Raw genomic sequence first — 288358 nt, forward strand, 5'->3', positions numbered from 1 at the left:
CCCACTTTTCAGGATGCTAATAAGTCAGCAGGGAGACGTTTGGTGGAGTCCTGTCGGATTTGCTCACCGCGGTCCTACATCATCCCTCGGTCAGGCCTTTTAGCTGCTGATGGAGTCTCTTTTTTTCCAGGGTGATGAGGCGAGATGGGGGCGATGAAGTGGAGTTTCACAAAAGTCACCGTGCCGTCCTCTCTCTCTCTTTCCATTTTAAGACCGAACCTGAAATCGGATATTGGTTATGTATCGAGGCAGAGCGCTGCAGGCAGCAGCCACTAAACGGGCTGCAGTGTAATCGACCGGGGAAACTCCTCCATTGAACCTGCTGGTTTACGCCACGCTCAGGCTTTTTATTATAAGCGTCTGACAACCATTCAGAGAAATAAAACCTTTTCTCTTTACAATTTGCCTGATCCAGCTTAAGGATTCGTGTTTCAAAAGAAGCGAAACGTCGAGGTGGGAAGTTCAAGGACGTGTGCAACATACAATTCCAATCAAGCAGCAGGCAAAATTGTTATAGTCAGTTACAATTTACGTTGAAAAATAAACATTCAATTAAAAGTTCTGCAGGGAAGCAGTGAACCTCAGCTGCTTTAAAGCGTGTCTCTGAAAAAAACAAAAGCTTTTGTGGAGAAACTTCACAGCCTTAGTGAGAACCAGCTAGTCATGACAGATGTGTGCTCATCGGATTTTGCAGCTGGAACGTTTTGAGGTTTACGTTCATCTTAGTGAGGCCCGAAACCTCCGACCGGCACCGGGGGAAACAAAGTGCAGCCGACACACCGTATTTCCCATTACAGTGCAACGAATAGTAACGTATTAAGATACTCCGATACGAAGTAGTAATGCGTGTTTATACGCGGGAGTTTAAATATGTCCCTGTTAGGGGAGATTATGTTCTGCATCTCCAATGAGCGTATTTGCAAAGCCTGTCTGAATTATTATGGAAGTAGAAGTAATCTGTGACACAAATGCTGTGCGAGAACCACATGGCAAGTACAGGCGGCATATAATCAGAGTGAGCTTCACACAGTGGCAGGTGGTACATTGTCAGCTGTGAATGTGTGAACAAAAGCACAATTATAAATTTCCCCACATCACCTGCTCCAAATTAGTGAGGCTGAGGCTCAAATTCAGCCTCAGAGCTGGACACGGAGGTGAAACGACAGGTTGCAAATACTTGTTTTTTTCATAATGGGAAATAATTTAAGAACAGGTGTTTCTTCTTTTCGACAGGAAGAAAATCCACATTAATCACTACTTGCTTAACATTAACATAACTAATTATAAGTTCGACCTCGTCAGAAATAAATAAAAAAGGATGTGCTTTCTTGCCGACATTAAAAGGTTGAAACCACTCTCCCGTCTGTACAATAAACATGACAGTTAGTGTTGTCGCTGTCTGAGGGTGAGAAAGGACACCTACCAGCACCTCTTAACTAAAGTCAATGCCTTATTACACCTCGTAGATTCTACACAGACGGACACCAAAGAGTTTCACTGAGGATTATATGCAGAACATTTGCCATCTTCATGCCAAACTAACCTTGTTAGTTGGCAGTGGCTTCTTAAAAGGTGTAATTTTTTCTCATGTAACTCTCTGCATGAATATAAAATTAATGCATTTACAAAAATATTAAACTCCTCTTGTGATGCACGACACACTTGTACAACTCACAGTATAATGAGAGCCGTCTGGGCAGTGGGTCCACGAGCGGGAGGTCGCGGCTCTCAATCCCGACCTTCACAGAAATCGCCGTGCAAGGAACTGGGTGGCCTCTGCCGTCCGTTCCCATGGTGATAGACTCACCTCGTACCCCACGGAGTTGAAATCTCCAGACTCAACGAGTAGCAGCGCGCAATCAAAATGAACGACCATGAGTGTTTACTTTCTCGCAGAAAATGGGAGTACGAACCAAGCAGCGAGTTCCTCGTGAAGTCCCAGCAGAGCTGTGAGTCATTTGGAAAGGACTGAACATGGAGCACATTTTAGTGGTGGAGCATTACATAAAATGGAAATGGGTGCTAACAGATGCAAAATAACTCCACAAAATACGGATTAGAGCACTCAATATTCTTTTATCTCGTCTAATCTTTTTTTGTCATATCTTAATGTGAAAGGGATCACTCGCTAAACCAAAGCTAATCCCAGTGCACACTACCTAAAATGGGTGGAAAAAACAAAACACTCACCCTCCTTGTTTGTTGCATTTCAAAGTTTCACCCATACCCAACCCATAGCCGTACACAGTTGCGTACTTTGCCAAAAGGCAAAGATCTGGACAGTTACAGTACATGAGACTGTTTTCAATGAACACATACCGGAAAAACGGTGCGTAGATGCACTTTGCGTTATTGGCGAATGAATTAACCAGTGAAACACACATTCTCACGACTCATAGAAATAAAAAATAATCTTTGCGACTGTGCATCAACATGCACGTTAATGGAAAATATTATAGAGGCTTTCTCTGATTTCCAAACACTTAAGTAAACATGAAGTGTCTGCCAAAGCGACAAAAAGCTTCTCCAAGGACTTCACTTGTAAACACTGCACATGAAGAATCGACGGGGTGCTGGAGTCCCTGCAGTAACAAGTACAGATGCATCCAACGATTACACTCTTTTCGGGGTGGATGACGCTGTCATCTACCTGCAACACAGATGCCTCTCGTACCTGGGAAAGGTGGGAGGTCACTGTGCGGGTCATGTTTTTGGATTTCGCCAGTGCCTTCAACACCATCCAGCCTCTACTTCTGAAGGACAAGCTGGAGCAGTCCGTAGTGGACCACCACCTCACTGCATGGATCCAGGACTATCTCCCCAACCGTCCACAGTATGTGCGAATACGGTACTGTGAGGCCGACCGGGTGTTCTGCACCACAGGGGCTCCACAAGGAACTATCCTAGCTCCCTTCCTCTTCAACATATACACCTCTGACTTTAAATATAACTGTGCCAATTGCCACCTACAGAAGTTCTCTGGTGACTCTGTGATCGTCGGCCTCATTTCCGCTGGTGATGACAGGGAGTACAGAGAACTTAACCAGGACTTCTTAGGATGGTGCCAGCGGAACCGCCTCCTGATAAACTCTAGCAAAACCAAGGAGCTGGTGGTGGACTTCCATCGGGTTAAGCACTCTCATCCGGTACCAGTGAACATCCAGGGAACGGACATTGAGATCTTATAAGTACCAGGGTGTTCACTTGAACAACAAACTGGACTGGACAGATCACATCTGTGGACTCTACAAGAAGGGTCCGAGCAGAGTATATCTGCTGAGGAGACTGAGGTCCTTTGGAGTGCAGGGAGCACTCCTCAAAGACCTTCTTTGACGCTGCCGTGGCATCTGCCATTTTTTATGGAGTGGTCTGCTGGGGCAGCAGCATATCGGCGGCCGACGGGAAGAGACTCAACAAGCTCATCAATCAGGCCAGCAGTGTGCTAGGATGTCCACTGGACACGAAGGAGGTGGTGGGAGACAGGAGGTTGATGACTAAGCTATCATCCCTGATCAGCAACACCTCCCACCCCATGGTGGACGCCCTGGAAGATCTGTACAGCTCCTTCAACCAGCGGCTGATTCACCCCCTGGTGTGTGAAGCAGAGATACCGTAGGGCTGCACAACCAACTGTGCACCCAGGACAATATCCACTGAGGTATACTATGTCTACATATACTTATATTTATTTAGGTCCTAGTATATTCAGTTACTGTGGTCTTTACAATCCTTTTATTTTTATTTTGTCTATCATTATTATACATTTCTTTACCTACTTACTTATTACTGCTGGTCTTGTTGTTTTTACCATGTATCTTGTGTGCGCTGTCCACTTTGCTGCCGCGATCTTGTGAATTTCCCCGTTGTGGGACTAATAAAGGAATATATTGTCTTATCTCGTAAGAACAACCATTGTTGCTGAAACATCTCCATCCTGTAGTTCAGTAACCAAGCCGCTTTCGGGTATTTCTTCAAAGTTGGTAATTCTATAGTCACCTCAACCAGAAAGCAACGTTGTAATGAGTTAAATTCCTGGCTGTTCTATCAATGCATATCGTTTGCAAATCAACTCAGAAAGACCTCTTAAAAAGAGTCTGAAAGTGAGTCTGACAATAAACGCAATGAAACAATGTGTCAATATCGGTGAAGCATCAACGCCATCAGTTAACAAAAGGCTTAATTACCAGCAACACTTTCTCTCCATCATTGTATTCATGTATATTGAAGATTTGAAATGTGCAACAGCTTATTGTTATTTTTGCAGACTGCTTGGTACAACTCAAATCACAATAAGCAAAAAGGTTACTATGGAATTTTTGCCCTGTGACGCCAACAATACACTATCTGCCCTGGCTTTAAGGGCCAATAAAAGGCCACTGTGGAAAGGAAAAGGGTATCCATGTTTGCATTTATTCAAAAGCTCCACACAACTCATCATCCACAAACAGAACAGGATCGCTCAGCCATCAAATATGTTCTTTGCAGGTTTTGATAGAACAATTTCAGTACAAGCTGACGCAACCCTCAGGAGAATTATGAAAGAACGCTACGCTTCATCTGCTCAATGAACATTTCATCAGCGGGAGTCGGGCCAGGACGGGACACATCCGAACAGTGCTGGTGCAGCTCTCTTGTTGCACATTGTGTCGTGGAAGCAGATTACACAACGCTCAGTAGTGACAAAGAGGGGGGAACAGTGAAATTACATGAAAAGAGTTTGCTTTACCGGAGCCAGGCGAGCGACTAAACCCAACGTGAGGGTCAGTGTCTTAAATAATCCATCGACAAATGAACTGAAAATAATAAGAACAAGCCGGCTGTGAAAGGAACATGAAAGTCATAAAATACCTTTCAGTAGTGAGTTGAACTGCCTTTTTAATGTCGGACTATAACCTGAAAGGTTAACGGTATTGAAGATGGGATTTTTCAAATATTGCCTTCATCCATGAAAACGTCATTGAGTCAGAATGAGGGTTGACATTGAGCTGCAGACCTCGACTCATGTTGTCTTGCCAGCTTTGGGCTGCCGGTTTTCACTTCTGCACGGAGAACCGTGGCCTGGTAAAATATACATCACATACATACATCTGCACGCGTGTAGTGATGAAACCTTTCCATCTCACCCTGATTGTCCTCAGTAGGGTCAGAAACCCTTGGGGTCTTAGAATCCCCATTTCCCAACATTTTCATTTTGCAGAGCATTTATGTGGAAGAGCAGATTTTTAGTTTCCACTCCATAGTGTTACCTTGTCATTTAAAAGAGATTACGTGTGCTCAATTAAAGCTCCACTTTTTTTTCATAGCTCTCGGATTTCCATTTGAGTTTCACTGATGCTGACTGGGATACTTCAGTGTCCCCATTTACGCCCATTCATTTCTACATGCGGCTGCCATCTTTTTCGTACAATCGCCATACATTTTTAAGCAGTCAAATGTGACCTCTGTCTTTCCCCCACTCTCCGAAGACGGCCGGGGCTGCTGAAATATAAATGCACCCTTCTCTTGCCCTCTGTTTGCCTCTCATTTTAGCCGTCGGGATACGACAGCTTGGATTATGAGACTGTCGTCAGCGCGGTCGATGCGGTTGTTAGACAAACACACACACACACACACATGTTGCCCGTTGTCTTTTTCAGAGAGGTTAAAAGTCTGATATGTGCAGACTCAAGCAGATGTTTGGGAGAATGCTTATGCTAATGAGTACAGTTAAACTTAGAAACCAAGCTGGAGTTTAAAGTTCACTGTTTAGTGAGTGCGGGTAAGAATTATTCATTTCTGAGACAAGCAAAACACGCAGATGTCTGTAACGGTCTTATCCTAATCCCGGTTTTATAATCCTCTGCGCTACATATTTGCACAATAGCACACATATTCCTGTTCAAAAGCGGTATACTAATTACAGACAAGGAAAACCTGAATAAATAAGTGGAGGATATTATGGTAATAACATGCAGATGGTTTCAGATCAAGTCAATACAATCTTTTCCTCCAGTGATGAGGCATTTTCCAATGGCTCACTGAACAATGTAGATGGCGGGCTGTTGCTGTTAGAGTCGCCGGGTCCCAAACAAGTTCAACATAACACTTACAGCTGTTGGAATGGAAACACTTTGTTTTAAAAGTCTGCCGTCAAACATAACATGTTTTGTCTTTTCAATACGGGCAGAGCAGCACACGCTCAGGTGTTCTTTCATGCACGGCATTTGTACAGTTGTGGTCAAAAATATACATACAGCAACATGTATTAGCAATTTTGATGACTTAGAAAGTTGTGTCAATGCAATGAGCTTCATAGCGTGGCCTCTTGACTTCTTGTGAGTGATTATGAGTGACTAAATAATAACACCCACAAACGCTACAATGGGAAAGTCAAAGGAGCTCAGCATGGATCTGAAAAAGCGAATCATTGACTTGATTGAGCCATTTCAAAGCAGCTGCACGTCCCAAGAGCAACAGTGCAAACAATTGTTTGTAAGTATGAAGTGCATAGCACTGTTTTGTCACTGCCACGATCAGGAAGAAAACGCAAGCTATCACCTGCTGCTGAGAGAAAATTAGTCAGGAGGGTGAAGAGTCAGCCGAGAACCACCAAAAAGCAGATCTGTCAAGAATTAGAAGCTGCTGGAACGCAGGTGACAGTGTTTTGCATCTCCATGGACCGAGAGGCTGCCGTGCAAGAAGGAAGCCCTGGCTCCAAAAGCGGCACCTTAAGGCTCGACTGAAGTTTGCTGCTGATCACATGGACAAAGACCTCCTGGAGGAAAGTTCTGTGGTCAGACGCAACAAAAACAGAGCTGTTTGGCCACAACGCCCAGCAATATATTTGGAGGAGTAAAGGTGAGGCCTTTAACCCCAAGAACACCACGTCTACCCTGAAGCACGGTGGTGGTAGTGTTATGCTGTGGGGCTGTTTTGCTGCCAATGGAACTGGTGCTTTACAGAGTAAATGCGATAATGAAGAAGGAGGATTCCCTTCAAATTCTTCAAGATAGCCTAAAATCATCAGCCCGAAGGTTGGGTCTTGGGCGCAGTTGGGTGTTCCAACAGGACAATGACCCCAAACACACATCAAAAGTGGTAATTAAATGGCTGAATCAGGCTAGGATTAGGGTTTTAGAATGGCCTTCCCAAAGTCCTGAGTTAAATCCCATTGAGAACATGGGGGCAATGCTGAAGAAACAAGTCCATGTCAGAAAGCCATCAAATTTAACTGAACTGCACCAATTCTGTCAAAAGGAGTGGTCAAAGATTCAACGAGAAGCTTGCCAGAAGCTTGTGGGTGGCTCCCAAAAGCGCCTAATGGGAGTGAAAATGGCCAAGGGACATGTAACCAAATAGTAGCACTGCTGTATGTATATTTTTGACCTATTAGATTGTCACTTTTTCTGTTAACCCTTAATAAAGTCCTACAAGTACCAAACTTCATGAATGTTTTGTGACAAAGAAGTATATGTTCCAATCACTCTCAGAGAATGGAAACTCAAGAGAGCAATGACATTATGTTCTTTACAAGTGTATGTAATATTTTGACCACACCCGTATATATATCTTATGTGTCTGAATATAGAAACATTAACTGTTAGAAATGATTATGAAAAGCGTGCTTACTTTGCCACTTGGAAAGGTGATGGATCTGTGAAGGACTTTCAAGGCCCCAAATCATTGATCATCATCAACTGAATTGCATCTTTTTAATAAAACATTGTAATGCAGCCTCGAGGCCAAGTCAACAGCAAATATTTGCAAAAACTCTCAATCCCAGTCGCCTGCTTGGTCAGCGCGTCCCAAGCTTGACACTATGACGCTTTACGCTTTCATGACTCTTCAGTGTCCCTTATGCACGTTTCAATTTCAGTATGATACATGCGATGTGTCACCTGGCCACATATCTGCAGTTCGAACACAAACAGGAAGTGGAGGATTTTACTGTGTCAAAGTCCGGCTCGGGAGGCGCACCTTGCCCCGGTCCGGTGGCGGCTCCTCCCCGCTGCCTCCTGTCTGCTACGCAAAGCGGCGGCTCGGGCACAACTCTCCCCGCGCCTCTCTACGCACCGCACGGGCACGGGAGTCGAGCTGCACGCTTTGAATAAACGAGGAAACGACTCACGCCGCCCCCCCTCCATCCCCTCCCCTCTCTCCTTCTACCCGCCCCTCGTTGTGTCTGCTCTCAAATGACTCAGTTATGAGAGTGGCCGAGAGGAGAGAAGGACGCTTTTCCTCTATTTGGACCGGCAGTGCGCAAATGTGCGCTCCGTGGTCCGGCATCATCGGCACCATCCTCATCCGCCTCCTCTCCCTCCTGCGCTGCTCCTGAGATCAACCCGAACCCCGAGAGGCGCAACGAGACCCTCACCGAAACCCCCGTGCGAGGTAACCACATTTTCTTTCTTCTACTTTGTGTGAAACACACAGCGGCTCCGACGTAGAAACACGCGCGCGCGCGCGCTTCCGCGCAACACTTGATTCCCCGTGCGTCTTGACAAAAGGGTGTTTTATGCTTTTGAATTGAATTGCACACAGGATAAAGCCAGTGTCGCCTCGCAGCGAGCGGAATCTCTGGCATTTCACAACGTGCTTGCCTCGTCTTTTCCCCTGCAGATCACATTTAAATCCTCAGGAATAGATCATTGATTCAGCTAATTAATGTGAGGTAGAAGGAAAACAAATTAATGCTACATCCGATGAATTGAATTGAAATTAAAGCTTTATAAGCTCCTAAGAGTCATCTTTAATAGATCCTTTGCCACGCAAAATCAACTTCACATGCATTAAAAGTTCGGGCTGGAATCGAATAAGTTGAGTGCGTTTAAATTCGATTCAAATAACATCCCAGCGCCAGCAGACATAAGTTCTACCTCTCGTGCTGGAGGAAGGTGCCACCCTGTTTCTTGATAAATAAGTCAGAGAGCTGACAAATACAGCGAATGGTAATTGCCACATCCCCGCCGTTGGGCAAATGTATGGCCTTGGCGGTGTGATGCCCCCCCCCCCCTGAGCATCACACCGCCTACATCTGCTGTCAGACCTGTCTGGTGAAATTCTAGCAGCCGTGCACCAACGTCACAGCATGCAAATGACCACCGGCTATGCAATTCACCTTTAATTACGAGCAGGTGGGTGTTGGCTTGTGTGAGCTGCTGCCTCTAGCTGCAGCGTTTCCACAAAGCACCGAACAAATACATTTGAGAAATGTGTCCCCGGTGGATCCTTGTAATCACCAGTCACCAAACGTTACCAAAAGCAGGTAGAGAGCTGATGCCGGATGGTCCCTTCGATCGGTGAAGCGTCAAAAAGCAAGCTGGGTAAAGAGCTAATGTACAGAAAGTGTTTTTACAAAACCTGCTCGGCCGTGTGTCGGATGTGTGTGCATGAAGATACCAACATAGTGGATTTTGATGAGGGGCTTCAGGGATCAACCTAAATGCAGTTGCCCAAACCCTCCACCCACGTCTGACTGAAGATTTTTCGCCCTTGGGTGTTGAAGTTCTCTGATGAAATTCAAATGAAACGCGCCGTTTCTCAGCATCAGCCTCGTCCCGTCTTTCAAAGTGGGCTTTAATTAGCCTTTAGAAAAAGGATCCATCTTTTTGCAGTCTTTAGTCATAAGGGCGGTGATGTACATTATGGGTACGTGGAACCGTACTGGCTTTTTTCATCAGGCCACTTTAATCAATCAATCACTGAAAAAGAAAAGTCAGAATTTACAAGATATCAAATGTCTTGAAAATAAAAGATCTGTGCGAAACTAATTATTAACAACTGATCATTAGTCAAATTAACAGTGTGTCTTGTGTGGCAAAAACTAATACATGTAACACAATGGATGCAAACATAATCGTAACTGAAAGGCAACTGAAAATGAAATTGCTCGGACAGAAAGAAAGATGGCGAAGGGTCAACAGGAAAGATGGTCTCGTTATTTTCATCCCCGACTAGTCACCATGAATCGGTCCGCTGTTTGTGGGGAGCTGAACCGGGACGGATGTTTGGTTTATTGTCCCCTGTCCCGGAAAACAAATGTGTGAGCGACAGCGAAGCTGCACAGGAGGCAGGCGGCTGGACGGGAGACTTCCTGAAAGTGTTTGTGAGTCCGCTTGTAAAGACAATGGTGATCCAGGGAGGTGTTGCCATTACTAAATACACAAGGAGAGGCCGAGGTGTGTCAGTGATTTATGAGCGGACAAATGAACCCGAGCAGTGGACGTTACAGCCCGATGTCAGGAGGGTTTCATGAGGGAGGGAAGGAAGGAGGCAGAAGAGGTGGAGAGGGGTGGGGGGGTAAAATTTCCTGTTAATATGTTTTGTTGGAGGGGGTTGGAGGAGAAGAGCAACAAAATAAAAATGTGTTTTCTTTGTCCGTAAGCTTTACCGATGATGAGCAAGAGGAAGCACATAAGGAATGGAGTTTATGTTTGGTGAGGTTACGTTTTTGAATTACAGAATACCAACTATTAGCTCAAGCATGCAGGATTATTTATCAAAATGCAAATGAATGTACAACAAATGTACTTTTCCTTGTGGTTGTGGTTTATTGTCCCTTTAGAGATAAAAACAACTGCGGTTTTCTGCTGTAAAAAGTGATCATTGCTATCTCAACGCCTTCATTTCTCCAGTAAATTCCGACTGAAATTAAAATTGAGTTTTTCCAAGAGTAAATATCTTTGTTTGTTTTGACTAAAATGCTCATTTGGTCCAAATTACAATCCCTGAAAAGAAAAAGTGGAAATTTGTGTCGTACAGCGATAGCCTCCACTATAGTTATGTATCCAGAGGTTGCTGGTTTTTGGTTGGTGCTGTAATTTGATTGATGCCATATCTGTGTGAGTGGGCCTTACCTTTAGTTTGTAATATCTAATAACACACTGGCAGTTAACCAACTACAGATATCTGGAGTTTTGAAAGTCTGGTTGTTTATCATGTTCGGCATTTCATAACTTACAGAAAATGCTAGCTAGCGATGTTGCTTTGATTAATGTGTGATTGAGTGTTTGTGGAGCTGCCAACGACTCCGCAGGTGTCAAAATTGTATGAAATAGTTTGTTGCCAGTTTACACTTTGGGAGTGAGATACAAACTCAACAGCTCGATTAGTCTTCCCAAATGTTGAATCTTGTAAAAGGACGAACGCACTCTTCCAACTGGTGTTGGCCGATATGTAGAAATTTCCAACTTGCCACCCAACAACAGTCATTTACCAATATATCAAATTCAGTTTAATGAAAAAGAAACCTTTTAATCTAAAAATGTAGATGTGAGAATGTGCTGGCTCCAAACGCGTCTTTCCGCCGCTACTGGCCCGCCGAGCATTTTGTGAGGAGACATTTGCCAAAAGCCAACAAATATTCATCCATTCGCCAAATCCTGCTTCTCGCTTTGTGTTGTAATAGCTGAACAAAGTTGTATCTTAACTTCACTAGTACGGTATGTCGGGTTGCCGAGGGGCAAAAAATTTCTGGTAATTTACGGAAACTTTCCATCGGAGTTTCAGAAATTAGCGGAGAAATATGCAAATATTTGCAAGAGTGTCTGCTTATGACAACATTTTCTTTCGTCCTATATGGTAAATACAGTTAATCTAACACCAAATTTTCAATTTATTTCTGTTAATTCCAATTAATTTCTGTATATTCCCATTAATTCCCATGGAAAGTTTCCTACTTATATATATTATTACTTTTATAATTTTACTTATATAAATATTCTGGGCATTTTGCAACCCTAACTATGTGTGTACAAGAAGAAAAACAGAATAGTTTAGCTAGTTTTTAGCGCCTTTAGAAAATCAACACTGTCTCACAATAACGCTGCTTCTCAAATGCCAGACCGCTCAGAGCTCTGAAGTTTGGACCACTCTAATACAATGTCCAGATATTTGTTTCGAAAACTGATAGATTACCATTACACAATATACATACAACCACAATACAATTTTCTCCAGTTCAACTTCAGCAAATGTTCTCCTGTTTCAACCGAGCAGGGCTGCTGATTGAGGCACAGTTTGAAAAACTGGTTTGCTCCCGTTACCATAGTGACTGCGCGTACCAGAACAAGGTATCATCATTTCCGGGGGAACCTTGTTAAATAGAAGCTGTCAGCTGTCATGTGCGCGATGACGGACTCTGATCTGAGCTGACGGTCGCTCCGCCGGTCTCCGAGCGGCAGCAGGGATTCCTCGGCCTGAGCGGAATGAGCGTGCGAGTTCCAAGCCGAGCCGTTCGACCACCTCTCACCTCTGCAGGCTTTTTGATTGTGGATATTTACGCTGCTGTGATTAGGTCACCCCGGGTACAATCACTCATCCTGCATTATGATGGTAATGCCATACTCAGGCTGTGTAGCTGACTGGATCTCCTGTCATCCTTCCCTGCGGACGGCTCTCTGAACCGACTGGCTCTATCTGCCTTGTGGGGGGAAATTGGAGGATTAGCGACAACCTCATGCTCATTCCCCGACGTATCTCCCGGGCCTCAAAATCCTGTTGAAGCCATTGTTGTTTTAAGTAGCTTGGCAATCGAGCATGGGAGCAAGCCCTAATTCTCCCATGTCTTTGGAGATGTTGCAGGCATTTCGGAATCCCGCCCCTCCTCCCTCCTGCGATTCATGCTTTTTTCAGATTGTGAAAAAAGGACCTTAGAGAGGGGCCACGAAACTGCCGGCCGCCAGGACCTCTTCACTCCCGTCCTTGGTTCATACATAATAGATAAGTCACTGTAACTTACAGTACAGGGGAATAACTAGGCTAATGCCCACATTTGCATATTTGTGCCGAATTCCATAATTCATGAGTGTGCGGCAGGCAGCGCTCGGCGGTGCAACGAGCCGCCCCTCGGTCCATATGCCGCGTGCCACGTTTCCGGGAGCCGATACCCACCATGCGCACCAACGACGCCGTACTAAAAAGCAGCGTTGGAACAGTCAAGGCCGGCCACTGGGGAGCTGCGTCTTCATCATCAAAAGAGTCTGAAGTCATCCTTTGGGGAAAAGCCTTATTAGAGGAAGGCAGAATCAGATGGCAGAATCCCACAACAGGCTCTCCTCTGCTTAATTTACCGCCGTTCGAAATAATAGGGACGGGGTGGGAGGAGCGGGTGCAAAAGGAGCGACACCTTCCAGTGAAAACATTTCACGGGCCCTTTTTTCATCAAGAGGTTCAAGAAAGCCTGACGCAGCCGTCAGCGTCGGGCGCGAGGAAGTAGATTCATCATTCCAGCTTGACAAGGGGCCAAGTTATTTATTCATTACCTTTGTTTTCCTCCTACCTCACACGAGCAGGCGGCAAGTCAGCCACGTCCCTCATTACCGCGCGTCGCGCATCCATATGTTTTTTAGATCGCGCCCACGTCTTGTGATATTTGTGAGCTTAACGGTGTCTCTCGCTCGGAGGAATCGTGACCCCCGTCATGTGGTGTGAGATTTGTTTTGATTCTGGTGTCTCTGCGCCGCCATATGTACCAATTTATTTTGCGTGAGTTTATGTTTTTTTAATTTTTGTGACTAACAGATTTCAGCTGGTTTCTGTTTGTGAAATATTTAAATGTATTCCTCATTTGTGATGGCCCGAGAGCAGAATATTTAAGTGACATTTTAATGAATCGAGTTCACTGGAACAAGACCTTTTCTAATTTGCGTGGAGGCTGTAAGATAATCAGGGATAATAAAGGGCCACTTTATGAATGTTCTGCATATTGAAAGACCTCAGATCAACTGCAGGATCTTCATTAAAAGAAGATCAAGTGTTTGTCAGTCTTTAGGAAAGAACCACAGGTAGAGTAGCATTAATTCAGGTTTACTCCGAGGAGCCATCTCTGCTTTGTCTGCTCTCTTTTCTCTTTGCACATTACTGCTGGTAATTTTAAATGAGCAGATGAATACTCACGTGAACAAAATGTCAAGCATTGGGCGGTCGTCCACCAGAAGCAACGTTTGACATTTCTTCTAAAGGCGAAGATCTGGATTTGTCTAAATATGAAAGTGGATCTTTTAAGACATTTATTTGGGTTTATTGTGGGAAGGTCATGTACCCAACAAAAGCAGCGCAGAGAATCTGCTTTACAATTGATGACCTCAGTGCCCTTCAGATCACAACCGTTCAACACAAATAAGCTTTTGTTCACGTGGAAATCTGATTAGTAAAAGTTCCAAGCGGTCTTTCACAAATAGATGTTAACAGCAAGCAAGCATTTCACACTCTCGCTCTCACGCGGGTAAGTGGCCCCCGGAGATCTGACCAGCGTTAAGGATGTCGTGCTGGCTGCAGGAGGGTTTAGCGGCCATCTCTCTGGGCTGTGCAGGGAGCTGTCCACGGTGCTGAATGAGACTGTTCATCTTGGTTTCTGGGAGGGAGATCGCCCCGACGAGAGACGCTCTCTCTCCCGTTTCCCATCTCAGGGGAATGCAACTTATCTGGGACTAGAATTGATCTCTGAAATATGCTGTCTGGCTTTCTTCCTATTCATTTTGTGGGTGGGAGGGTGCTGCCGATTTGCGATTTACTAAACTATATCTACGTTCAAATTTGTAATAGATAACATTAACTTAATTTATTTTATACAAGGATTGTGTTGAAATAAAACTACAACTTTCTTAGGAAACGATCACACCAGCTGCGTTGCCAAATCAGGGGCATGAAGCTTGGGGGCCAATGGCCCCTTTTCCACTTTCTATCAAGTGCATTACTCATTTAATGCTTAAGCTCGACAACCTTGTTAGGGACCCCATTTCACACTGTATCCCCTTTAAAAAGAGTATACATGGTACTGTATCTCTCATAGGTGTTGCACTAAAGAGAGAATAAAATGTGATGAATCGCTGTTAGATTCACCCATTTCCACAAGCTCAATGACCCTTTTCCTCTTTAATAGTCATTCAGCAGACATCCATAGTTACACAAAGTCGACAGAAATAATACAGCGTAATACAGAACTAAAACTCTACAAACACCACCAAAGGTATATGATTGTACATTGAATATTTGTGTATTTTAAACTATTAGATGAGCAAAAAAAGGAACTCATCTTGGCTAACAAGAATACAAATAAATTTTCATGAATTATTACAAGCAAACATCTTCTGTTTCCAGCTGTGTGTGACGAGTGGAGCTTTTTCGTCGTCCTGATTGTAGGAAACAAAATCAAGCACTATGATGAGAAATTCCTTTATGTGCTATCATTCGGCAACACTTAGCCTAAACAATGACATGGCTATCTAAAAAGTCTGAAGATGAAATAAAGATTATTGTTAGCTGCAGCTCCAAAATGGCCCATCTAAACAGAGAGTTGATCTTAATGGGGGAACATGATTGTCTGTAACTGAACTGTTTGTCACAGTGTGTAGTATTGTTATCTGACAATCAGCTCGATCTTGTTAATGAAACCATAATTTAAATTGCTCTCACATATCGGGGACATCGGTACAGATTGGTTTCCAATTTTGATTCCTGCATGTTTTTTTTTTCAGTTTATTGCAGCATATTTGTTTGCTCACTCTTTACTCGTAATTACGTAGATAATTATGTTGTTTCCACAAATCTACAATATGAGTGTAGCAGATGTTCAGCACCTTCAACATTGAGTTTTTGCCAGTTGATAACTAATAACTTGGGTGTAAAAGGATAAAGAAGACTATTTTCCTGTTGGCCTTTAGCGTTCGTTTTTTTCACTTTGACTATTACTTTCTATAAAACAGCATTGTTTTCTCCTAATTGGGATTCTTTCAATTGGGACTGGCAGTAAATAATATCCAGCTTCAAACTGTTTAGAAATGATTTTTATTCAAAAAGCTTAAATGTTTTTTTTTTAAGTCGTTAGTGTTTTGTTAACCTCTGCTCCGGTGTTGATACTGTAAATAAAACACATTTGTGTGTCTTTGTGTCTGTCCACTGCTTCTCGGCTGGAGTCACCGTGGGAGATTAACCGCTTGCACCCTAAAAACACTCGTGATTGCAGTCTGGACGGGCTGCAGCGCTTCGATCCCACATTGCTGCCGTGGTCTTTGCAGGTACGCTTGGCCGAGTGTACCTGGTTGGAGAGCGGGGGGGGGGGGGGGGTGCTTTTTAGATCCTATCCGTATATTTGATACCATTTTTTTGTCGGTTTTTAAAGTGATTGTGTGATTAACAAAAACTGTCCCAGTTAAGAGGATGACTCGGTCCAATAAAACTCACTCACCTTCAGAATGATTTTTCATCACACACACGTTGCATCACATCCCTTTAATAAACTGCAGCAGGATTACAAGCTGTGGGCTGGAAGGCGCTCCAGAGGTATGGAGCATGGTGGGATTAGGCTGTATGGCATTTTATGGTAGCTTCCTAGCTTTAAAGAATAAAGAATAATACACCATCCTCATTTCACCAGTATATGTAAAAATTCAGCAGGTGAGTTCAGATACCCTGGATCAAAACTTTCTTGGAAAGTTAAGAGTAAAATGTAATAAACAAAAGCTCATATTCCTGTAAGACATTTAGTGCTGAAACAATTAGTTGATTAACTGATTAGTTGAAATGCATAAAGAACATTCAGTAAACATTTTGACTGCAGTCTATGAGTCTCAAAGTAGCATCAGACTGTGAGTTGTTGTTTTCAATCATAAATGACAAAAAAGATTTTCTGCGCTTCCATGGCAAATCTATTTGTAAAGCACATTCCAGCAACAAGGAAATTCAAAGCACTTTCCATAAAACATCAAAAAACCGAGGCATGAAGGGACATTTAAATACATTTATTTAAATGTCAATACAGCCATGACAAATCCAAGAAAATAGAAAAAAAAACCAACAAAGCTTGAGGAAAATAGGGAACCGAATAGAAGAATAACAGCTACAGTGTAAGACACGATTCCAAAAAAGTCTTCAGCTTTGATTAAAAGGAAGTCAGAGTTGCTGCCAACCTGCAGTTGGTTCCATATGTATGAAGCATGCAAGTAAATGTGCTTCACCATGTTTAGTAGATTTGACCTTTGATGGTAATACATGTAATATTCTTCAGCTGAAGCCGTTTTGACGGGCATTTTTCACTATATTCTCACAGTTAACAGATTCAATATTATGTAAATAGTAATCATATCACCTAAATAATAAGATGTACAGTAGTTCGTAGTGGTGGTAGTTTCCAGAGAGCCCATTGAAACGAATCCTGCTTGTGTTTGTTCAGTTTGGGGGGCCGTATATCTATGCCTTGATTTCATAGAGAAGCCGATACAGGTGCATTGGCTTGTGATTGAATGCAGGGAGCACCCCACATGGGAAAGCTCATTGCCCAGCAAATTAAAGCCGTCCCTCCCCAGTCGTACTTAAATACAGAGAAATTACTCATTTCTTGTGTGCTAGCTCCCCAAAGAATGGCAACCACTTGTTCCCACAAGTTTACACTCCCTTCTTGCGAGATAAGGCACTTGCTTGTCAGGGTCACGCAAAGTTTTATTACAAGATGCACGAAAAAATTAATCTGCTCGTATTCATTGTGAGATGGTTCTCAAGTCTGAAGAATCATCCGCGTTATTTGGCCGAGCACCGAGATGGAAAACGTCGCCTAGTTTGCTTTGCGAGCCTCAATTTTCCCTCGACGATAATGCGGCTCCCCTTTTTTTTGTGGCTGTGGTAAAGACAAGTAAGCCATTTTCAATATGCACCCAGGATTACAAAGGTTAATCGTCAATTTAAATCTAATCTTCGTTAAATGCCAATAGCGTGTGCTTCAGACAGACATAATCAGGCAAACCCCAAAACAATCCTCCATCTAAATGAAGTGAGAGATGGTTAATCTAGGCTTTACAGCAGGGTTGATTCGGGGGGATGGGGAGGGGGGCATCACACTTGTTGATTAACGCTCTGTTGTTCTGGATTTAGTTGTCGAATCTTTTTGGTTGACATCAGAAACGGTAACCGCTTGCTACATTTCTAACCAAAATTGTTTGTCCGGTAAAGTCGGTCCCAGCTTGCTTCTGCTTTAAGGGGGAAACTAATGCCGCTAACGTTGCTATCATACTTCCTCGCCTGCATATTAAACAACTCTTTTTCAGAAAACTACAGTAAGTAATTTACATTTTTGACATCTTATTATTACATGCAGCTTGGGACACAGTAGCCCTGTTATCATCTGGTCTGGTGAAACATGTTGCCAGGTTGATTAAACAGCATTTGAGCTCACGTCCATCGCACCTCGCTCCTATTTCTCCTGACACCAGAATAAATTGGTTCTGTTGCTTATAGAAGTATTATTATATTATATAATATTATTCTAAGAACACTATTGTTGACCATTCAAATAATCTCAGAACAAAACAGTGCATTTCTTATCATCCTAAGCCTCTAAATCGCCTGGGCAGGAATTTACAATCTGCCCGCCTTAATGGCGGAGGCAGTGATTCCTCTGGCAGGGTGCACTCCATTAATAAGCTCGTGAGACAATCAATAACCTGAACTCATTTTACAAAAGACTCCCTCTTTGAGACAAACACATTCACACCTAACCAAACAAGCCTTGCGAGCCCATTTGGTAAAAGGCTCTTTATCACTGACATTGCTGCAAGAAGAAACCGAGAGCGGTTTAGTCACGTCGTCACTATAAGACGGGACAGTGATGCGATCCAGCAGATGCCCTTTTGATGCCTATTTTTATTCCCCCATTAGGCCTCTGATACCGGGTCCACAAACTTCTCTAATTAAGAATTCGTCTTTAGCAAATCCAGCCGTAAACTGGCCCCTCGCTGCACACCGTGGGGTGATGAAAGCAGTTATTGGGCCTGAGACCTCCTTTGCCTCTTATCTCCCATAAACACTTTGGTTGTTTTTTTACAAGGCTGGGGAGGCAGCAGAAGGAGCAATAAGCCGAAGGGGAATAAGGGGGGACTGATGACTTATTCATGAAGTACGACGCAACACGAGGACACAGATGAAATTGACAGTGAGAAGCCCTAAGAATACAAGTTGCTTGGTACTGATGAGACTCGTCCTGCGCTTGAAGTTGATTTAACTTCAGGCTTCATTCGCAGCTTTTTTTTTTTAAGGATTAAAAGCAGTACTTGTTCTCTTTTTTTGGGGGGGGGGGTCGGGGGATAAAACGATGCTGCATTAGCCTCACCAGAGCTATCATTAGCTTCTTGGCTTCACACCGGCAGAGAAGAAGCTCCGCTCTGCTATGAAAGTCACCCCGCTGAAGTGACATGATGTTTTATTCCCTCTGCCTTTTTAACCTGATTCTGTCACGCCTGCAGAACTGCATGTGCAAGGATATAAGTCGCTATAATTTAAATGAGCCTGAATTCGCAGCATGCGTCTTGCCTAACAACTCAGTTTCTCTTTTTTCCTGTTCATTCAGTTCCGTTAAAGTCAGGAGAATTCAATGGACATTCAAAGCATGCAAGTGTTTCTGGTTTTGTATTCTAACCCCATTTCAGTTTGAGCATGCTGCTGTGATTTAAATCCTACCTCTGCCTTACAGGCGGAAACACAAGAAGTGAAGTGCAGGACTGCCCTCACCCTACCCTGCTAGGTTGCCACAAGGAACAAGAGTGGAAGTATAAAGTAGCCGACAGGGCCAATACTTGTGGTTAGCCTTCCCTGAAAAAGTGTGAACACGACCTCACCGGTGGTGGAGACTGGGCTTCAGATCCGCAAATCAGATGCGTAGACAAGCAGCCACAAAGGTTTGCATTTCCTCTGAGGGCAGAGTTGAAATGTTGCGCCGCGGTAACGCCGAATAGCTCCCCGGTGCTGCGCTGCGCAAAGGCAAACACTGTGAACAATGTCAGGACGGGGCTCTCCCTGCCAGAGAGGCAGAGACTCGCCAACAAGAAATGGAGCCTGAGATTGTTATTATAGATAAACTCGTCCCCCACCATCTAGTTTACCCTGCAACACTAAATAACAAGGTCCCTCAAAGTAGGGACAGAGGACTTGTATTTGCTTCAGGTGCTGGTTACACGTGTATACACAGTTATATTTTTGCAGAGCTGAAACACATTGATTAGATCACCAATTGGTATTACAATATAACCGACCGGTTAAGGATTTGAAGCTGCTTTGGGCTGTTTATGATAATTCACTCAACTTGATCCGGGCGGTCGGTTGGACAAAACAACCTCACCAGAAGCTGTTGAGCTTTTGCTGTTTTTTTAAAATAGGATAAACCTCTTTTGTGTCACTACATCCGAGGGAACGTTAGCTCGCCAACAGTGGCTAAAACAATTGTTTCCTGTTACCGTTGTGAAATCAAGGAGCACATTCGTATATAAAACGCAGGTTTTGTATATATTATGTCTGGAATGGATTCTATCCATCTAGCAGTACCTGCGGCCTCCTGACGCCTCGCAGCAGGTTCACAGTCTGGTGCCGATCCGGTTCCAAGTGTCCAGTGTCATTTACAGTCTTCACTGTGTCCTCACGATGTCATTGTGTTTCCCTCTGGAGCTGCGGTGGAATAATAGCTGCATCATTTTGCACTGAAATGCTCACCGTGGTAAGAACAAAAGGAATGATTGTTTACAGACAGACGCATCCAACACAGTTCATTAAACGGGCTGAGAGATGACTGAAGCTGCCTCCACCTGCCCCGCCCGATGCCTCTGATCAGGTAACAATCGATGATCCGCCACGTGAGGCCACAACTTGAATTACTCATGCACATGGGTTCGCTCGATACTGTGAAAGTTCCAGGTCAAGGTCATCTGTGAGCCTCCGGACAAGTGTGTCTGCCGCTCCGGCTTTCCATTTCTGCTCCCTGACTTCCTCCGAGGAGATCACAGCCTGTGCTATCTGTCCAGGTCACGCCACCCCCCTTGTGGGTTTTCCCCGTGTGTGTGTGTGTGCCGCGGCAGGCAACGCAGCAACCAGGGCTTCTCAGATGAACAATGCTGCGACCTCCCATTGTGTGCACGCGCGGGGCACACGCACTCTTTCCCCCGTGGGAGACGGCTTTAAGTTGGATGCGTTATTATCAGCTGGCGGGCCCGCGGGCCGATGTTGAATCGCTTCAGCGCTTGGCAGCCAACAGCACATCACAGAAGGTCCAGACACCAGAGCTCAAGTCCTGCCGTGCTGAACATATATTTGAGATGGCAGGAAAAAAAAAACTATGTGGCGAGCGCCTTCCAATACGGCGAGCTGCTGCGCTCCACGTTGAGTGAAGCTGCGCACACCAGCTGCAGCCTGGGGGAAATAACCAAGAGGAATCTGTATCGCATGCTTTGCAGTACACTTTTCGCTGTGGAGGATTCAATACTCTGCTAAGGTGGGATAACACTCAAAGTATTACTTAGGGCTGTTTATTTTGCAAGATTAATGCGGTTTAATAAACTATACACTACAAGATCGTAAAATTCTCGAATCGCTACGCGTTTTTCTTTGCGTTACTCATCGGGGGCTGTGACGTGTTTGTCAGCAGGCCCTCACACAACTATTCATCAGATAGGCCTCATCAAAGATTAAGAGCGTCCTCGCAGTTCATTTACAAGATGCCCTGCTTTTTATTTGATGAAGTAATTCATCCATAATGCATGTGCATATTGCAGTTCTTGCAGGATGCCTGCGAGACTTCGAGAGCGCCGTCGGCTTTCCAAAGGCTTACACCCAAGAAGAGGGGTTAAGGTTGGCGCGCTTGTTTTGATTAAGTCAGCATTTCGGGAGGGGGGGCGCGAAGTAATTACTTTACGTGGAGAAGATCAGGCTCATCGTGAGAACAAGGGAGAGGCTCGACGGGGCGGGCATGATGAGAATTACAGTAGCATTAAATTGGTGGAGCAGAAATTAGCTTTATCTCGGCGGCGGTGATGAGGAGGCCCCTGCAGGTCGCAGATGTCGGCGATGCGAAAAGCACCGGTGCCTTATCAGAAGTGGCAGGCTGAATGGGAATCACGCAGGCCGCGCTCCGATTGAATTCCTCCGCGTAGATCGTGGTTGCTTCTGACCAAACGGCGAACACTTGCCCGAGTGAGTCCGCTGCCCTGGGATTGGATGTCTACGCTCATCCGAGGGTGACGGGCCAGTCAGACCGTGGTAGATGCCTCCCTGGAATCCAAATCAGCTGGTGCTTGGAATAAATCTCAGGGCATGGACAGGTTTCCGAGTTAGACTGGAGGGAGCCACGTCCAGTTCGTGCTGCAGGGTCAGTGACACACGATGTATCCACTGTTTTGGGATTTGACATTGTGAGCATGAACATATATTGGGTTGGGTGGCTCGTGTTCCACTTCCACTTCCGCACAGATGGCGGTGGGCAGAAGGGTTGGTGATTGATAGAGACACTGAACCGCTCTGCTGCAGGGGAGAAGACAGTTGAAAACAGCGCTATGCTGTTAGAGTTTAACTCCTTAACTAAGTATAGAAGATCACAGATAAAACACTGTAATTAGTGCCAATGGCTACGAGCGTCTGGGTGTACTAGCAAATGACAGATTACAGAATCCGTAATGAATGCTTCTGCTGACAAGTGGGTGTGGATTAGGCTGTTGTGTTACTCATTTGCTCCAAAAATAGGCAACTATTGCTTACCCTTTGTGCTGTAGTGTTTTTCCCTTTTCTCTCTCAAATAAAGGAAATGTTGGTTCTTCATCCTGGTGTGGAATGCTGCTGAGGTCCCATTTGGAACCGTCTATTCCAATGTTAGATTACACCTGTCCTAATTATGGCACCGTGGACTTCTCAAGGTTAAAGGACTACTGCAGGCTCCCATTATTCGTCCAAATAATAATGAGTCGTTTGAGCTGGAAACAAAATGTGTCTCATTTCTTTAATTGTTGGGGTCTCCCCCAAAAAGTTTGTCAAGCACAGATAAAGACATGCACTGTTTGGGGAACTCAAATTCACTCAGTATTTTGCTGAAATGAATTTCTATATTTCTGGGCAATACAACAAGAGACGAGGAAGTCATGTAGAAGAACTTACTGCTGTCTGGAAGTGTGAATGAGCAGTTTTGATCCTGTGGAGGAGCCTCTGCCACGTGTGAATGTTGACTTTGAACGCACTCATTGACTATTTAAACGCGCCCTGTAATGCTTTTACATCTTGATGAGAAGATGCATTGACTGGAAATAGATGATGATGCTATAACATTGGTGCTGTGAAGTGCCTCCATATTGGGAAAGTAGTGTGAGAAACTTCTCCACCAGGTGGCCCCACAGGAGAGTGCTGCTGGGCAACGGGTTCCAGGGCGTTGATTTACACTCCGTTAATGCAGCCTAATACACCATCCAATGCAGCCTCCCTTCATGAGCCTTCATGAACGTCATATTGTTCCCACGAAAGCTGTGGCCAAAGGCATCATTTTCTTTGGTGGTTTGTCCATCCATCGCATTCTCGCGAACGCAAGACCTCTGGAGCCCCAGGAGGGACTTTTGTCCACATAAACACAAAGATGAATTGGTTAGTTCGTGGGGGGGGGGTCAAAGGTCACTGTGACCTCAAGCTGTCCCATTGTCGTGATGTCTCGGGATTGCCTTGAGTCAATTGTGCACTTGCGCTTCGGTCGAACTATTAGTATATAAATGTCAAAGGTCACAACATATGCGCATGCAACGGTTTGGATGATATACCACAAAAACTACCACAAAAAAACCCGAGATGGGTGTCCTCTTTTACTTATTACATGCTTACAGCCTTTTCAGAATAGCTTTCCGTCCACACGGGGAACTCTGAGAGGGTCAAGCCAACAAAACCACTTTGTTATGTTTGGGAATAGATTGTCATTTGGGTTCATGAATCTACAGATGTGCTGGTAGTGTAGTAGGAAGGTTGCCTGAAAGGAACCTCAACATTTACTTAGTTTGGAAACAAAATGTGGTCTTCTGGCTGAACTGGCTTTGTTGGACCCGTCAAGCTCCACAGCTTTCAAATGTTCAAAATATCTTTGTGGATATCAATTGCGGCGCATACTTCTTGTGTAGATATTGCAATGAATGTTGTTTGATATCAGTCTGTAATGTAAAGAAGGAATATATTCCTGATGATAATCTCCCATAAATGGGGTAAAACAATGATGTGATGATTGGACAGATATATGCTGTGGCATGAATATCAGCTGCGGGACACAACCGTGACGTTGGAATTATTCTAGAAAAGTGGTAACTCAATTTCCTATGATGTACTGGTGGTGATATCCTCGTCCTCTAAAATGCCAGGAACTGTAGGAATCGCCTGCAGCTTCAACAGATCTCTCTGCTCTTTTTTAGGTCCAGAGGAAGCTGACACATCTTTTATCACAATCACCGAATGGGTTAAAGAAGCAACCGAGGGCCAATCTGTTGAAGATTTCTACTGAGCATTACTCACGGACCGGCCTGGTGATTGAAAGTGGCAACTCGCTCTTACCTATTTAGCCGCAATGTAAAAGATTGAGACATCTCACTCAGTATTCCTTCACATAAAGCGAGCTTGGTGGGACGATTGAAATGCTCAGCGTTGCTCAAGGTGTCCTTTTAAAACCCATTGCATGCTGATTTCCTTTGGTGTTTTGAATACTTAACACATGGTTGGGAGTTCTGGATTGCACCGGTACGATTGCGGCGCTCAGCCCACGAACTAGACATGTGATTAGAGTTTGCATGAGACTTATTGTTGAACCTTACGTAAAGGTCAAGAGAGGAAGAAAAGTCCATCTTGGCCAAGTAGCTGAAGTCTTTCGCTCCTGTAGCAGAAATGATTAAACTGAGCCAGGATTCCTACAATGTATCCATAATTTAAAACCTGTCCTGAATGTGGGAGTGCAGCTCCAGAGTAACAGTTGGATGTGTGTGGGTGGGTAATACATTGTACGTGTTTGTTTTTTTGAGGGCCTGTTGGAGAGAAAGGCTGAGGAAAGGAAGAAGGCGCAAAGGGGAGTGTGCATAAAAAATAAAGATACTGAGTGCGCACGTGTGTCCCGAGTGATAGTGTTTTTTGGGAAGGGTCACTGCATCTTACAAGGGATCATCTAACAATATTGTGAAACAAAGATTTGGTAGGCCGAGGTACAGAAAAGGGAAAAACAGGAGAAAAGGAGGTTTGTCTCTGCACCCAATTCTATAGCAGGTTAAAATGTGCCCGTCCGACTGCACAAAACGCCAACCTTTGTAATCAAGCTTTCTTGCTGTCGTAACGATTGCGAACCAACGTGTCGGCCCCCGTCCTATTTGATGAACAGTGCTGAGCGGCCGTCTACTCAGACAGCAGGCAGCACTTTTTGCTCCGCTGAAGGACAAGTGGTTAATAATGGTGGGCGAGTGGAGCTCTCGTGTTCGGGGAGGCTTTGTGTCACGGGTTCAAGCAGGAATGTGGTACAGGTTTGATTTCTTTTTTCTAAGCGATGGGGATTTTGTCTGTGCTGAGGTCCATTTCCATATCCACTTACTCTTCATCGTGCGTCGAGCAGCAGATCCCGGCCTGCGAGGCGGGGAGACATCTGGAGCATAACAAGGAGCTAATACGCCTGGAAACTCTTTCAGTCAAAGCACAATCTAAATTAAATTCACTAACCATTGATTTAATTGACAAAAAGGGCAAGACCCCATTGCTATCTTTATCAAATTGATCCCCTTTCATTCCCAGACAAATTCAATTTAAACTGCAAAATACTAAAACTAAACTAAAAAGCCGTTCTGAGGGAGATGGTTGTATTAATTGATCATGAAAAGCATGAGGTTATACGACTATTGTCCTTAAAATACCTGCTGCGATTGTTGGTATGACGTCATTTTTTATTTTGGCTTACTTGAGACCAGATGTTGATTGATTGAATGAAAAAAAATAATCTATTAACATTGATATCTGATCGTTAAGCCTTGTGTCGGGCCCTGATACATATCTAGTGTGAGATAATGACACAGAGAGAGTATTTGATAAAATGGAGTCAAGCTCATCAACTTGCTCACATCCCTCACAAACTGGCATTTCCAGTTTTACTTATATTTCAACAAGGCTTAATTTCACATTGGCCAACAGGGATTTGGCTGCACCTCTGTGCTCACACCTTAAGGATTAAGGTGGTGTACCTCCAGAGTCCCTGAAGGGAATGCATTGAAGCATATGCAAAAGGTAAGCAGTGCTCACACTACATCCTCCTCCCAGGTCCCAGTGAGGCCGTAGGTGCTGGGGTGTAACCTTCCACCCCACGGCGCTCAGAGGAAATAGTCCTGGTTAACTTGGGCGTTACGTAGGCAGTAAGCTGCCACGTGCCTGAGTGAAAATCTGGAAAGAGGCACAATAAGGCCCAGTGGAATGTGAAACAATGGCTCCCTCCAGGTGGCGTTTAGCTGTGGGCGGAGTTGGTGGAGGGGGACTGGGGCGGGGGGGGGGTTGGATGAGACGGAAAGCTCGTCTGGCAGCCTGGCTGTTAGCATTGGACTTGGCAGCTCTCTGCCAGGGAAACGCTGACAGGCAGGCGCGCCTGTCAAAGCGCATGAGTGGCTCCCTGCAGAACGCTGGTCCCTGCGAGGCAGGTCAGCGCTCCTGTGCTCACGCGCCCAGCGCCACGCTCACGCCACGGGACGCTGGTGTGCAGCGGGGGCGTGTGTCACAGGCTTTATATGGTTGAGAGACTTTAAAAAGGTGAGACAAAGGCCACTGGTGTAGAAATGTGTTAAACTTTGCTTATTAAAGAGATTTATGTGATGTGTATTTGCAAGGAGAGACATAATAAATAAGTTATTCACCTGGCGTCCTCTTCATATTTGAATTGCAGTTGTTGTTGTTCTTCTTTTTACAATTGTAGATTATTTCGGAATTTATCCTGTTACATGATATTTTACTTTACTCACTGCTGATTAAGTAAGAATGAAATGTCAGAGGATGATCTTTCCAAAACAGCACAGAACATTTTTGATCAGTTAAACTGGAGGGAAAATGCAACAAAGAGAAGAAGAAGAAAAGCTTCCCTGCTGCAATAACAGCCATGAAATGCTACTTTTCCTGGTCAATTGACCCTTTTCCGTTTTCAACCCCATTAGTTTTAAGTACCTACATAAAATCGAACCAACAGAAAGCAGTGCAGGAATTGAGCATCTCACTGGTTGGGAGGATTTGCCCTCTGCAGGGCCGTGATCCCCTCACGGTGTGTCAAAGTGACCTAAAGACCCGTTTAGTAAATTTATTGAAATGATCCGTAACTCATTTTTAGCCGACGATATAAGTGACAAGTAATACGTGCTGCCGTGTGTATCCAGAAGAGCACTCGTCCCTGTGTGTGTCTGTGTGGGTGGTGTTTGTTCCCAGGCAGAGAATATATCTGTTTGTTGAGATTACCTTACTGTGGCCTTTGCTGTGGAAGCTCGGTGTTTGCATAGCCCGGCCCCGTTGTTTTGACTAGCATAACGCAAAGCAACAGCTCTCTCAGCTTGTTATCCTCGCGGACTTATCTGAAGACTTTGGTTGTTTTAATTAAGTCTGTGACATTTAAAAGAAAGCTCTGTTTCAGCTTGTGGCGTCTTGCTAAACGCCGCGGGAAGATTTTTACATCTGTCATTTCATGGTTTAAAGGAAGGCAAAGCATTTCACAAGAACATATTGGAGGAATAAAAAAAAAAAAGCAGGCATTATGGTAAAAGGACAAATAGGTCAAAAAGACAAGATGGCTAATTAGAATCTTCCCATGGCCGTGAAGTGCTCATCATCAGCATTATACATCTACTTTAATGCTTCAAATCCTTCTCCCTGCATTTGCTGTATTTCACCGGCCCTCGTATTGATCCTTCTTGACACGTATAGAAAATCAAAGTCACCTGGCAGTGAGAACTCATCTGATTTCCTGCAATAAATTTGCCTTTATAAGTCTCCAAATGCCTTGATTCCGATGCTCCGGTTGGTATCGACTTGAGTGGGGATTTTGACCCAATAAGGGAAGAAGGAGCGCCGGCCTTGCCTCCTTGCCTGCAGCCCTGCTTGCATATCTCACACGCATATATTCTAACGAGCTGCCTGGCTAAATGTTTTTCAGCAGGAGAAATTATACTTCCAATTGAAAGTGACTTTATAGAGTTAGAGGAGAAAGCCGATGGGGAGAGGAGGGGGGGGGGTGAAAAGATATTCAAAGAAAGATGAATTGAGATTGATACACTTATAACAGACAAGGATTGTATTCATGGCTGGATTGCTTTTTCTTGGGAATGAGGAAAGTGCCATTTCAGTATAATACAGACATTCAATCTGCTTTATAAGCCTGGAATCTTAAAACCTTTTCTTCTGTCTTCTGTCTTTGTTCGTCCCTACAGATGTGCTGTGGACTGCGGATGATTTCTCCTCCTCCCGCGGCTCAAATTCAATGGCAGACAAAGACTGCACTTCTCGCCGTTCTTCTTACCATTGAGCTCAGGAAGACGGATCAGGTCCACGGCTAAACCATTGTCTCCTACACGTGCTTCTGTCTTATGTCCATCCCTCCTACCATCACCATGGCTTGTTTCCTGGCATCCGCCATTCTCCTGGTTCTCCAGACAAACGCTGCCCCACCAGAGCTCGTCCAGGCAGGATTTGGCCTGGCACTGGACCCCATGGATCTTGACACTGGACTAGCACTCAACGTCTCTGAAGATGGACCCTCATCTCCGCCCCCAGGGACGAGTAAAAGAGCCCCACACAGTATCATTATCGGGGTGCGTAAGGGCGGCACGAGAGCGCTGTTGGAGATGCTGGACATTCACCCGGAGGTTGCCGCTGCTGCCACCGAGGTGCACTTCTTCGACTGGGATGAGAACTACGCCAAGGGCTTCGAGTGGTACCGCGAACTGATGCCGTACTCGTACCCGCACCAGATCACAGTGGAGAAAACTCCGGGCTACTTCACGTCACCCCTCGCGCCGGAACGCATCTGTGCCATGAACTCGTCCATAAAGCTGCTGCTGATCTTGCGAGACCCGGCCGAGCGCGTCATATCAGACTACACCCAGGTGTACTTCAACCGGCTGGAGAACCACAAGCCGGTGCAAGCCATCGAGAACCTGCTGGTGCGCAATGGGGCCTTGAACATCCGGTACAAGGCCATTCAGAGGAGCCTGTACGACGTCCACATGCGCAACTGGCTGCGCCACTTCCCCCTCGAACAGGTACACATCGTAGATGGGGACGCTCTGATTCGAGACCCCTTGCCAGAGCTTCAGAAGGTGGAGCGCTTCCTCGACTTGCCCCCAAGGATAGTATCCTCCAACTTCTACTTCAACCAGACCAAGGGGTTTTACTGCATCCGAAGCGATGGCCGAGAGCGCTGTCTGCACGAGTCCAAGGGGCGTCCGCACCCGGCTGTCAACAGCACCATCCTCCAGCAGCTCCGCTCCTTCCTACAGGAACACAACCGAACCTTCTTCAGGCTGGTGAAGCGCACCTTCAACTGGCAATGAGGCACCCAGATCAGACTCAAGGGAGCCCTGTCCTTGTCTTTGATGAGGGCAGACCGAGAGGGGGCATGAAGCACTTTACAGAACTGACATCTCAAAAAGCCCATTGAATAGCCACTTAATAACCACTGCTGTGATCTGTGGCTTCAGCACAGCAGTTGTATATCGACACGATAAGGCAAACAAAAAAAAGAATGAAAAACTGTAACTAGAGGCCTAAGATTAAACGAAAGAATCTCCAAGCTTAATAAGTCATTCTGTCTGTGCTGGAAGCGTTTAAGTGATCAAAATTGCTGTGAAAACACATTTATGGAACTTTTTTCCTTCTCGCTCTCTCTTGTTTGATATTCTTGTTCTTGATAATAAATTGTTCTGCTATCAAATGTACCAGAAAAGTGGCCTCTCCGTTTTATTCTGAAAATAAAAAGCCCCGGAGCCCTTTACCTGTGTTATTTAGAGACTATACTAAGATAGGCAGTGGCATTAGAATAAGTCTTTGATTTGCTGTGCGGAAGGCAGACATTAATGCAAGGAAATGGGTAGCCTGCAGCGGCGCTTTAGTAGTACAGGAATCACTAATGGCTTTGGACATTGAAGGTAGCCTTGCGCCTGCAGCTGAATCAGTCAAATCTCCATAGTCAGCAAGCAGAGATCCAGGCAGCTGCTGATGCATTTTGCCCTGTTCCACAATTTACTCAGGTGTTAAATGTAGTCATTAAATCATATGCTGCAAAACATTTACAAATCATACAGCTTCTGCGAATTTGTTTTTGTTTTTACCCTGGTATTATCTCTGTCCTGAATCGTATTTTGTACACAGTTTTCCCAGAAACATCTTGTCATCCCGTACGCAACAGATAGAGTCAGCTCATGTTTCTTTTATTGATTAGGCTCCAGACAGCAGCCAAAGCTACAGCTCCACTGGGATGTGCTTTTCATGTGATCTCCCCACTCTGCTGGAATAAGCACTATACCTCTCCAGGGGCCGACAGTCGCTGATGCTACGCTGGATCTATATCCAGAACAGAACAGGGGAGGGGGGCATATAGCCGAGGGCTATATGGAAATATGTTGAATATTTATATGAATCGTGTGATACAATGTCAACTTGTGGTTTGAAAATTATAAATAGAGGAAAATACATGTGCGTGCTCGAGTCCTTTGTGATGACAAAGGCGGTGTTAAATCCCTCATACCTGATCATGCTCAGACACTTTTCCTTGCTGCAGCTTACCGGGGGGACACTCGGACTCAAGGGAAAGTCTTTAGGGAGCAGTGTGAGGAAGCCTGTCTGGACGTGTTCTTTCTAGGATCCCCTGTTGTCGGTGCACACACAGGTCAGGGACCTTGGACAGTTACTTCCCGACCCTTTCGGATGCCTGTCGGCTCCAGCATGTGTCGACCGGCCACTCGTCTGGAAGAGAGCGGCCCCGCTCCACCTTCCGTAACACACACACACACACACACCAAAATATGTATATGCACACAAGCGTTACCATTCATTTCCAAGGTGTTACATTGTCGCAGCACACTGTTCCCATTAATCAAGTGGGCAGAAAGGACAGAAGGGCGTGTTTTGGTCACAATATCAGAGTACACATTGAACAAGTTCGCTTTACACATTTGTGTTCAATTTGATCGAGTATGTTTTCTGTTTTGCAGACACAGACCTAGATCCCACCGCCTGGTGCATCTGAGGATCTCTCATACTGCACTCAGCAATGGGTTATTTAAGGATTTAGCTTTTAAACAGCAAATCCCCTGAGGACATAGCATTGCAGCAAATGCAACAATCGTATAGTATTCACAGTATTCAAGCTTTCCTTGTAGGACAAGAGAAATTAGTTCATGGTATTTGTTGCTGACATTAAAGTGCTAAAATAATACTACCACAGAAATGTATTTTATTTTATTCTCTGTCTCTTTATCAACACCACAAGAGATATTCCGGCCTGTATTGTATTATCCTTGAACATGAGAGTATGGCTGCACTTTAACCCCAGAGGTGCTGCCGGAGCCACATGCTAACTTCAGCATGCTAGCGAGGCTAACACGCTAATTTGTTTAGCTTTCTTCACTGTTACCATGTTTAACGTTTTGATTTAGCATGCATTTAACATACACTACTTTCGCTGAAATGAACAACTTGGCGCTTCATTTCATGCATCCGAGGCCAATGGAAATGCCATTTGTTTGGCAGTTCGTATTAGACACATTTTTAGTTTTCCCTGATGGTTGTGCAAAATGGAAAATTAAGGGATGAGTAAATCTATCAAAAGACATGAGAATAATATTCCTGCACCAAATCTAATGGACCGTTGAGTAAAAAAAGTAAATGTCAACTCCACGGAGACACTCGATGAAAAGTCAGGCGATACTAAAATACTCCTACATTCCAAGACTATGGTGACGTAGCCTGTGAAAAGTAATAAAGTAGTCAGCCTCATTCATAGACCATCCTTACCAATGTAACACTACTCAGGAGCTACATTAGTCACGGTGGTTCTACACTGTTCACGTGTCGCAGATCTACAGTGGCCTTCAGGTAAGGCAACAAAGAAGAGGAGGCCCCATGGGGTCTTTTTCGTTCTGGGCTGCTGTGGAAACATGGCGAACTCTGGGCGGAGGACCGTTTCTCTATGTAGATATATCGAACCTATTCTAAACAAAAACATAGCGCTCCTTTAACGTGAGTATACAATACTGAGAGCACATTCAGAATATCATATTTAAATTCTGCTCACTGGCCCTTTAAGTGCATTCGATCCAGAAACCATGTGGTTACGCAATCTGCCACAAGTCTGAGGCCCAAAACCTCCACCCGCGGGGCAGACCCTGGATTTATCACACGGAGACCAACAACCATTCACACTCACATCCACACACATACGAGCAATTTAGAGCGACAAATCAACCCGATCCCCAGAGCACGTCTTAGGGCTGTGGGAGGAGGCCGGAGTATTGGGAGAGAACCCACGCAGACACGGGGAGGACATGCAGACTCCACGCAGAAAGCCCATTGGGTGGAGGCGAAACCACAATCCTCTTGCTGCGTGCCGCCCTGAGCCCAAAACTGAGCTCTCTTATTAAAAACTGTCGTGTGCGGCGCAGTTTGCTCAAGGATCTGTAGTATTTTGAGCACAAGCTTTTTTTCTTTTGTTATACTGAAAAAGCACATGTTGCTTTGGTTCTGACGTACTATGAAGCAAGGCAAGTCATCTTAATCCCTCAACACTAACACGTTGCTTTAACTGATGGCTACAGTGAGTCACTTATCACTGCACGTCTTTCATAACTGCCAACCTCGGGCGTAATTAAAGGTTTTCGGGGTGGTCTGGAGCAATCTGCTGTAGATGTTTTGGCTTCTCTTGTCATCCTAGACGCCTCTAATGATCTGTCTGGGATTGTGATTGATGAAGCACTTAGCGTCGAATCAAAGCACAAGGAACGCTTGCTGCTTGCTAAGCTGCTGGCGAACTGCTGTAGCCACTGTATTTGCACGATACAAGTCTATTACGGCCGTGTCCTTGATGTGAATTAACGACCTTGGTGTCAACATTGGAAGCAGAACCGAGCGCACATTAGGAGTTGACTGGCGTGGCTCAGCAAAAATACAAAAGCTGTAAACACCACGGGTCAGTGATGCGTCAATAACGCAAAGGAGTTGGCTTCTTATTTCTTCAGTGTTTTTTACAATTAAGAAAAAATGACTCGACTGACTTTCAAAGATAATCTCACCGCCAACTGAATCAATGCCTTTGTGTTCTCCATTGAATGACAGCCATTCCACAGAGTCGTGCAAACATGATGAGGAATCTGGATGATGCTTCACCACTATGAAGCTGTTTCTGAGACATCAAGGTGGCTCATTTGCGGAATAAAAAAGCTTTAATTCAATGTTTACAGCCCCCAGCAGCAGCGTAGTGGTTATAGCTCAAATGCAAGTCGCCTGCATACAATATAACCAAAAATATTGTACAATAATCCAACCCACCGAAGCCTTTTTACATCTCGCTTGATCAGGAAAAGAACAATGAACATAAATCTAATGAGATCAGGGACTCAGAAACCGTGTTTCCCGAAATACACATTGGATTATCACACACACAAAAGGCTCAGAAACAGATAAATGTGTTTTCACACGTATTTTACATGCTCCGTGTTTCTTTTTTCCCCCTTTGTGATTACTTATTCATTTGTTTGTTGATTTATTTTTCATTGCCTTGGGTGCAGAGGTTATATGTTTGATGTGCTTTCACAGCAATCCTTACAAAAGGGGAAGGAGGGCTTCTGCCGCTGCATTCGGGTCAAAGGGAGGAGATAGAGGCGCATCTTCTTATTCGCGGCTGCATTTTAAGAGCCTCTGATTAATCCTTTGAGGGGATGGAGAAGCAAAAAAAATAAAATAAAAAAAACCTAAGGTGTGATCAGGGCCTGGGAATGCAGAGCTCAGTGTAAAAACTGTTTGTGTCGGCGTGCGTGAGTGGCGCCAAGAGGAAGCACATCTTCCCCGTGCGAGCTTACCTCTCGCTGTTCTGCAGGAGACACAGAATGTTAATAGAGAGACACTGAGGCAGCGTTTCAGAGCTGCCTTTAAATGTCATAGCATGAGCTTTGTAATCCTCGAAACAAGTAAATCAACACTGGACTGAAGTTGTTTTTTATCGGATGAGATTTGTTAAATGAGTCAGGATGACAGACTGAATATGTATGAATGCATAATCTGCCATCTAAAAAATCCTAAATAGCGCAGCATAAGTATGCAGATTTTGACCCTATAGACAGTACAGGGCTGAAACCTGCACGGCCACATCTTGTTGATGTGAGACCCACCGAGCTCCTGTGTTATACACCGCATAATGGTAACAAGAAATCTCTAGAATTATATTAATGATCAACTGACCCCATAAAAAAAGTCCCCATGACGTCGGTTTTTGGACCTCACCATCTTCGCCTTCTGTACACAGAAGTTGGGGGAGCCCAAGTCAATAGAACACCAAATACATTCTCCTAAAGGTCTCTTGTTGTACTGGAATGCTCACGCTGTCCGTCATGCGGGCCGTCCGGGCCTAATAATGGTTTTTATAGAGGGAGACACCATCACTAGATTTCCGTCAACTGAGGCCAATTAAGGCCTTTTCCCTGAAACACCCCCTCCCGCCTCCTCTCCCGCTGAGCCTAACCACGACCCGCCGCCACGACGGACGAGTCCCAGACCGAAGCGCTGCCATCGTAGCGACCTGTCAATCACAGAGCAGCCACACCCCAAACGCCAAAAGGGACCCTAACTGAAGAAATGAACTTCATGCTGGACTGAAAAAGACTTGAAACAAGAGAGGGTTACTATACACCCCTGTCTAATAGGTTTGTAAGAAAGATGTATTTTCTCATATAGAGAATATATATATATATATATATATATATATATATATATATATATATATATATATATATATTCTTGTTAGCACCGTGTGGTGTAAAACATCTGTTTCTTTTAATATCCTGTGGGCATGACGTTAACTATGTCACCAAACATCCAATCACCAAAATTCCGTCCCCACGCGACACTAACGGAAAGCGGAAGCACACGATTACTGTGTTGAGAGAACTAAAAACACAATCTGCAGCTTAGAGGAAGACATCTTTGGGATTCCGGATTGATTTTGGGAGGTGGAGAATTTATGAGAGTGGTTTGTTCTCAGCTACGAAAACAAAGTGTTGTTTGTGTTTGCTCTGATGCTGACCTCTGACCAGCAACAGCGCCTACTGGCAATATTGTTCATGTTATCCAGGACAGTTCCATGTTTCCAATGAAAGTGACATTGAGGATGTGATTATAAGCACATTTTAAGCAATATTGCAGATAAGAGGGAACTCTACAAGAACAGGCAATAGCGCTTTGAAACCCACAAACATTGTATTTGCTACAATTAGACCCCCATCCCCGTTTCTTCAGCACCACTTCACACTCAGCACCTGTTTATTTTGCTCACACAGCGTTTAGACTTTCTGTCTGCTCCGGAGGCTCTTGTCACTTCTGTCCCTCAGCCTCTTTTATCGCTCAATCCTCCCCAGCAAACTCGTGCCTATTCAAATCAAGGGCTGGTGGAACCGTGCCAGAAGGCATTTCACTCTAGAATATGAAATCTACTCTCCTTTGGGTGTACAGCAGAGCCCCGAGTGGCCCGCTGTGATCCCTCTGCAGCCAAACAACCAACAATAGTCAGCGTGCACATGGCAGAAAGCATCTCATTTCATTGCTGGCTGGGCCTCCAGGAGCCAAGTGTCACACAATTGCTATTTCCAGCCAGAGCGGAGACGGGCCAACAGGGACGGGACAGAAGTAAGAAGGTCTTTCTGGCCGCCTTTCTGCCCTCAGAACGTTTAATGCGTTGCACCTTTTTTACGTTCATGGCTGCGACACGTCAGTGGGGGGAAGGTGACATTTTCGACTGCTCATTTTTCAACGGCGTCCCCCGTCACCGCCCGGACTCCATTGTTTCAAGCGCACTCCGTGAGCTCAAAGGATGGATGAGGTTCTTATTTTTAGAACATTAATTTACGTTGCACAAATGACGCGTGCTTCACAAGCGACTCGGGCACCTTCCCATTGCTAATTCATTTCAAAGCAGCCCCTGTGTGCTGCTCCATTTGCAGGCAGAGTACAGAGATGTGCAGATAAAGCGTGTTCAAAGCACAGACTTCACAGGGAGACGATAACATCGGCTCAGTCCCACTGAAGTCCTCCGTGAAGTGAACAACTTAGCCCTCGGGGTGGTTTCTAATCCGCGCAGCTCGCGGTGCCTGGAACAGGTAAATAAGCCAAACGGAGCGTGGAAGGAGAAAGAGGAAATAAACCACCTCTCACTACATCACTTCTTGAAAACTATTCCCAAACATAGTGATTTTGTTTTGAAGGCTGGAGTTTGTGTGAGGGCCACCGATATTTAATTGATGTGTCAGATTTTGAAAAGAAAATTTGTGTATGAAGAATGTTGTGTAGCAAAATATTTGAGTTTAGTACATTGCTGCCTGTCAATAAGTACAAAAAGTACTTTATTTTAGACATTACTAAAGATAAGTATAAATGAGTAGGTTAAAAAGCGTGTAGCAAGTGTGCAAACATGCAAACAAAAATAAATATGTTAGAATATAAAATATAAACTGAACTCAAAGTGCATTAGCCACCTTCTTGAGTGCTTTCAATTGCATCCCATGGCCTTCCTCTGAGGAAGACGTATGTTCATATGCCGTGGGCCGTTGTCTATCTATATTTTGGGACACTTCTCAAATTACTGTTTCATCATCCACAGTTAACTTTCACACTATAGTTGAAGTTAATTTTCCCAAGAGGGCAGATTTGTTTAGTCTTATGTAATAAAACCTCTGGGACTCGATTACAGACATAAAAAGTGCAAACCTCAGTGTGGGCTGAATACTCAGATAAATCACCTACTTTCTATCGATGCGCTGAGGTACTCGCATGGAAATGTCGTGTTTATATGAGTATTTTCTACCGTTAATGTGAAGCAGTCCACGCCCAGTCATTTCTAACCAGCCAGCGTTTGGTAGATTATTGCTGCAAATTGTGCTCCTGGTGCAAGTTCTCACTAAGACTTTATTACAATGGCTTAAAATAATTTGCCCCAAATCCACCCAGGGGAGTGTTTTCTTCTCAGTCAGACCACATTATGCAGTTTGACCTCCTCGGAAAGAAACCGAGGGGTCGGCATTATCATGCATACAAACGTGTTGTTCACTTATGCTCCTCTGCACATCGCTCATTGATTCAGAAATTGGGAGCATTTTACACACACACACAATTTTAATGAGTTTCCCGTCTGAGCCAATAGCAGAGGATGTGCGTGTGTGTGTGTGTGTGTGAGTGGTGGCCGGTAATGAAGGGGTGTAGCTGGTCAACTTGAACACAGCCTTGTTAAAAAGTCAATTAAAAAGAAACAAAGACGGAAAAGGGGAAGGAAAAAAACTGTTTCTCCTCGCAGCTGTTTCTTTTTTTTTCCCCGCTTGCGAGGCAGCGGGCATTCTCGGCAAATGAGTGCAAGGATTATTTATAGGCAAAGCCCGGCTCTCTGAAGGGAAACGCGTCGGAGTCCGAGATTATGACTTTCTTTTCTGAGGAGTTCAACATCAAACCCGGCCAGTCGCGTTGTACCATTTCACACTGGCTCCCCAATCTTCTGCAGTCCTCACAAGGAAAGAGTTTAGAAGGGAACCTGGGACTGCTGAGCTGTGTCAGGTCGTTTTAAACGCCGTCGACACATTGTAAAGCAAACAAGACACTTTAATGGTTCAAGCCGCGTGCTGCATTTTCGATTCGATCGAGTGGTGGCGTCTGCTGACGTTTACGAGGGTTAGCGGAGAGCGTGACCTGGACGGAGCCACCGGACAGGCCCCGAATCCCTCTAAAGTGATGTGCTTTGGTCCCGTGTGTTGTTTTTCCAAGAAATATTCAACGTCGCAGCAAATAATTATCAAGCGTTTGCCAACGAGCTGGATGCGCACGCGGCGCTGCTCCTCTTTGAGGTTTTGTTGATCACACCACTGCTCAGTGGCCTTTCCTCAGCGAGACACTCTTTAGTTATTCTGCTTTGAAGTGTTGACTAGATGGGACAGGCCGAGGCTTCCGACCCAATTTCAAGTTAGCAGACCACAAACAATTGCCAGAGTCACACTTTCTAAAGCAAGTTGTGTTTCTTTTGAACTTTTTACCACAAGGGTGAAGGTTATCTCGGGACAGAGTCTGCTGTTATAATGTTATCAGTTCTGGTTTAATGAATTTTCTGGTTTCCTTTAGATAATTGTATAATTCTTATTTATTTAGTTTTGCACTATACATTATGCCCAATTCCGCATTTTTATTAGTCAATCATTTAATTGTCATGGCATAAAATGAGAAAGATTTTATTGTTTCTTTTCTTAAATGTTATACCTTCAAAGAGCACCTTATGTTTCAAAAACTTTTTTATGCCTATTCAAAAAAAGGAAGGTTTTGTAGTGAATATTCAAACTTTGGATACTAAAAATTACTTTTTGCACGATGAAGCTGCACTGTTTGATCGATTTATGAACAAGAGATAATTACTATCTCTATAATAAGAAACCCAGGATTTGCCCCACGTTTTGAATTCATTAAGTTAACCCTAACCTTGATGGGAGATTATTATAAATTTAATGAAGAGGGGGGGGAGTGTTCAGTCTTGGTGCTGAAGATGTGAATAACCACATTTTAATTGAGATGCAGATGAGGAGAGACGCACTTCAATGGGAGGAGAGTAAGCTGTTTACGCTCCACCGGGACCCGGGAAGACGTTTGAACGTCCTCCTCCTGTGAAAGGGTGAGATGAAATAGCAGGAGCAAGGATACCTTCACTTCTGTAGGCTGGACAGAAAAAAACTTCCCGGTGCTGTTACACTATTTATATATCCTAGAAATTCATCCACAATGTTTCGCAGTAAAAAGCATCCCAGAGGGTCGGAGTTATGCACCACATTCCTTTTGAATTTAACTGAACTATGAGTCCACAAGGCACTTGAAAAAGTCCTTTTGCTATTCTTTTACAATCGTATTTGTCTTCCATTTGTTTTTGATGTTCAAGATTTCAATCCTGGTTGATTTGACAGCACCTGCGGTTACCGTGGTAACAGCAAGTGCAGTTTAATACTGTGGTGAAAACTGGATTTGAAGATAAGTCATCCAGAAATATAACAGAAGACCGACTGGTTACGTAACAGCCGAGCAGATTAACATTGTTTAAATAGACATGAGAGCTGTCAATCACTAATAACTGCAACAATGATCTAATCTAATGCAGCAGTTTCCCACACAAAACTGGGCTAATGTAGAATTTGTTGCGTAGCTGAGAATGCTCCTTCTCATTGCTGCTGCTTTTTATTCCACTAATCCCAACATAATGAAATAAGAATCAAGCTTCACATTGACAGATTGTGATTGATGATTGCAGTGATTGTTTAACCGCAGCAGTAAAGGCAGTTCCTGTGGCTGCTTCAGAAGCACCACCTCATGTTCCACCACTCGGATGCTTTTAGTGTGAAGCAGCAGCTGTGGGGAAAATTTGATGCACACACACACATATATATATATATATATATATATATATATATATATATATATATATATATATATATATATATATATATATATATATATATCAAGTGCACACACATATGCATACACACAGACACACTCATATAAAAACATATACACACATACCCATATACACACATGCATGCATGTGTTTTTGTAAAGGCATTGTGATGTCAAGATGATCATCTCTAAGCTCGAACCAAGTGGCACTTTATGGAGATAGAACTGAAACATACGGATGTAAAACATTTCCCTCTTATCTCGCAGGAAGATGTCAAGTATGTGACGCGCTTCGGCATTTACCTGTGACAAATATCCATAAAAGACCTGTCATTCATCTAAATGGCTGATGTCAATCATAGCCAGAGGCTCTCTTTTAAACTGCTGTTGTGCTGTTGAGCAGCTGGTTATGTGGAATGCATTTTACAAACAAAAAGGGACTTTTATAACTCAGTTTGGAGCTGATTCATGGAGTACATTCACGAAATGCAACACTGTTATAAATTATTACTTTCATACATTTTTGGGTAATTAAAATGGGTTTCGTGGCAGTTTGGGTTAACATGTTTTATTTTCAATCAATCTTTTCAATCTTTGTCTTTAATCCCTGAGGTCAACATCCCATTTTGGTGAAGGCAAGAATATGACATGTTTCCTGTACTACACTCCTCATTACAGTGCCCTCATCTTGATTTTTCACACAGACTCGACAGCCGTCAGCTAAAAAGTGGGTCCTGAAGTTTAGGCAACACATCTCCAAACCACAATCTAACACCTCATTTGTGTGGCGGTGATGGGCTGATAAATAAAACACATCTGTCCTCTCCCTGTGTGTGTGTGTGTGTATACACACTCCATGTTTGTATGTGTGTGTGTGTGTGTGTGTATGAGGCATCTTTATTGGGTGTGTCTGTTTGACAGCCCCAGCAACACCTGGCCTCCCCAGCAGGGAGCCGTGTATCTAATAATGAGAGAAAGTGTCAGGGACACACAAGGTGTTTTCAGCAGAGAGGAGGTGAACAAAGACGACCACAGACCCCCTCCTCACGCTGCTACCTAACCACACACGCATGCACGCCTCGCCTCCCCCCTCTCCCGCTGTAAACCCCACGGTGGCGTTTCTATCAAACTAAGCAGGCGATGGCAGCTCCGAACAAAAAGAAAGAGAAAAAAGGAAACTGCAGCGATGCTAATGTACGTGTTTGTTGGTGGTTTTCTGCCAGCACGGAGCAGCAACTCCTCGCTGGCCGGAAGCCGCTCGTGACTGAAACCCTGGCCATTTGATTGACAGCTCATTACCCTCCCCTTAACACAGACAACAACCTTGGAAAAATGGAGGTTGAGTTGGCGGAATCCAGCTCTGTTTCACGCCGGGCTCTGACGAGGGGCGACTCGGGCACGGAGGTGGAGAATATCCTTCATTTCTGAAAGTCGAGCCAAATCTACATTCTGTGACTTGAATCTTTCAAAGACAACAGATAAGATTAATGTGTTGCCTCCTGTGAGATTTTAGATTTTTGTTAATAAATCCCTTTAGCTTCTGACGGCTTCCATGTCATTCAAGGCATTTTTATTCTTGATCGACTGAGAAAGAAATGTACCTGAACCTTATTTTTCTTCCACCATGCTCTTCAGAGAGTCAGTGGGTCAAGGCGGAGGCGAGCTGGTCTGCGCCGGGTCAGCGCGCTCCGCGTTCTCCACTAACCTTCATCAGACATTCGCTGTTGTTATGTCGCCGCGGGATTCTCAAGGATGTGGCAGACGTTTTTCAGGCTGACGGTACATATTTTGGGAGCATGCGTTTGTTTGAGGACAACTTGAGCTAGGTTGGATAGCGTTGTCTGAGAAAAAAACGTTTGCCTTCATTCAGGGTTGGAAGCGAAGACGACAGCCGTGCACGCGGACGCACACACACGCACCCGCGTGCACCCTGCAACCTTCCTCCCCCTTGGTACAGCAGTATCAGAGGAGTCTGAGAACTCCCTGTTCCCTGGAGAAGGCCCAGCAGATGCCCCACCGCACCACTTATCTCCAGCTTCCCACCACCGGCCGAAAGGAAGGTCTTTCATACGACTCTTATCGCCAGACCAGAAGGGAGACAAGGAGGTGGGAGGGGAGGGGAGAGGGAGAGAGGGGGGGGGGGGGGTGTGAGGAGAGCCCCCGTCGCGCAAGGCCGAGGCCCTGCGTTCCCATTCCCATGTCTGATCGTCAGAGAAGGAGAGTGAGAGAGATCTCACCTCACTCAGTGTGAGACATCCACAGAAAGGAAGAGGGAGATGAAATGTCAAAAAGCTAGAAACAGCCTGGCGAACCTCACGTCTCCTCACTGCGACCCCTGCACAGCACGGCCACCGCGTTCCAATTCCGTCAGCAGCTCTGATGTGCCACTAGTTACCTCTTTGGCTGTTCCCTTATACCTGCGCTCACATCAAAAGCGGGTTGGTGCTGCTCATTTAGCGGCGCTAGTAGAAACACCATTTGTGTAAGAGTGCCTGTGAATGTAGAATGTTAGCATAAAGCCCCGGTATTTATCTATTCATCATAGAAAGTTAAAGCAGGGGGGCTTCATGCTGGCGCATGCTGCAAGAAAACTAAAAACAGCCGTTGGCCGACACATTGGAGTAGCGGTGATGCACGGTTACTTCCTGAGTGTCCATGTCTGAGCTTCAGCCTTAGACTGCTGAACCCAAGTGTTTTTTTTTCTTTAAAGTGAATATGGGGGGCGTATGGGTACGGTAAGGCCAATTTCATTATATAGTGCATTTCAACAACAAGCAAAACAGACATTAATACAATAAACAAGAATAAAAGCCGTACAGTGCATGAAATAAACAGTAAAAAGCATCCTTGAGTCTTAATTTGAAGCTGCTGAGAGTCTCAGCAGGACCTGCAGATTTCTAGGAGTTGGTTCCAGATATGTGAAGCAGAAAACCTGTACGCTGCTCCTCCGAGTTCGGTTCTGACAACAGAAAGGAGACCCGTCCCAGACGGCTGAGGGGTCCCGATGGTTTGTTAAGGTAGCAGCACGACATGCACTTTGGTCCTAAACCATTCAGCGCTTTATAAACCAACGGCAGGATTTTAAAGACAGTTATTTGCTGGAAAAGAAGCCAGATGTAAATGCCTCAGAACTGCTGTGTGTGTGTGTGTGTGTGTGTGTGTGTGTGTGTGTGTGTGTGTGTGTGTGTGATCCACTTTCTTGCTCCTAGTGAGGACTTGAGCTGCAGCGTTCTAATCATGTCCTGACTTCGTTCATCCTTGTTGCCAAAAAATTATTACTTCTATTGTATCTTTGTTTAATTGGAGAAGATTCATACATATCACCATTAAAAACGTCCCCGGTTGATTGAGTCAAAAGAAAATTGTTTTATGAAGTTGTATATGCAAATGAGGTACGACAAAAAAATAAAGACCGAAACAATGGATGTTTCTTTCCTCTAGTCAGAAACAATTCTCCATAATGAATCTCGTGAAAAATGTTTGCAATGAAGGTGGTGGTTTAAATTCCAAAGCATCTGATATAATATTATAATCGACAAAGACAGCTGCCAATCAAACAGTTGTCCTTGTGACAAACACAAAAGTGAACTAATAAAATATTAACTATCAAAGCCGTCCTGTTACGATGTCCACATAGATTAACATCATTTGGTGTAGGATTTTGACGGAAGCTGTCTCTGTGCATGTGGGTGCGTCTACTTTGATTAAATTTCTAATAACAGCTGTTGAGTCACAAGGTACACTCAGGGATTACCAATCGGGGGCACCCGCCGGGGGGGGGCCTCTGTGCAGCGGCCGATTAGCCATGATAAAAACCAAACCGAGCCATTCGCTCACACATTAATGCACGGTCACTCTGTGAGTGTCAATCAACTCAATACAATAACAGGCCTTCACTCACTGTCAGCTCTGCATTGTCGCCTCTACTCGCCGCGAGGCTTATTACAACTCCCTACGGTGATAAAAGAGGAGTGCACGTGTGCGCAGAGATTGTGCTCTGTCTTCATTCACTTAACCAACAAAACGAAAACTTCCCAAGCACGACGGAAGCCTTATTCAAATCTCTGTTAACACGAGCCGATCCACCAGCAGCATTAAAGAAGCTGCTTCTACCATTCATGTCTTTGTTCTGCGGTTAACAGCTCGAGACATTTATATTTTATCTCGCATTAAAGGGTCTGAGGTGATGTCTTTATTCACAGTGACTAACAATAAAAGAGCAGCTAGGGGTTCTGGGCATGGCGCTTTCACGGCCCCAGGGTGCCTCGTAAATAGAAATATCTCACTGCAGCGTTATTTGAAGCTTCCATATTCATGATAGAGGAGGTTGCAACGGCATGAAACAGAAAGGAAAACAGTGGAATAGACGTCTATTGCCCTCTCAAAAACAACAAGAGAATTACATAACCAACGCTGTTTGAAGGGTGTCGAATGTCTCTTGGCCACTGACTATGCCACACAAAGTAAACACTTCAACCCTCCACGGTGAGAGTGAATAGCTGTGTATGATGAATAACACCTGCCAAAGTGAACTTGTAGGTGTGTCAGATTGAATGCCAGTTGATGGCTTTTGTCGGCTGTGAAAGAGGTTTGATGATCAACACTTTGGTATGTGACTTTTCAGAGCAGCGCGAGAAAAAAGTTGTCAATCTCAAAAAAAAGACGCATTTCCAGGAGGAAAAAATGGAGCAACATCAGAAATTTCCCCTCAGAAATGCATCAATATTTAAAAAAAAAATGTTTAAAATTTGGCGGTGATTTGATTTAGCTCACTTTCTGTTTAGAATGTTTTGCTGTTTTCTTTAAATCTAAATGCTTGTTTTGTCTTTGGTCTGCACATCAATTTGCTGCTGCGCTTTGACAGAAATAATATGTGAGCTTCACTGCTACAAGACTGAAGTCCGAACCGGGAATTAAGCGTTCTTACTGGTTCCCTTCACAAAACTAAATTGGGACTTTTCCAATGTTTTTCAAATGATACCGACATATTTTCTTCAGGATATTCTTCCCAAAAACACTTTTTGAAGCATGAAGACAATCATTACAAGCAAAAAGCTAATGTAGCTTAGCGACTTGTTAGCAACCGCCGTTTTTAACAAGTGTAAACACGGAGGTGTTTACTGGTGTATTGCTGACTTTGTTTCAGGTATCTAAACCCAAATACTTTCTCTGAACTCCTCACTGCAGCACTCAATTACAAAAGTAACATGCTGGATAAGGTAAAGTTGAACACATGTGTACATACTGATAATAAAGCTGGTTAACTTGGCTTTAGCGTAATAGCCGTCTGGGGAAACCGCCGGCCTGACTCAGTCCAAAAGTAACGTAGTGAATACCAGTAAATACAAGCTAAACAAAATACCGTGTTTGTTAAGCGACATAAAGATCCGGTCTTTACGCTAAGCTAAGCTAAGCTAAGCTAACCCAACCCGATGCTTCTACCAGCTTCATGTACACAATGTCATTATTAATGAAAAGAATATAAAATTTCAACCAAAACGTAACCCGTATTTAGCCTAAACGTTCCTGTGTGTTCCACCGCAACTTCATAAAAGAAATCACAACAACAAATTTCCCCATTCTCCTTTATCCAGTTGAAACACTACCCAATCTTTCCACCTCACTTGAATAAAATACATTATACTCTTCATGCCGAATAATGAAGTGTGATCCCGTTGCTTGCGGCGAGAGTTTTGTTTAGTACGGAGGAACAAGCATGCTCGAGGGGGTCCGGGCCCTCATCAGCATTGCTGAGCAGCCGGTTGAGAAAGAGAGAGGGAGAGAGCGTACTGGGCCGACCCCACTGGGAGCGACCTGGGGACCGGCAGCCTTTTGAAGTGGTAATTTGCCCAAACCCGAGGGAGGGTCGCCAAATTGAAATGTCTTTTGACAACGTCACGTTGTTGTCTGATTGAGCAACCTTCAGGGAGAGAGGAGGAGGAGGGGGAGACGGGGCGAAAGAGATTGAGACACACAGAAAGAGAGAGAGAGAGAGACTGTGCGTAACGAGGACAGAAAGAGTCGTTTCATCGACTGCAGGTGAATGGGGAAAAAACAATTTAAATAACAGTTTTCACCATGTAGCTTCCCCTGCTGATATCTTACATTAAGACTTTTTTTAGTAAGATTTCTTTTTTAATCTATTCATGCCATGTTTTTGAAAAATAATGTTGTATACATTACACCGAGATTGAAATTTGAAGACATTTTAAAAAACTGCACATAGAGTAGGTGAACAGAGTAAACAACTAGAGATCCCACCATGAAACCTCCCCAGTTGCTTAGAAAGACAATTTCTGAACATGCGTCATCGTCTAACTTGTGTACGTGTTCATTTTGGGTGTTTCTCTTCTTTTCCAAAACATATAATGGAAGTAAAATAAAAGGGATGAATCTCAAAATGGGCCTGTCTTGTTGGCGTCTCTCATAGTTGGGTCCTGCGCCGATGCAAGCACAGACCCTCAGCCTGATACAGTAAATGCCTGGAGCCCAAGAGGCAGGCGCTGTGCTGCGCAGCCATGAATGATATGAGCACATGAATTAGAATCAAGAAAAAGCTTGAGGTCAAACCCTGCCTGGTTTCCATTACAGCTGCCTGTGAACCGCACATAGATCCCTGCACAATACAGAGGGCACCGACAGGCAGCCCACAAACATTAAAGGAAGTACGAACGAAGCAGGAAACAATCGTTTCAATGCACAATGAGGTTTTGCACTTGGCCGTGGTCACGCCACACAAATGTGATAGAGAAATACTTCCAGTTGGCTTAGGTCTTCTCAGTTGAATGCTGCTTGTTTCAGAAGCGGTGGCTCCTGTCATCGTTGCTTTATTCAACCGCTCACTGTCTTCCTCTCCCTCACGCTTTAGCTCTCAGACATGCGGGACATGTGGAAACAGCATCACTCGCTCAGGAGTGAGGAAGAACTTTTAGCCTCGGCGAGCCAGGTGGCAGCGCGGTGCACCGAGTCCCCAGAGGACCTGGTAGACGGGCATGTCTCACTTCCCCATGGCCTTATTCTGTCAGCCCCCCCCTGCCTGATAGAGATTGGCCCCAACATGAGGGGCCCAGCGAAGCCATCTGTTTTAACATCCCCAGCATCCTGCACCAAAGCACGACGCAGGAGGATGGAGGGAGGTGGAGTTGAGATTTACACAGAGACACAGGCCTCATGGAGGAATGAACCAAAGTAGCATCTTCACGTTGAAAGGAATGTTGGATCAACAAGAAGCACTTCATCAGCTACTGGATGCATTCTTTGTCTATAAATGACTTTGGCCCTGTGATGTTTGCATGGGAGATAACGTCAGTTATCAGTCATTGTTCACTGTAATTAATGTTTTGTTTCCCCAAAGTTAATACGTGTTGAGCAATCGATTTCCTATCGTCTCAGGGCAGCTTTAACTAAAAGAAGAATCAACAGTCACACCAGCAGCTCTGTGAGGCTCTAAAGCTCAATGTTATGAAACTGCTGGATACAATTTCACGTGCAAAATGAGTTTTAGCACTTACGTGTCCCGTTTTATCAGGAAATAAAGTGGCCGACATTTTCAGAATAATTCGCAAATGATGGTAAATGCTTTGCTGGCAATAGAAATAATTCAGCTTATTCAGTTCTTCTCGTCAATGTTACCACAAAATATTTAAACCGAGTGTCGTGCGGAGAAACCTCGCTCCTGCTCCGTGGCAGATGCCCAAATAGGAACAAGATGCTTTTGTTTCCTTTTTTTCTGCTTAACTCTGCAAAATGTGCTCCACTCAAATGAAACACTGTGCAAAAAAACGAAGACTAGAGTTTCAAAAGCTGCATGTTAAAGTGTTCCCAATTAAAAGCATCTCCCCATGAGACACGGAGGAAACGAGTCTGACGTTTTGATGAGGGGAGGAAATGCTCTATTAGATTACACTTGTCTTCTTTTCTTTTTCTTTTTTGCGGTTTGTTTCTCAGAGCACAGGGGGATACTGTACCTTGGATTTAATGCATAAGTACGTTAAATATTGCAGGTTTCTCCATGACTGCTGCACACTCCTGCCTTCAGAGCACAAATATGCCCTTGCTCATCGGACCTTGATCAAATAGTTTGTGTTTATCTCCCCAGAAGGGCACGGCTCGCAGCACCGCTCCGATACTGTCAGCACGGGTGTTAGACTTCAGTGCAGCCTCTGTTTGGGCCACTCATCATACAGTCATACTCTGCAAACCGTAGTACACTAACACTACAATTACATTATACTGTATACAAATAGGGTTGACCTCTGCCTGCTGCCAGTCAAGGCTGGAAACTGCTACCACCAAGTGGCAGCTTGTGGGATTTATATTATGTTGTATAATATTGTTATAATAGTCTAGTCTGTTTAGCACAGGTAAAGCCACTGTCTTAATACTCCTCAAAAATGTCACTAGTAATACGGCATTAAATGGATAACATGTTTAATATCATATGCACAGTCACACATAGTCATCCACATCCAGAGCTAAAGAAAAGCTGTTGGAATTTTTCTTCACAGCACAATGCAGGAACCCTGGACAACTCATGCAATGCATAGAAACACAAATGGGTACAATAGAATGAATTCATGACATAGTCTTCCCTTACTTAGATAAACATATAAAAAATCCACTATTTGAGGCTTTTGTTTCAATCCTTTGTTCACAGTATTTCAGGGTCATGTCCCACATTTCAAAGAAAGTTGACAAATCAAGAGAGTTGACCACAATTCTTCCCAAAACAGACAGCTGACATTGTTCGTCCTGAATCTGAATCTAAACTGTGGGAGTACGAATCTTTGGCTTTTATTTCAGTGTGACGTGAGCTGTGATTCACGGCCCTGCTTTTGTTTTATGTGAATATGCCTTTGATTTTGCTTTTTGAATAGAAGCTGTTTAGTGTAGTAGTGCTTCTTCATTTGTTTATGCATTACAGCCATTATCAGCCTCCTCCACGATTGAGTTGGGGCAAAACACAAGGCGATCTCACTAAATACCCGGGCATCGAAACTCTTCATCCGCTTTTTTGACCCGGAGGTAATGAGATGTGTTGCCGGCTTGATGCGGTGCTGGGTGACCTCGGCTGCTCCAACGTGATCATCGGAGATAGATCTCCCTCTACTAAACTCTGTGATGTATGTCCGCTGCTTTTACAGGTGCAAACTCATAGGCCCGGAGCGAAGAACACATAGTTTCATCTCCGCCTGGCTGCACATGGCCTTGACATGCCACAGCACTCCCTCCACTACACACTTACGTGAGTGCGTGCGTGTGCGTGTGTGTGTGTGTGTGTGTCAGCGCCTCACTTCAGCACACCCTGAGAGTCCTTGTCTGGAGACCTTGAGTGCCAAAAGGCATGGGGCCCCTCTTCTGGGAGAGAGAGAGGCAGCAAAAACTAAACAAAAACCCTGAGCAGATAAGAAACTTCTCTCCACCGGCAGGAACGAGCCGTGCCGAATGTTTCCCTTGTTCCCTGCGCTGCCTCTGACGTCTACGGCATGTGGAGATAATAACTATAACAGTCGACCACAGTAATCAGACAATGAACTTTGCACAGGCGTTTAAATGTTTTTCCATTTTTTTTCCCGTCAAGAGGCATCTGTGGCGTCCACAGGTGTGTCGCCGTGGCTCAAAACCAAGGAGGGAGGATAAGTGTTGAGTGAGCGCAGACAATAGCTACACTGTCTTCCTCAAACATCTTCAAGGTCCCCGCGGAGGGATAAATGGCCAAGAGGAGGTGCCTTTCTGGGAGAGACTCGTCTGGAGCGTTGCAGGGTAAGTCCTCTTCATACCTCATTCACTTCATGCATCCATTTGATTTATTTATTTTCTTGCTGTTGGAAACTACAGAAAAATCCTCCAAACTTAATGGGTGAGTTCACCTCAAAATCAAAAGTACATGTTTGTACTCTTAGTTATATTTGTCGTATCTTATTGCCTGGTTTTGGAGATATCCTCCATACTGATGTCTGCCTTCCCTTCAATACAATGGGACAATATAGGCTTTTGTTGCTCAAAGGTACTGATCACTTTTATAGAAATCATGATTGACTCACTCAAGATAATCAACAGACCTTACTGAGAGCAGCTCCAAGTAAGAAACATTTTCTTTCAACCAGGCGTCCCACATGAAACGGCTCACTGCGAGGTTGTGGATTCTCTTGAGTAACCGGGACATGATTGCTGGAAAAGGGCATCGCATTTAAGGTTTTCCAAAGGTGCCATATCCCTTTGTTTCCTGGAGAAGGAAGACATATCCACAAATTGATATCTTCAATAATCAACTACTAAGACCGAAACGATTTTGATAAACAGCACTACAGGAGGACCAATATCTATTGTGGAATGTGTCATGATTTGTTTCTTTTAACAGGTTTATTTTGAAAGAAATAATAATGCATGTTATTTTATTTCTGCTGCAAAGAGAGAATATTTCATCTGTTGTCCATGCAGTCGCTGACCTTTTTTTTTCCTCCACCCCCCTCCAGCTTCCAGCGTGCAGCCGGCAATGGGGCTCTTTACACTCGCTGTTCCTTTTTCCTATGCATATACCTTTTTCAGATGTAACTTTAAAGAGGTATAGGGCATGGGAAAATGGGGCTGCAGAGGTTTTCCACCGGGCCGACAGCCGTTTCATCATCGTCTTCGCATGACAGTTGACCTCAAAGCGAACACAAACGCACACACTCGCACCGTGCTCCTTGGACTCACTGTCTGGAGGAAGAGGGCGTAGTGTAGACTGGTGATTTTTGTGTTTCGGTGTTTTTCTGTGGTATCGTTTCCACATAAATTCTGTGATATCTGTAGTGGAAAAATATTCTGAATGTCCCTGTGAGAAATAACAATGATTCAAAACCCTCAAATTTCACTATACATGTACGGAGTGATTTTAGGTGAATGGATAGAGCTCTTTCCCTACAGATGATTCAGAGATCTAACTACAATAAAGTGTATATATACAGAGTATATGTTCACAGTATTTTGTCTTTCTTTCCAACATTGTTGTTCATTGTTGTTAAAACATAATTTCACCCTGTTTTATTCTGAATCATTTGTTTGCTACTTTTAATGAATAAAGAAGTCTTGGCATTACATTCTGGATTCGACATTAATGCATTATGAATATATGTAACAGGGTTTTTGTTTGCAACAACACAGACATTTATTTTTTTATATATTTTTACTCACACATAGTCAACCTAGGGTGGTGATACACTAAGCAAGTATTTTGGCAACTGATGGGCAACAGTATCCCCCATAAAACACAACTTTTTTTGAAAACCATCATGAAACACCATTTTGTTACCATCCAATAGCTTATGATCTATTAAAGCCCTCATTTGATTTTCTATGAGGCACATAATCACTCTTAATGAAAGGATCCAAATAAAAGGCCATTGTGGAAATCAACAAGTTACATATTACATTGTAAGTCAAAGTTATACAGAACTATAAATCAAAAATGATGCTCCAGTGAAAGTGTCAGCAAAAAAGTGCACTTAGAGTACAGCAGGTCTCCATGTATATTGAAATATGTTGTATCATAAGTCATATTTGACTGGTGTAGCTGCTCAAGGTAAAGTTAGAGCTTAACTAAGTTACTGCTTACACTCGGGTAGTTTATCACAGTGGTTTAAACCTGGGGGTCGAGACCCGTTTTGGAGTCACCAGACAAATCTCAGGGGCATTGAGATGAGGAATGGACTGGGAAACAAAAAGAGAATCCTAGTGCAGATTCTGCTCAGCAACTTTTTGCACACTTTGTGGACTTTGTACTGACTCATTGTATAAGAAAATTGGACAACTTAATAACAATTATCAAAATGAAACAACCTGATGAGTTAAGAAGGGAAATGTGTGCTTGGTGGAAAAAGTGGAATTCATAAACTGATTCTAAAATGTGAAATGGAGCTTTTAGGGTGACAAGTCGGTAAGCTAGAGACCACTGGTTTAATATTTATTTTAATATATTGCATTGTGATATGTGTCAGTTTGATGTGGAAATGTAACTTGCAAAGTCAAATCAAATGGGAATTTTAAGTACAAATATGTCAAAAGCACATTACCAAAATATGTCAAAAAGCACATTACCAAAATATGTCAAATTGCACGTTACTTTCCACAACCTTTGACCTCTCCCGTCATCCAGCTTTGAGTCCGGTCCCTGCCGTCCAGATGCAGCTTTAGCAGGGCTGTTGGCACCTCTCCACCTCTCCACTCACCTGGTTCAGAAGCATCAGTGAAACCCTCATTGTCATTCAGGATATCACATGCTCCTCACTCACAAATGATCATTTATTGATGCTCATGTTGCCGTCATTGTCGGGAAGTGTCTCAGTTAATGCTGCAGACTGAGGCCTTGCGCTGTCTGGTGCTCTGCATAGATACATAAGTGGATACTGGTGCAGTTAGCCTTTAGATTAAAAATGACCTCCTCCTTAACCGATGGATGGAATCCTAATATTCTTCTTTGATCGTTGTGCCTCCTGGTGGGAGGTGTTAGTATTTATTTCCCCATTTAAATGTACGTCATAGACAATCCAGCACATCTTTCCGTTTCTGAATCTCTGCAAATATTAAGAGAAGAAGACCTGACGGAATGACTGAATTCACTAAACGTTTAGCTGGTGCCACACTAATGACTCTGACGTAAGGCAATATACACCTCGGACAGACTCTCGGGCGCCGCTACCCCCCCCCCCCCCCCCCCAGTCCCCCCGCGTCTCCCAAGTGGGTGCGAAGTGTTCAATCAGGAGACAATAGAGCTCGATGGATCTCAATGATCTGCCAGTTACCTCCGCTTTGATGTCCTTTTGAAGATACACGTCTACAATAAACTGAGAGCGAACACAGCTCGCAGCTCTTCCACCAGACGCCAAACATTTAGTCTCAGCCTGAGACGCAGGTTGGCTCAGAAATGTAACACCATAAACCCACCGGGCATTTTCACTCGTGGCTGTATAATATATTAATTAAGTGAGAGTAAGAGAACTGCACGGTCATTTGTACCCTATGGTTGAATGCACTTATTGTACGTCGCTTTGGATAAAAGCGTCAGCTAAATGACATGTAATGTAATGTAATTTGCTGGTCTATCATGGCAACGATTGAAAGACAAAATAGTCGGAGAAACAGAGAGAATAAATTGCAGAACGATGTCAATCATGCTGTTTGTTCATTTTTGTCAAAGTTCACATCAACAAATGTGTGAACGTTGCAACACATGGCCAAAACCCCACATGGTCCATTTATAACTTAAAATAATATCAGACCCATTTTAAAATGTGCTTTAAAATTATGTTTTTATTGTGTGAAATAGAAGATATAATATTTGCAGGAAAGCGCTTTAAATTGTTTCAAACATGCATGCATTATATATACAACTTTGAGTGGGAGAGGGGGGGGGGGGGGGGGGGGGTGGTCAATAGAAGTATGGGGGCATGGTGACTGGGTGGGAGCAGCGCTGGGGCACAGCGGTAGCGGGCAGGACGGCCCTGTGGAGCGGATCCAGCTGCGGGTAGAAGCCGCTGCCGCCGGGGGGGAGCTGTCCACCCAGTGCGGGGTGCTGAAAGCGCACAGGCGCCAACAGGACGACTGGGAAGGGAAGCTCGGGACGCAGGTACAGGTTCTCCCGTTTCAGCTTCATCCTCCTATTTTGAAACCACGTCTTCACCTGGAAACACAAGGAGGCGATTATAACGAAGGATCGATGTCCTCACTTGTGAATTGTGGTGATTATTATACTGGAAAAACTAAATAAAAAGATTCCTGTATGCCTGCACTTTGCAGTTTACATAATACCCACATCAGGGCTATTGATCCCGAGTAGTGAACATCAACTGTCACTCATGTTGTTCTGACATCCCTGGAGATGTGTAACATGTAGCCGCAGGCCTCCACCGTCCCCATGTAACCGGTGGAAACCTAAACCCACCTGCGTTTCGGAGAGGTTCAGCTTCTCAGCGATCCTCCTCCTCTGCATAGTGCCCAGGTAGTTGTGCCTGCCGAACGCGTTCTCCAGTTTTCTGACTTGCTCGGAGCTGAACTTGGTCCTCATCCTTCGTTGCTGGGTGGCTTCCCACTCGCTGTCATCCCCCACCTCGTTCTCGGACCCCGACGCGTAACCGCAACTATCTGAAAGAAAGAAAATGCTGCTTGATTAGTTAAAGATCAAAACCCTTATAAAGACTTTTCTGATCTCCGCGCTTGTGACGAAGGTCGTTGGTGAAGTTACCGTTCGGTGAAGTCGGGGAGTCCCTCGATCCTCCGTGGACTTTTGAATGAAGAAGGGAGTCTTCATAATAACTTTTGGAAAGCCACTCAACAGAGAAGTTTGCCATGATGTATCCAAGTAGTGATCTCGAGGTGTTTTGTTGTCCCCCCTTTAGTGTCTCCCGGCCGCTACACGGAGGAGGGGCACACTTCTATATTTGCATATGCAAAGTGCTCTCGACGGAACGATAAAAACTTGATGGTCGTTGTGATTGAGGTTAATAGAGGCTCGGTTGTGGTTTTTCTCACCTGGCTGAGAGGCTCTGGCACCAGTAAGTCTGAGTTTCAAATGGCACCTCATCAGACTTGAATGATCCCTGCATAAAGTGATCCGACACCATATCCCCTAAATACAAAGCGGTTAATTAGAATATCCGATTTGAAGGACAGTTATCGAGAATCTGTCTGTGGGAGACTTTGAGTGCTACTGTGCCATTGGCTGAATGCATTCAGATTTCACAGTATTTGATCTTAAAATGTTACTTTGTAACAGACCCCGTTCAGCCCTGTTGATAATTTAAGATGGAGCTAGAACTGTGATTGTGGCAAATAAAATGTGCAATTGAAAAAAAAAAAGCTGGCAGTAAAAATACTTTTGCTGATGAATAAAGGATAATAACAATCTTCTCTTCTCAGTAAACCGTTTCATAATGAGGGTTTCATAACGAGTCTTATTTGAATTATGGTGTTTAGTATAATGTCGATTCATGTGGTAATAAAAAATATGTCTTATGTCTTATTGCTGTAATAGTCTTTATTGGTGTTTCGTGGCTTTTCGGGCACCGGTACCGTAACTGCAGGAATATATGCGCATCATGGTTTGACAGCACTGTTGTCTACAGTGAAAGCAGCTTTCTGGCTTTTCCATTCCTAAACCGCTTTCACGAGGTCACCTCAGTCTCACAAACCGGAAGCAAGTTAAGTCTGCTTCGCTCTACCATCGGGATGTTTCTTCTACGTGTAAAGATAACGTCACCTTGTCCCAGCGGACTTGTGTGTGATATGACTGAAGTTAGTTGAAGCTGTGCTTCTGCAGCCTGTCAGCAGCGTAACACGTTAACGGACAACGTCGGGAGCTTGTGTCTTTTGGAGACGCCCCCTGTCTCCAGAATGCTTGTGTCGGTCAGAGCTTCCGTACAGGTGTGCACATTCACCTGTCAAATGTTGTTTTTTTAAGATCACGACGTTTGTGCGAAGTACGCGATGGGTTTAAATGAGACCCCCTGGGCTTCTGCAAAGGCTGCGACAATTATCGGGAGCCACTCCACACAGAAGGAGTTACCTCCAACTGACCGATGGCGTTTATTCTTCTTTGGTGGTTGGCAAGCAACTTTCTGGTGTGCATTACCGCCATCTTCTGGAAAGGAGTGTGCACTGAAGAGCACACAGTGCTATTGCATCTCTATATTTTATGTATCAGTGTTTTCTAGATATTTTAATATTTCCCTATAAACTACATGTTGTGACTTAAGTTGTATCAGTTGTGTGAACGTAAACCTAATATTTCTTTCTCAAGGAGGATTTCCCTGTAATAATTGTATTGTGGACAATGGATGATGACGTGTTTGATTGTTTCCTGTTTACTGCAATGCTGACAGTTGCCTGTTGTTCCCAGTATTCTTTGTGTGCTTCTAAGATGTCATTTATTGATCTCAGTAAGCCCTTTTGTAGCAATTACATTCCAAACTTTGTGGTTTTGTCTATTTAACAACAATAAACCACATTAATAAATGGAAAAAGGCACATATTTAATGAATAACATCAATCATTGCCATAGACATTTGTGGAGCTGCAGAAGCTCAATAAGGAGAGATCAGTCAGATGTAAGACTCATTCATAATTATTATTATTATTATTATTATTATATACAGATGATATATAATGATAAAGTTGTATGATAAAGAGTCTTTGACGCTTGTAGAGGAAAATATGCAACCAAGGGCTTGATCCCCCTAACCAATGAGACTGGTCCCATAGATGATGGCAAAAGCTGCTGGGAGCTCAGATAAAACAAAGACCATGACAGAAACTTGAGGATCAGTGATTAGAATCTGCAATTTACCCTGAACAGAAGCACTGGAATGACTGCGTCAACACTGACGTGAGTATCTGTGAGATCTACTTCTTTTTATCTTAGCCAGCAATGGCTTGAACACATCAGTGCCCTGCATACAATGTATGGATATAGCAATAACTAATACAGTGACCTCAACGTGAAAAGTTTACTGTATGTTGAGACTACGTGTGCACTTGATGATGACATTTTATAGAAGTCTCCAATATATTTTTTAATTAATCATACATTAAACATAAACACGATCACCAACAAGCCAAAACCTTTTGGTGTTCCTTTCCTGCATTTAAAAAAATGTGCATCAGAAGAAAGAACAGCAACAACAGCAGCAACACCACCATTTATGGCTGTCATCTCTGCATTGAAAACTCAGGTGAACATTGTCCATCAACATTGCTATGTTTGATCAACAGGCATCATTGATATCCACCACCTCTTGTTCTGTGGAGGTCCTATGCTACTCGGCTGGTTGGGTAGTTGGTCGTACTCAGAAGTTCCACTCGACACAAATGAATCACATCTCCATGTTTCACACCACACTGTGGATGAGTGTGTACTTCGAATGCCATGAGCGCAAGAATAAAGATGAATACAGAACAAAGGAATACAGCTTTTCAGGGATTGTGGGATGGCCATGAAAGAGGCATATAAAAAAAAGAAGGTAACTATTCGAATAATAGCATACGCACAATGACCTACAGACCTAAAGGCAAACACTCTTCTGGTAATTTGGTGGCCAGTCTCCCTTTGCACCTTTGTGGCGCACTTGAGCACAGGATAAGAAATAATTTAACAGAGCTATCCTCGTCATGATACACGGCCGTTCTGCAAATACGCCTGACGAGGAGCAGAAGAAAAATGATGAATAATTAATAAAAGGTCATATCTTGTTTGATAGAGCAGAGAGGAGCAGTAGAAGAGTTGTGTGCGTATCTTCCAACAGCCTGATGCTGGTCGCACACACCCTGTGGCTAAATTAAATGGTACACAAATTCCCTCCATTGAGAGCTTGCAAATGGGACAGATGGTTTAACTGCAGCCTTCAGATGGGTGCAAAGTGCTTCCTCATGAGAGTCTCATACAGCCGTTCTTTCGCAATGAAAAATGTGAACATTGAAACCCACATTAGCAAAAAGAATGTCAAGAGAAAATACTTCTTAATTGCTGTGTTTGTTGACCAAACCAACTGTTCTTGTTGTGCAGAGAAAAGAAACAATAATCTTTACTCAAATCAAAATACCACCTAATATGTGATTGGATTATTTATTTCAGTTTAGATGGGAGTGCCTGGCTGTCTGCTGAAGCCTTGGGTGGGACGTTGTGGGTGTGTCTGCATGTCAGAAAGTGAAAAACCTCTGTTTGATCTGTAGACTCCATTTGATTGAGACATTTGCTGAGAGGCCTTTGAGCTCTTTGAACCCCCCCCCCCCCCCCCCCCCCCCCGATGATGACGATGATGATACTGTCGGGTTTCAAGACATTATTTAGGCTGCATCAAGAATTAACATGGTTCATGCGGACCTGCAGCTTGAAAATATATAACCTTTGGTTAGTTTAAAGTGTGTCCATCTCAAAGTCTCATCACACCATCAGATACTAACCGCGGGACTTCAAACACACAGAATGTCTGGAGCCGGACCAGAGGGCTCCTGTGGTGGGTGTGAAGTCATCAATAAAGCAGCTTAATAAGGATTAATTGTTAACTGTGATCTTAGCTGCCGTTTGAAGAGAGATTGGAGGACCTGGGGGGCATTTGGCTGTTATTTGTTGAGAGGTTAAAAAAAGGTCTGTATAAGAGGCACAAAAACATAGTGAAGTCCGTGTTTTTTTTCTTCTTTCAACAGTATCGACAATCCTCGGTGACTTGGTTTATCATGATTTCTCTTTATGGATTGGTTTGGCCAAGCTTTGGCCTCTTATCTTGATATTGTGAGAGATCCATACAATGAGTTGTGATAATGGTCAAAAGCCAAGTCTAACAGTTCTTTCTTTTAACCTCTCGCCTTAAGATGAAAGAAGGGATGATCCATTCTCGTTGAACTGATCCTGCAATAGAGATAATGTCATCACCATTATCTTGGAGTAATCCAGCGCTGCGGCTGTAGGCCTGCATTAACGTCCCGAGTAAGCAACGCAGATAAAAGGCAAAGTCCAGTGCTGCAGGTATAGAAGTTAAACTTTATTCAATTATAAATATACTTTTTTTGTAATATATACATCTTATATATATATATTTGCATCCAATAAAAATAAAAACGAATCACATATCAAATGAAAAAAAATCTGGATTGCACTTGGTTAGATTCTAAGTGTTTCGGTCAGAAAAGTCTCTGTTCGGCAGTGTTTCAGTAGAAATGCGGGTTCCGCATGAGGAGATGAGGGTGGGGTTGGTGGTGTGCGTGCATCTGCCGCTGGAGGACCAGCTGCGGGATGGGGGACGGGTAAAAGGCCTGGCCGGCCGCGGGGTATTGGGGCCGCTGTCCGGCGGCGTTGCTGTAGTGATGAACCGGCGGTAGATGCTGGAACAACAGCGGTGGCATTTGGGGAGCGAGGTAGTCCTGAAATTCCCGTTTCAGCTTCATCCTCCTGTTCTGGAACCAGGTCCTCACCTGAGAGAAAAACAATATAACGTTAGTATCCCGCGTTAGGCAAAATCAGGCCACTGCGTCTCTTTATTATGTAAGCGGGTTGGTCGTTTACACCGAGAGTCGATTCTTACCTGAGTTTCTGTGAGTTTCAGCTTCTGGGCCGTCTTCACTCTCTCTCCGGCATCCAGGTATTTGTGCTTGTGGAAGATTTTTTCCAGTTTGCTGATCTGCTCGGTGCTAAACTTTGTGCGCACGCGGCGCAGCGGCGCGTCTTTCTCCGCGTCGCTTCCCTCGTCCACGGAGAGGCACTCGGAAGAGGCCGCCTCGCTCTCGTACCCGGAGGAATAACCGCTGATTTCTGAAACTGGAGGGGTAAAACAAAACAAAAAAAAACGTTAACAAACAAACCCCTGCTTACGCGTAGACAAACGCGAGGTGTAAACGTTTAGGAGTCGCAGGCCGTTTTAAGAGCTGTACTTACTCGGAGAGGCGCAGCTCGTTGGATGGGAAGGGGAGCACCGGCTGGAGTCGTGCCCTTTGCTCTCCACGCGCTCCGCGTGCTCATCGGGCTTTGGTGCCTTGGTCTTTGGCTGCAGGTAACCCTTGCCAAAAGTTGGCGGGCGCGGCTGCACCACGCAGGGCACGTGTGGCCTGCAGGTCGGCGCGGTGTCCGCGCCGGCACCGCGTCCCTCGGTCGGTGCGCTGTGGCTCTGCGCCAACCAGTCGGCGGAGAAGTATTTCACCATTGTTGTCAGTGCTGCTGAGAGACCTGTGCAGTCACCAAATGTCAGAGGGCGTGTGTGTCTGTGTGTGGGGTTGCGGCTCCCACTCCTCCGGGGCCAGCTTTTATAGAGCCCCGGCTCCTTGGCTTTCTATTTGCATATGTAGAGGCCCTTGTTAACGCCCGATCGATCCCAATGATTAGGGGTTAATGGCTCGTTATTGAAGTCTTTACATATCCTGTGAGTGTGTGAAGACCTGGCGCCGCCGAGTCTGTGAGAACCCTCCTGAGCTCATACATTTGTCCGCCCCGACTGAAACCAGAGGGGGGGGGGGGCACTGCAGAAACAGCTGTGTCTGCTGCAGAGGTGGAGACGCGCTTTCATGCTGCTGCATACAGTAACACCGGGGCAGAGGTGTCAGAATAACCAGTCTTCTTCTCACTTTAGACAATCAAAATTAACTTTTCCATGACTGATCCAGTGTCTCTCTTACGCTCCAAAGCCTTATTGCAACTCCAGCCCAACGTTGAGGTACTTTTGCGTTTGAGCTAAAGTATAATTGATCATTTTTCCGGACTATTTCACAACCGTAATTAGGAGTTATAGGTTGTTATAAGTTGTCTAAAATGTAACGCGCAACTCAAAATATAACCACAACAAGCACACGTGATCAATAAAGGTTGTTCTGATTGGTGATACCTTGAGTCGCAGATCGTGTTGCCAATATTTATAGATGCAATATGGACTATGTATGGTTTGATGCAGTATTTTGTGAGCGTGGTTTATTTAACTCGAGTTCAAATTTATTCCACATACTCATATAGGGGAGATTAAGGCGATGCTCCAAATGTGAGCACTTAATCCTGTAATAGTGATAAGGGGGGACTCGATCTGTGCCAAATGATGCATCTCAGCTATTCCCTTGTAGTCTACCTCTGCACTATCAAATGAGTGGGGGTCCGACCCCCCCCTGGATGGATTTCGTATCGACATGCCTCGGATTCCCCGGTGAGCGCTGGCGCCGGCGACCCGCGAGCCAGCGTTTGGCACAGGCGCTTCAAACATTGCGGATCAAAGGCATTACAGTAGCGACACAATTACGGCTGATTGTCGGGCCGTTCACATGGTAATGCGCCAAAACAAGCTGCGAGGAAGTCTGAGGGGGGGGGCAGCAGACGGACGCCATAATCATTCAATTGGCTCACAAACCAGAGGCTGCACACATTGAGAGGTGTTAACTACAGATGAGAGAGAGAGAGATTTATATATAGTTGTCATCAGATCTGCAAAGTCTCACCACGTTGACTGGCGGGGTCGCGTCGTGTCTGTTGGGATGGGGGGATGGGGGGGGGGCACATAAACCGAGGGCCCCGGCCAGACCTCTTTTTTGTGCGATCTCCGCGTGCGGCAACTTTGGGGACAATGGCGCTAAATTGATCGTTTAGTTGTGCGACAAAAGCAGATAAGAGACATGGGGCCTTGTCGTCTCCTCTATCGGTGATCTGTCGCGGCGGAGGCAGGACTCCCCCTCGGACCCCCCCCCCCCCCCCCCCCCCTCTTATCTCCGACGCTTTGAAGATGAACCCTGATGCCTTTAGATAACAATGGAAAAGAAAAAAGCCGCCCGGGACGTCGCTTTCACACTGCGCCGATTTCCTCAACTCTGCCCGCATGAGCTCTCAGTTTCTGTCCCCGCAGGCAAAAGAAGAGACTCTATTCTAATCTCGACAGATTCACCAAAGGCTGGATTTAAATGAATACATATAAAAAATAAAAAATAACTGTATTTCTTGATGTGAGCTATGCGGGTTATTCATGAACACGTCCTACAAGAAGTGGTGTAGTCAGTCCTTTATTTATAGTACAACTAGAAATACCCGCTTGAAATAGCCATAATCAGTCAATTTGCATTCAAAATGACTGACATCAGTGTTGGAGTTGCTCTGATGCACCACCCTCTCAAATCACAAATACAAACAATTTGATTTAAGTTATTAAACTATGACAGTATAACAACTATAACAGACCATTTGACACAAAAATGTATGTAATCCTCTTCATCAGATGTGCAAGCTGAAACATTAAGGTGCTTCAGCTTTGCACATGCAATCGTCTTAATGGCTTGAAATACAACGTAACCATTACACGAATCCTCCACTGAAGATTAAGGCGAGCAAATGCCAGAAAGCACGTTAAAGTTCACAATGCTGTACTTTGTCTCCCTACACGAGAGCGCCCTTAAAAAAATTCACATTCCCAAACAGACCACTGCAAGAGGTGGCTTATAAAATCGCATTTATTTGGCCTGAATTAAGCAAATCTTCCATTCCATCTCCAGTGTGCTTGGTGGCAGAAGACCGTTAGAGGGGAGAGAGAGAGAGAGAGAGAGAGAGAGAGAGAGAGAGAGGCAGAGAGGGAGAGAGGGAGAGAGAACAAGAAAATAGAAAAACCGAGCATCCTCCCTCAATGACATCTCATTAGGTTGTATTTTTTTCTCTGACAGAGGCATTGCTTTGGCCCTGCATGACACATTTGTTGATAATAAATCACATCACCATTTGCTGTTTGAATGGGATTTAAATTGAGATATCAATTTACAAATAGTCCTATAAATCTCATTTGTTCAATAAAGAGCAACTACACTTTGTATGTTAGCAAAATATCTGATCAATAAACACTTTAAATTAAATACAGGTTTGTCTCGCTTCCCAAATCATTCACTTTTCTATGAAATCTCCCCAATGTTCCCCTGATTGAATGACACACTTTCCCAAGTTTTCTGTGTCAGATCAATCACAAATAATGATTAAAAATGTCTGTATATGAGTCAAGAATCATTGAAAATGAAAATCTTCCCCCAAATTGCTAATATTAACTGTGGCAAACTACCTCTTGGGGTTTTTAAATAAAGTTTGCCCGAGAGTATGAACTGATTTACTGACATTAGCTATGGGCCCCTTGACCGACTCTGGACATTTGACAAAGTTTTCCAGTTCTCCAAGACAGAGGGTCTACGCCTCAGTGTGGCCGTGCAAGCGAGTGGGGACTCGCTCTGGGCTCTGACGCGTCACTGGGTCAGGGCTCATTGGAAAGTGGCCTTGACCCTCCTCAGCTGGTCCTGGATCCTCCGCGTTTGGCGCTCGCTGGACTGATGGAAGTTGCCGTCGTTCTCGGCGGCCAAGAGGTGGATGTCAGAGGTGGCGAGTCGGGCGATGCGGCGCCGGAGGTAGGCCTGCAGCTCCGGGTCGGGGCTGTAGGGGTACACAGCCTCCTGGAAGGCGTGGACCTGACTCACAACCTTTGCTATGCTCCTTGAACCAAGGAGGGATGGACCAGAGCACGGAATGGGAATAAATTAAGGAAAAGTGAAAACATGAAAAGCGATCCTGCTTATTTCCTTCCTGGCAGCAGCATCGGTTTTGTCAGCGACCTCATTTGGAGAGAGCAGGGACGACCCCGAGTCCACAGCGACCAGCTGCGTCTCTGCCGCTCCCTGTTAGATCTCCTGAGCCCAGCATCTGGCTACAGCCCGCCGCCTCTCAGCATCTGGCCCAAAACCTCCTTTTTCCAATCAAACCGCATCCCACGTGTGCCATCTGTCGCCGCACAGGAACCCCGACCAGCAACCCAAATCCAACAGCTGTGCCATTACCATCAAACCGCCACTTGTTGTGACCTCAGCATCTGGTTGGCCATATTGGAGTGAAGGAGAAGGACACGGGAAAATGTGTCCTCGTAGCTAGTTGGCCGACTTTGTCATAGATTTTCAGGTAATGAAACCGACCGTTAATATGCGGGGCCACTGACAAGGACGTGTAGCACTAATTCCACTGGCTGTGTGTCCATTTCAGCGAGATATTCAGTGGTTTCTAGTGACGGAATTCTAAGACAATCACTAGAGTTATAATGTTGTGGAATTGTTTCCCTACGACACTACCTTTAGACTTATATATCTATATTAGGTTCAATAAATCAGAAATAAACAATATCGGTTCAGTTTTCTTTGACACAGATTTGTAATTCCAATATCAAGTGTATGTATTATTTCAAATGATATGACCACTGTTGATAAAATTCCGCATTTTAGTAGTAATAATGCCTTACGCTATTAATAATATAATATAAACATTAAGACCAGCAAAGTTAAGTGACTATTCTGGAAGAGAACTTGTCGCATAAATCAACAATTGGCCGTCTGCATGAGCTCACTTTATTGTCTCATTGTCAGGAAAGGAGTAAAGGATCGGTTGTTTAAATTGCATTATAGGGGCTTATTACATTACAAAATCAATCAATGATTGATCAAATATAAGTTACCGGACCCCCACCCACTTGACTAAAATGTCATCACTTCATCATTGTCCACACAAAATAGTCCTCTTGCTGCGTAGGAGAACAAAAGCAAATCTGTCTTGTTAGCAGCCAGATCAAGTTACGGATCGGTGCTATAGAAGTGTAAAATATGGGACTTTTTATCATCATTTGGATCACACCCCCCCCCTTCTTACCTGAGCTTGGTCCACTTGTAAGCTCCAGTAGTGAGCGTGAAGGCTCCGATCTCCAGCTGCTGGACGTGCATGGCCAGGATGTGCGCCGACGGCAGGGTGGGCCTCCTCCTCGCGTGTTCTCCCCCCATCAGGCACAGGTCGTCACTCTTCAGGAACACCTGAGGAGAGCCATATTCATCTGCGCGGGGAAGAAATCATTTCCAACGCCCCGCGACGGATCAGTAATCACCAGCGATGTAGCGATTGAAAGAATCACAAGAAACAAATTGAACCGCTCTACATTTCAGAGCCGATGGTTCCCTTTATGGCAGGAAAGTTTCCAGCAGGGTGACGCGTGTTGTTCGATGCCTTCGATGCAGCAGGTTCTTTTGGGGGTAACTTTCAGATGCAGAGGCAGCTGTCAGCTCTCAGCACACAGGCGAGTAGCTCCGAGCTGTTTTTCTATTGATTTGTTTGCCCTGCAGCCCAGTTTCACAATATGTGACCGGCCAGGCTTTCAGTTACAAACAACATACGAGTGTGCTTGCTCAAACACACACACACACACACACACCTGCACAGCTCGCAGCTCCTCCAGGATCTCGCACACCTTGGAAGACAGATGTTTCCAAGCCTGTTGGCAAAAAGGGAGAAAGTTTTATTTAGTGGTGAAGCTCCAAAAGGAAGAGTAATTACACAATGCAACAAGAGCCGATGAATGTAACCCGTGGGAATATGGAAATGTTACTAATTATATATTTTAAACAGCGTCTAATCTTTTTTTTTTTTTTTGAATTACTCATATTGACGGCCCACACTCCTCAATGCGCTTGCACTTTCTACATTTCATTTGAAAGCATAAATGCAACTTTCTAATTTGTGAAGTTAATTAAACAGCACCCAATTCTATCACAGCTATACAAAACATTTAGCTGTAGGGCATCCGACTTTTCGCAGAAAGTCACGGGTTTGTGTGAGGAGTATTCATGAGATGCAGCCTTACTGGTAATTGCCTGACAATCACGTTATCCAGACCTCCGAGGACCTGCATGGCCGTGGCGAAGTTCCTCGCCTCGTAGCAGTGTTTTCCCACCCATAGATACTTGGTCAGCAAAGCAACTTGTGTCTGCAAGGGAGGAGAGCGTGTAATGAATAACGGCCAACGAGTCTAAAAAGATATCCACGACGGCGTGCTTTTTTAGAGCAGGCTGCATAATGAAGCGGGTCTACTGGACAAAGTGTGTTTGCTTATGGAAGCAGTTAAATGATCAGCTTGTGTGTAAGATAAGATGAAAGTGGTTGAAATTGAAGTTGAAGCTAAAGTCCAGTGTAAATATTCGGCAGCATTTGAGCTGCCACGTCGGTATGAAAGATATCGCAAGTTGAATTTCACGCAGAAATGTCCAAAATGAGCGGGATAGTCGAGCAGTGAGTTTGAGGAAGCAGCTCAGGCACAGATTTCTCTTCATAATAATACAAATACACTCATTTTCAATGAGCTCGTCAGCTGTTTGAGAGACAACGTTCAGGTTTGACACGTCTGTCTATGGACCATGAGACTGGAGAAGCAGCAGAAGGTCCCCGAGGGCAACGTCTGTGACTGAGAGCGTGTGTCTGACGATGAGGAATCAAAGCGGAGGCTGTAATGGCTGCCTTTGCCCCCCCCAGGCGGCCCCCGTCTCCTTTGATGGGTTGCGTGCCCTCTCACCTTGACGGAGTCGCAGCTGACTACCTCAGCGGAGATCCAGTTGGCCACACCGTCAGCATACGTCAGCAGCTGCTGGAGGCGGCTGTCTGATGGTGCCTCCTCACACTCCAGTAGTCTGCTTCCCTCTGCTGGCGGGATGTGAAGAGACACATTCCTGGTGTGGGGAGGGCAGAAATAAGGACTGAAACAATAATACATTACTGTGTTGTAGCTAGAAGGTTAATTATTGATTCATTGTTGCAGTCGAGCATATTAATTCAATAAAAATGTTTGGGCTTTTGAACTGAGGTTTGCTAAAAGTTTTTCCACATTCCTTAAACTCCCTTAGATCACATCTTTCACTGACAGACCTGTCTTTCAGATGCTTTAGTATGTTAGCGTGCTAAAGAGGATAACAACATGTTGGGATAATAAAATCAACATTACTCCCTCATTTATCCGTGATAATTACAAAATGAAATACACTTCATCTTTGAAGTGATTTATTGATTTAACTGTTAAACCTGCTTATTGTAGGATTACATGTGAAGCTTTTTAAATATAAGATTATCTTTTCAGCTCAGATCTTTTCGCCGACATAACAAAGTAGCCTCAGTTTGAATTTCCCATTACGTCACGAATCGCATCGTGTTAAGATGTAAAAAAAAGGAATATTGATTAAGAGAATTGGACTTAACTCATAAATTAATGAAAGCATTTTGCATTTTGATTGAAAAAAAGAGGGCAACTTGCCTCTCTGCTATTTGCCCACCACTGTCTCACATTCATTAAGTCCTTGAAAGTTTACTATAGTATGTGCAGCATGTGAAGCTTGATCAATGCACTCACTTGTTGGGGCTCGAGACCTTGCCCCCCACCCCCTGGATTCTGGAGTTGAGAAAATGAACCGGATGACACCCTTTGAACATCTCCTGCGAAAACAACATCCATCTAGTCAGAGTTGTCTGTAAACGTAAGGGTCTCTCAATGGATTTGTAAAGGCGCGTCTCCCCCTAGTGGCAACGAGAGACAACGACCACCTGAGTGCCAGGTGTGGCGATTGGACCCGTCTACCTACCTGCTGCAGCAAGGTGAGCTGCTGGGTCACGTGCTGCGCCCCCTTCTCGTTGCGGCTGAAGGGGAGTCTCTCCTCACTCTGCAGGAAGGCGGCGGGGGGGTCGTCCGCCAGGGAGCCACGGCACGGCACCGGCAGGGCTGCGGCGATGGAGAAGGCCTTGTCTTTAGGCAGGGAGGCGGAGGGCTCCACCGCTCTGGAGAATCTCCACTGCAGGGGCGAGAAAGAGATTTGAGAAGGCAGGACACGCCCTCTGAATGATGTGAACACATCGACACAGGTTCCATGAAGGGTGACCTTGGTCTCTCAACGGTTGAATCAATGAAGAGTTAAATGCAGCTCAGTGTCTGCCTTTTACTTTTAGTAGGAAGGAGTTGCATGTGGGTTACAACACAAGAAAAACACTCAATCCACCTTAAAATAAAAATGTTACAGGTGAGTTACAGGTGATTATTAACAAAATCCCCTCAAAAAGTATAGAACTGACCTTTCTCCCGAGGTCGTCAGTAGAGGAATGCAAACACATAGAAAAATCATCTTCCTCAAAGCTGACTTGGTTTCCTCGGATCAAAGTCCTGTGAGCGGGGCTGTGGAGAGCGGCGAGAAGGGCCTCCCCTCGGCTGTCTAAAGGAATCACCTGGGGGCCAAAAAAACAACAATCAATCAGGCAAATGCAGAACGAAGACATCGAATGTTTCACAAGAGGCGGGAAGAAAGTTGACCTCGGAGCTGATAAACAGTTACGACTGGCGGTTCGTCTCCGCAGAGTGCAGAACAAATTGTCCTGCAGTGCTTTACCTCGGTATTCAGGAAGCGCTCTAACGTGTCCACCAGGTCGGACATCGGCATGAAGTCCACCTGTTTACAGTCGGTTATCCAGAGCTGGAGCAAGTCCAAACTGCGATGGAAGATCTTCACGGCGTCTCCCGACATGTCTGGACCTTGTCTGCCAGGGAAGACGAGCGCCGTGGTCACGCACCGCGTGTGGTTGATGGGGCATTGCGGTTGTTCAGTTTACACAAGAGGCCGGAGCGGAGATGCTCCTGCTCGTTTCTTTCTCTTGTTTCTGTGTATTCGAGAGTTACTCGGCATACAGTACCTGGCAGCACAGATGAATTTATCCATTATGAACTGCAGTAACTGCTTGGGCGTGCAGAGGAAACGATAGGTGTACAGAAACTGCTGGATGAAGCCGTCCACCGCTGCGTTTCTGGGATGACAAGAAGCAGAGACGCAAAGAATGAAGCTCAGAGAGGTTGAAGAAAAAACAACTATCATCTTGGACAAAATGCTGAGAGTTATTCACCCTAAAGCTAAATGTTCATAGCATGCTCCTTCAACTCCTTTCCAGAAGACTTTCTGTGCTCCCGTACTCTTGTGGAGATGTGGTACCTGCCTGGGGCATCCTGACCAAATGTCCCGACACGCCCTTTCAGTTGCGTCAAACCCAAACCACCGAAAGTATCCACATTGGTGTTGTAATGAGTGTCATGTGAGCTGCCCGACAAATGGGTATTCATCGAGATCAAACAGAGTCAAAGGCTCCTAAAAAATATGAAGTATTCACACAATATCAATACTATATTATCCAGCGCAACATACAGTACGTTTAATACTTATTAAGCAATGTAATAAAAAAGTATTATAATCCACTATATTGATTAAATACGCTGGACAGACACTCTAGAATGATCATGTCCAATGTGAATGTGAAACTATATTAACTACTACACTGTCCTTTGCCACGTTATCTCTGATTGATGATGACGCCTGTCGTCTTTTTAGGGGAATTATCCGCATTTTCAGCCATGAATAGTATCTAAAGTATTCCCCACAAGCGGTACACGGAGAGGCTTGTACTTGGCTCAGAGGCAAAGTCGCTGTATAACATAATAACGAGAGCGTCTCCGATGAGCATTTTAAAATGACATAAAAAGGACAAAAGTAAGATTGTGGAAACAAATTGTCCCCTCGTTCAGTTCTTTGTGAAATTGGTTCTGTAAATACTGATACGTTTACTTTATTTACGTTCATTCCACACTTTCAGTAGAAAAACAGAACGGATTCAGCTGGAGGCAGTTTGAAATAAAAGCGGCTCAAAATAATCATGGGCCATGTCCCTGCCTATTTGAGTGTCTATGTGGTTTCTAATGATGCTCAGTGTGCAACAAGCCCGAGCAGAGAGAGCATCGCTGGAACAGATTTCACTGTACTACGGTGCACATATGGAAATATTAAAGAATAACTATGCAGATATTCTACATTTTGCTGAACTTTAGGACATAAAGTCTCTCTTGTTGCATCGTTTCCCCTCAATGCAACATCTTTTGACCACAACACACTCACTCAGCACTGCAAATGAAAGAGCTCCTCAATGATACCTGGCATAGAGGTTAGCCATGAGGCCCAGAGGAGAACCAGCTTGCAGAGCCCTCTTGCCTTTGCTGGTACCAAAGCTCAGGACAGAGGAGTCCTCAGAGGACTGGAGGTCCAAAGATCCACGTCCACAGACAGCCAAAGCAGGCAGTAATGAAACGTCCACACCCCACTCGTCCACACTGAGAACCTGCAGCAATGATATCAAATCAACGAATAGAAAAGCCACGGTGTTGTCGGAGTGAATGGGAGAGTATTGTTGGGAATGGTAGTACTTGGTAAGCACCTCGAGGTATTTCTTCACGCAATCTAGGAAGACTACTTTGGATCGGAGTTCCTCCAGCTGGGACTTGAGTTTGGACAGCATCTGTTTGTTTTCACCTTGGGGTGACACATACACCGTTTTAGAGATGCCCGGAAGCCACACACGCCGTTTCCGTACACTAGCTGTGTTGTTAACTGGGTACCCAACCTTTGTTTTTCCTCTCTTGTTGAATCAGCTTCTGGAAGAAGTTTTGTGTTTTCTTCAGATTCCTTGTTTCGATCATCAGCTGCTGCTGCAGTTCCTGTTCAAAAAAAGAAATCACACAAAAAGGCTGTGAAATACCACGAGCCTTTCACTAGAAAAGCCTTTCAGCTGTTTCCAGTGCAGCATTTCTTTCTCTCCCTTTTGCCTCACAACTGTGGCACAAAAGAATGCAACGGCAGTCACAGCATCCGATACACAAACCCCATCAAAGCTTGCACAACATTACTATTCTTTTATTACACTTAGTTACTCTGCCACGGGCTAATTCATCGCTTTCACATTCAGATCCAGGTCGGAGAGAACAATGCGTGCAATGAGCACTTGGGTCCAACATAACGGATGAAATGCACAAGGGACGTAAATGAAAACATGTTCATTTAAAAAGCCTCTACTACATGTTTAAGTTTTGAATTAGTATAAACACTTTTAATCTGCATCATGCTTTAAATCAAAAAAACATGCTCTGTTACATATATTTCATTTAATAGAATCCGATGAATGAATAATGCTGCTGTTTGATCAAACAAAAAGGGTTAAGGTCAAACATGACGAGCAGCAGTGAGCTCCACAAGTCCACCCACCTGTGTCTTCACATCCAGGCCCGGAGATCCCGTGTGCTGCCCCAGATTCACAGCGTACTGGATCACCTCAGGACCGAAGCACTCCTCCCCAAAGAAGGCCGAGGCCCAGGTTGGGCCGGAGCTGAAGGCCGGAGGCCCCTCCGCTCTGGATCCGGGGGAGACGAGTCGCTCCGACACCAGAGACTCGCTGTCCTCCATTTCCTCGGAGCGGTCGGGGCTCATCTGTTCATCTTCCCCTTTCCCCGAAGGAAACTCCAATTCGGAGGGGCTTTCATCGCTGCCCCCCGCGGATTCACGCCCTCCTCCCTCCATGGCCACCGCTTCCGAACTGCCGGCACTCATGCCTCAACCCGTGAACAAGGACAGTGGAGAGAGAGAGAGAGAGAGAGAGAGAGAGAGAGAGAGAGAGGGGGGGGGGATTTGGGACAAGACCAGAAGGAGAAAGGAACTGAATCGCAAATCAAAATTACAAATGATGTATGAATAAATAGTTATTTTGGATCAAGAGGTGGTGCTGGGGGTATTTTTTTTAATAACCACGTCATGGGTGCACAATGCGCCGCCTGTTCGAATGTGGAATAGTTCAAGGCTAAACTATCGCCATCGCTTTATCTTGGGTGTCTTGTAAGAGCCCGATTGTAATCAAGACCACATGTTTGGGATGGTTCAATAAAAGCAGATGCGAGGGTGTGTTTGCTGAATGCTGCTGGCCAGGAATGAGTCTTGGAGGAGAAATATGAATCTCAAGAGCTCGCCGCTATGCTTTGGACTCTCACGAACGTGCTCGAGACTTAAGATGAGCATCCAGCAGCCAGTCAGAGCCCCCATCCAGTCGGCGGCTGGATATAGTGGAATATATCAGAATACAGATGGGTTCAATTAGATTTGGTTAAACGTGAAACCAGTGTTGAATGTACTAATTACATGCAAACTCAAAATTCCCTTAATAACTGTGCAGTCTATTCATCTGCACGTTTATGCGTTACACCAGTGTGGAGTAAAATCTTTCAAACAATATGTTAGTTCTCTTCAGAAAGAGACACATTTGTTCTCAATGCAAAAGAATCCAAATCAACCCGTGTGAACCACTTGCATTTGGCACTTGCATTTAACTTGATCAAGCGGAATAGAAATACTCTAAAACAATTAGGAGGAAAAACATCGGACAGATTTGATTTTTTAAATAGGATGTATCAGTACGGATTAAATTCTCTGTAGATTATTAAATGAACAAAGTTTTTATTACGTAAACTTTAAACAGCCATCAGAACTCAACTGACATGCACATGCAAATCACAATAATAAAGATTATAACCGACTGTAACCTAAAGAGACATGAGTCTAAAAAACAAAACGTATATAAGTCTTTATCTATACCTTGAAAGATGCAGCGTAGACTCTCCCCTGCTCTTAAATGGAGATCTTTGAGCGGAGCCTCCTCTCCCCCATGACAGGGCAGAGCCTCACAACCCACAGCAGCAGGACCGGACGCGTGAGCGTTTCCATCCAGGTGGAGACGGATAACTTCTCTCCCCGCTCTGCGTGCGGCGGCTACCAAGGGTGGAGGGAGCGCCGCCCGATTCACAGCCTTTGATGGAGCCTCCTCATTAGAGCCGCTGCAGGAGAGGGAAAGCACACGCGGCGAGTTCAAAGCGAGCCCCGGTGAGCTTTCCCGCGAAGAACCGCGGAAATCGTATGCAACAGGGTTTGTGATTAAAAATGTAAATAAACAAAGAAACAGGAATAGCCAACGTCAAAGTTCACAGATCCACTTAGAAGACGGCACGCAAGCAGGGGTTCGTGATTTCATGTCTTGTTTCAAAACATCCCGCAGATCACATGCAAAAAGAAATAAAAAATCAATAAAATGTAATTGAAGTGTGACACTCGGTCGCTCCGAAAGGCTCCAGCGGTCCCACGTCCCCTCAGGGGCGCTGGAGCAGTGGAAAGAACCCTCCAATGCAGGGCCCTGCGAGCAAGAGCGTCTATTTCCATGTCCCTTACGCTGCAGATTGAAGGCTCTGTCCGCGCGTTGCCCCCCCCAGCGTAAACAGCATGACGAGCGCCGGATGAAAAGACGCGTGAGGCAACGGGCGAGCTCGTCCCTGACTCACACTTAAATGCAGAGCAACGTGTGCGGCACGGAATCTGTCATCAGTAACAACGCAGAAGAGGCTTTACATGGGCCGTCAATGTTTGCCTCCCCAGTACTAGCAAACACAGTTCATATCGGTTACCATGGGGACCGTATGAGCCGCGCATCAATTGGATGAATGCTCAACTGAATGCAGTACATGGCTGTGCAAAGAGGACAGATCATGGTATCTGACCACGAGCAGCTACATTTGGTTATTTCACTGTTTAGAGGGAAGCACTGGCTGGTTAACAATATTTCCTTTTTCAATTTAGACTGGTCCTCTAGACATCAACACTATATGAATCCGGGCTACGTCAGTATCCACTTTTCTACAATTCAAAGAGTAATGTTGAACAAAGTAATGTTCTCATCTTTAAAAGGCCCAAATGTCAAATAAATGTCCAAAGTGCAACTTACAGCGGGGACGGGCTGCAGCTAACCAGGCAGTGCAGCACAGCAAGCAAGTCGTCTTCCCAGTACAGATCGCCGAATTTCTCCTTCACAACGCTGGCAAACGCCGGGTACTGGAAGTCCTTCAGAGAGAAGATGCACTCCCCTCCGGAAAAAAAGAGAAAAAAAGCAGATCTTCTATTTGGAAGAATACGGCTTCATATCTAAATGATAGAGTGGGTCATTATTTTGTTGTTTCCTTAAAGAATGGCTGGAAGCGTGCAGACTTTATAATGATGATGCCCATTAATAGATACATACCCAGGCCGATGTCCTCGTGTTCGTCGGCCAAATGCCCGTCAAGCGAGCGGTCTCCGCCGAGCAGCTTGGCAGGGTGGACTTCGGGGGGGATGGACTCCGAGTCTTGTGTCCCTGGATTTGTTTGTCCACTGCAAGCTCTCGGTACCCCGCGATCCAGGGCGCCGTCAGGAAGGACGGAGCCGCCGTTGAAATGGGATGACGGCGGGCCACAATCGCGGGGTCCAGGCCTCCCGGGCGCATGCAAACGTTTGATGAATGGGCCGTCAACGCTCTCCGGACCTGCGATCTGTCCCCGCAAAGGCCGCGGCACGAGGGAGAGATTCATATCCAACCCGAGGAGAGACTCTGGAGGCCGGACCTGCACAGGCACTAAGCAAAGGCGTCCCGTTGTGGGATCCTGACGGAAAAGGTAATTGTTGAAAATGCCACGAGTCCCAAGTTCAGATGGTGATGGTGGAGGAAGAGAGACTTCAAGAAAGGACATATTGGGGAGAGTGGAAGTAGAGTTGACCGGCAAATTGTCGACAGAGGTTGTGGTTATGACTGTATGACGAACAGGCAACTCCTGTGCGTGTAGATCAGGTTCAGGAGAGTCAGAGCGAAAGGGTGGAAGGGGATCAAGGCCCTTTGCCTGCATGTGTTCACTGCTTTTTGTCCTGTAAAACGAACAATGTGAAGTGTTAACGTTGTTCTTTTTGAATCCCTTCCATTTTCTTTCTTATAAATTCTCCTTAGTATTTGAAGAAACAGGTTTATTACCTTTCTTTTCTGAGGTTCGTAAGGAGACTGATATGACTCTCAAATGTGTGTCAGTGGCCACATAGTTCAGCATATTGCAGATCACGTGAAACACCGGCCCAAAAGTACTTCTCATAATGCGCAGCTTTCCAACAACGATCATGTTTTTCTTCTACTGAGAATTACAAGCAGCACAAAGGGTCTCTGTTTGGTTTGAATATGACACATTCAGTCCAAAACTATTTTAATTCTACTAGAGCCATATCAGTAAATTATTATTTCATAATATTCATGAATGTCAGCAAAAAGTCAGATGGCTCAGATGTAGACCAACAAATATGTCCTTGAAAGCCACGACTTCATGTTTCATGTATCTCATGGTTATCAAGCAGCATCCTCGCACGGAGCCACGCTAGCTGTTTCCTGCCACTTTCGCTTTTTATGCAGTTCATTTAACTCGTAACAAGAAACAAAGGCGTACGACCCCCATTTCCCCCCAAATTACGTACACCCAGAAAATGCCTTTTGCAGATTTGCACCACTATTTTAAGGGATTTCTTTTGCAACATCCTACCTTTCAATGACCGCTCCAATGTGCCGGCTGCCCCCCTCCTCCGAGCTCCACTCATTTGTCAGGATGATGGGGGTGAAGTGTGTGGCGGCGGAGGTGAAGGCCTCTGGGAAGCTGTGGGGAACAGGGCCAGGCACAGGAGCCAGCCGGCTCTCAGTGGCCATTGGCACAAAGCCTACACACAGTTACAATGCCAGATACAATATCAGTGATATTGTCTCATGCAGCGAGAATTACACAGAATGTGGAACATTTCAGTGAAGAGCTGCTAATTTGCCGTGATTTTGGTTGAGCCAATGATTTTTCCTGCATTTTCTTCTTCAGCATCGTTAAAGCCATTAATAAAGATTCCGTATGATATGCGGCACATTTCAAGGTAAACTACATTGCATGAGGGTTGTCCACATTAAAGGGAAGACGTCCTACCGGTGTCTCCAGCAGACTCTGCCCATGAGCTTTGTTGAGTGTCAGTTGCACTCAAACCATCTGCGTCGGTAGATTTGGAGGCTGGCTGAAGGAAAATAGACTTTGTTACAATAAAGATCTTCTTTTACCAGGAGAAGAATGAGGACAGACATGAGGAGGAGGAGCAATTAGAAACAGAAGGACCCGGGCGTTGAGATTTGAATACAATAAATAGAGACAAAAGGTGTGGATTCATCCGAGGTGAAGAAGAGGAGCGTTTACCGGGTGGACTCTGCTGATGAGGTTGTTCCACACGGCTTCAGCATTCGTCCCTCGACGTGATAAGTAGTCACGACAGCTCTGAAACCGCAGGAAAACAAATGTGATGTCAGTACGAGACACTAATACGTCAATAACAATAACAACAACAACACTAATAGCGTCACGATCAGTTTGTACCCTGAAACAACTGAAGGGTTTGATTGAATTATAAAGGCTGAACAGTTACTTCTACACAATGACTGACAGCATACAAATACAAGTTAATTATGTGGGTTTTTTAAGGAGTCCTTTGTTGACTAAATGGCAGAGCACTTTGGATTCTCTATATTTAAATCAATGCGCTTCTTTCAAGCAGGATGTGTCTATTTAGAAAGGTGCTTCTCTCTGAAGTTGCGCACTTTGATATGCAGAAATCCAATCAGGATTTATTTATAGAAAACTTTTCATTCAATGAAATGCAGTTTAAAGTGCTTTTCACAACGACACATAAAAGACAGAAGGGCAGAATAACATAAGGCAGCATTAAACTGATACCTAAAAGTATAAACAAATCCATAGAAAATGAAATGTAAAAATGATTAAGAATCCAAATCAGTTTATTTTAAAATGTACTTTTACGGGGCACTAAAGCCCAAGCACTGGAAATGATGAATAAACTTTTTCCGCACAATAAACACAAGATTAAGTCTCCAACTAATGCCAGCAGTCACCAGGCACAGAGGGTTTTAGCAACATTCCCTCTAGCTGATGTTCAAACAGGTTACATCAATGCCAACGTGCCGACGTACGTATGAAGCCTGAAAAGGGAACCAGCGTCATTTTGTCTGAAGGCTGAAATATGAGCGAGACGGCAGACGTAGAGGTGAGCAGTGCACGTATTATACGCATTAAACTGCATAAACTGTATCCTAAAAAAGTTCAGCATGAATATATATTCTTGAATTATCAAAAGTAAAGGTGGGGCTACTGAATAGGCAGAATGGCTGATCATTGAATAATATTGGATATATAATTACTGTTTACTAATTATTATTATTGCATTCATCACTGTAATGATGCTGCTGCTCAAGGTGGGGCTCATGTTGATTAGTTTACACCCTTTTGGGTAGTTTAGATTTTATACTTACATCCTCATTCTGAATCGGCACCATTTCTAAAAATGTTTCATCTAAATAAGGGCTCACAATGACAGTCACAGCCCTTCTTAAAGCCGATCTGATTTCCTTTTCTTTAAATTGTATTTTCAGACCAATTTCAGATCTCAGATAAGAAATGTTGTATCTGTAGTGGCTTGTGCAACAACCGGGTACCAGGGAGCCACATGAGCTCCTGGTTTGCCAGTATCAGGTTGAGAGTCTCACTTTTTTGGCCGCGGCGATGGTCGGTCTCTCGATGGCCGTCCTCTTTGCCATCTCCATCAGCAGTCTCTTCAGTTTACGGGGAACCGCCAGTTTTTGATTGGGTGATAAACTGAACTTGGCTACAGCCCAAAGAATAGCAGCAACCGCGTAGACACAAACCTGAGAGTAAAAGAGGAGAGGGAAACATAAAAACCAAGCACGTGATTGGTGACAGGGATCTTTTTAAAAAGACGGAGGCACTAAAACCTTCTCAGTTACAATTCCGTGTTCTTGATATTCTGGAGCAAGATAAAATGCATCTCGGGATCCTGCAGAGGAAACAGAAAGTCAGAAACGACTTGCTCGAGTGCTTGAAAACGACTGTTGCCTCAGTATATACACACTTTCTTTTAACAACTATTTTGAAAGTAGACAACTAAATACAAAAAAAGATGGATGACTATTAAGCTGCCAGCAATGTTCTGCAGCGGCAAAGCTCACAGCTCAAAAGTGAACCTACCGATGTTTTTAGGTTTCAGGAAAAGTACCTCTCCATCGCAGCCCACATGCAGCGTGTCCAGGCATAGATAGGCTAATGACACAGAGAGAAGTCAGCTGCAAAGTACCACTGCCGGCATCAAATTCAAGCCACGCCACACATTATTTGCATAATCTTTAATTCCCCTTTCGGGCGAGCCCGAGCTTTAATGAACACGGTGGTTAAAATCACCTGGGAAGTCAGTGTAGGTCTGCAGGGAGCAGAGGCAGGTGTAACACAGAGCCCAGAGCTCATCCACCGTCAGCCGCCGCCCACACAGAGTCAGTAACTCTCTCAGAGAGATCCACTGGAGGGGAAATAAAGAACAAATTAAAAGAGGAAGTCATTCATTCACATCCTTCAGCGGGTCCCCAAGTCCACCGAAGTAACTCAAACTGAAGTTATAATTAACTCAGAACATTTCTGTAACATCTATTTTTGAGGGTTTAAACATTCGTCCCACCTACTGTACATACTTCCTCTGAACGTACTATACAAACACATATATAATGTACATGTGAAGCCGTGGCGGTCTGACCTCATCCTGAGATTCTTCATTGAGGCACAGCATGCTTTTGGTCATGTAGTTGTTGGGAACATAGAGGCTCTGGTCCTCCTCCATCTCCATCTCCCGACAGGGAGCGCGGAAAAATGGCGAATCATGTGTGCAGTCCTTAGATTCAAGGTACCCTTTGACCTTCGTATCCCCGCTGGACAACGTCTCTGCAGCCACTTCCCTTGCCGGTGACACTTGGTTCCCACAATCCTCGGCGCCGCTGTGCGGGTCCGGCTCACAGGAGCGGCCCCGGTTGAGTCTTTGAAGCGCGTTGCTCCACGCGGACGTGCAGCCCCGCTGCCCGTGCGTGCCAATCTCCGTGAGGTCGGACACAGGTACGCTGATGTCCCCGTGGGCGGACGGGGACGGACAAGGGGGGTTGTTGGAGTCCGGGACGGAGCAGGAGCGGTTCAGAGCCCCCCTCACCCTGTTCGGCCTCTGCTGGGCTCTCCGCCTCACCGGGGAGCTGTTGTGGGACCTGCAGTCCAACTCGTCGGCAAATATCACGCCGTCACCTTCAGCGGCGTCCATGTCGTCCGCCCAGAGAGAGGAATCCCAGCCGCCGCACACCTGCAGATCGAGTCATCGGGTTCAGCCCACAGTGGGGAGACAATCCTCATTGCATGGCAAAGAAAAGTGGAGATAAAGATTTGCTTTATTCAAGTTAACTTAGAAATCCAGAATCAATTCCAGATTGAATCCTGAAACCAGAGTCTCCTTTCATTTATTTGAAAGGAGTAAATCCTGTTATGCTGCTGATTATAATCCAGAATTGGACGGCTCAGTGACCCCAACTGGTGCAGGAACAGAAGCAACAAAAAATTGCTGACATTCTGAGGTTTGGAGGGGGGAGCTTCAGCAGTCTTGGCCTAGTTAAACCATATTTTACTCCTCCTTCTGCAGCAGTTTCCTAAAAAAAGATTCAAAGCCACAAAGTGTAACACACCTGCTGCCTGGACAGACCATTTTCTCTGACCGAACAGCCGGCACACGGGTCTTCGCCGTTGTCGTCCCAGCAGGGCCGTTTCAGCAGGCGCCTGGGTTCGGGATGCTGCCACCTCGCCTCCCAGGAGCCTTCTCGTCCATCTGGGGGCGATGCAAAGACAGCAATTGGTACCGGGGGTAAGGGGGGGGGGGGATCACAGCGGAGATACAACTGCAACGCGTTCGTTGAGATGATGAAAGAAAAAAAACAACCTTGAAAGGTTGATACTGATTCTATGGAGAGCACCCGCCGACCAACAGAAGACAGTTTCCGGCACACAGCTGCCGGGGAGGTGGGAGACAGCCTCGCTTCAGCCAGCGTGAGAAGGTCCTGTGGGAGTGTCACACATGTCGGTTTGAGTTATGAAAGGATTCTGTTCTACACGCAAGGACGTCTACTTATTTCTTGTCATTATGAGTTATTCTTTTCTAGAGATGTCGTTCAGGTCACAATGAATTATTTCACAAATGATGCAAAATGCAGTTTTTATTTTGTTATTTATTGTGCATATTGCGACTAAACCCTTTAAACTTGTGATAAGTGTCTGACGCATGAATGTGCCTTAACACGGCTTGTATTTTCTCATATGAAATGCCGGATGAAGGTCATTTGACGAAAGTGTAGCTAATCAAGTGTAAACAGTGTGCAAGAGCTGCTTTGAATGACTTTTCTGTGTACAGGAAAAAAAATGACGAGCGCGCTCTATGCAACTTGTAACACGCTTAAATAATGCAAATAGTAAAATATGTAATACTTTATCGCTACAACAGTTATTTTAATTTGCATAACAATATAGTGCTCAATTATTTTGCATTTGTTTGATGATAGGTGGTTATTTCTGCATAGTTGATGCTTCCATTAATTGGACTGTAAATATATATGTATCATATCCCTTCACGTGGAGGTCATCTATCTGTTCACTGTTAGTCTTGCATACTATTGCACCAATATTTTATTGGTTGATGTTTATGTTCAAAGACCTCCTGTGGATTCAGACTGTTCTTTTACTTTCATACCATCATTGACTTCTTACTCTTTAACAACCACTTTACGCCTTTGTTCTGGCTCGACAATTGGTTTCATTCTTGCAGATCAATCCCATACCCGATATCATATGATCCATTCAACTCGAATGCACGATACAAGGCGAATAAATCCCTGTTTGTTTATGGTTGTTTATGTTGTTTGTAAGGGAGCCAGAAGGGTGCGACTATGATTCAGCTCTTCTGTGTTCTGGATGCTAGAGGGAGACACCTGGTGGAGATCCGCTCTCCACTCTTAGTGCACTTATCGGTGTTATGCATATGTTATTAATGTTTTTAGGTATTTCAGATTTTCTATGTGATTGCTGACTGAATCTGAGGGTGAATCGGATACTTATGTGCTTCATTTATTATGTCTTTCTTTCTCCGTTGTTGTTTTTTATCCCTAACATGCAATCCAACTAGACATTCATCTTTTTTCAAGCTTTCCTACAAACTCACAGTGACTTCATTTCAGACACCACTGCTTTTTTAGTCTGGATACCATGACAACGCGACCGCTCGAGTGAGATCGCTGATTACTCAAATCTTTTCACAACTTTCAATGAATCATTCTGGCAGCAAAGAGCAGTCGGCGGGGTTCTGCAATACCTCCAGGAGAGGCCTGTCCTCAGGCTTCTCCTCCATCATCTGCTGCAGCAGCTTCTCCATTTCTTCCCCCACCTCTGCCTCCAGCTCCGGCTCGACGACAAAGTTCAGTGCGGCAGAGAGCGTAGAGCCCAGAGAGTAAACATGGCCCTGCAGCCGGGTTTAAAAGGGAGGCGCAAACACACCGTCATCACCGTCATCATCATTACCAGGAGTCAGCTGCAGCTGCAATCTTACAGTGAGGACTGAAGAAGCGGCTGAGAGAGGGCAGGAGGTTGTCGCCGCGTTGGGGCGGTAATGGTCATGTGTTGGCCGCGCTAATGACAGAGGCTTTTGTTTCGCTCGGCTACACTGAGTGAGTATTATGGTCGGCTGTGAGGCAGCAGCGACGAGGAGCTTCTGAGTTCACGTCTCAAACCAAGCCGTCTCTCCCAACACTCGAAGCGGACGGCACCCATGCTGTGGTGCAGACACGTGCCAGGCCGCCAAAAATAGAAGCGTAAATACGCAGCCGAAGGCCAAGACTCGTGCTTTGCTTACAAGCTTACTTTGGCAATAAGAAGTATCTCTCTTCAGGAAAAACACAAAGAAAAAGAAGAAAGAAGACATTTTAGGTTTTCTGACGGAGCGCAAGATTAGAATGCACGGCGCAAGGTTCGTTTTGAGATTTGGTTACATAAGTCCACTGTAAATTTATTCATGTTAGCGGGGGAACAGGGACACCACTGAGGGAAGAGGCCAAAAGCTTCTGAATGCAGTTGCATCTCAGGCAGCAAATGGGCTTATTTCAAGACGGCTCCTTTTATCCGGCAGACCAAGCTGTGCAAAGTACCTTAAGACAAATTAAAAGGTTACTCAGTAATGCTGAAAGAGCTGAAATGATTCATTCAAACATTTATTGAACCCATTTTCTTAATATGGTTGACAGATTATTGCCCAGCAGTTGCATTCCTCCCTGTGTTGCAGTTTACATCCACGTCTGTCCAACATGTCGTCACTTTCTCTGAGACATTGGAGAAAAATTGTCATAACTAACATATGCATTCATGAGACATGGTCAGAAAGGTGTTTTGGATGTTTGTTCCAAATTGAAAGACTCTCCCTCAGGTTGTCCCTAAGATACACGTCGAATAGGACACACTGACGGAAGGATGGACAACAAATAAACATGGTGTGTCACCGAAAAAATACCTAAAAAAGGACCCAGCAAGAAAGTTTCAGCAGGGGAGAATATTTATATACACAATACACGCACAGCTGGAGCTGATTGATTGTCAATACACAAATCTACTAGACAAATTCAGGTTTGACTCAAAAGAAATAATCAAACAAGTATTTAGAGTACTGCCTCCTCCTTATTCCACATTACCGGATGGAGGTGAGCTTGTGAATGTTTGCTGGCCTATGGCGACTGAGTAGAACTGGCCTCTCTTACCTCAAACGTGCTGCCCGTGTTGTCGAATTCAGGAGGAACGAAGGAGCCCTCTGGGTCATCTGCAAGGACCAAAAGATGCAGATTAACAGCACCATGAAGGGCGTGTGTAAGAAGCGTGCAGCACGTGGATCGAACGACCGACTACGACCGACTACGTGTCTGCGGGTCAAACCGTGTTGGGCTTTTGATGTGTAGACGCCAATCAGAAGCATGCGCTAAACCATGAGAGTCTGCTTTTCCTGAGGTGTGCTGACGAACAAGAGCCGCCGATCGGAAGGCGGAGAGGCCGCCGAGCGGCAGCAGGCCAACGTCTTCCTCCTCCACCTCAAATAGGCCACCGGTCAGTCCGGCAACAGGAGGGACACACAGACGCGCAAAAACAACACAAACGTGCAGCCCCTCGACTGGCATGTGGAGACAAAGGGAGTTGGAGGCAGAGAAGAGGAGTAAAGTGGGTCAGCACGGATCTGGGTTTGTCTGCTCGAGTTGCAATCGGCCCTTCAAGGGTTTGTGAGGCCGACCTTGATTTCTCCTCTTCTCTAACGCTGTTTTTTTCTCCCCTTTTTTCTTTGTAATTCTTTCCTGTATTTTCCTTCTTCTCGCCTCCTTTCCGTACTTGGTTTATTTCATCTCTCCTTCTCTTTCTTCCTCTCTCCTCAATCTCAGCTTCCTCCCCTTTTCTTCTACCTTCTCACTGCGTCTCCTCACCTTTCTCTTTCCTTGACTTTCCTACCCTGTCCTCTTTCCTGTCATGTTTCCTACAACCCTTTTTCCCTTCACTTTCCATTCTCAACCTCAACCTCTCCACTGATGCCTTTCCATCTCTTCTCCTCGCCTCTCCAAAACGTGTACAGAAGATACGTAAACATGTTGTAGTGAGTAGGAACTGACACAGAGAAGACACAAAGGAAAAAAGAAAAGGACAGCCGTGAGGGGGAAGGTAGGAGCTCGGAGTCCTGTTTGCCTGCAGCTCTTTAGCCCAACAGTTAGCGTGAGCTAAGCAACACAGCTGATTCTGCACACTATCCATAAGGTGCTTATCATACCTCCCACGCGGTGCAGCAACCGTTTTTTATCAAAATGTGGAGTGGCTCGCAATGCTAAAGCTCCGCAGTCTTTCTCAGTATTACAGTTTAATTAGCTGAAACAAACCCTACTGATCAGTCGTTGTGGCAACTGCAATCTGCCTGAGATTCATGATATAGAGATGTACTGTGTAACGTGGCCTCCATATTTGGTTTCTCTTTCTTTCCACAAGATCAATCATAACTCGATCAGATAAAGGAAATGAACCTCCAGAGTTTAGCCAACAGAGTCATATAAGCACCTCTCCAAAGTCACTATTAGTGATTAATGTGGAAGGAAATAGATGCATGATTGTAAGGGGACGCCATGCTGAGCGGATCAGTCGGCATGAGAGCAGGTGTAATGCCGATAGGCTGACCAAGCGGTTACCACAACAACCATCCCCCTGGCAACGCTGACACTGCTGATTTGGTCAATGGTCATCAGTCATTTTGGAAATCCACCATCGGGACATGAAGTAAGTGTGTGTCACACTGCGTGCGCTATAAACGGAAACACGGCATAAGGAAGAACAAAAAAAGAGGACAGGAGAGGAGGAGGAGAGGAGAGGAGGTGAGGGATAATATTTCGTTGGATATCTTCAGATCTGCGAAGGAGAACAACAGCGTCCGCTCAGATCGGAGAGCGGACCTCGGCAAAGCCCCCAGAGATCCAGTGAGACACCGATGCAGGAGCAGGAATTTGCTGCTTGAAAGCGATACAGATCAGGGCATCAGACTGGTGAAGAGAAACAGAAAAGAGCCTCCTCTACTGGGCTTTAAAACTCTGCAATGCAGCTCTGTCCTAATCTGTACCGTCCTCTAGTTATAATTGATTTAAACGTACGTGGAGAAATACACGCTGAAAGAAATTAATAATTGTTTAAAAACGCATCAACAGCCATGACAGTCATCCCCCAGATTCAGAAGATAAGAAGTCATGTAGAAGTGGAGGCTGTGGATCACTGCGTGAACACGCGAAGGGCCGTCACTCGGCGCCGTAGACTCACCGCTGAGCTGCTCCATGAAGCAGGCGTTGCCGTGGGCGTTGAAGGCCAGCGTGTCTGGCGTTATGCACAGCGTGTGGAAGAGGTGGGAGGGTCGGATGCTCTGCAGCGCCAGGACGCACTCTGCACACACAGCCCACACCTCCTCCTCGGACAGGCAGCTGTCCCGTAGGGACAGGACGTCTGCCAGGGACACGTTCTCCTGGGGACAAAATACACGCACAAGAAGGTCCAGGTAAGTTCACATGCAACAAATGAACGAAGTGGACGTACTCGCAAAGACGTCGGCCATTAGTTTGTGGCAGAGCAGCACTAGAGATTAAGACCATAAGCCCATGATTACAAAGGTAATAAACAAGAAAGAAGTAGGGGCCTTTTCTCATAGAATTCTGTATGATTATACTTCTTTTTCACAACCAAAGGAGACACTTCCGCATTGAGTTTCCCTGTGGGACCCGGGGGTAGACTCCTGGGTTCAATCCTTGTCTAATGGCAAAATGTTTAACGAGGATTTATTTTCTATTAGCTTGTAGCTCATTTCTAGGTCGGCCAACTGCATTATTCTCAACAAAATGGCACAGAAAGAGTCAGATGGCCATTTAAACTAAGTACTAACTACTATTAAGAGTTCCAAGTCAAGTCGGTCAATCCACTTAAATATTGTACTACTCTAAAAAGGACTTATGGCGAGCTCTGTCTTCCAAGCATTTCATACATTTTAATGCCCAGCAACCGAGCCCAGAGGACAGATGGTTCACGTTTTCCTCCACTCCATTCGTGCACCACCAAACAAGGGTTTTCAAAACAGTCCCTGCTTTCTGCTGGGCGTCAGTCAGCCAACTCAAATGTAAATGCAATGTGTGCAGAGTAGAAGTTTGCCGTTAAGGCCCCGGCGTCATCCCTGCAGCACAGGGAGCCAACAGAGTACAGCCTAAGACCCGGAGGAAACTAGATCCTACATGTGGGTGACGGGGCAGAGATACTTCTACTGCTGCTACAGTTATAACGTAAAGCTATCAGCAGCAGCGTAACAGCTTATAAAGAGTGCCGTCTCGCAAAGATTCACATTCTTGAGATAAGGAAGCGAAATGAGAACGTCAGGGCTAATCTAGTGCATTAAAAGGTGGGCAGGTTTCTTATAAATATTACACACCAAAAAAGCATTGTATGTATCCCTGAGGTCTAAAAAACATGCCTCCATGTCTCCACCGTAAAACATTTGTTAAACTAATTCTTCTAAGGATTTCAAAATTCTGCATTCTTTGCGTTATAGACGGCACATCCTATGGTTTGTGTACTTTTATTTTGAAAACTTTTTGGACTCAGTAACAAGTGCAACGTGAACACTGAATAAAACGCTTTCTGGGGACCAAAATGTTTCAAAAAGTCTATTTTTTGTACTGACAACAGGTGGGTTAGTAATGTGCTGCAGAATGCACAGCGTTCCCTCTGGTACCACCTCCACATCCGACGCGTTGGTAGAGCACCTCTTTTTGGAAAACTGACATGCTTTTCACTATCAGAAATCTAAATAAAGGTATAAGCCCATTTTAAAACTAGGACCTGCTGTTACGAACTAAAGCTGAAACATGAACCCATCGTCAAAACAAAAATTGTAGACTTGAACAACTTGAAACGTCATACAGTACAATCCAACGGCACGGGATCACTGGTAGACATCTCAGCTTGGTGGAAATGATCTCAACCCTGGAAGATGGCAGCTTGAAACCCTGACAGCCATGTTCTTTGTCAGTCACGTTCATTTTGAGACCTGTAAATACCACGAGGGTGAAACACGTGCTATGAACACACTGGATCGTCTGTGATCCACCACTACACCAAGTGGCCGCATTGGTGGCGACGCGGTGATCTCACCGACTCATCGACCCGTCACTACGGGCTCTTCTGTTGTCGGTTCGCGGGGGAACACAAAAGCCGGCCTTGACGCAGACAGATGGCTGGGAGAGAGAAGTGTGGGCTCTCCACAAAGCTGCAAGTGTCAAACACTATAATTATCACCATGAACGTCTCTCCTCTTCCATGACATTATTCATGTCTATCGCTCCCAGGGAACGGGTGGGGGGGGGGGGGGGGCTATCGACTTTGCTCTTTGAGCTGTTTTGCAGGTACAGGAAAGTTGCAGCAGATTGGGAACAAAGCGTATCGAGGTGATCTGGGGCGAAGCGCGATCACAGGCCAGAAAATGCCACTAGAAGCAGCAGCCCCCGTAAATAGACAGCGTCCCCGGAGAGCAGTGCAGAGGAAAGCTAGAGCCCCCCCCCCCCCCCAACACTCCCCTCACACGTTAAATATGCTGTCCTATATACGTCTGTGCATGGGTTGCCAGGTTCTGAAGAGCTCGAGGCAGTTCCATACACTTTCAAAGGTACATTTACTTCAGCACAGTTTTGGGGCACATTTCATTTGCTTGAGTATCTCCAGTCCGCTCAATACCTCAGCGGCTGTTTTTAAGCTTGCAGCACTTTACAAGAGATGAGCTCTCTGGTTGGGTGGCTGTTCACTGGGTGAGTAGCTACAACTATCTATGTTTCACCAAAAAGTAAAGATGTATTTCTAAGCCCAAAGGTAATGCAGTTGTTTTGCAGCTAATTCTACTTTTTTTATTTAATCTGGGGGCCCTCAGAGAGGCCCAATCCCTAACAGGCAGACTATAAAGCACAGACAGTACCATGAGTAAAGTACTTTTTTAAAACACAAGTACTTCTGCACTTTTACTTCCTTCACTGTTAAAGAATGTGAATACTTTTTTTAGCCAAATTGGAAGAAATGGCTTATGAGAAGAAGAACGCAGCATAGGAGTTATTGTCATCTGGAGCAAACATGTAACCCAACCAGCCAATACACCTCTAAACGTCTTGAAACATCCACGTACAAACCTCCCCATCGTCTCACCTCGTCCTCCAGCAGTGGGGGCAGATGTTCCAGGTCATAATACCCGTCTCTCTCCTCCGCTCTCCTCAGCGATGCCACCGCCGCGTCGCTCTCCGAAGTCTCCATTGCAGCAACTTTGGTTTCCCGCAAGTAGCAAAGCGAACGTCGGGCCGACACACACAGCTCGGTCCGGTCGCCCCGGATGGCATGCCCGAGCTCTCCGGCTGCACCGGGCGCAGCCCGCCGGGTTCCACTACTCGCTGTCAGGCCGTCGATCAGGGCGGGACACCTGCGCGGAAGCGACGCCGGGGAGGAAACGGTGGGAGAGCGATGCGCCTCAGTCGAGCGTCCATACGGCGAGCTGGGAGGAGGAGGAGGGGGAGGAGGAGGAAGAGGAGGAGACACACCGACCAGCTCCGTGGACCCCTCCCGGCGGAGGAGCCCGGTGCTGGCAGGGTGCTACAGTTGGCCGCACGCCTCCGCGCGCACAGTGACTCACATCCAACACAGGAGTCTTTATTGTCTCTTTGTCCGTGTGATGATCCGGCGATGGGTGTTGTTGCGTTAATAGATGTATGTGTGCTGTTCATTGGATTGTGATTATTTGGTTAGTCGATGATGCTGGGAACTCAATTCCGAGTCCGTGGTTTGTGGTCCACGCAGTGCAGCCGTAAACTACATTGAAATTGTGTTTCAGGAGGAGTGATTGTCACATAAAACCACTATTGATGTACCTTTAGAAAGACAAATTAGTTTTCGAATGCTTTAGAAACTAGAAATCTGACATCTTCATTTAGGTCTAATTTGCAGCCAAATCAAAGAGTTGATAGAATTTGATGTTGATGATGTTTCTTCCCCCACGACCTTTGTCAATATGGACCACATCTAGTTTGGACCATGGATGACTGGGCGAAATTCTCACAAGAACTCAAATAAATGCCCCATCGGATATCAAAACAAATAACATATTGATGAATGAAGGAACAATTGTGCTCCAGCAGAAGAGGCACTTTTCTTATCCAGGGCAAAAGGGCAGGTGCTTGAGCACCACCAGGGGTCTGTCTGTGCACGTGCCTGAGGCTGATAAATCCTCAAAGAGAAAGTCTGTGTGTGTGTGTTTCTACACACAGAAGCTTTGGCTCATTTCCAAGCGACCAAGATACCAGGCACGCACAAAAAGACACATAAATGCAGCATGCATCTCTTCAGTTATTTTCAGCTTATTGTTACATTTTAGTGTGTGGTGGATTTCATGGTTTGTTTGTACAACCAGCACTATGAGCTCATCAGAGGTAAACTGATTCATAAAACTTGCCAATAAAAGGTCATAACATTCCACCGCGGAATTGTTGTACGGTTTGTTTGTTCATTATTGCAGAAAGAGTCAGAACCTTATAGGGGATTAATAAACCCTTGAAGTGGGACAGAGGGTCAGATCAGATTTCCCCTTTTTTTACTCAATGCTTTGTAGTGTGCGGTGCGGTTGCTTTATGACAAATAATAAATAAAGCTAAAGAGCCAAACTAATTCTAACAAATCAGGAGGCTGGTTGATGGCGACAACCGTCTCCACTGTCTTCACAGTGTGGAGCTCGAAGTGGTTTTGGCTGCAATAATTGGCGTCATTAAAGGACTGTTTAGTCTGAGTAAATGAACAGTGTTAGAGTGACGCAGGAGCGACTGATGCGAAAGAGTTTCTAACTCTTTATGAAGTAACTCTTTAAACTCTATAAAAAGAATCAAATTGGCGACATGCCCTGAAATGTTTCTAGAAAAGAAGTTTTTCTCCTCAGTGGCTCCTCTGACCTGCGGAGTCCATGTGACATAATGCGGAAGAGGTAAAGACTTTATATAGAGATGTGGCATAAGGGATGGAAAGGCGTATACAGGATTTAGCTGTACTAATTACTAATACAATATTTTTGGCAGACATTGATTGTGATAAACAATCCTACGTTTTGAGTTACAGGAATATTTATGTAATACATTAGGATGGACTTCAATGAACTAAATCAAGGCAAAGAAATGGAAAATTGTCACAATCATAGAGATGTTTTCCAAATTGATTAAAATGTTTTCAACAAAAGCACGGGATGTTTTAACAAAGGCAAAAGCCTCAACAGAAGAAATTAGACCGAGGTTTGAGATACCAGAGGGAATGTTTGTTTTTAACAGTACACACAACATATGTGATTTCTACCTTTGGGATTAATTTGAAATATCATTGATCTTATTATCATCAGTCAGCAGGACTGAGCATTTATAAGAAACCTTCTTTTGGCGCAGGGGTAGAGAGGGTAAGCTGGGAACCAGAAGGTTGGTGGTGTAAATGTCTGATTTAAATTGCAATTCTCCTACACAATATTCTATTCATGTGTTAACAAGGTCCGTTCTGCTTTTATTTTGAAAAGCGCCGTTTTCTTCTTCTTGTGTTTTTTTTGTGACGCTAACTTCCTGCTACTTACCATTTGCAACGTGGAAGTCACGCATCGTCGAAGCAAGGGTAAAACTTGTAAACTTATTAGTTATGTATTGTGTTAAATACATTCGAATGATGTAAAGAAAGTTTAAATCGTAATTTATTTCATGATTTTGTATTGTTCGTACCTGCCATTTCAAAAAGCTCCTAATTATGAGCGTGTGCCGAGATGCTAGCTGGTGGAGGAAATTCCTTTGATTAGCGCCCTTGGAGAGCGGATTGAGGTATGAAGGATGCATGTGATGTTTTATTTGTCATAGCGTTTTAAACGTATTTCATTTCACTTTGGCTAGTATTTCAAATGACTTGTATCGAGTGTAAACATTATTTTGTATAAGTTAATTGTTGAAACTACATAGAAGCATTGTGTATTTCTTCTGTTTCATTCTGTAGTGTTCACGATGTTCAAGATGTTCACGACGTCATGATGCTTCTGGTGCTCGTCGAGAGAAACAAAATAAATCAACACCCGTTTGAAACTCTCTGCGTCTTGATCAATCAATCCGAGGGGCCGCTACAGGTGGTTCGAGTCCAGGCTGCCCCATGTCGAAGTGTCCCTGAGCAAGAAACCTAACCCCTAATTGCTCCCCGGGCAAAATGTAAAAAGCCATGGGTTAAAAATGTAATGTAAGTCGCTATGGATAAAAGCGTCAGCTAAATGACCTGTAATGTTATGTAATTTTATACTTTAGACACATAAAAAAGTAATCCATGTGACATTTTAGCTTCCGTTAATGCTTTTAATTTACGCAAGCATTCAAGTTACCGGTTGTTTAAAGGAGGTTTACACCCTGCTACATCATTCACATTACAAGGTGAGTACCATAAGACAAAAAGGAAGACCGCAGGATAAGTAACAATAGCAGTCCGTGAAAAGGAAGAAACAGACAGGATGCTTCTTGACCCTCAAAGATGCAATCCGAGGGAGATTGAAATAACCCAGGGATGTGTATATTGAGATGGCCCAGCCGGTGAGCAGTGCCCCACGTGGCGAGAAACAGCCAGGAGAGGGTCACCAAGAGGCATGGTAGTGGAAGGGCGGTCCTACCCCAGGTGTCACTGAGTCCCCCTCCCAGGTGTCTGTAATCGCGCAGGCAATCAGGAGCCTGTTTTAAGTCTTCCTCCCAGGAGACACAGAGGAGAAAGCGAGCGCGACAGCAGGAACGAGAGGAGGGTGAGACCCCGGGGATGTTCCGCAAACGAGACGGTTCTAACGAAATCCATTCTCTCTCTTCTGCGCCAGGAGGAATCTGGCGAAGCCTCCCGGTGTCCCTGGCCACCCCGGTGAAGAGCTTTTTGAGTTATTGTTTTTCCTCTCCCTTTTCCCCTCTCCCGGTTGAATTATTGATAATAAACCTTTGTTAACTTCACCGTGACCCTGCTTGTCGTCCGCCTCTCTTCTCCCCTGGGCCTACCCCGCGAGGTCGGGCGCCCACAATATCTTATGTAGGAAAGAAAAAAGTAAGACATAACCTCAACATTCGGTGGTTAAACACGTATGTGTGCATATGAAGCAAGAAACAATACTATATTGATGAGATTATAACAATGTATAGTTCCTGTCAGATATGTCCTGTGTCTGCTTAGACTTCCACTTAAGACACATTTACACACGCTGAGACGCTAAAGCATTTCTCTTTGAGAGTTGACATGTGTCTCCATAATTGATCTCTTTGAGTAAAACATCTCTTACAAACTAAGCAGCTGAAAGGTTTTTCTCCTGTGTGAAGTCTCGTGTGTCTTCAAACTTCCACTCTGAGTGAAGCATTTACCACACTCTGAACATGTGAGAAGTAGGGCTGCAACTAACGATTATTTTGATAATCGGTTGATTATTTCTTTGGTTAATCGATGAATTGGATAAAAAAGCTTTAATTTCCAACCCTTTATTCTAAAACAGAACTGCAAATTCACATCGCAAAAATCGTTCAGAATGTACAGGTTGCTACTTGAACATAATTTATTAAAAAATAAAGACATGTAACAGGATTTGCTTTAACGTCAGAACTTGTTCTCTATACTACACTCAGACACACACACTGTCACAAACTCTCACACTCAGACACACACAGTCACAAACTCTCACACTCAGACACACACACGTTCACTTGAAGCTTATTCATTAAATTATTCTAAGTGTTATGAGATGAATTTAAAATGGCATTTGTAAATAACTGCATTAGAGGCTTCTTAGTTAGCCACGCGGGTTTAATGGATCACCGTGTGTCTCCCTTTACGGGCATAACATTAACTACTGTATAACCAGTATATGTGGAAGGGCACTAGACTACCGTATATGACAGTATTAAAAAGTACGAACACATACAGTACAATATATTTGTCAACAGTAACCAAAATGGGACAAAGCACGAAATACAAGACAAGAAATTGAAAGTGCATTAAGGCGAGTAAATTAAAACGTGTCTTAGTCTTGCTAACTGCTTTACTGCTGTTATTGGCGAGCTAACGCTACGTTGCTGCCTGCTGGATGCTCCTTATGGTCCTCACGTCAAAACGTGGTGCTACGTGCCATTACGTTGACTTTGCATATTTTGCCATTGACACTTTCTTAGTTTATTTAGTGTGAAATGCTCGCCAACCGTGGACGACTTAAGTCAAACAGGCGTCTCTGCCGGCGTCTTGTAACTCACACCAGTTGTCGGCGCTGCTGGCTGCTCTTTCCTGTGTCGGCTTGGCTCTTTTTTATTTTTGCTCCGCACGCATCTCGGCAACCCAGTGAGTGACGTAATAATCGCGCGACACAACGAATCGATAATGGAATTCGTTGCCAACACTTATAATAATTGATTTCTCGATTTCATTCACTGGTTGTTGCAGCACTATTGAGAAGTCTCATGTGTTTCTTTTTCATTTTCATTTTCATTATCAGTGAAACACCCCACCCTGTGTGCAGCTAAAGGTTTTTCCACTGTATGACATAGCATGTGTCTCTTCAGACTTCTATTGTAAGGGAAATGTTGACCACAGTGAGCAGCAGAATGGTTCCTCTCCTGTGTGAAGTCTGTTTCTTCATAGTTCCACTTTCAGTGAAAGACTTACCACACTCTGAGCAACTGAAAGGTTTTTCACCTCTGTGAAGTTTCATGTTTCTTCAGACCTCCACTTAGAATGAAAGATTTACCACACTCTGAGCAGCAGAATGGTCTCTCTCCTGTGTGAAATCTCATATGTTGCTTCAGCTTTCCCCTTTTACTGAACCATTGTGCACACTGTGAGCAGATAAAAGGTTTCTCACTTGTGTGACCAGTCATATGTCTCTTTAGAGAGTCATTGCGGGAGAAACATCTACCACACTCTCAACAGCTTAAAGGTTTCTTTCCTGCGTGAATGCTCATATTCTTCATTCTTGCATTATCAGAGAAACATCTCCTACACTGCGAGCAGCTAATGGGTTTCTCCTCTCTGTGCCATAGCATGTGTCTCTTCAGACTCATACTTCCAGTGAAACGTTCACCACACTCTGAGCAGCTGAATGGTTTCTCTCCTGTGTGAATTTTCATAGGTTTCTTCAGACTTCTACTTACAGTGAAACATTTACTACACTCCGAGCAACAGAATGGTTTCTCTCCTGTGTGAAATCCCATATGTTGCTTCAGCTTTCCCGTTTCAATGAAACGTTCATCAGACTTTGAGCAGCTCAACGGTTTCCCACTTGTGTGACATGTCATGTGTCTCTTCAGATTTCCACTGTGGGCGAAACGTTTACCACAGTCTGGACAGCTGAATGTTTTTTCACCTGTGTGAACGCTCATATGTTTCTTCATATTTGAAGAATATCTGTAGAAAAAACCTAAATAATGTTTTTGTCTTAGTCACAATAGTTCAAGCAACAATACTTTAGAACGCCAAAGAAACTGTTACTTCTCAGCAGAAAGGCCTTGACGTATATAACTTTTGTGTAATGTCTGAACTAGACTAGGATGCAGAGCGTCAAGAAGCCTTGATGCATAACCTATGTGTGTGTCAATTTAACTAACGCTGCATAATTTAGAGGACGAGCCGCAGATCTTTGAGCAGCAACTTGTTGTACATGTTTCAACTCTGCTCCTATTTGCAAGTATTTTAATAAATGTCCTGTTAAATGATTTTATACCAGCGTCAAGTCAGACTTTATAAAATAATTGGTCCTTACAGATTTAAAGGTCTGGACTTGAAACCGTTACGGCAGAGTCTGGAACAGTAAACATAAGTCTTCCGCACTGTTCTTTTACAAAAATAGTTTGATAAATTGAGAGGCGAGGATCGGCTTGAGAGAGGGAGAATACTTTTATATTTGATTTGTCTTGTGGGTACTCTGCTATATTTTGTGACTATTTACTTTATGTTTAAAATCTTTACACTGACTGTTTTGTTTAATGTGCATGTTATGTAAAAAGACCCCGCTTGAAAATTGGATACCAATGACAATAAAAGAGTAAATCCCTGCAGCCACAAGGTGTCACGGTGTGGTTCACTTCCTGTTGTATTTTGTAGTTTTCTGCCACTCGTGTCCCCGGGTAACTTCACTTCCTGCCTTGTCCCGTCATCCCCTGTGATCGTCTAATAGGTTCCACCTGTGTCCAATCACCTGCACCTCCCCTAGTGTATTTAAGCTGTGTGTCTGTTGTCACTTGTCGCTTCATTGTCTTTTGCCACGCACGTCCTTGTCTTTCGTCGTGGACGTTCGTAGTTTCTGTCTCCCGTTTTTCCCCAGGTTCCTGTGTGTTTTTGCCCCTTGGCCTTTTGTTTTTGCTTTTGACTATTAAAAGTCCCTTTTGTTTTTGAACTCTGCGTCTGAGTCCTACCTCCCGCAATCCCTGACACAAGGTCTATTTGAATAATTTGTCGTAACGAAGGTAACATTTATAGTTTAATCCAGATGTGTACATAGAAATTTATGCTGTAGTATAAAACTAAATGAAGATGGCACGCTACACAAACACATTTTCTTTAGGTTTGCCTTAAATAAAACTCACTTTCAGGATGACTATCCCTTTTGGAATTATAATATTACAACTTTTCACACTATGTTAACATTCTCTTTTGATAAAGCTATGGACACGTTTCTAGAGATTATTTTAGTACAGACAGTTTGAGCAAGATCTCCAGAATTTGTGGATTATTTTGAAACCGTGAAATTGGCATTTTGTATGTACCAAACTATTCTTTTCACTGGTGTATCACTAATAATACATCTCATAGGTAGGTGTAGACCTTTTCCCCAAAAAAATAATCCAGACTTTTTACCATTAAAAAAATACTAAAAAATCCAATAGTCTATACAAAATATCCTGTCATTAAGCAGGGCTGTTTTTCTGCGGCGGATTGGCTGTTACCCTCATTGGAATTGTTCGAGCCTACAGAATTGAGCCCATTCCATGAGATGGACAGCACTGTTAGCCAACCTCAGCAGAGCAGCTTCATGGGGAAGGGTCGCGCTGGCGAGCGATAGGTCAACGCGTGACCGTTGAACCTTCCGCCAAAGAACAGAAGCTTCTAGAAGCTCCCAAGGTGCTCTGACAGGCCCACAGGAAGTTGTCGTCCCATATTGCAGCGCTTATTGTGTATTGTTTGGTCACTAACAGGCCTGAAGTACAAATGCTTTGACCTGGTCCAGGTTCGACGCAAAGGAGCAGCGCCCTAATCCGAGCTCCTCGCGGATGACTGAAGGCCAGCCCCCCTCCTGTGGAAACCCAGTTTAGCCGCTTGTACCCGTGACCTAACCTTAGTTCTTTTGGTCGAGAGAAACCCCTTCTCAATCACCATAGGTGAGCGGAGGAATGACGATTCATCAGCTCTCTTTTCATTACAATGGTGCGGTAAAGCGAGTGCAATACTGCTGCTCAGAATCTCCGGCCAAACTCACACTCCATCTTCCCCTCACTCGCAAACAAGGTACTGGAACTCCTTCACTTGGGGTAAGGACACATGTCCTACCCGCAGTAGGCAATCCATCGGTTCTCATCGTACCTGGTAATGAAGTGCTACTTAGTCCAGGTGTAGTCAGTAGAGGTGTGTTTTTTTTTTCCGTAGGAAGCCTCATTCCACCATTTAGGAGCCAAGACGGCAAACAGTCGTGATGTTGTTGAGTGTTGAGTGTCTTTCTGTTGGTGAGCATCAAGCAGGTTGGAAGCAAGTTGACCATTTCCTGGATGTAGACTGGACCTGATAAGTTGGCCGCACAGTAAGTAACAATGTTTTTAAATGGGTGCGGGCAGCCACTGGTAACCGTGTCCATGGATCTATGCTATTTGTACGCACTTTGCCTACTCGATTTTGAATATCATCTTCGCCAGTGAAGAGGGAAAGGCCGTCTGGCGGCCAGCTGAGCCCCGGATGAGATTGCTATTAGACCGTTGGCTGTGGCTCTGTGATAGAGTGGCCTCTCCAGCCAGGCACAGGGGAACAAGTATTAGATTTGTTGACATCTGGGCCTTCTGTCATATTGAGATAACAGACGAAAATAATTTCACTTCAGGAGCCAGGCAATTAATGGGTCGTGCATGTTCCGTCATGTCCCCTCAATGAGTTATTACTCGAGAACAAGGAATTCTATTTGATCCTTGCAGGCAGTGTACAGTAGCCAAGTGAACGACACACTCAGAAAGCATTTCATCTTCAAAAGGTTTTCATCGTAATGGGGAAATATTGCACAGCTGGTAACAGCTGAATCATTAATGTGAGGAAGCGCTTTCTGGGGATATTGTATTTCAAAAGTATTATTCTATTATGACGGCTCAGATTTGTTTGTTGTCATATATGTTAGACAGAAACACACTTTTTTCAATTTGAACTTTCTCTTTCATTATGAATATGTGAGGAAACACTGAATGACAAATAGTCGGTTGGTTTTTTGAGTCAAAATATTCAAGCAATGATGCACTTTCTTCCACATCCCCATCAATGATGTCACAACAGATCTATTCGAGCAGGTTTATCATTTACTTCCTTCATCCACGTTCTAAATATGATAAGATACTTTCATTGGTTGCAGAAAACAACAGCGTGGCGGCTGTAATCCAAGATGGTGACGTAGAAATCATCAAACTCAAGGCTACATAACGACAATCCATAATCCAATGGACGGCGTCACAAGTCATAGCGGCAAACAAACGGAGCAGGCGTCAGCCAGAGTTGAGTTTGAATTAAACTAAATGTGTCCGTTAATAAGCAACGATCGCTAATTGGCACTACCAGGTTTTCCGTTAGCTCCCGCGGTCGACCAACGTGATTAGTTTTTAATGGGCGGCCGTCACTTTTTTTTGCCCCATCTCCAATTTCAAGTAGCGTAACAGGCTTTCAGTGGATGGACCTACAGCGTTAACTTGGAAAAGACATAATCAGACACAGAAAGTAATGGAAACAGTGTTGATTTCTGTAGTTACTGCGTGAGGTTGAAAGCCGTATGTTCCCATGGACCAGGACTGCGTGGGAGATGCTTCGGGTCCATGTGTGACCTCAAAGTTCAGGGCCGCACAATCTGTTCACTTTCAAGCAATATCTTAAAATACATATCACTGCACAGTATTTCAGATCGCAATGAATGAGGTTCGTTTTTACCATTTATTGCCAAACACACAGCCGCTCTTTAGAGACTAGTAACACAGTGTAACGCTGCAGATTAAAACTACTGTTATAAATATACAAGCAACATCTTTGCAATATTCACTTATTCATGCCCAAACTTTGATGCATTTTCAGAACTTACTTACTTAAATATAACCTACGTTTTTATTATCGACAGTAAGAATGACCTCAGCATACAAGCTATTCAGAATATTGACCTTCTACTGTTGTTCCATGTGTGCGATCATCCAACACAAAAACAAGAAAGATACTGCTCGAGGTCTTTTGTATGAAACATGCCACCCTGAACACATTGATACGGTATTGCCGAAATATATTTAGATGCAGTGTGACGTTGATGAGGATATTTCCGTTTGCTCAGGGTGACAAAGGGGCAGCAAGCGACAACCTGAAAGGGAGGTACATATGATGTCCCTTTGCTTGACTTTCTTTGCGTGTTAAATTTAAAACGCGTGCAGTCTTGAGTATTGTGCTTAAGTTGGTTCCAGAGTAACCTATTCAATAATGCAAGAAGGGGCTTTACAGACAAAATAGCGTAGAGGCTTAGCCTTAAATCGCTGCAGTAGGACTTGATATGTTACAGTAAGACAAACATTTATGAATCAAGCCTGTGGACTTGCCACATGATAATGATTCACGGGAGGAGAGAGAGGGAGGGAAGGGGTTTGTATGTCTCCCTGCACAGATTTGCATTTGGCTGAGAGGGGAGGAGGGAGGTTCAGCATGGCCCTCCATTTCTCACCTCCATCGGAACACTTAATTACTTCAGCTGGTTAATCTTTCTCTTATTAAAAGTCTATTAAAAGGCATGTCTGGATGGAAGCAGGACGTGACTTACAGATGTACCCAGTGCTTCAGCTGCTACAACTTGGCCAAGACAATATTTTGTGCCAAGCAGATCGCAATCACACGTCAGTGCATTTGGAAACACCAAATTGACGTATGTTTTGGCCTTGATCAACGGCTTAATCTTTTTTTATTGTTCTGTTTGTATGGCGGCTCATCAACTATAATATTTAATCTCGTTTCCTACGAGTTTCTCTATCTGTTGCTGTTGAAAACCCTCCTCCGAGAAAAGAAAAAGGGAGCTCAGCTCATGCATTAAATTCCCTGCTGATCTCTGTCTCCATTTTACACTCTCTAAATAAAGGCTACTAACTGACACCCACCTGGAGTCACCGGCTCTGTCCACTAGATGGCAGTCCGGGGACACCAACAGAACCGAGTACGACTCAGGAACCAACAACAGGCCCGGTGGTCAGAGGTTTCGCCTTGTTGACCGACTACCAGCCACATCAGCCCGTCCGAGCGGCCACATGCTCCACGCGTCTCAGAGTCCAGATCTGCAATCGGAGGCTCATGAAAATAAATGAAACTGGAGACGGATTGCCTTTGTGGAGCTTACAGTCGTTGCCATGAATCCTTAATGAGGGAACGTGGAGTCTAAAATGAAAAATTGCACCCGGGGTCGTAGTCAGGATATTAGAAATGCTGTGGATCACTTAAACAAAATTAAGATTCTAAATGTTTTTTTCCCTTCAGTTCCTTCACTCGACTGCAACAAGAGATGGAATGAGATGAGAGAGAGTTGCGCTAACAAGGCCGGAGGTCGCAGTTCATCGCGGCTGCCTAAACCTCTTCAGTTGTGTATCCTAACTATCAATTTGATTTCACAAAATAGGAGTCAATGGTTTTGCAACATGGAGCTCAAAAAGGAACAGGAAGCGCAAAGATGCCGACATATTTCCTACTTATTTTAACTTGAGATGAACACCGGCTGCTGGCAGCAGCGTAGGATTCAATGCCCCCCGTAACAAACAGCTTGCGTGCCCTCACTCCTCCCTCTCAACTCTCCTTCTTGCTCCTGGCGTTTGGCCACAACGCTTTCTCCTCCTCGCTCCTCCCAAGGAAGGAGGCCGAGAAAGGGGGGGGGGGGGGGGTGGGGGGGTTGGGCTGCTTGCCTGTTCTTTTCGCCTCTTGGTGTCTTGATGGAAGACTCTTAGGCCCCTGGGTTGTTGCATTAAACTGTTGCTTCCTTCCAGTGGTGCTGCATCACCATTGGAGACATCTATAAATAACTGGGGAGAGGGGGGGGGGGGGGGGGGGGCACAAGACCCGCCGCACACAGATTGGCAGCTACCGGCTGCCTCTGCACCCAACACACAGCGAAGAGGTTTAGAGAGCGCCGTGATAATCACGCTTACCTGACTCAGCCTTTGGTTTGCATGACAATGCTCTCGCAAAAAAAAAAGGATTTGATGCATTCAGAAACTCGGCAGCGCAGCGGGGGGCCACCGGCTGTGACAAGAAAACAAGTTAACGGGAATATTCAGACGTGTCACTCAGCGAGACGTCAAACTCTTGGTTTTTTCTCTCCCGGAATGAGGAGGTGTCGTCAAATCACAGACGGAAGAAGCAGGCGTGGCTGTGTTGACAGTAAGCCGCTTTGAAATAGCAGAATGGGGTTGAGCTGTGGGAAAGTAGGTTGGGGTTTTTGTTCAGTACTTTCTTGTGCTTTGACAGGAGATGTGCGTCTTCAAGGTTCTTCTTGAGCGAAGCTGAGAAACGGCAAAACCGGCCCGGGGAGGTCAAACCACCGAACCGAAGGCAGAACACGACCACGCCGAACCCAGGAACCCGGTGGAGTCCTTTCTGTGTGTAGCGCGCCAGCATCCGGCCCACCCGACTGCAGCACAAGGGTGTGTAGGGAAGAGCAGGCTGTGACCTCCAAAGGAAGGCGCTGGATGAGAGAGCAGCAGGCCCGGTAGGCGAGTAGGACGGCGTCACCGTGACTGCATCGCCGCTAACCTCCGGAAACATTCAAATGGTGCGATATTACCCGCAGGAATGTAGGGAAGTGGTGGTATAAATTAGCATACAAATGAGTATCTAACAACAGAGTAGGACTTTTTTTCGTGATGTCTACCTGAGCCGACAATTTAGTCGCTGTCCCTCTCTGTGTGTGGGGATCCGAGCATCTCCACTGTTCGCTTACAACGCGTTAAAAACGCAGGAGTCTCCACGTCATCGGGGTCATTTCCTCATCGATGGTCACTCAAGACATTTTACAGGCTGAGTAATCCCCAATTTGAGAGCATAAAATATGTGTTTTATGCACTGAGTTTCCTCTCAGCAGCCTTTTAGTCCCTCACCCACACACAGACACACACACGCAGATACGCACACACACCATTCGAAACGTAGCTTTCAAGAACCCAAGTGATGATATGAAATAGGAAGTTTTGCCCTCTTTCCCTCTCCTCTTCCTCTTTGATCTCCCCACTTCACTCCTTCTGTTCCCCCTCTTCCCGTGAGCCTCAAACTATCCACCCGAATCCCCACCTCTGTGTTCACCCGGCAGCTCGGCCTCGCTCTCTCTCTCCCCCCAGCCCCTGTGAGTCTGCCACCGTCATGTTGTTGAAGTCGAGGACGGCATTAGCATGACGATCACAGCCTTCTATCTGAAGTCTTGTCTGCTGAGGCTGGAGGGGAGAGAAGCACTAAATACGCCCAACGTAAGGGGCTGGGGAGATGGGGAGCCGAAAGGCACATAGAGACGTATATGTAGATAGCAGCCTATGCGGAATTCAACGTGACGGGAGACAAAGAAGACATGTGTCTGCGGTAAAGAAAAACATAAGCCTGTCGGGTTGATCGGCACACGTCACAGAAGCCGCTCTCCTCCTCCCTGCCGATGAAAACTGTCAAGCGATCGCCAAACCTGAAGTCACATGACCCAGATCACGTGCACAGTATGCAGGACTCTCTGCTTGTGATTCCAGATCGTATTATTCATGATTTGCCCTCAGAGGTAAATGAAACACATGCGACTCGTTGTTCCCTCGTGGTGCACACATGCATTTTTTTGCAGGCACACTCAAATCCCCCCCGGCCCCCCCTTCCCTGCTCATGCTCTCTATTTAAGTATTACAACAGAAAATTTAAAAGACAATTAATTGTATCATAAACACACATCTGTGTCGTCATTTTAATGAAGCAGATGCCATCATGGGCCAATTTCTCCCTTCACTGACCTGCAATCTCACAGCCACATGGATCTTTTCATTTTTTTAAATCTTCTCTTCAGCACTTCCGTAAAACATAGATCATCGGTTCAAAGACACTTGTGGTAATTAAAGCGTTTGACTCGTCATCGATAAAACCACCACTCATTTGCCGTTGCAGCACATGTTATGACATTTCTTCTGGAGGGGGGTCGCCTACTGGACGCCCTGCAGCACCCGTATTCAGTCTGCGTCTCCAGCAGACAGAGAAGGAGAGTCGGGGTCTGACGAAATGATCGGAGGCGCGCGGCCTCGGAAAAAAACGAAAGAAAATCTTAGCTGCATCTGAAATGTGCTCAAGCCGTTCATGGCCCGTCAAACCTGGCCTTTATTTGAGATGCGCGGTGTGCGCACATGTGAACACCTGTGTATGTGTATAAGGTCAGGGCAGGCATGCGTGCACCCACGCCCAGACACACACACACACAGCGTCAGTCAAGCCTACTATCATTTGAAATCCTCTCCTGGGGCTCTGTCAGGCATCTCAATCTCCATCCCGCTGTAAGAAGAAATAAACTTGTAACAGCGAGAGCCGAGTAAAAACACAAACAAAAAACACAAAAGATCGCCATGTAAGTTAAATGCACTTTCCGCTCAAGCGCACACACGCACACACACATACAAACACAAACACAAGGCCAAAGATGCTCTCATCCGGTGCATGGTGAAAAAATACATTTATTGGAATCTGTGTCAATGTAGAAAAAAGTGAAAACTGGCTTTCGGTTTCAGTCACAGTACCACAGGTGAATATTCCAGCAGCCGTCTGGTGAGTCAGCGGGCTCGTTCGGGGCAGTACATCTGCTACTGATGACAACACAGGCCCGCGATACCAAACACATGGTCTGAGGCTGCTACTGAGACACCAGCACCCACCAATACACGTACAGCGATTCACCCGGCACACTCTCAGCCCAACGTGGGTGCAGCGGGGGAGGCTAATTTCAAATGGTTTCTTGTAATACGGTTACAAATCCCTCTCCAGTGACTACAAAGCTAGCATCTAAGGACCCCGTATCCTGCGATCGACCGCAGGCTACTGTTTAATAACTAAAAGTTGGCTGCCTATCACCCCATTTTGTCCCGGACCCCGGAGAAAACTGTGCAAAGCTATGATTCATGCGTCATCTCTGATGGAGGGCCTCCATTCACTATTTAAAGCCTGCCGTCCAAATAAAGGTATCACATTATTATTTATCTTGTCTCCCGTCACTTTTTTTAATTCAAACATTTCTTTCTGGCAAAACGTTTCCATAATAAACATACTGCAAGTGACACATTCTATCCTGGCAGGGCAAACATTGTTATAGGTAGTGCATTTTCTATTTCTGATATGACAGGATAAACTCACAACACATGGCGAGTCTGCATACTTTATCAACTGAAATTGCAACAAAAAAAAGCATTAGAAAAACAAAAAAGGACATTTCTAAACTCAGATACTGAGCATTAACATCAAGAAGTCAGTTTTTTTTTTTCCCCATACAACTTTCTTTACATATAGACTTAATTCTTAAATATCTTAAATCTCATATAAAATAATTCATCAAAAACTGATTCTATATACACAGATAAGAGTGCACACGATGGATGAAGGGAATGCGTTCATGCTAAAGTGGTTCCTCCAGAGCAGGTTTGCTGGGAGATTAAATGGGCTCTTTTTCAGGTTGCTTTTCTGACGAGATGAATGAATGGTTTTGTCTGGAGAGTCTGATACTCAATATCATCATTCATACACAAACAATACAAAGCTTATATTGCCTTCTCTTTCAAGTGGTAATTCTTCAAAGATGTGACGTTCATGGTAAAAAAAAAGAAATCTATCCTTCAAAATTGGCCGCTTCAAACACACAAAGCTTCTTTAGGACAAACGAGAGCAGTTCATGTTTTATTGTTTGGAGAACGTTTGCTTTGCACCGTTTCAGAGACCAGTGAACTACTTGCCTGTTTCCGTATTGAGTTGGACTGAATTTGATTCATTTTGTGTTCATCAAACCTTAAATTGAATAATAATACATTTGCCTTCATCCCTAGAAAACTAGTTAGGGCCGTTAGGGGAGTGAAAAGATGGATTAGACCCAGAATTCTTGTTACAATGTAGGAACGCATTTCAAGCGCAGAGGCCACTGTGGAGGCGTCTGAGGAACCAACAATATGACCATAAGCAAACACGTCCACCACACGACTCTGTTTACAACTTCTGGACCATTTGAGTTTTCTGTTGGCCGAGAAAATGCAGAGAACTGAAACGATGTGAAATAACAGCGTCGGTTGGATTCAGGCACTGGATGCTAAGATGTGGAGCCGTCCTTTGTCCTCTAGTGGGAAACGTAACTGCAATATCTGTAAAGAACTCGGCTTAATCCAAGAGCGCGACAAAAAACTATATACGGCAAGATGCAGCATCAGAGGGTTATTTTTATTAATACCCAGACCTACGTTGGTCACAGGCAGCGTTCCCAAAGCGCCCTGTAGTCACATTCACTCTTTTTTCCTTTTTTGAGTGTTGATTTTACAAAGAACCGTATGCCGGAGCCTGATAGGATGCGCGAGCTGAGCTGAAAGAAATAAAAAAAATTTAAAAAACCTGCACACACTAGTGTCTGCTCTGAGTGACACAGCCTTAATAAAAACATACTGGATCCAAAGACATCGACTCTGACGACTCACGATGGCCAAAGCTGCTGCTGTTGAAGCTGCCGTTATTTACTTCTCTCCGGGAAAAAAGGAACACAACAGTAAAGACATCATACAGACAGCACGATCGATACCAACCTGAACGAGGAGACGCTTAGTTTCACTTTTTTCTGATGCCGTTTACTTATCTGGCATCCACACATCTCAGGGAAGCCACAGTGTCTCTACAAATATTGTTTAGACAATCTCTAATAGAGAGTTGCTCGACTGGATGGCAGAAATACCCACACAGCCTACAATTGCTGGTTGAGTTGCTTAATGCATGGACGTCAAGAGTTCTTTAAAGTACTGGAGGTTTGATGTCACTGTGGGCTATTTGATGGGTTTGATTCAAAGAGTAAAAAATATCTCGCATCGTGTTTCCTTTGAGCACTAACACACATATTCATACTTACAACCATTCATTTTAGTGTGTTTATATATATATATATAGAGAGAGAGAGAGATAGGTAGAGAGATCTGTAGTAATATGGAACACTGGAAATACCCTCAATTACATCTGGTTTGGTGTGACATACATTTCATAAACTCTTCTTGGTGGAGATCCGGTTCTCCGGGTGGACGCTCCTGATTTACTTGAGATTGTATTTCTGTTTCTGTACAGTAAAACAGCACACATACAAACATGAGGACACTAAGATGAAAACATCCCACGCTGATTATGTTGAAAATGTTGTTCAACTGTTTCTTTTTTAATTCTAGAAAGGGAGGCGAGGGTTTCATTTTTTTTCGAGGGGGGGGGTTAAAACAGGGGTCCGCCCACCTCCCCTGTTTTCAACACTACACAGTAGTTTCATTCTTCCAGGGTCCAGTGCGTATATTCCCCGTGCTGTCCGAGGTGTACAGGAGTCCTTCATGCAGCCCCCCCTTAAGAATCCCGTTCTGATTGGGCGGGTTCTGGGGGTACGATTGTCTACGCGGGGCGTGCAGCCCCAGGTGGTGATGCGGCGCCAGCGGCTCCTGCTCGGCCACCTTGCCGCATCCGCACAGGAAGACGCCCGTGTCTCCGGCCTCGGCCGGGCACAGGGAGGGGAAAAGGTCTGGTTTGGCGCAGCAGATGTGCCGGTGGCACGGGTTGTGGCACGCCGGCGCCTCGTGCGCGCTGGAGGCAGCGGCGGCGCCGCACGTGTGATGCCCGTCGTGGTGCCCTTCGTGGACCAGATGCGGGCAGATGTGCGCGTGGCGCTCATGCGTGCTGTGGGGGCTGTCAGTGTGTGAGCTGTGCGCGCTGCCTCCGTCCACGCTGGAGGGGATGTGATAGGCGTACTCCCGCTCGCCCCCCGCCCCGCAGGCGCCGCCCCGCCGGCCGAAGTGGCGGCCTTTAGTCCTGGTGCTGCTCTTTAGGCAGGGGTGCAGCTGTATCCCCGGCCGGTAGCCCTCCGGGTCGGCGTGGAGCAGCACGTGCGTGGCCGCCGGCTCCTCCTCCATCAGCTGCTGGCTGTGCAGCGCGGCGCAGCACGGCGGCGCCGGCGCCAGACACGCCGCGTGGTTCTGCGAGGACGGAAGGGCGCCGTGCTTGCAGTGACTCGACCCGCCGTGGCTGCAGCTCACCGGTGCTTTGCCCTGACACGGGGAGCCGTGGTGGCAGTGGGCGTGGCCCGCGGTGTCCCCGTTCGCGTTGACCTTAGGCCGTGCTCGGGCGGGGCCGTGAGCGCCGGAGCAGCCGTCGGCGTGTCGCCCGGGACAACAGGAGCACCAGTAGTGCCAGACGTCGTCGCGCTTGGCGCAGTGGTGGATGAGGATGAAGAGGCCGAGGGTGACGGAGAAGGCACCGTAAAGGCAGCTGAAGATCATGTCCAGGAAGTGGCCCTGGGACACGGCCAGCGCCCCGAAGGTCCAGGTGGCCAGGAACAGGAACAGGGTGAAGGCCGCCGTCCGCAGCTGGGCCTTGAAGGAGTGCTCGTTGGCAAGAAGCGCGGGGTTGATGGGGACGCCCGGACAGCCGGCAGGGCAGTGGCCCCCGCCCGGCGGGGCCGCCGGGGCACCGGGCTCGGCTCCTTGGTGGCAGTGCGCGGGCGCGTCGACGGCGGCCAGCCTCTGCTGCTCCTCCGACGGCCGCTTGAGCTCGTACTTCTTTTCGGGGTGACGGCGCAGCTGGATGAAGGTGCAGACGAAGTAGACGCATGTCACCAGGGTGATGAGGGCCCCGGGGCCGAAGAAGGCGCCGAGGCTGGGCTCCCACGCCATCCAGCAGCTGCAGCACACACAAACATACGAGTCATTAACTCTGATTTGTGAGTAACAGAAAGATGGTGTGTAATTTAACCTCGAGAGCACAAAGCTGATGGAGGACTTACTACGGCGCTTGCTCCCCGCTGCCATAGTTGTCTATATTGACGGCCGCCGTGACCCCGCAGATGATGAGGGGAACGCCACCGCTGACTAAATAAAATCTGTGAGGCGATAGAGAGACAAACAGAGGCAGAGGCACTAAGAAGCTGGACTTTTCCAAACCCTACATCCCACATCTGGATTATGACAACATAGAAAAACACGTCTGGGGAATTCTTTCGGCACAGAAGACGGATAATAAAAGATCCAAACAGACAAAAACGATTTCAGATTTGTGAAGCTCACAACGAACAAACAGTGACACAAAGGAACAGGCACAAGAAACGTCTTCGTCTTTGCCGGCTGTCCGTCCCCCACTTTCCCCTAATATGACTTTGGAGCTTGTCAGTGTGATCACAACCGCTGTTTGTTTTCTTTTGCTGCAAACCAGAGTGTGAAACAAATCTGTTTCCTATCGACATAGGCATGATTGACTCGTCGAGCTGCAATTTATGGCATCTGCTGTTTGTAACAGCTCAGCAGACGGGAAGAGAAACCCGGACCGCAGCAGAAGGAGACGCTGAATTTGAATCAGTTGGTACGATTAACTAACGCTGGTGGACACTTTCATATTAAAAGGATAAACCTTCAAGTTAGATTTTGCAGTTATCTTCAGTGACAAGCATTTTCCTGCGAGTAGGTGTTTGAATAGAACACATACACGCCACACAACACAAGACCTGCAATAGTGTTGACAACAATTGTAGTGGAAACTTGTGGTTACAAGTCAGATTGTATGGAAGTCTCGGAGTAAATTACTTCGAAATCAACTCAGCAAACATTGTAAACGTGTGTTTACGACCTCAATAGTTTCAAGCCTTAATCAATAGAGCATGATGTTGCTTTAGTAAATGATGGTGCCATTAAGTTTTATGTTTGTTGTGTAGCATTACATTCAGACGCCTTTATTGTCGGCAGTGTAAAAAAGAAACAGGATAGAAAAACTGAGACTGAGAGTCTGAATCCCACTGAGCGGCAGTTATTCAATCAGTTACCAAATCTCTGGGATTCAATGTGGATTGTTTCATTTTGGAAATTGGAAGCTATCTGTTGTGTAGAGCGATGAAGTGGCCCAACGCAGTGAAATGCCTTTACACGCTTTTAACTACTGGGATCACTGTTGCTCCGCGCGGTTGCAATTGCTTGAACAAAGCATATTATTCTGAAACTCAACCATAGTGTCTCTGACAACGCAAGAAGAAGAAAATATATACGTTTGCTATTTTCCTGCCGTGCTCTTACAATTGATTCTATTGTGCGGCCCATGATCGGTAAAACCTACACAGTGAAGAAGCAGAAGGTATTCCGATGGTTTGAGCAGCCCTTCGTATGCCTCCCGGCTGAATATACTATTCATTTTCCAGGTCGACGGGCGAGTGTGTGAACAATGCGCTCGCGTCAACGCTGTCACGAGCTTTACGAATTTGCCGCAGGAACAAAGCTGATCCCCAGCAGCCATTCCTCAGCACGGCCTTTGTCCCTCCTCTCTGCGCTGTCGTCCCCTTTCCTATACAACAGTATGCTATTTCCTCCTCCTTCCAGTTCAATCTCAACCTCTGCCACCTTTCCCCTACTCCGTCTTCCTCCGTCTCCACCCCTCCGGTTTGCGTCCCTTCACTCGCTCTGTCTCTCTCTCTCTCTCCCAATCTGTCTTCCGCCACAGAGCACCCTTCCCAAAAAAATTCAATTACAATCAAGATGTTTGTCTGAGCTGGTTTGGCGAGGGCTGTTTGGGTAGATGGATGAAGAATGGGAGGTGTGGGGGCATTACAGGCCTGTCACCCTCCCTGAGTGCAACGGTTCCCCCGGGGGACTCTCCTCTCCAACGGAAAGCCATTTACACAGCCGTCAGCCAGAAAAGCATAAATGAAAAGAAGTAGGATGTTAAAGCGAACTGTGTTTTAAAAGCCTCATTCTCCTTTATCCTGCTGCTTCCGTTTCCTGCAGGCGTTTCATCCACAGGGAAACATGAAGCACACATGCAAAAAATACATACACGCGTGAGCGATAAAATTATTGTTGAAATGCTGCTCTGCTTTCATGCATATAGGTGCTCCTTTCCTATATTTCCAATGCACACCGACACACGTACAAACACTTTGATGCACTTTGATTTTTTAAAAGAAAAAGGACCTAAAAAAAATGTCTGTGTGTGCAGAGCTGTGCTTTCGAGTGAGGTTTGGAGCAGCAATCGTTTGATATAAATAGACCCTGAAGTGCCTTTTAGCCAGCAGCTACACAGGGACTCCGCAGCCGTCCACGCTCCTTTTACTCAAGCACTGTCCTCTTGGGACTCTGAAACGTCCTCTCTCTGGACCTGGTCCAGGAGAAGCAGCACAGTTTAGGACCAACATTAACGGGGAGTTAAATGAGAAGACATTTCCAGCAGTGGGTTAGTTTAGATTAGAAACAAACTGGTCACTGCACGTCTAAAGCTCACAAGTGAACGCATTATAATCAATGCACACAATAACTGTACGCATTTCAGATTTGGGATTAATGAGAAGTTGTGTGCCACAGTGTTTCTTTGTAAGGCAGTTATTGTTACCAACGGAGCTGTTTCCTCTTGTGTCCAGTAACTGAGCTAAGCTAAGCTAACTGGATATTAGCTATGTACATACATCTACATGCATAATTCCAATAGGAAAGATCACTCAATATTTGTGAACATCAGCTTCTCTCCCTCAGAGTCTGAAACCAGAGTAGTAAGTCTCAAACTTGTGAAGTCATCGGGTCCAAAGCCTGGAAATGAATGGGAGCATCAATTTCTGTTTTCTTTTTTTTTTTTATAACATATTCACGTGTAGACATTTTCAATCACAAATGTATATAACAAAATCGTGCTTCATCAAGTGCACATCTCTTCAAAATGGCTCAATTAGCTACTCCGCGAAATAGAAGGTGATGAGGAAATGGCAGTAAAAATGTTCCTTCATTTGGGCACAAAGTATAATGAGCTAAAATGATTTATGAGTAAGAAATATGGCAAAGTGGTTCACAATGGTTTTTCATTATTAAAAAGCGGGTCTCCAGAAACGCTGATCTGCGACATCTCCCCAAATTCGTTATGTGCAGAATGCACTTTGACCCCGTAAACACAGTTCCAAATTAAGGCACAGATATTCAATTCAATTAATTTTGCTTCAGGAGGCTTTACAAAGATATGAGAGTGGTGTCATCTCATCTGACTCGGGAAGCTACAATAATTGAGCGTATTTACTGAGAATGCAGTAAAAGCATCGCTTTAAAACAACACCCAGGCTTTGTCTTTCTGCTGGTGTTAAGTCACCGTGTTATTTTAGAGAGATATACCTCAGCAGACCATTTCATTTGCCAATACACACATCACATAGTTAATGCATGCCCACTCACTGATACCAGCTAAAAGTAGCTTCTCTAAAGCGTCCCCCCCACCAAGGGAGAAGCAGATCCGTGAAGCATAACCTCACTCGATGCCTTTTAAGAAGTGCCTTCGCCTGTTCTTAATATATATTAATATAATATTGACAGCTGGGGAGAAATTCTGCAGGGGACATTAAACAGATGTCGGGGAGTGTTGCTTTAGATCCGCCCCATCACGCCAGATGAGTGTCAGTTAACGGCGTGAACAGAGACGCGCGTGGCCCAACGCGCCGGAGCGGCCTTTTCTGACAAAGGTCATTGCGACGGTGTGCTGTCAGACGCTGTGAGGAGCCGAGGGGCAGCAAGAGGTAGATGATGAGGGAGAGGCCGGGTGCTGTGAAGGGGGGGGGGGAGGGGGGGGGAGGGGAGGGGAGGAAATGCTCAGAGGAGAAATTGATTCGTCTCCAGCTGCTAAGTCTCATTGCATGAGGCTGTCTGACGGGGAGCATTACAGTCAATCACAGTGGATCAACTTGACTGCCGCGCCTCACGACACCCCCCCCCCCCCCCCCCCCCCCCCCCCCCTCCACCGCCCACCTCCACCGCCTGGCCCCAGACAAATTATCTCTTTCACAAGCGGTGCATGATGGGAGAGCCTCGAGAACGTTCCACGCTAAAAAAACGCTAATCAGGCAGGAGTCGAAGGAGCAAAGAGCTGCGTTGTGGTCGATCCTTATCCTAAGTGACTTTTAGCGAGTCTTAAACAAGATGTTCTTTAGCTTTATATACTTGGAATAATGTCAATCACAAGACGCTGCTCATTTAGAGATTTTGGTATGATATTAGTTCCAGGCGCTTATTGGGGATAAAGGTCCATGTTAGTGCTACATGTGTCCCCAAAAACTCCTCATAGAAAGCAAATAGTAAGTTTTCCACAAGGGTTCATATCCAGTGCAGCTTCCCATGTTTGAATCATTTTGCTCTCTGGGGTCATTTGCTGTATCGTCTGCAAAACTATTTCGCAAAAGTTCAAGGAAATTTGAGCGAGTGAAACGGCGCTTGATGCTTTCCGACAGCTTTACGGAAACAATACCCCCCCCCCCAAAAAACCAAATACGATTAGAAGACAAACAGGCGTGCGCTGGGGTGCGCCCTCCGCTTGCCTCCGTATCTCCGCTCTCAAACCTCCCCTTAAAAGGATTTCTCTTCAAAGCGCCTTGGAGCTGAAGCTCTGCGCCGCGGCTGCAGTGTGCAGAAGAGCTCACGCAGCACCTTCCCACCGGCGGGGGGAGAGCAGCGCCACGAGAGTCCACGAGCTGATCCTCTTAAACGCGGCGAAATGTCGCAAGCAAGCAGGAACGGAATGAAGTGGAGAACAGGTTAAGAATAAATAAATAATGATCAGCATAAAATGCAGAAATTCAACGGTGTGCGCGTCTCTAAAGGAACAGGAGTTCCAATGGGTCACAGGGCTAAATGCATTTATATTTGTGATAAGGCTCCTGGCCCAGAACCCCCCTGGGTGATTGAGGTAATTAGTTATAGCAGGGGGGGGGGGGGGGGTGATGCCACACTAACAGCTTGTTTAAGTCGTTATTGGTCCTTCCTCCCTCCTCTTGATATTCAGCTGCCCTCCATTCTTTTTGCCTTACAGGGTAGTAGGAAGCCTCAAACAGAATAACTGAGCCAAAACATTTACTGAACACCCAGTTCAGCTATTCCAGATATTTTCCTTTCACAAATGCCTGCCAGAATGTGTATCTACACCTGTGGGAAAACTGCACAATCTGAGGCTTCGAAATGCTTTAATAGAAACACACACACACACACGCCATCTTTGTGGTGCCTAAAACATTTTGTCTGAAGCTTGTCATACGAAGCTGCTTGCGTGTCATTTAACGCTCAGTTCATTTTACTTCCCAACATGTGGCATGTGGACATGATAGCAGACTTTAACCGTGCGGATACAATAAAACAATAGACTTGATTGTGTTTAGGTAACGTGACGTCCCGGTTGTGTTTAGTAACAGACCAGGGTTTGGATTTAAACATAAAGCTTAACGTCAGTCAAAGAGTCAATGTAAATGAGTCAAACGATGACTTTTGGTTTAATGCAGGACTTAATGACTTAATACTGGTCTGCTGGGTAAATGTCCCCCACTTTTGGCCAATATTGCTCATTTATGTATCTATTACTTTAAGCTCACAGTGTTTCTGTTGGATTCCATCCAATCGTACGGCCTTGTGGAGTTCCAGCTGACTGATTTGTGAGAGCTGTACAAAAGTTTCTTTTCATAACGATGGTACAAAATGTGTATTAGAATATAAGCATAAACACAAATATGTGGATTTGATTTTTAAATGATATCATAACGTGTATATTAATTACAGGTGCACCTGGTTGGGACTTTGGGAAGGAGCATAAAAACCTTAAGAAGATTAGAAAGCAGGTCAATAGTTCCCTCTGAACTAACTATTGCTCTAGAGAGGAACTTACTTACATACATATATTCTTATGCATATGAGGTTTACTGACTGCTGCTTGTTGGTCTTGTACAACTGTTGTTTAGCAGCAATTAACAGCTCATATCACCTGTAATAGTCAGTGTGAGTTAAATTAGTCTCAGAACTTAAGTTTGACTGATTAAAAGAAATTCACTGGGCTCCTCTAATCTCTGGACATTTCACCAAAAATGCTTTATCAGAGTAACAAACTTTCTAAGCTTTAGTCTTTGTTGCTGACAGTGACTAAAATAAAAAAAAAACAATTTCTTAACATGAACAAATGAGAAAAAGGAGAGCCTCAACAGTATAAATAGGAAGACCTGACAGCTACTTGACTACAGAGTGAACAAAGCCAAAGGGTTGAAAGAATGCACACTTGGATGTCTCTGCAGATAAACAGTGCAATAACTCATCTGTGCATGCCTATTGTTGCTGTTGAAAACACCTGAAACACCAAAAAATATACATTATGTAGCATAAATGAATGTACATACTGCTGCACACGTGGAGAAGAGAAGGACAATCACACACATGACAAAATATTCAGTTCAGTAAAGACACATTCATATCAAGATTTGCACTGCAAAACTAACTCAAAGGTCATAAAGATGTAAATCAATGGAATCAAAGATTCTTCAGCACGTGAGCTGAACCTCATTCAAATCCGTAGAAGCGCGTAATAAGTAGCTTTAAACTATCAAACACATAGATATCGTCCTTGCGTGTAACATTTTTCATGGTCTGGCACGTCCTCACCTCAATGAATGAATAAATATCCCAACTACAAAATACCTTTAGAACACAAGCAGCAAAATGTAAAAAATACATCAAATAAAGATGAAGCACACATTACCCATGTGGGGGAAAAAAATCATTGTTTAATTTAAATAACATTAGGTAGTGTTTTTTTCTTTTAATATTTAGAGGAGGTCGGACCCTTTGGATGAGAACCACTGGACTGCACAACATAAAGCATCATCGATGCATCAACAATTTTATAATAATAGCCAAACAGTCCGTTTGAGCAAGAATTGTTGTATTGGCATTTTTATTCCCGTAAATGATCTGACTACTTCCCCCACAGCTGAAAATCATTAGCTCAAGCTGGGCAGGGTAAAGCCATCGATTGTGCAAGACTTCCACCCACATCTCACAGTCTCAGTCAGGTAACGTAATGACCGAAGCAAAAACAACAACAACAAACAACTGGGAAGCAAACACTTGCACAGCTTGCAAAGTCGCTAAAAAATACACACACAGCCCAAAGCCAATGCAGAGCCAGAAAGATCAAAAGGCCGCAGGCACACATTGGCGCTCACCTCAACAGGAGCTGTTTAGGGGGCGGCGGCGGCGGGTCACCATCCTGGCTCTGCGGCGGCTTCTTGGTCACCTGTTTATAAATGTTCCTGGCCGTCACCCCGAGCCACAGCATGGTGGACAGGGACGAGTAGTGCAGCACCACGCCGACCTGACGCAGGGTGAAAGAGGACGCAGCAGGTTATTCATTGGACGTCTCTGACCATAAACTGCACAGTATGTCTCTCTGCAAAATGTCACACTTGATTATATTCCTGTGACTCAAAGCAAAGATGTTGTCTGAAAACCCCCCCCCCAAAAAAACATCATCAATGTCACTGCAAGGGTGTCGCTATAGAGACCTGTCTGCTCGCCACTTTGGTTTAAAACGTGCTTCTGAATCATCAAGGTTGCTCGGCATAAGAGCATTACATGGTGAGGTTATACTGTTGGATACGGAGCCGCTCCTTATCGGCTGAGTTAGAGGACACGTGGCTGCGCACTGCGAATAACAAACCCGGAATATAAATGATAGTCACGTTGACGACTACCGGGGCGTGATTGTGTTGTGACACGCACGGCCTACGTACCTCCGCTCTTGATCACTTTAATATTCATGAAATGCGCTTGGATTGGGAAAGTGGTCTAACTTTGTTTAAAGGCTTTACTCGCTCACACAAAGAGCAGAGAGAGAGAGAGAGAGAGAGAAAATTAGAATGCGCTGAGCCTTTTCTCCCCCCAGTCAGTCTGTTCATGAGGTGACAACCTGAGGCACCCGATCAAATGGCTTCTGGCCAGCCCGGTCGGCCTGGGGACCGGAGCCAGTGTACCGGAGTCCAGATGCTAATTGGAAATGTCCTTGAAACTGGTTACGGAGGGCAAAGAGCGGACGGGAAGTGGATCACTGCTGGGGAGGCCGCCCCAGCTTCAGAGCCTCATTAGCGCCACGAACAGAGAGGGAGGATGCGAATTTGTTACATATGGACATAAGGGGGAGAGGAGTTCTCAAATGATCCGAGGCGGTGGAGGTGGGCGTGGGGGGCAGTGGGTGGAAGCTGTGGTGGGAGGCGTGGGGGGGTAGAACATGGGCTCAATCGCCCGAGTCTCCATTTACAGATAAAGAAACATGGATTTATCCCATAATGCAGGACGTCAAACGGGATTATTAACGCATGCTGTTAATCCAGCTAACACAGACTACGCAGCTTCACACTAGGCGTCGAGCTCTTACAGTACTGGTATGTAATTAACCCATTTAATCCCATTATTCAGTCTATAGACGCACCCCAAGGGCTCACAGAAGTTTGATAGGGACCCTTACACGAGTCCTATAAATAGGTGCCAGATGGTTTGTTCTGCGGAACCATCTGAGAAGCTTTCATCAGAAACTGTTTGGAAGGAAGGGCAGGCACTCTCAAAAAATACTTGGCATTCGATTGCCTGTACCATCTGTCAATCAAACTCATGTTGAGGCCAGTCTGGAGTAACCTCTGAACCCATCAGCTGACGGTGTATAAGCGTCTGGGGGCGAGGGGCTGCGGTCCCTCTGTGGAAGGCACATATCTGGGCAGCGACTTCCGTTGTTTACACGCCAATTAGCAACTTAAGAGATACGGGAGCTGAGCGGGAAGGACGCACATTGGGATGTCACCGCCGAAACCAACATATTGGTCCTTTGTTTGTCTTTGTGTACATTCTCTCCACACAAACCCCCGTGTGGCGAGTGAAGGAAGACTTGGATTTGAAGCATCTGAATTTCTTTGACACTACTACCTACAATCAATGTGTGTTTCTACAAACCATAGTGAATATTCAAAAGTTTGTTTATATAAGATCTATTATATATCAGCACATGGACATGTTGATAAGGAAGAGTCTGCTCGGCACAGTCCCGTTTGAAGTATTGTGCTATTCATAGTTGCCGTGTGCTCTCTCCTGAGTTCCCTTTGTCGCTAGAAAATCTGGGTGAATACATAATTCCAGCCAGCGATGGGATCAGTGAGCAGCACAATGACCGTGCAGAAACCAAAACGGGAGCTGGAAGCTGGAGGCCGAGAGAACCTCAGACTCAGACAACCTCTGGAATCACTCAGGACGGCTCACATGATGCCTTCAGTTGATCAAACTGCACACTCAAACAGAAGCATTACCGGGGCTTTCATAGTGAATAAGAAGGCATTCATGATGCTCATGACTTCACTCATTAACATACATAATGCTGCCTGATGCACTGATGTCAACAGCCGTAAAACATTACCGATGTGGCATTATAACGAATTATGAGTTCAAGTATCTTAATGATAGTATTGATTGGTCTTTCATCTCATAATCATTTTGTTAATAATTTATATCACGTCCATAGTTAATTATAAACATGCATTTTAATCTGCAAATAAATATGCGTTATTATAGTTCCAAACACTCACCGAGTGACTAGTAGCAACGCTGTAGTGTTTTCAGAATCACATACGAGCTCTGATATATTTTTATAGAGCATCATGAAAATGTTCTTTATGAATATATTTATAGAGTACTTTAGGCAGATTATAATCTATCACAAGTATATTTATAGGGCAGTGTGTATATATATATATATAGCGAGAGAGAGACACACACATCTATATGTAGATGTATATGGCAACAGCATCCATGGCAACAGCATCCATAACAAGCCATGTGTTTGCATTATAATTATGTGGTTTGATTTAGACCCATTAAATTGTGAAAGTTAAAGTTAGGACACTCCAAAGTTGCCTAAAATTCCACACATCGACTAAATCACATTATCCAGTCAACTAATTAGCCGTAGTTTGCTTTGAAGTGCTTTCAGGTTCGTGCTGCTTCCTGCTCATTTGAGTAAAAGAGCAACAGATGTGACAAGATGAAGACAAGAGAAGAGGTGTCACATTTGATAAAAGTCACATATGATGTGGTTCAATGTTAAGGTGAAAGTAATGAGCGGTCAGTGCTTGAGTGCAACTTTATGTTATAAAGTGCTTTTATGGTTTTGTAAAGATCTACTGGATCACATTAGAAATCCAGCCAGCCAGAGAAGGAGACACGTAGCCAATAACGATGCCAGTGAAATTCCACAATTCACGATAAGTCAATGCCATGCTAAAAACACATAAAACAATACATCCCAGGTACTTCTAACAAGTAAACCTTCATTGCTAGTTGCATGCCGGGTTTTGTATTTTTTATTTAGCTGAAGCTTTTATCCAAAGCGACTTACAATGAGTGCATCCAACCAAGAGGCTCCAGAACCAGAAATAAAAGAATCAAGAAAGTACAATTTCTTCGACTACAAAGTGCTATAAGTAAGTGCCATCGTGAGTGCTACTAAAGTGCTACCTAGTGCAGGCACCGCCGGCAGAGGTGTGTGTCTGCGGTCCTGATGTCATCCGGGAGCTCAATTATTTCTGATTAATCCATTAGGATCTTCGGAAGGTTTGTCCCCAGAAACAACAATTTACAAGACTGTATTTCAACACATTCTCACACCGTTATAATTGACCTTCTCTCCATGTTATCCCAGCAGGACTGGACAGCCCACTGATGCTAACAGCTAACTAGCAGTACTTGCTCTCCTGCCGCCGACTTCAACGCAGATTTCTGTCTCACAAAGCGACATCATCAGGAAAATATTCTATTGTCCAATGGGACATCATTAGAGATGTTTGGGCTCAACTCCATGATCATGCAGTAATTTGTCGACTGCCATGACTTAATATAGCATGAAAAGGACAAAGGTGTTTCAGTCGGAGGAGAAAATGTGAATCTGCGATGATCTACTGAGTGTACATCTAATATTCTACACTGGACAATATGAAATATGAGACGTTGCGTGACAACTCGTCACGCGATATCATTAAAAGACAAAAGGTCAGCGCGCCGCCAACGAGAACCAAACCACTACCATCAAAACGGTTGTATTGCCTCAGAAGCAAAGGTCATTTCTGCCAATAGGCTTGAATACATAGAAGCTTCCTTAGCTTATGGCGGGCCACGTTAATAATCCGTCTTATTTTGAACTACAGCATAATTCCACCCAAAAGGCTCCACTTAAGACACGCATGATACAACAAGAATAGATCTGATTTTGTTATCTTGGACAACATCTCCACCATAAGTGTGCCTTGGGTGAGATTCAAATCTTCTCTGTTTTGGAGAAGGGAGGGCGGAGATCTGATCTCAACAGAGTGCACTTTTCTCGTTAAGAACGGCACTTTTTTAGAGGCACTATCGGAAGCCTTGTTTTAACAATTTAATTTAAATTCAAAGGTCGCTCCATTCCGTCTTCTTTGGGCATATTCATTATATTGGCTCCCGACTGTTTTGGATGCATAAGTAACCAGTCTGCCAGAAGCATTTCACATGTGGGGAAACAAGCTCAGGAACACTTAAATTGGGTCCAATGGAAGTACAAAGCAAATCACTGCAGATACTGTAAAGTTTTTTTTTCTTTTTTGCCATCCTTTGCCGTCACAACTAATTTCACAGTGGCAGACTAATGAGGAAATCCTCCGCAAAGTATCTTTAAGCTGACAGTTGGATGTAACCTCAGATCTAGGTCACATCCTACGCCAAGTCCTTTGCTAAATTAATAGCTTATTTGACGCTGGTCACACACTCCCTGAACAATTAACTGAGACGTCTAATCCAAATTTGACTGTCCGAGGTGAGATGAGGGGAAGCGGAGGGGGGGGCGATGGGATATACTGCGCATTCTTCTGCTGCCCGACGCAAGAAAAAACGGGGATTTTTAGCGCGACAGCCGAGGTGTCGATCGAAGCGGCGGCAAAACGAGCCGAGCTGCGAGAAAAGATGGAAATAGAGATCAGAGCCGACTTTGACTTTGAGGCCGTAAAGACATCGGATGCTGCAGAGCGGCAGCGGCGCGCCGGGGCGGGGAGCCGCCGCCACACCGGAGAGGGGTAAACAGATAGAGAGCGGGAGGATGGGGATGGTGTGCAGGTGGGGGATGGTGCGGGAGGGAGGGGGCGTGGGGGGGCTTAGGGGCGGCGGCGGCACGGGCGGGGGAGGGGGGGGGGTGCTTGAAGTGCGGCGAGATCTGCCAGAGCTTGTTTCAGAGCTCCTTGAAGCTGCTGTCAGCGGGAGAGCGTGTACTTATATGTCCCCCTGGGAGGGAGGAGGGAGGAGGGAGGAGGGAGGGCGACTGGGGAGGAGAGAACCGCAAGCAGGCGCCGCGCGTACGAGTGTCGGCGTGCGATCACGCAGCTCTTCACGCAGTCCTGTAATTATCCCAAATTGCGCCTGTTGGGGCCCCGCCTCCGTCCCAGCGGAGCGCCACACAATCTGGGCTCCGGCCCAAATCTGTGGAGAGTTGTCCTGTTAGCAGTGATTGGGTAGAGGAGGAGCAGCGGAGCAGCATTCAAAGGCCCCTGGGAAGAAATGAGATAAATGACAGAGTGCTAAATAAGTTAAAGAGCAGCGGCGGCGGCGACGAGTCGCGCGGCTTCGTCAACAGCAGCTGCTTTCACACTGCAGGGCGACGGCTTATTCATGTTTCATGCATCATAATAGCGTTTAAAAGGAACAACTTTCGGGTTGTTGAGTCCTTTTGAGTGGATCTTCCAACCAGTCAGCTTGTAGAGAAAAGAATATCTTAAGCGGCACGACGATTGAAACGGCGCGCGATGGATTATTGCAGCGAAGGGATCATTTATCAGGGACTTGCTAATCTTTCTATCAGCGGTGGGGGTTATTGTAAGGGAAAAACGTATTAACTACCTGCTCGCTTTCTAATGAGACCTGAACCGCATTTATAAATGTTAGTGAGTTAATATGATGGATTTATCCATTTGTAATCACAAAGACTCATTCAAGTGTGAGTGATATGAACCTGCCAACGGGACATAAGGCCCAGACGTTTGTTGTTCTTAATAATGTCTTACTGCTCAACGTGATATTGAAGCAGCAATAATCAATATTCAGCAGCTCGTTTGTGAAGTTCACCTCTTCAGGCAACAACGTGTCGCTCTGGTTCGCTCTCTCCCGTTCATAAGGACGCTTTTAGCGGCGGCAGGCAGCGTTTATAAGCAAAGGACCTCTTTAAAAGCTCAACCCTGCCCTGACTAAGCTACTAGCTGGTGAATCAGGCTTACGCAGTGTAATAAGAGACACTAATCTGTTGGACATTAATCTGTGTCCCAGTGTCAATTGTTCAGTTATCTCGAAAATAATTCAAATGTTTGTGACGGCTCCAATACAATGGGATTAAAGGAGATTGACACACACGGCCCGTCATTAGACTGTGGGTCACAGCAGCAAGGAGCCATCTCTGTTGGTGAGAGTGAGTACCTGAAGAAGCTTTGATTCATGTATTCCTTTTCCTCTGTATATAAGATGGGCTTTAGATTTATAAATGAGGTATTTCTATAGCCTCTCAGTGGCCGACAATATGGCAACACCTGTTGCTAACAGCGACAATGGTGCAAACCCCAGATGTTTTCCCGTAAGTTGTAAACCTAATGCAAAATAAATATGTGCTGAACGGATGAACACTTCAAGTGTGTTCATACAAATGTACATAATATATATAGAGAGTGTGCAGGATTAATATTGATACTGACTGCCTGGTGATACAGTATGTACACGTATGGAATACATCACACTATGGAGGCGCCAGAGCAGTAACACAAAATGGATCATATTTTATTATATATATATATATCAGTTTTTCCTACTCTGACGTGTTTTGGTCATTACAGCTGACAGCTGCATGACACATATTCCAGCCCGGCTGATTATTTTTTCCCCTTTCTTCCCCTTGTTTTATTTTTTTTTAACAATCAGAATCGGGGATTAGGTGACAAAAGGTCAAGTGTGAACACGGTTGACCCGACTGTCAGCGGGGTAAAGAGTCACACAGTGACTAGATACGATTAAAGTTATTCGCACGCTGGTAAATGGCGGGGGTCCGGGGAGCGACGGACGCCGCGTTACATGAGAAACACCAGCTGTGGAGGAAGGCGGGCCGCGGCGCCAGCGGAGGCCCCCTTAAGGACATCGCTGTCACCGAGCGCCGTGCTCCCGCTGCTCGGGCAGGAAATACGACGCTCCGCATTCCAGCGTGTGGAGCTGAAGACTTTACACTCTGGAATAACGGGGCCAACCTGAAGTGCTCGCGACGGCGGGCGCGGCGGCCGAGTCCCCGAACGCCGCTTCGCCTCGTGATTAAGAATGCGTACGAGGCCCATTGATGGATGCAGTAGAAACGGGAGAGCTAAAGGTGGAAAGGGATTGTGCATCAATCTCTTCGCGTCCACGTACAGTAAACGCAGCCCTCCCGCCGAGGTGAGCTGACAGTGGAGGACCCTCTGCTGCAGATGATGTTTCATGCTCACAACCTGAACAGGTCCAGCTATCAATCAGTTGGATAGGACGTCCATCGGGACCAGAAGGCTTTAAACACCATGTTAAAGAGTAAGAAAAAACGTTTTTCTTTCATATTCCCACTCTCTGCCTTCTTGACACTGACTCTCATCTCAACACCAATTCTGACAACCTCAAACATGCGTAAGATCTCACATTCTGTCACTTCAGAATTTATTATTTCACCTCAACAGTACAAGATATGCTGTATAAGACGAAACGTCCTTCCTCCTTTACAATGTTCTAAACATTCTGTGAATAAACGGCTGCCTGCTTCTCCCACCTGCATTCTTGAAGTACAACATCTTAAAAATAGTGAGGGGCCGGCAGGCAAGAAAGCATTGGTCTTTCTTTCCAAATCTATCCTGACATCCCAAATCTCCACGCCGTCAGAGCCCCCACCACACACACACACACACACACACACACACACACACACACACACACACACTACACTCCAGGACACACTGCCGCCTGACCAGATGGGGATGGCTTCCCTTTATCTATCATCTCATGCAATATCAGATGATGATGTATGTATGATGATAACCCGCAAAGACTTCAGACAAGTTCCCCTCTTTCTAATCTGCTACCGATTGAAAGGCAACCAAATAAACACCGCGATAAGATCATCTGCGACCAAGAGGAGAAGCTAACGGACACGTTGAAGGCTCTGAGAGTCCGAACACAGTGGCCCTTTGAGCTGAACACTGATCTCTGAGGCCGCTGAAGGAATTCAACCTGCCAAAGACGATGCTGGTTCACCTCTACACGGCCCATCCTCTGCACCTCCATCACCGTCTGGTACGCTGTCATCTGGTACGAACAAGTCCTGCAGGGACGGCAGATTGCAGCCGATCACCCTCTCTGCAGAGCGGATGACACCTCCATCACCGTCTGGTACGCTGCAGCCACAGCCAAGGACAAGGGCAGGCTGCAGCGTGCCATCCGCTCTGCAGAGAGGGTGATCGGCTGCAATCTGCCGTCCCTGCAGGACTTGTTCGCAGGGACGGCAGATTGCGGCCGATGACTGATGGACCTCAGCCTCCTGCCAGATGAGGCTGAGGTCCATCAGGACTAAGACCTCGGCAGTGGGGCTCTGTTGATGAGCCCCCCACTGACTGACGCTGACATTCTACTGGTCACTTTCTTTCACACTGCATACGTCAATTTCACTTGTCACTTTCTGTTCGCTGGTCACTTTTTAACGTTTAGCTTTTATTCCTTTATTTTGAAACTAACCCAATTATATTACTAACCCATAACATTATATTACTAACCCATAACCTTATATTACTAACCCATAGCCTTATATTACTAACACATAACATTATATTACTAACCCATAGCCTTATATTACTAACCCATAACATTATATTACTAACCCATAGCCTTATATTACTAACACATAACATTATATTACTAACCCATAGCCTTATATTACTAACCCATAACATTATATTACTAACCCATAGCCTTATATTACTAACCCATAGCCTTATATTACTAACCCATAACATTATATTACTAACCCATAGCCTTATATTACTAACCCATAGCCTTATATTACTAACCCATAGCCTTATATTACTAACCCATAGCCCTATATTTGATTTCATCGCACTGCTGTCTTGTCGTCCATTGTCGTACTGTCTGATTTTATGCACCAACCGCCAAGTCAAATTCCTTGTATGTCTGACATATTATGGCAATAAATGTTTCCTGATTCCCGATCTGTCTGTGGGGTTCATCCTCTGGGGAGCGTGACCCTAGTGGTTATCAATCCAGTTGTTGGGAGCTGAAATGGGAGCCCCACTGTATCTTTTTGGAACACCTACAAACTAAACATGAGTGTGACAACTGTGAAACCCCAAACTGTGCATGAAAATAAAAATACCATAATACCTGTGAAACAGTCATTGAACAAACATCAAGGTGGTGACTAAACCTCCATGGAAAAAAAAAAATTACGCTTTTTCAAAAAAGGAAAATGTTTTAAAATATTTGGCACCCACAGAAAACCCCGAGCAACAAGAGAGGACACAGACAATAGCGAGGCAGAGAGCGAGTGGATTCATGATGAGAAGGCCTGATTCATCAGACTGGAGCATACGTGCAGCTGAGCACGGAACAGACATGAAGCTGAGCCACTGCACGTCCACACGGTGCACCTGAATGGACCTTCATTACACATTTTCAGAAAAGTTTTGAGAGCGGGGTGAATGAAAAGGGAATGCACTTACTGCTTGACAGATGATGGGGTATTTGATTCGATTGATGCCGCCGGCAAACACAGCAAAGGTCAGAGCCGTGTGGAAACAGAAGTTGAGAAGCATATGCCATCCCTTCCGACTGATGCGGATTGCGCTGCCAAAAGAGACCAAGAATCAAAAGAATTAGCAGGTAAATACCATAAGCCCCAGTGTTCATCATCTCACCGAGGTTCGTTCTTCAAGGTTTAGCTACTTCAAGTGGGATTTGAATCTGTCTTTTGCAAGGTCTGCATACATTTTCTTCCCTTTACTTTTACCTTGCCAGTGCCACATAGATTAAAAACCAGATTAAAAACCACAGGAGCCTGGGGAATGCGGCTTGTGCAAAGAAGCCATCACATATTCCGCTGCCGATACACGGGTTGAATAATGGAATACTTTGTGAAAACATTACAACCTTGGCTTGACTTTGAAAAGCAGTAATTTCAAGTTGGGTCAACAAAACTCAATTTGGTTTATTCTGGGCATCATAAGAGGGACAGAGGGTTTTCTTCTGTAACTATAAAAGCTATAAAGCTTGATGGGGTACCTTGTCATTGATTACTTCACTCTTGATGACTCATCATATTACAGCATTGGTATTGTAGAACAAACAGAACTTAGGAACAGTGCAGAAGAAGACAGTTTTACAATTCGTTATTGGGCCTGAACCATATTGGTGTCTCTGACTTGCTGCAAAATGAAACAGTTTTGTTCATAATATTTTCTTCATGCAAGAGCTCAAACAACACAAACATACTAAGAAGAACCATTTAATGACGGAGAAGCAGCGCATTTAAGTTCAATTTGATTTAAATTTAACTTGATTTTGTCCAAGAGGTCAAACCTTATGAGGATCCGGTGAGTCAAAAAAGGTTTACAATGAATAAAATGCATTTTTTAGATTGAAATCCTCAGTATATGTTTATACATACAGTGACATACAGTAAACATTACATACTAAGAACCTCGGGTACAGGGTTATTCTCAGTAAGAGCTCAGTGTGTTAGTCAGTGTACAATCTACCTACACAGCTCTTCCACCCACTAAGACACACACACACACACACACACACACAGACCATGCCGCGGTACACGCACACTAATAGGAATCACTCAGCTGGTTTGATGATGAAATAAAAAGAGATTGCTTCCAGTTGGCTGGGCCAATTGACGTTTTTACTATGCAAAACTATGCACCGATATCCACTCTGTGAGTTGTGGCACTAACCAGGGTGGGGACAGGAGGGGGGGGGGGGGGTTACAGAGCCTCGAGCAGAGCACTTAACACACGTGACCGTTTTCCACCCAACTGTTAGTAATGGGGCTGAACAGGTTTCATCCATACAGCCGCAGTCTGTCACCATTTGAAATTACATAACCTCGTGCTAGAAATCTCCGCTCCCCAAAATGGAGGAGCCGAGCCCCCCGCTGCACGTGAGACAACTGTAGATGAGGCGGTGGCTCGGCTGGGAGCTCTGAGGCGTGTCTGGGGCCGGGGCTTTCGCTGCTCCGTGTTAGGGGAGGGAGAGCTGGAGCCTTTGCGGCTGGTCCGAGTACTGCATCCAGCACGGGGGGCATAAATCAGGCCGGGCTGCTGGGCTGCTTGGAAGGGGGTGTTCACGGGCTCTGGGCTTTCATTGGGTCAAGAACATTAGCCTGGCAACCCTCCACTTCCCCATCTCCCAGAAGGGTTAAAACAGTCCCCTCACCCTGCACCCCCCCGCCGAGCCCACTGTAAGTTACCATAAAGCTGCGCACAGTATGATATGACAGTGTACAATGGGCACGCGTTCCAAACAGGCTGATTTGGGCTCATGGAACAGAGGCAGAAGGGCTGGAGAAACTATGATGGAGAAAAAGGAGCAGCGATGGGGCTACGTGGATGAAACCGGTGGCCAGTTAAATAAAAGCACAATTTAAACAGCCGCTTGAGACCTGCAACAAGCGGGTTGACATGATAATAACCGCATAACGTGTTGTAAACTGTTGGATTGTGACTTTACTGGTACTACTTCACTTTAAGACAACTCCATCAACTCAGGTACATGCTGACTTGCCAAATGTCAGTACAATCTTTTTTAGTACTGTTGCAGGTCTGTCCTGATGGAAATATCTTACTGAGGTGTTTGCTGGCGAGTCTCTGTCTGGGGTTTGGTGCTGAGCAGGTGGTGTACAGTGTGTTTCTCACAGGAAACCGCTGCCTGCTGCTGTGACTAACTTAATCAGACACTTAAAATAACAGTAATAATATATATCACGCTACCGCAGTTTTTAAAGTACGTTGCTCTCTGACCCCTTTTTGGGGGGCGGGCCTAAGACTGCTGCAGCGTCTCACACGAACCCCGAAAGAACGTTAGCAATTTTTCATTTCAAATCTCGTCCGGACGGAGTGCAAAAGTTATTTGTTAGCGGCACGGTTTTAAATACACACACGAGACAAGAACAAACGGCTGTGTAGAGGCGTTTCTACACCAACATAACAGTAGGGAAAACACTGATAAACGCACACAATCCACTGTGCATGAGCGTGAACCGCCCCCCTCGCATTCTGCCCCTTTAACACGCAGTGCTGTTGCTTACTGTCAGTCAGCTGGAGGGATGCTACAGAACCAAAGTGTTGCCAAACAGAGGCGCGTTAGAGGGCCGGGGGGGGGGGGGGGGTGGAGGACGAGGAGGTTTGGATTTCGTTAATGTGAGCGTCGCTGAGAGGGAACCCCTCAAGTGTGAGAGGCACCGTGAAAGCGCTGGCCTTGTGCCTCAAATAATGGCCTCTTCTCTCTCTCTTGAGTTTGGAACGGAAATAATGCAATTTTGTTCTGAGAAACGTTTTGTGATTGTTGGAAAAACTGCAATAATGTTCGACTTTTGTACGAAGGAGAGTCTGTGCTCTTTCACTTAGAGGCACGCGATGTTCTAGGTCATCTGATAATCAAGATGTTTGTGCGTCGATGTTTATAATCTTGTGGTGCCAAAGATGATCGTCTGCAGCCGAGGTTGACTACCAGCACCTGGTTCTGCCCAGAGCGCCCCCCCCCTGTTTTGGCATATTTATCTTTATCTTCCTAACTATATATTCTTGCTCCCGAGATGAAAACCTTTGAGTGGGCTTGGCGCATGACTTGTACATGCGTCCACTCGGTCTCCTGTTTGCAAACATCAAATATCTTGCTGTGATGATTTTACACTGGTGTCGAGTGACAACAGTGAGGAATGAGTGCGTTTACACGTGCACATGTATCGTATTTTGGAGCATATGTAAAAATATTATATTTCAGAAATGTCTGTCCACAATGTGACTTTTAATGGTTTGCACATCTGTAATGTTTCTCATTTGTAAAATATTCCTCCAAGTCCATTCATGCCTCTCCAGTATTATGTGTCATCACATCTATAATGTGTATTGAAAGGTTTTTCTTTTTCAGCATTCGTGTTATTTCCTTTAAAAATACAGTGGTGCACTGCTACCATTTCTTTTTTTAAAGGCCACTAAAAGTCTTTTAGTATTCATCTTCACCTCATTCCTCTTCAAATGTCTTTAAACCCTTTAGATCATGATCGTATATTATGATTTATTTTGATAAGCCACAATTTCTGCACAGAACATATCCAGTGGTGCTGGGAAGCCGTTTACATCCTCACAATCTTCTTCCATTTTGAAATTGCTCCTGTTTGTGTTGCCTTTTTTTCTCCCCCAGTCGATACTGCAGTGCCAGACGACAGTAAGCGATGCCGCTGTTCGGAGCCCCAGATGCTGTCATCGCTGTCTGACTGCAGAAGGACGCACCCTGTCTCTGTCCCGGGGGTCGTAAACGGATGCAAACCGCGTTCACGCGGTCTCACGAGGTGTTAGCGCGGATTCACAAAACATCCGAAAAAGCAGATGCGTCTCTCAGGGTTACCTCTCTTTATCTGAGAATCTATATTTTTTTTGTTTTTGAAAATATGACATTTGAGACAATTGCAATGAATGCGGAGCTAATGCGACACCTTTGTATTAATGCCACGGGCGCGATAACGGTCGGTGATGGTCGACAAGAAAGTCAGATGACAAATTGTTGTGCTGAGACAATACGGCAGTCGGGCTCCCGCTGCTTTAACAACGGCAGGCGGTGCCGCGCAGCGCGTCCTCTGCCTCGGCCCCCATGTGGAACAGTTAAAGGTGGCCTGAATGCCCTTAGAGGTCCATTAACAGCATGCTAAGACTGTCTGAAAACACGCGCACACATCTGCGCATGTGTTTCGGATCCGCTTAGTCAGACAGGCTGCGGTGCTTTTACAGCAGCCCTAAAGCATCTGACTCACACCCGGGAACTCAAAAATAAACCTTAAACCTTGGAGAGGGGGGGGGGGGGGGGCACATGCGCACACAAAGTTAATGGCTGCCGCGTGAAGTTTGAAGAGGTTCTTACCTGTGGTGCACTATGTAGGTGATGATGGAGGCGAAGAGGCAGAGTAACATGACCGCCGTGCAGGCATACACCACCGGGTGCAGGAACTCCCCAGGGTACGGGGGGAAAGACAGCACCTTCTTCAGATCCTGAGGCAGGACAAAAGATATTGGGGGAGGGGGAGGTGTTATAAAATACACTCATAAGGATAAATAGGTGAGCAAGAACTTCGCCGGAGCAAAACGGGAGTGGGTGTCGGAGGGGGGGGGGGTTGAGTTCTGTCCAAATCAGCCTAAAACAGGGCAACAGCCCTGTTGAGTGGAAAAATAATTTCCCCTCCTGCATTTATATTTTGCGTTTCAGGCACTTAGACGACTCTTTTAGCATGATCTTCCTAGTCTGCTGAGAAGAAGAAAAAAATGGATTGCAGCCAAAAGACAAAGAAAAAAAGTTAAGACTCATTGTTAATGGAACCATATTAACATCAGAGTACATTTACTTCCCAATGTATTCTTCAGGTTCAGCACGTGCTGTGACAGCCACAGACTTCCACTCTCAAAGTAGAGACACTGTTTTAGTGCTTTCCTTTAAAGCCGCACGTCTAAGCTTTAGCTGTGTTGTATTCAAATACAAAAACAAGCCGCTGTAAAATCAGCACTCTGTGTGTGTGGAGCCGGCAGTGATGTCACGACTTAGAACCCATCGCGTTGACGTCGCTAAATAAAGCACACCCTATCTGCATAACCCCGCCAGCTCGGTGCGAGTGTGTGTGTGTGTGTGTCTGCGAGAGCGATGCACAGACACACACGTGCACGCACACGCTGTCTGACTCCATCATTGTATCAGAGTTGCCAAGTGGGACGGTCTCTCTCTCTCCGTGTTCGTCTGAAGGCTGATGAGCCCGTCGGGGGCCCGTGAGGCGTCGTGACCTTCAGCTGAGCATTTATAAGCGCGGTTGTAAAGAAGTGACTCCAGATGAAATGAATAAAAAAACTTTGGGGAAAGAGGTGGGAGGATGTAAGACGAGATGACGAGAGAAGCAGAGTGTGTGTTACGTTCTTCTTCTCTGCGCATTTAACACTTGGAGACCCGCGTAGACCCCCGCCGAGGGGAGATGGCAGCTCACTAGTATATGCTACAAATAGGTGATATTTATATGTGTTGACTTACACATTATGATGGACGTATATGACAACCAATCCCATGCTCAAAAATAGTTTACTAATCTTCTTTGGCCTAATACCATTTGTTACACAGATTTCACGCTACTATAATCACTCCTGAGAATGTACCAAAAATCCCTGCATTTAAACACTAAGACTTTTAGGAACATCAAAGAGGAACTCGGGCTGTGATTTGTTATGTCAAATTTAACACAGCTGGAGAATTATGCACAAGTCGATTTCTTTGCGATGTGACGACTGTTTTTGAAACTGCTCAGAATTCACTGACTAATTGACATTATACACCGCGGAAAGCAGAAAGCTTTACATCCTTTACACCGAGGGCTATAGCCTGCGGTTGTAAAGTTTAATGAGGCTGTGACTATCTTAGAGGTCACAAGATTTCATGGTGTGGTTGAGTTTAAATAAAACGTGTCACCACAATGAAACGGCTACTCTGGGGTCCAACATCATCACACATTAATGCAATTGGGCTTAATGGATCCACAAAAGCCTCAGCCTTCCAGACCCGCTAAATTTATGCAATTTCAAGTTCCTGTTTAGGGACCCCAGTATGCAGAAATGTTCCAAATTTAGTTCCAAATTTAGAAAAGGCAAAAATAACACTTGTATCCTGCAAAATCACTGCCTTCTTTTCGACCTAAAATTGCATTGGATTTGCACAAAGTGAGAGTCTTTGTAAGGGAGAGAGCCAGCTATACGAAACATTTTGATTCTAATATCTTGAGGTGAGAGTGTAAAGGACTCCTGTGAATATGTCCAATTGCAGAAATAATAATAAGTCCTCTTTTTAGCATCTGGTTAAGCTACAGCCTCACATAGCCAGCAATGTTGGACGGCCGTAGATCCTGCAGGTCTCTGTTGGACGAGAATAAAAGTGTACAAGCAGTCACTGCTCTGATGTCGAGCGATGACTTTATTTTAAAATGCAAACTGCATAGAACGATCACGCCAGATGCACTTTCACACCTTTCCCATCCATCCATTCACCTATCCATCCATCCATCCATCCGCCATTCATCCGCCATTCATCCATCCATTCCATTCCCAATTACACTGTACAGGGTCATTGTGGACTCATGTCTTTCCACAGCTTACAACAGGCAGAGTCAGGCTGCAGCTTGGACGGGTCAGCAGTCTATCTAAGAGCTAACACATACATATTGAGAGACAGCCTTTAATCTCACATTCACGCAACTGTAAGACTCAAACAATGAGCTTTTGGGAGCGGTGACACATGCTCTGCAGTCTGAGGAACTAATCAAACCGTGTTGATCTTCTTTTAAGTGACCTGCACATGACAGCAGCCGGACCAGCTTACAAGTTGTAAAACAATGACAGCTGGTGAAGGCGTGGATTTAGCGAGCTACATACCGCCGGAATCTAAAAACATGGCATTAACTATTCGAATGAGCGGCTCTGAAATCAAGGACTCATTGTTGCAAATATGAGTACGAGTCTCCAGCAATGAGACTGCCAGCGTTGTCATTGTAAACTGCAAATGAGTTGTCCTTGGATTTCGGGAAGAAACCATTTAACAAATGGCAGTAAAACAGTCAGTAGGGCACCAATAAGCCCTGAGGGGCTCCAGTTAAAGTTGCTCTTACCAGTGGGGTCAAAAAAACAACAACCTCGTAGACAAAGAGAAACATTGGCATTGATTTAGAGATGTACCTGTTTCAACCTGATGAATGTAAGATGAATTTGTCCCCGTAACACTCCTTGTTATTTAGCTCCTCCTTACCTGGTTAATGCTTTGCACCAGTGCGGTGTTGTTTAATGTTAAACAGGTAGCGTACACTGGGTTTTTTAGTGTGAGTTGGAAACAGCCACCTGTTTCCACCTGTTCAGGTTGTCAAGCTTAAGCTAAAATATGTGGAAACAGCGCTGACAGGAACTGCAGTCGCCAGATCCATTTAGTCATTTGATACATTGCTCATATAAAAACATATTGATTGGAGCAGTTTTATACTAACCATAATATCTCTGAAGAAGTTCTTTGAAAGGTGGGGGGGAAGAAAAAAAAAAAGATCGATCTATAAAAACATTGACATGAGTTTGCAGCTTGTAGCTCGGCCATAAAAGTCAAAAAGGACAAGAGGGAGCGATGGAGGAAGACTGTAATGGGAGCTCAGCAATAAAATCATCGTTTAGTAGCAGAGCCGCAGAGCCACACAGAGGGTAGAAACACTGTCAGAGGGAAGGAAAGGACAGTGAGGGAGGAGACCCTTTTGGGGGAGAAAGCATGCGGGGAAAAAACATTGTAAACAGCTTCACATAATTCGGTAGCTGTGGATTTACAGGGAATTATTACGTTTTTTATTTGTCCCGGGAGCCATGTCACGCAAGGACAATGAGAGCTGCTGTTAATTACAGCTCAATGAATTGATGTCGTAAAAAAAATGAAGAAGGAAAAAGCCTGAAGCGTCGTTAAGAAATCCTGCTGAAATGGAGCTTTTAAGTCAGTAAGCTGATTTATATACTTAAAGAGCAAATACAACTTCACAGGGGTTTAGATCGTGAAGAATAGCTGCAACTCAACCGCAGGTCAACGGCAGATTGTTTACAAGTGAATCAGTGACTGCATCCTTAAAACTAAATTGTGCTTGGACGTGTCACATGCGGAGTGACGGCGGCCATAGTTAAACGGCTTTAGGTTGTCATGGGACACAACATCCTCATCATCATCATCACCATCATCATCATCACCACTGGGCTTACAACGTTGGCGGAGAATGTCAACCTCTCGCCTCCAGAGTCGTTTAACATTTCTCAGCCCAACAAATAAAGCTGACCAGCCTACAGCGGTGCTGAGCTGCTTTCCTGAAAATCCGTAAGACGTCATGCGTCTTAGAAGTGGTTACTCACAAAACCACGCGCAGTGCCGGGTCCCTGAAAAGTTCTAGATGGACTTTCAGTTTCCTAGAAATCAGTCCACTGTGCACGAAAAACGGACAGGCTGAAACCACTGCAAGTCTGAACCTTGAAAAAGAATAAAAAAAGAGATCATTTAGAAATAGAAATATATAAATACACAGAAACTTTGCCTTTGTTTTATTCATTCAACCAATAATGACCGAGATGCGACGCTTTAGAGACACGGTAGGCTTGTTGAGGGAACGTCCCTTTGTTACCTTATAATGTGTTAAAGCTCCATTCTGTTAAAATGAGCATTGGGTAAACGTAAAATCTGCATACAAATAGTAATAATGGATTGTTTGCTGACGTCCATGGGTCTTATTGTTCTCTTTGTTATTGTCAAATTGGGGGTAGAGAAATGTGAGGCAGTTGTTGATCACCAGGCGTCCCTACCTGGTTAAGACGAGTAAGGAATGACGGTATAAAACAGTCAATAAAATATATATTTATTTTGTTCCAGATTCTTCATTTGATTGTTTTCTAGTATTCTAGTCAAATGTTTGCGTATTGATCGGCCAAACCAAGCAGTTTGAATATGCGAATGAATGAAAAACCTTCTGATTCCAGCTGCAAAGTGTCAAAGAACAACAAACACTAAAGACCAAAAAATGAACAGAAAAAAAATCCCTAATGGATTAAAAACCACAAAAAACATACAGAATAATTCTATGAGAATCTCAGACAAACCCGTCGGCTTTCAGACGAGGCCCGAGGAGGACAGCTCAAGCCTAAAGCTTTGGGATAAAACTGGCCGGCTCAAAGTGAATGAGTAAAGCTTCCTCAACAACTACTTCAGAGGTACCCTTGGAGGCGCTGAACAGCTGCTCACAGGCCAACAATAGAGGAACTTTCATTTTATGGGGGCAGCCAATGCTGCAGAGGAGTCTGAAAGCGAAGAAGGGCAAAGCTGGTATAGAGCGTGCGTGCTCAGCAAAAGCCTCTCCTGGACAAATAAAGGTCCCAAAAAAAGACCTTACAGCAGAGCAGCAATGTGGGGAGAGAATAGGGAGAAAATGGAAGAAGGATGAGGGTACACTGACCCTTTTAGGACAAAGAAAAGAAACGGTGAGGCGGACGACATGCTGCCCAGAACAAAGTGTGCACACGGCAGTCGGTGTGCTTCCGGGGGGGGCGATGTGAGGCAAGCTGCTGCAGCACCTTTAGAAGACAGTGATCTAGTTTGCGCCTGATTGTCACCAAATGACTTTCTTAAAAAACATGAGCTGAGATTGCGTCTCCTGAAGGATGCCTTGTTCGCGTTCAGGAACATTTGAGTCACGCGTAAGTCTCTCAGTGGCGTGCAGCAGAGACGCACTCCAAAGTTGCAGTTCTCCTTGTGGGCCCAGCTGTCATGAAGAGCGATGGGCTGTCGCTGTAGCTCGCGCCACGCTCCACACAACTCTCCCCGGTTGTACTCTTTGGCTGGGGACAGCCTCGAAATTGTGATTCCTCGGCACTACATCGCACTACATCGCAGCACAACTGGCCACCACCATCAGTGGGACCAGACTCCCTCAGCGTGATTCATTAGCACTCAGGGCAGCTTAGTTTAGCCTATTCTGGATTAACGTTTCACCTCCCAACGTGTCTCCATCGTCCGCTAGTGTCTCCAACCGAACGAGCCCCCTGATCCGTGGTTTGTGTTGTAGTTACAACTTTAATCCAGGATCCTCCTCCCCATGTCAAAATCAGATTACCACAGTCAATTAAACTTGATCCATAATCTCGGCGCACAGTGGCTGCAGAGCTATCAACGCTGCAAAATAAAATTGGGGCAAATGTGCTGTTGATCCGAGAGGACTCACTTGGTGTCTGGAAAGGCCGAACCGTAACCAGCCAAACGTGACGCCTTTCTCTTTTAATTGACGCTGTCGTAGCTGTGGAACCTGCGGGCCAATCTCTGACATGTGTCCGCACAAATGCGCTCCTTCCCCCTGTTGTTATCGCATTGGTGCATGCAGGGACGCACGAGCATTGTGGGAGAAGGGGAAGAGAGAGAGAGAGAGAGAGAGGCAGGGTGGAAGCAAGAGGAAAACAAAATTTAAATCCTCTAGTGAGCAGCCCGCGGGCGCTCAGCTCCCATCCACCACTGTATTTTATCATCCTTGAGTGGTCGCGCGGGCGCCGCAACACAACAGGGGTGAGTGTACAAATCAAACCCCCTCCGGCTCGCCCGTGCACCTTGCGTTGGAGAGAGAGAGAGAGAGAGGGAGGGAGGGTGTGGGGGGGAGGGATAAACTCCGGACTTTACAAAGGTCGGAGGAAACGCACCACTGGTGCAAGTCACTCGGCAGAGACGCACTGATGCTCGCAATCAGCGCCCCCGTTCAACGGCGGAGGAAAAGTGGGACCCACCGTTAAACGGGTGAGGCAATCACTCGAGGAATGAAGCGCACATCCATCAAATCAACAAACATTATGAGCTGATGAGGAACCTCGGCGTGGTAGATGAAGCCCGTGTGGATGGGCACCGGCGACGAATGAGGCTGAGACGCATCGGTCCGTGGCGCATACGTCTGCTCAAACATCGAGGGGGCATTGTTTCATTAGCATTCATTTCTCGAGAGCCTCCGATTAGATGGGTTGTATATATAGCTTCAGGCGATTCCGATTCCTATACAGAAGATACTGTAGTCGCTGCTCTGTGATGTTTAAAGCGTGACTATCAAATAAATGGGCCGTTGTGCACAGCTCAACGTTTAAAACAGAGTACAAGCTCGTAATTCACCGTGGACCCCCCCCTCCCCCCAACCGGAAACAAAGTGGCGCGAGTGCACGCTTCTGCTGAATCAATAGGAACGAATGTGAAAGCAGGGAGAAGACAGCTTTTAAAATGGGACAATGGGATAACTAATCTCTTGCTTTCTTTCCTTTGACACTCACACAGTAGAAAACACATGGCTACTTGGAGATGCCCAATCCCACCACAGGCTCACTGACACGCTGACGTGGGGCTGGGCTTCAAACCTTTTTTATCAGAAGTGAAGCCATTATTACACTCAGATCCTTTAATAATCAGTTTCCTGATCATTAGGTACGGTGCACCTAATAAAAACTAATGCAGCAGCTCTATATGACGAATGCCTTCATCGCGGAGACATTTTTGGAGAGATGTAAGATCATGTCGGAGTCGGGTAATTAAAAACAGAGTGAGTAAACAGCGCTTGTGGCTCTTTGAGGCTGCGCAGCGCTCACCTTGCCCCGCCGCTGGAGGCGACCGAGTGATCCAAACATTTATAGCTGCTTCAGAGGTTAGCGTCGATACTGCAATAGCATCGGAGAGTATTTCTTTAAGAAAAGCAAAGAACCGCACTGGAGAATTTTCTCCATCTGAAAGCTGTTCTTTGCAGGTCTCCTCACTAGCTTAGACAAAGAGTTTGATTGACAGATGGTCCATCCAATCCCATGTCAAGTAGCTTTTTTTCGAAGTTCCTGTACTGATGCGATGGTTCTGTGCAACAAACCACCTGGCCTGTCAGATTGGCCCAGCAGCAGCATGCTATCCACATCTATGGGGCTCACAATGAAAATGCTAACATGCTGGGACATTGCATGTCGCTCTTTGTAGAGGAAAATTAGCAAAGAGGTATTTCAGCACCTGAGACTTTGGTATGTCTAGCAAGGGCACTAGCCATCAGAACCCAACCCTCTTATATTGTTGAGAATTCTCATCCCCAAACTTGGGACTAAAGCAACCGCCCTGCCCCTGCAACATTTCATCTCTCTGAGAACGTGAATCAATAAAAACCAAATCTGAGAGAAGATTGTTTTTCAAATGTAGAGCAAAGCAGCTTAAATGAGACATCTTCAACAAGGTTTTGTTTTAATGTCACCGTACGAGCGCGCATGAAACTGCCTGCCAACATCTCAGCTGCTTTACGTGTGTGTGTGTGTGTGCATCATGAGCGACAGAAACAGAGAGAAGGTTAGTAGGTGTTGTCCGAGTAGGGTGACTCATCTCTACCAATTGCTACATGCCTCAGAATGCTGAATGGATGCTGTGCACGCTCACCAGTCTGTGCACCTCGGCCGTCTTACACACACCGCTCACGTTCTGCTCTGAGCCCCTGAGACGGCCTGCTGGCCGGCACACCGAGTGCGAGCGTGCAGTACGCCGGTCGGCACATTGTTCCCTCGCCGGTCAATATGTTGTACAACCCCCCCACCCCCGTACTGCCAGATTGTACAATGGCTGAGAGCAGGGCAGCGCTCCCCAGGTTCTGCTCTGTTAACACTTAAAGGCGGCACTGCAAACCCGGGCCTCTCGGCTTGGAACACAATGCACAGAGGCTCAGCCGCGTCGCTCTCTGGTAAGAGAACGCGTGTTTACCCGTGTGATGCCCAGCGGTGCCGTGCTTTGCACTGTAACAAATTGCTGTAAATTTACGGTGCATTTCTATCGGTATCTTACAGTATGTCATAATAACTGTAACATACCGTTAAATTTCTATCCCTTGCTTGTAAATTAACGGCCATGAATAAACAGTCAAAGTTGTCAATTTACGATAATAGCAGACTACCGTAATTCAACTGCATGTTATATATATTTTATGAAGTGGTGGAAATACACATACAAGTGCAGTGAATCACAATCCATCGACATCTGTTGTAGGTTAATGTATGGAAGCCCATGTCAGCCACTGAAAAACAGGTCCTGTAAGTCATCATAATGAGATAGTATCTCATGAGATACGATGATGACTTTGACTTACAGGACATTACTATACATGCAGCTGTCACTTTTATCCAAAACGCCCATGGTTTGACATAATTTTATGTGGAGTATTTGGGGGTTAGGTGTCTTGCTCAGGGACACTTCAACTTGGCACAGGGAGCAGCCAGGATTCGAACCACCAACCTTGTGCTGCACAGCACACCCTCTCTATTCCATGCGCCGCCTTCACTGTCGTTTTAGTGGCCGGAATGTAAAGATTATAAATATTTGTATTATTCAAAGTGTTCATTACCTAAAAGTAATTTGAGTGTTCATCATCATAATCATGACCGACTGCTCCTGAACGTGACGTCAGATGTGTAATCTCAGTTCATCCAGAACACCTGTCAGTGCAGTTCAACATCTGAGAAGTTTCTCATTGCCTCGTCTCTCCAAGTAACGTTGGTAAGTGTTATTTGCCTAGCATGATTAACATTCTCCTTCCTTACATCTTGTTGTCTTCCTCAACTTTGTCATTTTTATATTTTACCAATGACAGTGTTTCTAAATATTTTATTTTGGTTTGTTTTACAGAGGCACTGGATTAAGGATGCCAGCCGTTTGCTGCTGTCAATTGAAAGTGTTCCATAGCGTTTTGTTGCACTTAGTTTACCTTGTTCCTAATGATTTTATGATTCATTTTTTTATTATTGTATACATGCGGCATATTTTATGTTTTGATCTTGGTTACAAATGCCGAACATTTTTGTCTTAAAGGCATCTGATAAACTCCAACCACTATGACCGAAATGAGTTTGGTTGTCTTTCTTTAATTTGTGGGGAATTGAATGCAAAAGTATACGGTTATAAGTAAACGGTAACATTCTGGTATTTATAAGACAAAAACAGTAATCGTATGGTAAGAAACTGTAATCCAATATACGACAACATTTGGTAAATTACGGTAGGAAACTGTAAATAAAACAGTAAGTTACTAGCGTTGACTGCCAGTAAATTGCAGTTAATTCACAGTAAAATTTGTTCAAGTTTACGGTAACATACAGTAATCCATTTTACGGTAACATAGTGTAAAAACCATTTAAGGTATTATGCCGTAAAATAACGGTAAATTCCTGGCGTGTGACCAGTGTTGCCGTGTTCTGTATCCCAGCAATCTGACGGAGAAGGGGGTGGGAATGAATGCAGTCAAGTGTGCAAAGAATAAATGCATGTTATGTTATGCGGTACGTCTAAAGCACAGGTGTCAAACTCAGGGGGTCCAGTGCGGTGAGAATTACAGAAAGACATAAATTGCATTTCTATAAAAGTAGCTGTTATTCCTAAAACGTCCACTGGGGTCGCACTCTGTGAGTGAGCGTATGCGTCAGACCAGGGGGACCAGGTGCTTCACCCACGCAGTGCCAGTAGATCCCTTCCATTGGATAAAAGAAATCTCGTCAGGTCACCACGCATGCGCGATCGCTTCTGACAGGCGAGAGGCTCGTTGTGTTATCGCTCATTTTTCGCTACCGGTGTGCAGCGCTGTTGTTCCGTTTGGTTACCACTACTGCTCAAATTATTATTATTCGATCCATCCAGCAAACTGCCCGAGCGGGAGGGGAGGGCAGGGGGGGTAGAACGCCATGAGTTGGATTGGAAAGTTGAGTGGAAAGTGGCTCGCTAAAAAAAACCCTGGTTAGACCTTTTCGACCAAACTCTAAGCAGCAGCACCCAATTGAACATGGGACAATTACTGTGTCCGCGCGGCACCTCCCCCTATGATTTTTAATGGTCTGGCCCAAACCAAAAGTTTTGACGCCCCTGGTGAAACAGCTTGTAGCAGGGACGGCAGTGAAAAGCATTGATGGGGGGAGACGAGGGATTATAGAGACAAGGGATGGATGGAGAAGGAAACAAAGGTAAATCATCACGCATTCAGTCCAGGAAGCAACTGTACGTCTGACTCGGATCTCTCTACTCAGCCCCCGACCACGATGCAATTTCCCTCCATTTTTTATTCCAGATAGTTCGCCGTGATCGCAGCCCATTTTCATTTTACTGTCTGACAATCCGTGCCATTTAGGCCTAAGTGGACACCCTCTCTCCACCGCCTGCAATCGAGATCTTTGCATCTCGTCAGCTCCATTTCTAAGTGTCAGGACAGTGAAAACGGGGGAGGTTTCGGAGGGCAGATTTTCACCTTTGATACCAGAGCGCATCACTCACTTCTTTCTATGGGTAATTACTCCGTTGTCCATTTTTCATACATATCTTCATCCATTTACCCTGATTCGCATGTCAACAGTACTCAGGAGCTCAAACCAAGATGGATACACCTGGAAAACCTGGAATGCCACTCAATACTGAAGATGATCGCAACGGGAGAAATATTCTTTAAAATATCTCCACTGCCATCCATCAAGCTCTGGTTGTAATGTTCTGCGGAATCAAAGAGAGGCTTATTTCAAAATATTTGGTGCTACTAACTAAACTGCACGCTAACTCACCCAGCTGATCTTAAATCCGCCATGGACTAATTTCACTCTACCCGTTCCTCGGAATTACTTAATTGGATTTAGACTAGAGATAATAGGATATTGCCGTTCAACCATGATCCCATACCTGCATGCCGCACAACTTTGAACACCCGCCGTCCAAGGAAGGGAGATCCCGCTTTGAGTAGACACTCCTGAGGTCTCTCCCTTTTTTTCTTTATGTGCAGAGCTAGTTTGAAAGAGTTTTACATTGTTGCTATCTGGGGCCTGTAAAGTCCTGTGTATGTGCAGTAACTCTGCAAATACATGTTGATGCCTTACGATGGGCCAATTCATGGAATAAGATGATTGGCTACAGCACATGCATGGTCCCCTTGGGAAGAAAGGTCCAAGTAGCAAAGAAGAGACTGGCCATGCTGCTCACACTCACAGGTAGACACAGTGACCCTCTGGGTTTGGATACCCACCAACACACCCGTGTTTCAACTGACTGATGTAAACCCAACGGGCCTCTTAATATTACGTGAATGACTCCTCAAGAAAGTCCTTAAAGCGTTCATGTGCCGTGTGAAACCAAAAGCCCAAACTGTGTTTTCTAACCCTAACCCGGTTATATTGTCGCATAAATTAAACCGTTTCACAACATTAAACACGTGTCACAACGTTATTACGTTGGGCTGGCACTATGTGTTTTTCAACTAATCTAATTTATCCATGCCATTCCAATGGAGACATGAATCTTTAAATAAGACTAACCCTAACCCTCTGCACAGATGCATGGTGGAACGACTATGTGTGTTGAATTGTCTATCCCATATATCATCAGATGGTCTTGCAATCTATAATTGGACTTGAAAAAAAAATGAATCGTGGACAATCTGCAAGGTTGGGTTTCATCTCACAAATCCTGGACAGCCCGTCTGTACCCAATAAGTGGCTACTTTCCTCAAAGTCCTCTACGTGTAACATATGTGGCAATAAATGTCTTCTGATTCTGATGAAAACAGCCAAAATACAAATATCATATTCGAAAAATAAAATCTAAACTTCGAGACCTCTGGCCAAAGGCTCCTAATGGACTTTGCCTAAACATATACCCGATGTCCTGTTATCACTCCCTCTTCATAACACACCAGTCTTTCTGCTGTCCTTATCTTCCCACTGGGAGAGCACTGGAGCCAAGACGTGTCAATAGCTGCTCCCTAATTATGAGCCAAGCAACCAGCAGCGGCTCCGCGCTCCTACAATAGATAGATAGACGCAGGGCATGGATAGACTGGCCTTGTGTGCTGAGGAGAAGGACGTGCTCTTACAAAGCAATGCGGTCAAGCGCCAAAGGTCACGTGATTGCAAATGGTCGTAGAGGAAAAGGGCTGTGATGGATAATAAACCACTTGCCACAGGTTAATTTTTTCCGAGCCCCTTATGAAAATGACTGTCGCCTTTCACCTCAGGCTTTGTCTGCTTTTGTGGAGATATACTTTTGCTAATCAGTGTCTGGCAGCCGCAGCAGTGAGATGGAGGGGCGGAGGCGGCATTGAGCCGGTTCACAACACAGCGGCACATGTAGGCAGCCACAGGGCCGGATCACTTTTTACACCACCTGAAAGAAGGAAAAAAACGCCACTTAATGTGTTTGTCTAGACTGCCGAGCACTGTGCAAATGAGGTGCTGTACGACTCGGCAAAATGCGGCGCACAAATACAGCAACCCATTTGCGAGCCACCGACAGGAGCTCAAACTGAGGCAAATAGAGAGAAAGAGGCAGAGATGCTGTTTACACGGCATGCCCTCGTTTCTCCCGAGCTGTCTCTGGGGTATCGAGAGGGTTGCACCGTCCACAAGGGAGCAGCTGGTGGTATGTGGGCATATTAGAACATTGACAGCTTCAGATTTTTTTTCTGTATTTCTCTTACTGTTTGTACCCAAAGCCGTCCAGGACATGAGTGCCGGATGGCCTCAGTCACATGACCAAAGGAAAAGAGGGACCAGTTTCGTTGGGATATGTAGACGTCGCACAGCCCGTGCAGGCGAGTCCATGCGGCGTGGTGGAAACAAACAGCTCGTTTACAGCGCGCACGAGTGTTTATTTCTCTCGGCAGTTGCTTGGGAAGACGTGTGCCAAAATCACGTTGGATATAAAATTGAAATGCAACTACATCATTAGCTTCCGTAAAGGCTGCTTGTCATCAAGCGCGGTTTTGCATTTTAAGCCAGCCAGTTGGCTTCTCAATAAAAAATAAAAATAGAATTTTGAAAAAGGTGGAGCAGTTTTTCGCTGCCAAATAACCAGCCGCCGTATAAAAACAACATCAAAACCACGGGACCATCGGATAGCCTATTAATTTATTTTTACACAAATGCACAAACACTCACACGCACATTATTAAGCGCAACATTTCCTTCTGCTGCAAGCAACGCTATTATAGTCTGTCATAGACTTAGCTGAGGAGCGGACATAATTTGAATAACAATAGGTTAGAGCAATGCAATTTCAATCTGGGATTTTAAAAAAGGGATACGCAGCGCATTAGAAAATAGAGCATCCAAAAAAAGGAGTACCAGGGAGAAGGGGCACCGGTGAAATTGTTGTCTTCCTCCCGCAACTATTGATGTGTCGGGAAATGTTGGTGTGTGAGCTCCAAACTCATCGGTCTGAAAGAAAACCTTGTGCATCGCGTGTAAAGTCATTGGCCAGCAGCAATCTGTTCCCTTCCGTTTCCACCACAGCAAAGCTTGCAGTGTGCAAACGCCGAGAGGTTGAATCAGCCCCCCCCCCCGAAGAAAGTCTGCAGTGGCGAATTGGTTTCAGCAAGCAACAAAGCAATTCCCCCGTGCTGAAGCAATCATGCCTGACATCACGTTTAAGTCGATGCTTGCAAATGGAACATGAGTAGATGCATTGAATGTTATTAACCGGAGCCGAACCTCATCTGGCGCGAGCAGGAGGTGCAACGCGGCGCAGCGCGGCGCTAACCCTAACCGGAGCCGGGCAAAGTAAGCGCTGTCAGCTGCCACGTGAGTGCGAGCGAGGTAGCGGGTGAATGGTGAGTGGGCTTGCATGTGATTAGCATTTACTCTTAGCTCAGGCTTCATCATTATGACAAAGCTCGACACAAACAAGCGACACGGATCACCAATTACTCATTTCCTGTGAAATTAAATGGCTTTATCGACATCACCAGAATATTTGTCAAATTTTCAAGTACGCAATAGAAGCCTCTTATACTTTTTTACAGCAACCCTAAACCAAAATCAGGTCAAAGGCGTTGTTTAAAGCTTTGGGAGCTTTGAGTTAAACAAGACCTACGGCCATTTTATATGCTTTAACAAGTAACGTGAAAAACTCTCTTGTAGCTCAAACCTAAACTTGGAAATGGATACAACATCTCTGTCCAGTTCCTTTTCCCTCCTCTTCAAGAACAGTTCATTTAGGTCTTGTTCCCCGAGGGGAAAATGGCCGAAACCCACGTCTCTCTCTGTGTAAATATGAAACTAAAGCCAGCAGACAGGTAGAAGAACAGAAGCCATGGCTCTGTTCAACGTTCATCATTCGTAGATATCCCATGAAATTGATTTAATGATTTCCATGCAATCATGAACAAGTATACAAGGTGGGGTGGGAGGCCAACTACTGGATATTGACATTCATTCATGCTCAGGAAAACGCACAAAACAAGGGGACTTTTCATAAATCATGCAAACTGTTGAATAAGGATGCATTGCCAAAGGTTACTGAACCAGCCCCTCTGAAGCTTACAAAGCAGTGATGATATGGGTGCTCATCTGCTGGATTATTTGTCTGACTTTTCACCCAATCTCTGATGCTATTGCAGTCTGCACACACACACACACACACACACACACACACACACACACACACACACACACACACACATGGGGTGGGGAAGAACAGCCTGTTGTCTCGTTATGTCCACCTTGAGGCGATTGTGGACAAAGGACTAATGAGGACAGCTCAGAGACGGCTACACGCTGAAAAGCAAGACAGAGAAAAACACATGCAAACAAGAAAAACTGCTTCAGAAGGAGCAGTTTTCTCTCTGCATCTCTGCAGGAGATGTGAAAGAAGCCGGGAGGTGATTTTCAATTAGCGACAGCGTACCATGCACAACTTACAGTATGTGTGCACAGGCGGTAATTGCCCATCGAGAAAGCACCAAATGTGGATTGAATTTGAGTAAACAATCTGTAAAGGATGCTTTTTTCAAGGAATGTAATCACAATCAATCGGTGTTCCCTCTCCGCTGATGCGCAGAAAGCTTTGTAATTGTATCTCCTCCACTCTCCAGCCATATATTCATCCCTCATTTCCTCCAACTTACTAACTTTCGAGTGCCAAAAATAACAATTGAATAAGCAATAAACATTCGCACCCCCCCCCCCCCCCCCCCAAAAAAAAAGCGAGCCGATATAGTATTGTTCACGTTTCATGTGTTTGCACACATCCCGGTGAGAGGAGAGTGGGCGGATGGTTACGTTCCATCTCTCCCTGTGGGAGACGAGGCCCGTGTGGTCGGCTGGTCACACTGGTATGGAGCTTGTGGCAGGCTCAGCCAATGAGAACTAATGCAACAAGATGGGATCCTGCCCTGGTTGGTTTGGTTCAAGGTGGAGGTCTGTTCGGCCAGTTCCAGCCGGTAGGTTCAGCGACTGAGGCCACCAAGCCTCGGAATGAGCCCGTTTCATGTTATCGTAGTGTGGTGCTATTCAAATGCTTTTTAAGGGGGTCCTGTTCTGCTCTCTTTGTGGAAGGGACTTATTAATGGCCTGTTGGACAGCAACACATACCAACAACAACACATTTTGCAACGTTTACATTGTTGGTCAAGCATTGTGTCGGTCTTTGAGAAACGTTGAAGGCTATTTACTTCCCTATCATTTCATTTCATACCTAAAAACATGAAATGAGAAAGTAATTGGTAGCTCTATAGTGATTATTAAAATATTTGTCTGTTGCAATCCTGAGTCTAGTTGAGAGACGTCAGACCAGGTTCCATTACTGTCGGGTGAAGTCGCCTGAAAACACACCTTAAGACCGTGGAACAGCCGTTGGCGGGTGAGGATTATCCCAAAAACATCTGAAGGGCAGGTTTCAAGAGAGGTTGCATATACAGCTGATTTCAGCAATAAACTGATGAGCAAATTACTATTATTAATGCAAATCAAATGCTTAGAATCCTCAGGTCTGCAACACTTGGGGAAGCATCTGCATCCCTTTTTTTAAGTACTATTTGTTGTACTGTCTCTTTATCTATTTGTCTCTTCCCCGCATAAATCATCCCCAACAACAACCATCCCTTCCCGCTACCAAAGACAATCCCATCCACGCTGTATGAGACTGTTTAAGCAACACGTCACCCGTTCTACTCTGACGCAGCCTCCGGTTTCTATGAAAATCCACTTCGCTCCACACATTTATTAAATCCTGTCCAGTGTATGGGAATGCATCTCGGAGCAGCTCTTCCCTTATTGGCCCGTGGCCTTAGGGTCTTTGTTATGATTGGATACTCACAGGAAGCCAGCCACCCCCTCCGTGTGTCTCTCTCGTTCTAAAGGTCTGCTCCTGCATATTAAACAGTCTGGAGCGTGGCAGCGATCTAATGCGGGGGCTCCTTTATCTATGTTATGGCTTCAATGGAAGAATACATTGAAGGAGGCGGTCAGAAGGTGCAGAATACGGTGTGGTCACACGGAGGAGAAGCCTGTCTTTGGGAGGGGAGTTTAAAAGGGGGGCGAAGGGGATGTTGAGACTTGTCCCAGGGATAAAGACAGATGATGAGGCTGCATTGCTGTAAACCAGTGAGTCAGCCCTCCCTTCCGACGGACACAGGGCCGCTGAGTGAGAAAGCCGGGAGATGCAATGGGGGGGAGATGCATGGGAACTGTCCCCGGTGCTGAAATCTGGAACTGCTGCTTTCTATACGGTTCAAGTTCAGCTCAGTGCGGGAGGGAAGAAAGAGAAAAAATAGAAATCCTTGAACAGAGGCGGTCGATACCTGCCTGACCCACACATTAAACCAACAACTACAGCTTTAGCATGACGGGTCTCCAAACGCTGCTTTTTACCGCCAAAAAAGCTAAACGATGGATTTGTAATCATCTGTCTAATGTATGCCAAAAAACAGAAGCTTCGAGTTCTTCCACACAGAGCCCGTCCCCAAGTCGGGCTGTTCGCCATTCTGATCACAAAGCCGGCAGCGGGAGTCTCTCTACCGTGTAATTCTTCCTGAGCCAAGTTAAAAAGATTCCCATTAAAGTAGGCCTACCGCTTAAAGCCCCAAAACCTCGGACGATTGTATTGGGTTGTCACGCCTTTTAGTGGACTAATCATCTCCACACACACACAAACACGCACAATCAACCCCCTCCATTCATATTCCTTGAAATGATTTGCATTATTCCTTTCTCAACGCTGTCATGCCTTGAGGCTGACCCCCCTTTGCCAGCGTGCACCACATCACACAAGCAGCGGAGAGAGGAATTGCACCGCTGCATGTTGCAGCCAGCTGTTCTGAGGGGGAATTCAGCTGCATCATTCAGAAGCAAAGAAGGTGTTTCTGCTATAATGGCTGCGGAATCATGTGACTGCCGGTGCAGAGGGGGGGGGGGGGGGGTGGGGGGGGGGGGTTGCAGAAAACGTGGCTGTCAACTTTGCCGGTGCCGTCACAGTGTGGGACTGGTGACTCGTCCCGTCTGATGTTCCCCTCAGAACACCAAAGCAAACGCCTCTGCTTGAAACCAGTAACAAATCCGCTAACGGGGGCTCCTAAATACTATACATTACATCTGGACCGTTCTCTGTTTTGACACCAACCGATTATGCAACAGGTGTAGTACTTGATGAAGAAACCCCTATTGGCCATAAGGGTCCTTGTTGCAATAAAACGCATTTTCGGATGAGGCCAAAAGGGGGTGGGGGGCTGGATATGATGTCACGAGTACGTAAATAAGGGGGCTTTTTCTCGGGCACTGCAGAGACCAGGCGGGTGTGGTGACTGCATTAGTAGGCGCGCAAGCGCTCCGCATGAGAGCGCGAATGTGGACATTCCCCGTGACGGCTGTCTCTCCATCGCTGTGACGACCCCCGAGTTGTCGGGACGTGTCTTGAAGTTCAAATCACTCATCCGCTGCCAGAAAAACCCAATCGTGTAAATGCTTTTTAAAAAATTTTTTTAGCCTTGCTGCTTTGATTCCGACAGCCACAAGGCGCTCACCGACGGCGCGCTGTTGCCATTAAGCCCCTCATGCACGAATACATGCACGATGACAATCGGAAAACAGCTTGGCATTCTCTACAGACCCCCCCCCCCCCCCGCCCTCGACACACGCACGCACACACACACACACAGTACCTCGTGTCGTTTCCCCCGGCCGCTTTACCTCTATGCCCCACTCTGTCTCATTCCTATGCGCCCCCCCCCCCTCTCCTCCACACATGAACAACAACCGAATTGTCCAGCGGCTTCATAAAATATGCAGGTATGAAAATAAAAAAAGGCACATCGGAAAGCAGCGACATCTCAAGCACAACACTTTTCTTTTCTTCTTTTTTTTTTGGGGGGGGGGGGGGGGGTAAATTCATGCTCTGCTGAGAACTGACCTCCCAGTCTAACGAATCCCACTCTTCGGTAAACATCCGGAGGATTTCTTTTCATCCAAAAAAGAGCGGACCAGGCGCAGCGGCTCTACGGAGCGACCGGGCGAAGCGATGCCATTGCGCTTTTGGTGTATTATCCTCATGAAATCAACGCGAGCGGCGGGACGTCGTCAGGAGAAAGCATCTCGTCCCGGCGTGAAGACACACGATGAGCGAAGCTATGCTTTACAGTCCAACATGTTTTTTGGTCTGGTTTGGGCTTTTTTTTCTTTTGCGATGGTTGCGACCAATTAGCGCGCCACTTGCGCTCGGAGGCGAGCAGCTCCCGACGAGGCGCTCCTTCTCTCGCGCCTCGCGATTATTTTAGCTGGTGATGCGCTGCTTTTTTTGAAGAAGAAGAAAAAAAAATAGGAAGAGGAAAAAAAATGTGGCAGACTATACAACACACGCAACTTCTCATTTCCAGGATATTGGAAGGGGGTGGGGTGGCGGGAGAGGAGGGGGGGGGGGGGGGGGGCGGAGAGGGCGAATTTAGCGTAGCGCATTACTCCAAAGCCAATAAATCCCCGTAGCGCATTTGACAAATCCTTCCCCTCTGCCGAGGAGCAACAATAGAGGATCCGCTAAAGGTCCCCTGCACGATGCGCCTCCTAAAACATGTGACTCCATCTATCCCGTGGCGGTGGTGGTGGAGAAAAGAAGAAAAAAAATACTCATTGGATCCATAAAAAGGCCCTAAGCAGTGGGAGACACTTCATGTGGGTGGGGAAGGGTGGGGTGGGAGGGGGGCATGGTGGTGCTACAAATGAATGACACCGTATACCACACGGTCGACTACTCACCATTAGCACGGCAAAGTTATTGTGGTGGGTGCAATGAATGGTGGTCGTGTTGCCCCCGGAGCCCGTTATGTGGCAGCCCTCTGCCCTCCAGCCACCGTGTCCATCCAGCAGGTCAAAATCCCAGTAGGCGGCGGTGGGGTCTACACCCAGTGCGAAGTGCCTGAGAGCGATGGTAACGGAGTGCACGGCGCTCCCGAGGCTGCACCCATCTGCGCGGAGGAGAGGAGGGAGGTGGGGGGGCAAGATATTCAATTAGGGAATCCAAGTGTAAAGTCTGTAAGTGCTACGTGGCCAACAGAGGAGCGTGGAGAAGGGTGCGCGCGTCCGACATGGCACAAGCGCGCCACACGTACACGTCGCTCAAGTGTCAGACGGACTGTTGCGTTAAGTGTTGCAAGTGGACTCAAAATAGAAAGTCTTTCTTCCTCCCCCCCCCGCCCCGAGTGCATCAGTGAAGTGGAGAGTGACGTGAACGCGCGTGCGACGAAAGCAAATAACAGAAAGTCATTGATTTATTTTGGCAACGTGCACGCCACGGCTGCGGAGCGCGTGAGTCAACGTGTTGCGCAGAGCAAACCGCTAAGATGGTGTGTGCGTATACGCGTGCAAGCATGTTGGCAATATAGTGCAGTGTTGACATTTCATGATGGAATCATGGTAATAAAATGGATTTCCTCTTACCTAATTTTGTGAAAGCAACTGGTGTCGAAACGCTCCTGCGCTTCCCATCGTCGGCGAGATTTGACGAATTCCCCGTGCAAGGGAAGAGTTTCCCATTGCGAAACACGATAAACTGCAGCCGGCACGTGGAGTTATCAACAGATTGCAACGCAGAGGAGGAAATCGGCGCACCAGCCAGCGGTAAATGGATTGAGGCGACTGCCACGGAGTTCTGCGGATGGAACCAAAAAAAAAGAAAAGAAAAAAATTAAATAATGTCTCTTGAATGCGCAGGGAGACAGAGAAAAAACCCCGCCAACTCCCGTAGAATAAGACTGACAGTAGCTTTTCCTCTCCAGGCGCGGTGGCGACCATAGACCGCAAGTGACCAAGGGAATGAGAATCACGCTCGGAGCTCTAGCGCGCCTATTTGGTCGGGCTCCCTGCCGCAGAGGTGGAAATGGTTTTTACCATTTCAGCTTGAGGGCACATCAACACTGCAGCTTGATTTAAAGAGACAACCGGTCTAACTTTATCTTCTTTCCTCCAACTATAACCCCTTCCCCCCTCCACCCTCCAAAGAAAGCCCCATCCCGGGCAACATTTGGTGGGGAAATGGTTTCCACGAGAAAAGCATGGTCTGGGTATTTCAATGTGTAGGCACTAGCATTTTTGTCTACAAGAATACCACGTGCAGCCCAAAATTCTCATTCCAAATCCAACCTGGAGCTGTTTATGTTGCACGTTGAACACTTGACATATGAGCGGTCCGGGGTCTGTGCCCTTCCTGTCCCGAGCTAATCAGCTCGAAAATCAGAATCCTGCCCTTTGGAAATGCAAGATAACAGCTGCAGGAACTTTGCCTCAATCTTCAGTGAATGGACGCCTGAGGTGGACAGAAACTTTGTTCAAGGGTGTGTGGATCGGTGACAGGCTGCGCTTAGGACGCGACAGGCAGCACTTAACCCTGCCGGAAGATCAGGTTTAATAATAAAAAAAAGCCTCCAAAGTGCCACTGTCAGCATGTCTGGTTGTTCCTCCACTGCATGCATTTTATTAGGTGATAAAACTGCACTGACGGGCTCAACATGACAAATACATGGACACAGAGGACTACAGTGTGCTTCCCATGGCCAGTTGTTTTTTGAAAGGTTGCCAGCGTGTGTTTCTACAAACAACAGGATACGTTCAATGTTTGCAGAAGCGAAGATTTTTCATAACTACATTTCATACAACCCTCATCACCCAACTAGAAAATGCCTGTTGATAATGGGGTTTTTTTAGACAGCTGAACTTTTTTGGCTGAAGTTAGAAAGAAACTGTTAAAAGAAGAGGCCAACAACGCAACAATAACAACATTGCATAGCAACAGAACGTAACAACTGTAAACAACAAAACTTAGACATAACTTAAGGATGTAACTAGGCGTAGCCACATAAATGATCAAATCATATTAAACAGGATAATTTATACAAACCAACACTGCAAAGTAATGTAACAATTCAATGACACAAGTTAACAAAATAGAGCAAAGTAACTTAAAAAAAACATAAGAAAACAAAACACAAAAACATTGCAGCATTTTAAAGCAAGTTAAAAACATATTTGCATATTTTTATGTCATAAACAACATAATTTAACAACTATATAAAATAATCTTTTGCTCTGACCAAAAAAGGAAACCATTCACATTCAACATATCCGTGGGATGTAGAAACGTAAAATGCCAACTTTTTAATGAAATAGCTGTGGTCATTAAGACATTACTAGTCCAACAGATTTCTAGGAGGAAGAATAATCCTTTTTCATCCAATGAATGGAAAATAATGCCAATGACGGGGGCTGAGGAGTTATCCATTGTGTAACACGGGACACTTTAAAAAACCAAAGTCTGTTTATGCTTTCAATCACGTCACCGCACAGTGTGAAGGGATCAGCATTCTGAGCCTCAATGGGAGGGAAGCTTCCTGACCAAGAGGGATTTGGATGCCCATAAAGTGCCCTTAACGGGAAGCTGCTTAGTCAGACGTTCCGCCCAATCAATGTCGAGCAGAAACATGGACGAACGTCTTTATCAAGTTAAACAAGAGCTCCTATAGCGCGTTCTGGTGTTGTGGTGTTTGCTAAATGCGGCGTGCCCTGGCGGTGACCTGCTTGGTGCCCCCCCCCTCAGATACAAGCCTCTGGAGTGTTTTCATCCAGGAAAATAATTCCGTATTGCTGAAAGAACGACGGCGTGCTTAAGCACAATTGCTTTACATTACTTCCACCGTGGATTGCGAGCTAGTGGTGATTTTAAAGCATTGGGTTGGTTCGCTATTACTTGCTGCATTGACTCGCTCTTGAAAGGCTATTGATTTCCTTTCCGCACTGTGTTGTGTGTGTGTGTGTGTGTGTGTGTGTGTGTGTGTAGGGGGAGGAGGAAATTCTTGAGAGAATCCTTGCCTTAAAACTTACGTTGCATCATTTCCCTCCAAACAGCTTGAGCTCGGCAGTCTGTTTTCAGAGACGTCGTGCGATACAGACATCAATAGTTAGAGGCGGGGAGGATTTGATCCTCGGTGACCATCAGGCTGTCCAAGGGGCCTGATGCCCCGCGGCCAACACAGGGGCCAGGAGACCTCTCCAGTCGCGGGTGGAGTGGTGTTTCGGTGGTGCGGGTGGGGTTTTCCAGGCCTACAACTAAGGTATTGTTTGGTTTTTTTTTTAAAAAGCACAAAACATGCATTAAAGAAATGCTTTTTAAATTGGCTTTCATATATTGTTCAAATTTCTTCAAATTGAACAATATACAAACTATTAAGTACTATTGATAGCTAGCTGTAGCTAGCCATAGCTAGCTAGAAACGGTAGGCTATCGTTACCCGCTGACAGGACGGAGTCACCACAGTAATGTATTTCAATCGCCACAGGCAGCAAAAGGAAGCACCAAAATCTGCGTTGCGTTTAGTTCCAGTAGGTACCGGTTGCATATTGCCACCGGTTTTTGGTACCCGACCCCACATACAACTCACATGAAAGAAATCTTGGTAGCCTACACATGTGTCCTTCGACGTCTGTTGTCCTCTTTCATGTGGCGTTTCAAGGCGATTTACAACCCAAAGGGTGTGCGTTCCTGGTGACAATCTATGTTCCTCCTCACCAACCTAAGCAGCTACACTTCCTCAACCAAACACGAGCGGAAGCCGAGCACTTCAGGGTTGATTTAGCTGGTTGCACCTCGGCCGTTTGACCTTCCTTCCGCGCCCCTCTCTTTCTAACAGGGCCGCATGCGGTAGCCTTAGTAACCACAATCACACGCTCTCCTCCGTCTCTCGCTCAGGCTTCGGGATCCTCCTTACCACCTCCATACCCCCCCCCCACCCATGATTTTTTCTTTCCTTACAGAGGACATTCAGGTGAATGTCAGCTCCTATTTTCTGAGCTGTTTCCTTTCCTCCATCTCCCTCCTTCCTCCCACCTTGATACGCGGCCGTGCTTCACAGAGCCAGAGAGCTGCAAAAGAAAAAAAAGGAAAACAGGCTGGAGGGCACAACACAACAGTGGTGTTTGACCCGGGGGGGGCGGAGCCAAGTCACAGCATAAACATCACGCTTAAACATGGCTGCTTAACTTCAGAGCGGGGATTACTGCCGGTGTGTGTTTAAGACAAAGACGGGGGAAATTAAGAGCCAGTGAGTGTGTCTTTGTTGCGTAATCCAAAATTAGAAAAAGCCACAGCTCTGTGTCTTTGTAGATATATCTGGCGGAGAGATAAACGTATTTATTTGCACAGGCGGCGAGTTGGAAATGAAATATAAATGAAATATATTCGGCTCAAAGGCCGGCCCGCTGAGCTCGGTCCAGAGGAACTGCTGACGAGCATGATGGGAGATTTGCATAATTTCTCCTTTGTAATCATCGGCAGGCTCAAAGACACGGTGACCATGACAAATAGGTCGACATCAGGAGACTTCAGGGGAGTCGTAGCGTTCTGACGATAAATGACAGTTTGCTCTCCGGCAAACATTTAGCGAGGCGCCGCGTGCGCTCCTCAGCTGGAGCTACTTTCGAAGGTTTGCATTCGCACCGACCGGCGATTCAAACAGCGCCCTATACGGTTGCCATGCCAACAGGAGTCCACTTCCTCCAGTGGTGGTGTGGTTTGGTGTAGAGGGGGGGGGGGGGCATTTGAGCAGATTTGAAGCAGGGAATCAGCCTCTTTGGAGAGAGGCGGAGAGGTGCTTCGGCTGTCTGCTACGCTCTCCTCCTCCGTCAGCTCTGCTTCAAGCTGCCACATCACAGCGTCCGAAACAGAGACACAAACAGACGCTGCAACAGATGGACAACAGTGTCTGGTTAAAACGGCACAAATTTCATTTATTGTGCGTAAAAGCATAACTACCATATTAGCTGTGGGCTGATTGATAATGAGCCAACTCTTGGAGACAAAACAGATCTTAGGGGGGGAAATTCCCAGTATTCATTAACACAAATACACAGATCCTCCACTGGCAGCTTCCTCCGCATCCACAAATGTCTCATCAGCCTGCAGATGCCACGTCAGTGTAGCCTACGTGCTCATTATTAGTAAAGGCAGAGACGGCCGTGACTCAGTGCACAGAATGTCTCCTGAAAGCACGTATTTTCAGGAAGCACTGTAATGATGAGAAACAATTTGGGCCCACAAAAAAAAAAGAAAAACAACACACATGATTTCATTCCTCTGAGTCATCAGCCATGTATTCATAAAGGGCCGGCTCAGCCAAATAGCAAAATAACATTCTAACGAGGCGGTATCAAGCCTTGCAATAGTTTCTGAGAAGTATCCCTGTGGCCATTCAGATGATGTTCGATCACAACTGTTTTAAAGGTTCCGTAGAAGCTATCGAGATGTTGTCATCTGTGCATGACAGGAGCAGTTAAAGGGAGGGGGATGGATAAGTCTGTGCAGTTAGAGCACTTGGTTGTGGTTTATTAAATAAATAATAATTAATAAAATAAAAGCCTCACACTGTCGTACAAATGTTAAGTACTGTTTAAATGGCAAAATTCTTTCTGCAGTGGCACTAAACCTCTGGAGTAAGATGTAAATTACAAGGTAACAAATTGTCCAATATCAACCTTGTCCTGAGGCCATGCGGAGTGGGAAGGCGGGTTAGGCTTCTAGGAAAGACAATCAAATGTAGCTTCTTTTTACTGACTATATTACAAATACAAACCTCCTCCTTTTTTTTAAACTGGTGTGGTAAAACATCATAAATCTGCCTTCATCGCTCATAACAACTGCCCCCGTAGTGCCCGTTGCTTCTTACTTACAATACTTGTGGGTTCATGTTCACATTTCAGTGAAGTTATGAAGGTGAGCCCTTAAAAGGGATTCTGTCCCAGTTTTAGCATCGGAAGCTTCGGCTCAGCCGATTCACGCACGTCACAATGCTCCAGGAGGGCTGACTGTGTTTGTGAGGAATCACCAGTGAAAACCTGACACCTGTGACTCTTTTCTCCGAGCGTTAATGAGCGGACACAGTAAAGGTTCGGACGCCTCATTAGCTAAATTAAATTCTTGTTGTTGTCCATTCGAGGTGAAGACACGTCTCTCCAGCGAGCGCCTACAGAGACAGCCAATGACAAACCCACAAGCCTTTTATCTATTCATGTATTCTTTTGCTCCATCAACCATTCATTACCCGCTTATCCACTAACATGATGAATACTGCCGAAGCAGCTAAAGTGTAATTGGCCCGATTGTGAATAAGGCTGAATTGGAGTGATGGGAAACGCCTCCCCCCCTCAGAGAGAAGAGACAACCACATCATACCTTTAGCTGGAGGCTGAGAAAGGGTTTCACACACGCACACACACACACACACACACACAGTCGCATGGACCTCTTGGAGTCGGTCCAGGTGGCGTTTTACTATCCCCGCGTTTTCTCTCCTGCGCTCACGCTTCTGAAGCGTTTGATTCCGCCTCAGGGCAGGGAGACAGGATTAATGGCCGGCCCTTTGGTGCAGCAATAACAGTTGGCTGTCACACAAAGTGTGTGTCCGAGCTCTGCCCGAGAGCTGAAACGCATGTCGTAACTTTGAATCGGGCCGCAGGGGACGAACTTATGAGCTCCCCTTGATTCAGTACATCTGAGAGCTCTGGTTCTTTCAGAGGCTTTGGGAGGGACTATGTCTTTAAACAGCTATCGGCCTACAGTATATTACAAATACGTAACAATTAAGTTACATTAGACCACTTTATGAGGCCGTCACCCAGACAAGGGCACCAGGAGAATGTTTAAAATTCATGGAGCAAAAATCAAATGATACATTCTCTAATCTGAGTAATCAGATAAACGTGCGTAGCAGAGCTCTCCCCCTTCATAAAAGCAAGCAGACTACAGGTCTGTATCCGAACTACGCACAGCGCCATGAAAGCTCGCATTGAGGCGTCCCCACTGGATTCGGTGTCTGTGGAGGGTTTCTTTTCGGAGCCCCGCGTGCTGATATCAAATGTCACAACTCGCACTGTAGGTTTAACCACAGCGTGCGTTCCACTCAAACAGCACGATTAAAGCAGATCTCCATTAGAAGAAGGAGAACGCGAAGGGGAGGGTGTGGCGGGGGGGGGGGGGGGGGGGGGAGTGGAGGTAGAACAATTGCGGCCTCTTTTGGCCCTTCTCAGATTGTAATTTGAGATTTGGCTCGGAGGTGAAATGAATGTGAACTGATGTGTGTGTGTGTGTGTGTGTGTGTGTTCCGTAGATTGAATCATTCAATTACTTTTCGTTCGCTGTGATTTTACCCGCGTGTGCCGTTTATGACGATCCCTCAATTTTTGGCAAGCCAGGGCCGGGGTATTGATCCCATAAACGTATGCTGTCAGACCGTTTGCAGTTAGAGATGAACTTGATAAATTAGCTGGAATTAAATAATTATGCCGCCGTGTTTGCGTTGCTCGTGTGTCTCAACACAAACACAGGCGTGATCTTTCCATCTCGTGTCCTTTCCTTGACGTACGTTGTGTAGTCGCTGGGATTTGTTGGACCCATATTGCCTCCTGTAACTCAGTGGCAGGCAGGTGGGGGAGGAGCCAAGAGTCTCCATGGTAACCACTGACTTGATACTTTCCCTCCACGCCGGCGGAGCAGGGCGTTAAGTGCCTTCACATCAGGATGAATATTCATGGCCGCGGGGAGCCGCGGGTTATTATTTGGCAGTCCAACATGCTACAGTGAGAAGCCTGCAGCCCCAATTAACCAGCCTCTCCCCCTCCTCGTCAGCAGAGATCAAACTGGTTAAGATTTCAAAGACAGGCTCAATTGTATAGTTGATTGGCCAAACCGCCGGGAGAGTGTAGGCTTGAGATTGCAAAACATAAAAGCCCGTGGAGTTCTTCTCCATCGCGACATCCTGCGCGCCACACCTACTCACACTGCTACACCCGCGTCGAGGAGGGAGAGCGGAGCTTTCGAGATGCATGACCTCCACGGACACGCGCCTATGATGCAACCTATGATGCGGGGAGGCAGCGAACCGATCGTGATGAACACAAACATCATCACACGGGCAAATGTCCCGTAAGGCGGGACGAACGCAACCATATGGAGTTACCACAGCGACGCAGCCGTCTGTTTGGAGGCAAAGGCTGAGAACATTGCACGGCAAATCATCATGAAAAAATAATGCCAATGCCAAGAATCACATTTTAAAGAAAATTCTAGAGTGATTTAGATAAAAAGCAAAGCCATTTAATATATCTTTTTTTTTCTTTTTCTTAGAGGCATTGGTTTGCTTAAATGTATTTAAACTACCATTCTACTGAAGATGCAATAGTCTCATTTTAGATTGAACTTTTTGACCTCAGAAATGCATGTTTGCAAAGCAAGCAGATCTGGGGACAGGGGACAGAAAAGGAGGAGAGGAAGAGTTGTATATGTATGGCCTCTTTTACCATATTAATCCCTTCCTGCTAATCCTGCAGCAGCACAAAATAAAACCGTAATGGCTTTAGTGGTCATCTTTATCTCAAAGGGCTGATGCTGAACTCCCTGCCTCAAATGAAAACCTCATTCCCGGGGCTGTGGCATTTTAATTACACTTACGATATTATATTTTTGCCCGCATGTCTGATGTCATTGCAAGTAGTCTGTGAAGGTACAGTTATGATACCTTTGAGCTCGAAGCATCTGCAGCTTTTCAGAGCAAACCCACGAAAGATGGAGGCGTAACAGAAAAGTGACTGGATGTAGTTGAAGGTTGTGCTGGGCAGTACCTGTACATGTATTTGTGTGTCTGTGTACATGTAATGCAGAGAAAGAAGGGCAAAGGCGTTAATAAGTGTATTCACCGAGCCAAACACACCCAGGATGAAGGTTCCGCTCGCTGTTCTTAGTCACATAACGTTGGCTTAATCTAAATTCTTGCATCCGAGCGAAGGCTGGACGTGCAACACAATGGCTTTGACACCTGCCCGGTTCAGATCCAGATTACTATGATATCAAACCCTTCCTGGGTGTTGGACCGGGTGTGACTTTCCTCTTCTCCTCGTGTGGAGGAGCAGCAGAGCAGCTTCATTCCTCTCTGTCTGGGATGCGTTCAGGCACAGTGTTGGCTGTGGGCCACTTGTGATTTAGCAGCACGCAGAGCACCCAGTTGGTGTGGTTAAATGGCGGAAAATAGACTTGAAAGGTAAGAACACATTATGTGTCTTGTGTTGATTTAAAAAGAAATATTGCTCCGACTAATGAAAGGGAATTTTGTTGTTTTGGGCGAGAACCTCGACCTAATAAAGTTATTTGAAGTCTTCAAAGCATTATCAAATATAATAATTCACGATCAACACTACTAATGTCAAGATATTTGAATAAATATGTACATCTAAATATATATGTTTTCTTTCACAATTACTTGAATTGTGTCCTATTATGTGAATAACAACTAAAGACATTAACAATAAGGACAGGATAAAGCTTTGAGCTTAAATTTCCAACGGTTACTTTAAAGCCTGAGTGTCGTGAGAAAAAGAACGGTTTCTCATAATTGAAATAGTAATTTTTACGTGATGCACATGGGATCAAGCTAGCTGGTTTGTCATTTGTTAATGCAGCACAAGCATGTTTTTGTTGTATAAATGCCCTCTTGGTGTGTTTGTCCACAGTTGCTGCTTGGCATTCTGTCCCCGTCTCGCTGTCTTCCAAGACACGTGAGCGCGGGTGGGACGGGGGATTTATTGGAGAACTCTTGTGCCTCAAACGCACATCCCTCTGATCGATCCGTTGAAGCATTACCATAGTCAGCTCACTCTGACGGTTCAGCTTTCCCTCCCCCCTCCTCCCCCGACCCCTCCATGTGTGGATCAATGCAGGTGCCATCCGTAGTCAACCCCCCCCCCATCCCGCTGCAGTGAGATCAGAGCCGATTGACTCATATTCGTAGTGAAAAGACGAGAAGAAGGCTTGTATCTCTCAATCAGCACCATTTGTCAGGCAGCAATTTCTCCGGCGCCATGATGGTGGTGGCCATGATTGGAATGGCAATTCTCTTAATAAGATGAAAAAAAGATGATGATGATCTGAGCTTACTGGGAGCAAACGAGATCCCCTGGCGTCTGCGCTCAATACGTCAGCCATTTAGCTGTTAAACAGGGGAAATAAATTTATGTCACTCTAGAGCCTGTTTAGCACGACGGTAATACAATGCTGGCTTGAGCCATGTAGTAATAGAGGTGGTTTAAACTGACATATGACTAAAAAAAATACAATAAAGGACTAAATGCTAAATGCATGGACTCTGTTGTGAATTTTCCCATACATGAAATGATGATAGAAACACGCTATAGGAGACACATGGTTACAGACTCAACATACCTTAAGGAGAGTGGAAAACGTTTTAGCTGGAATTAGGGGAATTATCAGGGCTTTGCCAAATAGTTCATAGCTTCAATCATTACATTGATATTCAGATTATTATTGTTAATAACTCACAGAAACATTCCATGTAAAAGTCTGCAGCGCAGTGCCCTCAAATCAAAAAGTCAATATTCATTTATTGTACTGTAAACATGGCCATGTGTTCACCGTTATCACAAAAACAATCATCTCATATTACCCAAGCCTACAGCGTATATCGACAATCACAAGGTGTCAAGGTTCCAGTTGCCTGCTTATTGGAAAATCAAGATAATCTGAGGTCTACAGGTCTGTGATTGTCCAGCAGAGTCAATGGATCACATCCAACAAAGCACAATGCCATCATATGAGTCCCTCGCCACGTTTCTTTGTTCATTGGCTCACGTTATCACGGCCATGGAAAGGGAGCATTGAGCAGAGACGTGTTCAACCACACAACTGGATGCTGCCAGAATCTGCAGAATGTCCCTAAACCAACCATTCAGTAATCGGACACATTTTCCTCGTGTACTCTCTATTTGACGCCAAGCACATAACATATTTTGCTTTTCTGTAACCAAGCAAAATGATCCAAGGTCAAAAACTAGGATTAATGGCTGCACTTAACCAACGTGTAAGCCTTTCTCACAGTCAGCCATGCCACATCACCGAAATAAACAGATAGATGATATGCATGTTACAGAGCAGGCTGGAGCACAGCACACACTCATCCACACGCAGAGCGTCCACTTGCCCCAGATTAGCATAAAACAAGAGGTCACACTTTGAAAATCCTGTCTCAAAAAGTGATTAGCTGGGATGCAGCCATGTTACCCAACAGGGACTTATTAGCCATCCCACTTAGTGTACGCCACAGTAACCACAGTGACGGAGACAGACTGGGGCGGAGGGTGAGCAGCCATCGATCAGAGATTTGTTTTCACCCTGAACAAGCAAAGCAATTTTGTGAACAACCCCAAATACGCTTCAGAATGGAACAATTAAAGCGGTGGTAGCCAATAAAAGGGAGGAACAAGGGGATTTGAAGCGCTTGGTTTTGATTGATTGTTACCTCTCCGGCTTGTCTCAGGACGGTTTCAGTAAAGAGTAGCATCCATTCTTTAAACACCCCAGCACAGTAAACTGTATATGCAGACTGCTGAATGCATAACAATGTAAAACAAGGGATATACTCATACTACTTATAATACTTGAACTGCTGATTCTTTCTGTCCAAAATGCACAAACTCGGCCCGTTTGGAGAAGCCCAGCACTTCCACCACTTCTAACATACCCCACCTTGACTGTCCTCTCCAGTGTCAGACTGGGGGGTGCAGCTGTGGTAATGGGTGCAGGGTGTGGGGATTTGTACCAACAAGCAGATTACTGCTGTGTCCCCCGTGTCCTGCGAGAGAGAGACACCATCTAGATGTTCGCCTGTGATCCTTATGACCCCGGGCTACCGCTGCCGGTTATCTCCAGCCCCGTCGGACCAAAGAGCCCGCCGCATGCCCCCCAGCGACGGCCACCATGTCCCGTGCATCCCCGACTAATTGGTCACTTTAGGGCACTGAGTCTAACTCTGCACCTCTCATCAGAAGAGGTTAGCCCGGGGGCGACTGCGGCTCAGCGTTAGAGCGAGTTGAGTGGTATGAAGAGCGGGAAAGCGCTATCCATTTACCATCGAGGCATTGTTAGGGCCAGAGATTTGATCGAAGCAGCCGCGTTCAGGCCGTTGCAAAGACTTGAACCGTGCTGCGACCTTGGGTTCATTTTAAAGTAGATCGGGCTACTTTATGCTCCTCTGTTCAAGGAATATTAGTTTAGGTTTGCGAGCCATTAAGGGGTTATCTACTCATGATCACCATTAGAAAAGAATTAGCTCAATGACGCTAAGTCCACTGCTGGTTTTACGGCTTTTCCAATACATTAGTTGCCAGGCAACTGAGGTCTTTCCTTCATTCATCCGTTGATGAAGGTTGAGTAACCATCGAGCTACTAATTCAACCTCTTTGTTTTCTAAAATATAAAATATGTCACGCAAACTGATGATTAATGGACAACAGAAAATCATTTTGATGTGAAATGATATTCTTTGGTGGAGAAAGCTAAATACCACAGGGGTTTAGGCCGCTGGTTGGACGACGGTTAGAACAAGGCGGCATGCGATGAAAAGACAACACATAAAAAGGAGACAGCTTCACAGACAGAGAGAAACATTACCATTTGTTTGGTGTTGCTTCTGGTGACTTGACCAGTGCGAGAATAATTCATTCCCCTGTTAGCTCGGTTTTGATCTCCACCAGCTCCCGAGGGAAATATCAGGCTGTGTAGCAGCTTAACGCTCCACTTCCTTCACCCTTACTGTCCAAAGGGCCATTTTGCCCCATTTTACACCAAATAACATCTATTTGATATCACAGCTAAGTATATGACAATTGAGGTCAATTGATCACAGAACTATACAGGCTTTTGGGTCCTCAACGTGTTTGTGGAAAATAAATAAAATAACTTTAAAGTGTCGGTGCTTTAACCCCATTTATTTCGTTCACTATCTAAACAGTCAGGTTCATCACCTCCTCACACTCCGGCGGAAATGTTGGAGTGATTCCTGATTTAAGATCCAATGAAACGACAGCAGCTTTCCATCCAGTGTCTCCTGTTACAGATCCCTTCTGCGCTCCTCTCACACTGGGGGCCCCATCAGCAGACACTGACACCTCACGGTGTGTCTTTATTTCTTTAGCTTCTAAACAATTTATAACAGTCTCATAAATGTCCTCCACCCTCCCGTTTGTCCTTTTAGCGGTATTAGCTCAATGATTTCTTCCTGCGGCCCATCAGAGTTCATGTATTTGCGTAACAGTGCTGTCGGCTAAGTGTCGTTTACATCTCTCGACTCATCACAGGCGATTGAGAATGCTGGAGCTTGATTGATGACCTCAATTTGCTGACCGGTGATGTTTGTTGCCATTTTAATGGCCCTGTTCACGAGGCTCTTTGCAGAGAAGCACATCTCAGGGTTGCAGAATGGAGGCATGGATATTTTTAATGAAAGGTTATTTCATGTATTTTGCATCTGCAAATGGCTTTCCACTTCCAACTTTCTCATGAGCTGCCACAGAGCAGCAGGAGCTGGGTTGGGAGATTTCATCCACTTCCTGAAAATACACTTACTTTGCTCAGTTTGCTGCAGCGGTTCACAAATTGCTCTTTATCGCTCATCTCCTGTTCGTGCTAATATCTCGCTACATATCAAACTTAATAGTGATACTAAGGGCAAATAAACACGTCCACGCGGAAATTAAAACTCTTTATTTTCTCCAGTTTTTTTGCAAATTTTGCTAGTCTAGATAGTTTACCGAGGGCGGGGGGTGCTGCACATCATGGAAGCAAAAGTTGACTTGACCTCACCTCCCAAACAATTTGTGATCACAGGAACAACTGGATATCGGCAAGAGGCGCAGCCGGAGGGGATTGCGTTATCCCCCTTTAGGAGAAGTGCTTTCAGTCCGTCAGCATTTTCAGTACAAGGGGCACTACAGGGAACACCATCACAGAGCCCACGAGAGAGAACGACAAACATACAGTTTAAAGCGCATTTAAAGAAATGGATAGTCCTTACACAGTATCACATCAAGCTCCAGGATAAGAGAAGTTCACTTTAAAGAATGTCCACAGTGGATAACATTTAAATCAGAACTTTATTACAGAAAACAGCCCCCAGCTGCAGCCAGAAATCAGGCTGAAGATGGATAAGTTATTTGTCAGGTCAGAAAGATTTAGAATAGAAAAAATGTATTTTGACAGCAGGCGGAATGTTTTTCATTTTCTGTGTTGTAGTTCCAGAGGCACATTTCACATTACATAAGGTTTTCTGATTACCTGTTGTTTTGAATAATATTGATTAGTGCAGCTTTAAACCAGAGCCAGCACCTTCAAATGCAGAATGTGTCCAAACTAATGTGACTCCATGGTGCAATGATCAATGATAGCGGCTTCATTGGCCTATCAACTCTTTCATTTTGCTTTGGAGATTCTGGGTTTCTAAAGACTAGCGGTCCTTTGGTACTATTGCAGAGCATGACTGGTTTATTCAAAAACGTTCACAATATTGAAACAGGCCCCAAATCAAAGTGATGTGTATTAACATTTTTATACTAAGGGTGTAATATTAACAAAATGCATGTGGGTGAACAGGTCTTATGGAACCAGCTCAATGAGAGCATGGTGGTGATTCTGACCTGTCTCCCTCAAACAAGCTACTCCACAGCCTCCAGGGAGACTTGTATGAGAATGGATGCTTGACAGCGGCCAGTACTAGCCAGACTTTAGTTCCACTCCAGGGATGGACCTGCCTTTCCATGTCAGTGCAAATGTAATTTTCACTCAGCCAAAGCAACCCGGGTACCCGCTGGCCTCAGATCGCGGATTAAGGTGTGAGAGTTAGAGGCAACACGGAGACGACGCAAGAAAGTAAATTAGTGTGAGGCGATCTGAGGAAAGGCAGAATGCAGAGTGTAGAAGTCCTTTGATGAATGCACATTTACTGTTGTCCTCCATCCACACAATACATACTAAATGTAACACACAGCCAATAGTTTGCCTGACCAGTGGCCTATCCTGTCACCAAATACCCAATGGCCTATCCTGTCACCAAATACCCAATGGCCTATCCTGACACCAAATACGCAATGGCCTATCCTGGCACTATTTACCCAATGGCCTATCCTGACACTATATACCCAATAGCCTATCCTGACACTATATACCCAATAGCCTATCCTGACACTATATACCCAGTGGCCTATCCTGACACTATATACCCAATGGCCTATCCTGACACTATATACCCAGTGGCCTATCCTGACACTATATACCCAGTGGCCTATCCTAACACTATATACCCAATGGCCTATCCTGACACTATATACCCAATGGCCTATCCTGACACTATTTACCCAATAGCCTATCCTGACACTATATACCCAGTGGCCTATCCTAACACTATATACCCAATGGCCTATCCTAACACTATATACCCAATGGCCTATCCTGACACTATATACCCAATGGCCCATCCTGACACTAAATACCCAGTGGCCTATCCTGACACTATATACCCAATAGCCTATCCTGACACTAAATACCCAGTGGCCTATCCTGACACTATATACCCAATAGCCTATCCTGACACTAAATCCCCAATGGCCTATCCTGACGCTAAATACCAAGTGGCCTATCCTGACACTATATACCCAATTGCCTATCCTGGCACTAAATACGCGATGGCCTGTCCTGACACTCGGGTCGCCCTTCTATAGCATTGAGGTACAGATTTTCAAAGCACATTTAGTCTCATGTAATGTCTGTCCAACAATAAAATTAATTAGCTGTATTAGTGATTTGAATTGTCATCCATTGCTTCATCCAACCAAAAGAAGGCACACGGCAGTTGCTTAGTAAAAGTGCTATTTTTGCTCCAATACTTATGTGTATACCTATGTGCAGACGTGTGGTGATGAAAGGCCATGGCAGTAGATTATCAACTAACTATGGACAACGATGAACTGCCTATTGATTGTTATCATGCCCAAAAATTGATGATGGAAATACCTTAAATTTTGCTTCCTCTTATTGATATCAGAAATGAAAAAAAATTGAATAGAAAGAGAGCCTGGAGATACTTCATCCCAGCTTTTGTTTTAAAGCAATGCAATGTTACTGTTTTCAATAACATATTTCATATTGCTTGTTATAATAGATTTACTGTATCTCACAGTGAGTGGCTGTTTGACACATCCTTCTGCATCACATTGTTTGATAAATAATGTATGATATATCAAATTAAATTACATGATTGTAAGTGCATTGAAACACATCTCAAACAAAATAAATGAAATTACTTGTTGAGATTTTACAACGCGCCAAGGGAGCATTTGACAGGAGGCTTCCCCACCTCCTCTCCTCAGAAAAGCAGCAGATATTTAAAGGCTTTTCGATTGACGCGGCAGTAATTGCTGCAGTTCCCTATCTCCACAGTAGAACAACATTCCACCTTATCTCCATGACCTTCATCAGACAGCCCCCAATCCCAGAGCAGGGGTGGGAAGAGAGAGAGAGACAGGGAGGAGGAGAGAGATGTGCCCTGGATAACACATCACTGACTCCTCATGCGATCCCAAACCAAATCGACCTTTGTTGGCTCCCCGTGGGAACTCCAGCCTAGGTCTATATCCACAAGACTTCACCTCAACACACTCTGCCATCTATCTTTTTTCCTGGAGGCCACAATGTATCACATCTACCTTCTCATTAACAACTAAAGCTCCTCCCAGAGCTGCTTATCCGAGTTAAAGTACCCTCCCGGGGCAGCAGGATCCAGATACAGCCCAATGTGTGTAAACAGGCGCTGTCAATCAATGTTCCTGGAGGGGACGGGTTTCTTGTCAGTGTTGAAACGTGATTACAATGTTGTATCCATGTAGTGTCTTTTAGTGGGGGCATATTCACTACCCAGACGCTCCTGAGAAAGCTCCTACCGTGATCTGAATGTTCTGGATTAAAATGATTTAAAATTCACACGCAGGAGGCGTTCACAGGAGATGATGCTCCTCCAGCGTAACAGATTGTAGTTCTGCCTCAGCACCTCTGTTTCCTGTCTAACCCCCCAGCGCTAGTTCACATTACACGTTTTCAACTGGAAACAACAAGGGGCGGCTTTTATTGTGAAAGAGTCAGAACTAATGTATTTGTCAGTGTTGTTAACACCCCCCCAAATATTCATTTAAAATGCATCCCCAAAACAACAAGATTGTTTTTATTAGCCCATTCAATAATGAAAAGTTTCTGTAAGTAAACAGATTTCTCCACTTTAGACCATATCAGAAAAACAAATCAAACAGACAGAAACATTTATACATATTGAGGTGAGATGTGGTATTTTCAAGATGCGTCCAAGGTGCAGCATCCTTAATATGACCCCGCAAAAATAGCTTAATGCCTTTATTGACCCCCCCCCCAAAAAAAAAACCCCAAGGACAACCTCAGCGCTTCTTCACCTCCGCCCAGTGACGCTAACCGAAGTACTGCACTTGCAGTGGGAGGAGGGGAGCCTTGAAAATCCCATTCAAATAAGTACTGAATAAGGAAATCTATGAGAAGGCCCGAACTGAATACGAATGAGGGCATTAGGATAAATATAGAACAAGGATACTTTTTGGAGGACAGATTTTCAAAGCCGGGTAAACTGAACCTCTGCAAAAAGAACAAAAAAAGTTCCATGTCATGCTGAGTTCTGAGGCCTGGATTCCTCTGTATGTAGCACAGTTCATTCGCAGTGCTTTGTCACAATTAGCAGTGACCCTGCACAGCAGCAGCTCACCTGACACTGTGTGCCTCTCGGATGGATGTCTTTGTGTATGCTATTATGTTAATTGTCTATTTACCGGCGCGGTGCGGCAACAGATCGTAGTGTTTTTTTGCTTCTCCGCTACATTATTCATGAGCTCGAGGAGAAAGAGAGGCTCCATGTTTTGGCACTGGCTTGTTTTGTTTAGCGTCCCCCGTTACACGAGCCCTAACCCACTTGCCCCATTATACATTCTTTTTCGAAGCCCACACTCGCTCACAACCCAAATCACGCAACGTCAGGTGGATCCCGACTTTATCCTCACGCTCTGTTTACAGGAACACACATCGCTGATTAACGGAGATAATCAGATAACGGCTTCTAATGAATAAATTATGAGCGGCTGTATTGGGAGCCGCCAAGTTCTTCTCCCGGGAGGCGAATAAAAAGGATGGTTGTTAAAACTCTTCGTATTCAGTTGTCGTGATAGTATTCCTTAAAACAATGTGCCGAATGTGTAATTGTGTGAATTAGATCCAGTCTGAGTATATTCGTCTTCCAAACATTTTTTGCTTAATGGTGAATCTTATAATGCTGTCTCGCACCGACATGCAGTAAAGTGTATCCCTCTATAAAGAGAGGCTCGGCCATTTCAATCAGGTTCACTCAACTAAAAGAGGGGGTTGAGCAGACAATCAGTGCTCCAACAATTTCAAGATGCATCATCTGGAGCCAATGGACTTCTTGACTGTGGATCTGCATGCAGGGTGCTGCTGGAATGCACACATGTCGATCGGGAGAACTAGTGGCTGGTAAGGACGGGTGGGCAGGAGGGCAATACAGACTTTTATTGAAGCATTAAGTCCCCATTTCGTGGCTCTGCCGTCATTAGCTGCTAACATCGACGTTGCTCCGAGGGCTGTCCTGATGAAAATAGAGCGGGAAAAGCGCCGGTCGGCAGCGACAGTGTGTTCGATGCGCGCCATGATGGCGGTACTAAAATTGGCCCATCTGATTCCGTAATGGAAGGCGAACAGATCACTTAAGAGGAGCTTCCAAATCTCATCACGGGCGTGGAGAGGGGGGTCTGGAGAGAGCGCGAGCCCAACGCTTCGCCGCTGTATTAGGATGGAGCGCCAAGTGAGAGTCAGAGTAATGGACACGGGGACGGATAAGAGTCTTGATTTGAGTGGGCGGGTGCATGTTTGTTTGGGGATTGTGTGCTGGTGTAAAGCTCAGAGGATAAGTGCACGGTGAGTGACAAGGGACAGGCCGCATCACCATAAAATGTAATCTATTAAAGCTTTCCCCAGACAAGATCGCTACATCTAAATTCATCTCTCTCAGGCCCTCTCAGTAATGGACGTGACAGTACATGTCCTCAGGAATGAGGACATAAGAGATCTGTGTGTCACAACAGCCGCTTGCTCCGTAAAGACAAAGAGCGGCTTTGGACAAAGAGCACATAATGTATCCATGACAGTATCCATGACAATACATAACCATAACTCAGTATCAGAGGAGGACATCATACCCCCCCTTGCCCTATGTGAGACGTCCACCCGGTGCAGCCTCGGCAGGCTGGCAGGACGGCACGGTGGCGTGGTGGTTAGCACTGTCGCCTCACAGCAAGAAGGTCCTGGGTTCGACTCCGTCCAGAGTCTGCACCCGTGTCTGCGTGGGTTCTCTCCGGGTTCTCTGGCTTCCTCCCACAGTCCAAAGACATGCTCTGGGGATCAGGTTAATTGGGGACTTTAAATTGCCAGTAGGTGTGTGAATGAGAGTGTGAATGGTTGTATGTCTCTGTGTAGCCCTGCGATTGGCTGGCGACCAGTCCAAGATCTACCCTGTCTATCGCCCGAAGTTGGGGATGGACTCCAGCCCCCCCGCGACCCTGTGTGCAGGATAAGCGGTTTTACGATGGATGGAAGTCTTACATTCTGTCCCGCACAACAACCCACCCCTCTATCAGGAACAAATGGGCAGGTAGCATACAGTCCCCGGGAGAGTTGTGGGGGTCTGGTGCCTAGGACGTAAAATGGCACTTCTCCAGCAGCCGACACTTGAACTTGACATTGTCACGTAGTGAATCTTTGTTCAGGGGAGGGGTTTAGCCAACGGTCTGGTGTCTGGAATTTGACTCTGGTGAGTCAAATTCAACAGAGATGTAGACGGAAAAAACTAAAAACGTGAAGTAAACTAACAAAGTGACCATTTAAATTGTTGTTCTAAGTATGTTCTATCTATGTATGCCTGAAAGAGACCTTACACCTCATAGAAGTGCACCTCACATATTCACCCGGGTCTCATTGCATGTCCTACTAACCTGTTATCTGAGAGAGCGCCAGACACCTTTTTTTCTATTTCCCCTCCTAACCGTCTCCCCTCCCCATCGCCCTTTCAAAGCTTTGCTTTGGAACGACGCACCAATGGTTGCTCTCGGAGTCCCGGGGGACTGGCTGCTGCCTCGTGCTGTGGGCAGATCCTCGGACCACCGTGCTGCAGCCAGGAGAGAGCGTCTCTAACGGTTAGAGGCAGGGACGCACAGGCACAGAAAGACACGGGGTCCCTACGGGGACACGTCCCATATCTGTACTTTATCTCTCGGCCATGCACAATGACCCTCAGGATTTAAATGGAGATCGTTATTGGATGGACTTGTCCTGTAGTCTGTGTTCAGGTCCAGCGTTACGCAGGTTACTGTGAAAAAGGACTCAGCGGTGGACTATTGTTGTCCTCATGTGGCACAAACAACGTCATGGTTTAGATGATGGGAATAGCAACCAGAGCTTCCTCAAGGGACATTCTCTCTCTCTCTCTTTCTCTCTCCTTCATCCATGCTTTATTTATGACTACCTCTGTCTCTATCTATTGCCCCGTCTCTTCCTCTCAGTCCTCCACATTTACAATTACCATCACCTTTTCCTCTGCCTTGCGGCGCCTTTATTTCCCTCCCGCCCGACGGACTCTCCCTTCCCTCGGCCATCTGGCTCCTCTTCCCTCCACCTCTCTGTCACCGGCTTTTTGTCTAAGTAAGGGAAGGCTTTTAGTCCCTTATCAAACTCTCATGAATTATAAACGCCCGCTGTCCAGCGGACCCTGGACGGGAACGCGCCTCACTGACTACCTGCCTCGCCGTCGGAGCGGTGAGCAAAGCTGCGGCAATCCAGTGAGAAACACCTTGTTCTGCGGACTCGCTGGATGAATTATTGAAGGCGTTGTGACCTCCTATCTGCACCCCAAGGTGTGAGTGTGTGTGTGTGTGTGTGTGTGTGAAGAACTCCGATCATCCATCGGCTGGCAAAAGCACAACACGCCCCAAGTGCCGTCACAAGAGAAGCCTCTCTCGTGTATGTATGTGCAGAAGCCTTGTCAGCACTAAAAAGGAGCCTGCAGACTGTAAATGCTGCGTCCATTGCTTTGGCGTCTAATACTGACGCGGGGGGTTCACACTGGAGACGTTGAAGGCCTTGTGCGTTCCACCTTTTTTAAAATCCTTTATTTTGTCTGTGAGGGCTGCAGCTACTGTTGCAGACAACGTGTCATGTATTTGATTTTTTTTTAAAAGCTGAAAGCCTGAAAAGCTAATTCCACTATTTTAGTGTGAATACATGTTAATTTGACTACTTTAATGCCAACGCGAAAGCTAAAAAAGAACAGCATTTCCCAAACAGGATTCTAATCCTGCCAATGTGAAGGGAGCCGTCATCAGACAGCCGCAGAACAATATGGCCGGAGGCAGCGTGAATGCAAAGTGAGCCAGCTAACGAGATGAGCGGAGCTGCTGGCAAATACATACAGATGATCCGCCGTCTTAGGATCGGAGTCGGGCGCCGCGCACAGAAAGAGTTGAGAGCTCCAGTATGGATTAGCGGGGCTGGGAGTTGCTTATGCTCTTCAGGAGAACACGGGGCAGCGGCACACCGGATTACACAGCTGCGGAAAAGGTTACACACTGGAATGCGTGTGAGGGGGGAGACGGGGGGGGGGGGGCAGGGAGAAGGAGCTCCAGAGCAGCGCCGATGATTGGAGGACTCTACCTGTGCTCTGACACTGCAGCGGGACTTTTGCTTGGACAGATGAAGGCTCACTTTGTATGTGCAACGTTTCTCCACACGTGTCCCCGAGACACGCCGCGCATTCATTGTAATTTGGTAATTAGTGTGCGTCAGACTCTGGTTTTAATTAGCAGCGAGAAAGAAGTTAATCACAGTGTCCTGTTGCTCTACACTGCCTGTGATCTGGACTGTTACCAGGTGTTGTAGTACACACTGCGATGCAATTATGCTCTTAATGAACACGGATAATGCAGCAATATCAAACCCGATCTGGTCCAGATCCAGAATGAGTGTAATACGACAAAGTCCGGTCTTTGACCAGGGTCAGGGGCCCGATTAGTGAGACGTATGTGCATTTAGACACTGACCAATAGGATACTGGGGAATAGAATGCATGTATTTGTATTTCTCCTATGGTCACCATGCACATGAAAAGACTTTGCATGTGTATCAACGCCTGACACATCCTCTTCCTCCGTGCTGCTGAGCTCCATTGTTGTCGAAGAACTATTAAAAACACATCTGAGAGCCACACTGCTCCGCTGGGTGACATGATGCTTCATTACCATGAATACACAGATACCCAGTTCATTATCGAGTCAATCCCACATCCTGCTGCTGTAAATGGTCCCTGACAAATAGAGAGGAGTATTTACTCCCTGTACATCGGGTTAAAAACCACAGCTGGGCAGCTGTTTAGTTCGATAGTTCTTGCTTATTTATATTGTTCTAAGGAATAATGTAAAGATTGATGTGGATGTTTCTAGACTCACGGCCTGCATGCGTGTCTCGTTATCTATCCTTATACAACATTGACCTTCAAGCCCCTGAAACGAAGCTGAAAAATAAAACCACCTCTGGATATTGCCGGCGTGGTGGACGCTTTCTTTCCTTCGCCTCCGCTGTGTTGCTCGCTTAAACAGCCGTCGGGAACTTCAAAGGAAAGCAGTGGAAGACAGATCCAAACCTTCTAAAAAAGACAAAAGGAGTTTATCCATCAGCATTTTATCGTTTTTCTTTTGCCTTTCATGAAAACAAACATTTCGCGATAAGCACCAGATGCCCCGTCATTAATAATAATAACCTAAACCACAACGTTTCCACTGCGGTTCAGGCCGACTTTTAATGCAGATGTATCAGAGAACAGTTTCCTCGTCTCCCCCCTGCAGCTGCAGTCATATGCACCGAGCCCGTTAAAGCATTAACATTCCGGGATCAGTCTCCTGCTTGGTAATTACTGCGGCCCACTCCAGCTCCATATCTGCTGCAGCAGGTAGCTATCACACTCAGTCAGCATGCCGGCCATTTCAATTCAGTTATCACTGGAATCAGAGGGAATCTGGATTTGAATGCGTATGATTTTAGAGGAGAAACAAGACGTCACCTGCTGATACGGAGACGAGGGGCGCAAGCAGCAGGTTGAACGCGACATAGGCGGGAAATGTTCTACTGAATGGAGACGTGTTGTTGTGTTTTATTAGAGAAAACCAATCACAGAATTTAGAGGAGAAAGCCTGAAAACAGACAATGGGACGGAAGCGCTGTATTGAAGCACCGGGGGGGGGGGGGGGGGGCAAATGATCACTCCTGAGTCCAACTCAACGTGATTACGTGAGGTGATTAAGTTGTTTGTGTAGGAGCGTGCGCGAGAAGAAGGCGTAGTTTCCTGCTGTCATGACACAGAAAAATAATAAATGCAGGGTGGATGCAGCAGGCTCTCTGCATAATGTCTGCCGCCACGGCGCTGAGAGGACGGCGAGGCTTTTGGAAAGCCTATATTTAAGTATAATCGAAGTATTTCAAATAAAAGTGATACTACGATTCGGTCGTAATTCCAAAAATGCGGGTATTGCTCTGCATTAATGTATTCTGAAACTAAAGCGATAATTACAGTTGGTTTGCCCTGAAGTGAAGAAGCTTTTAGGTGTTTTGTTCATTTGGGATCATAATTAGACTCATTGCAGTGCATGTAAACAAGAGTCCGCAGGCTTGGAATGAGCTCATTAACTGGACGGAGTTTGGCTGAGTCGTCATCTCTCCAGATAGTGAATCAAAACAAATCGGATTCCAGCCCCCTGTAACTTTAATCTACGCACAACGGCTTGTGCACTGTAGTTGGTCTTCAGCTCATTTTCTGAAGTTTTGGCTGCCAACAATGAGCATCTGCTGACTGCTGCTGCTGGTTAATTTATTTTTCAATCCCCAAGAATTACATTCACATTCCTAAAAAATGGAATCTGTAAGACGGGAAATGTTAATATTCTTTCCCGCCCAAAACAACCCAACTTGAGGAACGTTCTCGGTGGGGCTTCCATCACTGTTGTGCTGCATTATCATTGCTACTGGACCCAGGACGGATATCAAATGTCAAGCAAACTCCCTGTTAGAGACTTGCTTTCCATTAACGATGCAGATGCAGCTCATGGCCCTTTAAAGCGACTTATTGTACGTTATAGAAAGCAGTCGCCTGTCAAAAGGTGACCGACGTGGATGTAGTGGCTGTGACGTCACAAATGGTTGACCGCGGTTTTGAAGACTGGGGCCGTCGCCATCTTGGATTTTAGCCATCGGCATTAGATTTAGATTAGCGACATGTCAATCATAAGGAAGCTATGCGCTGCTCTATGGTCAGTTTGGCTCTAAACGGGATCTGAATGGGAAAACTTGAAACTAACAATTGACGATCTTCACGTTCACTGAGATAAATCAAGTGAGAATTTTGCTCCTAATCTTTGATATAAGAGTCTCCCCCTGGTGGCCGTTAGGAAGAATGCAACTTTAAGGCCTATTCAGGCTGCACATTTTAAAACTGAATGTTGGGAACTGAGCGTGACCTGTCATACTTTGATGGATGAGTAGTATAACGATATAACATGCTCACTAGAAACAGTCAGGAATCCACAATGTAACGACAATGTAGAAGGAAAGATCCAGTCCAATCATTAGAATTGGCTTAGACTGCAACCCGACCGGTTTAGTACCCAAACCTAAATACAAACTGTAAATGAAATAAATCAAAATTGACAGAAGAGTTTATTTGAACCGCATGGTACTGGACAAATATTATGTGCGGCCAGCAAATAAAACGTATTATGGGGCTCCGGGTTACACTTAAGACCTTCCTTACAACGTGGGTTAAAGGCTGCATTTGCGTGTAGCTACTCGTCCTGAATGATACACGCACACACACACACACACACGTTTCGTCAAAAGTAAGCCGCTTATGCTGTTTCGGTGAATCCAAAATTATGGACTCTCCGTGGGAGGACTCTTAACTGCCATGCCAAATTTACAGCTTTGCACAGCGCAGTAACAGATACAGTAGGGGGGTGAAAATGAGCATTTCCACGCGAGGAACAACAATAATCAGAGGCAGAGAAAAGAGTAAGTGATATCTGACTATTGAGGCACAAGCACGTTGTTACTGTAATTATTACTCGTGAAGGCCGGTGCTCCTGCAGCAGATTCCCTCTGAGCAAACACTGCTGGTTCAGTAAAACCCCGATCTCGCCAATCCAAGCGTTCTAATTGAACAACTGGCAGAATCTCTGCAGTTCTCAGACGGTGTGACATGCAAACACTGCTGAGCAATTTTAAAAAGTATTCTTTCCCCCTCTTCTTTTTGTAGGTATTAGAGAAAAGCTGGTATGTGAGGGAGGAGGTCAGAGGAAAGAGTGAAATATATATATATATATATATATATATATATATATACGTAATATACAATATACGTTTTCCTCATTTTAGCACTTCCATGGGAACGAGTGAGAAGTAGAAGAGTCCACCATCAACCTCAGCAACGCAGGAAAAATTACGTAAAAATATTTAAAGCAAAACCTCACGCGCCAAAATGACCGTTGGGACATCAATTATTCATTCAACCTATGTTACATGGAGTGCTTGTAGAAAACCTTGCTGTAAGGTAACCGCGGTTGCGGCATCGTGCCGATCCCATATTGCATTAAATATGGAACATTTGCAGTGATTGGTTGCAAGAAAATACAAGCAGATAACCATTTATTTGTTTTTTTTCGAATCCAAGCACAAAACGCACCTATTGCAAGAATTTATTCCCAGTCCAAAAAAATGTAACACGTAACTTTCAGTCAAGTTAGTTGTGCAAAGTACATCTGACCGAATGCAAAGGTGTCCACATTCAACTTAACACGTGGTTTACAAAAAATGACAGTATCAACACTAGTCTTCAGTCACTGGCATCTCTTATTCTGTTTTATTGGTGATGTGTTCCTGTAAGATCCCAGCCTTAAAAGCAAGGAAGGAAGTAACTATAACAACTAGATGCAGGCTGTCACATCAACAGCTGTTCGACGTCAGTATGCAGGGGACGTCACATCAAGGCAACACGCTCAGGTATTCATTCCAGTTTTTATCTGATAATTACGTTTAAAAAAAGGCTTTTGGATGAAAACTGGAACTCAACTCAACCGCGGGCAAGTTGTTATTACAGCATCCAAATGCATTAATTTCCTCTAATTACCCCGTGTAGTGCGGGGATGTAGGGTGAGAGGATGAAAGCATTTCGCAGCAGACAGGGAGGGAGGGGGTTTGTGTGAAGCTGAGACGGGGAACAGAGGAGACGGATACAAAGGGCTCCCCGATGCTTCGTCCCACCTTTTGGGGGAGGAGACTTCAGGACACGGAGGGCAGAGGGGTAGAGAAGAAGGTGGGAGTCAATTGAGCCCTGATTTGTAGACCAGAAGCAAGAGGTGGAAGATAAAGAAACACAGGCCAAATTAACTGGCACATAGGAGGTAAAACTCAGCCAGTTGGCTCAGGAGTTGCTGCTTTAAACCACATGAAAAGATCCGGAAGAGGACGACTGAGAGGGGAAGAGAGACCAGGACGTGAGAGGAATGGGTGTGTTGGATGTATGTGCTTCACACAAAAAAATAAAATGATATATAAATATATATACATTATATTACTATATGCAATTATGGTGGCCGAGATTAATGCGATAAAATAGTTTAACGCAGTTAATGCAGCTTTGTTTGCGCCTGGTGCGCGTTGACCCCTGACCCTTGACACAAAACCGCTGCTGCAGTCAGTTAGATCGCAGAGAGCGAGACGGTGGTTGAAGATGGAGGAAGCAATTAATGAATTTCAAAATGGGAGATTACTTTACTTTTCCTAATCGATTGATAGCATTAATATATATTAAAGGCAAAATAGAGTAATATTGATAGACGCTAGAGACAGCATGTAGTGCATTAGTGTTGATCTTTAAAGTCTAAGTATAAAAACACTCTTGCTCCTTTATTTCTTGTTGAATGCAAAAAACATGCCATGAATGTCAGTATTTGATCAAATCCCCCCAAAAATGTCTCAGATATTAAATGGTGTCAAATTTTTCTCGAGTCATCCTGCAGTGTTCACAGAAATACTCCAATCAGAGTAAAAAGCCTTTTTGGTCAAGGAGCATAAAACATAGAGATAGAAAGGGATGTGTTTGGTTATGTAAGGCGGAAATATCGTTGGGTTGTGATGATGATGATGATGATGAAAAAGGGCCGCTCATCTGCGTGCGTGAGCCCAAAGATAGTGGCACCGAGCCGCTTGCAAAGTGTCCCTTTTCATCCCGCCCTTGACCTCCTGCTTTCAAAGTGATCGAGAAATTGAAAAACGCTGAGCCTGCCCACTTTTTAGTGGTCCAATCAAACGTGTGGGATGTGACTTAAATCCCTCTTATAACTGCACGCCGCTGAAATATTCCCGGATCACTGTGAAATACGTCGGAGCACGGAAGCATCTTTGTGTCTGAAGGACAACGTGACAGGAGATCACACAAGGGTGAGGAAAATGAAATCCTGGAGGGTTATTGGTGTCTAGATTGGAAAATTCCAATTCAGAAACACGCTTCTTTATTACTTGAGCCCGGGGGTCACGTAAGTGGCAATAAGAGGGCAGGGGATGATGAATGCCATCTGATTGTAGTAGAGCAGGAAGTCCAACTCACGACGAGGCCATGATGACCCGGTGTCATGTCAAACTGGAGGCACAGCTAACTGGCTTTGGAGATGAAATGTCACCATGACAAAGCCATTTAAACTGCTAGATTCGGGAAATGTAATATTGAGATCTATATTATTTATCCGGATGAAGTCTACTTCGCACATATGGGACGTTTCAGTCTTGGCTCAAATTCACAGTGAACCATATAAACAGCTGGCAGCGGACCAGTGCAACAGGCTTCCGATGCTGGCCGGTCTTCTGGTGCTGGCGTAATTTGTTATTTAGGGAGGAAAGATGTTGCTCATTCGCTCTCAGAGTTGCACTGGGACATGAACCATATTGCTGCTGTTGGCAGAAAAAAAGACGTCGTATCAAGCAAATCAACAGCCACTTTCCAGGAAAACCGCCTTGTTCAATCCGCCTAATGCGCCGTAAGAGTTTTATTAACCCATCGATGACCATGTGATCCCATAAGTGAGATTAAAACAACAAACACCAGAGGCCCTTATGAATAGAATCCTCTAAAAGTCAAATGTACACAGACCCTACGGCCCCACAGTATATTGTTGCTGAAACATTGTGGTAGCGATACAGCCGACACCATCCATCCCCATCATCGCCGGCGTTTTCAGAGGGCACCGTGAAGGCAACACGGCGCTCCTGCCTTCATTAGCGGTTTAATGAGCCACACGGGAGCAATCTTTTTACCCGTCAAACAGAGGCACAGCTGTCACAGCGGGACCAGGGACCCGGGCTCCTGGCTGCATTGTCTGCTTATCACCAGCCACCGTTCAGTCAAGTAGAGCGTGAATATCATGCGACTGACGGGTCAGCTTCAGCTCCGGGCTTTTTGTGGGGAGTAATCCAGAGATGGTGCGCTGGCAGGTGGCAGAGGCGGCTTCTAGGAGGTTTGGTCCTACACTAAAATGTAACACCAAAAGCACGGCAGTATATCTTGGTTCCTTGACCATTCTAACAATGTTAATAGTATTAACGTGGTGGTGATTTAAGCAAATCAGTTATGGTTACGGTGTGTCCACCGCCCTGCATTCTTTTGAATGGGACTAAACAAAACACATTTGGCCTTTTGTCTACCATCTAAGCGCCCGTGCAAGCCTTGTGACCTGTGAACAGAGCCGACTCTGGTCGGGGAATCTCAGAACCTACATTTCTCCCCACTGACAGTTTTCCAAACCGTATTAGAAGCTATTTTTAGGACGACCTCGCTGCTCGTTGGAGAGGATGCAGGTTTGAAGTGAGGCTACATGCAAAGGGAATCTTTACCATCCTCTCTTTGACGCGATTACGGAAGACTCCATCAGATGCAGATGCAATGTATAATTGAAAATGACCTATTTATCAAAGGCTTATTCATCCTGAAGCGTTTTTTTGGTTTTCTACAGTCAGCCGTCAGGGACGGAGCTGGATGACAATGCGGAGCTGCTTGCGTGATAATACCGTGGCACAAAGCGCAAAGAAGGAGAACTTTGCTAAATGTATGGAAGCACAAACAGTCAGTGATGAGCCAATGTCTCCTCATCAGAGCGGTGCAGGAGGAACATGTACCGCAGTAAAAGCCTGCTCATCACAGCCAACAGAGGTTTGGTAAGTGCTGCGTGACTCAACCAAATGGTTTGATGAAATAAATGAAGGAATCAGGCGGAAAGGAAAGATATGGATGCTCATTGGCTTCTGATGAAAAATAAAAATAGGAAGTCTGAAGTTACCTCCCTGGGTAGATTTCTCAGAAAAGTTGGGCTGGGACACATGATTGAGGTGGGGACGACTCGTCCGGTGCGCGTTCATTAAAGTAAAGGAGCGACTCCTCTGCTCATCCACGAACCTCCAAAACTCCTGAGGCCTGCTGGTCTACAGCTACTGAAAGGACAATTTCTCTTTCTCAATCTCGCCCCCCTGCTTAGTTTCTCCATCTCGCTAGCTATTTCCTGGACACACCTGTCAGCCCGCAGTCCTTCATTTGGCACATTTTCCAGTGAATCATTCTTTTTTCCTACTTCAGCTCTCTTTTTGTCTGCTGGCCCTGCTCACCCTCCTCCTTCTCTTCCTCCCCCTCCTCGTCCTTCTGCGCCTCTCAACTGCATTCCTCTCTTGTGAGGTGTTTAGGATTCAAGGCCTCTCGCACCTGCATCACAGGCCTGTTTGTTTCAGCGAGCTGCAAAGGGAAGAGAAAGTGATTCCTCAGGGACGGAGTGATATTCCGCTATGCCTTCTAGCTGTGGAGCGTAATGCATCTTCACGGATCGGCCCACTTCAACACTTGATATTCACATCTTTGCATGTGAACGCGAGCGCCGCGCGATGCCGGCATGCATACATGCATATTTTCGCATTGAAAGGCGTGCTCGTGCGCTTCCCGGATTCCACCTCTCACCTGCACAATGCACCCACTCGTCATTATGAAGCATAACATCACGTAATGAAAACCGTAACAGCCCTTGAACATCGACGCCCGTTGCCATTTCCTTCTGACGCCTCACTGCGGTCCAACATCCATGCTATTAACCTCTGGTCGTCTGCATGTCAGATGCGGAGGGAGGATTTGCTCCACCTGTGGCCCCTCCACATGGAGACGCAGGGTCAACGAGCTAATGGATGCTCCTTGCACCGTTCGCGGTGGAGTTAAGTACTCTAAATCCTCCGAAGCTTATTAGAGGGGCGGTACACAACGCATCCCTAACATATTCCAATTAGAGGCTATGCGTTTACTGTATCGGGACCAACTGGGTCATGTTTGGTTGTCTTAGCAGCCGGCAGCTCTGTTCTGCTGCAACAGCTTCCCCTGATATAGAGTTTTAACCTGGAGGGAGGCTGACGCGCACACACACACGCACACACACACACACACACACACACACACATCCTCACAGCCACATATAGCCCCTTTAAAATTACCAAAGAAACCAAACAGACACACGCACCCGGCTCTGCGTTGGCGTGTAACTAAAAAGCAGCAGAGCTCCGTTGAGCAGAGAGCGGCTATCTGAGGAGAGAAGAGGCCGCTGAACGCTCCGCCAGTTCAGCCTAAAGGCTTCCACTAATTACCTGTCAATGACAAGGAAGGGGGAGATCTAAAGTGGTAAATATTGTCCTCAACTGTCATCCCCAATGAACCATACACTCTGCTATTCACTTCAAGGACTTGGGAACGGGAAGAGACGCCACATGTTTGTGTAATTCAGCCGTAATTGGTTTCGAATCTGATCCAAACAGAGTGACGCTGTGGCATTAAGCCGAGTGATACCGGTTGAAAGGTCAGTAATCAGGCACGATGCTGAAAAGATGGAGGGGACAACTAACTGAAAAGTCACCCTGAGACAACTGAAGGCTCATGAGATACATTTTCCATTCTCTTTGTAATAAAACAACAACCTGCAAGGTCTTATATTTGATAATTGCCATGGATGATGTGAAGGTTTCCAATCCTCTGGTCCAATACTCCAAATAGTACCATACTCTGCCGTCTGGTAGTCCAGACAAACGAAACCGAGAGCCATGTGCAGACCAAGACTACAGTGTTTCAGGGACAAAACAGAGACGAGGCCAAGACGTAAAAGGTTTGAAGACAAGTCAAGACCCGGGTGCGTCGGGACAGAGAAAAACATAAGACTTACAATAAAGTGCTGAACATGCAAACCATAGAGCTTCTTCCAAATTGATTTCAAAGATCCACTTTTGTATAAAAATATCCACAGAAAAAAACATTACCGTTCCTTCTACTTGGGTACCGTGAGGTCATGTCTCTCGTTCGATCTACATACCATGAAATATAGTTCATCTACCTCAAAACCGATGCTAAAGAATATTTTGAACTCCCGATTCCAGTGGGTATTCACCTCGTTAGATAACATCCCCTAAAGCTCAAGCACACATGAAAGCTTATTTTTATTTTATCCATGACAAACATTTGATCTTAAATTCCCGCAGAAAGTGTTCATATTTTCGCAGCTCAAAGTCAGTTTTCTACTATGTGTGAAGTCACAGAAGGCATTCGGTTTGTGTTGGGGACTTTTTTGGGAACGTTCAATAAGGAAAGCATTTGCTGTGTCAGATTTTATCCCAATTAGGTTCAAGCAGACCTTTGAAACAGTGAGTGCAAACTATGACTCTGCGATCAAATGCAACAGAGTAACGCTCAGGAAACGCTCAGGAAAATGTGTGCTCGTTTACATTCGTGCAATGTTGTGCTATTAATATATGGCTGAGACACTACGCGCCGCAATTTGAAAATAAATATCTACCTGGAGTCTGCGAAACAAAAGATGGTTTATTAGAGTTCGTGAAATGTGCAAATGTCGAGCATGACCCCACAAAGTTCACTACATCCAGTTAAGAAGAAAGAAAAATGGAACAATATTTAAATACAATCGTTCAAATTCCGGCAGGATTTCAACATTGACACTTGCCTTATTCAGATAAATGCACAGCCGCCAGATAAAATAATGAAGAAAAAGTAAAAACTTGAGGCATATTTGTTTCGCAGTGTGCGCGTAAACGCATGGCGAGGTAACAAGGCGCACCGAGTCGCGTGTCATGCATCCCACAAGGATCACACCTTTTCAGTTGAGTGAACACAAAATCATTGCGCGTTGCAGATGACGCGATGTGCAATATGCAGAATTACATTTACTGGAAGAAATCAAAGATGACATCGCATCTCCGACTCAGCGCTCACCTTCCATTCCAGCAGTTGTTCGACTCCTCGCTACATTACAATTATTGGCATTAGGATCATTTCAAACTGTCACAGCATCAGCAGTGGGAACATCGCAGTCTGCAGCACAAGTACACAGCACAAGTACTTCACAGCGTCAATACACACATTTCCCCCCACTAATGCCCAAATAACATCAACTTTGTTGTCACTCCATTTTTGTTTTGGCTGTTTTGATCCATTCAAGCGTGCGTTTAAGTCTCCTTTTCTTTGGTTTATATTCACCCGTCATACAGACACACAGGATATTGTGGTTCTTGGCACGTCGCACGACTTGGCTCTTGGAATGACAAACTTCCAAACGGAAATATGTGAAGAACCTAGCGATCAATTCCAATGAAATCTGCTACAGATGTTCATCTTCAACAATCAATCCTCATGCCTTTGGTGATTTACAGGCCGTGTACAGCGTGTAGTTACACCAATGGGTCTAATTGATTTAAGCACACCTCTTGTGATCCCTTCATTTTTTTTCTCGCGACTCATTCGCTCCTCAACATACTGTATTGTTTCAAACTGTATTTGTCATTGAAGCATGAACGCCAACCAGTATTGGATCTTCTTCTGTCACACAAGTCAACATCTGAGCTGCACCTCGAGTGAAGAGCTCAGCACAACTGTTCCTCCAACATTTGGTTTTTTCTTACATTTCTGTTTCTTCTTCTGTGGTATTTTGGTGTTAGTTTGATTGCTTACAGAAAACGACAAAGAGACACTTGAAGGCAGAAGTGGAGAGATGACACTTCGGGCCAGACTGAACTTGTGTCATCTCACCACCTGGATTGCTCATGATCATTATGGATTCCATAAAGACCTCTGAAGGAAAAAGCGTGCACGTGCACACACACACACACACACACACACACACACACACACACACACACACACACACACACACACACACACACACAGATTGTATCACGTACTTTCTAACGATTGTATCATTTCTAAACTTTGGAAGAAAGCCCTCTCTTTCTTTTGACCTTCCTCTGCAACAGTTTGAAAAATGTTTCTGGGGGAAAAAAAACAAAAAAAAAACAGAAGTCAACCGGGAGAAAAATAGTTTTACAATAGAGTGCATTGAGTGAGCCGCAAGGCTGCGTTTAATCACGTCACTCTTTGGCAAGGTGTTGGCGCAGCAGGGCCATATGCCGTGTGTCTTAGTCCAGTTGGACCCGAGCGGCTCTAAACGGTGCTCAGCTTGTGCCAGAGTGAGATGGGGAGCAGATCACTCAGTCATTCAGCCAGTCACACGGGGACGGAGGGAACAGCCTGTAAAAGGACCCCAGTTTATGGGAAGCAGGCAGTTTTTTTAGGAGCCGGCCCATTAATCACTTTTAAAGCCCCTCTGAAAAAGTTCTAGTTAATGACAGAACACTTGAGTTCTATGAGGACGTGTTTATCATTCAGTTCACTTACATTTCATTTACTGTACGTACCATTCAAATACTAATTATAATCTGACACTTGGTCAACGTGGTAGAATCCATTTCTGTTCAAACAGTCATCAAGTCGTTATGTGGAACCTATTAAGATTAAAATCGTCATAATTAACAGAAGAATTCTTGAGTTATGGCCAATAACAGTGTTTTGTGAGGCCAAAGTGACCTTTGATCACCAGTGCAAAGAAACACTTTTATTGGGTTGAGAGGACGGAGACGAGGTCACATCCAAAGAGACATTTCCCTCAAGGTCTTGCTGAGATGTCGCGTCGGTGAAAACGGTCAGACAACCTAAAAACATGTCGCCCTTCCTCATACCTGTGGGCAGTGTTGAGGCATACATTCTGTGATCATGCGATGACATCAGACCACGGTTCCTTTGCCTCAATCCTCCGTTTCTGCCTGTCTGTATCTTTGTATCTGTATCTCTCTTTTTGTGGATAACAAGCCGTGGTGCTGAGCGGCTGTTTCAGCCTTCACTGCGTGCTGTTAAACGGAGTGTGAGACAGACTGACTGATGAGTCACACGGGAACGTGTGTGTGTGTGTGTGTGTGTGTGTGTGCATAGCATGTGCATTCATTCCTGCGCTCCTGAACGTCATGTCTGATGAAACCAAAGGGTTTGAGTTTGCACTGAACATGGTTGAGGGGGGGACAGAGCCCCCAGCAGGTCTTGGTTCTCAGTAAAGAATAGCTGCTGGCTTCACTTTAATCTTTGACATTATACCTCCTGCCATAACATCTACAGCTCTGCTTCATTTTGCTTCAATTGGATGCAACTCTCCTTCATCCTCCAACTCAACACCGGCTCAGGCAGCTTGATGCGAGGACCACAATCATGAGCTTTGTCTCGGCCAAACGATGTGCAGGGGGGGCACTACTGTAAGGCATCAGAAACAACTCATTAACAAGATATCTATTCCAGCAGAAAGAGACACACTTTGGAGTGTTAGCTGTGAACTGCTCAAGCTAAACTATAGTGCAGTCGATAAGCTGGAGCCAACAGTTGAAAAAGAGCGGTGACTTATTATTTGTTTATTCAAAGTTCATTAATATTGAATGTGTTGCATGTCTATGCCGCACCAATTGCCCCTGCGCGTCCATGGGACCCCAGCTATCTTACATTTTTATGCAATTAAAATTGAATATTCATTTAATTTCAGTATGTTGCACCCACACATGTATAGTAAAAAAGAGGAAACCATAGTTCTTGTCTGCATGCAGCTGAATAAATGTTCCATCAGGAAGATCTTCATGCTTTGCTCAGCCACGTTCTCTGTGAGTCCATCACCTCGTTGTAAAAACTGTGACCAAAAACGGCTGCTTTTTGTTTTTTCGAACCGTCCTCCGCCCGTCCACCTAAAGGCTCTTGGAATGACAACCCAGTCAACAACCCAGTGAGTGTTTGTGGAATCCTGCTCCAGATGACTTTGATGCAGATCTTTATCTGGGCTGTATATCACTCCTTAGCCACCAGCTGCCTCCTGAGTCCTCACATATTCCTCTAACCTCCCCTGTTACACACACAAGTGCAATCATAGCATGTCTCTTTCGGCTTTCCAAGTTCACAAACCAACACATTCTGTACACTGAGTATCACATTAGAAGTAAATTAGAGTTCCTGGGGGAGTGTTTTTCTGTTTAGCGACAGTTTTCACACCATCTCAGCAACACAAGTGTCCTTTGATTGAGACGGAGCATCTGCTAAAGTATTCGGCCTGAGAGACTTTCCCACATGCCGTGTGAATGGTAGCGTGAGAGAGAGAGAGAGAGAGAGAGAGAGAGAGAGAGAGCGAGAGATGGGGTGGCTTGTGGTACCTTAAACAAACTAGAGCCCTTTTACAGGCTGTTGGAGTCACTTTCATGTCCCTTAACAATAAAGTGCTTCACCCCACAACTGTTGCAGAGGGGCAGGAGCTGTGGAAAGGGGGCAGCTTGTAGGTGTGAGAGTGTGACTCGCCCTGGGACGGTGTTCATTCTGCGTGCCAAATGAGCTGGAAATAGTATTACACTTCTTCCCCTCACGGTTCCCATCAACACTGATGTTCATTTAATAACGCGCATTAAGAGTCAAACAGAGCATTAAGCACAGCATGCTTAAGGGTGTGGGTCCCCTGTGATGGACAGGTTGCCACCAAGGCGTTGGCCAGTCCCCTCGTCTCTCTACTGTTTGTAAAAAAGCAAGATGGACAAAACAAAGAGCTTCAAAACCGTAAATCACCACCAACGAGGGGGAGGGGGGGGGGGGTCTCTTGCATCACGATGAGCAAACATGAATCTTTGCCACACTGCTTTAGGACATTGGTTCTCGCCTGAGATTAGCCACTGATTAGAAGTGTTGGAGAGCAGCACAGGTCAAAGCCTCCTCTCACATTTACACTTTACAAAAAGACAAATCCCATTCTGCTCGAGGCTTATGCCCAACAGCTCAACTTCAGTTAGAGAAACCTGTCGGAGCTCTGGAATGACACCAAGGACGGAAGCGCTCGCCAAATCATGGTTAACAGACCCGACCCGTACCGACCCGTACCGACCCGTACCGTACCGTACCATACCGCTCGGTGGAAACGTGCCACAAGAGAAATGTGTTCTCCACATTTGACTCGCAATTCCACAAAGTTAACAAGACGGTATTCAGGGCAAACTTCCCGCATTCAGAAATGCAGCAGTTTTCCTCCCTGTGAGAATGACTCACAGAAATGCATATATACATAAAGACATACATATACATGCACACACTCCAAACAAAGTGCCGCAATTGCTAACAGAACTGCAGAGACTCGACACGTGTCTCGACAGAGGAGAAGAAGATGAGAGGAAATGAAATGAGCGCTGAGACTCAAAGACGAAGCGCTCAGCAATGCACTCTCTCTCCCCCTGATGCACGCTCTGATGGATTCATCAGCAGAATAGCTGGAGGGGGGCAAACCTTTCAGATGTTGCAGCGCTATGCCACTTCAGTGCCAGGGGAGTCGACTGCAGGTGCCGAGTCCCCCCCCGCCCCTCCCCCCCGTCTGTCGCGGTTTGTCTTTTGGAACGGCCACCGATGGATTTAAAATGACACGGACCCAAGGCCATCTTATTCATCCCGGAGGACGGGGGGGACGAGGGAGGGGGGGCACCTCTGTTGACACCCAAATGGCCGTTGTGTTTGCAGGCCCTGGCCCCGCTGCAACCCCCGCCTCTCACCAGCTGATCGACGGCGTACCAACGGACCCAAACAAGGTGTCACCTTGCAGCGACAAATGGGCGACAGCAAACTCCCGGGCGGCCGGTAATCCTTCCCGCGTACTTCAACTGTGTGGGGCTGGAGGATTCATTTCCTCGTGCCCACGAGCTGCTGTATAAGCCGCCCTGCCTTAACTCATATTTTATTTCTCCTTCTGCCCTTCTTCTCTCACTGCCGCATTTGAACAGAGAGCGGCCTTCCACAAGAACATACCCGCTGGGAGGGAGACATAGAGAACGCGGTTTCCTGACCTCGGGCTGGATTTGGTGGATTTTTCGCCAACAGAGGCCGGAAAAAGAGCAGAGCAGCATATTTGAGAAGGTTTCACACCATTTATTAGCCGGAGCCCTACCTTGCTGAGCTGGCTGGCGGGTGAGCCGCTGCTGTTGACAGTGTGGCATTTGAAGATGAGCAACGATTCGTCCGGGGCACGGCGCTCTCGTCTCGTGTCCTTGTCGGCGCGGGAGCCGCTGTCAGCGGGGGGCGAGGTGGCGGGCGAGGGGGAAGGCCGCTGAAGAGCCGTGCAGGACAGGCCGAGGAAGTCGGACGGCCGGATCAGAAAGGCCTCGAGAGCGATGTTCGCAGACACCTGGGTGGGGAGGGTTGAGAATCCCGAGAATAAGGAGTCGGGCGCCGCTGAAGAGATTTCTATATCCGTCATTAGGCAGATACTTTTATCCCAAGAGATAGCAGAGAGAGCCAAAATAAGACGGGGAGCAAGAGGAAACAAAGGAAGCAATTTATCTTCCCCTCGCCTTATTCGAGTTATCTGCTAAAGCCATATTAACTTCTCATTATTCCAGGCTGCGAAGAAAAAAGGGTAAGGCGATGGGACATTTAGTCAGATAATCAACCTTCGCCCTGACTGAGTGTGGCCATGAGTCTGTATGTGTGTGTGTGTGTCCCGCCATGTACCTTGGAAATGACCTGATTGTCTCCACTCAGCGCCAGGTCTGCGATGCGCTCCACGCACTGCACGATGCGAGTGCACGCTCTGGCCTCGTTCTGCGCCATCCACAGGATGTGCTCCTCCACCTGCATCATGTTGCTGGCTACGTCGGACACGTAGTCCCCCAGCTGTGGAGACGAGGCGTGTGAAATACACCGGGACAACCGCACAACCGCTACCGTATGAAACCCTCCCCCCCGCGCGCGCACACAAGAGGAGGCAGACTCATCATGCACATCAATCACATCCTCAACAACAGGCACATTTATAATCTGCAGTCAGAATTGGGAGGGAGACAAATGGTGGCTTCATTCATTATGGGGAGATTTAATTTAGATTAACAGCGCCAATGGGGCCTAATCGCTTCCCTGGGACGGCAGTTTGCTATTTACTTACTGTACTTCTCATTGTTGCTGTTCAACTGTTCTTTATTGGATGAATGAGGGTGGTCTCATCCATATTGTCTCGGGGAATAATAAAACTTGAAGCATCTCGTCATAATGTCTCCTCCCCACTGACCAACGAGGAGTAATTGGACGAGTCTGAGCGAACATGGATTCTTTTCCCTGACTGAGCTAGGCAGCCCCCCCCCCTGCCCCCCCTCTGCACAACCTGACCATGCGCGGTTCCTCCTCGCGTGCGCCCACACTCACGTCTCTACGTTTCTCCACCAGCCTGGTCAGCCTCTCCACCAGGTGCGTGACGAAGATGACGTCCATGACGTCGGTGAAGTGCGCCGCCCTGCTGGTGAAGGCCACCAACTGCTGGCCCAGAGGCTGAGCGTTGGTGGCGTTCACTGGGATCTGGAATACGCAGGCAAGCGGTCAGCAGCAGTTCAGAGGGGGAGCCAGCGTTTCCCCCATATTTATTGTTAACTTCGCACCATCATCAACATCCTGTGACTCACACACACACACATTCAGTGGCAGGGGAGATAATGTTATCTGTGTGAGCGCTGCAGAAATGGTTGCTAACCAGCTGCTGGTCACATGGTAGCCGAGGACACAAATTTGGCATTGTGTGCTTTGATTCATTTGCCATTAACTAATAAAGCAGTCGTCACGTAGTTGGAATGAAAGGCCACTCCTGTTGTTTTTTACTCAACACACTGTTAAAAGGGACATATTTCCCATGTATCTAATTCATGCTGATGTGCGGAGCTTTGTAGGGAGCTAAGGTACAGTTTTGAGATTAAATTCAAAGGACATATTTCAGCACGGGCCTGGAATGAGGCCCAGCCATAAAGCAGTGAAATTAGAGAAACACGAGATGATCACACAGTCCGCCGGCACATGAAACAGCTTTGACAACATGTAATAAATTATAAATCCCTCTCACTGTTCACGCCATGCATGTGCTTTTGGACCTGGAGGCTTTAATGTGGTGCTGTACTCCCATGAGTGCTGCGTGTCTGTCGGCTCGTATCATGTACGCAGAGGCCGACGCGTACAGATGAGCAAACACCTCCGGGCTACAGACGCGGGGACGTTGGTTTTCCTGTTCTAGGATTCTGTGAAGTGATCGGCGCTCGCAACAGTCCGGAGACCCCGGCGAATGTGTGTCAAGGTCGGCATGCTGAACACGCGTTGGGAGAGGATCCCCCTGCCACTCAGAGGCACGAGAAGTGTTTCCGTACCTGTGTGAGCTCGTGCAGCACGCGGGTCAGTTGGCTGGCGTACGGGCACTGAGTGTAGTCCTCCTCGGCCCAGCGTCCGGCGCGGTCGCAGCTCCGCCACGCTTTCTTCGCCTTCTGGCCGGAGGGGTGATGGCCGCCGCCGGACGGGCGGGGGGCGGAGCAGGGCAGGAAGGTAAGGATGCCGGCTAGGGTCTTTGGCCACCTGCCGCACGAGATATCAGTCGGTGAAGCGAGTGTGGGAACGCGCGGCACCAGATGGCAATTTCATACTCCCTGTGCTAAGGAAAGGGTTCATTTGCATATTTGATTTATAGCTCGTCTAATTACTTTTTTTTGCAGAGGACTGCAGATTCTGATACTTGATTGTGATACAATATTTTGGTTTGGTTGTGACTTAATTAGCTATCTTTAATAATTGGCTTTGTGTTTCCACTTAATGGGGAGTAATACTCCGCCTGTGGAAATAAACTGTGCATTGGAATTTTATTCTTATTTAACTAACTGTGGGCCGAGAAGGAAAAGAAATGGCAACTCAACGAGCAGCGATCTGATTGAATCGTGGGAAACGTCAATCTTGGGTGCGACAAATTCATGGAGGCGGGTTACTGGGAGAGAGAGAAGGACGCCGGTCCGCAGGAGAAAAAGCACCTCGTGCCGGTTCCTTCCTGAAGGGGAAACTTCCCCCTGAAAGAGTAATTACGGGCGGTGTTCGTACGGCCATGCAAAGTTCAATGAAGTCTCCTCTGAAGCAGGAAATGAGACTTTGTCAATAATGTCGTCAAGAGCCAATCCTGGAGCCGCTCCACTGACCGACTTGGGATCGGGGGGCCTGGGTGATTATTTTACGGCAAAATGGAACGCTTTCATTTTCCGCGCGATGCCTGTTAGTGTTTCAATAAAATAAAACTCATTTGAGGGTGAAAAGTCAGCCAAACATTTGCACTCCACTACATTAGCCTGGTAGTAAAAAAGAGCCGCAGAGCTTCACGCGTTTCTTTGGCGCCGGACGCCTGCGAGGCCTTAGGAAAGAGTTCTTTGCTCTCACGCATATCGATCAATTTATCCACAATCAGAGGAGAAACATGCATCCTTTGCCTTGTGTTCTTCTCCTTAAGGCAACGTCTAACTCCTACGGCAAAGCAAAGCTTACAGCGGCAAACTCTTTTGACTTCATTTAATGAAAATAAAGGAGCCATGCCCTCAGGAGGCAGGTAATCTGTTCTGAGGGTAGAGACCTGCCATCGCACCCCCACCGCTCTCTCTCTCTTATCCTCCCCTCCTCTTCCTCCACCTGTGCTGCAGCGGCGGCGGAAGCTACTTAGTAATAAATTGCATTAATTTTCGTCCCAACAAAGCAGGGGGCTCATTTTCCAGGCCATTACTCCAATGCTCCAGCAGAAACAAAGCCCCCCGCGCACGCTGCGCTGGAAGTGGGCCGTAGAGCACGCCGGCTACAAAAAGGAGTGTACACGACAACCGCCCGGGCCCCGGGTTGGTGGGGAGGGTCTGTACGACCACCAAGTTTCAAGGTGGTGACGAAGAGCCGCGGAAAGGAGAAAAGGAGGAGAGGTGGAGGGCAAGGAGGTGAGCAGTTTGTGTTCATGGGAACATGTGAACTTCTTTTTTTCTTCTTAGGAAGCTGAAACACATTGAGCCATAATGTAAGTGCGCGTTTTCATATCATGTATCCAATTACTACCAAGTTCTATGAACGCTGCTGCACGCACTCAATTCTGGTCCTTTGACGGTTAATGAGCTGCATCTGTGGCGAGGCGCTGTGGAAGGTTTTTGTGAGGTGGAACAAAAAGCAGCAGGACAGCAGCAAGAGGCCGACTTAAGTGACCCAACTGCACTCTACATGGGTAGATAATGGCAGAGGGGGTGAGTCCACTGATTGCAGCCGAAATGTGTATATAGGGTCTGTAATTAGGGCTGGTGACTAAATTACAGTGCATATAGTGCCTTACTTTGTAGGAGACCTCCTGGTCTTGGAGTACTGTCCGTTAACACTAATTACACTGAACTAGTTGGTACATAAAGAACTATACACTCGCGATCCAACGATATGGTGTTTTCAAAAGGACGGATGAGAAGAATTGATTAAATTCAGCATGTTCATGCATAATATGAAGCCACAGCCAACAAGCTCTGCTTAATGTGCCGCAATCTGCCTAACAACACAATTCAATTCATTATATTTTGTGTAGCACAGAATCACAAATGACAAATTGGCCTCAGAAGCCTATACAGTCCGTACGCATGTGATATCCTCTGTCTATCTTGGTTTTTTTAATTGGTACAAAGACGTGCGTGTAGAGAGGACCCCTGGTGCTGATGGGAATGTTTGTTTTGGTAGGAGGATTTTGTGTACGTTTGGACTGAGCCACACTAACAGTATGCCAACCTGGTGGCTTAATACATTCTAGTGTGCTGCAGGAATGAGTCGTAGAACCCGTAAATGGGTTATCCTTTATGATTTGTTAGTTAGTTGGGTTGTTGTGGCGCAGGGGTTAGAGAAGGTGTGCTGGAAAGCGCAAGGTTGTTGGTTCGATTCCAGGCTGCCCCATGTTCCATGTTGAAGTGTCCCTGAGCAAGACACCTAACCCCCAATTGCTCCCTGGGCAAAATGTGAAAACGCCATGGGTAATGTAAGTCGCTTTGGATAAAAGCGTCTGCTAAATGACATGTAATGTAATGTTTTGTGGGTAGATGCCGGCGAAGTCGGTGGTTAACACAAGCTTACGAGATTTCTCTTTTAAATCATTAAATACTTTGATATTCATTTGAAAATGTAGAAGCTGTTGGGTTAAGGAAACCAGTGCATTTCTTCCAGGGACGTCCTGCAAAATTGTGTTATCCTTGAGTTCCTCTATTTACCTTATAAACATTATTTCATCTCACTCTTGCCAAGAGAGTGAATACGTGTATTTCTTGAAATTCAAACTACTCCTTTGTGTAATCTGCACTTCAACATGCTGAAGGTGTGAGGTCACTCACCTGAAGTCCCCTTTGTTGTTGGTGACTCTGTCCGAGGGGCAGTAGGGTGCCGACGTCTCCAGAACAACGATCTCCATTTGCTGAGAAGCGTTGCCACGGGAACTGGTCACCAGGCACTCCCAGATGCCAGCGATGCCCACGTCGATGTTGGAGAGGATGACCTCACTGGAGGAGAGCAGAGGCGTGAAACTGTGAGCATGACGGGTGGATTATGTGTCTACACTAAGGGGCATGTGTGTGTGTGTGTGTTCTTCCTGTGAGCTTCAAATTATCACTAAAATGGCTAAATGTTGATTTAGGATTATCTGTGTGTCAGGTTCTGAATTGAAGGTGAGTTGGATTTTTTTGTTTCTATAATAAAGAATTACAGGTATGCACTGGTTACGCTAAGTCTTAAGGGCTCTGCAGTCAGTGGAAGCTCCTCTTCACGTGGAAAATGTGTGTGAATGTGTTTGTATGCCTTCAAAATCGATTTCATATAGAGACCCCCTTGTGCATTTGAGCATGCGGTGGCTTAAGAGGTTTCCCGTGACTCAAGAGGATCATTACTCATGCTTATCTTTCCTACTTTGTCACAGCGATTCCTATCCCAAAGGAAAAGGCCTGATTAAACAAAGAACGGTGAAACAGTGACACTGAGCCAATACAGGCCATTTGCCAAGGCGACTAATCTTGAGTATTTTACTCCTTATGAAAAAAAAAAAGCTGCCGGAGATTGCTAACCAATGAGTATTATCTCATGAACAAAAAATATACTCCTTACTTTGTGTGGATAATTGGAAACAACACGGCATACCCACCCAATACCGTATAAAACATATAGACGAGAGAATGGGAGAACGCTCGAAATAAGTGGAATGTAGGACAGTTGGAAAGCGATAAAGTGACGCGCCGGACAAGAATCTGCAATCGTTCAGAGTAAAGGTGATAAGTGGCTGAGACGCTCTCGTGTGGAGAAGCTGTGATTCCAGAAAACCTTCTCAGTGGATGAAAGGCCTTCACTTGGTCTTCTTCTGTCTCCCCTGCCGTCTCTGTCCCAACATGCTTATGACCAGTACAACCGTTTTAGGCTCAGCCCACAATGTTGCAGAGCACCAGATTTCTTTTAGAGATCTCTCGTATCACTGCAGCAGTCTGTCAGACCAGTCTAACCAGTCGACAACCTGTTAGAAGCTCCTCCTCACCACAGCTTTAAGTAATCACTTTGGAAACATCGAAAGTCACAGACATGCATTAAAAATGAATGACTAGTAATTGTAGAGTAATACTCAGAGACAGTTAAGTGAAATGCTCTCAGACGATACCAGTTGTTTTGGATCTAATACCTGTCCAGCTAAAGACTACAGTAGGTCCTCATTGTGCTCGGGCCGGAGGCCTCGCGGCTGCTTGTTTTGTCAGAGAAGACGAGAAGTAGTCAGAGAGCGCCGCTCACATCCCGCGTCTTCGCTCCAATGAATAAAATAAGTCCCGATTTCATCTCCCGTGTTTCCTCTAAAGCTCTGTTTTCTGATTGCTTTTCTAAAAGACCCCAGATCGGATTCAAACGCTTGACTGAAGTGTGTGCGCGTGTGTGTGTCTCTAAACACGTGTGAAGTTTTTTAGCTTTTGCGTATTGTCGGTTCTTGTGCTTAAAACAAAAGCTTTTGCACCAATCACTGAGCAGTTCGGAGTGGAGCTTTTTGATGCCATTAGGACGGATTCAGGGCACACTGGTAGAATCTCAAACTGCGATGATGTCCTTAACTCTTACCTCCCCTTCACATGCATGTTCTGCATCGAACGCATCGTCCCACTCTCCTCCTCTCTACCTCCACCTGCTTCCACAGGACACAACGTTGAATCGTAAAGTGTGAACAGGCTTTAAATTGAGTCCAGCTGTCTGCATGTGTGCAGTGCAACAGTTTGTAACGAACCACGATGAGGACAAGGATGTGAAAAGCTGCTCTAAACACGGCATATTGGGAGGCAAAGGGGAAGGCCGAATGAGTTAGTCATGCTCATCAGACTGGAGCTGCTGGTAGCAGCAACAGTGGCTCAAACTCCTCTTGCCTAAGCAGCGTTGCTGGGGAGTTACTGAGGAATGGCAGCGATCTGTGCTGTATGTGGGGGAGATATGAGCTGACACTTTCAGTCAAAATTGACTGATATGTTTTTACATCCGTCTAGTCGGCATCTATAATTGTTTTGTTTTTGTTTTTACATTTCCTGCTTTATGTTACTATAAATAACAGGAAGTTACCTAGTCTTAGTCTTGGTCCATCTCAGTAGATTTCAGCACTATTATTTACCACATTAAAGTGGCTTAATGTGGGTTTGAGCAGAACACGCTGTTCACTCTTCAAAAACTGTTGAAGCATCATGAAACCTTTTAGGTCATTTATTTACAATCAAGGAATAAACACCTAATATATTATGACTGGTGCCATAGTGCTGGTGCATAAAACCAAACAGAGTAATTTCATTTTTTGGGATGATGATGATGATGATGATGATTACATTACAGATCATTTAGCTGATGCTTTTATCCAAAGCATTTTTGCCCGGGGAGCAGTTAGGGGTTTGGTGTCTTGCTCAGGAACAATTCAACATGGGAAATGGAGCAACTGGGGGCTCAAACCGCCAACCTTGCCCTCTCTTACCCTCTCTACCCCTGCGCCACGTCGACCCCTAGGATGACGGGGGTTGTGGTGCGTTGGTGATTTGCGCGTGTACCTTTCCACTGTGTGCTTTAGGGGTGATTTGACAGAGCTGCTGAACGTGTCCTTTCTCAACCAGGAACGGTCTGCAGGGATTGGTTACATCATCGGTGAACATGAGCTAACTGTCTGAATGCTGGGAAAACACACAGGGAACCCCCCCCCCCCCCACATCCCAACAAACACACACGCAGACACACACCTCTCCCTCGGCTCTGCCTCACCGACTCCCCCCTTCTGCCTCAGGGAGCAAAACTTCCCCACAAGAAGGCGAATCCTGCTGCACCCTGATCACAAACGCCCCGGTGAACTGCTGCACCCAGACAAAACAAGGAGAATCGGAGGAAAAGCATTCCAACAGCTTGTCCAGTTTACCGAAAATGTCATCCACTCGTAAATAAACCTATGAAGAAAAAGTCTGTGTTATGTGAGAAGCAGCAGGGCAGGGACACACGTGAGCCGTGAACAAAGCACTGACCTACATCCCTGGCAACACTGCACCATTGTGGAGCGGCTCCCCGAGGACTCATTAGGGAACATTTACGCTGATATTTAACAATTTGTTTACATAATGTTGCTTACGGGTCTGTAAACTTTCAATCCGTCCTCTCCGCCCAGCTAATGTCTCAAAAGCCGGGACATTTTCACACAAGCTCGCCGATCACAGTTGGTGAATTTGTGGTCCGTCCCAGCTGGGGAGGACGGCGCGTCAACCCGAGTCTCCTTGAACATTTGGATGAGCAGTGCATTCTGCCTGTAACATATAAATCAATATGCACATGGACGTACACACATTAGGGCAGAATTCACTCCGTTTACAATGACTTTTCCCTTTGGGGTGTATCAGACTAGCTCCTCTTCTTAACCTACTCTCTTCAATACTCTTCACAGCAAATTGCCAAAAAGACAAAAATTAAATCATTTCACTGCGGCCTTCTTGAACTCTAACCCGGGAAACTAAGAGATTTCATTTTCCTTTGCTGACTGAAACTGGCTCGTAAAAGGATGAACCCGGAGGTAGAATTGCATATATGTGGACATAATCAATTTGGTCTCCTTGGCAACTGGTGCTGCACAGAAGCATGAGAACCGACAGCAAGATTTATGCCAGGAATAACAGGGAAAATAAACAAAAAGTGCCACGGAGGCACGGTTTTAACGAAAAACACGAACGTAATGAAAACGGAAAAAAGATGATGGTAGAATTTAATCAAATTATAGTTTATGTTTATAAGCAGGAGCAGAGATTAAGAGTGGAAAGCGCTTTAGAGAGATCACCAGCAGAAGAGTCTCTTTTTCTCTCCGCCTTCAGTGATGCCACCAAACCAGCTTCATGGTTTTGTGCGAGATTAGCCTGATTAAACATGGAGAGGATTAAGTAGAATACATTCAAAGTGTCTGCTGTAGCTTGCTACAGGGCTCTCACATGTTTGATTAATGAAACATGAATAACCGGCTTGTCCCACGGAGTTTGGCTTGACAGCGTTACTCGGCAGGAGCCTGGCCGGCCTCGCCGAGCCATCGGGCGTCCTGTGGCCTTTCCGGCTCACCGCAAGCAACGCAAACGGATCGGCTTGGCGGCCCACCTGCGCCCGCCAAAATAAGATGCAATGGATGCACGGGGACTAAATACAGTACAATCCAAAACGCTGCGAACAAAGAGACAAGACTTCGTGCCCGTTTCGGTAAGCAAAGATGTCTGAAATGGCCGTTCGGCTGACGCGGCGTGAAGCGGGATAAGCGGAGCGCCGAGCGGTTCGGGTTCCCCTTCACAGAGGTCACTCAGGCTCTGGCTGCTCGGCTGCTGCAACGCCGCGCAAAAACAAATCCAGACCGGGGCTTAAAGCCCACGCTCTAAATCCTGTGTATTCAGTCTTTCCCCTCTGATGAGGCACGCGGGGGGCGAGGCCGACTGACCCGGAGGACATCCGCTCAAGGTGACCGGCATGGCCCGGATGGCTTATGCCACGTCCACTGTGGCGAGTCAAGCAGCGACGGCGTCTGGCACGTCAAAAGGCCAAAACATTAGCCACAGGGTTGTTGGTTTTTTTTTCCTCGTCTTAACGAGTGTTGGACCGGTGAGATCACAGGACTTTAGTCCCCCCGGCACGTCTCTGTCAACGCCGCAATCTGAGAGAGAGCTCGGGGGTTGAAGGGTGGAGTTCAGTTCAAGCACGGCGGATTGCTTTCGTTGGACCGAGCCCAGTTACACACTCATCAGCTATGGAAACGAGGTCCGCTCCGAGCTCCTTTCGCTGTACAGGAGGGAGACGTGTGTGATGCCAAGAGCAACATGACCTGAGTGGGTTCCACTCAGGGGGGGGGCAGCATTATTTGTGTACACACGAGGGGAGCCGTGGGTAATTGCCAGCGGGGGTCCCAATCAGAGTGTGAGAAATGAAAGATTCATCACGTTCCGTTGGGACACTGAGCTGGAAAAGTAGAGTCAACATTATGGGGGACGGATTTTTGAGAGAGGGGGTGGTGGTCCGTCGGTACATTGCCAACAAAGAGGGCCGGTTGCATGAGGAGTTCTATTAACATTACAACCATATCCGCAAAGTAAGGAATCATCTCCTTTCTCTGAACTAAGTACCAAGAAGTGACTTTACACCTAAATCTCACCACTGTTGTGTAGCATTTTTCTATGTATTGTCTACTATCAAATGTCTGCTAATTAATGGGGTCAAAATTACTTTAAAATCGTGCAGAAAAGTAGTTCCTTCTCCGCCGTTGTTGTCAATAAAGGAGTACTGAAGTTTTGCTCCACTGACCTACTGAAACCTCACTCTCTCTAACCGGTAGTCTAATTATTCAAAGCAGTGCTTTCACCTGAGGGACCACTGAGAATGTCAAACAGTGAGCTGGTACATAATGAAAAGAAGAAGAAAAGAAATATTGATATCTCTGGCGCTGGCAGTCACGGGAGGGGCCCGCCGCCTTCCCCCGCAAGCAGGGAAGAAACTTGCATCCTTGTAGGCGAATAAAGCCCACGACGAGGGGAGATGCGGCCCGGTTGACACGGAGACACATATTTCTGTCAACGCTCCATCAATATTCATGCTGGCGAGGCGGAGTCAGAGCAGGCAGCGGCTAAACTAATCTACAGCGAGCTGCTTAACGCGCCTGAGCCTCGGGGGCCGCCGGGTTCGGCTTCATTCACTGAAACACACACGCAGACGTGCACACGCGCTGTGGACCACCGAGAGCACCAAGGCAGGAGGACAAGGGGGGGGGGGGGGGGGCTTGCGGCTTTTATCAAAAGAAAAGGAGAAATGTGCCGAACCAGTGTGGCTTTATCACCGCAATCAGGATTCAGCCTGTGTTCCTCTTAGCGTGTGATTAGTGCTCGGGGAGAGAGGGGTGATGGCGTGGGGGGGAGGAGGGGGGCACAGTTTGTGCCTCTCAGGTGTTGGCACGCCTCCAAGCCAATTCTGCCCTGTCCTTTCAGATCCTTATCAAGGGCGACCACACCAAAAGGTAAATCACAGCCCTCACGGGGTGAGTGATGGGTAGACAGAAGGACCCCCCCCCGTGTACCTGGTGAGCAGGCAGCAGTCGTGGAGCAGGGTCTCCTCCACGTAGACGCCCCACTCCTCCTGCGTTGCCACCACGCGGCCGTTGTGGCGCCAGCGCAGCTCCACCGAGGGGTCCAGGCGGGAGGCGGCGCACTGCAGGGGCAGGCGGTCTCCCTGGAACACCAGCTGCCTCTGCGAGGGGATGAGCTGGAAGAGGGGCATCTCCAGGGGTCCATCTGGGGGGAGAGGAGAGGAGAACAGAAGGAACGGTCAGCTCGGGACACTTCACGTCCACAGAGGGACGGGTGGAGCAGGAGAAACGGAGAGAAGGGGGCTTTCTTCCGTCCTTGAGAGGGGGACAGAGGCAAGGGGGGACGGGTTTACGGGGGGGGATCGCTGTTGGCCGGGATCTCGCAGTTGGTGTTAAGATCTACAAAAGGAATTACAGGCATGAATTTGCCATCAGATCCGTATCAAGCCTGCAACGCATTCTTACACCGTGCACATACACGCCCACATTCTGTCAAGGTCACACTCCTCCCCCGTCGCTCCCACATGTCGTTGCTGATGTGCAAGATGCACAGCCTTGAGCCCTCCTCTGGACTCTCCTTGACTCCTTGCATGTTCACAATGGAGGCCGGTGATAAGATTACTCACAGAACAGCTGGCTAAATCCTCAAACCTTCTTTTTTTCTGCTGCCATGAGGATTAAGAATAGAAGACAGGAGAGAGTGTTTATTCCGCTGGCAGAATATAGAAAAGGGCTGGAAAACCATCAGGACTTGACCAATCTAATCATGCTGCGGATGTAGAACACGTAGCAGCATGATGTCCCTAATCACAAGTAACCCCTGCAGGTGAATATGCTGCTTTTTTTTTAATGGTGCCTCGCCAGCTCGCCGTCCCACCTCGGGAATTAACTTCCGAGCGCCTTTTCGTTCATACAAGACGTTTCACTGGACGCGCTCCAAATAGCAGCGTAAGCAAGCGCTTTGCCTTCGCACCTCTTCCAATCAATTGTGGGATGTTGTTGCTGACAGGCAATTCGATACAGGGCTCATAAAGTTTTTGTTTTTTATTGCATCGTGCATCGGTTACTTTTACTTTTTTTTTTTTTTTTAAAAGACTGATCCATGTCAGGAGCCGAAACGCCTCCGTCCCACATTTCCACTGATGAGTGTTTATGTTAGTACACGAGCACCCTCAGCCATCCCGGCTATTAACGCATGCAGAGCTGCAACATCCATTTTCTACATGAGTAATTCATAATCATTGGCGCACAATCAAAAGTGCCACACTTCTGTGGAGTAAGGTCATTGGATCTCGCGCGATGACGTCTCATGCCGTTCCAGGCAGCTCGGTCACAGTCCTCAGCGACAGCAGCAGCAAACCTCCTGCGGCTGAAGCACCGCGGGGGCCATCGACTGTTGACTCGGGCGACGCTGATACTGTTGAAGCAACGCTTTGATTCGAGGATCAGAGTGTGGCCGCTTGCCTTTCGGCCGCTGGCCAATGCCAGAGCGAAATGCAATTATTGTCTTTTTGTGAGTGGGTGTCTGTGTGTGTATGTGGGAGCCGGAGGGGTGGGGGAGCTACAGACAATGACAATAATTATTTATTTTAGTGTTCATGGAAACGTCACAGGAAACGTAAGGGGTTCGTTACCGCGCCATCAACGTTCGTTTTATTAAAAATGTGTCGACAAAAAAAACAACATTTAAATTTCAATGTATTTTTTACTAAGCAATTCTTGTATTTGTCCATAATATTGTCTTTAAATAATGTATTGCTAATTGCGTTTTACCGGTCTATAATTATTCACATGCTGTTACACACCTGGCTTCATAATACATTATTATTAGGGTAATTATGTCCTCCAACAATAACATACACACATATATATATATATATATATATATATATATATATATATATATATATATATATATATATATATATATTCTGTATATGGTACGAAGAGAGAGTTGCCCTGTTAATTTACACAACAAAAAGGTTGTATTTTGATGATTTATATAGAAACTGTCATTCTCAGACTTACAGCTGTGTGTTTTTTACTAAGAGCCTTCATTATCCTTTTCTCAAAGCAACTGGTTTTAAAAAAAAAGGTATTGACTGCAGTTCAAAGACCTTTATGACAGGCTACCTCCAGTAATACTTCATGGCCTTTTACCATCAGTGATCATGAGACATTTCATTTAATGACAAGATGCCGATGGAGGGCAGTTGCGCTGCTGTGTCATCATGCAATAAATACTCATTAGAAAGCTCGGGCTCGTCTTTTCAGATAACAGCATTCCAGCTCCGGCCTTTACGTCTGCGCCGTGATACTGGAGAACCGGGGGATGTGGGCTGTTGCCAGATGAGCGGAACAGACGCCCGCCCTGACCCCCGACGCAGGAAGCGCCTGATCCTGATGGGAGGCTGCACGCGCTCCTCCGTTCCCCCTCATTGGCAGGCGGTACCCGACCCGTACCGGCGTGGGGACAGGGGCTCCCTGCAGGAATGCCTGCTGGGGACATCTGCTAGCCATCAAGCTGCGGCCGCCGGTAGGGAGAAACAGATGCATCGCCTGTGACTTCATAAAAAAGCTATGCTGGGGATATCGCAACAGGGAAAATATTCATATTCACGCCGGTCTTACGAGTGACGGGGGACGAGAACCCAGCATCTGGCTCTGAGTAATATTCCATCCGTACCGGTCAGTGTGCGCCGGTGTACCACATCCCTTTGTGCTTAAAATAACAACCACCAACAGACATTTTAAAAAGACGACTGCTAGAGCGCCACGCCACGTACCCAAATGAAAAGTGTTAGAGGGGCATTGTGCGATGGAGTCGTGCTGTGGCGAGGCAGGCGGCGAGAGCGGCGAGCCCACAAAGCGATTGTTGTAATCCCGTAGTGGTTGCTTTAGGGTCTGAAAAGAAGCGCTCCTCGTCCCGCCACCGGTTTCCCCTTTTGGCTCAGAATGACCCGGTAATTGCTTTGGACTGTTCTGTGTAAATGAAATAATAAGACATGCAATTAAGTTCACATGGAATGACTCGGAAATGTGTCTGCGCGCACGTCAGGCCGGCGCGGCCTGTGTGGATGAGCGAGGGGGGGGGGAGACACATTTATATCCTTGTATGTTCACTGCACAGTGTCACATCTTCATGTGATGCCCCCCGTCCCCTATTCACTGATTTGCCTTTTCTCATTCTGAAATCGCCCTGCTCCGCCGCATGGAGCAGGGCGATAGAGCGACCGGGAGGAGGGGGGGGAGGACTGGGGGCCACCAGGGGATCGCCTGTCTGTAATCGTCTGTCAGACGGAGAAAGGGGAGTAAAGACGCTTGGAGCCCTCTTTCCTGCGGCCACTCTGTTGCAGCTAAAAACACAGTTTGGTGCACCAACTGCAACGTGTAGTCTGGAAGCAGCACGCTGCAAATATTGCATTGAAATTGTTTTTCCTGAACATTTTTTCCGCCTCTTACATAAAACACACAGCTCCACGAGTTTTGTCCGCTGTGGTGGAGGGCAAATACTCACCATGCCGTGTCATTTTGACAAAACGGAACAGCTTATCTTCAAACACTATAACTATTGGAATGGTTTTACTGAGCAGACCGGATTTTGTTCACCGGCCTCTTGCGGCAAATTCAGAAACGACCCCAACTGCCCACCTCAAAGATAACCTGCCCACACTGGCCACTGCACAACTTCAGTACAGCAGCCAGCAGCTCAAGTGTGAAACGCTTTAGTGAGCACACGCTTCCTCAGCTGATTCCGACGTTGTCAAACCGAGCAACACGCTCCTCTGGCTTCTAACTCAGGTGCTCCAGAGCACATAACAGGGCGAACGCCGCTCAAAAACCATGTCAGGAGACCCTTTTTTCGCCTGCGGCTTTCCCTGTCTGGCAATCTTTCACTAAATCATTCCCTCGTATTAGGCTTGTCAAACAGTTCACGGCAAGTGGAGAGATAACAGCGGAGAGGGGGAGCTATTATCAGAAGAGATCTACTTAATCATGTTCCCAGGGTGGTAACCACTTGAAAATGCAATGTTGGTGAACTGCTAATGAGAAGTCTCACGAGACTTTCCTCAGGTGTAAAGATATCCCTCGCGTTGTGGGTGACGTTTGGCTCAGTAAAAAGGTCAGTTTTGAATAACAATTTAAAAGATTGGTTCTTTCACTGACAACATGTCAAATTATTTTGACATATTTGAAAATTATTATTTTGTTATTGCCGTTTGATAATTTTAGTTCAAATAAGTCAAAAGTCGGAGCAAGATCAAATTACTGAGCAGAATCTGACAAAGATTTGCATACACAGGCAAACAGAAGCCAAAAGGCAAACGAATTAAACCAAATTAATTCATCGATGTATCAGAATTTTATTTTAGTAAGTAGGTACAGAATTACAGAGCCTATGCGTAATTCTCTGAAATACACAGGATCCACTTCAAAACCTGTTGCTCTCTTTAAAGCTTGTAGTGTTCTGTCAGGAGTTGTAATTGCTGACAGCTATTTTTTGCACTTTGCACTCTTGTGAATGATAAATATACCCAAAAGGTATTGATGAATATTCTGAATTGTGCTACAAATTCAGTCTGATGGAGGAAAAAAATGTATCACCATAATGTTAATTCAAGCTTTTATAATATACAAAAACACTATAATTGTTTACTAAAACATATTTGTATGGGTGACATGTATTTTGAGCTGCATAATACAAGTAAATTAGCCACAGTCCCATGTTCTTAGCTTACAGCCCTTGGTGCTAATAGCTAATAAACAAAGGCTTTGCTAATACGTTTGCGTCGTGCCCACAACGTTATCCTCACTCCTCTACGGCACTGTGGCTCCTTACCGCATCCGAGCTGCTGCTCGCGGAGGTTGCGGAACTCCAGGCCGTGGAGGTGTGTGGGGAACACACACACCGTGTCGTTGCCGATCCTCACCGAGTTGCTTCGGGCCCAGAGGAGCAGCCACCTCACCTGACAGTCGCAGAACAAAGTCTCGGTGCCCACGTGCCTGGCGGGGAGAAGAACAAGCACACATTCACAACCTGCTGGATTCGAGCGCCTTCGTTTAACGCGCAGAGGAGGCTTTTTTTTGTCCCAACAGGAATAAAAACACGGCGATTGTAATTGATGGAATTAATATTTGCCAGCTCCAGGGCATTAGAGCCCAGGTATTGTGCATTCTGACTCACTAACACAGAACGGAGCCACCATTAATGTCATTAGTCACACCTGCGCACCTTCCTGCTATAAGTGGAAATTGGAAAGATTTTTTTTTTTCCCGAACACAACTGAATGAATTATTGTGCGCATGCGATGCACGTGTGGGTTGACTTACAGCACTCTGAGAGCCACGAGGTGCGTAAAGAGTCCCACGCTCAGGGTGGAGAAGATGTTCCCGGATAAATTCCTATCAGACAGACACAGACATGCATCCAAAAACAGGTCAAGCGTCAAAGCCAAACAACTGCAGACGTTACTAAATCCATATCAAGCGCGTTAGTCACAAAGCTGTGCGACAAATGTCGTCAATTTAGGGTTTACTCACAATTTTGAGAGGCTGCCCAGGTCGAGAAACATTTCAGACGAGAGGCAGCCAATCCTGTTGTTAGACAGGTCCCTTGGAGGACAAAAAAAGAAAATGTCAGCTGTGAACATCCTACAGACGATATAGTCAGAACCTGACACAACGTACGACACGTTTCCCCGTTATTATCTGTATTGCAGGTTCGCCCTGTGAAATGACAAAACTTAAACAGCTGTGGAAAGTGTTAGAAAGCCACGTTCATTCATTGGCTCCGCTTCCTGGAATAGCTCTCCTGACCTTTTGTAACCTTTCACATCTCATTTAACCATCGCAGGCGCGCACACACACACACACACACACACAAACTCCCCGACATTCACACACACACACGTGGAAATTCAGCAGGCTTCCGTTTGCGGAGGGAGGCTGAGCGCTGTTCGCGTCCGTGACTCCGTGCCCTCGCACTCCGTAATTAAAGAGCTGCTTTGCCGGAGCAGCTGTGGGAAAATAAGCGCAGCACTCGAGTAATCACCAGTTGGGGAGCACTTAAATTAGCACTCTGCTGCTCCCCGAGGTTGGCGTACACGCGTCCCGAATCAGCGCGGCTAACTCACCGCCTGCATCCCTGCCAGCCCATCACTATCAGGCAGCAATTATGTCACTCACTCAGGAGGCTATATGTAGAACGCCACGACGAGACGAAGGGATAAAATCAATACATATTCATATTGCAGGGGAAGGGAAAAAAACTCAACAGTTTGTTTGTGCATTTTAAGTCTAGTAGAAAATAAAAAACTGCGTCATTGCGAACTTTACTTACTCTTCAGTTTCACGTACAGGTTTACACTGTTTTCTGTGTTAGTGGTTTATATATATAACGTTATATATATATTAGCTGGTTTCTTCCCTTTTTTTCCCTCTGGGAAGGTTTTTTTTTTCATTTTTTGGGGAGTTTTTCCTGTGCCAATGTGAGGGTTTCGGGTCAGAGGATGTCGTATGTGTACAGACTGTAAAGCCCTCTGAGGCAAATTTGTAATTTGCGATTTTGGGCAATACAAAATAAAATGAATTGAATTGAATTGAACCGTTAGCTGCACTGTTTGCTGCACCGTTAGCTAGACTGTTAGCTGCACTGTTAGGTAGACTGTTAGCTGCACTGTTAGCTGCACTGTTAGCTGCACCGTTAGCTAGACCGTTAGCTGCACTGTTAGCTAGACTGTTAGCTGCACTGTTAGCTCAGCTGGTGCCATGCTTACAACCGTTGAGAGGCGTACTCTGAATTTCTCGAACCTTTATAACAGCAGACTCAAGGCCGATGCGAAGGCAGAAGACAACCCTATGTGCCTTTTAGAAAACGTTAGCCTAGTCTTGCTTAAACATATTCAGAAGATGAGTAGTAAAATCCCAGAGGAGAAAGCGTATGACACACACGCTATACTCTTCTGCTACAAGAAAAACACCATTGTGCCTTCACCAGGCATTGCGTCAGAAAAGATTGATGGAGTATTTTTAGTGCTTTTCCCTCAGTTAAACCTGTCATTCCTCGCTTCACTCTGTACTTTGAGACTCTTAGACTCTCCCTGTAGTTGTTTCTAAAGCCGGAGGACTTGTCCCCAGGTCCCCTGGAGAAGGCTATTAGAGGGCTACATCATACTCACAATCTCCTCAGAGCCAGCAGACCACGGAAGGCCCCGGGCTCCACTGTACTTATCAAATTATTCCTCAGGTACCTGGAGGAGAAAGAGAGAGAGAGAGAGAGAGGGAGAGAGGGTAGGAGTCAGACGACTGTTAAGTCTGACTATCTGACTGTCTACAAACATTAAAGCATTTCTTCTGACAGGTCATGCCGCTCTCTGTCTAAACCTGCCCGCTCCAAAGAAACACGGGGACGAGGATGTTATCTACATGTAGCTCACAGAATATGGGTTTCTATTTGGGAAAAGGGATCAACTTCACAGCTTGACCAAAGCAATCCAAGTGAGCACTTGAGTTTATATCTTAAGTTAGGTCTCATTTCTGAATTAACTAGTTTGTTCATACATTATTGTCATCTAGAAATGCTGGAGCTGTTCATTGCTGAGTTAACTTGCACCTCTTAGCATAGACCATTTTCTGTGTGCTGTGTGCGGTTTCAGCCATGCACTCCTTTGTCCAAACCCCCTGAACACCTCCGACCCTTAGACGCTACTAAAAATGGATTTCAGAAAAATCTCCTCACAGGCTTTCTCTGCAAGCCAAAGAAAACTTCCTGAAATTGTGTCCCTGGCTTCCTTTGTGCTGTATGCCGAATGAGATGTGAATGAGAAGAAGGGTAGTCCCTTTCTTTTTTTGTAATTTTACTTTTTCACAAATGTGAGCAACAATGTAGCTCAACTCCAAAAACGTCTTTTTATCAAGTAAACATCCTCACGGTCTGGACCAGGGTCAGCCAAAAGAATCAAAACAAGACCCACACGAGTATGACGAACAACGCCATTGTCCCAAAGCGAAAATAAAAATCCTGTTAAAACTTTTTTATTTGACACATGGGGCATTTTGTTCGCAAAAAGCTCTCTTCTGCGTAATCAAAGCATGAGCTGAGGAACTCGCCATTCTTCATCGAGTACAGAATAGAAAGGAAAGCACCCGTGGAGTACTTCTGACGGACGGTACACGGATTACAACTGTAAGAGATGTTTTGCATGAGAAGCCTCAACCCTTTTTCACAGTAGCTGTTTTTCATCTGGTCAAGATAACGCATTAGCTACACGTGCAGAAGACAAGCCATCATTAGCAGCAGAAAAATGACTCCCATCTGGGGTTAATGATCTGTATCTGGTTCTAAATTGTTCGGCCCATGGTGAAAACACACTGTGTCTGCACCATTAGGACTCCCCCACAGCTCCCCAGCCAGGTTGTGGCCGGACTTCTTCTCCCAAAGAACTGTGTAAAAGCTCCTGTGAAAAGTGACGCCTTGGAGCTTTATTCCCGTTACTGGAAATCATTGGTGCATCCTCTGGTTGGAAAAAATAATATTAACTAAGATAAGATAACAAGAGAGAATGATGGTGCCATTCCAATTAAAATAGAAAAACAGGTCAGGCTTTAGGCATTGCTGGCTTTTGATTGACAGGTTCTACCACGGTGGTCAGTTTGTGGAGTTTTCTGTGATTTCTACTTAGAACTTCAAAGCTATCACAGTGTGTTTTTCACATACTGAAGACGGGCAAAGCGCAAACCACAAGGCTTCCAAACTGCAGTGCACAAACCAATAAGAGTTTCATGGTGACTAGGTTCACTTTTTATATTCAGCCTTCGCTTAATTAATACCTGTATTCATTTCTTGATCACGCTTTTTCCTATCGTGATCCGCCTTGGTTTCACCTCAATACGCTCATACACCAGCTCTCTAATTCTGCTCAATCACAATCAGGATTCCTAATAAGACTTTTTTTTTTTCACACATCCTGCAGAAACGGTGTAGCACATCTTGGGAGGGGCGCTGACGTTGCCTTCCTGACAGACTGACCTGCTGCTGCGGTCGGCTCGCTGCCTCTCATCTGCACTCTCCTCCAAAGTAGTCTTTGATCATGTACAAAATGCTACCATAGAGCGGGTGGAGGGTGGAGGTCAGAAGGCCGTCCGTTGCGCCTTCAGCTTCTCCTTTTATCCTGAACCGTCTCGCAGCTCTTTACTCTATCGGCTCCGAATTTGCTGAATGTTCAGAACTTTCCACCTTATTGACTGTCTGCTTTATCGAGGGCCAGCGGTCGCTGCTCATTGGGGCTACGCGCTTACACAAAGGATATCTAGGAATGCTGCATACAGTTTAATAATGTCCCTGGAACGATCAACACATCCAATAGTTGCTTTATTGATAGTATTCATTAAAAGATCATTTTCAATACTGGCTTCCTGTATGAGGTCAAACCACATGAAACAATCCTTTCTTAGCCATCAGACCGGAGCCAACAAGTATCTGGATATAAATGCAATTGATTATGAGCAATAAACCGCTGAGGCTGCAGACAGGTGATGTGTGTGCCACATCAAATGACCGAACGAGTGCCAAACATTCTTGAAATCGGAGGCAAGTATTCGAAAAGTCATTTAGCATCAATCGCTGCTGTCGGTAAACTCCACGCGTCTGGTACTGCAAACAGTGTAACAACTGTAAAATGTGTTTACACTACATACTGTGGAAATATGTATTGGAGTCCAGCAGCGATGTGCAGTAGAGACGTCCCTGCCACTGATGGGACCCCTTATTTACTCTCTCTCTCTCTCTCACTTAACTGGGATCCATATTTATTCTCAATCATTAAGACAAAGTCCAGACTTAAGCTACTTCATCCCCCCCATTCAGATATATTCCCATCCATCCTGCTAACGGTCACAAGGAGACGACAAACACATGATCACCTGCAGCCCGTTCAGAGCTTTAGGGTTTAGCCATTCTGCTTGTGTTTGGAATTCAGGGGGCTGATCGAACCAAATCCACAACCTTCTTACCAAGCTGAATCACACAAAAACAGGATTCTCAATAAAGTGCTGCGGAGATGATTTTTTTTGTTTTGTTTTGTCCGTTGTACGCAATTTCTGATTTGGTAACAACCACTCAACCATTTAGATTAATTTTATATGTATCACAAAAGAAATCGCTTATTATAAATGGTAAACAAGCCCCTGTTAATCTGGAAAGTGAAAGTTATGTTAAGTTGTGTCCAAAAGTGGGTTTTCTTTTCAAAAATCAAATAAGAGTGGTGGAGCTGATGAGTGAACACCTTTCCGAGGAGGAGAGGAGGTTCTGCTACCTGAGGCTTTTAATGCAAAATAAATATTAAAATGATTACTATTAAATATGAGGCAGTAAAATTGTACTGCCTCAAAGTACTGTCTTTGATAATAGTTCGTCTCAAACAAAGACCTGCTTCTCTCGTCACTCAAGGCAAGGCAAGGCAATTTTATTTGTATAGCGCTTTTCATACACAAGGCAGACTCAAAGTGCTTCACATCATAACATTTCATACAATAAAGTGAAAATGCAGGAATTAAAAGACAATTAAAAACAGCAAATAAGAGGAAAACAAAAACCGCTAGACACACACACACAGACACACGCTGACAAATTATAACTAGACTCGCCCCACATAAACACTGTAGATACAGCTGGAGCAGCTCAAATGAGGCTAATGTTTAAACAATAACCATTTCCCGCTCCCCCATCCCGGCGTGTTTGAAGAGCAGGAGCAGCCCACAGGATAAAACTCTGACGTTTGCGGTGGATGTTTGAAAAGCCACTGAAGTGCTCCCCAATTAATCTAAACTGCTTTGTATATTCAAGCCTGCTCAATTTCTCCCGAGCCGCGCGACCTCGAGGATATCGGCCCCCTCACTATGTGACACTAATGGGAAGAATCCTCCCCGAATCTGGATGATTACCACATCGCACAGTTGCACTGATGTGGTGCGCGCGCACACATGCATTTGCCACAACTAAACACACACGGACTTGACTACACACACACACACACACACACACCCACGTCTGCAGACGCTGCTTGGAGACAGAGCATTCCTTTCCCTTTGACACACTACTTTATTTACGCAGAGTCTCATTAAAAAGATCTCAATGTCGTTAGAAAAATCAGATTTCACAAAAGGGCAAACTCTACACGAAGTACATAAGCAAAAAACACTGTTGCTTCATGCTGCGTCCATCCCTCCAAATGCAAAGTGATGTGTGCGCACAGGCGACGACATGCATCCATCAGCTTGGAGCGTATTTCTCAGCGACACGTCGGTGTCTGCAGCTGTCCACGTAAAGGCTCCTTGTTTTCAGCAAAGTAATAATCTCTAATGATCACTTCAGAGTGTTGGACAACTGCGCATTGCCATGTGCTTTTATACATATATTCATGGTTATCAGAGGATTCTTTGCGATCTTGTGACCAGCAGGTTCAAAGTTTCATATAACAATTGAAACGTCTTGACTTGGCTTCAGGTTCTGATCTGATTGGCAGAAACATTTTGTCATTGTTCCCAGAGGCTGAATCCTTTTTTAGCAACCAACATTGCTTGACTTGACCTTTAGCACCACCTCCCCAGAATGAATTGCATCAACTTTCATTATTCTCAAACTTTTCAAACAGCGCCATCATCAGGTCAAAATCGGAATGTTTTGTTTAGGACTAAATTTAACTAAACATCCCCGTCAGTCCCAGCTGAACTTTGTGCTCGGTGCTAATTTGTAAAAGTTAAAAGGCTGACAAGTGATGAACATTGTTAACATTGCTACACTAAAGCATGTTAAAATGCACTTTGGTGTGTTAGCAAGAGGGTGCTATCATTTAGCTATTACGACGGATCGAGCTGCTAGCACCTTTACGGTTTGTGTAGCTCTTTGTGGACTTCAAATCATTAACCAACTGAAAAAACTCATTCAAAGATGATCTGAATGAAAACTATTATTGCGGCATGAGTCAGAGGCCGATACGGGATCTACTAAATATTTTGGCTTTGCATGCAGGAAGTCCTTTCCTGACGCTCTGTTCAAAGACTCTAATTGACTCTGTCACTAACAGCGCTGATGATAAATTGGCACCAACCTCGATGCTGCTGTGTAATCTGTTTATTAAAACCATTTATTCACACATTAATTATTCATGGTTCACTTTGCAGATGCTTTGAGGGGAGGTCTGGCCACACTGAATTAAAGCAAACACTCAGCGAGACCGACAACCACCGACTGGATTGTAAATTGTGTTGAAAGCTCACTGGCAGAGAAAAAAAAAAAGAGAAGGTGGACCTTCGGACATTTCGGTCTAATCACACAGACGTCATGTGTAGGCATAGCAACAAGCTTGTGGCTACCGCTAACAGAGCATCAGGTGGTTTTTCCTTTGTGTGTGTCTGCATCATGGAAGTATTAGCCACAGTACGGCACGAAGGCCGACAGTTATTCATTATTCAAGACATATAGACCGATCAAAATGAATGCAAGTCAATGTGAAGATGGTCGTTTTGTGCCTGCATATTTAGGGTCTACATAAAACCACACAGCTTTCACGAGAAAAAAGGGCCTTTGCCACTTAAACGTCTCCACAATCCGAAGAGAAGATGATTAACATTTCTCAAACACAGTTGAACATTGATTATGGGGTATTTAGAGATTCCAAATATTAAATAATAGCATGTAACCGAGAGCAGCATTTGAACAACAGATGGAGCAGAAAAAAGCTCAGCGAGACCCTGAACTGTGAAGAAGACGCGTTCTTAGTTAATAAGCGCCGAAACTGTGTCCTATTTTGGAACCACTGTTCTCATCAGTGTGAGATATTTCTATCAGAACAAAGCAAGAGTTCAAGGAGAGTGTGAAGCAAATTCTTCCAAGAGATGCTTTTGATGCACGGCCTTTTGCTCTCTTGATATTCTTTTTTAAATAGCAAAACAAAACAAGATTTAACTCCCAATGTAGCCCAGATGGAAATAAATATTATAAGTCTTTCTATGAAATTACCAGGTCTCCAGCATCCATCTGCCTCTTGTTTTTAGTTTTTTGTGGGAGACAATCTGTGATAAACAGCCCGGAGAAGTGAACCACAGGGGAGGCGAATAAGAAGAATTTGTCCTCTCTGTCCCTCCAAACCTGGTCAGAAAAGCGCTTACAGCCATGGTGCACACGGCCTTCTGTGAAATAACAATAAAAGCATTAATATTTCAAGACTGCGCTTTGATCAATTTAAGGCTTCCTCTTACATCATGTTCTGTAAACCAATAAAAACAATAAGCAAGGCTTTCACATGGCAGAGGGACGTCTCGATACTGCTGTGCAACAGCAGAAACTGAATTGGAGTATGTTTATGCTGAAGCACAATAAGAATATTAATCAAAATATGACTTATGTGCTGATACTGCCGAGAGACAACACAGTCTACAAGCTTTAAGAGACTGTAGTGACTCGGTTTTAAAGCTGCGAAGATATTGGCATCCTAAGAAAGTAAAGAAGCTCCAGACTTTCCCTGGAAATTCCTGTTATTCATAGGAGGTATTCAGGTTTTCAAATTTTGTATTTGAATAATCTTTTATTTCTTAACCTCCTCGGCATTAAAAACATGCAATACAGCAGAGTTTCTTATTTAATAACAAACTACAACGCAAACACCACTACTGCAGGAGAGTCCCTGAGAAAGACTGTTGCTCAAAAAGCCAGAGTATATTGACAATAAGAGAGAATTGGATGCATTCACGCGCCGTTTTGTGAAAATAGGTATTGAGCGAAGGTAAATATCACTTTTACCGTTCAGATGTAACCATTTTAGAGTTTTAATGAATAACATAAATAGATATTAGGGATAACAAAGACGTCTTGAGCTTGTCGACAAGATTCTCTAATTAAACAAAAAATATTCAATGTCAAATTCTATTTGCTCTGTGACTCTGAGCTGCGATACAATCCCAACCCACTGTTATGATCCGTGGCTCCACTTAATGTCCAACCTCAAAAGATGAGACCGACCGGAGTGGCAAAACATTGTGAAGGGGCGACACGACACATTGACATCTGCTTTTCAGAATTAGCCAAAGTAGATATTAGAGATAAAAAGTCACGGCAGGTGTCTGTTCACTGAATTCCTCCACGTTTGCTTTGATAGACAGTAGAATACACCTTTACATTTTAGGCGCATCCCCGGACACAACAATAGAAATAGCTCTTGCAGCCAAAAGGAATGTCAAGGAATCTACGGCAACGCACTTTGCTCCGCTGTGACAAATCTGATGCGATAAATGCTGCAAAAACATCACCCAAAGCTACATTCAGGGTTCTGACCAGCGAACAGTGACGGGCTTTGTTCCCGCTTTGCTGCCGTTGGGCACAGCTTGGCCGATGGCAGCGGGCCTGGGCCCATGTGGGGGGGATCCAAGCGTCATCTGAAGCCAACAAGGCATCAGGACCTGTTTGAGGAAGGCTAACAACAACAAGTGTCACGGAATTGTAACACAATGTGGCACATTCAGAGGGGAAATATACAGCAAGAGCAAGTAAACAAATGTGTGTTTTATTAAACATCGAGTAACGTTTATTCAAGCTGCATCGAACAAATGCATTTTTTCTGTGCTTGTTATTATTACGTTTGGCTGAGGTGCATTTGACTGGAATGCCATGAAGGTGGTTTGAGGATTGAAAACCTAGTGAGTAATAACTGTACTTATTATACAATATCAGAGGGCTTCCAGCTTTATAACTTCTGTTTCAGAAAAAAAATAATTCTCTCATTACCCATAGTGCTATTTGTAACATGCTATATCTCTAGCAATGAGATTCCTACCCCCTCCATTGTATTGGGGTGAAAGCAGAAGCATGTCAGGGCAAATTAGACTAAAATAATCTGCACGTACCAGGAGTGAATGAGAAAACATGTTGTGGAATTTAATGCTGCTATGTGCAAAATTGAAACACTAGCAAGTATATGCAGGCGAAACCCATCCCAGATTTACCAATAATTTCCAAATGAAAGTAGCTAGCAGCATGCGCTCCAAAAGTCGCTAAATCTAGCAAAGAAAGATGCCAAGTTGGCAAAACTGACAGCCTGTGTCTTCAGACCTCCCTCCAAAGCAAATCCCCCAAAATTAAATGAGGTACCCGAACAACGAACATGACTATTAGTGCCAGCAGCTGTCAAGCTAGAAGTTTGCGGAAGACTCTGACGAGTAATGACTGCACAGAATACGCTCCGGTGGGTAGACATCCATGGTAGTGTGTCCAATTATTGCATTCGGACCGTCACATAGGAAATGATGGCTTATTACAGACCCACTGCAACAGATGGTACCGTAATTCTTACATTTGTTTGATTCCTTGATTGCCATTAGGACGATGGTAACAAAAATATAATCATTAATGACCAACCGTGCCTTTAAATCAGCAGAGCCTAAATTTCTTTGCATTTCATAGAAATTAAGCTTGTCAATCAGCTGAAAATGTACCACAACCGTCCCATCCGCTCGAGTCAGGCAGGCCGAGCCAGATGAGGGAACATCTGGACCTCCACTACGGATGGTCGGCCTGTACTCGGAGAGGCAGGTGAAGACAAACGCCACTCAGAGAGGTCCGCCTCAGCCAGACCTTTGGCCGGGTTTCCTCTCCATCACCTGTGGAGCCTCAGGGATGTCGGCGAGCGCTTTAATGGCTCTAATGAGGCCTCCGGGTGACGTGCGACACATATGTTGACTGCCGACACAGCCGCCCAAAAAAAAAAAGGAGCGGTGGGGGTGGCGGAGCGACTCACAATGTGAATCCAACTGCAGTCACGGAGACGGGGGGTGTTGAGCGTGATAACATTCATAGTGGTCACTTATGTGGCGTTGCGTGCGTGTGAGCTTAATCTGTGCGCTTCTGAGTACATCTGAGGGGGGATCGACGGAAAGGGAAAGAGCCATTAAGCCGTCCTCTCCGTGTGATTTCAGCCACTCGCTGATTTCCTCATCGTCAGCCAACGTCGGCGTCGCCATCAGGTGAAGAGGCGCTGGGCCGCTGGACGGCGGTGGAGATGGCAATCAATAGCGGGCTTCGGGGGGAGGGCAAGGGGGGGGGGGGAGGGGTGAAATGACAGCCATCACGGAGCTCATCAGCTCATCATCAGGCGGCGCACATGAAAAGCCTCGGGGGACGTTGCATGTGACGCGGGGACTTATCGGCAGTGGACTCCGCTCCGTCTGTCCATCTGTCAGAACGCACCGCATTGGGCCTTTTATCTGATAACATATATTAGCTCTTTTAGGACACTTACTGTGGCAATTGAGGTTAAGCACAAGGTCTGAAAGGTGGAAAAACTGCTGGCAAGCTTTCCGTCGACAAGGATCTTTCTAATTCCCACCGTGTCTCTTTTCCCTTTTCCTTCAGTGCGGAGCGATGCGACAGCTATTAGGACGATAGTAAAAGAGAGCTTGATTTAAGTACTCACAGTTTCTCCAGGGCAGCCAAGCCGTAGAAGGAGCCGTTCCTCAGCAGGGAGATCTTGTTGTTACTCAGGTTTCTGTGGAGGAGCAGAAGATGTGATGAAGATGATGTTATGTGTGGAACAACTGGAGATTTGGTAATTGTTACAACAGTGGAGCCACCCCATCGCATTAAAGTATACGTCGACCAAAATGTCATCATTTTATCCTCCCTGACATGGACGTAAAATAGTCATAATCAGCAGCATGTATTGTGCCGAATTCAAAATATTTTCCCCTTGAGTTGAAATGATTGTTAGTGCAACCTTCTGGGTCTGAAGCGTAAAGTCAAAGTGGGTTAAAGCTGCATTCTGCGTAATGCCCAGCTGGGGGCGACGCCTCTGGGTGCCAAAAGAAGTCTGACCGTATATTTAAGTCTTCAAGATGACTGTCAGGGATGGCCAAGCTCGTGAAGTTACTTTGGTTATTCACCGCTGTCCTTGTCAATGACCCACCTTCTCAATTGATTATTTACCTCAGTCAAGATTTTACACATTCAATACAGCAGGATATTCATTTAGTTAATCCTGGCCCAATTAAAGCAGGGCAGGGTTACTTTGTGATTGACAGGTGACTAGCACACATTGTCCAGTTGGTGAGTTGTCCGTGTTTACTTCATACAACTTTAAGCCTTTTCAACTTCACCGCATTAAAGATAATCATAATCTTTTCCGGAGTCTAGAAAAGTCTTATTCGATTGGTTGATTTTGGCTCCGCCCTCTTCTGTCACTTCTGGTTGCAAAAACACAAGGTGGCTGCTTCAAAACAGCAACGAATCAATGGAGTCACTGTGTTCTTATGTACGGTCTCTGGAACTCATAGCTGGCCACAAAAAAAAATCGTATTTTAATGGCTGTTAAATTGCTTATCATCTGACTGTCGAAATGTTCCCCAAAGTTAAGGGTTTATGTCCGAAGCAATTGCGGTTGTAAATTTCTCATCCAGGCCACGTCTCTGTCTTGTTTATGGCCGTCTGTGCTCAGGATGTAATGACCCAAAGCACCGCTCATCCTCTGCTCCTCCATGTCAAAATATGGACTAATTGAAAAGCTTAAAAAAAATGGCTGGTTCAGCACAATTCAATCATCCATTCACTGACATTACAAGAGCAAACAAATCAATGAATTGCACCACAGGGATTTTTAACTGATGAATAAATATTCAGGGGCAATGCGTTGCCTCCATTTTGATTACTTCAGTGACAGACGATACAGTTTCCTTTTTTTAATTAATGAAATTATGTTCCTGCTCAACTGTAAAAACTGTAGAATATGTCCCTTTAGTGATGCTTTTTGCTTCCTGCGTTCCTGTTTTCCTGTGTTACTGGCGGGGAAAAACACAAACAGAGACAAGTCGTGTCCCATTATTCAGCACGTTGGGCCTTCAGCTTTCCCTCAAAACGCACCAGAGTGAAAACACAGGCAAGAAAACAATCACGTAAACACACACACACACACACACACACACACACACACACACACACACACACACACACACTAGTATTACTACTCTTGTGAGGTCGGTGAAAAAACTGGTATTTATTCCCTAACCTCTGATGACCTCCTAATTCACTACTCTCTATGGTTAACTTGAACTAGATCAAATGTAAACTTATAGGTAGAATGATAAAACATCTTTAGCAGGACGTTTGATAAGCCCCAAACACAGTGTCCCACTGTGACTCATTAGAGCATGAGGCCTGCCGTGATACCTGCTGCTCGAGAGAAGAGACATTTCAGATGCCCGACCAGGCAATGAAGTGCCTGCTAATGAAGTGCACCACGTATGCCTGAACACAACAATACGTCAGGACGTCTCAGGTAGTGAAGTACCCCTATTGAGGATTAGTGGTCATTTATTTTGGCTGGTTGGCCACAAAAAACCCTCCAACATAAAATCATAAATTTCATGGAATATACCCAGTAATATTTTTAAACTATGATATCTGCGCAAAATGCATACTTTCCCAGCATGTCTTTTCCGCCTGTTTGCATGTCTCAGCTGGGCTGGGGCGTAAGAAGCAGTTTAGCTTGTTCTTTAGTAATTACTGAAGATTAAAGATATAAATTAATGATATAAAATGTAGCCAAACAGCATCCTTAAATAGATTCAGCCATGGGCCATCATCGTTTGGCCCCAAGGCTGCATTCTCATCAGGGCCGGTGTCGCGAGGCGCCCTTTTCATGGCATGACAATGGTGAGCGCGAGCAATAATCTTCAGAGACGACCCGACCGGACTGCTTTTTAAAACAACAGGGAGAGATCCAGCATGGACATGAACAGCTGAACGAACGAACACGCGGCGAGGAAACACAACCAGGACGTGGAGGAAAACACACTACATTATTTTGTATATACGTTTTGTGGGGCTTTTTAGTTGGTCTTTCCTCAACACACCGATCGGGTGTTTCCCCAAGAAACTTGATCCATAGGGGCATCAATTAATATATATATATATATATATATATATATATATATATATATATTAATTGATGCCCCAAGAAACTTGATCCATAGGGGCAAACACCCGATCGGTGTGTTGAGGAAAGACCAACTAAAAAGCCCCACAAAACGTATATATATATATATATATATATATATATATATATATATATATATATATATACACACACACACACATGTTCTATTGGATTATATAGTAAAGTATATTTATATCATGTGATATACAAAGTGATTTACTGAATTGTATAAATACAATATCTGTTAAATATTTAACTGTAAAAAGTAATAATGTGTGTTTGTTCCACCAGCCGCCACTGATTGCGCCGATTCCTGCAGCCCAGATTCACCTCTCTGTAAATACACCCAAGACAGCCTTTCTAGGTTTCATATCTGCTGAGATATTATTTGCCCCTCGGGGAGCTGTTAAATATTCCGCCGCATGGCCTCTCCGTCTGCGCGGCGCTTTGTATCCGTGCACGGCCACGTGGTTGGTTGCAGGAGCCCTTCTTTGCAGCCCTGACAGTCGCGTGTCTGCCGTCCGCCCATTAGCACACAGCCCCTCTCACAAGGTCAAATCATTTGATGACCCCCCTCCCGCCCCCCGCCCCCATCCAACCACCTTTCCAACTTCTCCCTGGCAAGGTTTTGGGGGGCAACTGGTGGGGTTGAAGGAGAGAGGGAGTCACTGGGATGCGTCGCCGGTCTCTTCTGTGACGAGAGGGCGCTTGTCATGGCTGCAGGGAACGCATACTCAATTTCAACCCTCCCGGATTAAGGAGCGGGATCCCACAATGCATTGGGCTGAACGGGAAAATTGCTGGCCAAACTGCTCAGGGGGCAGAGCGGAAGTATGCACACTGAAGAAGGTGAAGACTCAAATGCTGCAAAAACACTCAAACTATGAGCTCAGAAAAGAAGAAAAAACAGAAGGCCGTATGAACGACTTACAGCCGTTTATTTTCTTACTTTAAGGAGCTTTCTCATGCATAGTCTTTGAGGAAAGTGCCCGTCTTTTACTAGAGTGGAGTTGTCTTGGCCTGAGAAGCAGGACTGAAAATAGGAAGTCCCCTCTTGGCGAAAGGCCCAGATGGACACAAACATTTCAGCAAATTTGTGTCAACATCCAACAGTGTATTTATGTTTGGGTTTACTCTTAAAAGAAAACATATGAGAATATGACGTCTCTATTACATCGGGATTAAACCTATTTACAGAGAACTAATGGCCTGTCAGAAAAGATAAAGATAGTGATGGTCAAAGTAAACGAGATGCAGAGAATACACAGGAGACCCACGTAACAGCATCAGAGGAGACCATTGGCTGATCACTGAGCCTCCCTTCGTTACTGTCGCTACGCCTGTCAATCATGCGGCGCTCGCTCGAGGCACTTGTGAAGTTACCAGTGATAATGTGGGAAGACTTAAAATCCAGAATTTGCAATCGTTACATTCTATCCAACTTATCATTCAAGCCGACGTCGAAGGATTTTCTCGAGTGAAAACCGCTCGAGTAACTCAAGACTCAGTGAATTAGCTGGAAACTCAATCTTTACCCGACTTGGGTTGTTATCACACATTTTCAGAATGTGTGATAAGTAGCTGCTGGATCACGCTGCTTTCACTTACTGTTTGTACATATAGCTTTACAAAAAGTAATGCCCTGTAATTAGTATATACGTATGACTAACGTGACTGTGAGCCAGGAAGTGCAGGGCTGCTTTTAGGGAGGTTGCGAGACATATAGAGGGGTCTACCAAACACGGGACCCTCACGCGGGTCCACAGCGGCTCATGTTTGTAATAAAACTTACTCGAAACAACATTCGTAATAACACCAATGGTACTTATTTTAACCCAAACCACTTCAGCTGAAGTTAACTGAGCGCTTAAAACAGAATCATTTCAAGGGACATGAATTAAGGAGAACCGCTGCCCTTATTAAAGAAAAAGACTAACGTGGACGAGCAAAATGGTTAATAAAAGAAAAGAGATGGACTGCAAGTTCCACCAGGAAAAACCTCTCGTCTCTGCAAGGTTAGCGCCGCACGTAGTGAACAGCATCCAGGGATCAGACTCGTGAAGGCTTGTGAAACTCCTTCTCTCCTCCGATCAATCAAACACCGGATCTGTGTGAGAAAGGACCACAGGAGTTACGGGCAGCCATTTAGTGAGCGAGCAACAATTCGTATGGATTTTCCTTGTTGCCGATCCAGACATCAATTTCTTTCTGGGGTTTTCTCTCCGTTTGTAATTGTCCCGACATAAAGAGGTCTCCGAGAGCAGAGGATTTGCAGCAGATATGAGCCAGCGGGGATTCGACTGGACGTGGTGAGAAACTACTCGGGTCAATTTCAACAATATTTTGCACACCGGCTTATTGGAAAATAATGAACAGTTCATAATGGCTCCAGTTTCAGAGGCCCGGTGGAGTATTTCTGCTGCTACTCATTTATTTAGATGGTGTGATGGACACCGAGATCGTGAGACACCAATGCTGTCACTATGTTTTTCCCCGGGTCTCCCCTCTGCTCCACAGACACGTCCCCCTGTGGACGGACATCCCACTCGGGGACAGGCAGCCTCTGTTTGTGCAAACTCAAGCGTGTCCCGTGCATAGCTATTCCATGCCGCGCTGTGTGTGTGTGTGTGTGTGCGCGCGAGCATCTGTTTGACCTCTGCATGCTTATCTCGGGCTTCTGCGTATCGTCCAGGAAATCACAGGAAAAACAGAATTGAACATTGTGTAAACAGCCCGGCACAGACTTCTGGAGCGTCCGTCCAACTCTCTATTTACATTATCAATTATGTTCTCTGCTATGAAGCTGCTCTCGGTTTGGGATCGTCTCTGCGGGCAGCAGCAAACGGTTTGTGTCCTTTGCTGGCTGCGTGGCAGCAGCCGACCATAGACAGACGTGTACTTGCAAGACCGCTTTGCAAGTCCTCGAAGAACTCTTTTTTTACCTCAAAATTACGAGGTCGCAAAGTTCACGTACTTGGACAACTTTTCAAATGTAACAACTCTTTGAAAAGTTGTTGAATCACCCCTATTTTTATAATTGATTTAAATTTAAGTCATTTCTACACTCAAGTTTATTCCAGATTTGCAAATGTCTTGGTCTTAAATCATAGCAAACATGACAAAATACTTATCGTAAATAGGTGGTTGAACAACACGAGCCGTTAGATGTGTTAGTTTTCCAAAACGTTTCAGTCAAGATCTAGCAGATGCACGCAGCGATTGGGCCAGAAACTCTGGAAATCTGATTTAATCACACTTTTACATATTAAGATGTATCATTCAAAGTCAGAGTGGAGTTTGTTCATTTTATTAGCATGTTGTGTTTGAGTTTCACACTATATGTAACGAGATCAAAGCCTATTGATAATGTAATTGGATAAATCTCATCCAATTTGAGCTCTCCTTGGGCTAAAAGGCTACGCTAAACTGCCTCTAGCACAGCTTGAAAGATTCATAAATCTTTCCTAACCAGCAGCTCTGGCTTCCCTTCTCCCTCCTTGCTGCAGCTGCGATATTTTCGGTGAGGTCCAGCTGAGAAGTCGCAGCTCAAGAAACTGCCTTCCAATGCGGCCGTGACATTCATCTGCATTATTGTTATTATCGGAGAATAGCAAACCAAAAGTAGCTTCAGCGGACTGTACGAACCGCGAGGGCCAAGGGGAGTTGAGATCACAAGGTTAAACTATTACTTCCATTCGGGGCCTCTGGCCTCCAGGTTTATAGCCCCTTCTCTTTAAATAGCCAAAACATATTTTAGAAGGTTGAGTTACGAGACGCAGCGGGCCACGATAACATTTCCACTAAAGTTGACTTTGGACGGGAAACAGACATTGCTAAATATGTACATATCAACGGAGCTACACATGCTAGATCATTGCACGTCTCATAATACAAAACACCATGTGGGGACAAAGTCACTGCTTTCAACGGTACCAAAGGACGGGGATGTCTTCACTTGAGACGTTCTAGGTTCGACACAGTTTTCCATCCTGGCTTGAAGTGTAATGCATGTTATATTTGACGCTAAACTAAAGACGTACCTGCTACCTGCTTTAAGGTGGCGTTTTACATTGTGTGCTGCTAAATTCCATCACGGCAAAAAAAGGGGGACAGGACTTTGAGGAGAACTGGCGACAATTCTATGTGGGTTCACGTAGAATTGTGGCGGGGGCTCGCCCACTGGCTCGCGGTCTCTGTCAGCGCCGCTAGCTGGATAGATACGCTCACCACCACGCAACACACGTGCACGACTTGATTTGACCAACCCGTGGACGTTTGCTAAAAAACTTAAACGTAATCCCCCAAAACACGTCCCAAATTCAACCACAGCATCTGCACACGCACACACACGCTGGCCCACAAAGAGGCCTGCAGGGCGGGCGGGATCGACTGCGATCGCTCCTTACAACAGAAGCGACACACACACACACACACACACACACACACCGGGGTTTCAATCACCTTGTTTTACAATGAGTCGGCAAGCCGTGAGTTACCCTCCTCTGCTCTCAAATTTATGATACTTGAAGCAACTTCAGTGTTTACTCAGCGGTGTGGGGGAGGAGGCGGGGACAGCGTAGTATCCTTGGCAGACGCTGTATTTATCTTTACCTAATATTTTTAGTCTGTTTTTTTTTGACAAATTCTTGGTTCTCCAAGGCTGCAGAGCGATTTACCGATCCACTCCCCCCCCCCCACGCCCTCACACACACACAACCTCCCTCTCTCTCCTCTACCGGTCACGAACTCTCCCTCAGCGAGTCATCATTGATCGGGGCAATACTGTTCTGGCGTTTCTCAAGATCACGCCACGTAAAGGGTAAGTTCCAGAGCTGTATTCAGGAAGCACAAACGTATAAATACAACGTCCCAGGAGGAAACCGTAACGAAAAATTCCCACCCTTGTGTCGGTCAGAGGGGTTTTAAGCAATAGCTGCTCATTACAGCGGCCGGCCCGCTCAGCAGCGTCACGGAGCGACCGCGACCCCCCGGGTCACTGAGCGCGAAGGTTCTGCAGAGTGGTTCGGGGATGTAAAATGATTACACCCTCTTGGGCTTAGTGCACTTGTCTAAAGATAAAGGGAGAAGGTGGGGGTGGGGGTGGGGGGGCGTGGGAGATTGGGGCGAACCCGTCGCAGCATGAGACCATCTAGGCGTCACCGTTACATTTCTTGAGATTAACAGCCGTCTCTACGTGTGAGATACCTTTTAGGGCGCTTTGCGCTCTGAGTGCTCGTAGGGGTTGGGGGGGTGGGGGGTGGGGGGGGTTCGGCCAGGTATGGCAAGGGAGGATGCGGCGCAGTGCGCCCGCCTGTAGCGTGTCTATGAAATATTCATGCACTACTACTCAGACCTCTGAAGAGGGTAGAGCACAAAACGCACCTCGGCAGACGAGGAAAAAGACCCCGAGGAATAACAGAGAGGGAAAATAGAAGAGGGGGTGAAAATGAGAGGGAGGGGTGCACTGATTCATATTTATAGCAACAGAATAGGGAGAGGGGAAAAAAAGAATTGCGTTTTGATGCATTTGTTCATGTAAATGCCCGTACATCAATACCAGGCCTGCAACATGTGACCAGATTTTACAGCCATGCTCGCTGGGGAGTCTCCTGGGTTACCAGCATGTTCTGGTGGGGGTCTGGAGCCGACCCGATCCCCTCCACCTCTCCTGTCTGTCTCAAAAAGGATGCATGCCAAACATAGATGAGCGGGCTCCGGAGGCGCGTGGACGTAGATCCATATGAGGACCAGAGGATGACTTCAAGCAGCAGCAGCAGTGAATCACAAACATTGCTCTTGGAACATTGGATTCAAATATGAGAAGTACGGATGTGTTGTCTTTGGGCCATTTTCTTTCGAAGTGGATAACAAAACAAATCTGATTAAAGAGCAATTGCGAGGATGATTAAACCCAAATCTGCAAAGATAATATCACTGACAAACAGATGGATAAATAAACAAATTCACCTTTTGGTGCAAAGCTTTCGGGTTACATCTCCCTATTCTAAAGATCCACAGCTGCCCAAACTATAAGAGCAGTGACTGAGAGCCAAGACAGAATTGTTCCAGGTCAGGGATCCAAAATGAGGAGACAAAAATCATTAAAAGCCTCGAAGATCTAAGGAGAGGTGACCACGAGCAGCCCCCCGTGTACACTCAGTCATGTTGAGAACAGATGGCCTTCACTCTCCATCGCCTGTCTGGCTAACACCGTTAGCGTTAGCCGGCTCGGCGGCCGCCATGTTGAGAGCCATGCAGAGGCAATGCATGCGCTGGATCTTCTTCCACCTTTTAAACTTCAAGAAAGTCTGGAGTCTGGCGCGAGGTTTCTCACGTGTGGGGCGGAACTACGCCACGCGCAGAGAGCAGTGGAGGATTGTTAATGTAAAGACAACCGTTGAGACTTTTTTGGGGGGGGGACGGGTTGAGCCCCCTATTTAGCGGCCGGATCGAGAGCTACCGACACACACTTACGCACACTTTGTTTTCAGAGTGCCTATTTTTTATCTTTAGTTTGGTTGTTTTTCTTGGCATTTGCGAAGGCACCGAATTATTTCTGGCTTTCTTCCTCATGAACATTTTATGGACGGGATGGCAAAAAGAAGGAACGCAACAAAGCCCAATCTGCCTGCTTTAATTAGCAGGGGGGGCATTTTGGATCTGGGTTGGCACGCTTCAACGTCGGGAGCCGTCAATGAGGGAGCGTCTCGAGGAGGAGCTTATGGGCAACGAGGGGCAGGGATATCGGGGGGACGGGGGACGGGGGACACGGGGAGAGAGTCGGAGCGGGGTGGGGGTGTGTGCTACTTCCCGCTGATGCATGTGTTTATTTGCACAGCACATCCAAACAAAAGAGCGAGCGGGGAGGGCCACCGCGGCCCGACAAAGGTCACGTTTCCTAACGCAGGAAAACTGCTTCCTGGCCGGCCCCGCGGGGTCGATCCCTCCGAGGAGCGGGGCCGATCCCGGCACGCCGCTTCTCAAGTAAACACAAGGAAAAGTGGTGTCAGCCTGGGAGGCAGAGAGAGAGGGAGAGAGACTCCACCTTGCACCTACTGTATGTATTCAAAGCTTGTCTTTGCAGAGCAACTAGAACGGAACGTTAGCGCGCCTGCATGCGTCAGAGCCCCCCCCCCCCCCCCCTCTGATGAAGGGTCGAACCGGCACCTTGTACCTTTCCCTTCTTAAGCAGCCCCCTGCCAGCACGGGAGTGAACACCACTGGAGACAAATTGCAGTAAGCATAAACGGTCCGGGCTCTCGGTTGGGGATCAGGGTCATCTGTACCTTGTCGAGGGCCTCAACGCCTCAGTTTTTCCCTTTCGCTTTTGGAAAGGCACGCGTCAAGTTTCCAGGAATAAAAGGGTCTATTAATCTAGCAGTCAATCCGCAACCCTGAGGAGAGATTGAGGAAGGGGGTGGGGGGGGAGGGTAAGGGAGGAGAGTTATCAACCCCTTGAGTGTTTGAAGTGCTATTTCATCTACGAGAGAGGCGCAGGTGAATACTAAGGGAGGGCTTCTCAAAGTCCCCTGTGGAAGAGCAAGATCTATGTGTGAATATCTTTGAAACGATAGAAAGGGCGTCCCCGGAGAGCGCGGCGGAACGGCGGTAGAGATTTATGCTGCGGGGGAGAGCGGAGCAACGCAAGGACGCCATGTGGCTCACACGGGGGCCGCGGGGTCCTCAGACGGGCGTTTGGCGAACATGAGGCACCTATCTGGGGTTAATTAAGATAACTTGTTATGTTTTATGAAACTTTTTGAAATGATCGATGTACAAACCGGAAAAGCATTAGATTGGAACTTTTTTCTTTATCAAATGATTTTCTTTCCTGTCAATTAAATGAGAAAGTATTGCAGGTTATATGTAGACATTTGGGATATGATTATTATAATGGATCAGTATGACTAATGGGGCAAGTCTTGATGCTTCTTTTATTTGGAAAAAATGTCAAATATATTAATTTTTTTATAGAGAAAATAGCTTCTTATCTGTCCAATGTTTTGATTTGCTTTCTTAAAAGGTATGACCACTTTACTACAATATTGTTGTTGGGAGTGATATTTTATTATATGGTCAACACATGGACATATATTAATATTCTGTGGAATATAAACTGTGGTTTATTGATTAAATATATTTGTGTTGGACCCCTCCAAAATCACATTTACCTTTAACCTTGTAAGCGTTAAATGCTCTTGCCCACTCGTCCAGGTCCCCCAAGCGGGAATTTAAGGATCTCCAGGGGCCATTTAGGTCTCCCAAGGGGCCCCATCCTCATCAGGTTCCAAACAAGTCCACATCTAACACTCTCATTTAATCCAACATGAACCCAAAGGACAAAGAAGTCCCACAGCAGAGGCGATACTCACAGGGACACGGTTCTGTTGGGTAAGAAGCTGGGCTGCAGCGTGTCCACCAGGTCCACGTCCTCACAGCCCACTTTGACTCCCCGGACGTGCTGCCTGCTCAGCTCCTTGGTCCTGTCCGCCGAGCAGTGGCAGCTCTCCACCATCAGGTCCGGGCAGCTCCTGTTGCTCAGGCTCGACTCCCACAGCCCGACGATGAGGAACACCAACGCCGGCGCCCTCATCCTGGACTGGGATTCTTCGCTTTCTTTCTTTTGGGGTAATTTAAAAGGAAATAAACGCACGCGCCTGTCAGGTGATGTCCTCCAAGAGCATTTCACGCGCTCCTCCGTCACATCACGGCTGCAGAACGCGATCGAGCTGCGGTTCCAATCTCACCTGCTGCGCCCCCCCCAGCTGGAAACTATCAGCGGTTAAATCCCAAGAGGTAAATGACCCCCCCCAAAAAAGCGGGTTTGGGAAAGCTGCATCTCTGCTGCGATACAAGAACTCTTTCAAACAGTTTTCCCGTTTCAGAGCAAAAAAAAGAAAAAACTCCGGATGAACTTTACTGCGACACATCGTTCCTCGCGCGGCCGTGCGCGTGATGCGTGTGACCGCGGGACTTGTGTCCTAACCTACCACCCGCTCCTCCATCATCCACTTCTTGCGCGCTGCGGGACTTGTTGCGTGTCCCGCGTCCACGGAAGTCCCGCCCCACGCGAGGCGGCCGACCCCGCGCCGGGTTCCTCACTTCGTCCAGTTCGGGGACGCGCGGCGCAGAGCGTCACTTCTCAGACGGAAACTTTTTAAGTTATTTACATTTTGAAAAAGTGTCTCAGTTTGTTGGAATTCTGTGGATTGAACTGAAAGTGAAAACGTTGCGGAATCAGCGTGACGATGTTGTTTTGTTTCCTCACGGTGGTCGAAAGCGTCCCGGTTAATCTCCCGAATCCAAGCTGTCAACTGACATTATAATAATTTTATTCAACGGTCCTCCAAAGTAAAATAAATGCAAAATATAATAATATTTGTAAAATGATATGCAGTGTTGTTTGCTGGGTAAAATATGATGCTGGTGGAAGTTCATGTTCAACGTTAAATTGTGGCGTGGTCATGGATGGCATGTTTAGAATGATCTGTTTCATAAGGGTCTAATGTTTGTTGATAAACAATAACCACGGCGTGAAGAAATTGGTCATAAAATGTGTTCTGGTCTCTTATTGCAGGTAAGAACCAACCTCTCAGCTAACTGAAGCCAAAGTGTGTTAAAACTTGAATTATCTTCACTGACCAGCAGGGGGCGACTGCTCCAGGTTGCAACATGGAGGTCACCCTACTTCTGACTGGATTTATTCCCTCAGCAAACATTGTAAAGGTGAGATAATGGTCTCGTCTACTTAATACAGCGCGGGTTAAATGTTGAGTCAAATAGACCGTGAGGTGGAGCAGCAGAATGACCACGTCCAACATCTCAGATGGGGAAGCCCACCCTGTCCGTCGGCCCAACAATCCAGCTGAGCACATCTGCGGGCTGAGCGAGCGGTCACGCCTTGCGACATTAAAGCCATGAAAGAAAAGAATAGAAAGTAAAGCTCCCTAAACAAAAATATTCCTTTGGCTTTTGAATTTCTTTGTCACCCCCCCCCCCGAGTGTTCTTCTAATAACTTATAAGACGCACAGGGGCCAAAACCACCGTGCTCGGCTGGCTGCTTTACGAGCGCAGCCGGGACACGCTTGTAAACTTGACGCTCATTCAAATGAAGGCAATAAATAAAGAATATGAGCTGGAAGGTGACCAGGTGGACACGGCCTGGAACCCCGACGAGATGAATCACCTCTCGTTTTTTTATTTTTTTTATTGCCGCAGCTAAAAAATATTTGAACCGCGCTTTCTCAGAAAGGTCTCGATGCTCCTGCAGCGACTGAGGGAGCCAGAAGTCAGACGGGGGAGTCTGTCGTCGCTCCAGAAGTCAACGCTCACTCACGTCGGAGTCGTCGGGCGTTTTGAGCAGCCCACGCACCGGGTCCGGGGGACATCAATCACTTCCGTTGAGGGTGCACATTGCGTATTAAGTGTCCTGCCCCGGGGAGACAGAAGCTGAGACAGCTGGCTAGTTGGACTCCCCGAGGCCGGGGGCGAGCTGCTTCCACTGTGTGTGTGTGTGTGCGTGTGTATGTGTGTGTGTGTGTGTGTGTGTGTGTGTGTGCGCGTTCCAACCAAGCGCCAAATTCCTCCCTCATTATCTCCATTGTCTCTCCGACGCAGGCCGGAGAGCACAAAGGAGGGTCTGAAGCCGCTCCCACTGACCCCGCGAGCAGCCCCGCGCGCCCCACTTGTCTCCCGCGTTGACGGGCGAACACTCTCTCCCCCCTGCGGGAGCCAACCGCCCCTCCCCTCCCGCCTTCTCTCCCCCCCTCGTTGCGGCCCCACGTCCCGCCGTCACTCACGCAGGCTTGTTTGCACAGATGTGCGTGTACCACGTGGATGCAAGTGGCGGAGGGGACGATCCGCCCCGACTGCTGATCTGACCCCCCCCTCCCTCCCCCCTCCCCTCACCTGGCGGGCCCGCGGAAAAAAAAAACGCTTCGCCGAGCTTCCTCTTAATGGAAAACAGACCCCGGGACAGGAGTCGGGTTTTCTCTCTGGCAGAGTCTGCTCTCGTGATTAAGATCACTAATGGGAGCAAACAACGTTATTTGAACTCTAGAATTCTTCACATGGTTGTGAGCAACGCAAACATGTCGCGCGTCCCTCCGTGTTCGCGGCTCTTCATTATTTCTCGTTGACTAAGACGAATAGACGCAGTCACAGTCCTCACTAAATATTTACCAGGTCTACTTGAGGAGGACGGGCCGCGGCGGCGTGACGGACTCATTAAGACGCGACCGCCTGTCTTTCAATGGGGTGTCGAGTTTGAGATCACACTTCTTCAAGAACAGGCCTTGAACCACGTAACCGATATCGGCTGTACGGAGCATTTTTCAATTCACCGTTCTGTTTTTTCAGATCGGAGGTTTTGTTTTGGTTTAGTCCCACGGCTCTCATCAGCGGTGGTATTGCGTTTCCCAGGCACTTGTTAGTAAAAAAAAATACTAGAATAAGAAATAAGAAAAAAAACGCCCTGCTCCAACGGAGCAGAACACTTCCAAGCTGGTCATGAACATGAACCCAAATGGATGCTGAAGTACTTTTACTTCTTGATGTGTAAATGGGAACTATTTACTGGAATATTCACCATATTGTCTTTGGAATGAAGCCAATGTGGAAGTTCAAGAAATCTGCAGCTCCTCAAATTGAGGCTTGATGTGGATCGAAAATACCCAATGTAAGAGCAGAAATGTTTACTGCCAGGTAGAAAAGCCATTTTGGTCTGTAAAGCTATTTTTCCTGTTCACGACAAGTGTACGAGGGGGGAAATGACCAATCACGCACCAATTTAGTTCACCTTAAGGCTTAAAGTAAGGCATAACTATCACAACACTTATTCAGAAAGCTATGGTTGATGTCACGGAGGCTAGTTCCCAAATAAATGTCATTTTTAGATGATATGTCAATGTTGTGTTTCCATCTTGTTGCACTGCTCACAATTGTCTAGAAAGAAAAGGAAACGTTGCAGGTTTTATGCAGATTTCAAAGCTGAGGGGATGTTTGCGCCTCTTTTTTTCCTGTTTCACCATCTTTTTAAAGCACCAGCTCAGTATTTCACCTGAACACCAGCAAATTGCTTCCTTTCACAAATACAACCTAACCTTAGTGTTAGCAGCTCAAAGGCGGGTTCACGTCTAAAGCTCACAACACATTGGTTTCTTTTTCGAGTCCAACAGACATTTGTGTCTCTTAGTCACTTCTTTTCCATATGTTACCAACGGCTTCTGGACATCTGATGCAATGCGAGCGAGCACTGGACACCTGCGACAGGTATCGAACACCAACAGGCCCCCGAGGCCCGAGCTGTAAGCCCAGAGGATGTTTGTGAATTTATAAAGCAATAAAACCAAATAATTACACATTGTGCATTGGACAATCTGGCTTCAGTTCCTGCTTTAGATTGAGGTTGAATTTACCAACAAAAAACTGAGACTGCCTATAATAAGGTGCCAGGAGGATTCGGTAAAGCAGCGCTACTTTTAAACTTGAGAATGGAAGACGGTGTGAGCCGGCTTGTTAGTGCTCCTGCAGTGTCAGGGTGGACCCGCTGACCACCGACCGCCAGGGCGAGCACCCCGGGGACGGACTGGTAGCGCGTTCAATGATCTAAACACAGACGACTGGAATTCTTTGTCTGAGGCCCTTTTTTATCAGAGTTGTTCGCCTCCACAGCTGTATTCCACTTTTCCCCTCGCCCGAGAATATCTGCAGTCAATCACGAAGATGCGTGCGACGAGTCTGAGCTACAGTCCCCCCCCTCATTTACAACCCTGGCAGCTTTTCCACAAAATTGTTTTTTGAGGGAGGCTGCGGACAAGGAATTGAGTGTGTTCATTTGTAATCACCGTTTCCCCTCAAGTCTCGTAAAACGCGCAGCACATAAACTCCTCGGCCGCCTTCGCATCGCTGCAGCGATCATCGTGAAATTTCATCAGCTCGCTCGTTTGTCATCGTTAGCGGCGACGGGGGTCAATTCGCTGCCGCCTGGCGATCCATTTGACGCAAATAGAAGCTGTTACTGTGGCTTTTATTTTGTTGTTCTGACACGCAGCGGCGGTGGGGAGACGGGGGGGGGGCATACGTTTTCCCGGCTGTGTCTGTGCTGCAGCAGGGAACCCAAGCTTATGTATTCTGGTCTCCATCCGTAATCCGGCCTGCGTGAGAGGGGGACCAATGAGGGGATGAAGTACCGTGGGGACGTTCCCTGGCAGAGGAGAAAGGAAGGCCACTGCGCAGAGATGTGCTATTTCAACAAGTCATTTTCTTTATCATGTGCCGAGTCTTAAAATTGTTATTTCTTTTTTAAAACACAACATGGAAAACAATCTGCCAGCAGGGTGCGAAGCGCTAACGTGCACCTTTGAGCTTAGCTCAGGTCACTTTTAAAACAAGGAGCAATCTCACTTCCTGTGGCTTTTTCTCTTTTACCGTTTTATTTCTACTGACACATTTGGTAAAAAAAAAAAAAACATTACTTGTTTGACATTTACTTTTCATGTGAGATGTTCGTGGCTTAAGTGGGGTGCTGTCTGTTACACAGTGATGGGAAAAAGTAAAATAGATATGAGCATAATAAAGTGATCTCGCTCCCCGCGATGGATGGATGGATAATAAAGTGAGACCCATGGATCAAACAGTCCCACCAGTGTGGTCCAAACATGGCTAATGACATGGTAATAACATGGTAATGCCAATACTGCTGAATGGGGTACAAAAAACTAAAAAGGGTTTCACACAATGCTTTCCAGTGTTTATAATACAAACAATAAACAGGAAATGGAAAAGCAAAAGTCAGTTTTAAAAATAAGCACACACAACCAGAACCTATTTTGGACTTATTTCAAACAAAGGCGTTTTGTCTGATTGGTTGAATCTATAAACATCCACTGGGGCTTTGCATGTGAACTCTGAACCTGATGGCCGTAAGCTTAAGAATAGCGAGGGGCCAACAGTCAGCGCCGCCATAGAGTCCCCCTATCATGGCCATTTTTAAAGCATAATTGCCGCTTGTTCTCGGTGGTGAGATAGGTCATCACGCAGTCCGGGCCGAGGCTCTCCAGGCGCAGGAATTTCACGCCTGTCGCTGGATCGCTATCCATCTTTCTGCCTTCTCTATTAAAAAGACATGCTTCGGCTCGTTCTGGGGACGTCGTTTTTATAGCTGCTGGATGTAGCTGGACGAATGCAACGAGGCCTCGGTTCATCCCCGACCGGATGCTGCATGAGCCGAGTAAGTGCTTCTTTTTTTAACCATCCCTAATTCACTGCGGATTCACTCATCCTTGACGTGGCCTTCATACAGAAACGTCTCTCTTCACCACCGCCAAAGAGGATGGGTAGGAGGAAATGAAAAAAACACATGTCTCCCACCACAGGAGCCTCCAGCTGAGCCCTGCCTCACCAAGAGACGGTTCGCCAAGACGTTGAGGCGACTCTTGGCGTTCAGTGATGCGTTCTCATTGGATATTTCCCGGTCAGGGTGTGCTGGTGGCCTTTGACCGCCGACCGTGCCCGCCTGCCCGGGCTCTGTCGCACGTTCGTCCATTAACCGAACCGAGCCCTTTGCCCACAACGCTCTCTAATTGGTCTAAACCGCCTATATATGGCTCACGCGCCCGGGGCCTTCCCACAGAATGTTCCTCCGCTGCTCTGCCACAGCAAAGACTGGGAGGATGCAGTGGGCTGTGGGCGCAGGGAGCAGGGGCGTGGCTGGTGGGAGAAGAAGAAAACAGAACAGAGGGTCATGTATGTAATGTTCCCAGACGGGCCAAAATTGCTGATAGCCCTGAAAAACTGATCTCATTGCATCTGAGGTCCTGGTAGAATCTACATGGTTCTAATTGGTAAATTACTAAAAAAGTTACATTACTGAAGTTAATCTGTGACTGGTCCTGATGCTGTTGACCAGTTGGGGGCGTAGATGTTTCAAACTATGCCTCCATCATCAGTTTTGTGGATGCGTCAGGGATGGTTCTTCCATTTCTGCCTATTGGATCCATAGTTTATTTTCAAAATAGAGTTCTGTCTTCATGGGGAAACGTACAGTTTCAGCTAATTACATGCATACAGTCTTTTTAAAAAGGACTTCCAAAGTAGGTTTACGTTTAGGTTTAGTATTCTGGTTGGGTGTTATGATGTAAGGTGTGTTACATAACCAACAATTACCTAAATTCAAATGCAATATTACGGTAAACACGAGACATAACCAGCTGCCCCCCTAAAATGGGTTAGCGGAGCAGCCGTTCTACCTGTATTTTATCAAATGCCGTGAGAGATGTCAACACAACAAAACATTACACCACAATGCCTTAACAAGTATCCCCCAAACTGACAGAAGAGAGTAGATCCACTCTCAAACTGTCCTTTGCAGGAGATTTACACCCGTCTGTCTCTATTTACTAGTTTGCAGTTGCTATTGACCCTCATCTTGGCCTCATTCTTGACTTAACAGACCATGGACATATTTTATTGACTGAAATACGAGTCTCTTATTTTTCAGGTCAATTAATTCCCTTTACTCCTAAAAATATAGACGTGGAACCAGACAGGGTTTCAGATAAATGTATCTCTCAACATGTCCCGACTTTATGGACAAGTGTAGTGGTGAAATAGCTACATGAGTTTAACGCGTGACTACACAGGGAATTTATTGCCTATATTGAGCAAATGCCACGAGGCAATAAAAATGTCCAAGTTTTTGGATGTGGGAGCAGAGGGCCTCTGAGCAACAGCAGGCTTTCTACGAATGGTGTTTGCTGGAATTATCGAGCATCTCTGCCCTTGCTGAAATGTTAACGGCTCACATGGAGCTTTTCACTCCACAAGGGAAAATGAGTCCTAATTCGGTCCTGTACTCAATGAGAAGGAGCATTAACCAAGGACGGAATGCACAAGTTGCTTCAAAATTTGAGGCTGAGGTCATTGGACTCTAACAGAGTCACCCGATGGTGTCCTGCTTCCCTACAGGGCCCGAGAGCAGTAGATAGGCCTGCAGAGACAATGCAACAATACAGTTGACACCTAGAGTGATCATTTGACTATTGTGGTTTGTCTTGGCTGTTAGCTGTCATTTAGTCAATAAAAAGGTGGAATGGGTTAATTCACCTTTCTATTTTAGTCAAATATTGTAACAAATCAGATGCAAAAGAATCTTCATTCTTTAGAACTACGGCACTTCTGCATGGCCTCATTTTTAAATCTTACATCCGTTTTAGAGCAGAAGAGCGATGACGTTTTTCACTGTCACTTCCATCTTTTGCCAGAAAAAATGTTTTCAAGCTGATAAAAAGCTGTCATCAGATTTTCATTTTTTTTTCCAGAAGAAAGCAACTATTTGGAATCCCAATATAATGTAAATTTATTGTCGTAGTGCCTAATTTGTAGTCATTTAGTTAGTTGTGTCTACAGTGTCGGCCCTTTTGTAGTCCCTATTCGCAGAGCCAGCTACACAAAGACACACCAAGTAGTTAAAAATGTCCTCTTACATGTCGTCATCCCAGTGAAACCATCCGATAGTTGCAGTGTTGCTGTTGAAGGTTCCCAGATATCATTCATTAATGACAATTCTCTAACTGCGTACATGTGTGGACTACTGAAGGATTGTTAAGTCAAACGCTGATTGTCTCAGATGTTTATCAGGCTGCCAACTAGCAACAAGAACGTTCTTCATTGCTGAGCCAGACTGTCGTGGTTTTATATCTGTGTCCATGATGTGGAGCGTTGGCCTGCGCTCCTATAAAGAGAAAATTAGCCCTGGTGGAGGTCACTTCCCCCCAGAGGGGTTTTAATGTTCACAAATACTGTACTCTCCAGGGAGGTCTTGGAACAAGACGGATGAAACCCGAAGCTCAGCGGCGGAGCCCTCGGAGCCCCTCGGGCCCCCCGAGGCCGGCTAACCTCTGCTCCCTCCTCCGCTCCGCCCTCGTGTGTGAATGTGTCTGTGGGGTTTTCTCTTTCTCCACTCGTTCGCTCTCCGCTCATGGAGTCGTGATTGCGCGCCGCCCCTCATTGACAGAGGGTGTCAGTTGGCTGTCAGGCGTTCGGGAGGCTCCAGCTGAGTCAACAGTCGACGCACAGAAAATACGGCACAAGCAGACTGACGTGCACACTGCAGCATCCCGGCGTCTCCAGAAATATGTGGCTAGGAAAATAGACACGGAGGTATTTACTCCCTCTTATGGACATCATGGAAAAATGAATGTTGTGAATGACTTCAGAAGCCGATGAAAGACCGTGACCGAGCCCAGACTTCCCTGTGGCCACCGCTTTACCTCGGCAGACTCGCCAAAACGTCTCAGTTAAAAAGGGGTTAAAAATATGAGCTCTTGTCCCCCCCCCCCTTCTCATTCCAGTGCCTTTCACTCCCTTCAGTTCATGACACTGGAAGAGGGCCAAACAAAATGTTGACCCTGATCCCCTGGCGTCATTTCTGAGGCCGGCGGCGCTGGTCCTCGGCTCTGCCTACAAGCAGCCACTACTGGCTGTCGAGAGCAGACAGGTAGCATCAGTTGTCAAATTTTACATTATTTTATTTTCATAAATAGACAGAAGTCGAATTTAATGCTGGAAAATGCTTTTTCTGAATTCACTTATTTTTAAAATTAGTTCCACAAAGTTTGTCCCCAGAGCCTCCAACGACACGGCCCAACAGGATTTATCTTCAAAGGGATTCGACATGTCTAATGTGCTTGCTGGTCTGTCACCAAAGGGTCAAGCCGTTCTCAGAACCTCCAGTGGAAAAAAATAATAATTCAGCATTGAAGATGCAAAATGAGCACACTTGACCTCCTTTAATTCAGATGGATTGACGTGGCAAATGTCACTAAACATTCACAAATGGACTGATCTTTCTTTTTCACAGAGACGTACCCAGGATTGAAATAAGCCACCTGACCCCTTAATTCCAATCTGATGGTTTTGCATGCGACTGCGCTCTTTATGGAGTCTTCATTCATGGGGAACTGCCTGGTCAAGGTTGCACCCCAGATGCCAGCGGGCCCCAGACCAAACAGGCCCGCAGCCTGGAGACTGCTGCTGTGTGACATCACTTCCTGCCATTGTGTGGAGAACGCTGAGTCGTACAAGAGAGCGGGGCCAGTAACATCCCAATCAAGTGTCTGGCTGCCGTCAGACCGACAAGAAAAACAGAACTTACAATTAGAGGAAAACAACAGACTTTAGGCCAGACGTATGAGTCATAAGAGATAAAGACACGGCAGTTGCTTATGTCTTGGCCTGGTGGACAATAAAAAATGATCTATTTTTGACTATACGAGACAAACAGCATTTATTTTGAATGGGATCAACCATATTCATCTTTGAATGGATGGGAACAATTCCAAAATATGGAAAAATGTAAGTTGTCTTCTGCCCCCAAGTGGCCAATGAAATATCAACTGTGTTTTAAGAAAACTACAATGAAACATATTGCATGAGTTTGAAAAAAGAAAGATTAGGAAAAATATGAGTCTCACAACTGCATGTTATACGCTATGCTGGCAAGTCCACAGTTAATTGCAGACATTCCTCCTCTGTCGTTCCAATGTGAAGGCTCCTGACAACACCCCTCTTGCTGCTGCAGAATGGTACGTCCCAATTATCCAATTTACCTATTCATGGATGCGCGATGCAGCTGCTCCACCTTTTGCAAGGTTACTATATATTTGAGTCTGTCTAACAAGTGTCTGAATTTAAATGGAGGAAAAAGCAGTCCGGCCAGTTGGAGCAGCCACTCGGATATTAATATTGATATCAGCCTCAAAAATCCAGTATCGGTCATGCTTTAAACAACATGCATAATGTAGCTTAGCAGTTCCCAAACCTGGAGTGGGGATCCAAACAGAGGTGCTCAATATTAATCCCTTGTTTGGCAAAATAGAAAAAAAGAAATTTGTATTTTGTATTGTTGTTTTTTTTTTCTTCAGTCGAAACCAGATAAAAATATGAAAGGATTAACTGTTCAAAAAGTCATTTCCACGAAGCCTGTGACAAGAGGTCACGAGTAAACACATCTTGTAAATATCTTCTAATTCAGTTTATGCTTCTGACAGCATGAACTCTCCTTTCTGACTCTGATGGACCAACCTGTTTGTACTGTGCCTCAGGGAAGCTCACTGATTCTAATTCAAAAAGCAATACTCATTGCACATCTAAGTCATAATCACACTGATAAATATGCATGAACCCTTGTGCTGGATAACACAAGTCAATTGAAGGTAGCAGCTGCCCGACTTTGTGGGCAGCTTGTACGTATCACCTGAACACTTGAGGGGAAAGGAGTCCGTTAGCCTCGGCCCTGCAAGTGTTTTCGCCTGTCAGTTTCAAGCAAAGTTGCAGTTGACAATTTAGTGGTTGTCGATGTTTGTTTCCCAAACATCGACAACCTGTCGATCAGCCATCGAGCTCTCTGGTCTCTCGGGGCCGCGAGGAGACGTACTTTACTTCTGCGACTCTCCATTGAGGCCTTTAAGTAGGTATTCCCAACCAGGGGTCCTCGGTCCTCGTACCTCTGCCCTTAATGGATCATGGAGTAGCTCAAGATATTTGAACACTACACATCCACACATTGATACAATACGATGGGCTCCGTGTAATGTGATTTAGAGTGAATGAAAACAGTAAATAGTATTAAAAGTAAGCTGATATAAATTGATAATGTGAAGTAGATTGCCTCAGATAATGAATAATGTGAGCTTATCGGACATGTAAAATGGGAATCCTTGAAGTCACTATCCAACATGAACATCTTTATCTATTATAGATACATATAAGAAACTAAACATTAAAATATCATATTTTGTTTCTGTTTTTTGCTTGAACAATAGTAAAAGGATTTGTTGGACATGAAGCTTTGTATTGTAAACCTGGTTGACCGTTGAAGTCAATAGACGAGATGGTCAGGGATAAGACATCCAATATTCTATATATTATATTTAAAATGTGGGACTATTGAACCGTGTTTAAAAAAAATTTCCTTGAATTCAAGAAAATCCTCTTCTGCAGTGTGTGTGACTCTATGCGCCCGTCCTCTCTTGACCTGCCCGGGACCGGAGTGGCAGATAAAAGCCCACTAATTCAAAAGGAGCAGCCAGCGGGCCGGTCTGCCCGAGGACAAACCCCCCCCCCATGAGGACTGTGGCCCTCAGCTTCAGTGACAAGTCAATCTGGAGAGGGCTCGCTCCTCAACTGGACCTATTCCTCTGTGTGCAGGCGTGTGTGTGTGTGTGTGTATTGTGAAGACACGTCTGCACACCACGCTTTCCCACATGCTTTGACAATAAAACCGTAGCTCTCTCAAACCCCCCCCCCCCACACGTCCCACAGCCTGCGTTTACTGCAGTCCCATGTGATGGCAGTGGGCGGTATTACAGGCCTAGAACTGTAACATTAAATGATTAAAACTGCATTGATCAATAAGTTGAATGTGTTTGAGCGTGAAGAGTACCGGGGGGAACACTGATCCGCTCTGCCAAGTATAATGTGTATTTGTTCTGTATCCGTCTGTGGTTGTTAGCTCATATAATTGTATGTCCTCTTGCCTGTCTGTCTGTGTGTCTGTGTGTGTGTGTGTGTGTGTGTGTGTGTGTGCGCGTGCGTGTGCGTTTTGTATCTTACTTACTTCCTTAATTAAGGGAAGCGGGGAGCGTCGTGGCTCCGGAGGGGATTTCATGGCTGTGTAAACATCATACATCACGGTTCGGCGCGGCGGAGGCCGAGCTCACCCGAGAGGGTTGGCAGGTCTCGCTCCGATCGCCGTGGAGACGCTGACAGTCGGAGGGCGACGCAGACAACGTGGGGAAGCGGCGTTGGATCCGCTGGCTCTGGGTCAGGAGGCCATGGTGGATCTCACAGTTCCGCGCGTATTCAGGAGGAAATCAAATAAGAAGGGCGTCACGTTTCTTACATCGATGGCTGAAAACAGGGTGTCAGTTAACTAACCAGTAAACAACACCTCCATGTAGTAGAACGGAGGAAATATATGTGATTAACACGTACATGCTGTCGAAGTAAGCACGGCGCGTTCGCTTCATCGCTGCAAACAAAGGAGACGTGCAGCCTCTCTGTTTTCTCTTTATATCTGTATCATCAGGATAAACATGTTTATCCCGTCAGCATTTCAGCCCTTTCACTAAAGCTGTAGTTTAGTTTTTGATGGATTATAATTTATTTTCTTTCTGTTTTTGGCAATCCGCCAAATGCAAACAGCCGCTTTCATTGTGGATGTTGTAACGAGCTTTAAGGCTCCCTGTATTTATAGAAGCAAAAATCAATTTGGTTTACGGCTCACAGCTCCTGCAACCCCTCAATTTCCACCATAGCTTGTTGATTTCCCTGCAGGTGGGAGCTGTTTGACCCGCCGCGGATGTGTTGCACGTTGTCGGGGGCTGTGTTGTGCGTGTGCTCCACATCCGGAGTTTTGTACGCTCTCATTCGCTTTGCCCCAGAGAGGGACAATCACAGAAAGGAAGCGGTCAGCGCCGGAAAGCTGCTCCGCCGTATCTCAGAAATACGACTGTGTCTTATATTTGAGAAATGGTGACGTTTACTTGTTTGTTTTTCACAGAGGACGTTGTTTCTCGGGTGTGTTCCAATTGGAGGTGTGTGAGAGGCCGTCCTCCTGGTCTCCGACCTGGCACCGGAATGTTAACTTCCAATTTCGCTCAAAGACATAGAAAGATATGCAGCTTATTACAAATACAAATGAACTGCCGAAGCCCGTTGGAAGTGCAGCTTGCAGCGCTGTGGAGAAGCGTGCATTGCTCGCTGACTGCAGGGTTTGGTTGGGAACGTTTACTAAATGGGACATCCAGCAAAGGCAGGCCGGGCCCGCGGAGCCCCATACGGCACCAGGAGAGCAGCAGGAGCCACGACCGCAGACCCCACGCCGGGAATTTACTGCTGACGTTGTCACACAGTTGACCACACCGTAGTCTGTTTTTCATCCAGCCTGCATGTTCACCAACCCTCCTGTCATTTCACATCCTCCCACATCAGCTCGTTACCCTCACCAGGCTCTCCTTGCCCATCTCACCCCCAGCACACCCCCTCGTCAGACGCTCACTATTTAATCCTGTCACATCCTGCCAGATTATCTTGCGTGTTTGCCAAGTCGCCCAGCCTTTCCGAATTAGCCTGCGTCCTTCCGTTGTGACCTCGCCTGCCTTTTGACCACGTGTTCTCTGCCTGCCCCGTTTCGGATTTGTCTGCCCGTCTGATTGCCATCCTGGTTCTGACCCTGCCTGTTTTCATCTACGGGTTCTCTGCCTGCCCCTCTGGATTTGATTGGCTACTGACGGATCTCCCGGTCGTCGACCTCGCCTGAACTTTCAGTAAAACGCACCTGTCTCGCCCATTGTTGTCAGAGTTGTGCTTTTGTGTTCCTACCAGTAGCCGTGACAGACGTGCGGATCGGGGGGCAGATCCCCATCTGTGTCACACCAACCCTCTTTATGTTTGTACCGGGCGAGAAGATGATCAAGTTATTTTGATATTCTTTTTGAGTTAATTAATCAATATCAGGAAGTTCTAAGACAAACCTATTCATTGATGTACCCACACTAATACAGAGTGACTCCATTATCTGTTGTGGGATAAGCGATTCATTCATTTGTGAGCAAAATAAATGAAAAATGTGATCATTCCCTGTGACCTTTCAGCCTTAATTACATTGGCTTTGTTTCTAGGGCAGTGGTGAAGTGTGGAATACAAGTGCCCGGCTGATCTGCCTGTCCGGTCTGTATCTGTCATAAACCCCCTGATGAGTTTTAGTTTGTCATATCGCAGAACATTCTGGATTCCAGAGCTCCTTCTCTATGGCCAGCGGGCGAATCGGTGAGGAATCCCTCCCGTATCATCCCAACAGACCGGAGACAGACGGACGCTTTGCTCTTCGAGAGCTGCAGAGGACACGGAGCTCGAGTCAAACAACTGTAACCTAGAAAGGGAAGAGCAGTGAATAAGCGCTGATTGATTTGCTCACATGAATACCAGAAAAGCCGTGAGATCAGACGAGCTTCAGAACCGAAAGAAGATACCTGCTTAAACAAACATAATTGAGCTTATTGCAGTTGGAGTTTTATCAACAAAACAAATCAACTTAAAGAAATACGGAGAGAAACTTACAATAAATGTTAACCTCTGTGGGCATAACAGACCCGGAACAATAAGGATAACGTATACTTTGAGTGCACGGTTGCCGATACTTTTATTAAATGCCAGAACGAATCACAATCTCTGAGCTGTCTGTCAGCCAGTGGTACTCACATCTTTATTTAAATCTGAGATATAAATTGTTCAACCTCTCCAACACGTTGTGTTTCCGTACTCCGCACAAAAGTGGAACGATATTGAAATATTACATTACAGGTCATTTAGTTGACGCTTTTATCCAAAGCGACTTACAATAAGTGCATTTAAACATGTGGATACAAACTCAGAAGAGCAAGAAACAAGAAAGTGCAATTTCATCAAATAAGCCAATTTACAATTTGCTGTAGATGAGTGGCGTTATAGAAAATAGAAATAGAAATACAGACAGAATCCATTATTTCCAAAATTCAGAACCTGTTTTTAATCTAACAATCTATTCTACTTCAATCCACATGTGTTGGTATTTAGCATTTCAAAAACTACATTTCCACTGAGGTGAAAAACATATTCCCCTCCTCTCCTGGAGGGGGGGGGGGGTCTCGCCACAATATAACAGCAACATGAGCCCCAATGACATTAAGCTGACGACTGCATGAATGTTGTTGCCTATCATATTGATATGATATAAAAATGGAAAAAAAGAGACACACAGCACAGAATGACACGCGAGGAGCATTGTTGTGGCCAACCAGTATCTTGTTGACTGATAATGTCGCCTGTGTTGGGTGGTGTTGGGTGGTGTTGGGTGGATGTACTGGAGGCCGTCACAGCTGTTTAGAAGCAGCCTCAGTGCGTGTTAATGCTTCTTTCTTTGCCTCCCTCATTTCATCCCGTCACGTCTATTACACTGCACACGGGTTATTCCACTTTCTTAGGAACTCACCGTCTAACAAAATTTAATAAAAAATAGATAACAAAAATAAAGACTAATAGACATTTTGGGTTAAGTGGGGTGGTGGTGGAGGAGGCATCTATTAGCAGCCGTACTAGTGTGTGTGTGTGTGTGTCTCTCAGTCTCAAAGTGGTCTCCTCTTTTTCATTTGTTATTACCGTCTCAAAATGAACTGATTGCAGAAGGATTTAGACCCCAAACGAGTGTCACTTAATTACCAAATAGAAGCGTTCATGTCTGTGTTGCATGGGCGCCCTAGTTATGGGCCTAACGTTATCCAAAAGCCCGGAGGACCTTTGAAATGGGGTTGATCCGAAAAACGAGCGGAACAGGGTCACGCCATCATTGTCACGCCATCATCGTCACGCCATCATCGTCACCTCATAAAAAATCATTCTCTCATTGAGCTTGAAAGGCTGAGCTCAAATCACCTCCAACACAACACGCCACTAAGAGGAGTAAGACCAGAGAAAACCACCCCCCCCCCCCCCCCATTTCAGGCCGAGGAGGTGGTCAATCCGCCCGTGCTGCTGATAGATACGGGAATGAAACTTTGTGAATTATCCCGGCCCTTGAAGCCGCCCCCCGCTCTCCCCCCCCCCCCCCCCCCACACACACACCTTCCCTCTCAGCAGCGAGCAGCTACTGACCCTAATCCCCAAACTGCTGCTGTTACTTACTGTGTGCCATGGAAACCCCCTGTCTCCGTTCTCTCCAGCTCAACACATGAGCAGACTGCCGATGAAATTTGGTATGAGACATTTCATGAACACCTTTTGCCCCCCCCACCCCCCCCCGGTGTGATGCGTTCCATGACAATTTCAACAGCCTCTGGGGGGCAACAAAGCCGCCACATGAATTCCACAGGTGTGGAATTGCTTTCAGTGTGTTTGGGGCTTTTTTTCCCTCCTTCTTGTCCCTTGACCTGTCGCTTTATGTCTCACATGGAGGGAGTGTTTGGGATTTTTTTTGATAAAAAATGACACAGTCACCTCCAGCAAACTTGAATATCTGCTTGATCTTCATCGTGGTACCATGTACCGCAGTCTTCATTTGTGCAAAGTAGCTTTTCAATTAGATAAAAGCTGCAAAAAGGGCATATTTATTGGTGCACTCTGAAGAAGAAACCCAGGAATCGGCAAACCATTTAGAAGATCTTTTGAGTTGTGTGCCTTTTATTTTAAGTATTTAAAAGTTGTTTAGTTTAGTTGGACGTAATCAAACTTTAAGATGATGCCGAAGCATCAAACAGCAGCCTGATCGCCAAAACCTGTTCGTAAAAATGTGTACGAAAATCTTGAACAAATTCGTAGTGATACATACGAAATAAATACGGACTGCAACTGATGACGTCACCCTATTCATAGTGAATGGGGACCTGCACCCCGTAAACACACTTTGTGAGGTCTAACGATGTAAAATAAACATGTTATGATTGCATTTTTAACAAGAAATCAATGTTAACTTGTAAGAATAGAATACTAACCCAAACCCCCTCAAAAAATCCAACATGGCGGAGAGACGTTCACTCAAGAATCCGACACGGTCCCCCATATTGTTCACTCAAGGGGCGTGGTCAACCACCGCCAGTTCCTATGTATTGTTACGAAATTTGTATGTTCAAGATTTTCGTACACATTTTTACGAACAGGTTTTGGAGATCACGTTGCAAACAGATGTTCCTCGGACTAAAGGCTAATTCCTTTGGCGAACTGTTTCTATGCCTTCAGCTCTTATGAATCATGGGAAGAAAACTTGGAGGCGGAAAATAAAAGCCAGTGAGGAAAGTAATGGTCTGTGTGTGCTTGTGCTGTGGATGTGTGAGATCGCAGTTTGCACAAGTGATCTGATCTAGTATTTATTACAATTTAATTTCAGTTCACTTTGAAAAGGCTTTTCATCATCTATGTCTTTGTACTTCATGTATTTACTCTACGTAGACTCCATGTGCCTTTTATGATAAAGAAGAACACTTTTCACACACGTTAATGTATGTTAATGTCAATTTCAAGCACTTCATTGAAACACTGATTCTCCAGTTCAGGGGAAGAGGAGGCATCACATTCAGTAATTCACATCGATCCTTTTCGTCCAGTAATTGTTCCAATCCGACTTCTGACAAATAGGGTCTATTATCTTCATACATTTGTTTAGTAGATGATTTGAATAAATATTTGGGGAATTTAAAATAAAACGTAGGCAATAATAGGTGGATTATGTTATGGGACCAGAGGAAGTAATGAAGAATCTATTTTTCAAAGCCACAAACAAAATGCATCGTGGTTCTGAGGTGACGAGGAAATTGTCTCTGCTGCTTCACTTCAGTCTTTCAAATCTCTCTTTCGTGCAAGTCCAACAACTTTATAAAAGTGCAATACCAAATTGCAGGAGCACCTCTTTAAATCCTTACCTAAAGCCACTTTTCGTCTGAGGTTGCAACTTGGTCTTCAGGTGTGTGTGTGTGTGTGTGTGTGTGTGTGTGTGTGTTTGGCAGGTGCAGGCTGAAATCCAAGAAGCTTTAAGCTTATTGCTTTTTTCTTTCCTCTTTTTCTATAGTGCTCAAACGCTCCCAGTTTGATTTGTTCATGCAACTGGGAGTGGACGGCGTGGCACTGATGGTGGGCTGCACTGTGTATCGTGCAGGACGGGGAAGAATCACGACTCCTGCACCCCTTTACTCGCTGGAGGCCTCGTTCCATTCAGCCTCTCGTCTCAACACTCCTCTATTCACTTCTGAATGCTCTGTATCACACAGCTGAAACCCAAGTCTGGGGACAATTATTGTTATAAGTGAGTATCTTTATGTTTGGTGTCTGTATATGTGGCCATGGATATTGCTTGTCTGGACTTTAACAAATATGTTCACCTTTAAAAACACTCCCTCCACTCCAATGCCTCTCCAGCTCGCTCCGAAATACACACACATGTACACTTTCCTACTAATTCTGTCCATGCATGTCGTGTTACTTCTGAATCTGCCCTGCGATCGGTTTCCCTACTCTCCTGTAGCACAAAACACCACCCAGCTGCTTAGTATCCGCCCCCCCTGCTGCGATGCAGAGGCTCCAGACTGAGCTATGACTCATCACGGGGCGCTCAGCGTGATCTCCGAGGTCAGACACAAAGGGATATGCAGTCCGACGGAGCGGCGGGGAGAGGCACGCCGAGCGGAATGGGCTTAGCGAGGGCGTGAGAGCTTGAAGTGCTGAGCTAAAATCACCTCCAACACAACATGCCACTAAGAGGAGTAAGACCAGAGAGTAGGAGGAGAGTCGGGGGAAGCAGAGCTTGCAGAATCAAGGCTACCTGTCCAAAAAAAAGCTTTGCTGCTGGCCCCCCAAAAAAATCATTTTGGCCACCATGTGACCACTCCCGCTGCACCGGAGCTCCGGATGCAGGGAAGACGCTGCCGTCATCGTGCCAAATGCATGTTACATAAACAAGCTTTCGATTTAAGTCCAATTACACGGAGCTCACAGGCCGCAGAGAGAAAGGCCGATCTCTGGCCACGAGGATCACTACAACGACCGGGGGTCTCTCAATAGACGCTCCTTTTTCTCAATAATCCAAGGCTGCACATGTCACAAATGCGTATTTGATCATCAGCTGTAGAGCCACATCGGATAAGACGGTGGTGGTTGGGCGTGGAGAATTGTAGGAAGGGATGATGATAACCACAGCCGAGATCCACCTTCTATATTCATGAACTGTCTGAATTGTTACTCAACAGTTTTGAGCTATTTTGAATATTATTCAGTTGCAAGTTTTCTTTGGGAAAATCTTTAACTTGAACAATTTGAATGCTAATGAAAATCACAACATATTGTAAGTCTTGTTTGGTCGCACAGACTAAACCGACATCGCCTCACCAACACTCATTATGAACCCACAAAGAGACACACATGGTTAGAATACACTTGGAAGCTGCAGGTGATTGGACACAGAACAATCGGAGACGGCGAAAAACACACCCGGGCAGGAAGTGAAGTTAACCCAGGGACACAAGAGAGGAAAATATAAAATAAAACAGTAAATGAACCCACCCGCATGATCTTTTGACAATATTTCATCCCCTTACACGCAAAAATGCTTCAGTTATGTTCACAGTACATGTAGACATCTCATCTCATGTTTATCATCAACTCAATACTTTCCGTTTCCATTTTAACAATAAGAGCCCCACGAGCCATTGTTAACTCATTGTCGTTGTTTTTTTAAAATGATGTGCAGGATATGTGGAAAATGAAGTGCATACTATATTTCAATAATTATAATTTGCAAATGAACACAAACGTCTTTACTTCTTATTCTTGGATGGTTGGAAATAAATATAAATGAGACATTATGGTCCTTATGGTCAAACAACGCCGTCTGTGTGGACAGCCCATGCGTTAAGCAACACAAATGTATGCTCCCACACAGTATTTTCGTGTGTCTTACGTGCATAACTGCTGTGATTGTTTGTCTGGATCTGGGTAATGTTATCAAAAGAAAGTTTTAAGGAAATATAAAGGATTCCACATATTTATAGGCAGGAATTTGTATTAATCATAATGAGATGTGATTTCAATATATCTTTAATACATTCTGTTCACGGATTTCTTAAAATACAACAGAGCAAAATTGAAAATAAATCTCTTTACTAAGAATATATAGAATAAAAGGATTTAAAGTTAGAAGAATGAGTGCTATGACACCAATAACTGCTTATGATATAATATGATTTACACACAGTAAACAAGATATTGTTCAAAAGTACAATCAATTTTACCTAGACTTTCTTTAATTCAATTTGAACATTTTTTATTTTGCATTAATCAGCAATATTATCAGTAAATATTACATAGCACAATCAATCATCTGCAGTTGATCAATTTTCCAGTCCTGTCTGATTTAATGGGTTGCTTGCCAAAAGTGCAGCTTTATTATCTCTCTTACTTAACCAATCCAAGTCCTCATTTTGAAGAGCATCATCTTCTCTCATGTTTTCCCCCATGACTGAAACCTCCCTCATGAGAGGAACACTGAGAATTAGCTCAAAACACACCCAGGTTATCAACTTAAAATGTTGAAGGGGGATGGTAATACATTCTGATGACGGCTCGGTGTCCTGTGAGGATATTCTCTTGGCTCTCTCCTGCTGTGCTGCATGGTGCAGCTCCTTTGCACTGCAGTGATGGTGTTTATTGTGATTCCACACCGTCATCTTGTGGTGGCGCGTGGCAGCGCCGTGTGCTCTGCATGTTGTGCTATTTAAATGCTAAAAAGGTTCAATGATTTGAGTGGGCAGTGGAAATACTTACAGAAATAGCCGGCAATGGACACGTCAAACCTTCTAGTCTGTGGAACTAAAAGCAGCCATGTGGAGCTTAATAACAGGGTGTGATGTGCAAAGCTGGAGGCAGTAATAAAACAACCGAGACACAAAGGAATTCAGATACTTTACTCCTAGTAACAATACTAGAAAGCTTTAGTTTAGTAAATGGAAAGTATTAACAACATTTAATGTGATGGAAGTATAAAGTATCAAAACTGGAAAAATGAAGCACAAGTAATATTGTACTCAAGGACAACGCTAATAATACTAAATGACTAAATATATGGACCGAGTTACAATCGCGCCATCACTTCACACAGGTTTGGTTCCAGATGGTTGAGAAGAAATATTTCATCAGAATCCACCAGCCACAAACAAATCCACTGGTGCGATCAATTCCTTGCATGCTTTCAAAGGGTCTCATCAATTCTGTGTCAATAGTCCCAGTGACTTTAGACTTCCATCTACTCAGAGAGAGAGCAGTTAGCCTTTACATGCTGCTGCTGTCCGTGTAATTGGACCTGTATTGACATTCTACAGGCTGTGAGAAAATAATGACTGCAAATTTCCACATACCGTGCGACTTTTCTTTTCCGTGGCAGATGTTCTCTTTTAATCACAGTCAGACCAGCTGTCCTGTGGGAAGAAGCACAGGACAGCTGGAGGCTGAGCAATATTGGCATCTTAAAAAAATATTGGTTGTTTGCTGGCTTTCCTAAAATAGTAGTAAATAAAGACGACGTTATGGCGGTGAACCTACTAACCTTCGTCTTTAGTATGTGAAGTTCACTAAAGCATTATGATATGTCAAAGTTGTAACCCCAACAACTCAGCACTCAGATTACTTTGTAGGGTAAATTAGTAACACATGGTAGTAGTTTTATTCCTCCAGCATCCAATTCTTTTGAGTCAAATATCAATTTGATGAGGAAATAGTGCCTGTCACGCATTGTCCAAAGACCGACTACTGCATTAATGGGATATATTAGCTGAATATCCCATGCACCCAAATAGAACCAAATATCTTACTCGCTTATCTGTTTTGTTCAGGAATATTTTATTAAGACTCTGTATTTTTCATATGCAGTCGATATTACACTATTTTCTAATATCTAATGAGAAAACCTCAGGGATACAATCCTTCACACATCGAGTGGGTATATGGACACCTTGAACAGTCTGATCTGAGCTGAGCATGACATTTTGGTAGTGGAGACATGATTGATGAACTTTAATATGTGCTGCGTCTCACTGATGATGATGTTTTCTTAAAGGGATTCCTGAATGAGATGATTATCTGGATTAACAGCAGGAGGATAATGAGGCCGTGGAGCACCAGTATTTCTACTCCTCTTTTCAATTTCACCAACAAAAGTAATGACCCGACGTTACAGTGTTAAGCTGTCTGGTCTTTACAATTATGGTTCATCCAAAGAAAACTACGTTGCTTGTGATGTTGACTTTTGTTTAGCTTATAATAATTGTGTGCAGCGTGTGTACCAGGGTAACTCCGGTTCATGTAAGCGGGCTATTGTTTACTATTGCTTTGTTTGCATTTGATGAAAGGAGACGTTAACATGGCCTGTATGCAATCAGAGGCGTTTTTCTTTAAGTTTAAATAAGTACAAATGCAGCTAGTTCATTACATCACTTACCTAAAGATCGTGCAAAACCTTTGCTTCTTTTGAATTATGTGCAGGTGTGAGGATCTCAGATCATTCTGCAGACTGAAACTCTTCACCACCCCCACTGGGACACCGCCGCCCCATCATGTTGAACCCAGGCTATGGCTGCGTCACCGCTTAATGCACTTCTCCTTCAAATGTTGGGACAGTTAGCCGATTTTATTTTGCAACCAGCTTTGTCAAAAGATGATACAAACTAATGTCACAGAGGCATAAATCAGTACACACGTCACACCTCTTTTATTGCTATCATTCATATGTGTACACCTAATAAACATGCAGAGTGTTAGTATTTATTTACAACAGGTCAAGCAAAACTGATGCATATATTAGGATGGTACTGTATATAAATACATTTCACATATCACATGTCCCGGGTTCTGTGAGGTCGGTCACCTTGAGGCATTATTAGACAGTTACCACAATAGGGGAAGACAGGGCAGTTTGTATGGAAGCCATCTTTTCTGTTGCCCACAGTTGCTCCACATTATGTCCTGGCCATGTTGCACATAACGTTTCTGTTTTCTGTCATGCGTTATCACATCCAAAACAGCGCTGGCATTGTAGTTGCGACCGGGTGGCCATGAGACAACTGATGCTCTTGAGCTTTGTGTGTGGATCAACTTCATTGCCTGAGTGAACAGGACGTTCTATGGCGTTGAACTTGTAGTTCTTTGGCTTCATATTGGCATTAGTCGCTCCCCTGGGAAGAAGTGCTGTGTAAAGCCAGGCAGTCTTTATTTTAACACTAAAACCTTTCAAAGGGTCAGTGCCCACTGATTTCCATAGCTTGTCGTTTTCCTTAAAACTCAAATAACACAACAGAAGTTTGACCATCCTGCACCTCTGGAGACCCCCAATTCAAGGTTTATCTTTAGCAACTACAGATCAAATCTTTTTAAAAGCCCCAGCTGGCCAATTTGGAATTCTACTCTCCTCCATCACATTAAACTTAAACATAATTGAGCAAAGCAGAGTAAACAAAAGTTGCACTTGATAACCATGCGGGAAAAACAGAAACCAAAGTAAATCCTACTTTTCTATTTTTGCAAAGCAAGGAGAGCAACCCAAACCATTTGTAACTCGATAACATTTTCAAAAAATGGTACGTTTAAAAGGCAATGGAATATAAATCGATTTTTACCAATTTAGCTTACATTGAATACGTGTGGAATGGTATTTCTTGAAAATGAAATGCAGTGAGTGTCTGCATGTACCTGTATGTCATAGTAATATTGAATACAGCAATACATAAACATGCATCTCGTTAATGTTGTTAAAACTGAATCCCGTTTTCTGTCTCAAATGTAAAGTGTCATATTCATTTCAGAATCAGCTTTATTGTCGAATTCCATTTCGCATACCTCGCCAATGAAGCTTATTTTGATTCAGATTTTGTCCTTTGATTGCATGCTGTTTCCAAAATATCCCATCAACAAAACAAAACAAAACAAAAATATATATATAATAACTTTTAAAAAATGCATTTAAAATTTCAAGGAAAACAAATCAGATTGTGATCTTTGACTCTTTGGCTCAGATCTTGAGGTGTGTCCTCAACTGAAATAATGTGTCAGCAAAAGCTGAGGAGACAAGTGACAGCCCAATCATATCCACGGCTTATTTTTCAATATGGGTAATGCACAGATGATGACATCCCGTTGAAATATGCTGGCAATTTCATTCAAATTCAAATCACTCTACAACGGCCAACACATCTTAGACTTAGACTGCTGCTTTATGTTTTACAAAAGCACAGTGAGAAACTCCACCGGCCGCCCGCCACAGCGCTGCACACGTATATTTCTAATACGTGGTACCTGTTAACCTATTAACAATGTGGCATTTCACCTGTCCACTATTGAGACACAAAGTGTTCAACATTGAATACATATATACAGCATGATAAAATCCCAAAAGGTCAATAATTAAATAATAAATAAATAATAGAATTATGCAAAAATGATCTCACTTAGAATTAAAAATAAATACGGACATTTTGTTGCGTCTTTCCGTGAGGAACATTGTTAGAAAAATAACACTGCCGAGGTCAATCGGATTTAGCCCACTAGCTAACATGTTACTGCTGAGTAAATAATCACGGCTTACCAGATACGCTCGCTGGCTAATTAACTGGGCAGCATAAAAACCTTGTTAAAGAAAATAAAAAACAAGGTTAGCTTCTATATCTTTGCACTGTTCATTTGCGGTTAATAGTCGGTCAATTTAAAACAACATTAGCACAGTTTCTACTCAAGCTACATAGAGCTAACTCCTCAAATTTTGGAAACAATAGCTGTAATTAAGCCGTGTTAAGAGATACTTATTGTTTTGAAAATCCAAAATATAAAGTCTAAATGGGGAAAATATCCCTTTCCCAAAAATTCACCTTCCGAAATAAAACTAGGTGAAGAAATGTTAAAACAATAATTGGAAAAATTAGTTCACAGTTTGTTATCTGTATATTTAACTATATTTAATCACGTGATTTTTAATGACATGATGTCATATTTATGGTATGTTTTTTATTTCCATGTCGTGACTTCCGGTGGGACCGGTTTGTAAAATGGCCATGATGGCGCCATGATACTGTTCAGGGGGGCCGGATTTCCAGAATACGAATGAAGGGATCAAAGGCCACTGCATTTATAGTGTCTATGGAAAAATAAATGCAAGCAAACTGCTCAGTGAATTATAAATACCACAGATTTCAGCTGGGAGCAGAACCTCCCTGCTTCATTGTTTTTTAACACACTCTCTTATTTTTCAGCTCACTCGTCTCTCTCGTTCATCCTTCTTCTCCCATCCATTATGTTTGCTATATCCCTCAAATGTTCCTGCAGGCAGGAACGGAAGATCAAGTCATAAAGTGTCAATAATCATTCCATCACAACAAAGAATCAAAGGGGGAATTGGCTCTCGGTCCGTCATGACGCCTTAAATTACAGCTCCATCCTCTGCGTGTCTGACAGCACCGTCTTGCACGGAAAAGAAATCACAAAAGCGAAGACGCAACAAAGAGGCAAACTGGCCGATCGGTTTCTTTAAGCGATGTTCATTTCGTATCGTAGTGTATCAGCGTTGATAAAATTTCACCCAGTCCGTGTCTGACAGGGCCATTATTTACCAGCAAATACACAATCTTTTTTAAAAAGGAGCTGTAATCTCAGGCATCACTTTCCCCATTTGGAATTCTTTTCTCATGAATCCAAATGGAGAAATGTACACTCTCAAAACACACCAAAATAACGCTTACTGTACATAAATACAGTAAAATACACTCCTCGTCTTCCCACCCTCTCCATCTCCCCGCTCTCTCGGAGACACGCGCTGCACTCGGGCGAATGCTAGAAGTACAGATAATAAGTCCAGTACAGCAGGTTGACCATGACAAACGAGAGGGGGAAGGTGACTCTGGAGTAGTTGTCTATGTGGTGGGGGTTCTCCACCCGACAGCAGTACAAGGCGCGGAGCACTTTGCGGACGGTGGCCAGAGCGGTGAGGCACCAGTGGGTGCGCTTCGGGGGCGACGCCTCTGGCTTGGGCTCGCTGCCCGAGGGGCTGGACGGGACGAGTTCTAAGGAGGCCGGCGCCGGGGGCGCGGCCGCGGCCGCAGCGGCCTCCTTGCGTCTCTTGGCCCTGTTGTGATTGGAGATGGTGGTGATGATGCCGTTCATTTCGTCGTCTAGGTCGTGCATGTGGTGGCCGTACTGCAAGACAACAAGGGGCGTGAAAAGAGCGCGTGATGACATGGCGGTCGACGATGAGCAGCATTTTTTGAAGACAATGTCACCACTTAACAATCCAGGGTGGGGGAGGGGGAGGGGGGGGACTCACCATCAGCATGTGCGCGTCGAGGTGAGAAAGGCTGCAGAAGTGGGCCACGGCGTACTCAATGAGCGCTCCGAAGATGAAGCTGAAGCAGATGCCCAGGTAAACGTCAATGGCTTTAATGAAGCAGTTGGCATTGGGCAGAGACGTCCGGGCTCCCATCATCAGAGTGGTCATGGTCAGCACTGTGGTCACCCCTGGATGAAAGAACGAAGACACAAAGTGGGCAATGGTTTTTTTTTTTTTACATGACAGATTATTAAAAAAGGAGGTAATCCCAAATTGAGAATTCACTGAGGAACCCCATTAAATAGTGAAAACACAAGACGAGTCCGCCTCGACTAATCAAGCCCTTTATATCCGAGGTGCCATGAAGTGGGAGGTGCTGCAGTTCTCTTTGTTTCTAGAACTTCGTGGCCCCGGAGGCCCTTTCGCAGTATAAAGGTGGATTTGATTCAATGCAAACATCTTTTTTCGGATGTCGCCACTACATGACAACAGTGTCACAGATGCTCTCTTCAACCATCAGCCCTTGAAAACACAAATCCAAAGCCATATCTGTGCTCTCTAAAGGTGGGCAGGACTATCTGTGTCCACAGTACACAGTCCCAACAGTGACACACAGCATCTGCATGCAGTTTGGTACGTTGTAAGAATGGATAACAATCGCCCGGGAAACGAGATTCCAAAATGCTTTCAATCGTACCTATACAGATACGAGCTGGGACGGAGGACAGGGAAATCCAGAAGGAAACCCACGAGAGGACAACTAACAGGCTGGAGGGGACGTAGGTCTCCAGGATGAAGTACAGAATGCTCCTCCTCAGCTCAAAGTGGAAGACCAGCTTCGGGTAATTGCCTTTTGAGAAGAGGGGCAGAAGTCAGTCGGTGGTTAATGACAGAAAACAACTTGGCAGGCTGCTGTTTACACATTACTACAGCCTGAGGGCAGCTCGGTACCGGTTTCATATACGGCCTCGGAGACGGACGTGTAGTGGTCCTCCACCGTGTACTGGGCCAGCTGCAGAGTGTCTAAACCGCTGACCGACTCGTTCCCCCGGGTCCAGTAGAACATGACATCGTTGATGTTGTAACCCCCTGTAGGAGAGAAGAGACGGGAGTTGCATTTTCACAATGGAAAAAGCTGCATCCATCAATATGTTACAATAATGTACATTAAAAGTTGACATAATTAATGATGGAATATCTGAAAAGGAGCAGCAAGAAAGGCAAGAGTGGGACCGTCAATCAGCAACCGTGTTCATCTATATATTCAAACTTTACCCAAATAAAACTTGATCACGTTAATCAAATCAAAAGATGAATATTCGAAAAAACAAGTATATCCTCTACCTGTATCAAACGTGCCCTCCCCAACCACCCATCACATACCCATTCAGTGTGTTATTTCAAAAAAATGTTTTATTTAAGAGGCTAAAGAGACAGATGTGTCCCATTAGAGTCCAACAGGCTCGCTAAAAGGACAGTGAATATCTGAGTGATTGCTAATGTTGCTCTATGAAGGCTGTTCGCTGACACATTCACTATGAAAACCGTATGCATGACACCGTGTCAGCGTCAAACATTCGGCAGAACAAATACATCTACTTCTCCTGCAGCAGTTTCTGCGGGTGGAAACACAACGGCCACATTAGCTTAGAAAGCTGCTACAAATTATAGTGATGATGATGATGTAGAAACAGCATTAAAAGTTTTTGCTAAACCCCGGAGCAGCAATTGAGGGAACAGCTGTGAATGTTAACGACTCCAGCTACGCTAAAGTCTGGTCGTCTCACGGCTAAATTATTTGGGATTGCAACTCGTACTGGGGGGTAAATTCCCTCAAGTGCTTCTTCTCAGCACGAGACCATTCGGCAAAAACTAAAGGACAATGTGGAAACCGCAGAACGTTTATTGGGGGAGACACTGCAGGCAAAATCCTGCTTTTTATGCTTTGATCAATTTTGAGATGTTGGGGCATTTTCCTTTCATATCCTTCAGACCAGACCAGCGGAGAGAAGATCACCATCTGCTCACCTGTAGTGTCCCTCTTAACATCTCAGGTTAGCCTTGAGAAGACTACGCTCTCCACCCTTGCTACATAACCGCATGTTGGTCGTTAAAACAACGCGACACTTTAAAGTACACCGTTAATCTTTCTCGTAGGAAGCTGTCGTCACCGTGGGAACAGAACGGTCTCCGCTTTAACACAGCTTGACACGCAGACTTTGAAAACAGGAATTGGCTAATGGAAATGCATTTGCAGTGTTCACGTTCACTTGAACAGACTAATCATCCATATTTCACTGGGCCCTCGAGAGCCCTGATAACCCAAATAAATCTTTGAATGAGCCGGCATGCAAAATGGAGATGTTTCTCTACACGGATCTTGATTTATATTTGCTGAGGACGGAGGCGAGAAGGTGTGATTCACAACCTCTACGGTGTATTTTTCTCACTTATCTGCAGAGGGAGCAAGAGAATAAGAAATGTAAGCAGGAGCTGGAATAACTCACCTCTCACAATGTGTTCTACGGGAAATACTTATTACATGGAGTCACGTTTCATTGGTCGATGGGGAGTCGTGGTGCTGTGAGCAAAGGGCCCTAATGAAGGACACTGGTGACTTATCAGCCGAGAGGTCCTGCACATTCTCATTGAAGCAGTTGTTATTCTCCTGACTTGAAGCCCTGACGTTACGGTAAAAATTACGGATGTGAATGGGATCTAGAGGGAGGGGGGGAAGTTCGACATTTCCTTTTGCCGCATAAAACAAAAGAACATGTCAGACATAAAGGACTTCGACTACAGTAGTTGGCTTCTTATGCTGCCGTCAGAAGGCACTAAATATTTCACCGCAATCCTGATCTAAACACCCTGCACCCCTTCCCAAGGACCCCCCCCCCCCTCTGTGCGGAGGATCCACTCCTGGCACGGCATCAAAAGGAAAATGAACCCTTTAAATGCATCTTCATGAAGGGACAGAGCAAAGAGAGAGGTGGATGTGCAGGAGAGAGAGGGAGAGAAACAAACAGCAGTGATGAGCGAGAGAGATGCAGATATTTAGCTCATTGAAGCAGCGGAGGAAGGACCCATCATCATCCTCTCAGTTACCTAACCCTAACCTCCAGATGTCTTTTTCTCCGCTCAGTGGGAGTGGATCCGCCGTTAAATGTTTGGCGCTGAGGTCCTGGTGGGCTTCTGGCGGGTATCAGACCTAGCTTAGCTGTCATTTAACAGCACTGAGCTGCTATGAGAATACGGCACATGAGGCTGATGAAAGATGAAGATGGACGGGGAGGGACGGAGTGGGGGTCTTCCTTCCATTCCTTGAACAGCCCCCAAAAAATTGATTCCATCAATGTTGCTTGATCCTAATTGCAATTTGCTTTAATTATAAACATAATGCGAGCGCATTTCCACTTAAAACCATTTACGAATGAGACAAATCGCTTCTTTAATTTTAGGAAAAAAACAGATTTGCTATAAAAAAAAGCATATTTGGATCATTAAAGGATTAAATCCAACATTTTATTAAACACTTATTCTAGGCAGAAAGTTGGAATGGTTGGTACCACAGGCGCCCTGCAGCTGGTGTGTGCACTAATAAATATGTGCACACGCGTTTGGTTCCTAACCAGATCAGGCTGTTCTCATCCAGCTATTCCTTTGAAAAATAACGTGCTGTAATTTGCAGACATCCCACCAAAAAAAGATGTCATGTTATACACGTAGAGATAAACAAGTACGAAGGCTTCTAAAGGCCAAAGTGGGAGCGCAGGGCGGGGAATCGCTCCACCAAACACGTAAAAGAATCAATGTTAATTTGAAGAAGGATGTTTATTTTAAAAACCTTGGTCTGAGGTTTCTTAAATAAATGACAGAAGAAGCCACACAGCACACTGCTCACGCTACTCCGTTGTGACCGGAATGGCCCGCTGCTGTTCACATCCACAGTAAGCATGCGCTCTCTCTCACACACACCAGCAGTTTAGAAGATGAGTGAAAGCGATCCGTTTGATCAGATTCATTTGAACATGGCGCCCGCCCACTGCCACAGCCTGGAGCTGCACAGTCGGGATGCTCTGAATCAAGTATGAAGTGTCCTTACAGCTTTCCAGTTGCAGCGTGCACGTCTGCTTGTCCATGGGATACTTGGTCAGATCCATGTTGCAAGCCACGGTGGTGGTGATCCTAGTCAAAACAAATAAGAGTTACTGTATAGAAGTGTTTACTTAAAAATATGCTTCATTCAATTTTTTTCTTTTGAGCTGTAGAACATTAGTTGCAACCTTTTGATCAAAGAAACCACACAGCAGAATTGTGAATTATTTTCCTGCTCTCTCTGGTTGAAGTTCTTTTGTGAAGAGCCATCTATATAAATGTCTATGGAATGAAATGAGGCTGCTTTAGCTCGTGACAGCAGATATCATTTGTAAGGCTTCACCTTGCTGTCATGCTGTAAATCTGGGCCAACATGTACAAAGCATCACACAATATCATTTTGATCTCAAGTCTAAGAATTATTAGTTTTAGGATTTAGTTTGAAGTGCTTAGTGTTGAGTTCTGCGTTTTACTTGGATTTTATCCACATTCTATTCTTTTTGCTCTTCGTGCTTTTCTTTATGACACCATTATATTGCATATAGTTGTATTGCTGGCCTCATTGTAATGAGTCATGGAAGTGTTTGATGAATCTACTGGTGCACAGGGTCACGCAGCTCTGGTGATTGACGTGATGCAGCCATGACACATCATCTCTGGAGGGTTTCTGATTCACAGGTTAGGGAGGGTAGTTTGAGTATAACCCCCAGTACATGTTCCACACTTGAGAATAACACTGATTAAACTATTTCTTATAAATGTCAGGTATGACCATGATTCACAACGTGTGGAAGGGACACCAATTTTCTGAACTCATTAATATTCTTTAAACTTCTACATCCCAATAAGTTGTAGCACATTGACTTATATAAGGAAAGAAACGGAGGTCCCCTTTAGGATTTGTGGCTTTCCTGTTTCCTCAGGGACACAAATTGGACTGGAGGATACAAGGATTCTGAAAGCTCAACCTTCAGCTCCAGTCGCCTCAGTGCTTTCTCATGCCCCCCCCCTCCTTGGCACAGCACTGAAACATTTAGCACAGATGTCTTGTCCTCAACGCTTCTCAGCATTTCTCATTGCCTCTGTCCCCTTTTCACAGCCCCTAAATTCCCCCCAGGCGGCCGTCCCCACACTGAGCATGTCTTTGATATTGAGTATCTCTGGACTGGGTTCCACTCTCTGTGACTGTGACGCTTTAAAAAGCCAGGAAGCTGTGCATGTCTCTGTATGGAGCCCCCCGGCCCATGCTCACACACAACATAAATCAACGCATTTCAAACTGCACATAACAATGTCACCCACTTGTTAGAAATGAAAGCATGAATCAAAGGTCGTGAGGGGCCCGGTTGATGTGTACAGCGTCTGGAGATGATTTACTGTCAGGCTCAACCCAATCTACTAACAGGCCACCCACGTGCATTTCCATCTCCTACCACGGGCACAGAGATGCCATTAGAACCAGTGGGAATGACTCCCATGTGCTCATTTTGTCTCTTCCATTGTGCAACAACAACATGGCTAGAATCCGTGCACAAGCACAGAGTGTTGGGGAGGAGGTGGAAAGTGTCGAATCAGCACCACGGACAGCTCTCTTACATTCATAAACAGGCTGAGGTTAAAGCGTGTGATTATGGGAGCAGAAATAAATAAATAGATAGAGCTAAATAAATTCTTTTGTTGGCTCATCTATCTTTGTATCTGTAACCTCTCTGCCTAACGCGACGGGAAATCAGAGAGTGAAGATGGCAGGCTTGCAAGGGGCTCGTCCCACGCTCAGCCCTCGCACTCAGAGCAATCAACGGTGGGGAGGCGCTAGCGGGAGGCGCCGTTCGATGGCCCACCGCTCTTTTCTGTTCTACAGATCGCACGTTCCTGAACATGGATGGAAGCTCCCACCTCAGCGCGTAGAGGACGGTCCCGTTGGGGAAGATGCGTATCAGCCTGTTCTCCACGGTGATGTCGTGGAGGAAGGACTTCTTGGAGTCGACGATGAAGGTGTCGGGGACCCAGAGCAGCTCCACAAGCCGCCCGTCCAGGCTCAGGCTCTTGTTGCCCTCGAACACCAAGCGCTCGTCCGTCCAGCGCTGGCGGAGGAATATGGTGGCGGTGTAGTCCTGCGGGATTAGAGGTCACAACACAGCTTAATGGACTGCTTTGACAAGGGTGTTGAAAGTAGGCTGAAAAAAAAGTCATGTTTCTTTGGCCAAAAAAAGATCTCTTTGCTGTGAACACACATTTTATTGAGTCAGCTTTTCTTTTCTTCTTGCATTGTTGGGTTTTAACGGCTTCAGGTCCCTAAGCTCCCTCTGTGGCTGGAGCAACAGTAATCCTTCAGAAAATCTGTTATGGTTTTGAGGACTATGAACATATTGTGTGTCATCCATTCCTTGAGGAGCGGGCTCTCTGCAAACACGTCGAAAGCAAAATGACAAACATGCTTTATTCTAATACAACGTGAGGTTTAACTATGGCGATAAAAGCAATACAGGATATGCAAAGAGGTTAATAGTTCATTATAAAAGTGTGTTGTAAAATATTGAAAAAGGACAGATTTGAGCTCTTTGCAGCTTGAAACAAAAGCCCAAAATAAGATCTTACCATGTTGATCTCTGAGATGGTGTCAATACTGGCAATGTCCAGGCTCATGCCCACCGTGACGGGTCCATCTACAAAGAACAAACCGATAAGAAACTGCTGCTCGTGTCATTTATTCTCTTCTTCTTTTTTATCTAAAAATAATATCAAAAAATTAACATGAAAATATTTTACAATTTCTGATGACATAAAATGATCTGCTGAAAATATGAAGCCTTGGTTGGCTTCCACTTACGATAATTAAGCTTAGCAAATAGTCTGAGAGTGGTAGAAAACAGCTCGCCGTGTCCCGTCCAAAGGCAGAAAATCCAATTTCCTGCACCTTGTTTTATCGAATGTGTACAAACGATTTTGAAAGAATCAATCAAATCAATCAAACACCTCAGTTTGGCTTGAGTCCCCTTTGGACAGAGCCATGGTGAGAGTGGGAACTAGTCAAGTAAAGACTGTATATAAGAAGTGGACGTAGTCTCGGTGAAGTCACCCATTGGATTGTGTGCTGCTCTTTTGAAGCTTCGGGTTTAGCACGTGGTCGTCGCCGTTTTGTTTTTTTGCAACCAGAATTAACCAAAGAGGGTGGATTACAACCAAATACTGAATAAGACATTTTAAGGGACCACAAAGGGGACAGCTAGCAGTCATGCAGTGAAGACACCCTGTGAAAGTGTTAAAGTTGCAAAACAAAAACACAGACAATGTAAATACCTGTCAATCACAAGGTAGCCCCGCCCTAAATTGTAGTCAGCTTTATTTAACCCTACAATGGACCATCACTTTTGTTTTGACTTGAACCTACAAAGTGAGACCATGAACTCATCTGTGTGATGTTCAGTGAGGTAATTAAACCTCGAGAAGTCTTCTCATAGACTTTTATACGATCAGACTTCCTTTTGGGCCTCTTTGGTCTCTCTAATGGTCAGTAGAGAGAATACAAGCTTCAGGCACTTCCACATTGGCTTTACTTTTCAGAATGACAATGCCAAAAATGTTATTCTAGGACTATTTTTTGAGGAACTAAAGCGTTGCACTTCCTCCCACTGTTGACTGCGTTTTATTAACCAGTCCGTGAAGGTTACTTCAGCATGAGAAATAATGATTCAGTTTTGAGTAAGGGGGCGGACCTGTCTGCACTGAGCAGACCGGCTGGCTGCGCCGGAGGCTGTCTGGCCAGAGGATGACAGTGATGAGCAGTGAAACCTGCCCCGGGTACCAAAATGTTGAAAATACTCGGCCTCGCACTGTGTGTGTGGCTCAAAATGCCGCGAAAACACAAAGCGCAGGAGACAGGCGAGTGACGACCGCGTTACAGCTGTCCCACATCTACTGGAGCATTTATTTTCTCTCTCAAGGGAACGAATACAATCAGAACAGAAGTTCTCATAGTACAATGCAAGTGTGTGCCCAGTTCATGTTCCAAGGAAAGGGGACGGTAGGTTATGCCGAAAGGCGTTCGCTTTGGTAAAGTCTGAGGTGTTATTAAAGATGAAAACGCGAGTAAACAAATCATAATCGCATTGTGGAGGTCTCCGCGGAGCCCGGAACAATAACGCGGCGAGGGATTTTACGATGAACTGACATCGTTCCTCTGGGAGCACTGCGGTGTACTCTGCTTCTCTATCGGCATTTTCTCATTTATATACATAATAGTATATGAAGTATATGAGGCACTCATTAACCGTGTTGTACCAGAGTTTGCTTGTTTTCCTCTGCATGTATTTCCTCATTACCATTTCATCGAGGAATTATGGGACAATATCATAGATAAACTTTGTTCCCTGCCAAACAAACTTTGTGTGACTTGAGTGCTGTGTTGTTTCTGTGGCTGCGTGTGTGTGCAGATTCCTTACTGTCGAAGAAAGGCCTGAGGTACTTGTTGTATCCTTTCATCAGCTTATGAATGGTGGGAGGCAGAATATCTCCCTCCTTCACTTCGGCGTTGAGCATCGAATTTTCTAACAACCTGAGATCAAAGACAAACGGAGAGAGACAGAGAGGAGGTGAAGGAAAAAACAAAAGGACAAAAACGATGTTTCATTCCTCATCCCCTCGTGCATTTACGAGGCGGACAGCTCTTCACGAACAAAAGCACTTCTCTCCGTCCATATTTGTAATTCACTTACGCCTTAAAAATGATTCGCTTTCACAAGATATTTCTTTTCTCGCTTGTCCCTCAATGCTATCCTTAAAAAGCACATTGCAACGTGGGAAGATGATTACATTGCTGGCAATTGCAGCGGGGAAAGGAACAATCGCTGCACCTTCCCCAGTGCTGTATGTGTGTGTGTGTGTGTGTGTTTGTTTGTGTGTAAATTGGGCTCTAAACACGGAAATGCCTGCTCTGTGGAGAAAGCCCCCGGGCACGTCACATGATGTAAGAAGGAGCAGAGGCAAGACGGATTGGGCCATGTGCAGAGGCAGAAAACATTCATCCCCGATGGCTGGCAGCAGTTCCGGGGTCCCCCAAAGCCCCCCAACCCCCACCACCACTTTGCCACTGGTAGCGCTGTCTTAGTCAAATGAGTGGCTCCTTCTACTACGACAGGAGTGCAGTGATACAGAGTGGTGATGCTTTTCATTTGACTCATCGAATGCCAAAAGTCAGTCATTGCACTGAAGGTGGAGACAATATAGGTTTTGATTCACCAGGGGCCTCGTGAAAATTTGTTTTGGCACTTTAATTGTCGTGAAAGAGTTAATGGATTTCATTCAAGACCATTAGTAGTTTCGATCTCGTGCCAGTTATGCAGACCCTGTTGCTTCTTGTCAAACGTGGTCCTCATTCTGGTTTGTGTTATGGAGCGACCTCCTTTTGCAACCCAGCAGTTTAACTGCTATTTGAACTGTGGCATGCCGTTGCCTCATGGTGATGTTGACCCTGTTTGTACATGTTAATTATTAAAACGTCTCAGGATGAACGCAATGATTTATTCATGATAGGATTGCTGCATGTTTTCTGCAGGCTACACAGACGTGAACCGAGGCGCAGCAGTGCATTGAGATCAATGCTAATGGAGGCACGGCACACAGGTTAGTGTGTTACCTTTTTTTACAATGGACCAGAAACATCAACCTGCTACTGGAGTAACGCTCGACCAAACATTTGGTTGGAGCTCATTAGTATTCATCTTCTGGTTACTTTAGTAATTTGTAGTATTTGTCGATGCAACGACTCCTTTGAGTTACGAGATACTTTTCCTCCCTTCAATACCGCCCATGACATTTTTTTCAAATATGGGCCTAACAACCCCAAACTGTTACATTATTGAACGGTAAAGTACAGCCTCTCGTACCTTATTGCTTAATTAAAGAATACATTGGAAACTCCTCACAGCGAGAGCCCGGTAAATGAATGTCCTTCTCATGTCTTCCACAAGAGAGGTCGGACCGTTAATCTGCCAAACGGCATCGGTGCCGGACCTCTAGACTGCACAGGCTTTTTACAAAATGAGTGAAAAATAAAATAAGGCAAAGAAAAAGTTCCCTCTGCCCAACTCGGGACTTGTTTCACCTGCCTTTGTCAAATCAGGTTAGACTGTTGGGTGACCTGCTCTCGGCGCAACGCTGCTATGCCACATGCAGTCTCACTCACACGGCTCCAGCCTGTTGTTTCAGCGGGCAACACAATCGGAGAGCCGTGTGATTGGCGGTATCAATCTAGGTCGTCCTGTGTGACCCTCATTACATTCATATAGTCATTCACATAGGATATTTTACATGTTTGATGTTTTATGTAAGGTGACTTTAATATAAATTAAATGTATTTTTATTATATGTGTACACATTTTGTTTTAAATAAAACATGATGTAGCGTGGATTCTAATAGCATATAAAGCAACTAAAATTGATATAGCAGGTACTGTTAGCCACAATCTGGTTGTCAGGGTTTTACGCTCTGACAATGAAAGGCAGCGTCTCCCACCAGAATGTGGGCTCAAACCTTGCGCCTCTTCTCACGCTTTCCGTCTCTGCAAATCCCCAGGCTCTCCAACCTTTGGCTGTCTAAACCTTCACCTGGAGACGGGGGATGAGACCTCGGCTCTCCAACCTGCCAAAACACTCGCTATGCACCGAGCCTTCACATTGGGAAAGAAATAGGGAAAAAAATATTGAATCCTCCCAGAATCCCACTGATATGATCAACATCTCCTTGCTGTGTTTGTGCGAGTCGGCATGATTGTGAACACAAGAGGACATCCAGGCTGTAAGGCGGAGTGGGAAACATGCGGGCGCAAACAAGCAACTCTCATATTTAGGTAGTGTAGGTTCGCTCTCCGGACTCAGATGAAACTGCAGCCGGCGGAGTGCAGTTTCCCAAGATGCACGTTGACAGCAACAGACACACCGGCCCAGCAGGCTGCCTATGGAGAATAACAAGACGACACGTCGAATCCCCTGAAGTGAGCAGAGGACGGCACAAGATAGCGCTTGGCCACAACACAATCGCAAAAACTCTATTTCAACCCCAGCAGGAGCTCAAAGCTCGATGCCATTTATTTATTTTACAGGTTATTGTGCAAATTTGAATTTACACTTAACAGCAGGGTGAGCCGAGATTATGCAACCATGTGGTGGCATCAGCTGGTTTTTGACCCACAAAATAAACACATGCAGGTGACACTTCAGAGTGGGACAGCGTGTCCAGGCAGCATCTGACCCATCACATGCTGAGGCGGGCTCCAGCCAGCGCTCCACCTCTGAAATGAGCAGCCGTCTAATGGATGGACGTGCTAATTGGCCAGTCCACGCTGATGGCCTATTGGCTCACTGAACTCAGTGGGAAGGAGGTCTCATAATTACTCGGTAGTCACCATTGAATGGAAGAAACCAGTAACTAACCGCCATTAAAACAGGACAGCTCATCCGCCTCATGACGAGATGGATTTTGGTCATCTGATTTCAGTTTTGTTCAAAAAATAATCACTTTTATCCAGATGAGACGAGGTGAGATAGTGGGCAAGGTCTTCGGTCAATCGGTAGAGGCAAACGAATCGGACAGGCAACAGGCAGAAGACAAGAACGAGGTGGAGTCATGAACCAAAGGATCTATCGCGAGAGAAAAACACACGGAATAGAACAAAGACAATCTGGCACCGGAGCAGGGAGGGCAGGGGAGTATGTGTGGGGTTCAGATGTAATGAACGAGAAATCAGGAGGAACACGAGGAAAGTGAAACTGAAACGACAAGAGAAGTTAGTGATAAAAACTAGTGAGGGGTGGATCCACCAAACAATGCACAGTCTTTAATAACGTTGTTAAAGTTACTACAAGTCAGTATCTCCAAGCACCAGAGTGCCAATAGAAAGAACTCTGCACGAAGCGAAGGGTCTACATCCCCTTCTGCCGGTTGCTCTTGTTTATTCATGTCATATAGAACCTCTGCATTACACCGAGACGCTTTCAGTCAATAAGCGGTGGATGGCTAGTTTGCTCATATCCAGTTTTTACATCAGGATCTACAACCAGCTGATGCTGGTTGTAGATCCTGATGTAAAAAATGAATCACTCCGGACTATAAAACATCTGGGCAGCAGTAAGCGACCTCCTCCACCACCACAGGAAGGCTTCTGTGCTCCACGTGCCGTGTGCCTGTATTCTTGCCTGATGCTCCTTGTGGTTCAGATGCGCGGGTGGAAGAATATCTTTAGACGGAGCAGCGACGACAGAGCGGCTTGGAATGAAGGAATCAAACCCCCGTGGGTGGAATTACCTTTTCATGACATAACCTCCCTAGATTTCCCCCCCGCGCTTACTCCTTTTCCCTAATCTCTCAAGGCGTCAGCGCTTGCATATTTCACAAGAGATTAATTCAACTGTGCACCCTCCCTGCAGAGGGCCGGGTAACGCTCTCTCTGTGGAGCCCTTTCTCCCGGAACTGTTCTCACCGACCCGCTCCTCGCTGTCCCCACACTCACTCACTCATTCATTCATTCATGTCGTTTCCTGTTCCCCAAACTCCCTCAAATGAACTCCCCTCCGCTCAACCTCGCAGTCATTCGCACATGTATGCACATAGGGAGCAATTTGATTGAATATTCCCCCATTAAAGAGCATTGTGCAAATAAGCTGAGCATGGCAGGATTTGATAAGGCGCCGCTTGCTTGTTTTTTTGTGGTGCCCCCAGAGGTTTGCATGTACTGGTTCGCCAATGCATTTTTAGTTTGATTTGTTTTACTGTTGGTCATGTTAGTTTTGTTTGTTTCCTTATATCAGTAAATGGTAAAGTTGGGTTGGTATTCATGTGAGTTGTATCATTAGGTTTTAAAGGTTAAAGGTCATGTCTGGAATAAGGCACAACCTTAGTTGACCTCTAAGGGCACAGAATCAAGCCTTTCAATGTGACGGCGTGGTAGGTACAGTACATCAGGCCACGAGTCTGAAGATCCATTGGTAGTGACCAGCTGTCACTCCTTTCTAGAGAATATTACTTCTTTTTTTTTGACGCTGTGAAATGGGATTTGAGGAAAGTTGCTGCTGCTCTCACAGACAGAGATTATCCTTTTGCTCCTCAGGGACTTCCGAGACATCCTCAGACCCATCGGCAGCCGCTGCCGGCTCGGAGGTGCAGTGGCAGGCAACCAGGCAACACGGGAAATAAACCAGAGGAACAGAAGAACAAACTCCTCCTGGGTTCATGTTGCGGGCTTTTGTGGATAGAAGCAGCTGTTTCCTCCTTTCATGCTACTCCAGGCACCTCCCTAAGCCCCCACACAGGGGAGTACTGAAGAACCTCCCCCCGCCGAATACAGAACATTTACTGTCTCCATAAGCCCACTGAAGTTTGAATCAAAGAAAGAAATGGGAGCTGTGGCAGAAAGTAGTGTCAACCTCAAGCAAAGTGTTGATGGGACACGTTTTAGTGGCTCTGGCTGCAGAACGAATGTAAATCCTCAGCAGTTTTGCAGATTTTAGTCGCTTTCCACGGTTTTCACTGCAACATATAAATCCTGCACCTCTGTGGAAACAGTCCAACAATGACTAAAAGAACAGAGAACATAATTTATTTAGCTAATACTAACAAGGTGATACTGATGTTGGAAAGGCTTTAGGTGATATCTATACTGAACTATTTACATTGTTACCTCTATCATACCCTCTGCTGTCCTCTCCTGCCGTGCTCAGCACCTGCAGTTCAGTCCGCCCTTCTTCACGGGAAGTGAAGCGGTCTAAGTGAAGCGTTGAGGATGCAGAATTGAATGATTATTCGGGGTAAGATTTCAAACAAATACACATTTAATGGGATAGCACCATTGTAATTGCGTTTCTGACGGATGCGATCCTGACAAAAACCTTCAAGGACTTTCAGTGGAAATCTGCCTCAGGAAAAGCTGATAATGTTGTTCAATCATGACTGCGAGCTTCGGGGCTCAGAGGTTTAAAAAGACGGCGCCTGCAGCTGAATAATCTTGTTAAGTTAGTTGTAATAAAAAAGAAAAGAGGATCATTACTATTTTCCATTTAGCCTGGATTACAAAGCCTCGTATGTTCGACAATCTTAATAAGGTTTCATTTTATGTCAAAGTACCATTTCTTAATCTTTACAGATATGGATGTAGTGTTTTGGCTCATTCCATTAAGTTATTGTGACCCAATTATTTTATTAATAATACACACAGGCTGGAAAACTCTGCTCTGCTGATTACTGAGCGATATTTGTCAATGAAGCGCTCTGCTCCATCACCCCAAGACAATTAAGAAGACTTGTTATGCCCGCTTGTGTCCGCGCGGCCTTCAAATCAATTACAGCACCGGCACAATCCTGAATCGCGGCTCCTTCCAAAGTCAATGGGTCTTTCGTGTGCACTCGGCGGCGTCTTAATGTGTCGTTAACGCGCGTCAGACTCTGCCTTCACAGAAGACCGCTCTACGGAGGCGGTTTGCAGCTCGAGGAGCTGTGAAGTTGTGTCGTTCGTGTGAGCGCTCGGAAAACGCTGTCGTACCGCTTAAACTGCATCGCGACAAAAACACAAATTGATTCAAAAGAGACATATGGCTGTCTCAGCAACAAGCGGTGCGTTCGCTGACAAAATGTTCTTCAGCGAGTGATTAAACGCAGCTTTGGTGATCCTGCTGCGAGATGAATCCAGCTGGCCCGCTTTCAGCCTGATGTTTTTAGATCCAAACTCTTGCTCACCTCTGTTTGTGCAGTAACAGCAAGTCAGCCATGAGTAATTGTCTGCGTGGCTGCACAGTCTGCTCAGTGGATAAACTTTGGTGGGGTGGCTTGGTGTCATGCAGACCAGCGGGTCACGCTGCGTCAAATCTATGCAGGGGGAAGATTACGCAGTTTCCCTCGACTGGAAAACACTGAAGCAAATTTGCTTTTTAGGAAAAATGGTTTAACTGATACAAAGTAACTCCGTTTTGCATTGAACAATATATGGGTGTGTGGAATGATGAGGACAACCCCTGTATTGGACCTCATACCTTATACCCACTGGTTTGGATGACTTAACCTCGTCCTGTCTTATTTAGTAGCCTCATTCATGAGTAGCCAAGTAATTTACACATGCTCCTTAACGTGAAAACTCCTCTGCTATAAAAATAAGTCAGATTGTGTGGACATCTACACAAAAATGACCTCACTTGATTTATTACCTCAGTAAACATTGGAAACACGGGGTAATGGTCTCTTTAACACAGCCTGATGTTCATTTAAAGTTGAATGGATGACCTGGGTACTGGACTGTGACTGACCGGTTGTGCACTGACATTGTCCAGTGTGGCAATTTTCATTACTTTCGTGCTCAAACGTTACCCCCTCGTGTCACTTCTGGTGGTAAGGAACCAAGATTTCAATGGCTAAAAAAACAGGGTGGCAATGGCAATAATGTCACAGCTTCAAAATGGCCGTCCGTAATCCAATGGGTGGGTCCACCTCTTACATACACGGTACATTCCACGGATGAACCTCAGACGGTGGTAAACAATGTTGAAACGCTAATGAAAAAAGGGAAACATATCCTGTTCTTTCATGTATTCATACGTATGATCTTTTGTCACCTTGGTCAAGCGTCACCATGTATTCGCCAATTCTCTTTCAATTGCATTCTATTATGTTATTTATTTGGTTTTAATCACTAAATCACTTTAGTGATATTCTCAAATTCCAGAATATGCTGTGCACACTCCCATTCTAAGGGAAATGTAGTTTAGTCTGTTCTGGTAGAAAAAGTGCCAGATGGCAGACGCTAATTAACGCATCACGGTCAGATGGTCGTCAGGAACGTATCTTCTACCCGTCTTATCCTGATGCCACCTCTCTCCGGTCTCTATGAACCCTCAGTGCGTGTCTGTGGGCGTTTTGAGGGAAGCCAGCCAACGCAGAGGGAACCAACGCTGACACGGGGAGAACGTGCAAACTCCACACAGGAAGGCGCCTCGCTGGGTTGGAACTCAGGGCCTTTTGCTGTGAGATTATCCTGAAGTTACGTCGGCGGAAACTGTTTGCTACGTCATCCTCCCGAGACGGCCATCGACACGCTGGCTCTTCATTAAGGCGGAGACACATTTAATGCCTCCTTGGATGATCTATAAGTACACTTGGCTTCTTCCTCCTGCCCATTACATGCAGTTAAGTCATTAATGAGGAAAAAAGTCATTAGTTATGAGGAAAAATGTAACCGTCCAGAAGAATCCCATCAGCGGGACAATTAACAGTGTTTTCGTCTTGACGCCAGATAAAAGAGAGTAACAAGCCAGCTAATGGCTGCTTCCACCGAGCTGGTGGGCCGAATTCAGCGTAAACAACAATATTACTGCGCTGACAGCTGATGAACTAATGAACAGCCAATAGGTGCTGCTGCATCACAAATAGACTGAACCAGGAAATAACAAAAGGAACATTATTTAGTTTCATTTTTTCCCTTTTATACGGCTAAATTGCCAACTTTTGAGGGAGGAAATTTTACGATCAACCAGAAACAAAAGTTTTGTTCATACTGGGAGTTGGATTATTATGGTTTTCCTTCCCCAAAAATGCTTAAGATAAGAAAATGTTATTATTTTCATGTCCCAAGCCCTCCATAATTACTAGGGGTGGGAATCTCTTGGCACCTCACGATTCGATTTGATTCTGATTCAGAGGTCAACGATTCGATTCTGAACCGATAATCGATTCTGAACCGATAATCGATTCTAAACCGATTATCGATTCTAAACTGATAAAACGATTATCGATGCATCTCTATTTTCTAAATTTCCACAAATCTGAGTTTGCTACTTAGAGGTTGCTAATCACTTCCTACTTCATTTGATAATTAAAGAAAATCAACAGATGAATTACCATCTCGAATGCAGCTCGCATTTCAACACAATATGGAAGTAGCCCATGTAAATTCAGATTCATTTTTCTTTTAAATTAAGAAAAAGCTTCTCTTCTCGTCTCAGACCGGTCCGTATTTGTAAAATACCGGAAAAAAGTCCAAATCTGTGAATATCTTGCCAACTTTCAATACGGATCGACTTTTTGGAAAATCAAAATAATGTTCAATAAAGTTCAAAGTTGGCAAGATATTCAGATTCAGATAAAAAATTCCCCCACCCCTAATAATTACCCCTTGCTCTATAATTAAAGCCTGTCAACAGTGAGTCCATCAAAGCACACAAGAGTGGAGGAGAGTTGGCAGCAGTTTCGTCACATCCTTAACAGAGCATATTAAATCAGGTCCAGAGGGTATTACAGTTAATCAAGCAGCAGTTAATATTTTGTTGTATTTTGCCGAGCTGAAACTTTACGGTATGGAGAATAAAGATGTCTGTGGGGCGAGTATGATATCAGTCTAATTATATTCTCCAAAAGCCACCAACCTGCTGTCATCTTTTTGATCCTTTTTAGGCATGGTTTAGAACTGTAGCATTTTGTTTTAAGCTTTGATGGATTCCTGCATCGTGGAAGAGGTGCCATTATCCTCCACAATGTCAATCTCCATAGCTGTCTATATGCATATCTCCACGGCTCTGTGGATTTTCACCATTTAAACTTCATTTGAAACCTCCATCTCCAGGGCGGCCGCCAACACTTATCATGTTAGAGACACGTGTGCCCTGGAAACACAGGGACGATCCCCTCTGGGGAAATATGCTGCCAGAGTGATTCTTCACTCTGACACCACTAAAAGGGGACACCGAGCACCTGCAACAATTTATTCTGGTAAACGAGCTGGAAAATGACGAGCATTAGTACCACTTATACCAGATGGGACTTTCTTGATATTCTTGTCTTGATAAAGGTCAACTGCATACATCAAAAGCCGTACCAACACAACAACACCTAAACAACAATCATTTTATTCATGGAGGCCCAATTCTAGTTTGGCAGCTAATTTCACAGAAAAACAAACAAACTAATTGGTCAAATCGCCCAGAGAGACGTGCGGATGGAAAATAGGAACCTGCCGACACCAGGAACTAGAGGGAAGACTCACAACGCGATGCCATCACGGTAGAAGGTTCAAAGGTTCTGTACCGACTGACGCGGACACTGTGGGGACAATGGCATGTTCTGAAATACTGCAAAAGAAGTTTGAATAGAGTTGAAGATATTTGAACTTTGAGAAGGAGAAGCCTTTGTGAATGAAATCTCAAATGTTCACGGGTTTGCTGTTTGTTTTGTTGGAAACTTTTTCATTTCCACAAAAGCTCAACCTCAACTGTTTTAGACAGTAAATATTTACTCGTTAATGTCACAGTATTTCTAAAAAACAATAAAAACACATCACATGACATTAATAAAAGTTATTGAGGCAATGGTTTGGGTTGTCGTGTTCAATGATTCCTCTAAGTGAGTGTGAAACAGGTAAGTAAAAATCCCACACCTGACATTGTGACATTCCCTACAGCTGGAAACAACATATTTATAAGTCTAACATCTGTGTGGTTCTAAAACCAACAAGTCGGTGAAAACATCCTTAACATCAGCATCTTCAAAATAACTCAACACGGGCACCGGCCTCCCGGGTGAAAGTCCTGGGTTTATTTGCAATTGACGTTTTGTAGCATCGACCCTTTCTCTCTTGATTCCTGGCAAAGTTCAGCGCGGCTGTGGTCGTGGCAGCTCTACTATTAATGTTTTCTCATTTTGCCGGGTCCTGTCCTCTGGGGGAGGCGGGGTAGTTGATGTCGAGGCGCGTGTCCGTGTAACCGCGCACGTGGTTAAAACGTTAGACATCAAATCTTTTGCCTCAAAACCATCCGTCACATTTGTCATCTGCAGGAGTGAAACCAACTCCTCCCTCCTCATACTGTATCATTTGTTAAAGAGGACTCAGCTGAGAGGAATACGCTTAACCCTGTCAAGAAGCGGCGAAGTGCATTTTCCATTTTCCTCCCCAAATCTGAGTGGTGGTTAAGTGTTTGTATTGTTCCCCAGTGATCTGTTGTGATATGCTCTCACAGCAATAGAGAGGCTAATGAACAGGCGGAACCCTGAGGCTCAGAAAGTATAGAAGTGTAGAATAATAAGGTCTCTAATGAGAAAACGTCTCGCAGAGGGAAAAAAATTAAAGTGACGATGGTATCGTGAAAATCCGCGTTGAAAATGGCAGAGAAACCCAACAGAGACGACATGTAGCTCCAAATAGGGGAGAAACAATTAAACTTAATGAACATGAAACGCTGGTTTTCAGTTCGCTCTGCTGCAGAAAGTGATAAATGATGGATTTCAAGAAAGAAAGGCGAGGAAAGAGAATCTCGTGGAACTAAAAAGGATATCAATTGCCTCCTTATTTAACTCTGAGGAATTTCTTATGAGCAAAAAAGCTTAAATATTCTTTATTAAAGACCTTTTTTCTTTGACCTGTCAAGGAAGTTCTTTAACAGTCACATTCTGTGCCCCTCTAATAAAAGCAGCCATTGCAAACCCAGAAGCTACTATTTAAATCACTGAAAAACTCACGGGTATGCCAACTACGGCTATCTAGCGTTTCTATGGCAACAGCTGCAAGAACGGTAACAATCATGGCTGCGGTTTTAACCTACTTTAGGATGAGATTTGATGTGTATTTGGCTTGCAGTCGAGCATTAAAGGGGCTTTGGCATCGCCTGCAAAGTGTCAGTGGTTTTATAGTTTGGTGACCCTTGACATGTGACATCAGCGTAAGCAGCCTCAAGAATTAACTGGTCAGAAGGAGTCAAATTCACCATCACTCTTCCAAATCAATGTGCCAACGCACACGTTGGAGTCCACTCTCATTTTTTTTTTTTTTTGTCTCCAGGAGGTTCAACACAGCTTCAAACTGCGTGAATTCTGTTTTATCGCTGAAAATAATACGCTTCCCCCCGAACCCAGATTTCCTGTTACTCAACGACTTTAATAACTCCTCCAAGACATGAAAAAAAACATGAAAACACTACGTATTCAATTTTTTAAGGATAAAACAATCTCACAAGGCAACCGTTTCGCCTCCTGTTCCATTTCGTTGGGGCACGCTGATCTCTCCGCTGACAATTGATCAAAGTAAATTTAAAAAAGATGACATGAAATAGATTTCTGTATAGAACCAAGTCATGTCCCTCCAGTGAAGGCTTCTTTTCATCCACGCTTTCTGTAACCGCTGTAGTCAAACCATCGCTTCCTGTGTGCAGGTCTTTGGTGTTTCTTCATGTTGTTAATTAAGCCTCTTTTCAGAGAGATTGAAATAGAAATCCAGCCTGGCAGCTTTAATTCTGCTGTCTGGGTTTATAAAAGACTTGCAGAAGACAGCAGCTATGTTTAGTTATTACATTATAAATAACTGCTGCATGTACTGCGGTTGTTACAGCAAAGACAATATCAGATCATTGTACTTTCTTTAGATTACGTTTTGACTTAATTGTGGACTGTATGGAGGAGGATTAAACCCTCCCTGTTAATTGTATGACTGTTAATCATAATTTAGCAACCTTAACAATGGCAAGCATTTGAAGTTGTATTATTTTTTAGACTTTATTGCAGTTTCTGTCTTTCTGTCTTGTCCCTGGCTGCATTTGTTTGCCGTTGTCTTGATTGTTCCCCTTTGTTTGACTGCATGGTTTGACCGTGTGTCCCGTGTCTGTCTCTGTGCTACCAACTGTTTGAAAAATGACCAAGAATTGAGAGTTGTACATATATGTACCACTTTTTTTTAGTTCTCTTGAAGACACCAGCCTCAATGTGAACATCTGGCTAGTTTAAGAGTAGGAAACTAGCTGTGTGTTTGCTGCACTCGTACAGTGTTTTGCCAACAAACAGTAAATACGCCTCACATGAAAATAAGTGTATTTATATTAAGTGGAATATATTTGTTTGTTTGATCCTCTTGAATTTGGCACTGGATCATTTTTCACTGCATCATTTTGTTGTTTTTACCGACAGGCTGGATGTGTCATTATTGAATTCTACTAAATTGTTGTATTGTATCCTCAACATGAAGCGGTTAATCCTTCCACCTAATCCAAGCACAGCATTCGTGTCCCTGCGAGTCCTTTTCTGCTTAATGAATGTGCAACTTTCTTGACCTTTTATGAGCTTTTCGTTCGCGATACGAAGGTCCTGGGTCGTCTTCAGCATCTGAGTCAATAATGTCGCCATGTATGTTGGTGGAAATGGTTGTAGCACATTTGTATTCCACCGGCAGCAGCTCTTAATCACTAAATCACAGAAGCTATCAAGGCTGAACACCTCGTCCTGATTGCCTCCAGGCCGAGATGAATCCACTTTCCCAGGGTCTTCCTACCACATACTCATATCAATTACCTACAGTGTTGTTTCTCACCATCTGCAATCATCAGAATTTTCATTATTAGATTAAACAAGATGAAATTACTAAATTAAACCAGATTAAAGAGACAATAAAAGAACACTTATGGTAATATTGCATAGATCTGGAATAGAAGAGAAAATAAGAGTGGATTACAGCATTTTTTCCTTAAATAGTATCTACCAAGGGTCTTGTTGTGTGAGGATTGCCAGTTCCACTCTAATGTTAACATTAAGCCTCTTTATGACACTACATTTGGACTAAATGTGCAACTGATCTATGATCTGATGCAATCCGTATACGCAAAGCGCATAGCAACATTTTAAAGAAGGCTTGATGCAAGACTCGTGCCATCATTATGAAACACCCACGGCTTTCCACCTGTCTCCTTCGTCGACCATGCATCAGACTAATTCCTAGAAGAAGAGAACGAGTATTACTCAATCAGAGGCAGAGTGGGCGGGTCTTTCCGTAGTACCATTAATAACAGACCCTTCACCTGCCGATGCCTGGGCAAGGTCATTTTACATGCGGATGAACCATTTTTTTTTACGTCCTTTACTCCACGATTCCTAAATCTTATGACAAAGTCAATCAATTTGTACACAATTACCTTTTTCTGTTTTATGCTTTTAAAGAAAGTCCACCTGCACAGTTTAAATGGAAACAAACTATTTACTGCAATAATGTTGGCTTCAGGCCATCTGTATCACACAAAAGAAGGGACACTTTGTAGGGACATTGTAAGGAGACAGACACATTTTTCATGTGCTCTTCCTTTTTGTTGACACAATATGCCAATGAACTGCAACTTTCCTATAATAATAATAATATTCTTTTTTTTTGCAGATGATGACATTGATTAAACAACTAACAATGTTTGGGTAGAAATAACATTTTGCTATGATTGCATGGAACAGTAGTTTAGTCTTCCTAAGCCAACAAAGTTGATTGTCCTGTTTAACGGTAGAATTTCACATTAAAATAACATTTCTATACTTATTGATTAGGGACATAGATGACTTGTACAAATGTATTTCTTAAAGAAAGGCTTGAGTGTATTTTAGTTCTGAGTCCACAGCGGGGAGGACCACAAGGTCATTGTACATGAAACAGACGATTCACTCAAACGCAACAACGATCACTACAAAAGTGATCCGCATGGAACCCTTCAACAACCACCGATTCATGAAATGAATTCACCTCATGCTGGAAAATGCTGCAAGTATGGATTTCTACACTAAAAACATGCATTCGGCTACGTACCAGTGTGGCATGCAACCCGCCCCAGCACATGAATCCCACAGAGAAGAAGAGCACCACACACAGAATATTTTATGGCGGGATCCAACGAGACCCCACGGGTTTGCCGTATGTGAAATGTGCACGGTGTGTTCCTCGCATTGAAAAACAAACTGTGAGAAAAGGGAGAGGCATTCTCTTTTGTGCAGGAAGCCGCTCCGACCGCTCATTTTGGCAGCGCCCGGGGATTTCAGCGCTCGCTGGTCGAACGCGTGGGGAGTTGTTACTGAGTATTGATGGTGGAGGAGAAAATGAGGAGAAAATGAGGCGACCCGAGACGGACGAGATAGCCAGCACCTCTCCGTCTCCCCCCTGCAAATTAGAATGTGACGTGACTTGATTATGCGGACGGTCTGCTGCGACAGCTGTGTGTCTGCAGCTCCCAGCCGTTGTGTTTCTCACCTGCTAATGAGGAGGACGGTGAACAGGGTCCCTCCAGATACAGAGAGAGCCATGGCTGCCGACGGAGTGGAGACGCCAGGTGGAGTTTATCTGCCATAAAAGAAGAAAAAAAAAAGCACACAGCGACGTAAGTGACGGTGGTAGTTTCAGGAAATCGGGACTTTACTGTTTGCCATAAACAAGATGGTTTGACACGTCTCAGCATGGGTGTAAGATAGTATCAGTGACCAAAATCGTCCCCGTTTCAACCTGAATCAGCTGGCACACATCACAGATGGCCTGTGGCCCTCTTTCTCGTCTTCCATCTCTACAGTACCGCAAATGTAGCTGTTGTCAGTCTCCTTGTTTGATTGTCCGAGCTAGAGGACTGAGGAGCCCGAGGGCCGTTCTCTCAACGGCACAATGACGTCTCCTGCCCGGCACTGCCAGCTGCAAAAGGAATAAAGCGTTTGGCATTTCCTTCAAAGAGTCACCGTCTGTCCAATATCTCTATGCTCTCTCTCCTCCTGTCTCTCTCTCTCTCTCTCTTTCCCTCTTCCCCTTTTTTAGATGAAAGTGGAAAGAAACCTTCAGAGACCAGAATGAGACCTGACTAATGTGCACGGTAGGCTGGGCCGACAAAATATTTAATGTGCAGTTGAAAGCGAACTTCTGGGGCCGCGGCGTTAAAAGTGACTTTAAAGTGGTCGAGGTTTGAACTACATAAGACCTGTTGGTGGCCGCGGTGGCTCTTTGGTTACATAATACACAGTGTGTGGTTCTAAGACATGGTTTTATCACTGACAATGGCCTCATACCCCATGCCTGTAGAGGGTTATGTAATCTTACTGTAGTCTAAGCTGCTCGTGACAGATGCAAACCACAGCAGCAAAACGTAACGTGTTGTTTTGTTCTTTTCAGCTCTGCAGCAGAGCTACATTTCCCTGATGTTAATTGTGAGCGCTGCGGCTTTGCACACAGCTACAATTAAGACTTCTACTGAGCAACTTTGTGTCTGTGCCTTTGCTGTCCAATGGACTGAAGTTAATAATGTGGGCGTCCCTGAAGAGGTGCGGGACGTTTTCAAATGCTAAATATAAGCAGTGCATTATATAACACTTATTATATAATATAATATCAGCAGCTAACTTCATTGGACACAATGCATGCAATCTAACATTCATTGGAATTACCCATTTACAATCTATCGTGCAAATACATCTAATCCAACCTTTCGTCCTTGGATCTATTTGGTATATACAGTACGTATCCTTTAGAGAGGTAGATAGATATTTAACACATAACCAGCAAACAACAGGCGCTAAAACTAAGAAATTAACAAAAAACATGAGTTGAGCATTTGGGTAGAATTTATTCAGTTTATTTTTATTTTTATGCACACCTGGTGTGTGTGTGTGTGTTAGTCCGGATGAGTGGGCGTAATGAGTAATAAGCCCTTATCAACATCACATGAAAGCATTCAAACTCTTATCAAATTCACAGCTGCTGCTGAAGCGATGTTTCTTCAATGCTGTAGCAAGAAAAAAAGGAGGTCAATCACCATATTTCTACTCGCTGACCTGCCAATCACTCAACACGGAGCCAATGACTATGAGAATGAGTATGCTCCACTTACACCCAGTGTGCACCAGGTCTGAGTAATATAATCTCAATGAAGGATGTCAAAACCCGGATATAAATATGTCACTTTTAGACCAACGCACTGGAGACATTATGAACTCAAACAAGGAGAATGAGTGGCGAGGTATTTTAAGCAATACAACATGTTTATACCAAATACATTCAAATGTGTTCATTATACCAATAATAAATAAATGTGCTGATGTCTATGTTAATATTTCATTACATGCATTCATCTTCACCAGCATGCTTGGATCCCAAATGCAGACGGCCAATCTAATGATTATGAATGCAGCCTGGTGAAGCATTAAGGGACTCAATGACGCCCACTCCGCTAGAGGCCTTTCATGGAGCATTACAGCACATTACCTGGCAACCCTCACTGCGGATTATCTCCTGCATACTGGTCACACTTTTAAATAGAATATTGTGGTGAATATTGTAAATTGAAACAAAACAAAAGAATTCAATTCAAGACATTGACTGCCTTGTATAATTTTATTTTGTAAGAAGGAAAGAGGATAGTAGTATCAAAGATTCCTAGTCCAACACGGCGGTATGAGATTAAAAATACAAGCCGACAGATAGATGTGAACAGTACTCAATGCGGATTATTCTGATCTGCTGCCAGAGGCTTGCTTTTCGCCGTGGAAAGCAAACTGGAAAACGACATTTTGCATGCTCCAGTGCATAGATGGCATAATTTTCCCATTGCAAATTGATCAAAATTGACTTCAACTCCAGGGCATATTATGGACAAACTTGAGTTGTAACCAGCTACAAGCCTGGACTCCATGTCCAGAATATACAACTCAATTAGAAGACAAAAATAACGTAACGTTTCCCATCAAAACTCCTCTTGCCGCAAGGTAATTACTGTCATCTTAAAAATGACGTATGATTGTTATTGTTGTTGTATGTATGTGCCCCAGGTACTCAGTGAGAGGATCTAGTGGAACATAAATCAGAAAAAACAACATGATAATTCAATTTTGCTTTTGCCACCACCTTGCGTAATTGAATTCATCCGTCACTGTATGATTAAGTAAAGAAAGTCATTAAATTAGGGCTTAGCTCACATTTAAAACACACAACCTTGGAGCAACAGCTTTTGTTAACACATACATATGAAAGCCAATGCACAAAAATGCTAACTTTGGACTACGGATGTTTTCACCCTAATCTTCAAAGTACCAGATATTTGCCGTCTTGTTATTTTAGGAGATGAGGCGCTGAATTATTAGCTCCCCAAGGTTATGCTGTGCTCTAGATATTACACAGATATCTCTACTGTTCAGACCATGTTTTTCCCTCTGACCGTGACCATGATGACGACGGACCCATCGTTGGAGGACCGGTGACGGACGTCCAAAGTGGAGCCTGTCTTTCAGCTGTGACTCCGACCGCTGGCCGTTTGATTTTAAGCCGACTTGAAAAGGGCAAAAGGGGAATATGAGATGTGTCAGAAAGAACTGAGTCACTTAATCTAATTATCTGGCTTTTCTCTCCTTTGGTCGCTCTTCAAGGTACTTATTCTAGGCACAGGGGATGAGTCAGGTCCACAGCACGTCGACCTTTGCAGGCACTCGAGCCACTACAACGGGAGAAAGAAAATCCTTTTCTCTTACAAAACAATTGTTTGCTAGGCATCCTTGTCTAAAATATTTTGAAAAGCTAAACGCTAGTATTGATGACGAAGGACGTATGAAGGAACGTTTTGACGACGTAGGACATATGGATGCATGGATGGACGAAGTAGGACGTGTGAAAAGAAGAAGGACTTTAATAACAGTATATTGGCGATAGATTCTAGTGGGATTCACTTTAAAGCTAACTGGTTTCCGTTTGTTGGGGGGTGAACTTTAGATCTCTATTTGATTTAATAATATATATGTGATTCACACTGGGGATTCTATTAGGTTGTGTAACACTGGTACTATATTCTTGCTGTGACAAATCAAAGGTTTCGCTGTGAAAAATGCATCCTACTGCGTATAATTATGATTTAATAAAGCAAGTGGATTCTTATTGTTTCATTTTTCTAAGTAAAATCCACATGCTAATTAGAATTCAGGCATTTAATAAATTAAAACAAAGTAAATATCTCAAGTCATTTACAAGTAGTGTGTTTATTGTGAAATTGTGTTCTGGGCAACGTATTTTGTTATTTTACCGGTCCAGAGTTTCATAAATCCCTTCGGAGCCGCAAATCCAACTGAATCAGGATTGGAAACTGTTCATTAACAAGAGCACATACGAGGAATTTGTCTTGGTTAAGTCTGCGTGACTATAAATATGGTGCAAATACATAAGAGTGAAATACATAATTGAAAAGCATAAAATATGAAAATTGGATTACAATGCTGTCTGTGACAGCTGGACTGAGGAAATGAGATAATACGCAGTATCAATCTGATAACAATGTTCTCGTACAGGAGCCACCTCTGACTTAGCAAGTGATCGCTCTGGATATATTTTGAGCGCATTTTTATGTGCACATTTTTATCTAACCAGGATCAGTACAGGAGCATCTCTGCCCGAACAACTTTAGCTCCGAAGCAGAACCTACAGTATATGACGATTCTGATAACAGTAAAGCATTGTGCTTCATACGCGTGATATTAAAGCATTCTTCCTAGCAGAAAGAATCACTAATGTGAGAGTGATGGAATAGAGTAATGAGGTATTTCACCTTTCCGTAACTATCTTTGTCTCTGTCATCAAAGCTCTTACTGAGGTTGTCATCAGAGAGAGGTTTAAGGTTCTTTAAGGCTGTCGCCACATGTCTATCCAACAGTACTCATTATGTAAAAGTGACTTTGCTCTGTGTTCCCCTCAGCCCTCCCGATAGGAGACCCTCTCCGGGTCTCTTTCTTCCTTCCTCTCCCTTTCTAACCCACCAAGGCGATGTCTCAGAGAAACGTCAGGAGCCCTATGGACTTCATCTAGGCCGCTCCTCTCCTCCCCTGTTTCATTTGTGGATTTAGAAGTCTCCATGCAGGCTCTGAGTGACTTCTCCTTCTCATCTTCTCAGACATCTCTCTCGTGTCCAGAACTCTGCATCATTAATGGGATGAGCCAGCAGTGTTTCCGCTCCATTATACTGTACGGGGAGGACATCTACAATTACAGCAGTGATGAGGACAGAGAAGAGGAATCAGACAAGTTGGAAAAGTAATAGAAATGGAAATTATAATGATAAAGTAGGGATTAAAGGAACAGTTTACTTAAAGAGTTGTTAACTTTATTTTAGAGAACTCTTGATTCAGGAAGTAAATGTCCAATTTTCTCCAAAGACCTGTTACACAACAGTTGAAACAAGGGCTGCAACAACAAATCCATGAAATCGCTAAAATTCGATTATTAAAAGCGTTGGCAAAGAATTTCATTATCGATTCGATTATTACGTCACTCAATGTGTTGCGGAGATGCGCACTGAGCAAAAATAAAAAATAAAAGAGCCGAGCCGACGTAGAGGAAAGAGCAGCCAGCAGCGCCGGCAGTTGTTGTGAGTCACATGACGCAGGAAGAGACGTCTGTTCGACTAGTCGTCCAAGGTGTGCAAGCAGGGGGGACGCCACGGCCGACGGGGAGGTTGAAGAGGAACCAAAGTCAGAATGCTTTTCTTTTGCGTGAGAAATTGGATGTGTGGCGGGAGTGCGTTACTAAAGACAGAAACGAGTGACTGTCACGCTCGATGCGTGACACGTGAGAGCCCTGAAAGTGTGTCAATGGCAAAATATGCAAAGTTGACGTAACCTGGCACGGGAGCTCCACGTTGTCCCGTTTTGACGCGAGGAACGTAAGGAGCCTCCTGTTTACTCTCATCCAGCTCATCAAGCTAGCGTTAGCTCGCTAATAACAGCAGTAAAGCAGTAAGCAAGACTAAGACACACTTTTTTTAAACTCTTTTTGGCAATTCAGTTTTCAATCTGTCGTCTTGTATATATTTCGTGCTTTTATTTTGACAAATATATTTGTACTGTATGTGTTGTACTTTTTAATGCTGTCATGTACGGTAGTCTAGTGCGCTTGCGCACATACTGTGGGTTTTACGGTAGTTGATGTTACGCCTGTAAAGGGAAACACGGCGATCCATTAAACCAGCGCTAACTAAGAAGCCTCTAATGCGTTTATTTACAAATGCCATTTAAATCCATCCCATAGCACTTGGTTGTTTTTTAGCTGTACTTAGATGGGGTGTATACATTTACTTAACTTGCATTGCAATGATGGTAATAATTTAATGAATAACCTTCAAGCTTCAAGTGTTCTTTTATTTGTAATATTAAAGATTCTGCTTTGGCAAGAAAAGCGAACGCATTATTTATCGAAATGTCAAACTGTTCCTAATGAAATAATGACATATGAAGATATCTCATTCACAACACACTGCGTTATACTATGCAAAACTGCTGGAGAGCATCTGTTCCATCAAGACCCCACCCATGGGCCACATTTCAGACGTAATTAGTAGAAGAAATTAAGAAATAAAGAAAATCCTGAAGGGAGAACAGTTGATCTGAAGACACATCTGGAGACTGTGACAGCTCAAGACTGGACAGTATACCAAAAGGTCATGGGCCATCAGATGACATTACAGATGACACATGACACCGTGGTCCATCTGAGGGGGAGAGAAGAAACAGTTCTGGAGTTTTGATGATCGCAGAGAGCCTTTTCCCTTTATCTTTACACATTTAAACCTCTCTCCTCTCCCTTCTTGAGCGTCAGCCGGCCGATACACTGCCAGAGCTGCAATCCGCGCGGGCAGCTGCCAGTTTATATCCAGCGAGTGAACAAAAAGATCTGCACCAATTAAGCGTGCTTTTACAATCTGTGCCCGTGGCACTGATTAAAGGCGCCGTAAATGCAGTTTGAGAAGATGGTGGAGGATATGGGGGGGGGTCGTCTAGGTTGTGATTTTGATTAGTTTTTTATCACAGTTGAACGGAGACATGGCCAGAAGGTGCACGTCTACTTGACAGCTTTATCTGATGGAGAGCATTTGGGCCAAAGTAGATCACCATAGATAAGAACGACCTGCTTACTGGCTTGTGGATGCCCGCGGGCTGTAGTTTAACCCCCGATGGATTCATGCATAACCCTTCATCGCGCGACCTTCACCTACTAACCAGTGGCACCATGGCCCATAGAGGGCAATGGGGCGTCCCGCACCTCGAGCGCCCCTCCTTGAGCTAAAAAAAAAAACCAAGTAACAAAAAAGGAAATAAAGGATGATATCAAATTCTTAAAAAATGACAATATTTATGTTGTGTTTTTTGTAAAATAGGATATCTGCGCAAAAAATACGCTTTTCCTGCACCTCCTGTCTTCAATGGCAAGCGCAACAATGCCCGCAGCTTGCGCGTTCTCTTGTCAGGGACATTCTTGACTGCAATTGAGAGGTTTGCCACGATGAGAGAAGAGCAAAATGCCTTACATAGAGTGACACGAATAGCATTGTTATAAGCAAGTTTTATTTACACTCTTTTTTCTGTTGCAATAATTGAATATCAAACGATCCATCATTTGTATGAACAACTATTTTCCACCAGCTGCCGCTGCTATAACTATCATCCTCAAAAGCCCCCCCCCCCTTCACATCTCCAATAAATAGATGTATACATAAGTATCCCTGTGGGGAAATTCAATCACCCAATACAATTAAGCGGAGACGTGTTAACCCTCGTTCACATCCAGAGGGAGAATCGGATGTGCGCTGCTGCACAAACGACAGCTCGCACATTCAAAGCACACGTACACACACTTACCAGCAAATCATTTTAAGATGTGAAGTAACATCAACTCATGATTGCGAACGACCGCTTACTGACTGATTTTAAAATATTTCCATATTGCAAAGTTGGAACCGTCACACTATTTTTGACCGTCCGCGTTGGTGAGAAAAGGCGCACGAAAGGAAAACAAACGTCTCCAAAATTCAACGCGCAGCAAAGACGCCCCGTTTCAAACCAAGAGAAACGGAAAGTCAGTCGCGTTTACAAAGTTAGAATCCAAACTTTACCTGTAACCGATGATCACTGTGAACATGTCCTAGAAGTCAGCGCATCGTGGGAATAACACTCCGTTCGCCGTAAGACAATTTCCCGCCGGGTCGGTGTCGTCGCAGTCAAGACTTTCCATCCAGTTTCAGTCGAAGACCTCCTGATACGCGCATACACGTGCCCGCGCGAACGACTGGTTGTGCTCCGTCAGCGGATTCCCATTAACCAACTGTGGGTTGGACGCGCCGCTCCGCAATGACGCACGCTGTGGACTGCAGTTTATTTGGAGTATCCGAAGCTCCCCTAGAAAACTGTCCAACATGTCTGTCGTGATGATGACATATATGTTACATACCTGTTCGGAAGCAACTGCTCTTCCATTACAGTGAGGGTGTTACATGTAAACCACGGTGGAGCAAGTTTATTACTATTCAGTGTCTATTTGGGTACCTTAAAGAAAATCAAGTGGTATTATAACCACAGCACCACTTGGAGCTATTCTACTTTCTAATCAGCTTCGCAGAGAGCCAAACAAGGGTCGCTCTAAGAAAGCTTCAGGGTTACAAATCAGAAGGGAGAACCTTTGTGGCAAGGTGCTCCACTCTGATGGATGGAGCTTGACAATCCTCCCCGGGCCTGAGCTCTTTGGGTGTACTGGGCGCGCTGGGAACACTCTCATTCAAACCACCAAGGGGCGAGATAGTCAGTCAGGCAGGAGCTGATCCGATCTTAGCTCACATGTGTGACATAAACGTTGCCACTCAGTACCCATTTGGATGCGTCGTGGGGCTCAGGTCATTCAGCTGAAGCAAGTACAAAGAGAGTCCTTCAGGTATGTAAGCTTCCCCGTCCAGGGACGCTCTCTAGCAAACCCCTGACCTGCTTGTGGAGTAGAGAACCAAGAGGAGTTCCTGATGGGGATCATTGAGGTGTGAGAGTGGTGCTGCAGCATGCATTTCAAAGAGGAAGAGACACCGGGAGGAATTCTATCAGGGATTCAATCGGGGGTGACCAAACTTTTTGATATTGTCGGCCATGTCAAAAATAGAATAAAACCAAAAAACAAACTGTGGATGTGTGTCTTAACCAATGACATAGAAATGAAAATCCAAAATCTAAGTGATGAGTGACCTGGCGCCACATACTGAAATTAATTTGCCCACCTTCAGGCCGCCCTGTCTGTCAGCCAATATTCTCTGGCTCTATTTCGAGTTTTAATTCACAAATAGTGGTGGGGAAAAAGAACAAAAGAAAGAAGGTATAAAGATTTTTTGTCACAATTTTTGTTTATTTATTATCATTATTATTATTATTATTAATTCAAAAGTGGCATAACAATGCTGCATGTTTATATGCTCCATAGATATTAGCCAGTGATGTCTTCAGAATGTGGCTACCAAAGTGAATGAGTGTGAATGAGGACAATGCCAACAACGCTATGTGGTTTTCTGATACTAATATTTCTTAGGAAGAACCCAGCAATTCCACCTCCTCAGGCTTCTACAGCCTATTTCAATAAGATGACTCTTCTGCTAACTGTTAACCAGAGCTCCAGGTGTAAATTGGTAGGATAAGGTATGGACGTGTGACCATGACATCTTGATACTGCTTTTTGAAATCTAGTATATCCATCCATCCATCCATCCTGTCAGTCCACAAAGAGATAGAAATTCACGTCCAGAGGTGATGACATGTCCCGCTGTCCCGCTGTCTCCATCACATGTTTATATCTTCTGAAGATCCTTGAAGATCCACCAGGAGACCCATGCCTCTGTCCTTCTTTATGCAAAGATGACCCGACAGGTGACAAAGATGAGACCAACACCTCGAAGGCCATCCTGCTCTCAACCTTTTTGTCCAATGACAGGTGATGAATCTCTCCTTTATAGCTTTTCCTTTCTCATTTGAATCCAAGTACTTGCTGCGTCGACCTGAGCTCTCATCCATCTGCTGTTGCATTTCACCCGGGGTTACATGGCCATGCGCATGTTTTATGCATGATTCATGTCGAGCTGTGTTCTCCGAGTTCCATCACTCAGACTTGGGTCACCTGAGGAAACCAGATGAAGACTGCACCCTGAAACCAAAGCATTAATGCAGTTTACCAGTGATCTCTTGAGCTCTCAAGGGGTCAAAGGGATGATTCTTTATTCATATTCAGGGAGTTATAAGCTACTCCATATGTAGGAGACGATATATTTCTAAGTGCACAGTGAATCATGTCTTTAGAGCATTTTGGTTGCCACTGAGTGTCTCCGTCTCGGCCAACCGTTTAACATTTGACCACAACGCGAGCAGAGCTTGTTAGGGATATTAACACCTTCATGCATTTTGCAAAATTACGCTAACCACAAACCTGAGGTTTTAACTTTTCATCTATTCAACATTTTCAATTTCAGGTTTTCCGTTGCACGGTAACCTTACCCTGACCTATTTGCGTGAAGAATTTCAATTGTCCTCCGCAATTTCTTTCTCTAGCAGAAAAGTGTGGGCTTTGCAGCGTTCCAGGTTCCATGCCATCAACCATTGGATCTGCTTCCCTTGACTTGTAAAGTCAGGATCAATATGGCAACAATTTGTGTACCGTTGAAGCATCGTTATCTTTTAAATGTATCTTGACCTTGAAATTAGCAAATAATTCAGAACCATGGACAGCAACCATTTCTCTTTGGGAGCAGCAGGGACTACAGCTGGAAGAACCCTGTATCAGTTTAGCTGTGTTAGTTTAGCCCTGATTGCTTGAGTGCATACAGAGAAATAATATAAGTCTTTTTGCTCTTCAAAGTGTTGCGTGTCCTTCTCTAAAGGACATCTCTAGATCCAAAATATGGCAAGTAACTTGAATGAATTGGTAAAGTTGGATAATATTCCCTGCACGTAATTTACTGAGCCACCACGTGTGCCATTATGAAACATTCCTTTGAAAAGAGCATATTTAATTAAAAATAGAGAAAGGAAAATTCCCTTTATTCAATACAGAAATAGATCTTGGTACTGTAACTGTTAATGCTTCTTGTTGAAATCAAACAGATATAACAGAGACACAAAAGAAACACAGAGAGAAAGATAATGACCTAGAAATGACTAAAGCAATTACCTTTAGCGGACGTTTCTCACAGTCTAGATGTTGTGTGCACACGTGCAGGGGTCACAATTTGCCATGCCTTCAGACAATTTGAGTACTATAGAGCTATTGATATTACATTATGTTTGAGAACAAGCTATCTAATACAGTAAAACAATTGGTTCCATACTTTGTACTATTGCTAAGATCCACGGCTTTAAAAAATAAATTTGACATGCCAGACGCTTCAGCCTTTCAGCTTTTTCATCTTCATTGCGCACAATGTCTGCTTGAAAATTTGCAAACCTCCTGATATCAAAGCGCTGTTATGTCAGGCTCCAGGGGAACTCCCCGTGCACCCTCGTTAGACAGATGTTGGCGCTGAGGTGTCTGGGGTAAACTGTTAGTGGCGTTGTCCTCATCTACTTTCACACAAACAGCTGTCAGAGGAAGCCAGACCGGCTCGTCATTCCACCTGAGGTTTTATTTTATTTTGCTGTGTCCATACGTGAAAATTGTCGAGTGTTCCTACTTAATACTGTTGCATGCCATTTATTTATACTTGTATAGCCAGAAGCGATTTGGGGTCATTAAAAGTACCTGCCTTCCCCTTTTTGTTTTTAAAGATGAGGAATTTTAGAGGAGGAAACAATCAGGGACAATTACATTCACAGGGGAAAACACACAAGGACGTGAAGTGCAGGGAGACAAAACGAACCCACACCGCACCATACTTAGCTTGGCAAATGTCAAACATGGTGATTCACACCAAATGGACACATTTACATCGCTCAAGGCAAAAACTATTCATTACTAATTTTCCTCCTTTTTCCTATTTCCTGTCGAAATAACCTGCCGATTGCATCACTTTTCAGTCTGCCAGCTTGCGAATTTGATTGACTGCATTTTTATATGACACCAAAATTGTGACAGATACAAAATCCATCAACTCATTGATGTCTGTCTATGATGTAATGTAGTTTGACAAAGCAAAGAACTTTTGACCCTGATGAGATTGAGGTCAGCAAAATGCTATAAAAAGATAAGAGATAAGATGTGCAGTCAAATTGCTCTAAAGTTGTTCTTCTAATATGTGTTTGTTTGGTGATTTATCCAAGCTGGAGACCGTCCCTCTTTGGTTACTCACACTTCTCTTTTCTTTATCTCGACTCCAACCATATTCTAGAAATATTCAAGCTGCCTGGTTACAAATGACCCAGGGAAGGCAACAAAAGTCACAAGTATTTACATGTTTAGTAAGTAGTTTCAGAGTAAATTTTGTTGCTGCAACCAGCAACACCTGCACTTTCGTAAAAGAGATGTGCACCTGCCCCCAAAAACAGCTGAGTAATGGATGAAGATCTTTTTACGAAATAGTTCCACATTTCTTTACTGCTACCTCGCCAAGAGTTGAAGAAGATCAGTACCACTTTCATGTCTTCGTATCAAGTATTGAGCGAGAGCCAGAAGCAATTAGCATAGCTTAGCATAAAAAATGGAGGGAGGTGGTAAGGTACTGTAATGATTGTTCACTAAGCATCATTTTTGTCCAGGTCGTGCAGCAAAAAAAGCTCTGAAAAGGCACTGAAAAGAATGTAGTTAGCAACTAGTTAGCAAAGAAAGCATAGGATGTATTAACTAGATATGAATGGTTTTCCCCAGTAGTCAGTGAAGATTAAAAAAAAAGCTAAAAGACAATATTAAAATAATTGGTAATTACAGAATGTGTTAAAAAATAAATGATCAATGGTGTGTTGACAGTCCTCAAGCAAAAACACTCACACTTTTCCTTTCATATTACTGATTTGCTCATTTTAAGTCATCTTATTGCTTTCAAAAGATGTCAAGACACAAAACGTTGATGTTTATAAATTATGTAAGTGATGAAAAAATTGTCCTTCTGCCGCATCAATTTACACATCAGAACATAGCAGTGAATAAATGCATGCTTAACACGCAGGCAGGAGAGAGTTATCAATCTTCTTAGAAAGGGATATTGGGTATGATTGGAATCCAAATAGTTACATAGCAAACTGAAGCGCAGGTGTATTTGAAGTACAGCCCACTGGCAAACACCCCAGTGTTTGCTCCAGCCAGATGGAGGGAGAAATGGAGAGGTGTGTAAAAAGATCATCTGGAAAAAAATAATTGAATATCTAGGATTACATTCTGTCAAGACGTCCGTGAGAAAATATCTATCCCAGATACAAGATTAATCATTAAACATAAAAATAAAAGAATGATTATACCAAGCTATTATAGTGTAGATATAAGCCGTTGACAAATCAGAGTTGATATCTCACCACCACATATTAACATACACATTGATATTATTTTCAATTAAATCTAACGATATTCAATTCAAGTGAATTCATTTTATTTTGTATAGCCCATAATCGCAAATTACAAATTTGCCTCAGAGGGCTTTACAGTCTGTACACATACAGATATTGGCAAGTGCCCTCCTGGTGTGCTGGTTTTGCTTGACAAATACACCAATTAAGCACTAAATTCTACGGAGGGGAATGTACAATTTACTGTTGGTTCATGCAGACTCCGTGTCGTTTCCTTGGTAACGTGGTGAATGTGCTGCGTGCGTTGTCTGTAGGGGTATCGACGAACAGCATATAAAGAGGCTTTAAAACAACTTATCTTAGCTTTAAAAGAACAATTGGAATTGATTCTTTTGTGGGGTGTAATTACAGTATCCATAATAAAGTGTCCGTAGATGGCGGCCCGCATTCCCATTACCGGCATGGTGGCGCTGCAATGTACGGCTGTGGCACGGGGGGCGGCAGCAAAACTTATTTTAGACACAATTATAATTGATCAGTTCAATTGTACTATTGACCTTCTTGTGAGACAGCCCCCTCCGACGGGAACTGAGGCCGTCGTCTCTCCGAGGCACATGTGACAGAGAGAGTCATTTGGCGTCAGAGAGCCGGTCTACTGCTTCCTCTTTGCCTCGTTTTGCAATTGTGTTGTTTGAAGGTGTGTGTGGATTCACCAAAGTCGCACAATAACACAACATGTAACGCCCAGCCGCATGTCCTTGTGGCTTCCGGCTCCCTAACATAACAACAACAACATTGACCAGCAACTGGTGTGTTAAGAGAGGTGTAGTACTGTTTTTGTCGATAGAATCCTTTGGCTTTGAAGGGAGCTTTGTTGAACGTTCATGTCAGAAAGGGAGTCTGTCGGCTCGGTAAAGCAGTGAAAATATTCTAAATATGGCATCTCCATGAATAACTATTCTCTTCTTTAAGTTGTTGACAATGGGTTTTGCTTCCGCCCCCCTGCACAGTAGTTTGTGTGTCTGCGTCTGCTTCTCAAAACTGAGGCCGCGCCGACCGCCATCCGCTGCAGGTTATACACCGACTGTGGATAAGAAGCAGACCGTCGCCTAGGCAGACTGGAGCTTGTACGTAAACGGCCGAAACATCACCAGCAAAGACCAAACTGTTCAGCAGGATGAGCTGGAGTCAGCTTGACGGCACAGTTTCCTTTTGCCTTTAGAGGCTCGTTTGGACATTTTGCATTTCGGCAAATTCTGCCAGCTCTGCAGCGTTTGTGGGACTGAGTTTGAGGGGTAGTTTTTATTTAATTCCTCACCGACTGTCTCTATTCTCAATTCTTCTTCTTCCCTCTCGCACACTCTCGCTTGCTCTCATTATCTTTTTGATGGAATGCAAAATGCAAAAATGATAAAACTTTAACGTCTGGAAACAAAAGAACAGCAGACACCAGCTGGTAGATGTATACATTATTTAACAGGGTTCCATTTGATAAAACAGTCCAGGCGTTCCAACTTAAAGCAAAGGACTTGCCAGCAAATAATAACCTGCAAACAACAACAAAATTTATTGAACCCATGTGTTTGTAAAAATGTAAAATCGCAAAAAAATATATGTTTCAACTGAAACAACTAGAATCAGGAATGAAGCACTGACTATTCGGGCCGAAGTGTAAATAACTCTCTGAGTGACGGGAGCAGAATTGAATCCACAGGTACAAAGAACTCCTGCAAATATTTGTTTTTCTTTCGCTGAAAGTTGAGTAAAGTTTGGTGCGTTAATAACCTCCTGGAAGAGCGAGGACTTTCTGCCGGGTATCTGGCACACAGTTTGCATCAGTTTTCTGTGAGATTGCAGCTACTTAATAAACAAGGTCCTCTGAAATCTGCTTCAGCATTCGGCTTAAACACACTGTTAACGTACCACACATCAGCTAGACAGTGATTTGGAAATTGTCATGGAAAAGGTCCTATAAGGTCAGAACAACAAAAAAGCTGCGTTTGCGTGTGTGTAACGGCACAACACAGTCTGATGCAATCTAATAGAACAAATTCACAAGCTAACAACTTCATACAATCTGTTTTGCTCAATCTGCCTCACACCAGTGTGAAAAAGTGGTGTTTTTTCTGTTCAACTGCATGTATTATTCAGCCCGATGCTATCCAGAAGCCTGGCTGCAGGTTTCTCACTCTCCCGCTCATCACCTGGGGATAAGAATTCCGATTCGCCCCATAAATTAGGAGTCAGGTGCGTCTTGCAATGCAACTGCCACGTACAATTTGTGTCATCCTCGTTCCCTGTGTGACGGAATGAATATTGAACAGTGTTGTTGCTGCGCTTTAGGTGACTTATGGACAACAAAACAGGTCTTACATAAATTGCCCAACACATTTTTTGTCAACTGTGAGTTAATTTTAGCCATGCTGATGGGAGTGTTGGCTGGACCGTGCAGATATCTGTCAGCTGGTTTGCTGTGATGTTTTTAAGCAAACATTTGTCGTCACCAAAGATTGAATCCTACTGACGTTTCCTCACATGGTCTGTTGGATGAACTGCTGTGACATTTTGGCTCTGACTTTTAGGTTGTTGGTTTATAAACAGCTATACTGTTTAGCTGTATATTTTGTGCAGCTACTTTATGGTGTATTTTAAACCACCGTTATTAATGTTTTATCAGCTGCTTAAAGTATGAGGGGCCAATTAGGACTTAACTATTGAGACACACACTACTGAGACACGTACACATACATACATACTCTGTAAACCTATGCACACGCATACATAAAAAATGATACGTACTGATCTGAAACACTTACACGTACATATGAGAAACACATGTGCATACATATATACTGCTGTGTCATATACACATACATATGAAATACAAGTGAAATATTTATACGTATCTATCTGCAACACTTGTGCATGCAAAAACGTGCATATTAGATGTGTAGTTTTGCTTCGATCATTGATGATGATGATGATGATGATGATGATGATGATGATGATGGATGACTGTTGCAGCTACACCAGAATATTTAACACGTCTTTTCGCAGTTGCTTGGTCTGAGTTGGGCCATTGCCTGCTGCACATTTTTTAATTAGGACACAGTTTTGCATAAGTGGCCCCGTGA

General features: G+C 45.1%; 6 protein-coding genes and 3 long non-coding RNA genes across 11 annotated transcripts; 4 read left to right on the plus strand and 5 right to left on the minus strand.

Moving 5' to 3' along the window:
- Positions 1-7913: 7913 nt before the first annotated feature.
- Positions 7914-29686, plus strand: hs3st1l1 (heparan sulfate (glucosamine) 3-O-sulfotransferase 1-like1). 3 transcript variants are annotated; one of them, XM_040178100.2, is made up of 2 exons: positions 7914-8370; positions 28173-29686. In XM_040178100.2, the coding sequence occupies exon 2, from the start codon at positions 28329-28331 to the stop codon at positions 29292-29294; it is 966 nt and encodes a 321-aa protein (XP_040034034.2). In that variant the 5' UTR covers positions 7914-8370; positions 28173-28328; the 3' UTR covers positions 29295-29686. The 3 variants fall into 3 exon arrangements, with proteins under 3 accessions (XP_040034034.2, XP_077961002.1, XP_077961003.1); XM_078104876.1 differs by lacking the exon at positions 7914-8370 and adding an exon at positions 10316-15995; XM_078104877.1 differs by lacking the exon at positions 7914-8370 and adding an exon at positions 26274-26514.
- A 19128-nt stretch (positions 29687-48814) lies between these two features.
- Positions 48815-50496, plus strand: LOC120820407 (uncharacterized). Its single transcript, XR_005712390.2, has 2 exons — positions 48815-49179; positions 49893-50496. It is a non-coding gene; the product is annotated as an uncharacterized LOC120820407 (long non-coding RNA).
- Positions 50497-52809: 2313 nt separating this feature from the next.
- On the minus strand, positions 52810-53784 carry vent (ventral expressed homeobox). The gene is made up of 3 exons (XM_040178106.2): positions 53639-53784; positions 53339-53538; positions 52810-53077 (listed from the first exon to the last, which is right to left on the minus strand). The coding sequence occupies exons 1-3, from the start codon at positions 53742-53744 to the stop codon at positions 52826-52828; spliced, it is 558 nt and encodes a 185-aa protein (XP_040034040.2). The 5' UTR covers positions 53745-53784; the 3' UTR covers positions 52810-52825.
- Positions 53785-57908: 4124 nt separating this feature from the next.
- On the minus strand, positions 57909-59908 carry vox (ventral homeobox). Its single transcript, XM_040178103.2, has 3 exons — positions 58820-59908; positions 58470-58702; positions 57909-58359 (listed from the first exon to the last, which is right to left on the minus strand). Exons 1-3 carry the CDS (start codon positions 59082-59084, stop codon positions 58096-58098), a joined length of 762 nt encoding a protein of 253 aa, XP_040034037.1. The 5' UTR covers positions 59085-59908; the 3' UTR covers positions 57909-58095.
- A 986-nt stretch (positions 59909-60894) lies between these two features.
- On the minus strand, positions 60895-86545 carry kndc1 (kinase non-catalytic C-lobe domain containing 1). The gene is made up of 31 exons (XM_078104878.1): positions 86109-86545; positions 83199-83397; positions 81125-81183; positions 79693-79839; positions 78271-78388; positions 78020-78159; positions 77056-77643; positions 76710-76824; positions 76500-76571; positions 76247-76308; positions 76001-76159; positions 74640-74717; positions 74379-74463; positions 73956-74127; positions 72644-73299; positions 72350-72488; positions 71173-71411; positions 69796-70139; positions 69158-69251; positions 68972-69066; positions 68691-68875; positions 67409-67519; positions 67108-67255; positions 66797-66946; positions 66313-66519; positions 66084-66166; positions 65256-65409; positions 64551-64673; positions 64122-64181; positions 63569-63726; positions 60895-62371 (listed from the first exon to the last, which is right to left on the minus strand). The coding sequence occupies exons 1-31, from the start codon at positions 86211-86213 to the stop codon at positions 62143-62145; spliced, it is 5274 nt and encodes a 1757-aa protein (XP_077961004.1). The 5' UTR covers positions 86214-86545; the 3' UTR covers positions 60895-62142.
- A 1986-nt stretch (positions 86546-88531) lies between these two features.
- Positions 88532-89941, plus strand: LOC120820406 (uncharacterized). Its single transcript, XR_013467850.1, has 3 exons — positions 88532-88589; positions 88710-88789; positions 88959-89941. It is a non-coding gene; the product is annotated as an uncharacterized LOC120820406 (long non-coding RNA).
- A 10935-nt stretch (positions 89942-100876) lies between these two features.
- Positions 100877-223257, minus strand: adgra1b (adhesion G protein-coupled receptor A1b). Its single transcript, XM_040178809.2, has 19 exons — positions 222620-223257; positions 211734-211805; positions 202449-202520; positions 200812-200883; positions 200602-200673; positions 200111-200274; positions 195262-195475; positions 189026-189190; positions 186029-186230; positions 185046-185195; positions 184359-184520; positions 183796-184032; positions 146821-147031; positions 146140-146348; positions 126449-126576; positions 122029-122152; positions 112411-112559; positions 105211-105306; positions 100877-105107 (listed from the first exon to the last, which is right to left on the minus strand). The coding sequence occupies exons 1-19, from the start codon at positions 222838-222840 to the stop codon at positions 103694-103696; spliced, it is 4134 nt and encodes a 1377-aa protein (XP_040034743.1). The 5' UTR covers positions 222841-223257; the 3' UTR covers positions 100877-103693.
- A 127-nt stretch (positions 223258-223384) lies between these two features.
- Positions 223385-232515, plus strand: LOC144409495 (uncharacterized). The gene is made up of 2 exons (XR_013467957.1): positions 223385-223973; positions 231600-232515. It is a non-coding gene; the product is annotated as an uncharacterized LOC144409495 (long non-coding RNA).
- Positions 232516-245507: 12992 nt separating this feature from the next.
- LOC120820730 (gamma-aminobutyric acid receptor subunit pi) lies at positions 245508-280124 on the minus strand. Its single transcript, XM_040178842.2, has 10 exons — positions 279887-280124; positions 272239-272328; positions 257668-257780; positions 255824-255891; positions 255122-255339; positions 253233-253315; positions 250082-250219; positions 249828-249980; positions 249128-249318; positions 245508-249000 (listed from the first exon to the last, which is right to left on the minus strand). Exons 2-10 carry the CDS (start codon positions 272289-272291, stop codon positions 248638-248640), a joined length of 1380 nt encoding a protein of 459 aa, XP_040034776.2. The 5' UTR covers positions 272292-272328; positions 279887-280124; the 3' UTR covers positions 245508-248637.
- Positions 280125-288358: the final 8234 nt, after the last annotated feature.

Source organism: Gasterosteus aculeatus, chromosome 6, assembly GCF_964276395.1.
Source record: "Gasterosteus aculeatus chromosome 6, fGasAcu3.hap1.1, whole genome shotgun sequence".
NCBI classification, from domain to species: Eukaryota; Metazoa; Chordata; class Actinopteri; order Perciformes; family Gasterosteidae; genus Gasterosteus; species Gasterosteus aculeatus.

Coding starts and splice junctions, on each gene's coding strand:
- hs3st1l1 (XM_040178100.2), top strand. CDS start 28,329: ATGTCCATCCCTCCTACCATCACCATGGCTTGTTTCCTGGCATCCGCC.
- vent (XM_040178106.2), bottom strand. CDS start 53,744: ATGGCAAACTTCTCTGTTGAGTGGCTTTCCAAAAGTTATTATGAAGAC. Junction 53,539..53,638: donor CTCCCCGACTTCACCGAACG/GTAACTTCACCA, acceptor TCTTTCTTTCAG/ATAGTTGCGGTTACGCGTCG. Junction 53,078..53,338: donor TGAACCTCTCCGAAACGCAG/GTGGGTTTAGGT, acceptor TTGTGTTTCCAG/GTGAAGACGTGGTTTCAAAA.
- vox (XM_040178103.2), bottom strand. CDS start 59,084: ATGGTGAAATACTTCTCCGCCGACTGGTTGGCGCAGAGCCACAGCGCA. Junction 58,703..58,819: donor AACGAGCTGCGCCTCTCCGA/GTAAGTACAGCT, acceptor TTACCCCTCCAG/TTTCAGAAATCAGCGGTTAT. Junction 58,360..58,469: donor TGAAACTCACAGAAACTCAG/GTAAGAATCGAC, acceptor TTTTTCTCTCAG/GTGAGGACCTGGTTCCAGAA.
- kndc1 (XM_078104878.1), bottom strand. CDS start 86,213: ATGGAGACTTCGGAGAGCGACGCGGCGGTGGCATCGCTGAGGAGAGCG. Junction 74,718..76,000: donor CCATCGCCGCGGCCAAAAAA/GTGAGACTCTCA, acceptor CTGCGGTTTCAG/AGCTGTCGTGACTACTTATC. Junction 67,520..68,690: donor ATGGCTAACCTCTATGCCAG/GTATCATTGAGG, acceptor TTGTCATCCCAG/AAACGCAGCGGTGGACGGCT.
- adgra1b (XM_040178809.2), bottom strand. CDS start 222,840: ATGAGGGCGCCGGCGTTGGTGTTCCTCATCGTCGGGCTGTGGGAGTCG. Junction 186,231..189,025: donor AACAACAAAGGGGACTTCAG/GTGAGTGACCTC, acceptor CTCGTGCGGCAG/GTGGCCAAAGACCCTAGCCG. Junction 105,108..105,210: donor AGCGGGGAGCAAGCGCCGTA/GTAAGTCCTCCA, acceptor TGTGTGCTGCAG/CTGCTGGATGGCGTGGGAGC.
- LOC120820730 (XM_040178842.2), bottom strand. CDS start 272,291: ATGGCTCTCTCTGTATCTGGAGGGACCCTGTTCACCGTCCTCCTCATT. Junction 257,781..272,238: donor ACCGTCCTCCTCATTAGCAG/GTGAGAAACACA, acceptor CTTTGATCTCAG/GTTGTTAGAAAATTCGATGC. Junction 255,340..255,823: donor CCATCTCAGAGATCAACATG/GTAAGATCTTAT, acceptor CTAATCCCGCAG/GACTACACCGCCACCATATT.